General features: G+C 38.0%; 6 protein-coding genes across 9 annotated transcripts; 4 read left to right on the top strand and 2 right to left on the bottom strand.

The window, feature by feature from the left end:
- Positions 1-1,053: 1,053 nt before the first annotated feature.
- Positions 1,054-109,654, bottom strand: LOC306866975 (furin-1-like). Of its 3 annotated transcripts, none has more exons than XM_079412435.1 (16): positions 109,179-109,654; positions 100,669-100,929; positions 52,212-52,310; positions 47,359-47,454; positions 44,384-44,512; positions 42,219-42,295; positions 29,572-29,660; positions 27,844-28,016; positions 22,937-23,149; positions 14,384-14,484; positions 9,630-9,733; positions 9,408-9,525; positions 9,030-9,209; positions 8,187-8,311; positions 7,552-7,680; positions 1,054-3,896 (listed from the first exon to the last, which is right to left on the bottom strand). In XM_079412435.1, the coding sequence occupies exons 2-16, from the start codon at positions 100,834-100,836 to the stop codon at positions 3,244-3,246; spliced, it is 2,454 nt and encodes an 817-aa protein (XP_079268561.1). In that variant the 5' UTR covers positions 100,837-100,929; positions 109,179-109,654; the 3' UTR covers positions 1,054-3,243. The 3 variants fall into 3 exon arrangements, with proteins under 3 accessions (XP_079268561.1, XP_079268562.1, XP_079268563.1); XM_079412436.1 differs by having other exon boundaries at positions 109,549-109,645; XM_079412437.1 differs by lacking the exons at positions 52,212-52,310; positions 100,669-100,929; positions 109,179-109,654 and adding an exon at positions 49,574-50,587.
- Positions 109,655-110,846: 1,192 nt separating this feature from the next.
- LOC306866299 (1-aminocyclopropane-1-carboxylate synthase-like protein 1) lies at positions 110,847-126,152 on the top strand. 2 transcript variants are annotated; one of them, XM_079411393.1, is made up of 15 exons: positions 110,847-111,789; positions 113,470-114,086; positions 115,351-115,410; positions 115,881-115,951; positions 116,036-116,105; positions 116,233-116,299; positions 117,179-117,276; positions 117,413-117,490; positions 117,581-117,681; positions 118,174-118,263; positions 119,861-119,906; positions 119,996-120,137; positions 123,940-124,082; positions 124,161-124,314; positions 124,420-126,152. In XM_079411393.1, exons 1-15 carry the CDS (start codon positions 111,195-111,197, stop codon positions 124,827-124,829), a joined length of 2,742 nt encoding a protein of 913 aa, XP_079267519.1. In that variant the 5' UTR covers positions 110,847-111,194; the 3' UTR covers positions 124,830-126,152. The 2 variants fall into 2 exon arrangements, with proteins under 2 accessions (XP_079267519.1, XP_079267520.1); XM_079411394.1 differs by having other exon boundaries at positions 110,914-111,023.
- Positions 126,153-128,840: 2,688 nt separating this feature from the next.
- Positions 128,841-132,054, top strand: LOC306866604 (uncharacterized protein). Its single transcript, XM_079411861.1, has 4 exons — positions 128,841-128,933; positions 129,052-129,245; positions 130,540-130,731; positions 130,813-132,054. The coding sequence occupies exons 2-4, from the start codon at positions 129,056-129,058 to the stop codon at positions 131,121-131,123; spliced, it is 693 nt and encodes a 230-aa protein (XP_079267987.1). The 5' UTR covers positions 128,841-128,933; positions 129,052-129,055; the 3' UTR covers positions 131,124-132,054.
- Positions 132,055-150,028: 17,974 nt separating this feature from the next.
- Positions 150,029-154,206, top strand: LOC306867023 (V(D)J recombination-activating protein 1-like; the record flags this gene model as incomplete). The annotated part of the gene is made up of 3 exons (XM_079412485.1): positions 150,029-150,336; positions 150,442-151,577; positions 152,459-154,206. 3 exons carry the CDS (start codon positions 150,029-150,031, stop codon positions 154,204-154,206), a joined length of 3,192 nt encoding a protein of 1,063 aa, XP_079268611.1.
- A 1,331-nt stretch (positions 154,207-155,537) lies between these two features.
- Positions 155,538-158,428, bottom strand: LOC306866557 (V(D)J recombination-activating protein 2). The gene is made up of 2 exons (XM_079411819.1): positions 158,260-158,428; positions 155,538-157,510 (listed from the first exon to the last, which is right to left on the bottom strand). Exon 2 carries the CDS (start codon positions 157,482-157,484, stop codon positions 155,892-155,894), a length of 1,593 nt encoding a protein of 530 aa, XP_079267945.1. The 5' UTR covers positions 157,485-157,510; positions 158,260-158,428; the 3' UTR covers positions 155,538-155,891.
- LOC306866558 (intraflagellar transport-associated protein-like) lies at positions 157,857-173,182 on the top strand. The gene is made up of 7 exons (XM_079411820.1): positions 157,857-157,887; positions 164,916-165,058; positions 165,149-165,324; positions 167,004-167,078; positions 167,997-168,051; positions 171,693-171,832; positions 171,962-173,182. Exons 2-7 carry the CDS (start codon positions 164,926-164,928, stop codon positions 172,070-172,072), a joined length of 690 nt encoding a protein of 229 aa, XP_079267946.1. The 5' UTR covers positions 157,857-157,887; positions 164,916-164,925; the 3' UTR covers positions 172,073-173,182.
- Positions 173,183-231,134: the final 57,952 nt, after the last annotated feature.

The raw sequence follows: 231,134 nt of genomic DNA, 5'->3' as shown, positions 1-231,134 counted from the left end.
CAATAGCAACTCATCTGATATGCTCATTGAAGTATTGAATAAACATCCTCACACAGCTCTGAAATTCCTTGTATTTTGCCTCAGATGCAATTCGAGTTTCAGTTGAAACAATCTAGCACCACCTACTCGTTCTGAAATTCAGCATAACTTTTTCTTTTCTACCTCCAAAGAGCACGTTGAACCCTTCCTCCAAAAACATGACACACATTACATCACACTAAATTCAGCCTAATAGAATCATTTCAAAAGAACGGAAATTGTGCCTCGTCTCGCAGGAACTGAAGATCTGCTCCTCTCCTTCGGCCCATTAACGAGTCTGATAAAACCTATTAAGCGATTGTGGAACATCTAAAGAGGATAATAAGGTGCGCTCAGCAGATTTTTCGCAGCGCTTGAAGTAAAAATACAACAGTGTGAACCGACGGCAGCACTGATTCTTGTACTATTAGTCAAAGACACGCTTGTTACATTGGCGGTCGCATAGCAAATCAATGGAAGCGAGCTGAGCATGAGGGAAATGCATTTCCAATATTCTCTTAGAAGAGCAGCGAAGATGAGGAACATGACATCGCTCTCGCCAGTAGCTAGACCATCCATACTTCTGTCTCATTGCTCAATTAGTATGTATGTAGCAGCCTCAGTCTCACTTATAATGCCAAGTAGGCAAAAGCTTCCAGCGCTGAATATGAGATCCCGTTCCTCCCAGCTGAACTAATTATGGGAAAGCATTTTAAATGTGCCATTTCCATAAACTAGTTCTCTCCTCCCTCTTCCGGGAGCTGGAACGAAAAACAGTCTGTGTAAGTTTTCCTCTGCCGTCATGGAAACATGGAAAGTTTAGGCCGTCCTATGAAGTGCGCATGAAATATTGATGATAACCCACTGCACGCCTCATGTAGCAAAGTGCATAATGCATGCGTTATTAATTTAGACCGATGGTGCGTTTCTCCATGTGAATTATGGCAAATTGGCATCAATAAAAAAACCAAACATATCAACAGATATTTAAGTACTTTTAAATATCATTAAAAAAACACGAATGCAACAGATGTTTGTAATTAATTTAATGACTGCAGTATTGACAGTAGACACAAAACTGTTCAACGCTTTAATGCAATGCTGAAAGATGTGTTATAATGAATCACGCTTAGTGTTTTTCCAAATGCTAAAAGAGCTCAGAATGGCATACATCTAACGAGACCGCATTTTAAGGTATCATAGACATGTTTCGGTGATCCAAAAGATTGCTAGCAACATCATGCTGCCTTCTAAGTTACATCACTTTAAGCCACCGTTCAGCATGTATAGGCTAATCCCAAAATGCATTGCGACAAGCTTAGCGGAAACATTCATCCATGGCAGATTGATTCTGTAGTGGTTTAAGCACAAAGTGATGACACCTTTGGTAATACAGAAGATATACTGACATTTCATTAAACTCCAGTAAGTATGGATGATAAATATAATTAAACATCTATTTATTTAGTATGGATAATTAATAACTAGTTCAATATGGTATAATAAGCAGTTTAATGAGATTGAACTGTTTTTGAATACAGCACTGTGAAATAACTCTGATGGCAAAGCTAAAAGAACAGTATTTGTTTGAAATAGAGATCAGTGATAACATTATAAATGTCTTTACTATCACTTTTGATCATTTGAATGCATCCTTGCTGAATAAAATATAAATAAAAAACATTTAAACATTAATGTAATTATGTAATAATAATGTATGGAAAATAAATAGTTAATATAAAACAAACCCAATTTTTGTGTGTATTTTTATTCTTATTAGAGTATTGCATCAGCTTAGCTGCATGCTATAGTCAATTCTATTTGAATTAATTATGAGTTGAGTTGTCTTTGTGGCTGCCTATGAAGGGCTTTCAGAATCTTTCAATTAACATGCTGCCTTAGAAAGTAGCTACCTATGTAGGCAGTATACTAGCTTTTTGGAACAGTTGAACTGTACGGTTTATAGTGCCATTGTATCTTTGTACCACTCAAATGTCACATCATTATAAAAAACCGACCCAACCACAAGCTCCACAAATAGCAGTTGAATTCATGTCTCAGGGCTGACTATGACCTTTTGGGAAATATATAACACATTTCCTCTTGAGGCTCCTTTGTGTTAGCACTGACAAGTTTTGAAGTCAAACTTCGATGTGAAAATCAATAAAATAACCCCTGGGACAAAGTTTTCTTTTTGTTCAAACACAACTATTGAAAACCCATAATGGAAATTCACTGAGCCATTTGTTAAGGTACGTGCTAATTAGCTCAGAGACAGAGGAGACAAAACGAACCTAAATGATCTAAAAAAGTTGTCAAAAGTTATTTTTATGACAATTTTTTATTATTTTTTATATTTATCATGGTATTTCTGATCGAGAGCTCCTCAAATCAAACTAAGATGGTACTGTATCTTGCTTGACGGACAGATAAGATCTCTGCACATCGAGCTGCGTTTCAGTTCAGCATTTCGATCGTTTGTTTGTCTGTGATTCCCACTGTTCTGAATCCGTGCCGGAGGCTCTTAGAAGGCAGAGGTTTGCGTGTTATCTAATTCCTACATCACTGTTGCAACAGAAATTATGCACAGTTAAATCATCCCTGATCGAATCAGTGGAAATGTCCCCGAGCTGCCTTTGACTAGCAAAGAAAGCAGAACGCAGACTTTATTGTCAGGGTGTAAGGACTTATCACACAAATGATGAGTGATGTAACCGCAATAGAAGTTATAGAAAAGCAAGAAGTTTTGTGCATAAAACAGTCCGAACTTTTAATAAAAGTTGACTGGAACAAATTACAGCCCTTTTGTTGTGTTTCAAAGTCACTCAAAGTTACTTAAAGCCTTCACGCGCTCAGCTGACGCTCAATCACACACACACACACACACACACACACACACACACACACACACACACACACACACACTGATGGTATTGATTCTGTTTAGTGGTTCAAATCTCAGGGCATTAGAGCTAGACCACTAAGACAAATAAAAGTGAAAATAAAGGGAATCATTTAGCGTGGCGGAGATGTCCTGGGTTTAATCGCATTCAGGTCAAACCGCAACTGCACTATTATATCTCATATATGGCATTCTCTCTCTCTCACACACACACACACACACACACACTGCAGTGGATCTATAAGTCTGAGTAGTGCAGACTAGTTCTGTATCCCAGTACAAGGAAGACAGATGTAAAAAAAAAAAAAAACCTAAGTGGGGTGCTAAAGAGCACTCTGAGTCCGTATAAAGGCAGTCTTTTCGCTGTGATACTCCAGCTCTTCGCTGTCTGACTCAGAGTTCATCCCTCCCGCCGCATCTTCGTCCCCCCACACAGTGGGGATCCCCCGGTACGACACTTTCCCCCGGCCAAGTCCGAACCCGAAGCCCACTCGTATTCCCCCTCCGCCCGTTTCCATCACCGGCAGTTTCTTCCTCCGGCAGAACGGGGCACTGGCTGCTCCGGAGTGCAGCTGAAGCAGCACAAAAACGGCTGCGAAAGTGGCCAGGATGAAGGCACAGCTGAGCACCGCCACCAGCACCGGCAATCTCGAGGATAGGCCGGGCTCGTGTAAGGATTTATCCGAGTTAGGATCCACCTCGTGCTGGAGCACAGGAATGCTGGGGGATTTTCGCTGGTTCTGGTGCAAACAAGAAGTGACTACTAAGTGACTGTGGGAGGGACAGGAAAGACATTCATTCTCCCCGGACCCAAAGCACGTCAGGCAGGACGGGTGGCAGGGCAGGCATGCCTGTACGGTAGAGTGCTCCACCCAGTTGTCCAATGACAAGTTGAGCACCTTCAGCCCAGAGCTGAAGCCGGGAGGGCAGGACTTCACGCAGCCTTGCAAGAAAAGCGAGAAACCTGTGCTGCATTCTGGAAAACAGAGATCGGAAGAACGCTTAATTGCAGATGTTATGAATCTTTAACGAACATGAAATGACATTTGAAACATTTAACTTTCATAATGTGACAGTTTTGAGAGAAACAGATGGAGCTAGGATATTATTGGTTAATATTAGTTTTCCTTGCTAATGCAGCATTGGGGTTTGTCAGCAGAAGAGAAATGTTGTTTCAAAGGTTCTTGAGATGAAAGTGAATATGGAAATGTGCAAATATGCAAAACTTTAATTTTTTTTACATTAATTAATGAAATAGTTAATAAACTCTTTTGTTTATTTATAATTTAGGCCATGCTAACTACCGCAGCTATATTAAAAAAAAAATATATAAAAATGAATAGATTAATATGTGTGTGTGTATATATACACTATATATATACACTATATATATATATATATATATATATATATATATATATATATATATATATATATATATATACACACACACACACACACACAGTACGCACGCGTCAGACGGACAGAACACAGTAGAGAGGGAGACAATTAATAGGCTTTTCAGCGCAAACATATCCATTGTGCTGAATTATCTGTTGTTGAAAGTTAATTTAAGGTTTAAAATAAATTAAAATATTTTATGAGAGTAGGAACTTTAAAGGGATAACAGCGTGTAATTGTCTGTCTGAATATAAACATGAGACGCTCCATAACGGCCTTTTACAGGATAAAGAAATGACGAGGTGACTGTGATCAAAGTAGTTCCTGCAGAACATTACTCTTACCTGTTGGTTAACACTGAGTTTGTGTTTTTATTCGTCTTTATTTTTATCTTTATTATTTTAATTTTTAATAGAGGTTTAAACTATATTCAATTTTTACAATGCTTAACACATTTATGTAAGTTTTTTAACAATGTGTTTATGTAAGGTTTGTGCCACTGCTGCTCTAAAGTAACAGTATTGGTGATAACCAAAATCATTTTTCGGCTTTCTGTACTGGTTAGTACTCCAATATGTGTAAGCTCTTTAGTAACAGTAGTAGGCTATTTTTAATGCTATAATATCATTATTGCTGTTATCTATGAAAGAAAACCAGAGCACTTTTTTTTTTTTTGTATTTTTTATTTGAGTATTTTTTTTTCGCGATACCCAATTGCAGTCAAAAAGTACATAAACAATACCAGCAAGAATGCAAGCTGTTATGAGGACATTTTTTATTATTATGTCCAATAAATGACAATAACATTTTTAAATTTAAACAAATTTTTGACAAATTTCTAAAATATGTTTTCTCTTTATTATGATAAGTGGTCTAATAAATTAAGCACTGTATGTTTTCATAGCATTCAGTTGTCACGTTTGTTTGAAGGACATTGGGCAGAATGTGGAATAGTGTTTTTTTTGGTCAATATTTTTTTAATCCGATTAATCGATTAAATCGAAAGAATAATCGGCCAACTAATCGATTATCAAAATAATCGTTAGTTGCAGCCCTACATTTCATATTAAAGCACGAATGAAACTATGAGCATGCGTGACAGATTCACGTCCCGTTCAGCAGCGGCAGCTCTTAAAGCAATAGCAGCAAAATAACCTAATAACCCAGCTGTTGTGATTTCTGTTAAAGGGTTACTCCACCCCAAAATGAAAATTTTGTCATTAATTTTGTCTTACTCCCATGTCGTTTCAAACCAGTAAAAGCTTTGTTCGCCTTCAGAACACAATTTAAGATATTTTGGATGAAAACCAGGAGGTTTGTGACTGTCCCACTGACTGCCAAGTAAATAACACTGTCAAGGCCCAGAAAAGTATGAAAGACATCGTCAAAATAGTCCATCTGCCATCAGTGGTTTTCATTTTGGGGTGGAGTAACCCTTTAACAGAAATCACATCAGTTGGGTTATTGGGTTATAACGCTTTAAGAGCTGCCGCTGCTGAACGTGAAGTGAATCTGTCACGCATGCTCATAGTTTCATTCGAGCTTTAATATGAAATGATACAGGCCACAGTGTAATGGCTACTGAAGCTCCTCGTCACCTGTACCTACAGACTGTAAAAAAAGATGGAAGACGCGTCTCCACTTCCCTCCACTATAACCCTTTAATGAAAGAACAAAAGAAAAGAGAGGAAATCAATAACTTTCTAGCTTTAAGGATTCATCTATATATAATGTAGAATTTAGTTTTTGAAAAAAAATTAAATTAAACTATTCAATTTATTAAATTTCTGTATATTTCCTACTTGCTTAAGGGCACAGGTAAATATGACATTTATTAATATGGGTTTATGTGAAGATTGTTTTAAATTCTCTTGAATTAGGAGTTGAATTTTAATTTTTTTTTAAACTAATAAATGTTAAAATCGATTGCTCTCAATTATTGTTGAATGGCTATAGTCAATGCTTAAATATTAGGAAAAAAGAACAATTTCATAGATACATCAGTAGTATTGGTATCAGTGATACTCGCCTTCAGTCATAAAAAAGATGCAATTAAACAAATATGTTGCTTCTACATTAATTTGAAGATTGAATGTGAAATTATTGCAATATAAAAGTATATTTAAAAACTTTAAGAATTTAAACTTTAGATTTTTTTTTGCAATTAATTAGTTAATTTTTTTAATCGATTGACACCACACACACACACACACACACACACAAACACACGCACATGGTAATGGATATAAATGTAGTGTAAATGTATTGTTCACTGTTAATTCATGCTAAATATTGTGTTGACCCTACTGTAAAATGTTAGCACATTTGTTTTCTAAAAAATAATATGCAAATTGGGGCATTAGCATAACCTGTCTGCTGAACTGCTGTCATGGTGGAATTTAAGGGTAGTTAAACTGTCAGCATCTTTATAACTAGGTACCCTGTCAAAAACAAAGGCGCAAACATTTGAAGGTATTTATTCTGCACCCTTAGTAGCGCAAGAACACACATTAAGTTTGTGCTGCAGTCTGCACACTTTCAATACATGAGCAAATCATTCACGTTTACATTTGCATAATTGCCTGGAGAATGTTTCTGGAATAAGAGCAGGTACATGTATTATTGGTAATAAGGTAATTTCATGTTGTGCCCTCATTTTGGTCAAAATGGGACAAATTATTCACCTAGTAAAATTCAGTACTACCTAGAGTAACAGTGCAAGAACACCTTATGAAAAATGAGTGAAATAATTTTTTTAGCAAAGTTTGTCCTTGACTGCAGGCACAATGTGGGGCCATGATGGAGAAATCCATAATCAAGTCTCTACAGCAACTTTGAATAATAAACTTAAGCATTTGATTAACAAATTAAGGTTTGTTTACTGCCCTCTGAAGGTTGGGAAGGTACGACCTCACGTCAAGAAGCGGCTGAGGATTTAAAAACTTTTCCACTTCTTTAATAATGCACAGCTTATCTAAATTAAACCTCTCTGGCATCACTCTCAAGTGTTTTGCAATATTTATACTCATAAACATATATTAATATTCATAAGCACAACGGCAGTCATACTGAGACATATGAAAATTTCTATATGACAGAGAGGGTTTGCCAAGGGAATTACTGAGTGTGTAAATAATTCCCTCCTGATCATGAATGTCACCACCTATAAAAGCTTGTCTGTTAAGGGTTGTGTGTTTTTTGTATGGCCTTTGGTCCATGGTGAGTCTTACCGATGCAGATCTGCTGTGTGTCAAAGGTTTTGCAGCTGTTGTTTGAAGGCCTGGTGTAATCAGAAATGGATGGATCTGTGGCACTGGAGCCGGTGCCGTATAAGATGAGGGTGAACTGAGAAAGAACGCCTGTGGAAATGATACTGAACTTTAAAAGATGCTTTGATCATCAACAAAAACACAAATGGAATTCACACAGCATAAAAAATTATTTTCTTAATCAGTATTTTTCATCTCGTTTTGCAATAGCAGTAACTAAACATCCTTAAAACAAGATAAATACACTTGAGAAGCAATTTATGTAAGATATTTAGACTTGTTTTCAGAGAATATATATTAAATTAAGTTTACTTTTTCTAATCCCACTGGCAAATTGTTTATTTTCTTGTTTCAAGCATAAATCAAACAAAATTGAGAGAGATTTATACTCAAAACAAGAAAAAAAAAAAAAAACTATTTGCCAGTGGGGTAAGAAAAATTAACTTGACTCAAGATTTATTCTCTGAAATGTCTTTTATCTTCTTCCCAGCCATTTTTATTTTTTTAAGTAAATTTATCTTGTTTTAAAGGATGCTTAGATGTTTGTACAGAAAAACTAGACAAAACACTGATTAAGAAAAAGCTGATTGCAGTACCATAATCATTTAGTCCAGCCACATTCTCAATCTCCAACGTCCATTCTCCCCGAGGGTCCTCGTCCCAGGAGTGAGTGGTCATGAATGCCCAGTCGTTGAAACCTTCGGCTGAGTTATCCTGAGGCCTGAACACAAGAGAAAGAGATCTCTATACATGTGTGTGTCTATCTGAGAAGCTTAAATAAGATTGAATACACCGAAAAGATGAATTGAGTTTGTATTTACAATCCAAATAATTATGTTTCTTAAAGATAATGGGGTGAATTGTTTATATATGGCCAGACAAGTGTGCAAATTAGTTTTCTTGGGCATCAGATGTATTAACTGTACATACTAGCGTGCATCCACTACACACAACCATTCAAAAGTTTGGGGTCAGCACGATTAAAAAATAATAAATTAAAACTTTTACTCTACATTATGTAATAATGCATTAAATTGATGAGAGTAAAGACAATTATAAAGTTACAAAAGATTTCTGTTTTTTGAAAGGTCACAGTTTCCACAAAAGTATTCAGCAACACAACTGTTTTCAATGTTGATAATAAGTAATGTTTCTTTAGCAGCAAATCATCATGTGACACTGAAGACTGGAGTAATAATGCTGAAAATTCAGCTTTGCGTTACAGAAATATTAATTATATTTTGAAATATTTATTACAATTGAAAACAGTTACACTAAGCTGCAATAATATTCCACAATATTACAGTTTTACTGTATTTTTGGTCAAATATATGCAGCCTTAGTGAGCACAAGAGACTTTCAAAAACATTAAAAATACTACCGACTCCAAACTTTTGAACTGTAGTGTATGCAAATGTGATGTGTTTGAGTGCGTTTACCGTGGAGCCAGCAGCGTGGAGCGAGTTCCCAGTGGGCTGATGAGGTGAACAGCCAGGTTTCCTCTGTGGTTATAGGTGAGGGTGAGTCTGGCCTGCACATGCTCCAGAGAGCTCACAAAATCCGGCTGCCCAGAGCAGGCCTCTACATTTCTGCTGAAGATCAGGTGGTTTCTTATGTCCCTACAACACAGAAGAATATGAAATTACACCCAACTCTGACAAGCAACTATATGATGAAATGTAATTTTGCTGTCAACTTCATGTGTCTAGTTTGCCTATCCTTAAATGGTGACCTCTGGGTCCCCAGGTAGCAGGCATTAGCTGGCATTTCCTATCTGGTGTATTAATGTACTGCATGAGGTGTTTGACCGTCCTTACCTGGGCTCCGTAAGCATATTAATGACACATTTGTGCTGTGGCCCCACGCTGCTCCAGTTCTGGGCCAAAGCGACCATGGCACTAGCATCCAGCAGACCGTAGCCGTAAGAATGGCTCACTGCCACACAGAGAGAGAGACAGATGGAAAAAGTAACAAGGTCAGGCATGTCTACTGAATAAATAAACATAGCTCTCTGATTGGTTACGAGAACAGTCATTTACCTAATCGCCCCACGCCATTGGTCCTCCAGTCGTTGGTTATTAGGTGGGCGGGACGTGAGGTTCGTACAACAAGATGCTGCATGTCTCTCCAGGTCAGGTTCATGCTGGATGTCATACGAAAAAATGAAAAGTGATACGAGTATTAGATTGCAGCAGGGCCACAAATATATTTACATATTCACATAGATAATTTGCACATAATTATCCTCTTGGGTGTGACAGGATATCTTTTTGAAAGACACATAATTAAAGCTTTTCTTTCACTCGACTCAACAGAAAATTGCAAATGGAAATATTCCGTCCTGGGGGCCATGCATCATTTTGCACAGCCGATGAAGCTTTTATTTTTTTTCAAATGAAGACCCAAAATTGTATTCCCCGAAAACGCAGCAATATCAGATTCAATTTATAACTGTATTTCCTTGGTTCACGACTCAAGCATATTAGTTATTTTGGTTGTTGCTCTACATGGCAGAAACAAGCGGCTTCGGGACTTGTGGACCCCACGGCCAAGGTTGAAAATCTGTGTTATTTCTCAACAGGGTATTTCAGGGCAAACCACATCTGGAATTGGACATAAAGCACTGCCGAAAATACCTGCATGACAAGCCATTTCCACCCAAATGAAATGGATTTAGCGTAAAAATACACAGTAGAACAGTCTGAAAAACATCCTGCTCTGGCGTCCGTATAATTTTCAGGGTTATTTATGAAGAAGGGGATCCAATTCATAAGCTTTCAATATTTTTGACCTCACAATAAATGACTTGGCGTATATATTCATAATGCCACATGCACGATTTATGAACCTAAAGCCAAGGCACAGATGTAGCAATTTACATTCAGAGATTAATAGATATAAAACTACTGAAATTCTCACGTTTGTACATGGAAAGACATGCACAGATATCAAACAGATATCCTTTTATTTAGATGAGGTGCCACTGCTGGAAAACATGCCCGAGCCTTTAAACAGGCTGGACTCAAACCAGGAATCTATTCATGGACAGGGGGTGGAATAATGTCTTCACCACTTAAAGATCTCATAACAACAACAGTATGGCAACACTTATGCAACAGCACTAGATCACTCCTATTATAGTCAATAAATTACAATAGAAGCACTGAGACATACTTTCAGTTTGCGAACACCCCAATCCTGTTTTCTATTTCTGCATAGCTATTTCAGCCACTTACATTCCTTGTTATTAGTATTGTTATTAGTTATTATACAGTATATACTATATATATATATATATTGAAATATGCAACGTATGAAATAAAAAAAATAAGTAAATATGTCTATACAAAGATAAATAAATAAATAAATAAATAAATATATATATATATATATATATCAAATGTTTGGAGTCAGTAAGATTTTTTTTTAAAGAAATTATGCAGCAAAATAACATTAAATTGATCAATTTATATATATATATATATATATATATATATATATATATATATATATATATATATATATATATATATATATATATTTAGTCAGCCACCAATTGTGCAAGTTCTCCCACTTAAAAAGATGAGCGAGGCCTGTAATTTTCATCATAGGTACACTTCAACTATGAGAGACAGAATGGGGGAAAGAATCCAGGAAATCACATTGTAGGATTTTTAATGAATTAATTGGTAAATTCCTCGGTAAAATAAGTATTTGGTCACCTACAAACAAGCAAGATTTCTGGCTTTCACAGACCTGTAACTTCTGATCTTTTCTTGTAAAAAGTGACGGTCGTGAATTCGAATTTGAAAGTGAAAGCGTCCGAAGCCCGGCTCCACAGCAAAAGAGGAACTCCCTTTCACAAAATTCTAATTACAAATAAAGCCGGGCTCACACTGTGCGATTTTTAATAGTCTTTTACGATTGCTGCTTGTCACACTGTACGAACATGATCCCCATGTCAGACTGTAGGATCTCAGTTGTCTTAATGTCAGACTGTACGACAGTCGAGACGCGATAAAAACGGACGTACTCAAAAAGACTTGTCCGGAGTTTTACGTCATCAATATGTGACCCGCGTTCTCTCACTATAATGGTAGCTAGCAAACAACAGCAACGTGTAGCGTTAGTTTTATTAATTACATGCCTTGATGTTAAAAAAACAAAAAAAACGAAAAAGACGACGTGTGTGGAGCAAGTCATGGCTGGGCAAAAGAGGACTTTATGGACTTCCAGTTCTACAGAGCGAACTTGAGGTAATTTTGTTATTCGAGTTTAAACATCCTGCCCCTTAATAAATAAACTTTAAGTAAACTTTACTTTGTACATATATTGTTTTTACAAATAATGAATGGTTTGAAGTTGTCGCGCTAATTGCGTCATCAAGTTCAGTGCTCCTATTGGTTCTTGGTTTGACGGTCGTCGTAGGAGATGTCACACTGCAGGAAAGTGTCTGAAATCTTCTGACACTGCCAGAATTTAATCGGAGGAAAAAATTGATCGCAACGGCCATTAATCGGCTGTCGGTGAACATGTCAAACCAGCGATCTAGACAACCGATTTTAACCTAGGATTATAGGAATCTTTTAGGATTTTCAAAATTTGTCTCAGACGACCAAATCGTGGCCAAAATCGCACAGTGTGAGCCGGGCTTAATATTGATGAAAAACTGGTTGAATGTTAACCACTTTTGTTACCATAAACTTAAACATAAACTTTCCTTTTTTCTTCATAAATACCTTAATGCCAGATTTATTCAAACATACATTTATAATTATAAGTAAAAAACTCCTTTTTAGTGTTGTTTTATAGCTAACTAATGAACTGTGAACAGCGGAATAACTTTGCTGAGGTAAATGTCACATTACTGTTCACAATCGGTTTTATTGGCATCTTTCCACGGTTGAAACACTGATTGAGCGATTACATTAGACAGACATGATACATTTTGGTAAGCCATACTGTATCTTTCAACATCTTATGTACATTCATGTATATTTTGCGCTATAACTTATTAAACAGGAAGAGACTTGAACTTGAACTGAGGTGAAATAGCGATCTGTCACGTCACATTTAAAAGCGTCAAAACGGCATTCATTGTTTGTATTTCGTGATAGAATGTACAGGATTTGAAAGCTGAGTTTGTTTCTTATCAGAAGTAAGAAAGCACAGAGCTCTTTGTGATTATTGGATGCGAGGCGTGCTACAAATGTTTGGTGTAGAGAAAAACTGTGGATCTGGCAATGCTGGCTTGAACTACATCTGGTCAAATAGAGCCTGCTTTAATGTCGCTTTTTTAATTGTTAATGCCTTATTGTCACGTTAATTTTGACAGCCCTAAATTCAACAGATTTTCTTCACTCACAGTACGAGTTGCAGTCTGACACGTTTTTTTCCGCCGCCTTCTGATTGACAAGATATAATCGGCCCTGATCATCGGTGATGATCGCCGATGGCCGATAGTGAAATAAATAGCTTTTATATATATATATATATATATATATATATATATATTAGTGTTGTCAAAAATATCGATATTTCGATAAATATCGATACTGAAATATCTGAACGGTACCAATATTAATTTCCCGAAGTATCGATACACCGATACTAGCCGAGCTGTCACTTTCACTTCTCTCCAAAGGCGCGTGGACCAACACCACACGTGATCACACGTCCAGTCAGTATAATCAAACACAGCTGGACTCAAATGAAGGTGTAGAACCATTTCAAGGATGATCCGAAGAAATGGACAGCACCTGAGTTAAAAATATGAGTGTCACAGCAAAGGGTCTGACTACTTAGGACCATGTGATATTTCAGTTTTTCTTTTTTAATAAATCTGCAAAAATGTCAACAATTCTGTGTTTTTCTGTCAATATGGGGTTCTGTGTGTACATTAATGAGGAAAAAAAATTAACTTAAATGATTTTAGCAAATGGCTGCAATATAACAAAGAGTGAAAAATTGAAGGGGGTCTGAATACTTTCCGTACCCACTGTATATTATGTAAACAACAACTTTTATTATGGATGCAATTAATCACGATTATTATATAAATAAATCATGAGGTAGTTCTGAGAGAGTTTTACAGTTTCCCTGTCCAAACATCAGCTCCTGCACAAGCACACATTTCAGTGGAAAGTGAGTATAACGGTCTTTCTTTCTGAACCCAGACGTTCAAAAGTCACCTACAGCGTGACATCACAAAGACTTCCAACCGATGAAAAGAGTTGTGACAGAAGATGAGGTCCTTATAAAAAATGCCCCCAAAAACATTCCCGTCTCTTTCATTGTTGGGCCAAGCACGATCAAAGCCAGCACCAGCGTGGCTTACAACCCTGAACAGCAGGGGCCAAACTCACACAAATGCACAAACACTGTGTGTGAACCAGGAGCCCCGTGACTCCGCCACACACACAAAAGTCAAAGAAACCTGATACTTGTGTAAGATGTGATTTCCATGTCTTATTACAACCTCACATAGTACAGGATAAAATACTCTGCAGGAGCTTTTAATCGAGCATGATGACTTGATATTGTATAAGGGCCTTGGGGTCAATCGGCACCCGAACGAGTACTGTTGACTGGCAGTCATCACCCATCTCTCTCCATCCCTCCATTTTTTAGATGAGCAATGTCAAGGCGATGTCGGAGTGTGTTGGAGGGCTGAAGATGATGCACGAGGGGTAATGAAGTCTAACCGATGAGGGGGAATGATGGACAGGAGTGTGTAGAGTGTGTGTGCGTATGTCTGTCCGTAGAGACAAGTGTCATTGTTGTCATCACTCACTTGGCCTCCAGAGCGAGAGCGATGATTCCCGCGGCCAGGGGAGCTGAGGCAGATGTGCCCGTGTGCGAGTCTGTACACTTCTTCCTCAGGTCCGTCGTCACCTGCACAGATGAAAAAACAAATATATGGAAAGGTCAGGTGTGTTAGTGGTCAGCCATTGGAAGGACATTGGTTGTAACTATATATAAGATGTGAGGGCGTCTGTCAGCCAGAGGCACCTGTCAAATCGCCTGACAAGAATGTGAGTCCGAGAGGGAAGGAAAAACCTCATTCACTGCAGCTTCTGTGATGAGATATGTGACAGCTTGGGAGACTTAATAAGCTGGCACCCCACACATGAGGGTTTGGGTTTTAATCACGCCATAGGAGACACGGCGACATGCCTGCGTGACTGACAACGGTCAGGATGATAGTACGACCAGCCCGAGGCTACAGAACCATCAGAGCGTACACAGATGAGTGGCTGCCAGACACCCACACACACTCTTTCTCCTTTGTTTTATTTGTCTCTGTCCCTTCAGTCTGATTTAAACACATACAGACACATACATACTCAAAATCCCACCCCACCGCTGCCGGCAAGATTGTGTCCATTTTTAAATTGAATCTGTTATTGCCTTTGTCATCCTAATGGAACTGGGGGTCTCAGAAGAGGGAGAGGGGAAGCTATCGCAGTCGCACATATTGGGACAGACTTAACATCAAGCAAACAAACACTCTAAAGCCATCCGAAACATCTCGGATGAGCTTCAATGAGCTGGCAGAGATAGATTTGCCTGGAGAGTCTGAAACCACTTTCACAGGAATGAGCGTATCAGAAATTCATAGTTCGCATAACTACCCACAGCACTCAAAAATCATATTTTCCCCTCAATGTAAGTGTGAATTTGAGCGAACCAAATTCAACTGGTCAAAAAGAGTTATCAGTTTGAATATCCAGCTAGATATATATTCTGCTAGCTATATCAAATAATAATAATAATAATAATAATAATAATAATTCATTACATTTATATAGCGCTTTTCTGCTTTTCTAAGCACTCAAAGCGCTCTACATTGTGAGGGGTGGTGTCTCCTCGTCCACCACCAGTGTGCAGCATCCACCTGGATGATGCGACGGCAGCCATAGTGCGCCAGAACGCCCACCACACACCAGCTTACTGGTGGAGAGGAGACAGAGTGATGAAGCCAATCAGTGTAAGGGGATGATTAGGAGGCCATGATGGTCAGAGACCAATGGGAAATTTGGCCAGGATGCCGAGGTCACACCTCTACTCTTTTCGAAAGACATCCTGGGATTTTTAATGACCACAGAGAGTCAGGACCTCGGTTTAACGTCTCATCCGAAAGACGGTGCTTTTTGACAGTATAGTGTCCCCGTCACTATACTGGGGCGTTAGGACCCACACAGACCGCAGGGTGAGCACCCCCTGCTGGCCTCGCTAACACCTCTTCCAACAGCAACCTAGTTTTCCCAGGAGGTCTCCCATCCAGGTACTGACCAGGCTCAACCCTGCTTAGCTTCAGTGGGCAACCAGTCTTGGGCTACAGGGTGATATGGCTGTGTGTATAAGGAACATCAAGGACATTGCAATGATAATAGATAATAATATCTAAAACATAACATATTTTGAATTAGTTTCATTGGATTAGATCACTGAAACAATGACTGGATCATTCCGATTCCATTGGACAAATCATTCATGAATCATGAATCAGATCTTTGAATCAATGACCCAACTAAATCATTCCAATTTTAGTGAGCAAATTGCTCATGAATCATAAATCAGTGAATGAGATCTTTGAATCAATGACTGAACTGTGTCATTCCAATTCCTGTGAACAAAATGTTCATGAATCATTAAAACATCAGGAGATCTGAGGCAGATGTCAACAGTTTTAGTGAATATGACTTGCACAACTCCTATCATATGGCTTCAGACAGTCTTAAATATTAATAAGCTGTATAGACTCCTTTTATGGTGCTTCACAACCCCGGTCCTCATTCACTTTAATTATACAGAAAAGAGCGACTAGGAAATTCATTAAAATGACATGAGTGTGTGTAAATGACAGATTTTTCTAAAACGACTTCTTCTGAATTCTGTTAGAAACGCAGCCAGTTCAGACTAATAGCCCAGATGCTCATCAAGATGATCCAAAGTAATGACTTTTAGAACTTGTGAAGGGCATCTTCTTTTTATAGGCGTCTTTTGGCCTAATTAGCTTGCCATGGAAGTCGTGGCCTAATGGTTAGAGAGTCGGACTTGTAATCCAAAGGTTGCGGGTTCGAGTCTCAGGCCGGCAGGGATTGTAGGTGGGGGGAGTGAATGTCCAGCGCTCTCTCCACCCTCAATACCACGACTGAGGTGCCCTTGAACAAGGCACCGAACCCCCAACTGCTCCCCGCGCGCCGCAGCATAAATGGCTGCCCACTGCTCCGGGTGTGTGTTCACAGTGTGTGTGTGTTCACTGCTGTGTGTGTGCACGTTGGATGGGTTAAATGCAGAGCACGAATTCCGAGTATGGGTCACCATACTTGGCAGTATGTCACTTCACTCACTAATTAAAAAGCCTGCTCAGGCAGACTCAAATACAACTTATGCAGATAAAATTAAGGTATGCATCTGAAAATGAGGGGAAAACTTGCAAATAAGATCCAAAGAATCTGCAATGCAGCATGTTTGGTATTCCAAAATTGCTGCCTCTATGTCTTTTGCTGTCTTTCACTTGGTCTAATTTCTATGCTCCTTCTCTCTTTGCTTTTTCAAACACCTTTTTCTCATTTTCACTCTCGGAGGAAACACCGGGGCAGAGAAGCAGATGTGTACGGCATGCAGCAGCAGCACCTGTGATTGGGAAGTTTTCAGACGCTGCTCTAAAGTGATTTTTTGCCTCCTTAGGGCATGACGTTCAGAGAGCTCTTTTTCATATAGCCCACAGGAAATCACAGCGGCAGATGTGGAAATCATTTCACTGCCTGACACTTCATCTTCAGAGCATGCTGAACGGTGCGGCACTCCATCACTCACTTTTCCCGCGTACAGTCGTGACGTGGCCATTTAAACCAAGCAGAACATTTGGCACACAAGGGCTGTTTGCTCTGACATTTACAGTTGTGCTTACAACTGAGAATGCCAGTGTTTGTGTGAGGGCATGATGATCTTTCGGTGTGCTGTTAACGTGTAAATGTTGCAGTGCTGAAACGTGAATTCATTCTATTTCTGGAGCCTTTAATGAGACATGGTTGTAGCAAAGTGTGTGTATGTGTTTCTGATAATAAACACATCTGAAGGCTTTTGTAAGCATTTGCATATATAACTGAAAAATGGCTGCACTGCAAAAAATCTTTTTCTACTTTTACTGCATAAGGAATGAACTGTTTTCAGAGAATACATTGTGTAAATCTTCAGTTTTAAATATATATACAGTGCCCTCCAAAAGTATTGGAACAGTAAGGCCAATTCCTTTATTTTTGCTGTAGACTGAAAACATTTGGGTTTGACATCAAAAGATGAATATGAGATGAGAGATTAACATTTCAGCTTTTATTTACAGGTATTTTCATCTGGATCTGATACACAACTTAGAAGATAGCACCTTTTGTTTGAACCCACCCATTTTTCATGTTACCAAAAGTATTGGAACGTGTGACTGACAGGTGTGTTTTGTTGCCCTGGTGTGTCCTATTAATTGATTATTCAAACAATAAATAGCACTGAATGTCTGCGCTCAGTTTCAGATCTGTGCAGATTACATTTATAGTTAGTTAGACGTGTAACCAACATGAAAACCAGAGAGGTGTCTATGGGTGAAAAACGAGCAATTGTGAAGCTGAGAGAAGATGAAAAATCAATCAAACCATTGCACAAACACTGACAATAGCAAGTACAACCATTTGGAATCTCCTGAGGAAGAAAGAAACCACTGGTGTACTAAGTAACACACCTCAAACGGGTAGATCAAGGAAAACATCTGCAGTTGATGACAGAAACATTGTGACAGCTGTAAAGAAAGACCCTAAAACAACTGTTAGTGACATCAGCAACAACCTCCAGAGGGCAAGAGTGAAGGTATCACGATCTACTGTTCGCAGAAGACTTTATGAACAAAAGTACAGAGGCTACACCAGAAGATGCAAACCACTCATTAGCAAGAAGAATAGGAGACGAGCCTCAAAAATTCTGGGACAAGGTTTTATGGATTGATTTTATGGACCAAAGTGATGGAAAGGCTAAAGTTTGGAGAAAGAAAGGATCTGCTCATGATCCCAAACATACAAGCTCATCTGAAACCCAGTGTACACAGGTGTACATTATAGTACACATTACACAAGTAATGTAATGGCTTGGGCTTTCATCGCTTCTTCTGGGACAGGCTCATTAATCTTCATTAATGATGTAACACATGATGGCAGCAGCAAAATTAACTCTACAGAAATATTTTGTCTGACAATTTACAGAAAGATGCAACCAAACCGATCGGGAGATCCTTCATCGTGCAGCAAGATAATGACCCAAAACATAGTGCCAAAACAAGAAAAGGAGTTCATCGGGGGCAAGAAGTAGAAGGTTTTAGACTGGCCAAGTCAATCTCCACACTTAAACCCTGTAGAGTATGCATTTTACCTGCTAAAGAAGAGACTGAAGGGAGTAACCCCCCAAAACTGAAAGAGGCTGCGGTGAAAGCCTGGAAAAGCATCACAAAAGAAGAATGCAAAAGTTTGGTGATGTCAATGGGTCACAGGCTTGATGCAGTTATTGCAAGCAAAGGATTTGCAACTAAATATTAAGTCTTTTTCACTTTAATCTATGTTAATTCTATCTGTTCCAATACTTTTGGTAACATGAAAAATGGGTGGGTTCAAACAAAAGGTGCTATCTTCTGAGTTATGTATCAGATCGAGATGAAAATACCTGTAAATAAAAGCTGAAATGTTAATCTCTCATCTCATATTCATCTTTTGATGTCAAACCCAAATGTTTTCAGTCTACAGCAAAAATAAAGGAATTGGCCTTACTGTCCCAATACTTTTGGAGGGCACTGTGTGTGTATATATATATATATATATATATATATATATATATATATATATATATATATATATATATATATATATATACACACAGTCAGGTCCATAAATATTGGGACATCGACACAATTCTAACATTTTTGGCTCTATACACCACCACAATGGATTTCAAATGAAACAAACTGCAGACTGCAGACTGTCAGCTTTAATTTGAGGGTATTTACATCCAAATCAGGTGAACGGTGTAGGAATTACAACAGTTTGCATATGTTCCTCCCACTTGTTAAGGGACCAAAAGTAATGGGACAATTGGCTTCTCAGCTGTTCCATGGCCAGGTGTGTGTTATTCCCTCATTATCCCAATTACAATGAGCAGATAAAAGGTCCAGAGTTCATTTCAAGTGTGCTATTTGCATTTGGAATCTGTTGCTGTCAACTGTCAAGATGAGATCCTCACTATCAGTGAAGCAAGCCATCATTAGGCTGAAAAAACAAAACAAACCCATCAGAGAGATAGCAAACATTAGGTGTGGCCAAAACAACTGTTTGGAACATTCCTAAAAAGAAGGAACGCACCGGTGAGCTCAGCAACACCAACAGACCCAGAAGACCACGGAAAACAACTGTGGTGGATGACCGAAGAATTCTTTCCCTGGTGAAGAAAACACCCTTCACAACAGTTGGCCAGATCAAGAACACTCTCCAGGAGGTAGGTGTATGTGTGTCAAAGTCAACAATCAAGAGAAGACTTCACCAGAGTGAATACAGAGGGTTCACCACAAGATGTAAACCATTGGTGAGCCTCAAAAACAGGAAGGCCAGATTAGAGTTTGCCAAACGACATCTAAAAAAGCCTTCACAGTTCTGGAACAACATCCTATGGACAGATGAGACCAAGATCAACTTGTACCAGAGTGATGGGAAGAGAAGAGTATGGAGAAGGAAAGGAACTGCTCATGATCCTAAGCATACCACCTCATCAGTGAAGCATGGTGGTGGTAGTGTCATGGCGTGGGCATGTATAGCTGCCAGTGGAACTGGTTCTCTTGTATTTATTGATGATGTGACTGCTGACAAAAGCAGCAGGATGAATTCTGAAGTGTTTCGGGCAATATTATCTGCTCATATTCAGCCAAATGCTTCAGAACTCACTGGACGGCGCTTCACAGTGCAGATGGACAATGACTGCAAAAGCAACCAAAGAGTTTTTGAAGGGAAAAAAGTGGACTGTTATGCAATGGCCAAGTCAATCACCTGACCTGAATCCGATTGAGCATGCATTTCACTTGCTGAAGACAAAACTGAAGGGAAAATGCCCCAAGAACAAGCAGGAACTGAAGACGGTTGCATTAGAGGCATGGCAGAGCATCACCAGGGATGAAACCCAGCGTCTGGTGATGTCTATGCGTTCCAGACTTCAGGCTGTAATTGACTGCAAAGGATTTGCAACCAAGTATTAAAAAGTGAAAGTTTGATTTATGATTATTATTCTGTTCCATTACTTTTGGTCCCTTAACAAGTGGGAGGCACATATGCAAACTGTTGTAATTCCTACACCGTTCACCTGATTTGGATGTAAATACCCTCAAATTAAAGCTGACAGTCTGCAGTTAAAGCACATCTTGTTCGTTTCATTTGAAATCCATTGTGGTGGTGTATAGAGCCAAAAATGTTAGAATTGTGTCGATGTCCCAATATTTATGGACCTGACTGTATATATGTATATACAAACTACTGTTCAAAAATGAGTTATAAATCACTTATAATCGCTTAAATGAGCGGTTAGTTAGACTTTACAATGTGAGTCTCTTATGCTCAACAAGGCTGCATTTATTTGATCAAAAATACAGTAAAAACTGATATTGTAAAATATGATTACAATTTAAAATATCTACTTTCTATTTTAATAGGCAATTTATTCCAGTGAAGGCAAAACTGAATTTTAGCAGCCATAACTGCAGTCTTCACATTATCCTTACTGAATAAAATTATAATTTTCTTTCAAGTTAAGCTTAAAAAATAATCTATTAAAGGGGACCTATTATGCAAAAATCACTTTTATAAGGTGCTTGAACACAGTTGTGTGGCCGCAGTGTGTGAAAACAACCAGCCTACAATGTTAAATATCCACCAACTATTTTTTTTTAATAAAACCAATAAATCATGAACAGTCTCTCCAAATTAGCTGTTTCAGATTCTCCCTCAGTTCACATCACCGAGGGGAAAAAGTCCCGCCCATTTGTGACGCTCTCTGCCCTATTAGCATAAACAAAGCCCTGAGTGAGAAGCTGCGGTCTGCCATTACTGGAGATATATATATTGTCAGCGCCAAAGAGGCTTTACAAGTGTTGTGTTTTGGGATGCACTAATGAACACAGGAGTGGCCATAATCTCCCCACATCTGAGCCGAGGACACTGTGGCTAAATTTCATTTTCAAAGGAAATATCCCGGAAAAAATCAGTAACGTCCCCTGAATGTTTAGGAATCAATACCAACGCTTTGTGTGCGAACATCAGCTCCAGACCAAGTAAGTATCATGCGTTTGTTTTCCAAATTGCCTTTCTGAAAGAGCTTCTTAACACTCTGTAAGTCTAATTGCTAAAGCTATCATTGTCTCTGCCTGTTTTCACTGCTGCTGCAGTTTGTGATAACATGAGACCAGCTATGTTGTAATTTTTATCCCGCCGTGCTCCCCGTCTGTGTAATTCATAAACGCAAATTTATTATGCACAGTATAATCAGATGACGGACTTTGAAACCGAGTATGTTTTCTGTAAAGATAACAGGCTTGTACTAATATTGGAATGTTTATTTGCAAAGGCTAGCACTACTAATGCTGAGCTTGAGCTCTTGAAGCTCCGCTCTCTTCTCTGGGAGCAATAGCTCACTCGCATTTAAAGCAACATACTCAAAATCAGCGCATTTGGGCTCATACCCTAAAAGTGGCAATTTTAACAAGCTATAAAAAATTGATCTGTGGGGTATATTGAGCTAAAACTTCACATATACGCTCTGGGGACATCAGATACTTATTTTAAAACTTGTAAAAAGGGGCATAATAGGTCCTCTTTAAATACTCATTTAATATATTATATATAAATATGAATATATTATATTAAACTGAAACTTTTAGCAAAGTTTATGCTTCACACATACACAAAAGATATTTAAAAAGTAATATTTATACATTTTAATTATAAATATAAAAATTTAATCTAAAGATATTTTGGTAACAAAAATAAAAGATTTTATGTGTGAGGATGCAGTGTGTTCCTTTATGAAAATACTTACAAAAATGCCTCTGTATGAGATTATTATATGACTCTAACATATGTGACTATTACTGAATAAAAGTATCAATGTTCTTGTAAGTATGCTTCACAGATACACAAAAAAATATTTTAAAAGTAATATTTATACATTTTTAATTATTTTAATTGCCTCTGCATGAGATTATTATATGACTTTAACATATGTGACAAAAATATGTATGGAGGTCTGTTTGCACATATGAACGTACAATCTGTTTCTCGTTGAGGTTTCCGCTGCTATAGGTGGTGGCGAGGGTGGAGGAACAGGCCTCACTGTACCACGGCACATTGCCATACTGTGTGGTGCTGCTGATGGAGAGTGTGTAGATACTGTTGGTGTATCCGTCACAGTTGCAGCTGTCCCGCTCTCGTCCTCCGTTACCAGATGCCCACATGAAGATAGAGCCCAGGCCACCTCGACCCTAGAACAGATGCATAAAACCTGGTCAAACACTCCTTCCAAAGTACTTTTCACACCATTCAAAGGATTGGGGTTTGGACATTTTTTATGTTTTTGAAAGAAATATTTTTTTCACAAAAAAAAAAAAAATATAATAAAAACAATTTGGCACCAAACATTTGAACGATAGTGTCAACAAAGACAGACACCAGTCTAAAACTATTTATATTCTCATACAACAGTTTGTTTACATAACTGGCAAGCGCTAATTAAAAATCACTGGTTCCAATCTGATTGGCCGTCCTTTTGAGACTTGACGCAAAGGTTTATCCCTCCTGGAAACAAACTAATGTTTACGTTGCTGGGCTGATACAAACGCTCTGAGGTAGAACTAATCATGGGATTTGTGAGGTCTGTGGCATCAAAACTTAAAAAATAAAATACCAAGTGGGCGATTTTTGGCCAGAATAAGCTGCTGATAGTCTTTATGCAAATCAAACGCCTGGCTATGTGAGACAAATGTATTTATGAATCAAACATCTGTGTAGTGTCCATTAATGTCTTTGTGCATAGGCCTCGTCTCTATTACAATAGCCCGCAAAAATCCAATTGAACGAGCCAATTATGGTTGTCATGATTAATTTAAAACCAATACTGTGACCTCTGAAATCTGCTGTATTTAATGCTTTAGTAATACTGGCTGGACAGCTGACAAAGCGCCACTTTTCGTTTCTCATATTTTAGTCTCCTCTCTCACTGCAGTCAAGCAAGTCGGCAGAATTTGATTAAAGTTTCTGTTCTATCTTCTGCTGTCCATATGGGTAATATTCACCGCTGACTGGCTCAGGATTATTGTGGCCATAAATTGTTTGTTTGTTTGTTTGAGATGCTGCAATCTGGTTCAGAAATATTTAGAGGCACAATTCTAGGAATGATAAAATTGGGGATAAAAAAAACTAAAGGGATAAAAGTGTGAGAGTTGCCCCACTGAGGCAGATGTTTATGCGATGCATAATTTGAGTAAATTACTAGAGGGATAAATCAGTTTTAAATTCCACCAAAATTAACAGCAGTCAAATTCACTCTGCACGGCTGTAAGTGCCATTATTCACACAGACGAGACAAAAGATTAAATCTTTTTGTAACGCTCCGACAAAAGCATGTCTATGATTACCAAGGACACGTTTGGGATGAAACAGAAGTGGCACTCGCGGCGGGCAGCCGTCCTAAAAAGGTCAGATTCTTTGCCTGTCAAACATTATGCTCTTTTCTCGCCGTGTCAAATCTCATAATTTCTACGTGTGAGATGAAAGCAGGTGGTTTTAATTCCATTAAAGATATTTAACTAAATTATTCAGAAGATAACGAAAGCTTCCTAAATGGCTGTTAGAATGTCTTAACACACTGTAGGATATCAGAGACTGAATCAGACAAATTTAAGATTCGATCAGAACATCGAAACATGAGAAGCTGAGATTCCACAAAGAGGGGCCTCAAAGCTGTAAACGGACAACGTCAGAAATCTGTCCAAATCCTAGCGCCAACTAGTCTGAAGCAAGCAAACTAAGCAGCAAGCCTCTTTCACAGAACAGCTTACAACCTTGAGACAAAAGAACAATTATTGATAATTCCAATTCAGGAAGGAGACTGTCAAATCTGGGGCAAGTAATCAAGACTGATGGTCACATGTAAACCTGTGATAGAAAATCACGAGCTACAGACTCTTTACAGACCAAATTTTGCCATTAATTAAATATATTAAGGTTCTGCAATATATAAATATATTGTGGAAACTTAATTTCCTGTAGAGCTGCTTTGCAACGATTTGTATCGTAAAAAGCGCTATACAAATAAACTTGAACTTGAACTCTCTTGGGTGGGTCTTCCCCATACAAGACAAAGACTTAGACTGGAATTCCTTAGGAGACCTTTTAACCTCTCTCTGGTCGTCACAGAACATGCCTCTTATTCTCCATAGAACTACACATTAGAGACAATCTGTTCATATGCACTAAAAATCATAGAGAAAAATCATTTCTCTGCATAGAAATAACCTATATTATGTTTGTAACCCACACATTAGATTATCATGCTTTAATTAAATATTATGTATGTTTTTTTTAATCACTATTGAATAGCTGAAGGATTCATATGCGTGTTTGGTATATATGAGTTTGAAAAATCATGCTTTAAATGTTTCTTCCAATCAATTCTTTGTCAAATGCATCATAGTCTTGTTATAGAAATCATGTTCAAAAGTATACTTTTGCAAGAACCTGTAAAGTTCAGACCTCTGACTGAACAGATAACATGTTGATTTACTGATTGGGTGGAGGAACAGAGCAACACCCCAAGCAAGGACAGTATCTAATTGGTCAAGACGTCCATATGGGACGGTCTGAAAGCAGAGTTTAAAAACTCAGGACACCATCAAACTTTTTCGTGGTCCTCTTAGCGCTCTTCTCTCCCCTCTTCTTCTCTTTTGCCACTGCGTTTTGACGCTGCTTTTTGAGCGTGCTCTGGCCCACGTGCCAGCTGCTACCATAATGAGAAGAAAACTCACCTAGTCTCTTTTCATCCTTTTATTCTTTTACTTTAATTTGTTTTCTTTTCCGTTGTGAGTTTCGTGTACTCAGTTAAGTTAAGTTTTGCCGCCACGCCTCCGAGTTCAACTCGAGTCTGTGACCGCCTCAAAACTTCTACCAGCCACAACTCCATTGGCTTCCCAAGACGTCACTTCATGACTACTGAACTCTCAACCAATAAGCCACTTCGGGGAACCCCCTTTCCTGCAACGACGATGACACAAGGGATTCCCTTAGCAACTCAAGCAAGTAACCTCCCGGTTCTAACTGAATCGGTGCAGTTAATATAAATTTTAGCCTCATTGAGAAACTCAAAGCGAGGGTTAAATAAGTGATTGATGGTTGTTCAGGTCTATGCAATTGAACATATTGCTGTAAACTTGGGATATCACATTTTCATTCTCTTAAACTCCTCCTTTCCTCACTTTCTCTCTTTCTGCAACGTGTGAATGCTTGTGTTCATGTGTTAGATTCGTTTATGTCTTAGGTTTATATAAATAAAATGTTATTTATACTGAAAAGAGAAGTATCTTGTGTTTTGTGCTCACAAGTTAATGTCTTAATCTGCTGATCTTGTTACTGTGCTATTTAATAGTGTTTTTACTATATTTTGGATTTTAATATCCAGTGCAGAGTTGATGTTATATGGCTTGGTCAATGAATCGCTGCCGCCTCAGTGATCAGCCGTGAAACAGTGAGTCTGTTCAAATTCCCTATAAAATCATAAATGATTCCCTTTGAGCTAAATTAAACTATTTCTTTAAAGTACATATTAATATTATGTTTTATTACGTTACAACACTTATAGGGGAGAACAGGGGCCAATTTTGTTGAATTTTCAACAAATTTTCAATGTTTCTGTGACACTGTCTGAGGAAAAAGAAAGGTTGTGAGCTTATGGTTTAAAATACTTGATAGCACAAAGTTTATAAAAGAAAGTGGAATAAAAAGAATATTGAAATGAACAAACAAGATGTGTGTAGACAAGACTAGACTTTCAAAAGTTCCTTTTTCACTTGTTTTATCATTCCCCGGGCAAAAAACAAACAAATCGCAAGTCTGATTTCTTAGAAAAGTAACAGCACTCAGTATTAGCCTCTCCTCAGTAAACTACATGATTTGAAGCATCACTCATGTCTGTAGCACAAATGGTGTGTGATGACTTAACCGTAAAGGTTTAGCAGTTTGTTTATATCCATAGCCATACATACACTACCGCTCAAACATTTGGGGTCTGCAATTAGTCGATAGATTAATCGAAACAAAAATAGTTGTTAGTGGTAGCCCTAATCAAGAGACTTTAAAAAATAAAAAATAAAAAATCCTACCAATCACTACCAACTTTTTAACAGTAGTGTATAAGCAAAATGAATAGTAATATTTGCCGTAGAAAACACCACAAAAGGTAGAAGAAATGGAAAAAGACACTGTTAAAAGAAAGGGTTAAAGGAACAAGACAGCCTCATTTTTGAATCACGGATAAAAACAAACTGATTTTCATATTCATAGTGCGATGAGTGCATGCTGAAACTCTATCAAGGTATAGAATCACAAGGGATAAGGGTATGTGTGCCACACAAGAAAGAATTAACATGTCAAAAACGAAAACAGAAAACAAATGCTCATCTCCTTCCAAGATCACAGTAATCTCCCTAAATATAGTATTCTCTGTAATCCTGTGTTTGTCAAAGCGCACACATCCTTCTCAGTTCACTCTCTGTAAATGCAGGCAATGACATCTTCTACAGCTCACCCTTGTCCAGCCCGCTTCCTCTAGCAGAGGTGCTGATGGGAGATGACAGCAGCTGTGGCACATTTAGCTGATCTAAAATCTGCTTGCATGACCTGACGTGAGCATTCGACCATGAATTCGAGACTAGCATGTCTAGTGATTTGACAAAGTTGAGAAAAGTTTTGATTTATGCAAATGAGCATGAATGCTACGAGTCTCCCATGAGATACTCAAAATTACTTGTTTATCTCATTTGTAATCAGATTTTCAGAAGCTATGGTCAGCTACGTAACCCAGTGATAACGCTAGAATGTCCAGCAGCAGAAACGCCAACTAGCAACCAACAGTACTGTGACCTGGAGACCTCCAGCAGTAAAAACTCTTCCAGTCCATACTGACCTCAGTAACCCCCTGCAGGAAAGCTTCTTTGGCCAGTTTGGCAGGGCCATCCACAGTCTTCCCATCATCCTCTGGGCCCCAGCTGGCGCTGTAAATGTGGATGTGCTGGGAGTTCAAGCTCAGAGACTGAGCCTCCACAACATCTGTTACCTCTCCGTCCAACATCCGCACACCTGCATGCAGAACAGAGGCAGATAGAAAGAGCATTAATGAAGATACCAGAAAGACAGGCAAAACTGGTTTTGTGAAAATGTACTGTCTGTAAATGTGATGGACATTTGGAAGAAAGAGTTTCAGGCACAAACTTTTCTATTGGCACTGAAGGTGAAAATGCTGCATGAAGACAAAAGCACAGCCATCCAGAATCTATTTGATTTTAAATATAAATCTATATGGAGAATGATTTAGACCAATGAGTGTTTTTATTATGCTTAAAGACAAATTATGTGCAAATTCATCAGTCAACACCATTGCTGACTAACATAACCAATCCCGTCAAATTTTCATATTATTAACATTTCACGGTCTGTGTAACTTGTTGATGACTTGTTGTCCGAGCTGGTGTGATTGAGTGGAGGGGGGGGGGGGGGGGGGGGACTAATTTGCATATTCAGTTGTTCTGTGCATACAAAATGAAGTAAGGGTGTTGTTAAAAGCATTTTAAGTTTAAATTACTTTCCCACCAAAAATTAAATGTCATTTTGATTATCAAATATTTAATGGATAAAATTAGTGACTGTAGAGAGACTTGATGACAAGGACCCCCAAATATAATGAAAATAAAATAAAATAATAAAATAAACATGACATACATAACTCACAAAAATATTACAATGGGATGAGAAATATGAATATAGATATATAAACAAATTAAATATAAATAATTAAAATAATAACTAAAATATGATATTATATAAACTAAATAAAATATGTTTTATAATTAATTTGATTTTTATATGGTCAAATATGTTAAAATTAAATCAAATAAAAATATTTCCTTTTGATTAAGTTAACAATTATTATTTTTTTGTCACAATGAAAATGTTATTTTCTAAAGTCTGACTTCTTTTGTCTGAGATTAATTGCTTGTTGCAGTGTTATGTCATGTCTGGCTAGAACATGGTGTAAGATTGGGAGAAAGAATCTAATTAATAAGAATGATTCTGTTGCCGTTTGTTTGATTAATAATAATCCTAGCAACAGGATTCAGACACTTCACGCACCCCCCCCCCCCCCCCCCCCCCCCCACACGACCCAGAGGCCAATTAGATCAGCAACATCTGCTGTCTTTAGACACACACACACAACAGATTTAGCCTCTTATTACAAAGATACACACACAGAAACACAGAAATCACATGCAGACTTAGGCAATGCCCTCTGCCTTAATCACCCTCATCTAGATGGAGAAGTATTTTCCAACAAAGACTATTAAAATAAGAGATGTGGAATTTGTGTGTGCCTGCAGCGATGTCTGGCCCTGAACACGCTCAATGTGACCGGAATAGCCAAGATATTTCGGAGATATTCACCTTAATGGATGTGTTTTATAATCGAAAGATAAAGCGTTTGAGATTAGTCCAAAGCAGCATGACAACATCAGCCATTAAATGTACAAAGGGCAGGAAATGAGAGAATGCTTGGATAGTTTTAATGCACGACCTATTTGATTGATCCTATTACCATATGCAAATTTCTAACCGCCTATCATTCGGATTCTGCACTCACCTCCGATTTTCGCATTGTAGGCCACACCCACTCCACAGACGCCATTGTTTGCCGCTGCTGCCACCTCCCCGGCACAACGTGTCCCGTGTCTAGAGAGACAAATAGAGAGTTTGCACTGGTGAAAAGGGTGACATTGTCCATTTTACATCCAGTTCACATTCAGTCCAGCTCACTTCAAATTCATTCCACGTTTTTACAGACAAATTCTCAGGGTGCTGTTATCACAACGGAGCTCTCGACACACACAAATACAGATGCATTATCTTTATCCTTTAATTCAATTCTAATTAGTCCTTGCAGGCGACAAATAAATAAATTGCTTATTATAGTTGTCACTGATGGTTCCTAGTACTGCACAAATCTCTGTGGCATGGTGGGGATGAACTTCACTGTCTAAAGAAATCGCAGCTGGCTCTGGGTTTTGTATGTGCACTGCTAAAGCTATTCTCTCCATTCATCTGTGTCCTATTGGAGCTCATTGTTTCCCTGAGACAAAGCGGAGAACGGGACGACAGGGACCCAAGAAAAAGACTGGAGAGCCCATGAGTCTGCAGATGTGTTGAGGCGGCGGCCTCGCTTCACCAGAGCCTTCATTACATCTGCGGTTTTACACAAAAAAATTATTAGGCACACATGAACATGACATACAACACAACAGGAAAAACAACACTAATGAATATGCTTCATGTTCTTGGCCTCTAAGCACTCGTGCTCAGGACACAACAAAAACTGAGACTAGCACAATTATAAAAATTAGCACTAGCACAATTATAAAAATTATATAATACCGTGATATACATTTTTGGTCATACCGCCCAGCACTAATAAATAATACAAAAAAAAAAAAAAAAAAAAAAAAAATAATAATAATAATAATAATAATAAATATATATATATATATATATATATATATATATATATATATATATATATATATATATATATTATTATTATTATTATTTTTTTAATTTATTTATTTTGTTGTATTATTTATTAGTGCTGGGCGGTATGACCAAAAATGTATATCACGGTATTATATATATATATATAATTTGTATATATTTATAAAACAAGTCATGTAAAAATGTTGTAGCGAATAGCTTGAAAGATTTTGAGTGATGATGGAAAAAAATTAAGCTGAAAAAAACTCATTTACGAATCTTTCAAACATCTGCATATTCAAATCAGTGTTTTAAAACAAAATCTGTAAAATCGGGACACAAGGAGCAGGTTCAAAAATAGTGATTTGTTAAACATGTAAAGCTCAGATGGGCAACAATAGATTCTGATTAAGGCTCTAGATGTATTGTATTTCATCAAATCAATAATTGCTGAGGAGGGAGGTGTCCACGGATGTTGAAAGCAGGGGCTCTTGACAGGCCATTATGCAGGTTGTTAAGATCTGTTTCTGATTACTGAGCAAATACACGACGTGAAAACACTCTCTCAGCTTTCCACAAAACCTGCTGTGTACTAGTAATTGAAAACGCACTGTAATTGTGACTGAATTTATTCTTCAGGGCATGTAAAATTACAGGACATACTTTCAGGATGAAGTCCTTTATCACAGAGGAGAAAACGTGTATTATTCAGAAACATCTATCAGGATCCATCTCTCTCAAGCAGTGAATGAGATCAAAACTATTTTACGCTCAAGCACGTTAGCTAGTTAACCTGCCTAGCAGGTGGTTCAATTTTTTTCCTTTCCTCACAATTAACATCATTCAGCCAATAGCCCTCAATCACAACAAATTCCTTTCGTGCTGAGGTTGTAAAGCCTTCGTTTGCAATAAAGCGTAATTTTCCGTGTTTTGTCTTAGCCGAGGTGACAGTTATCATGATGAATAGTTGATAGCTGGTAACACCTCATGAATAAACGATACAGTTTTTATATCAGCTCGTTTTGGAGGTTGTTTGCAGCTGTAATGTATTGCATAAGGGAATTGCCTATGGTAAAAAGAGATTTAATGCATACCTTTTATACGAAGATGGCTCAGGATGGCCAACTAGTCAGGTGGTAGCAAGGCAAACTAGACAGTTCAATATGTTCTGTGCCGATTTTAACCATTTATGTGACTCACACTAGCATAATTCCAACTAAATTTCATCTGAAAAAGGTTGATTGTCTATTGTAAATAGTGTAGCAATGAATGATTTGTCACAGCAAAGTAATTTTTCAAACCAAGCAGCTTTCTATTGGTCAAAGTGGTGAATTCGCATGATCTGAACTCAATGCGAAATCTGCCTGGGGAAATGTTTTGCACTCGCAAAATTCCCGATCATGTGAATTTTTATTAAAAAGAGTCCCTAAAGGGATATGGAGATTAAAAAAAAAAAATTGAGATGGAAGGAAAATTATTTTGTTAATACTTTCCCGTTCTATCACAAATGTTTTGCATTCCCCCAATAAAAGGTGCAAGTGAACTCAAAAGTTTTTCTGACGAATTCAAAACTTGAGGGAACACAAAATTTAGCGAAACACCACAATCGCACTGAACATTTTTCCACCCACTTCATATTTTTTCCATCACTATGTCCCCTTAAGCATAGTATTTAAATTTGCTGATCTACGGTAAATGTGCGCAGGCTAAACTCAACCTTTGTCAACATTTTAATCAAATTGCACAGGACCTCCTTAAGATCGACTGGAAGTAATTCAAAGTGAGTGGCTGTATACTCTCGAGGTTGTGTAATGTACAAACTCTTCTTTGAAATTCACCATGTAAAAGGCTTGATGCTGTGATATTGCTTTGATTTGCATATTCCCATCCACAACTTTCAAAGACACCCACATGCAGTCAAAAAGACAGATCAGTGGCCGTGTCCTGAACTCAAGGGATTATTGGGTATCATTATGGAGCCGTGGCACAGTCAAGGGTAAGGGCAGTTATTTTACACAATGACTTTCAAAAGAAGTCATAAGACCATAGCACAACCAATCCAAACACAAACAGTCCTTCCTGGCAAAAAAGGAAAAAGTCTATCCTTCTAAAGTCAGGAAAAACACCAAGGTCGCTTCGTTGGCAGCTATTCAAGCATAAAAGCAATCAAACTATCATTTACTCCTGAGTGTGGACAGCACAGGCTGAGCCTGTCAGTTTGTAAAAAGTTAGTGTTTGTTCTTTAAAAGACGTGAGGAACGCAACCTCAGGCGCTGGCATTCATTTATTCACAACGGTAATGGATAGTGACTCAATCCTGGGCTTTGTTTCATAGCCGAGTCCATGTAATGTTTCACAATCAGATTTTACTCATTCGGCACTTCGAAACCTTATTCCGGATGATTAGAGTTGCCTACCGCAGAGAAAGCTTTTTCTACAGGGATGCTGTTCAGCTAATTTACCTTTCACAGCTCAGCGAGGTGCAAAAACACTGATTCAGATAACTGTGGTCTTAGTATTTTTTAAAGTGCCATGAGTCACAATAACACTGACGAGCTCAAATGATGTGCGGTTGGGGAAAAGAATGCGAACACGTGATGCAATAACAAGCGTCCTTGTGTGCCTTTACATAAATTATGGTTCAACCATAAACCTGTAAAAAGATGGCGGTGGCAAAGTGTTAATTGATTGGCTACACATCAACGTCAAACTGATGCCACAACTAGCCTATATTCATTAAGGCGTCTATTTCAACCTTTAGAAGAGATTTCCTGGAGAAAGATTAATTGGAAAAAGCTAATTAAAAATTAACATTTTCATACTTTGTCGGACATTATGAAGTGACAAACCTGTGGCAAATCTCTGAAGTACTTTTACTCAAGGGAGCGATGATAAAAGAGCTGGAGAATATCTGCTGTAAGCCTCCATCTGCTGGTTCACCTCTTTTAGTCAGTTTCTTTAAGGGAAAGTTCACTTAAAAACTTAACCTAATGTTCTAAATCTGCATGACTTGTTTTTGTTTTTTGTGTCTTTACAATGAAAGTCAATGGAGTCCAGTGTTGTTTTGAACCCCACTGGTGTTCATTATATGGACAAAAGCATTTGAAATATTCTTTTAAATATCTTTTGTTCTGCAGAATTAATTCATACAGGTTTGGACTGATATGAGAGAGAGTAAATTATGACAGAATATTTTTTATAGCATAAAGTGAGCCAGAAAGTGTTTGCGGATGCAGCTGCTTACCTCTTTGAAGGAAAAACAATATGGTGGACCGGATCACTTTCTTATCTTCTCCCCTTCCTGTCCCACATCTATTTAGGTGCAAAATTACCAACAATCTCAACCTTCCCTGCGGAGACCGCAACGATCTGTTTGGGGCCCACCAGGGAGAGGCAGAGAAGAGAGTAAAAATGAACTTAGGTGAAAGTGGAGTTTCTTTTTCCATCCCTGCCAGCAACAAAACCACCACACTGAAAGCAGGGCCGGAGACATGCTCTAATTCTTTCTGTTTTTTAGCCATCTATCAACTTGTTTTATGTTGCTTTCAATTCCCTGATTCATGCATTTACAATTCCCCCGCTCAGAGGCATAGGGTGCCCTTGAAAACTCGTGATGAGTCTGTGTACAGTACGCTGATGGAATCCGACCATGTGTCGTAGAGTAGTGCATCTCTATTCCTCTCTTCAATAGGCTTGGATTAGGAAGCACTCTAAAAATGATTAGTACATTTTCCAGCCAGCTAAACTCAACCCTCGGGCAGAGTTTCGGAAACCCACATGTCCTGAATGAGAAAGCGATAAGGAGAAGGAAGACAGTCAGCAAGTAATAAAGAGACAGAATCTCAGATAATGGCATGAGAAATGAGAGGGTGACGGAAGTGGCAACGAAACCTTCGCCAGCTCTTTGACGCAACTACAGCAGCACATTCCAAAACTCCACCGCTCCTAGCCTGTCCCATGATTAAGTCTCTAGCTTCAATTGCCTGGCTGGCGCAGGACGTCGGATGCTAGGGCAGATTTCCAGCATATCTGATGAGATTCCAGAGGCCCGACAGCGCTGGAAAGGCAGGCTGACAGGTCTGGGTCACGTGAGGCGAAGGGTTGTGTGGAGAGGCAGAGGCTTTGTGCCTAACCGTGTTATTTAGACCTCTGCCTGACAGCTACCTTACACAATCCATCCATCAGGGGCGTTATTAGAATTAAAGAAAGAGAAAGGAAGAGAAGGACTTTTAAGGTCTTGTTTATTGATTCAATAAAGCCAACGAGATCTCGATATTGACGGACTAAAAAACAAAAAGTCTCCAAGCTGACTTCCACCCAATTCCAAAAGATCAGGAATTTAAACACCATGATTAAGGCAACAAACAGATACACTTCACAATATGCAATATACAAAATGCATATAAATATACATTTCAAGCTTTTTAGAAACATTTACTGAAGCTTGCCTGTGCAAAAGGCTAAGATTCTTGATTACCAAATCATTTTAAATGCTACAACCAAATCATACTATTATAATTTATAGTATGAAAAATGGATATTCACTTAGAGATCTGCTGTTACATTTTACAGTGTCATTAAATTACTAATGTTATAAAAGATTTTTAGATGACTGTAAAGATGATCCAAATGTAAAAATAAGCTAAATGAGCATGTATAATTAAATAAAAATAAATAAATAAAATTAAATATTACAATTCCATATTCCATTTAATAAAATAAACCTCTAAAATCACTCATTTTAAAATGATACAACTGAATCACAATACTATAATGTATAGTTGAAAATGGATATTGATTCTGAAAATATTACATTTAACAGTGTCATCATTATTATTTTTTTGTTATTAAAGATTACGTTTTAGATTATGGAAATAGTAATGTAATATGAATGTAAAAAAGGGGGAAATGAGCATGCATAATTAAAAATTAAAATTTAATTAAATGTTAAATTAAAAATATTCAATTCAATTAAACAAGTTCATTTGGAACCACTGATTCAAGCAGCAAATAAAAAGAGCCAAATAAAAAAGAAGTAGGCCCATATTTTTCTTACTAACCCCACAACAGCAATCGCATCACTCACTTATCACGACTAAAGCACAAAGAGAGATAGAGAGATACGAAGAGAGAGACCATTAATGTCATTCCAGCTCTCAGTCTACGGCCAAACCATTTCTGCCACTTCTATTTGAATTTGAATAAGCACTTTACTGTCCAATTGTCATTGGCAGAGAGTTCATGTAAAAGCTTCAAATCCTGGAGATGTGGAGTGCCAGTTGAAATGGGTTATGGGGGATCTGATTAAAGCAGGTGTGTACAATTGTGGCTACGAAAACAAAGACGTATGCCATCCCCCTCCACCCTCTTCAGTAGCTGGATGAGTATCTAACATTAGCATTACGCTGCTGAGATGACGCAGAGCTTTCAGCTCACTTGCACTGCCTGTGTGGAATTGGTTCAAAGAAATGTAAGCAGTGGATAATAGTTTTGTGGATAATAGAATCAGAATCAGAATTAGCTTCATTGCCATGTATGTTTGCACATACGAGGAATTTGTTTTAGTGACAGTAGCTCCACAGTACGGCAGAATGACAGGACACGGATAATAAAAAAAATACTAAAATAATAATGTACAAATATACAAAAATGGACAATGTACAAAATAGCACAAACACAATATACAAAAGAGACAATTCAGTACGTACAGGTATGTTAGGTGCAAATTTGAAATGTAATAAGTGCAGTGCCCTCCAAAAGTATTGGAACAGTAAGGCCAATTCCTTTATTTTTGCTGTAGACTGAAAACATTTGGGTTTGACATCAATGATTTTGACCCTTTTGCTGGGTGATTTTACCAGCCCTTTTGCTCACTCTGGATGAGTACAGTTCTTGGAGACTAGGGAGGGTTGTACCAATGATTCGATCAGCAGTCCGGACCACCTTCTGTAGTCTTCTGTGGTCAGATTTGGTAGCTGAGCTGAACCAGACAGTTAATGAATTGCAGAGGACTGATTCAATGATGGCAGAGTATAACTATTTCAGCAGCTCCTGTGGCAGGCTGAACTTCCTCAGCTGGCGAAGGAAGTACAACCTCTGCTGGGCCTTTTTAACAATAGAGTCAATGTGAATGTCCCACTTCAGGTCCTGAGAAATTGTGGTGCCCAGGAATCTGAATGACTCCACTGCAGCCACAGTGCTATTCATGATGGTGAGTGGGGGGAGTGCAGGGGGGTTTCTCCTGAAGTCCACGATCATCTCCACTGTTTTGAGCGTGTTGAGCTCCAGGTTGGTAAGACTGCAACAGACAGCCAGCTCCTTAACCTCCTGTCTAAGCGGACTCATCACTGTCCTGAATGAGGCCGATGACTGTGGTGTCATCTGCAAACTTCAGGAGCTTGACAGAGGGGTCTTTAGATGTGCAGTCATTCGTGTAGAGGGAGAAGAGCAGTGGGGAGAGAACGCAGCCCTGAGGAGCTCCAGTGCTGATCGTATGGGTGCTGGATGTGTATTTTCCCAGCCTCACTAGCTGCTGCCTGTCTGTCAGGAAGAAGTTGATCCGCTGACAGACGGAGGTGGGGACGGAGAGCAGAGTTAGTTTGGGCAGGAGGAGGTCTGGAATGATAGTGTTAAAGGCCAAGCTGAAGTCCACAAACAGGATCCTCACATAAGTCCCTGGTCTGTACAGGTGTTGCAGTATGTAATGCAGTCCCATGTTGACTGCATCGTCCACAGACCTGTTTCTCTGTAGGCAAACTGCAGGGGGTCCAGTAAGGGTCCAGTGATGTCATTCAGATAAGCCAAAACCAGTTTTTCAAATAACTTCATGACCACAGATGTTAGAGCCACAGGTCTGTAGTCGTTAAGTCCTGTAATCTTGGGTTTCTTTGGTACGGGGATGATGGTGGAGCGTTTGAAAGCATGAGGGGACTTCACACAGCTCCAGTGATCTGTTGAAGATCTGTGTGAAGATGGGGGCCAGCTGGTCAGCACAGGATTTCAGACAGGCTGGTGTCACATTGTCTGGGCCTGGTGCCTTTCTTTTCTTGTTCTTTTTGAAGACCTGGCGCACATCATCTTCTCTTATCTGCAGTTCAGGTGTGGGGGAGACAGGGGTGTGAATGGTGTTTTTTCAAACCTGCAGTAGAACTCATTCAGATCATCTAGCAGTTGTTGATTCTCCACAGTACTGGGGGATGGTGTCTTGTAATTGGTGATGTCTTTCAGACCTTTCCACACTGAAGCCGTGTCACTGGAAGAGAATTGGATACTTAGCTTATTGGAATAATTCCTCTTTGACACTCTGATCTCCTTTTCCAGTGTGTATTTGGCCTGTTTATACAAGACTCTGCCCCCATTCCTGTAAGCATCTTGTTTTGCCTGACGGGGCTGAGTTTTGCAGTGAACCATGGTTTGTCATTGTTGTAGGTTAAATAGGTTAATAGCCATCTATAGGTAGGAACAAAAAGAACAAAAAGAAAATGAAGGACATGTAAAAGAAATTAACAAAAAAACAAACATCTTACGGTGCCCTTCCTTACAGGAAACTTTCTCCCTTTGTCTCTGTGTTTGCTTCAGTCTCTCTCTCAGTAGATAGGCATTGAAATAGTCTCTTGGTGCCATGTTCTGAGAACGTATCAAAGAACGGCAGCTGTCTTTGGATCAGCGTATCATTTTGAGCACCTGGCGATGTCCCGTAGGAGAGAAAATGAGGTGTATTTAATATGAGATCTCAATTGTTTCTCCTAGATAGAAATGAAGAGCAGATGGAGATGCATCTTCTGCTTTTTCAGTTTTTTCTCCTGAGAAAAAAAAAAGACTCTCATGTGCTTCCTCTAGAGTTTCAGAAGAAATCACTGCAAAGCATTGAAGCTGAGCTGGCTGACAAACCAAGTCTGGTTGGTTAAATTGGTTAGTTAAACCCGTCGAAGATGCCAGCACCTCATGTTTAGAATCATCAGGGATGCTCCGATCAGGATTCTTGCAGCCGATACCGAGTACTGATTTCTTGTCATGGTGATCGGCCGATACCGATTCTGATGCTTCAGGCTTTTTATATAATGTTATTTAATTAATCACAAAAAATAATATTTATACAGTGAACATTTTAATATGCCTTTAAAATGGGGTTTATGCATAACATTATGTATATCAGGATACTTAATATAAGGTAAAAATAAATACAAACAAAATGGAGCAGTCTGATGCAACCCACAAGGTTTATTTAAACATTATCCAATAGTAAACGGTGGAGGACAAAATAAACATTTAATCTCCTAAAATTGAGAAGACTGATGCAACTTAAACATTGTCCAATACAAGTCTGAGCAGGACAAAATTAATATTAATATTAATATTAATATTAAACTCCTAAAAGAACTAATTGGAGTTGTTTGATGCAACTCATCAGGTTTAATTTAACATTGTCCAATGTTAGAGAGAGGATAAAATAAATAGAAACATTTAAACTCCAACATGGAGATGTCTGATTTAACACATAAGGTTTAACACTGTCCAATATAAGCAGGGGTGCAAACTCGTCAGCAGTGAAAAAGGTGACAAACTAACAACCCCTCCAACAAATGATTTCTGAAGGATCATGTGACACTGAAGCTTGGAGTAATGATGTTGAAAATTGCATTCACATAAATAAATTGCAGTTTTGTAATACAGGAGTGTATACATCCAAAATCAACTGATACAATAAAAAATATGGGCCGATATTGCACTGATACATCGTGCATCCCTACTTAAAAAAGGAACTGAATGTGTTAAAGTCCCCCTGTAGTCAAATATTTTATCCCTTAAAACTTATCTTTGATCATCAAAATGACATATTTAAATGTTTTTTCTTGTGAAAATAATTTTCTCATGCCTTAAAATAGCTTGAATGTAACTACACCCTTGCCTCATTTACTATACGCGGATTTATGAATATGCAAATTAGCTCCGCCTCCACTCAGTCCCACCAGCCTGCGCCTCCTAATCCACTGAACTGTAGTAAACACAAAACAATGGCATACACGGATAATGACTGATACAACTATGTTTTTACTAGCGGACAACTACAATGAATACTGTAACATTCGTTACAAGTTACTTACTTGACGATGTTGTGTCCTAAAATGCAGCCGTTTGCGATTCTTAATTCGCGCCCACGAGCAAAAGCATGTGAAGTGCAGACGCCGATGCAGGAGAGGTGGGTCTGACTCCGAGCTACTTTTCCACTACTGCCGTGGGTTATAATGCAAGTTAGCGGTTCTAAATTCACATTAAACCACAGCTTCATGGGTTTTTTTGCACTAAATTATTTTTGGTTTTGTGCTGGTATTGGTATAGTTCATGCTAGTGATAGGAATCTATCCCTTGACGTGATTGGTTATTGGTTTGTGACGTAGCAAACCGAGGGCTGTTTCAAACCGAATTTCTGTGACTGTCATTGGGAAACTGCAGTTTTAAGGAGAAAATACTCAGCAATGGTGTTGATTAATGGATTGGCACATGGTTTGTCTAAAAGCATATTAAAAACACCACATAGAATTATAAACAACATAAAAAACTTGATTTTCACCACAGGGGGACTTTAATGATGAAAGCATATTAAATCATCTTATTCCTATTATTCTTATCTTGAGGGATTTTTGGACAATCATTAAGGACAACAAAAGCATCATGAGAGTTGTGAGCTATGAAGTGTCCAAGTCTGATGGTGAGCAAAAATGTGCACAGTTTTTTTCTAAACAGACTGCGGAGAAAAATACAGTGCCAGACTGAAAGCTTTTTTTTTTTAACAGGAAAAAAAATAAAAAATAATAATAAATAAAAAAATCGGTCTAAAAGGTGTACTACCCCTTAATCTTCCTGACAAAACAATGAAAAGCCTCTGCTTCTAAAAGCACTGGTAGCCATCCGTGCATAAAAGCCATGAAGCCAATAATTACTCTTTAGTGTGGACACCAACGTCTGTGTCAATATATAGGCTATATAGAAAAATGTGTTTTTGTCTTCAAAAGATGCATGAACGATAACCTGGCAACGCTGGCACCATCTCCCATTTAATCACAGTGCAGCGCTTGATGACTCTGCCATGTGCTTCACTCAATAGCCGAGGCTCCAATTCATCTCAAAATCAGATTTTACAGGGACAGAAGTAAAAACAAGCCACCTTTCATAAGACATTTACATGTTACATAATTTTGTTGAGAATTCATAATGTGCCTTTCATCTGTATGGAATAAATCCCTTTGATGCAATCTGCCCTCTATGAGACCGCCTCAATGTTTTGGCTATTGACACAGTCATGCATTTTGCTTCTCATTTCATGGACATGTACCGATTCAGTTCAGGATAATCATCTTGACAGCTAAAGTGTTCAAAATGTGCCGCACTTGCTGTGCACCGGGCTGCATAGGTGTTGGGGATGGATTCCCCCTACTTTCCTTAGCTGATTGATCATGATGTATGTGTGTGTGTGTCTGGACACCGAGAGTGCAACGAATGCTTGTTATGGCTCCACTGTTGCCATGAAGAGACTGTCACACTTTAAGTACCACCACCCGATGGTATTAGCAGGAGTGAAGACAGTAACTTCAGCGCATTAGTAGCAGAATGAGGTGCTCCAAAACGACTGTGGCAGTTAACAGATTCTTAAAGATTTGCTTCTGCAACTTTGTAAGCTGCACTGTTCTGAGGAGATACCGAATTTGGAGTCTTTCCTCTCCATCCTTCTGCTGTGAAATTCTGAACAGAACAGGAAAACAAAAAAAGAGAGAAAGAAACAGGGAGAAAGAGCCCTGGCAGGAAGCCCAGAGTGCAAGAGCTTTGAAGCAAATACCCCTGACGGCAGAGCGATGGGCTTCTGGGAGATTTCAGGGTGGAGGGATGAAGAAACGGTCTGGGGTTAAAGGGGCAGGATGGGGCTAGCCTCCATTACGGCTGATCTAATGATGCTTAATAGGCATGAGTCTATCAAAAAGGAAGAGTAAACATTCAAATGTCTTCAGTGCACTAAATTAAATCTAAGCTGATTTATGGAGCAAGAGCAAGGCTAAAGGGAGGACTGTTATATTGTAGATTGTGCATCTCTATAATAGTGCTCAAAATGCTCTTCAAACATAATGATGGAAAAAACAGAAAGAGCCATGGAGAGTGAAAGATGAGAACGAGGTCATTGGTCGGTTAATTTCAATGGTGCTGCAGCAGGCGACTGATTGCTGCTACATGACAGACAGAGAGAAAAAAAAAAGATAGGCAGAAGCGCAGAAAAGGAAGTGCTCCCTATGGAGAAACCAAAGGCACATTGTGCAGTTATGAGATTTCCTCTAAAATGCATTTTTCATGAGTATTTAACAGCCGTTGGTGCACGTCTCTGAACGGCAGGTGCTTCGCTGACTGCATTAAGCCTACCGAACAACGCAGCTCCAACCCACTTTATATACCCGCGCCGCAGTTACTAGCTGTACATCACAGCTTAAATCAGTGCACCAAAGAGGAGAGACCTAGCGAGCTGCCTACCTTGATCAAACGCACCCAAAATGCAATCTAGGTAGGTGGCACGCTAGGTTTGCAAACACAGCCGGAGTTAGCAGTACGCATGTTTACACAAGACAGATTCTGGCTTTCGTTACCTGAAAGAACCTCTAAAACATTTACAACCAAAGAGCTTCTGCAATATGGCATGTTTGTTGCAGGCTGACAGATCTGGCAACCCTGCTGTGGATGCACTGATTGGAACGACAAAGAAAAAGACGAGAGAGAAATTCGTACCTGTTGTCATTCAGCTGTGTGTATCTCGGCTGAGGGTCTGGATCTCTGTCATTCACATCATAACTGGCGTCAGGATCCTTTAAATAAAATACAGCATAAATTAAAAAGATCATATTGCAACAACCTTAGCTTTAGTGCTGTCACTGAGAAATACACTGAATTTTATCTTGCATTTCTTGGATGCACACCTACCTAGACGTCATTATAAGGCATTGCAGATGTAATTGAATATTCAAATTAAGGATGCAAAAAAACACATTTTAATAATCAAGAACTAGGTATAATTAGACTAATTCAGGGTCATGTCCACCACACCGATATGCTTCTTAAATAACAAACTGTCTGCTGATATGAATTAAATTCATAGAGATGGTTAAGGTAAAATGCCGCAAACCCCTGAGACACCTGAGGCGAGAACGATTTAAGCAGAAAGCATTATGGGATAGAATGTACAATAAGGCTGAACAGAAATGTTCGGTAACCCGAAATACCTCATGAAGCCACTGTGAAGAGTCTAATTTCTGTGCAAAACCAGGTATTACGCAAAGTTTTCATAATCCTGACTGTATTACTGAAACCACATCTCTACTGTGCAAAGTACTTTAACGTCAAATGATGTAATTGTGAATCAGAGCATTAAGAATTCAGTAAACCAGAAATGTGCAAAATTACATATAAAAATCGATTAGTAAGTGGGCCATCTGAGTGACTCATCAATGTTAATGAAGCCATGTATAATTAGGCTGATTTAGGGTCATGTCCACCACACGCAGATCAGATGCTTTTTCTTTCGGGCCGCTCATATAACATGTATTCAGACAGAGTGCAATGACATGCAACAGAACGTTCTGAGACATTTTTGATGCGACGATATCCATTTGCCTCTGTTCAAAGACAAATGATTAAAAATAGCACTGACTGCACAGCCCTTCTGATACATACCGTTTATTATGCTATGACATAAATTTATCATCAAAGGCAAATTTGTTGCAAAAGTGGCGTTTTGATGGCTGTAGCAGCAATGCTTTAAATGTTATGAATTTAACAAGACGCAGCTTTAGAGATGGAGAGTTTACTCTGGCAGTGTTGACGGTCTAACAGCACAATATGCCAGAAGCATGTTATAACCATCTCAAAAAAGTTGCATCTGTTAGTTCATTCTCGTTAATGAACCACTGCTAAAAACAAAGACTATAAAACACAAATACTAGTCTACATTACTAACTGACTATTACATATGATACTCATAAATGCTGTGTAGGTAGGCAGCTCAGGTTTGGAAACAGTCAATACATTAATTATAAATGACAACGTCAATGTCAGTGAATTAATAGTAAATTACAAGATCATCAATGCACCAAAAAGGGCAGAGCTTATGAATGCTCATAAATGCCTGAAGAACTACAGAAAATTAAATAACTGCAAACACTATTTATCTTAACTCTAAGACTTACATATGAAATAAAAAGTCAGAAAAATCAGTTTTACTTCAGAAATACATTTTTGCCTTATTTTAATGCATTATGTACATCGGACTGATCACAACAAACATTTATTTTTCACTGCGTACAATTTCTGAAGCATTTATATGATATAGAACAAGCCTCTTTTTAGTAAGATTTTAGCCTAAACGTTTTAATTTCAATGAAGTAAACAATACAAATGTATTTATATTTAAACGTACACTAACCTTTAAAAGTTTAGAGTTGATATGATTATATAATGTTGTATTCTCTTGAGTTGCATTTATTTGAACAAAATACAGTACTAGCAGTTATATTTTGAAATATTATCAAAATTTAAAACAACTGTTTTGTATTTTCATGTTAAAATGTAATTTATTCCTGTGATATTAAAGCTGAATTTTCAGCAGCCATTACTCCAGTCTTCAGTATCTGATATGCTAATTTGGTGCTCAAGAAGCGTTTCTTATCAATGTTGAAAACAAGTCACATAATAAATATATATAATATAAAATGCAAATATATAAACATAAATACCTTTACTGTCACTTCTGATCAATTTAATGCATCCTAGCTGAATAAAAGTATAAATTTCTCTATACAAATCTTAGTGACCACAACCTTTTGATATATATTAATAAAGCATATAAATATCATTGCTCACTCTTCAAAATGTACAGATTGTGAAAAAGGATAGCTCACATAGTTTCTCGCTAGATCAGGGTGATCTTTCTCAATGCCGTCATCTAGAATGGTCACGACCACTCCTCTTCCTGTGAAGCCCCGAGCCCAGGCCTCCTTCACATTCAGGTCTCCATGACTGGGGTTGTACTGCAAGAAAATGGATTTTTCATCATTAGTCAGATTTTACATGCAAGTTCACTGGTGGCAGATTCCTCAGTTCTTTTATTTCCCTTCAGCAAAGGCAAATGTTGAACTCTGTAAAGCTCCTGTGTGCAGCTCAGCAGAACACAAGCCCTCCAAGCCATTCTGGGAGGGAAGCGTTAACAGAGTCTTTGACCAAGACCTCCCAGTAGAGGAAAGGCCACCTGCAGGACTTTACACACACACTGATTTTTTTACCCTAGCACCTGAGAAAGGTCAAACCGCAGGAACTAATGCTAATGAACTGCTCACACAGTCACATGCGTTTTCCTCCCAGATGGTAGCCAGTCAGCAGGACGATCCCAACAAGGTGTGGAAACTCATTCCTTTTAACCCGACAGCTTTTTCCCCAGTGAAGTTCTTGTCCTATCTCCTTCTCTCGCTCTATTTCATTTCTTCACACTTTGCTTTTATGCTCAACGCCATCTGTTAAAATGGCACGGCTGAATATTTCCTTCAATGCAGAAAGACGAATATTAAACGTAACTGTGGAAATTGGGTGCAGAAACACAATGAAAAACTTTTATTGGCACGTCTTGAGATTACTGCACCCTTCGCAACCTTCTCTCACCCTAACAAAAAGCATAAAAATAAGCAGACAGAATCAAATTGCTCATCGTTCTGTGTTGCTTCTTCAGAGTAAACAACTTAAAAAGCATTCATTCCCTTGCCAACAATGATACAATCTACATTTTCTAGTATAAAAGCACAAAGTGTGTGTGTTTTGGGTAATGTTTGACAGTAACACGTACAGATGTGGCTTAAAAGAGGTTGTGAAGGAGCCGAAACTTTAACAGATTAGTATGCTAATGGAGAACGGCAGCTCTCGCGTTTGTTTTGTCATCCGTGGCCTAGGATGCTCTCTGGTCTTTCAGTTCACACACAAATATGTTTTGGACTAGGACTCGTGCTCTGAATACAGAACGTAGCTTTAAAAGCAGTTGCGCAAACAAACATTTGAAGACACACCGATGTGAGCGAGTATTCATGCATACACCCACACATAGTAATTATTTTGTGTAAGTTTTGTATAAACTCAGTGAGTCAGACTCATTCTGAATCTGGGTTAATATGATGTTGTGCCTTCTCTGTCAGTGAACGTGACCATCAATACATTAGCTCACTTCGCTTTCGGTTGTTGTCTGTGTGTGCGTGGAGGTCACAGGACTAACCTGAATAAACAATATTTATATATTCATGCTTTATTTACGCCACCGTTTGATTTGACAACAAAATTTGCAACTCATTTCACATCTGTGATGTATTTTAGAGTGGAACAGAATTTTCTGCAGGACATAATGTAGGGTGGGACTTGTGTTGTCCACTGTGATTTTTTTTTTTTTTTTTGTGATAGCATATTTGATAGGATATAAACAACACATTAGGCTGTAAGATATTATATTTTATCTGCCTTCTTTTTATTCAATTAAAAAATATATGATATGAATCTTAATTGCTATTAAAATAATATAGGTTTATTTTGGACTCCTTAAAAAATCAGATGTATGTTTATTTGCCATATATTTTTGTCTATATCTACACTACCATTCAAATGTTTGGAGATATGCTTTTAAAGGAAGTCTTTTATGCTCAACAAAGCCACATTTATTTGATTAATTATTTGAAAGCACATTATTATTTGAAACATTATCAATGTTGAAAATGGTCTTGACTGTGCGTGTAAATTACTTCACTGTCACTTCTGATCAATTTATTGAATCCTTGCTGGATAAAAGTATTCATATCTTTCAAAAAACATCGTACTGACTTTTGAAAACTTTTGAACAGTATCTATTATATCTAGTGTGGTCACAAATCTGACTCTAATTTGTATTATAAAAAATAACAACTTTTTAATGCATACAACCACAAATGAACTTCTTTGATTTGTTTATAATCATTTAATAGATAAATTATTTTTCTCCCAAACAAACATGATACATGCAGTACTATACCCAGATTGTTCATCCAAGAACTAATATTTTGAAAAATATCTCACTTTATCTTCTATATGCAGAAATTCATTGGAGTCCAATGCTTTTTTTGGACCCCATCCACTTTAACGGATTAAAAAAACCTTATAATATCTTCTTTGTACTTTGCACAAAGAAAATCACACAGATTTGCAACAACATGAAAGTGAATGCATGATGACAGACTTTTTAGTTTTGAGTGAACTACCCTTATAATCTTTCTATATTAGTTCATAAGGCACCTTCATATTCTCAGCATGTATTTTCTTTGTGTTCATCACGCTCGCTTTAAGTGGTTAGATGACTCTTTTCGAATTCTACTTCAATACACCTCAGAGATAACATTCGGTTCACTTTAATGTAGCTTGTGACACTAGAAACAAGTGGAATCTGAAAAGGTCCTCTTTTGAACTCCTTGGCTGTTCTCGCCAATCAGATCCACCCGGTAGCCTTGGTTACGTCAGACAAGTTGTTTCAGAGGCTGAGAAAGTTTCTATATTGTGATGAAAAATTCAGAAAAAAATGTCTGTCCTTTAGAATAACATGCACTGATGTATCATTCACAATAAGAGGAGAAACATTTAATAACTATGTAAAAAAGAATCTATTCCGATGTCATGTCATCTGGAGACTATACGCACACAGAATACTGTTTATATATTTCAAAACAGACATGGGAGATTTAGAGATCTGAGAGAATGTGAGAGCTCACAGATCAAGGGCGGACTCCTTTCCATTGTAGAAGCACTTTAGACGCATTGCATTCAAAAGCTCAATGTACAACCACAATATAAATACCTACAGTAGCTTTATACATACCAGGTACCACTGCTGGGGGAATTTTGGATCTGTGGGTTCATTATGAATGTCTCTCTTGTGTCTTCGCTTGGCAATCTGCTGCTCTGCCCAAATCACCTGAAAATTACACCCACACACACACACACACACACACACACAGAGATTAGAGGCAATATCTTAAATATTACATACCTACATCCTTGTAAATCACACATCTCAATTTTCACCTTTAACTAGGGATGTACGTCCCTTCTGCACAGCTTGTCCTCGCTCTAAAAATATCAACATTTCACATGGTGTTCTTTTCAATCTGCTGTTTTATAGTGTTTCATTTAGCTGTGTATGTGTGTTTGAAAAAGTTTAATCTGAAAATGAAAATGACTTCTCGCTATTTGCAAAGACTATAAATCTGCAATGAAAAATGAAAAAAGTGAAAAGTCTCTATATAAACTCAAACATTTCTCATCCAATTCCTCCCAGATCAAATGATCTTAGTAACACCATCCACTCTGGTGTACTCTTACTGTATGTTGATGACTGACTCATTTGTTGCTAGTTTTACATATGGGAATTTTAGTTGAAACATGATGAAACATCACTTAGAACTGCATTAAGTCTATTGATCTATCAAAGAGCAACCTCTGAGCAATAAAAAACGTCCTCTGGGCAGTGTTTTGTGCGATGAGATGGCCATGGCTAACATAGACAATAACATTCGCATCTGAGGTATTAGCAGCAGAGGCTGAAATCTAATCAAGAACCAGAGACTTATGGACGTATGAAGTGCTCTCTCTGCAAAACAATTGTTTTAAATGAGCTTAAAGGTCCACAGGGCCCCTGCCTCATATACAGGATTCATTTTTCTCTTTTCAAGGGGATGACCAGAGAGCCCACTGATTAAATCGAATAACTCTTGCCTCTTCTCATTCTTATGTCCATTGTATCGTTCTGATAGGACAAAACAAGTTTCTTTCTTGGAGAAGACACATGTACACCAGTGTGGCATTTCAGCAAAAAGCATTGCTTACATAATTACATGTATGCTTGGAGGTTGTTATTTACTGTAGTCTTTTTTATTTCGGTCAGTGGGATGAAAACGAACCCTCTCTGGGTTAATGGATGAGTGAGTTGTGCTCTGAAAATCAACATAGTTAAGACACCTTTATATTGCCTTGAGCTCACTGACTGCACATACTACATACCGTCCAATTTGCAACTTTTTTTTCATGAATCAATTAAACTAACTCACAAAAATCAAACAAGTAGATGGTCTGAATGATGAATAGAATCAGTCAGCTAATTTCCGCAATGAATTGCCTGTGATTACTCCCTCAGGCAATGAGTGAATCAAAATGAGAGCTGTTATTTTGTTATGTACCTTTTGAAAGCAACATTACGAGCAAATTTCTAAGGTTAATAAAATTAAAATCATTTGAATAACGTTTTGCTCATATGATAATGAGGTATATGTCGAACATCACCTGACCAAACCAGAAAACAGGTCTAATCATATCCGTTTGGCAGAGAAAGCGTTAAGAGCCGTATGAACTGTGCTGAATTCTAACCTAGCTAGTTGTCTTTATTGTTTGCGTTTAATTCAAATGTTTATATCTGAATGTTGAACTTTTACAAAACAATCTGCATATGCGATAAATATTGGTTATGATCTTTGGTATCTCCTTCGAAGGCATCTAGAGTAAAACAGTTCCATATTAAACAAAGAGTATACAAAACATTTGAACTGGAAGCGATGAGACCTGTTTTACAGAAAACTGACTTCTGTTGCACATAAACCCCATATGTACTTAAAGATACACCAATAACCTTCTTAGTGTAATAATAATAATATATATATATATAATTAAATGTATGTATATGTATTTAAATAAAAATATAAACTAAATGTTTCTTATGCTCATCAAGGCTGCACTTATTTGAATAAAACAAATCAGTAAAAACAGTAATACTGTGAAATATTATTGCAATTTAAAATAACTGTTTTGACATGCTTTAACTCTTTTAATGTATTTTTTAATTTATCTTGTATTGGAAAATTATTTTTTTTGCAGCAATTACTCCAGTGTTCAGTGTCACATGAGCCTTCAAAAATCTTTCTCATATGTTAATCCTTAAGAAATCATTCTGATATGTATAAAAAAAATCAATGGTTGTCTACAAAACAAAATGTAGCAAACAATATTTTGTGTCTGTGTCATGACAACAGGAGCCAACTCACATGACTATATGACAATGTAATGCAGTTCAAGCTAAACCAAAGGCTCATCTTTTGGAAACAGCCGTGTACTGTACTTGGACTTTTTGCACATCGGTGCAAAACACTGAGCTTAATCCTTCCAGTGTATTAATACAACTCTTTTTGTCATCATTATATTCGTTTGAGTAGCAAGCTTTCACAGCTAGTGTTCTGCCGAAAGATGAGAGTGATTCACACAAAGACCACTCACACATACACACACGTACGCTTGAAATCCTTTGAGTGAGTCGTCCTTTACGTCCTTGTTTTGCAGTAATGCCAGCGCTGGGCTAAATTTATCACCAAAACAGCAAATGTGGAGCAAGGCCAGGTCAAATTTGGAGGAAGAATGCATTTCCTGCTCCTTTCACATCTTGCTGCTCTTCGTTCCTCAGCAAACTTCTGTGAAGTCCACTTTGACTTTTTGCGAGCGAAAGAAATTCCGGTTAGCAAGGGAGAAGGCGATCACGTACTGGCATTCAATTTCGTATAAATTCCGGTCGCTGGAGGGAATGTGCTTACAAGCAGCAGCCTTCAGAAATATGCTTCATTAGCATAAAACCGTGCTGACCTCGGAATGCAGAGCAGGCGATGCATGTGTGCGTGTTGTAAGCGTGAGGCTTGTGCCAAGATGAACCCTGGCAACAAGAATGCCTGACCCGCCGCAACAGAAACGGGCCCAGAGCGGAATCCTGATGCTGTTAGCCTTGCATAAATAGAGGCTAGCACACAAGGGAGCAGCAATCCAGCTTGTATCTTCCCCTCTCTTGTTTCCCGCTGTCATAGATCAGTGTTAGAAGTCATCCGGTCTCTTCTTCTGGCGTCTGGTGGGCAGGTGGGGTCTGGGAGGGCATCAGTATTAGCCGTGTAGTTGGATCTCCGGAGTGTGCACGGAGTTTTAACTAGTGTCTGAAGCTTCAGAGAGTGAAGATAAGAGGCTTGTCAGCAGGAGATCTATGGAAGCCTGCAGCCAGTGGCCCAAATATGCAGTCGCTCGGGATGCCTGTGCTGCTCTCAGATAACTTATCGGCATACCCAGAGTCCTGCACTTTAGTACTACCACACACACACACACACACCAATAAGCACAGTCAGTCAACCATCTGAGACTCTGACCCAACTACTTTGTCATGGCATGCTAATGACCTCTCCTTTCGTCTGGCCTCCTCTTGTATCATCTCCTCTCCTAATGTCTTATCTGTTCCCCTCCTCTCTCATTTCTATTCTTGCCTCAATCCCTCTCATTTCATAACTTCCTGCTTCGTCAGTTCCTCTGCTCTCTTGTCCCATTTAATTCGTCTCCTCGCATCTTGTCTTTTATCTTTTCATATTTTCTCCTTTCATTTCTTCCCTTTTCCTCTCTTCATGTCTCCTCTTCTCTTATTTCATCTACAACCTTCTTGAGTTGTCTCATCTCCTCTGGCCTCTTCTTGTCTCTTCTTCTTTCCTGTTGCCTGGTCTTATCCCACTTCTTCTAGTCTAATTTTTCTCCTTTCCTCTTGTCTCATCTCTTTACTCCTTCCTGCTCTACTCTTTTCATCTTGTCTCCTCCCTCTCCTACTCTCATCTATTCTTGTCCCCTCCTTCTAGCTCCTCTTTTCCTCTGCCCACTTCTCCCCCTTTCTCATCTCCTGTCCAACCAGGTCATGTGTTCCACTTGCTTCACATTATCTCTTCTTGCCTCCATCTCTCTCATCTCATCTCTTTCTGTTTTATCTGTTCCTCTCCTATCTTGTCTTGTATTATTCTTGTCTCCTCCCATCTGGTCTACTATCCTTTCATAGTTCTCTTGTCCTCCACCTCTTCACATCTCCTCTCATTTCATCTCCAAAAAGGGAGGGAACAGATGCGACAGTTGGAGTGAAGAGGAGACTCCACACAAACAGAGAGAAGAGGGGAGGAGAAGAGGGCAGAGGAAAAGAGTAGATAGAGATGAGAAGAGATGAAAATAAAAGTGGGGTAAGGAGAGAGATAGAGTTGAGAATCTCACAATCTCATCTAGTCTCCTTTTCTCTTGTCATCCTTTTGTCTCTTCTCCTTTCCTGTCTCGTCTCTTCTCTATTTCTCTCCTTACCCCACTTTGCTTTTCAACTCTTCTCATCTCTCCACTGCTATCTCCTCTTTTCCTCTACCTTCTCCTCTCCACTCTTTCAATGGGGTCTCCTCTCCACTCCAACTGTCTCATCTGTTCCCTCTCTTTTTATTTTTTCCATTTCATCTGTTCTCCTCCTCCCTTATCACCTCTCCTTTTGTTCTCCTTTCACGTCTCCTCCCATCTTGTTCTATATATTTTCATATCCTCTCCTTTTTTCGCTTCTCTTTTCCTTCATCTCCAACCTTCTGTTTTGTCCAATCTCCTCTCCGTTCATCTCATCTCCTCTTATTGTGCTTTCTCCTCTCATGTAATCTCTTCTGATCTCCTTGAGTTATCTCTTCTTACCCCCCCCCCCCCCCCCCATCTTCTCCTTGTCTTTCATTCCTTCTCTCATGTCATCCCCTATCATCTCTTCTCGTCTCATTTCCTCCCACTCTACATTTTCTTTACCTCCCACCTCACTTGCCCACTTTGTCATCTGTACAGACGTGTTTGTGAGTGACTTTGCTTGTGGCTCGTCTTTACCTGTGGCTCGGTGTGCAGTTGGACATGAACCCCGCGATGGCTGGACAAAGATCTCCTTACCACACCCCTGTGCTGGAAATGATAATAATCCCCGAAAATCTGTGGACACACAGAGGTGATATATTAGAGTGCTATTGCAAAGGAGTCGTGTATTACCCGCCGTACAAGGTCATATGGTCTTACACTCCAGAGGGAAACACACTCATTAACTCCAGCACCTGCTCACAGACCTGGCTATGTCTCTCTGCAACACACACACACACACACACACACACTACACACACACACACACACACACTCACACTCAGGGCAGAGCAGCAAAGGTTCAGGCGCATACATTTATCTCTTAAAGTCATAATACAAAACACAGAACAGAGCCAAAAACACCCGCACCCTAAAAAGAGCTTCCCACTGAGAGACAAATTCTGTGAAAATGATAAAAGGCAGGTTTTTTCATAACACACGCATATGGTGACAAGTGTGAAGTATTTCTTTACAATTTCAGATACTATCTGCACACACACAAAGAAAGAGCAAAATACACACAAATTTTAAAATGTCTAATGGCGAATAGTAGGAGGGATGGAGAAAAAAAAGATCTGACTCTCTTTTATTAATCTGATACACAGAAGCTTCGGTTCAATAAAGCAGCACATAGAAGAAGAAATTTCACTGTATCTGGACCGCCACACACTAATGTGTGGAATCTGGCGCTTAGCTGGGCAGCTCATAACCTTGTGTACTTTGAGCTTGTGTGCGCGTATGTGAGAGAATCATGCCTCTATCATTACTCATCTTGTTCTGTTCCCAGTAGGACGCTGAAAGCAACTTCTGGACGGCCGAAAACCCACACACTTCTTTCAGAAGTGACGTCAATGAATAGATCCTGCACTATACAGTCAAGCGTCTCCTTGCTAAAATGACGTTCATTTATCAAAACGCTTCCCTGCTGGGCTTCTGTTCCCCTGACGCTTCACTGCAGACGGCATCTCTTGGTTTCCTTTCCCGTCTCCGTCTCTCTCTCACACTCCATGTCCTTGTGATCAATAACATGACCTCTGCCGCCATCATCTACTTGTCTCACTGAAACTACAGAGGTGTCCCCTGGGATCAAACGGGGGACGGAAATGCTTTCCGAAACCAGCAGGACTCAGCGTGACTGTCTGAAGTGGGTAAATTGGGTAAAGTCGTGCCCGGTGTTCTGAAACCTTTCAGAAAAGAAAAAAATATCACATATCTCATTAATATCTCTGTGGTTTCTCCTAGACCGCAGTCTCCTAGACAAGGCAAATTGAGACTTTTGCTTAACTGTCTCCAGAAAGGATCTCAAAAATGTCACAAACTGTGCCAGCTGTGGCCTGCAATCGAAAGTCAGAAAAGCCAACAAATTTCTCATTAAATTCTGCAGAGAAAAAATTATGTGGGCTTTGATGTTCATATTAATTTTACAGCTCTATACTCTTACTTCATGTCAACCAGTGTTTGCTGAACTGTTGAATCTACAAAGCCATCAAAATAAATTATATTTTATCTGAGTTATGAGTTTGCAGTCTGACTTGAATGTGATGAGATAAACCATAAAAATAATACTAAAACAACGTATGCAATCTCCCGCACACAAAAACAAATAATACAACGTGGCCAGTGTAGTCCAATTCAAGAACAAATGACTCTTATGAGCCAGTTGCCTTTAGTAAAATGCTCAAAAGTTCAATTGTGGGTTTGAATATACTAACCAATTACTCCCTGAATCCATCAAAGAGATGATAGAATTAGTATCATGTACCATGCATTTTAAATAAATAAATTAAATTAAACACAATAATATAAATTAAATTAATAATACATTTAGAATTAGTATCTTTTCAGCAGAAATAGTTTGTGTATCTGCTATCTGTTATTTCTTAACTAGGAGCTCCATTAAGCCTCCTGTGTTATAAAAGAGTAACCTGTGACCAATAAAGCTTTTCCCTGATCTAGCTCAGTGTGTCGGACAAGGTCTGCAGGACTTGTGTAGCATGTTGTTAACTAGGATGGGGTCTAACGCTCTGGCGGCTGAGATCAGCTTCCAGCTTTTACAGTTCAAATCACACTACATGTGCTGTCAGATGTTTCATAGAATTCACACACCACTTCGTTTCATCCTCTACTTCTTTTCACTCTCTTTTTATACTCTTCAAATCAGTTATTCTGTCTCTTTCACCTACACTAAAATTTTAATACTACTACTGTGTGTATAAGTGTGTTTGTGAGCGAAAGTGTGTATGAGAGAGAGACAGGGATGGATAAAGATGGAACCAAAAAGAGAGATGGAATGAAAGATGGATAAACCTTAACCTTGATCTGCAGAAGTGAAAGTGAACATCATTACTCTCTTTGGCCTGATGTGTGAGTGTATAATTCATAAACCCAAAGACCAGAGATCTGAAAGACTCGCTCGCTTCCTCTGGACATGACACGTACTGAGAGACTGTGCCTTTATTAGATCTAAAGATGGCGAGGATGCTTTTACTGGCAGTCTGCTAACACCGCACACCCAGATGGAGGAGTTATAGGTCTACAAGAGGAAAGGTTCACACACACAAACCTTTGAGAAGTGAGGCATATTTGTTACCATGGTGCTTTACTGCTGTAATTATGGCACCCTGTAAAAAGAACAATGTTTTAAAAGGGCCATTTTCTACACTTTTGTATCAGTTTTTGTTAGTCAACTTTCCTTGAACCATTTTGCACACTTTCTTTGACCCTTGGACCTCAACAGGTTGTTTTAGGAAAAAACTAAATCCTGTTTTCCATGATATGACTTAAATTTTAACTCTTTAATTTAGACTATCAAATGCAGCTTATTAAGGGATGCCCACTTATTCACAAAGAAGGCATAAAGAGACCGATCACAATCAATTTTGTTTTTGTGTCATTTAGGGTGGGTTTATCTGAAATAGATGAAATAACAGGGCATCTTGGGGAAAGAAAAATAATATAAATAACAGATCTCTCAGTCCATGAATGGTGGTATAGAGAACATTGGCGAAAAAACAGTAATGTAGACTTTTGTCCATAAGTAACAAGTACCAATCATTTTACAAACATAAATACAAATGTAAAATGGTGTCAACTAGGGTTACTACGCCTCCAACCTGGCAAACATAGTTTTTTCCCTGAAAATTATTTATTACATCAGCCAAGTACCTTATAAACACCCAGCCAAACAGCATCATGCATTACGCATCAGAAAAAAGCATCAAAACTTTAGGAACATAGCAAGCAAAAAAGAAAAAGAGTGAAAAAAAAATACAAAAAGTCTAATTGGCTTTAGCTACACTGGCATTTGAATTTGCAATTCTCCAAATAGTCAAAGCTCTGTACTCCCTCAAGCATTCCTTTCTTATTCTAAGAATAATTATTTCTTTCACCTGCTTAAAACTGATTTTCAGGGGAGCAGTGCTCATTTCCAACCTTATGTTTAGCAAGTCATTGGAGATGTTTTCATTGAATTAGACCACTGATGTAACCAGCTCCAGCACTCCCAAACTGAATGCCACATCTCATCTGAAAAACATGCGACAGCTATTGATCATGTTACTCACCGCCATCATCAGTACAGTTGCATAATTGCTTTACATAATGCCACGAATCAATAAAAATCAATTTTTCATAATTGCCTTCGCAGCAAGTAGTAATGAATAGATTCATGCTAGATGCAGGGTCATGTGGGGAAAAAAACAGTTCTGGGAAACCATCGTAAAAGCCTTTGCTGCCCCACTGGGCTCCAAAGTAAGCGATGGAGCCACTGACGTTGAGCTATTGATGTTCTACGATTAAATTAAATTCAGAGGAGGCAGCACACCTCAGGAATACAGAACTGTAGCATAATGGCCTTCGATCAATAGGAATCTTTATCAAACATCCTTTTCAAATCCAGGTTTTCGGGGGAATGAAGGGAGTCAAGGCCCAGGTGAGGGACGGAAGAGGATATTGGCAGTGTATCTGTGGTTTCCTTTCTTTCGACACAAAGTTGTATTACAAACAAATGTTCAAGCAGAGTCTTATCATATGATTCAAATATCTGATAAAAATCTCAATAGTTTGCTGTCAAATAAATATGATTTAAAGTATGTGTAAAGTCAGTATTACTAAATGTGTGTTCTGAGTTTGTCACACTACAGAAAAATGTATTAACCACCCAGCCAAATTTGAATGCTAAAAAAAAAAAAAACGGTAAGTAAATGAAATAAGGTATCAAAATCTTGAAAAAAAAAAAAAAAAAAAAGCAGTATTCTCTGCTGTCAAACGCTTGGGGCGTGTCCACTGGCGGCGCTGAAACCACGCCCACTCGCGGGAAAGCTGCCATCTCTCTCAACTTACTTCCTCTAGCAGCTTATTTAATAAGGAGACAGAGTTGTTTTGTAAATGATCGCAACCAGGTATTATACATTTACGTGACGAAGGCATAGCTAGCTAGCAAACTGTAAACTATAGTAACTAACGGTAATGACAGTAACTCGTGATTGAGCCGTGAACCATTGACGCTAATGTGCTCTAGTTATTAGGTGTGTTCGACTTGAAGCAGTGCTGCAGAACGATCAGTGTATGACATCAAAGTACCGCGAGAGCAATTCGAAAGCATCAGGAGCGTCTGCTCTCTGTAGCTCTCACTGTACTTTGATGTCACACACCGGTCGGTCTGCAGCACTGCTTCAAGTCGAACACACGTTTTATAGTGTTGGGAAAGGGGCTGTGCTCGGTGGCTCGATTGCGTCATCAAGTCATGATTTAGCCCCGCCCAAAATATCCTGATCACGAAAAATGGTGAAAAACTGTTTAACGGTCTAACTCCACAATTAAGCACGACAGTTCGCAGTCTTTGAAACATGTTTCAGCAATGCCTTTCTAACATTTATAATGTGTTTCCAAACAATTCTCAGAATTGACTTTACACAGACTTTAATACTTAAGATTTAATATAAGATTGAGATTTAATACAAGATTTAATATGCTAAATTAAAATAACTGGATTCAATAACAAAATATTTGAAATGTTTATTATCAATATTAACTTTAAGTATTTACTTGCTAATTTCTTTTAATGAAAATAATATGCCATGGAAGGACTTTGAACAGTTTTAAGTGACGATCCAAAAGAATTGCTGAATTATGCAGTTCAGTAAACCTAAATTGTTCCAACTTCAGCATTTCTGCTACTCATCTTTAAATCAAAGAAGCTATGAAAATATCCGTCTTAAAGAAATAGTTCACAAAATAAATGGCACGGTCACATTTACTAATGCAGGTTTGAAACAAAATTTGAGTGAGTAAATGACCGTTTTTATTTTTCAACATTTCATCTAACAGACAGGCAACAACACTTCTGGGAAAACAAAGTTAATGTGTACAGAAGGTTTTTATGACTACATTTGAGCACGAGGGTCTTTGTGTGTCCTGCTTATTTCGTATTTGCATTCAAGTTATTGTGAAATGACCATAGCAAGCACATCCACAACCTTTAGTGCCATAATGATGACCTTTGATTGCCATTCAGTGATGATGCTTAATAAGGATTGAGTTTAATGAACCAAGATATGTGTGTGTGTGTGATAAAACCAGAAAGAATGCAGCAGTGAACATCAAGAGGACCCATCTGGCTGAATTGTAAGTTTTAAACCTCCCAGTGGGCTGAAGAATATGTTCACTAAATTAGTATACGCTGCATATTTCCTCTGGTCCGACGATGCATAGAATATGAATCTGCTGGCTGCATTTCTTACGTTGTTTCGTCTTAAAAATGAAACACTCTCTTTTACACACACTCAGATCTGAGAGCAGCTGACAGAGGTGATGGAACGGTATTTCTGTCCTACCTCCGCAGTCACAAGGGATAACATTAATCTAACTACGATGAGAGAAAATTTTATTCAACCATGGAGGTTTTCTTTGATAATATTAAATTTTTCAGAATAAAATGAAGGAAATAGGAAGGGCAGAGATAGACTGAAGGGCAATGAAAGCACATAGGTGTGTATTAGCTAGAGCATGTACACACACTCTGCTAACAAAGTCTATGTAGCCTCCAGCTAAATGTCAATGATGGTGCACTTTAAAAATGAAACGAGGAAGTTCTTAAAAATGGCTGTAACAAAGGTGGTGGTAATTTATCTCCCCTGCTGAGTGACTTCTTTCTTGAGGCCAGATTTTCACATTCCCCAGCCGACACAGAAGGATATGAAGTCACCTAATGTGACCATCCACTACATTCACTGATCCCTCGCTCTCATGCCTTTTTTAAAATTGATTTTTGTTCCAGCACTATAATGCGCTATTTGGTGGAATAAACTGCTTTATATTAAAATCTTTTTTTATTTATTTATTTTTTGTGCAAAATTGTGATCGGATTGAGTAAATTTCAATTTACTCAGGAATGAATCAACAACATAAGAATGCATTATATCTCACGATAAAAAGTAAAGGGAAAGGGAAGTGGTGTGTGGCCAAGCATGGTGACCCATACTCGGAATTTGTGTTCTTCATTTAACCCATCCAAGTATACACACAGTAATGAACATACACCCGGAGCAGTGGGCAGCCATTTATGCTGCGGTGCCCGGGGAGCAGTTGGGCGTTCGGTGCCTTGCTCAAGGGTCTCACCTCAGTCGTGGTATTGAGGGTGGTATTAATGGTGGTATTAATGGTGTTGGTTATTCACTCCCCCCACCTACAATCCCTGCCGGACCTGAGACTCAAACCCACGACCTTCTGGTTACGAGTCCAACTCGATTATCCATTAGGCCACGACTGCCCCCTAAGATACATATGCTACAGGTACATCTCAAAAAAATTGAATATCGTGAAAAAGTTCATTTTTTCTTGCAACTTATTTCAAAAAGTGAAACTTTCATATATTTTACATTCATTACATGTAAAGTAAAACATTTCAAAAGTTTTTTTTGTTTTAATTTTGATGATTAGAACTTACAGCTCATGAAAGTCAAAAATCAGTATCTCAAAATATTAGAATATTTACATTTGAGTTTCAATTGATGACCATCCCTACAGTATAAATTCTGGGTATCTCTCGTTTTTTGAAACCACAATAATGGGGAAGACTGCTGACTTGGCAATGATCCAGAAGACGAACATTGACGCCCTCCACAAAGAGGGTAAGCCACAGAGGGTCATTACTGAAAGGTGTGACTGTTTACAGAGTGCTGTATCAAAGCATATTAAATGCAAAGTTGACTGGAAGGAAGAATTTGGGTAGGAAAAGGTGCACAAGTAACAGGGATGACCGCAAGCTTGAGAATACTGTCAAGCAAAGCTGATTCAAACACTTGGGAGAGCCTCACAAGGAGTGGACTGAAGCTGGAGTCAGTGCATCAAGATTCACCACGCTCCGACGTCTTCAGGAAAAGGGCTACCAAGCCACTTCTGAACCAGAGACAACGTCAGAAGTGTCTTACCTGGGCTGTGGAGAAAAATAACTGGACTATTGCTCAGTGGTCCAAAGTCCTCTTTTCAGATGAAAGTAAATTTTGCATTTCAAGGTCCCAGAGTCTGGAGGAAGAGTGGAGAGGCACAGAATCCATGTTGCTTGAAGTCCAGTGTGAAGTTTCCATGGTCAGTGATTATTTGGGCAGCCATGTCATCTGCTGGTGTTGGTCCACTGTGTTTTCTGAAGTCCACAGCCAACGCAGCCATCTACCAGGAAATTTTAGAGCACTTCATGCTTCCTTCGGCTGACAAGCTTTATGGAGATGCTGATTTCCTTTTCTAGCAGGACTTGGAACCTGCCCACACTGCCAAAGGTACCAAAAGCTGGTTCAATGACCATGGTGTTACTGTGCTTGATTGGCCAGCAAACTCACCTGACCTGAACCTCATAGAGAATCTATGGGGTATTGTCAAGAGGAAGAGGGGTGGTGATGGCACAGTGGATAAGACACATGCCTTTGGTGTGAGAGACCCGGGTTCGAATCCACTGTGAGACACCAATGTGTCCCTGAGCAAGACACTTAACCCCTAGTTGCTCCAGAGGCGTGCGACCTCTGACATATATAGCAATTGTAAGTCGCTTTGGATAAAAGCGTCAGCTAAATGAATAAATGTAAATGTAAATGTAAGATGAGAGACACCAGACCCAACAATGCAGATGATCAAAGCAATCTGGGCTTCCATTACACCTGAGCAGTGCCACAGGCTGATTGCCTCCATGATCCTCCTTTTTTTATTGATCTTATGCAATATTCAAATTTTCTGAGACACTGAATCTTGGGTTGTCTTTATCTGTAAGTCATAATCATCTCAATTTCAAGAAATAAAGGCTTAAAATATTTCACTCTATGTGTAATGAATCTATATAATATATGGGTTTCACTTTCTGAAATGAGAGACAACAAAATATTGACCTTTTTCATAGGCTTTTCAAATTTTTTGAGATATACCTGTATATTTTGGATTTATTACAAAAACTGTCTCAAAATCAAACTACACTGATTCACACTGATTTTAGATTGACTATAAGGAACCATTTTACAGGAGTTATTAGTTTGGGAATCAAGCTACTCTAGTCACCTTGTATGTTTTTGATTCACTAAAAAGAACCGGCTCATAAGAATCATTTGATTGGGAAACAGACTACACTGGTCGCATTGTATGTTTTCTATTATTAAAAAGAACCATTTTATAACAGTCATTCATTCAAGAATCAAAATACACTTGTCATTTAGTTTGTTTCTGATTCTCTTAAAAAGAACCATCTCACATATACTCATTTATAAGAGTAATTCGTTCAGGAATCAAACCAGACTGGCCACACTGTATGTTTTCGATTCACTAAAAACAATAATTTCATAAGTCATTTGTTTGCGAATCAAACTAAACCATTCACACTGATTCCCTAAAAATGACCACGAGTCATTTGATTTGTGACCAATATATAGTGAATAATCTTAAAATGTCTTGAGAAACCTGCATGACTTTCTTTCTTCAGTTGTAACACAAAAATAAAAAAAGATATTCTGAAGAATGTTTCAACTGGTTTTGCCCATGTGGACTCCATTGTCTGGACAAAAACAAAACACTGAGACATTTTTAAAAAGCAAAACCTTTGTTTATTTACAGGCTTAAATTTGATTTTTGGCCCTAGCTGTAAACTGTTATAGACCAAATTAATAATTTAAGAACACAGTGATATAGCCAAAATGCCTGCTTAAATATTATTCCTCTGTCAAGGCCATCAGTTCAGTTCAACAGAAGCCATATTGGCAGACTGGCAATTTCAAAAAGCTTTTAACACTCCGTTTATTTTTCTCTCTCTTTCACACACACACACAGAATCTAACCCTACCTTTTCTGATCTACAGTCCATAAACCTTTTTTCTGTTCCTGCAGTCATGTTGTTTCTATTCTGTTTCTCTGAGACACATACACAATCACACACTCGCTTCAATCTATATCCCCACAGACTGTGAGTCAACATGTACACCGCACACTCACTGCTTCTCCACCAGTCTATTTTCTTCTCTTTCCTCCATCTCTGTCTTTCTCTCCCCAAACCTCACTTGTCTCTATGTGAAAGAAATCAAACCGTCAGGTGTGCCATGTCACTATGACAAAAGTCCCGTTTGATAATGACTTTCCTGGGAGCAAAAAAAAATTGAGGCTATCAGAAAAAGTCACGGTGGCTTTAACCCTTACCTGACCCCAGATCAGATGATAGGGGTTGGCGATCGTTATCGAGATTCAATTCCATTTCACGTAATTATCAGTGTCATTTTACGCAATCACTACAGCAGCCGAGCTTGATTAGTTCTCCATTACAGTGACCCTCATGATCCTCAATGTCACCGTGTGTCGCTTTGCGAACAAATGGATAGGAATTTTATATGGGATGAAATTGGATGCAAATCAGTCAACGCTGAGAATTTATTCAGACTATAAAATTTTACAGCTCCAAGAGAGAAAACATAATAGAACATTGACTTCAATTGTCTTCGAAATTAAAGTTTGTCTAAGAATAATGCAAATTGTCAGGTAGCGACAGCTGAATGGCTCCCAGGAACAGTTCTTCCTCCTCAACGGCAACCAGGCAATCCAAGGTCACGAGATACACATCGCAATCAAAAGGCAAATGACTGTCTGAAGCCTAAAAGAGAGAGGCAGATAGAACGATACAGTCACAAAGTCAGACCGCTGCTGAGAGGAAAGGGGTCATTACCTGGGAAACGGAGACAGAACTAATGACACGGAGAGAGACATTCCAAGTTTGGAGAACACACACACCTACCCAAACACACGCGGACGTAACGAGAGATCATTAGCACTCTGCTCAGCTCCACACAGATGTAAGAGAGTTTCAGATGCACACAAACACGCACGCACACACAGACGTTAATCTCTCAATGTATTATTCATAAGAAGTCGTTATTACTGTCATTAGAATCTGCCTTTGATTCATTGAAATGATCAGTGGGAACTGTGAGGTCTTCCAGACCCCTACTGAAAGGGTGACTGAACTAATCCAGAATAACAACTCATTATATACCATCAGGGATTTCCACGTGAAAGGATGATCACACGGCATCACTCCAAACTAACACTTCATCAAAGATTTTGTTCAACAGGAAATACGGTTTCTGGAGGACATAAAGGTACCAAAAACCCTTTTAAAAGGGTCAGTTTTTTTTTTTTTTATTAATACTTTTATTCAGAAAGAATGCATTAAATTGATCAAAGGTGACTGCAAAGACAAGTATAATGTTACAAAAGATTTACATTTCAAATAAATGCTGTTCTTTTGAACTTTTTATTAGGGATGCACGATATTGGATTTTTGCCGATATCCGATATGTCGAAAGTTTTCAACTCATTTTGGCCGATATCGATAAGCAAAATATTTTTAATTTTGGTTAGTTTTTAACAAGAACTTATTTATTAGAATTAAATAAAAATAGGTCTTTTAACATTACATTGAAGCTTTGAAAATAACTATAAATAAATGATATCAATCGCTGCATTCAAAACATACTCATTATTTTATGACATCAATTACTGCTTTACTTAATCAGAAACGCAGTCTAAATGTTAGAACCCAGCCGTTAGGACCCAGGGGAGGCTGCCGCTGCAAGTGCGATCACTGTTTACTCTAGTCAATCACACAGCGAACACGTCATTCTGTACGTGCTTTCACAGATTAAATGCAGCGATCCAAAAGAGTGAATCTAATCGTCATTCAGACAAAACTTTGCTTCAATGAAAATTGAATGAGCCACACTGCTGACGTGATCTAATCACTAAGTACACCCTGAGCACATGTGAGTTAACCCATTCCTCTAATCGGCAAGACATATCGGCATAATTTTTCATATCATGGCCGATGCCGATATTTACATTTAAAGCCATTATCGGCCGATTCCGATATCAGTTCGATAATATCGTGCATCCCTACTTTTTAAAAAGTGATAAGAATAAGCAGGGCTCCAGACTAACATCTGAGGGTAGTAGCACGAGTGCCACTAAATTCTACAGAGCAGGAACAGATTTGGTAGCGCTGGTGGTGTGGCGGGTGGGGGATTAAAAATAAAGATAATTTAATCAAAACTCACTATTGATTTACATTGATAAGAGCAGTTACTCATAATATTACACGTCTATTTCTTGGTAAGACACATTTGACAGTAAAGCACTGAGCTTGAGCTGATGCATACAAAATAGACTTTTTATCAACAGTAACGTGCAAAATATTTTATATATAAAAGTAATATAGGCCATTCTACTCTTATTAAATGTACCATTATTCTTATAGTATTATATGTAACTGTGATAACTTCAGTGATAAAAGTTGATATTTTATAATAGTGAACTTATAATTTCAAAATATAAAGTAAAAATTAATGACTGCTGCCATCTATAGGTTATAATGGTGATTGGTGATTTAAATTATTTTTTTATTTTACATAAGTGTTTGTTCACCACAGTATATTTTGCTCATCCCATTACAAGGGAAGTCGTGGCCTAATGGTTAGAGAGTTGGACTCGTAATCCAAAGGTTGCGGGTTCGAGTCTCGGGCCGGCAGGGATTGTAGGTGGGGGGAGTGAATGTCCAGCGCTCTCTCCACCCTCAATACCACAACTGAGGTGCCCTTGAGCAAGGCACCGAACCCCCAACTGCTCCCCGGGCGCTGCAGCATAAATGGCTGCCCACTGCTCCGGGTGTGTGTTCACGGTGTGTGTGTGTTCACTGCTGTGTGTGTGCACGTTGGATGGGTTAAATGCAGAGCACGAATTCCGAGTATGGGTCACCATACTTGGCAGTATGTCACTTCACTTTCACTTTCACAAATAACATTCAAATTGGAACATTTTGGAGCTTTAAAGTGCTGGAAACAGTTGTGTGAAAGTCATTGAAAATTGTTTGAATTTTTCTCTCAAAAAGGTTGTACAAACCCTGAAATGAATAATGTAATAACGTTTGACTATTTCTGCCACAACACCATGGTTACAGTTAGCCTTACTGCTTCTGGTTTTCTATGTCAGTACTGTTTGACCTGTAACGGAGAATTCTGTGCAGAATTTGAATGATTCTCACTTGATCTCGCAGCAATCTTTATTCATTCAGCAGCGAGTTCAAATCCTTCTCGCTGGATCACGCAGCACTGTGCTGTAACAGTGTTGCGAGATCAACACTGGTTCCTGAGTACTCTACATTAATTTACTCTTATTAATTAATTAATTTATGTCTTATTTAAAGGCCATAGTTAAAAAAATGCCCCATTGTTTTTCAACTTAAAGTGGACCAGAGAAAAGGCGATCCAACATTCCCTAAGTGTTGAGCACAGAGGAATAATACCCTGTACAACCAAACCATGTTGATCTATTGATCATCCAGGTGGATGCTGCACATTGGTGGTGGTTGAGGAGATCCCCCTCACAATGTAAAGCGCTTTGAGTACCCAGAAAAGCACTATATAAATGTAACAAATTACTATTGATCCGACCTATAGTGGAATCTGGCATCTGCTAATTACTCCTGCTTGCGACAGCCTTTTCATTCTGATCTAGGATCCGCTTTCATTCGTCAAATCCAGTTGTAAGCCATTGTAAGGCAGATGGCAGCCAGCACTAAAAGGATATCGTCGCTACCTTGATCAGAGGTCAGAGCTGCAGTCAAGAGGTTAGAAGATGCTAAGCTCTCCTGAATGAATCACAGAGTCCTTTTTCATTTCATAAGGCAATTGCTTCCCACTCCCTCTCTCACACCACAGAGTTTGACAGACAGAGATTTTGCACCATTCTGATGGTGACTAACGAGCCCTGTTTCGCTTTAGTGCTTTACGGCCACATTCAGTCTAAACTAATGGTTCTCAAGCTTCTCTGGCCAAGGACCTAGTCACAACAATGCTCCCTATAATTTTCATAATTACATGACCATGTTAATAATCAGCAGTGAGCATACTGACATCACTGCAGACTGTGATTTGAGGAAACATAATGCCATACTTTGATTAATATAAATATTAGCATTGATTCCTGTAGTTCAGATAAAACATGGCACATCAGTAAATGACAACATTAGATCGTCTTCATGAGCACTTCATGAGCAAGTCACTGAATCGATATTATAAAAATTAAATAAAATTACAAATTTTCAATAATTAAAAAATGTCAATACATTCAAAGTAGGGTTGTTCATTTTAACCGCTTAACCATTAACCGACCGTATAGAATTTTGACCGATTATTACAATCAGTTAAATTGTTTAAAAAGTCATTTATTATTTTTATTTTTTTAGTAGGCCTAATTTATCAAAATATTTTAAAGGTTTGCTGCATGGTTAAAATACGCTACGCGTATAAAAAAAATTGCATTTTTAGAGAGAGAGAAAAAAAGCCCCATAAGTCGCGTATGTCACATTTTATTATTTCCTTCAGAAATAGGCCAAATGCCAACGCGAAATGTTTACAAACATTATAATAAACACTGTAAACAGAGCTAGGCTATTTTAGTTCCCCTCCCTCCACAACAAATCTTTTCAATTTAACAGCATTTAGAAAAGAACAAGAATTAAAAATATAATAAGCTAGCCTATAAACGACAAGCCAAGACGAATTAATTTAGACTAAAACAAAACTGAAACCAAAGTTGAGTTTCTCACTCAACAAAATGTATTTGAATGTCAAAATAGCCTATTATCTATGTAGCTAGGCTACTTCACTGGCATTCCAATATCCACGTAAAACTAAATATTTTGCATAACATCACGGGTACGGTGATAATGCTTAACGGCAGATTTGACTACATATTTAAACTGAGCAGGTTTTTTTTTTTTCATATGTTTGATTGACTATTTCATTATGATAATGAACAGGCTGCATTATTGTCAAAGCTTAACTGTGGCGCATTAAAGATGTGGCGCCAGCGCAATCATTTTAATTTTTTCCTTCTAACAGTGGAAGCTACTCCTTTTAGTTATAAAGATAATCAGAATTGTAAAAGGTTTGCTTTTATTTGTGTACATTCACACCACAAACAAATCTTTGTGCTTTAGTAAAATAGGCCTAAAGAAAAATATTTAGGCCTAATTTCACTGATGAAAATAGTTCAAATCAAAGCCACAGCAGAACTGTTTTTTGTCTCCGAACAACACAACGGTGTTTGTTACTGAACGAATCCACGTTTTTGAACGAATCAAGCGAGTCAATGATTCAGCAAACGGTTCATAAAGACAGTAGTCACTTGACTCGTTTCTGGATGAATCAGCCATTTGAACGAGTCGAATAAAGGACTAATGACTCACTCATTCAAACAGTCATTTGACGCCACCTACTGGTATGGTTTCATATTTAAAACTATCATTGCAGTTTTCCCAACTTTTACATTTTTTTATTTGAGTTTAAAAAATATTTAAAACATTAATCTTATAAAAGTCTTTATGTTTTCGAAATTTTGAAGTATAAATGCATTTATGGCACCTCAGCTTCAACAAACAGTCTGTGTAAATACATCTAATGCCACTTCAGATGCAGCTTCTTGTTTTGTTGATACTGATTTCATTTGAATGGTTACAGCCCTACAGTTTCTTATTATTCTAACTGAATTAATTAAAAACAAATGTAAGAATTTGATGTAAGATGACACATTTATTAAGGTTATTGAAAAAATTACAATTTAAGAAACATAGTGGGAAACGACATCTGTATTGTTATATACAGCAACTCCTTTTCAGTTAATTGTTATGTCTACCTCTTTTCTAGTAAAAGAGCACTTTATTTTGAGAGTTGTTTAAGTGAGAGAACATCTGCAACTTTGTCTAGATTGGGGCAATTGTAATGTTTAATAATTTATGATGTCTTTTTTTTTGCATTAAAAAAAGGATAGATTTTTGTTTGTATATGCTGTCAATTATAGCTTTTAGAAAGAAAATTGGAATTGGCAAAAATCGGTATTGGCAGGTTACACTTAAGCCGCCTTTCCACTATCTCCGACGAACGACAAGCGACAGACCGGAAGTCATTAATTTCGAATGGAGAGTAGTGCGGGGGCTGCGTGGAGTTCCGATCATATCACATGCGGAAAATTTGGATCCAATTTTAACTACGGATGCGTTAAAATATTTGAACTTCTGCAGCTAGACCGTATGCGACCGCCCGGCCGGATATGATGTATTCTATTAAAAACTATAACTGTAAGGATAGAATTACCAATATTTTGTTCACTTCAACATTATTCTTTTAACACTATTTCGGTAAAATGGTGCTTTAGGATAATTATAGCAGAAATAATTATTTTATAATTATTAAATCATTATTTACGTTGATTAGCCCCATAAAACCTACCTATCTTTTTATTTTGAGGGTCATTTGTGACGATACATTCATACATTAATTGTTCACATCATTAATTGCACCATGGTGAATATGCCGAGGTAACGGTTGCTGTTTGAAAGTTCTGTGCGACTGCCACTAGAGGGAGAAATTCGACAGTCGTGTCCGAATGTCGTGTGCAGTGGAAAGGCGACTTTCCAAAAAAAAAAAAAATCAGTAATCGGAATCGGCCAAGAAAATTGCAATCGGTGCATCTCTACAAATGACTCATTATTAATTAATCATTGAATCATTAATTTAACAATATGCTGAAAACACTTATTAATTCAGAAGGAAACAAGCAATGTATTTAAAGGTTAATCATTCACTCAGAAAACAAATGCTGCATCCAGAAATCAAATACTTCCCTACTATATATGTGAAAATCAGTATGCCAAAAGAGTAGTATGTCTGAATTCCTAGTATTCGAAAACAGTAGCGATAAAGTACCCGGATAACTTCCTACTTCACCTGGATTCTGAAGTGTGCAGTCAATGGACACTTTCCTATCCAATGAGGCCACAGGAAATGATTTATGAATGGCTGTGAAGTGACACAACTTATTCTGGCGGATGTAATGCGTCCAGATTTCATTCATACTACCCATATTCATATTATATAAAACATCATTTCTTAATGACAGCAAAGTAAATTCAAATTGAAATGTAATACCTAATCAGACAGTAGGCGATTTCGGATGCCCATCTGATTCATTCAAGAACAAAACAAGTATTTGGCATTATGAGTCAAGTTAATGGCTCTTTCACTCAAAGATTTGTTCAAAAACCGATTCAGTCAGGAACAAAACAAGTCACTATGGCTCCATCCAAAATCACTATAAAAACAGTATGTGAACGGAGCAGTATGTCAAATTCACAGTATTCATGAAACAGTGGGAAAAAAGTACCCGGATTACATTCATAAGTTAAGAAATTTAAACATTTCCATTTTAGACAGAAATGGTGATAATGCTGACAGAATTGCCTGTACATCCCTTGTGAAAAGCAATTCTCCCTGATCCTAACTGATAATTCTGTTGTTTCTGCTTCAGTTGTTTGCTCTTTTCTCCTCGTACAATCATGCAGACCATTGTTGTTTTTGTATTCATGCATGTTTTTATTTTATTTTCATGTACTTGAGTTTACCTTTTAAATAATAATAAAAAATATTGTTAAAAAAATAATAATAAATAAAACAATTTCAACAAAAAGTTTCGGCCTCTTTTAAACTAGATGTACAAGCAGTACTGGAAATAGCTGTCGAGCGAACCAACTTGCATTACAGGGACTCTGACCCGGTCAAAACCTTACCACTTCACACTGCACATTGTAGACGATGAACCTAGCTGCACAAAGAATTACAAATAAAACATAGAAAAAAACACCAGGTCTGTAATGAAATACATTTCCAGAGTCATGTCAAGCACCATCCGTGAGCATTCATCAACTTCAACTGCGGGATCACCTTATATAACCAACCTAATAGGAAATTCTGCATTTTTACAAACTACAACCTTTTGAAGAATTCCTAAAGGAAGATGTCTATTCCACAGACCCAGAATTAAGTACCCAAAACCCAGCATAAATGCTCAAATGGCTCATTACTCATATCAGCTTAATATGAATACTTCTACTGACAATATTTTGCTTCGTCTCCAGAGAGCCATTACCTGTCCCGACCAGCTTTTACCTCATTCTGAATCATCCTGTACACAACACCGTAACGACAATGATTCATTCCCTATGCGCTTCAGCATCTGGCACACAAGAGATTCGGTAACAAATCAATGGGGCTCAGATGTCCATAGGCAAGGGTTAGTTATGCCCACCGTTCTCCACAGCGGCTCATTTTCTTTTGAGCTGCATAACTTAAACACAAGGTCTGCCTGTTGATGTTTTATTTGAGCGTGTAACTCGCAGAGGCGTGATCCGAGGGTTGATGGCTATTGTGTCGAGGTTAACCAGCTTGTACAAACGCTGGCAGAATATGTTCCCCAACAGAATGATGGCAGTTTGAATTACATGGAGCATCTCTTAATAAACACTTGTGTGTGTCATAGAGGTGGCGGACTTAATTAGGATGACAAAGTCTGCTCTTTTACTTCATATTAGTGATGCAAGGTTATTAAAATTACTTACTAATTAACTGTACTGGCAAAGACCTTGAATTAAAATGAAACCTTTCAATTTCGACTTCATCTGTGACAAAAACCACCGCCTCTGATCCAAAGCGGTCAGCAACGGTTGGTGGGACCTGATTGCACAGATGACATTCAAAGGGAAAAACCTCAAAGTGACAATATCATTCTCTCAGTAGATGTACCAGCTGAAGATGAAACGTGCTGCTGTGTGTGTTTGTGTGTACGCCCATATGCGTGTGGGAATCATGGGATGGAGAGAGAAAAAGAGAAAGAGAGTGAACCACATCCTCCAGACTTTAATGTCAGCTATTTCAAAGGTGTTTGTAACTCAGAGGCAGGAGGTTTCATCCCTTCTCTCAGCCTATTTTACCCTGACATGCTTTCTCTCTGCCTCTGTAGAAAAAAAGCTCAGCATGAAAGAGAACGAAAGACTTTGCCAAGCCGCGTTTGCACAAACTGGACTTTTGACAGTAACTGGACTTAAGAATGGCTTCATAGCTGGTGCTAATAGAATATATACACATAATACACACATAAAAACAGCAATATTGTGAATTACAATTTCAAATAAGTTTTTTTAAAATATATTTTAAACTGTAAATCATTCCTGTAATTGCAAAGCTGAATTTTTTGCAGTCACTACCTTCATTCTTGAGTATTCTAATATGCTGATTTGCTGCATTAACATTTCTTATCATCATCAATGTTGAAAATAGTTTTATATATATATATATATATACATACATACATATATACTAGCAAGGTGTACCTAATAAAGTGGCCAGTGAGTGAGTGAGTGAGTGTGTGTGTGTGTGTGTGTGTATATATACATACATATATATATATATATATATATATATATATATATATATATATACACACACACACACACACACACACGCTCACTGGCCACTTTATTAGGTACACCTTGCTAGTACCGGGCTGGACCCCCTTTTGCCTTCAGAACTGCCTTAATTCTTCATGGCATAGATTCAACAAGGTGTTGGAAACATTCCTCAGAGATTTTGGTCCATATTGACATGATAGCATCACGCAGTTGCTGCAGATTAGTCGGCTGCACATCCATGATGCGAATCTCCTGTTCCACCACATCCCAAAGTTCTCTATTGGATTGAGATCTGGTGACTGTGGAGGCCATTTGAGTAAAGTGAACTCATTGTCATGTTCAAGAAACCAGTCTGAGATGATTTGAGCTTTGTGACATGGTGCATTATCCTGCTGGAAGTAGCCATCAGAAGATGGGTACACTGTAGTCATAAAGGGATGGACATGGTCAGCAGCAATACTCAGGTAGGCTGTGACATTTAAACGATGCTCAATTGGTACTAAGGGGCCCAAAGTGGGCCAAGAAAATATCCCCCACACCATTACACCACCACCAGCAGCCTGAACCGTTGAGACAAGGCAGGATGGATCCATGCGTTCATGTTCTTTACACCAAATTCTGACCCTACCATCTGAATGTCGCAGCAGAAATCGAGACTCATCAGACCAGGCAACGTTTTCCAATCTTCTATTGTCCAATTTTGGTGAGCCTGTGTGAAATGTAGCCTCCGTTTCCCATTCTTAGCTGACAGGAGCGGCACCTGGTGTGGTCTTCTGCTGCTGTAGCCCATCTGCTTCAGGGTTCGACGTGTTTTGCGTTCAGAGATGGTATTCTGCATACCTTGGTTGTAACGAGTCTATCATCTCTAACCAGTCTGCCCATTCTCCTCTGACCTCTGACATCAACAAGGCATTTTCGTCCACACAACTGCCGCTCACTGGATATTTTCTCTTTTTCGGACCATTCTCTGTAAACCCTAGAGATGGTTGTGCGTTAAGATCAGTAGTTTTTTAAATACTCAGACCATATATAAATAATTTTATTTATTTAAAAAAAATGTTGTGGTACTATGGTGTTGTGAATGGGTTACAATGCAATGTGGTTGCTCAAAAGAGCTCTAGATATGGATCAGGTCATATTTTCAAATTCATGCACTGCCAAGCGAGGGAGGCCAATGACAGCTGAGATAAACCAGAACTGAACATTACAGTCATAAATCAGACCTCAGATCTCTGTTTGAAGCTAACTGCTTTAAAAATAATAATAATAATAATAATAATAAAAATAAATAAATATATATATATATCTTTGAGATATTTAAAGCCAAACAGCCCATGAGATTTTCTGAGATGTGACATTTGGAAAACTGTAAATAACCATTATGTTTCTGTGGGAGTTCATGCAAATAAAATGAGATGTATGTCAAGCTTTAGAATATGCCCTGCAAAGCTCTTCCTCCATGCAATGTTTGTGAAATCATTACGACATTAACGTTTTCTTAGCTTGAAATCTATCCTTTGTGCCTGTGGACATTTCAGAGTAAAAAAAACTCAAACCTCGATTTCAAAAAGACTTTTTCTTTGTAACAGAGAAAGGAGCATCGTCCCTGAAGCTTCGGTGCTTATCGTGAGCGCTTTTAGAGCAGAGGTAATGACTATAATAACTAGCCAGTGCATTTATTTCAGTCTTTCTGTCTTTGTGAAACACTGCCGTAGTTGAGAGACGACGGCTCTGGAGGGACTTCTCACATGGCTGAGCTGTAACAAGACTGAAAACGTCCTCTAACACTTCATGTTCCTATGGAGACTTTCTCTGTTGTAAGTATACAGTTGACAGTGTGAAAAGAAATAGATTTGAAAGATCAGACATGTGTTCTGTATATTCTTTTAAGAATATGTCGTCGGTCCAGAAAAACACTGTGCATGGACAGACGAGAGACATGTTTCTTTTCAAGCTTGAAACATGGGGTGAGTTTCTTTGCAGCAGGATCACTGTACCATGAATGAAGATCCGTATTCAAAGGCAGCTTGGGGCAGTTTCTCTAACCAGTGCTGTTGAGCCCCTGAGCGAGATGCCTCACCCTTCAGGGGTGTTTTCTTGAGGGTGTGTGCCAGAGTTTCCGCTAGAAAAAAAATGGTGCCGGTCAAAGTGACCGGCAGAGGTTTCGTTTTCCGGACATTTTTGTGATGTGCCGGTCAAATATCGCCTCTTAATTAGTCAAGTTGAGGAAAACTGGAGGAAGGCTATGTAACTTAAAAAAATGACATAGTCAGGCCGTATAGAATGCAACGTTTATTAGCCTAACTTTCAAATAGACGGAAAAAAACATGAACGTCCGATTGGCATCAATCAACGCCAATTGTTTTTACTATGGTTTCACATTCATAGTTTAACAAACCAATCCCCCTTCCCCACATAAAATATCTGAATAGTAGCCTATTGTTTTTACTCAAGCGAACTTAATTATACACTCTCAATATGTCTCATTTAACTGGTAACATTTAAATTGGCCACCGTGAAATGACTCCTTGTCAAATTAACTGGAACAAACAAATGACTAGGCCTATAACACTGTCATTTTAGGCTACTTTTTACGCTGTTTTGCAGTGCTGAATTGTGCAGCTGCCGACTTAAAATCAAAACTTCCCAGAGTCTCTCCACAACTTGCAATGCGCATAAGGCGCGTAACCTTGTTCTCCGCAAGGCGACTTCGCTGCTTCGTCTTGATCCGATTCTGCAGCGAGAACCCCCCTGCAGGAACACTCGAGACAGGGATTACACAGGCGAGCATTACATCTTGGCGAGCTTGGTCCACTCTGGATACATTTAGTTGAAATCACATACGAGGACTTCGCAGGCTGTGGAGAAATGCAATCCTCCATAGCCACGGAGCTCTGTCATGACAGCGAGGGCATCACGTCGCAGGCTTATGGCATCGATAAGAGGAGCGGTGTCCGCGGACGCAATGCTTGTAAAATGGCAAATAATCCTTCTGATCGCTGGTTCTGCATATTATTGAAGAGCATAAGATAATATAATAGGTGAGAACGATATTAGAATTATAGGCCAACAAAAGAATGCTGCGCTTATTATAAATAGACGTCTCAGGGGCCATTCACATATCGCGCCTAAAAACGCGTGGAAAACGCTAGGCGCGCCGCTTTCTCTTTTTTTCCAAAGCGCTCGGGCGGTTGCGCTCCGGAGGCGTCTGTCGTTGCTAAACAACCATCAGCTGCGCTCTCTTACAACAAGGAAATTTCAGCAATGGATTTCCAACACCGAAAAACACTTGCTGTAACTCTGTTACAAGATTTATTTACTAAGAAAAGTAAAAAACGCCGCAGTGTTTGGGTGCACCCCATACTTCAAAAACGCTGCTGAGGTTTCAAAGTAACGGAAAAGGTGAGGAAGCTGATTGGTTGGTTCTTGTCACATGACCTGCGGTGCGCTTGCGGCATTCTGAAAAGTTGAGATGTTTTTATCTCGATGCGGCGCGGACGCGCCTGGAAAAAACGACCGCGTCGCTTCCATTATGAGCGTCTCCATTTGAAATAACGAACTTGAGCGCGCAAAAGACGCGATATGTGAGCGGCCCCTTAGGCGTGCGCTTTATTTTAAATGCAGCATGCGATGTTGTTTAATAACTTTCAAACGGTAGAGCCTGTTCCTTTATAGCATAGCCAAAGGTCGGTGTATTTTTGCTTTATACATTTTAGTCTTATTCTCAAATTCAGATTGTGTTAGTGGGGCGAGATTATTAGGCCATTTTAATCGGACAATTTGACCGGAGAGATTTAATTTTGTCGGACATTTCATTTTTTTTCCGGCCAATGTCCGGCAATTACCGGACAACGGAAACCCTGGTGTGTGCAACGTCTCTTTCTCTCTCTGTCTGTGTCCATCTAGCAGACAAAATCAGCAATTCATTTCAGAAATTACTTGGAGTAGTGCAGCTTGATAATTTGAATGTTTCTGGAACATGTAATCGTGTTTTATTTAAATTTTAAATAACATTATGAATACTGCATATTTTGTATATTTTTATTTATATGCATCAAGGTACCATATACATTATAATTCAAAAGATTGGGGTCCTTGAGTTTTATTATTATTATAAATGTTAATTATATGAAATAAATGTTGTTCTATTCAAAGAAAAACACAACACAACAGTTTTCAACATAATAAAATGTTTCTTGAGCACTAAATCAGCTTATTAGAATAATTTCTGAAGGACCATGAGACAATGAAGACTGAAAAAGTAAATGAGAACATTTAATATATCTAAATTACATTTTAAATTATATTAAAATTATTTTTAATTTTAGTAATATTTCATAATAATGCAGACTTTTACATACAGATTTTTAATCAAATAAATGCAGACTTAAATGTAAGACACTTCTTTAAAAAAAAAAAAAACTTTTGAAGGGTATGTATATATAGTTATATTGGTTCATTTAATAATAATAATAATAATAAATATTTTTCTTCCTAGTGAATAACTGTGAAAACATGCCTTGATTATTTTTGCTGGACATTTTGCTGTATTTTACACCTTGCATGAATCTTCTTTAATCTTCTTGACCAGAGTTGATAATGGTTAGGGTGAAAAACATGATTTGTTTAAACAATTCTAAATGATATATGTGATATTTGTTGAATACTGTCTGAAAAAATAACGAGAATGTATATATAATCACCAAAACCTATTCCGTTGTCTCTTCCAACTGTTAATAAACAGTTGAGAAAAGTCTGACAATAAACACAAAGCTGTATAGAAAAGAATAAAAAAAAAAAATGAATGTGAAGCAGAAAAGAAAGAGGAGTGAGCAGAAATGGTGAAAGCATAGAAAGTGCTGTGCAGAGAACAGAAGCAGTGGGGGAGTAATTATTTAGCCATCTCCTGTGAGGAACTCCTCTACAAAGGGAGAAAAATATCCCATAATCAGACATACTTCACATTATTAACCAAGGACATTTCCACCATGTGGGCATCCTGTGTGTGCGCACATATTGTTCAAATAACAAGCTTGGGATACATAAATCCGTCACTGAAGACAAATGGTACCCATGCGCTCCAGACAGGGCGTGGTGCCACTGCACCTAAAATTGCAAATGAACATACAGAAATGAGCATAACAGGGATGCACTCTGGCACGAGAAGCGTGCCGACAAACCACCTTGTTATAAATTCCTGACTACAACTTTTTTAAGAGAAAAAAAGATGAAGGATGCGGCACGCTGTGGCTGTAACTGGCTTTTCCCAAAATCCCTCATCCAATATGAGAGCGGAAAAAAGCACAGATCAGATGTGAGAGAGAGGGATCTCCCTCTGGGAGAAGGTTGCTTAGATAAATGTTGATTTAGAGTTGTGATTGTCAAGTGTCAAGGAATCAATACTGACTATGTGGAGATTTCATTCTGCAGAGTTACATGAAGAACTCAAATGCAATTGAAATCCACTGCTCAAATTCTAAGAAGATTTTCTTAAATGAACGGAACGTTGTGCTGATTTGAATTCGATCCGTAGAGATGCTAGAGATCCTAAGATAGTTAACCCCTGAGAAAAACCTGAGGCAAGAACAATTTGAGCTGTGTACATTAGGGGAAAGAATATATAGAGGTGTTTGGTAACATTTCCACAGCCAATGTGAAGAGCCTCATTTCTATACACAACCAGGTTTTACGCAAATCTTTTTTCATAATCCTGACGTATTAGTGAAAATAAATTTCTTCTAGGCAAACTAATTAACAGCTAAATACTGTGTTTGTGAATCTTATACATACATATGGGTAGGATAGCGAAGTCCACTAAAGGAGGTAGAGCTTTTTCACATTTGGCTCCCAAACTCTGGAATAGACTTCCTGTTAACGTTCGGTGTTCAGACACACTTTATCTGTTTAATTATAGATTAAAGACACATCTCTTTAGCCAAGCATTCACATAATGCATTTTATAATCTTGTACTGCAGTTATATCTGATCAAATGTGCATTATTATTATTCTTTAGCTTGGGTTGAACAAATAATTTTTGCATAGATGGAACAGCAGCTAGGCTAATTATGTCTCTATTTGTTTCACTGTTTCGGTCACGGGATTAACATCCCATGGTAACTAGGAATTACAGAAGCTTCAGTCTGGATCCAACCCTTAAATGATCTGAGATGACCGAACACCTGAGAAAAAATAATGCCATCCCCTTAGAGGACCTCAGAGGATGCCAATGCTCAGGCAACATACAGAATTACCAAATTTTGCCATACGTTAAATATATTAAGGTTCCACAATATATAAATATATTGTGGAAATTTAAACTCCTGTAGAGCTGCTTTGCAACGATTTATATCATAAAAAGCGCTATACAAATAAACTTGAATTGAATTGAATATGGAATTTCTTAATAACTAGTAGGCTAGTTGGTGCTAAAGAAAACATGCCCAATTAATTTGGTTTTGGTTATAAATATACCTTTCTATTTCATAAAACTGTCCCAGTCTTCACAAAAATGAAGCCCTATAGATTATTTATAATAGTAAAAGAAACAGTTCGGAAGTTTCTAGTTTGAATCAGCCTAGCAAATTTTTAATTGGATGAACTTTTAATTGGTTACTGAATCCACTCACTTCACTTACTGTTCACTACAACTGCAAGATTTCTTTACAATTAGTGATGCCTGTATCATTAATGATTGCTTTGTTAAACTGAAAAAGTGTATTTTTGTATACATGGCATTTAGAAAAAAAAAAACAGTAAATAAAATTAGGACTGAGCTGTATAGCAATGAGAACATTGCTTGTGGCAAGTGATCTAATATCCATCAGTAGTTGTATTATATTTATACTTAATAATAAAGAATAAACCTCAAATAAGGAAATATAAAATAATCTACATGAATTCATTGACCTCAGCAAGCCCACTTATGTCACCAGACACCTGTGAGAGACAGTGAAGGATCATGACATCATCCCCGCTCGCAACAAACAATGGCCGGTGGTGGCACGTGAGTTGAAAGTGATGAGCGGTCCCTGTTGGTCGGCTAAGAGTGCCTTCGGTGGCCTTATGAATATTCATTCCCACCCCACTCTGCTGTGACTCACTCACCCAGAACAGCTCTATCTCTACCATGAATTATGGAAATAACGATACAACAGAGAAGAATGAGAGACATTCATCTCCTTTTATTGCAGAACTCCGGTACAGAGAGAGATACATGTAATAGAATGAGTGAAGATGGGCGATAGGGAGGGAGAGTGACAGATTGCTTGATGGAAATCTTCCCTTTCTGACAGTTCTCTTTGAAGAAAGGTGCAGTCAAGTAACAACACAAACAAATAAGATGAAACAGACTGGAAATAAACAACATCTGACAGAAGATTTTTATTAATTGTTTATTATAGCGCTGGGCGATATGGCTGATTTACGATTTAAATTGATTTTTTCCCCCCTACTTAAAATCAATCTGCAGATGACAAAGAAATTGTTCAAAATAAGTTCTAACTTTACAGAGTGTCTATTTACACTAAGTGCAAATAGCCCGCCTTGTTGGCAAAGGCTATTTACACTAACTCCGCCCACCAATGTGCGATTGAGTTAGTCAACAAAAAGACGCCCATATAGCATCAATTTCAGTGGTGTAGATGGTAAGGCGCATGCTTTTTGATGCGATCGACCCGAGTTCCAGCCTGACTTTTACCAAACCTTTTCAAATCTTATATCGCATCGGAAAGGCATTTATTTTCAATAAAAATTAAGGAAATAATCAAAACGTTGAAAATAAAAGTATTGGGTAGGGTTAGGGTAGGTGTAGGGAGGGCTTTATTTTCCCAATAAGGTGGCATCCATTTAATAATTTGAATTAAGTAAAATTTATTGATATAGCACCTTTCACAGACAAGGAGTCACAAAGTGCTTTACAACACTATCAGTAAAACAAATCAAACATACATTCAAATCAAAAATAAAATAAAAACATAAAAACAAAACAAATTAGAGACCGAATATCTCAGAAATTTAATAAGAGCCAAACTGTACTGTTAATTAAAAGCTTGCCCAAAGAGGTGCGTCTTTAGGTGTCTTTTAAGAGAGTCTACAGAGCCCATTGTTCTAAGTGTTAGAGGGAGAGAGTTCCAGAGCCTTGGAGCCACAGCACAAAAAGCACGATCACCTTTTGTCTTAAGACGTGTTCTAGGAATAGTTAGAAGGTCCAGGTCAGAAGACGAGGGGGCGGGATTGCATTAAAAATAATGAGTTAGACCGGACAGACTGAACATCGTGTTGGTTTCATACGGATTACTTTATCACAGAACATTTGTTTTCAATATGACTTACTTAATTTGAAAGTAGACACTTCAGGCTTTCTATAGATATAACCCATGTTTCTGTGTTGAGTATTTGCTGAGTTACAGTTCATTTTAGTGACGCGTTACTAAAAGCAGATCGTGGCGATGGAGAAGACAGAGAGCACCTTGGCGTGGCGGCCCGCCACACCAAAAATCATCCCCGCCACGGCTGCAGCTTTTCAGTGACGTCACTCGATTCATTTACAGTCTGGTAATTTATAGTGGAGGAGACGTTAGTCACACACTAATTATTAAAAGGGGAGTATAATATAGAGCAAACTTAAGTGTAATCATAGTAGTGGTGTACGTTATGTATAACGATTCGATTCAACCTCCAACATTACACAGTAGTTGTGAAACTGATCGCAGTTGATCCGTGGTCCGTACGGACCAGACCTCAAGGTTCGGTTCGCATGTGATTAACAGACTAATTGCAAAAATGAACCATCATAGAGTGAACGTTTATCATTTGTATGCGTTTTATCTTGTCAATTTACACAGAGTGATTTTAAGCCATTCCAGTGCAAGACGAGGCGAATAGAACTCATTTCACTGTCCGTGCGCTGATATCTGTGGCCACAGCTGCCGGACACGGCGCCCGCGCACAGATTTATAAGCGCGCGCGAACACCAAGTTCATTCTTCATTCGCATTTCCTTGTGTTTGAACAGACGCATACATACAGAATTATGTGAAAATGGACGTCTCAACAATCATTCTCGATAACGCAGTCACTTATCTTCAGTGAACAAGTTAGAAAGAAATAGCATGTGTATCATTATATTTCATCCGTGCATTCGGTCTTAAAGGGACAGCTGCCTATAAACACATGCTGTTATATATGACAGAAGAAAAGGGGCATGGTCCACGGGAAAATCACCCATCGGTGACAATAGTATAAATAGTATAACATAGCTATAAAAATAGCTATTTTCACTTATTAGTATAAATAGAATCTAATTGCTATTTACACTCAGTGCTCACTGATAGCCGCTGCCCTCACTTTATTTTGTTTTGATTTTCGCTTCTGGGATTTGATCTGGATTTCTCCCCTTGGGGTTAAAGTTCGTTCAGAAACAACAAGCCAAAAAGACAGTGAAAATGTAACATAAAATAACTAGGGCCGGGACTTTAACGCGTTAATTTAGATTAATTAATTACACAAAAATAACGCGTTAAATTTTTTTAACGCATTTTAATCGCACTTATTTTTGCACCGCGGAACGTTTCTCACTGGATGAGTTTCGGCGGACCGATTATACTGGAGCACCAACTAGCGTTCTCGTGGAGACCGGTCTTGCCAAGCTTCCTTGGAAGAACGAACTCGGAAGGACGCGAGAACACAGAACGCACACTTATGAGAACTGAGATGTACTGCATTCCTGCTTAACTGACCGCATAGTCTCAGCATAAGAAACGGCCAATGAACAAACAATATTACAAAATGTCATAACTTATTAAAACATTTCATACTATTATAGATATTACTTTCATATAATTGTATTGTTTTATTTTACAGCGTTATATGTTTTACTGTTAAGATTCATTTTAATATGCCAATAAAAATGCAGACTTTCTCCGGGTCTTATAACTTTATTAAAATTAACCAAAACAAAATGATAAATGTTTACTTTCAACTTGAAGAGCCGTTAAGTATTTGTGAGAGCGACTTTAAAGCTTACAGGCTTCCGTACACCGGCCACCCACAGCGTTTTCTGGGATTTCTAACGGCTCGATTCTCTCAAGTCTGCACTCGATGCATCCTCAGTTTCAAGAACATATCCGGGCACTTTCATGCATCCTCTGTACTTGCGTTCTTGAGAATTGGAACTGAAATTCGACGGTTAATGATGACGTAGAACGAGAACACAAGGACACAAGATCGCTGAAGAACGCATATTGAGAAACAGCCAAAAACAAACCACAGTGAACATGGACAAAGAAGCTGATGAGACCGCTTTGGTTGGCCCTGTGGATGGGAAATTTAAAAATCCATATAAAAAAAACTTACTTCTCACTGTTCTCAGGTCAAATATTTATATGCGATTAAAATGCGATTAATTTCGATTAATTAATTACAAAGCCTCTAATTAATTAGATTAATTTTTTTAATCGAGTCCCGGCCCTAAAAATAACGTAACATAAAATGTAACGTAGGCCTAACATAAGACATAAAATTACGTGATGCCCTTTGGTCTGAATCGTGAATCAATATTCAGAAAGGCACAGAAAACAAATAACGATTGCCTGTTACATTACCAGTGTTTCCCACAGACTTGGAAGTCGTGGCCTAATGGTTAGAGAGTTGAACTTGTAATTCAAAGGTTGTGGGTTCGAGTCTCGGGCCGGCAGGAATTGTAGGTGGGGGGAGTGAATGTACAGCGCTCTCTCCACCCTCAATACCACGACTGAGGTGCCCTTGAGCAAGGCACCAAACCCCCAACTGCTCCCCGGGCGCTGCAGCATAAAATGGCTGCCCACTGCTCCGGGTGTGTGTTCACGGTGTGTGTGTGTGTTCACTGCTGTGTGTGTGCACGTTGGATGGGTTAAATGCAGAGCACGAATTCCGAGTATGGGTCACCATACTTGGCTGAATGTCACTTCACTTCACTTCACTTCACTTTATTTGTGATTGCATATATGCAAATTAATTATCTGCCAGCAGGAGGCGCTTGTAGAGCACAGAGAAATAGAGGTTTCCCCGTTAACGCTGTACACAAATTAGAGCTCTGCTCACAAATGCTGCTTTATCAGACATTATGCAAGATGAAATGAAAATGACATCCAAAATTTTCTGAAGACAGTCTGTTTCCTTCAGAAATGCAGTGATATAAAGACACCCGCACCGTGATTCGATTCTGAAATGTGCAGCGCTTGCTTATTAAGTCAAAGCTTTTTGAAACAAATCTATTTGTGGCGGTCAGTTTTGATATTGTGGCAGGCCGCCACAAATAAATCAATATATGGGAAACACTGCATTACAGAACATAAAATTTCACTTAGCCTACCACATAGAGTAAGGAGAGATGACTGAGGACAATGACGAATGATTTGCAGATCCTGAGCACCATGACAAACATCTAATCTTGTAAAATGTGTGGTAAGTAGGCTACTGCCGCTCTATAGTAAAAACAGAGTACGTGCGATCGCCAATCTTGAAAGTGAAACTAAAAAGGCATTGTGCATTCAAAAGCAGTTTCAATGCCATGCATAATAGAGGCTCCATGATGCCCGCAATTTTATATCCAGTATGATTACCTATTGATATAACTGTGAGAGAAAGTATTGATATTTATCTCCTATCTCGTATTTATTGGAGTTCTGTAGTACAGGTCTTTCACCGATTTTAGTACACCGATTTTCATTCAAACAAGTCGACATAAACTACACATTCGAGTTAATCGATAAAATCGTTTTATCGCCCAGCTCTAGCTTATTAATAAAACACTGATCTTTTTGTGCTGCGTTTAAGAAATGCTCTTGGTCTTTTCACAAGCAATGAAATAAATGTATTCCTTTTCAAGTCTGAAATTTAACTCCTGCCAAGCAAATGATGCTGCTGCTTGATCAGGACATCACTGTGTGAAGACATCCAGAGTTTCCAGTCGCTTTGGGTTGCTGTATTATTTATGGGAAATAAATTCCAAGTGCACATTCCAAGTCAAATCTCTGCTCTGAAAGTAGAAACTACACAGTACTGCCGTCTGTGGGGAATTAAGAATGAATTGTGCCCAAATAGCGCATTTTGTGGTGCTTTAGCAAGCAACTGACTAAAGAAATCATGCAACTCGGGTAACGGCAAACACAAAAAAGACAATCTGTATGCCAAAATCTTGAGGACAGGTTCTGAATGCTAGGTAGCTGAAATACTGCATGCAAAGGTGGCTTGACCGTTTACTGAATTCTCCCTTCAGTGACCTGTTATATTTCACAACAGAAGTGAAAATGCTTTCAGACCCTATAATTGTCCGGCTGATGCTGGACGGCTCAAGAAGCTACACACACCACATACACACTCATCAGCCCTACACACCACACACAAACACTGCATAAGTGCTCTCACTTTCTTTCCTCCACACTGACTCCCTTGAGTCACACTGAGCTCGCCAGACTTGATATTTCAAGTTCCATCATCTCTGCTGATCGTAACAATCTCCCATCGACCTCCTGCAGAACTTCAGACAGCATCGTCTCCAGCTGTAAGACAGATTCTCTTCTCCTTGTCAGAGCTGGCAAAAGGAGAACTTATTCATCAAGCGCTTTGTAACTAAAAGTTTTCTCTCAAGTGCTCCGGGCTACACAAAACAGATGAATCATCTAAAGATTATAGGAAGTGCCGTTTGAGGCTGATGGATAATTAGTCTTAAAAATTAACATGTCTTCATCTCATACCCCTCATCATCTCAAATCAACAAATGGTCTTGAAATCAGCTGTGAACTGTGTCAAAAACCCAGACTTGAAAAGCAATGAAAGCTCCGGGTCACGGCACCAGATCAACGCAAACTTGACCCTGCAACAAACAGCGCAATCCTGTATTCTCCTCTATTACCAGTCTGCCAGGAGGGATCAGATGTTGAGAGAGAATGCAGCAGGCTAAGGGGCCTTTTACAGAGGACGTATTCTTGCTTCAGAAACAGATAAATGAAGCGCAACAGAATAGAACAGAAGGTGTGTTTATTGGCATATTAACTCCTGTACACCATTGCTAATAAAAACACTTCACTTCTCCATATGTAAATACACTTGTTCACGTGTAAATATGCTTAGCCCACAGATTCATCTGATTTCAGTGTTTCCCCTGCCATTATATTAGGGGGGCGGCCCGCCCCCCCATCGGCACCCCCCAGCCCCCCTTGAAGGTCAAGTTAATTTTATTTAATTAGATTTTCTCAATAGCGCCACATCACAACAGAAGTCATTTAAAGTTTCCTTTCCTATAGAACAGGTCACTACCTTGTTCTTTTATTAAACAAACTAAATAGCCTTATGTTTTTTTATCTTATTTACATGACGGCATGTCATTTCGATCTCTACATCACATGGTCGCACTCTCTGTATTGTGCACAGTGGAGTTCCACCCCGATGCGCAAACACACACAGACACAAACGTACGCGCATACACAAGTGAGCACACTCCCACTCGTATTTGTAAATATTAAGCCGCAAAAAGACCATTTAAATATGAATTCTGCATGTCTCTGTGTTATGAATGGCGCAGACGAGCGGTTTTGTCTACTACTTGTACTGAAGCACGAGTGACGCTTCTGGTAATGTTAGCGTCTCCCGTCTCACTAATGAGGACATAAATACATGAACAACATCTCCAGAACTGCTCTGAGAGTCACTTCATGAGCATGTGACCGTTTCATTTGAGTAAAACTATCCTATCATATAAACACAGAAATGTACAGGTATTCACGCCAACCCGTCAAAATAAAAGTTCGGTTTACCTTGAAGTCATTGCGGCAGAAATAGCCAACATTACTATTGTTCAGCAGAATGTATGTAATAGGCTACTACTAAAATTATTAAAACCTTATTTTTAAGGGACAATCCTACAATATTTCTTCCAGGGATTGACGTTAAGCATTCTCATGTGGTTTTCTCATGTGGTTTTTCAAATTTGTCATTTACTTGTCCGAGTATAAAAGTTACTTGCCCAGAGAGAAAAAAAATACATTTAAATTGAGTTATAAATATAATTAATTTAATTATAATTATAAGTAACACTTTAGAATAGGGAACACTTATTCACTACGACTTTTCCTTCAATAAATTCATAATTTGCTGCTTATAAATAGTTAGTAAGTTAGTTGTATTGGGTAGGATTAGGGATGTAGAATAATGTCATGTAGAATAAGGCATTAATATGTGCTTAATTAGTACTAATAAATGACTAATATTCTAATAATATGCACGCTAATAAGCAACTAGTTAAGAGACCCTAAAATAAAGTGTTACCATAATTATTTATTGTAGTTATTCAAAACATAGTATAGCGTTTATAGAGTATATGTAGTAGATTTTGGGAGCATATCACATTTGGTTTATTTAGTTAGATTTTTCTTTTTAAATAAAATAATAAAAAATAAAGTGTATATAGTAAAGTGTGATAATACTATTATATTTTTAAAATAAAAAGGGAGTATTAAATACAAATACAATTATTTTATAGTAAACTTAAAAATAAAATGTTAATATTAACTTTTTATATATATGAATTTTCATCATTTTCAAACTTAAATTTTATTTTTTTTTAATTAGAGTTAAATTTAATCAATCAATTCGTATAATAAGACATTTGGGCTGTTACCAAAAAAAAAATCATCTTTGCAGTGCAGAGGAAACAAGCTGCATCTGAAGTGGAATAGATATATTTACCCACTGTTTAATGCAGCTCTGAGGGACATGCATGCATTTAATCTGCAGTTACAAATGAATAAATAATGTTTTGATACATAAAACATTGAATTCTGATATTTGAAAATATTTAAAAAATTTAAAAAATACTGTAAATGTGAAATTAAAATCGCCAGTAGGTGGCATCAAGTCACTGTTAACAAGTGAGTCATTGCGATTGAACTGAATCATTTGAAGTCGGCATGAAATCAAAAGTGACAATTCTTATTTTTTAATGGAATACTGTAGTGTTTATTATAAATAATTTATCTGTGCACTTCATTATTTTTTCAATTCATGTGCCCTCGTAATCTTTAATCAAAAATGTTAACCTCCCCTCCCCTCAAAAAAAAAAAGCTGAGGCTGATGCTTTACTTTATAGCACTGACACCAGTCATGAGGGAGTATGTTACCCTTAAACACTGAAAATTTATTAGGATATTACGACAACATTACTCTTGTCTTAGGACATCGCAAACTAATTTGTTTCATGAATATGACTTAACCTAATGGAGGACGCGCTCGGTCATTCAGGCAGTTGCTCTCTCCCTTGCGTGCGCGCGCTGTTTAGGCATGTTTTGTGCTGTTGATCGTCGTCATCATCCCTAATAAATAAATAATTTATTCATGCTTGGGTATCGGCGGTGAATCCAAACATAAGTTTCTTAATATTAACTTCTTGTTTATTGAACTGTTGTATAAAATCACATTTGTAATCATGCTGATTTTTAGAGCAAAAAAAAACGGTGCTCGATCTTCGTGTGATATTGATTAACTATATGAAATTATATAAATATATACATTTTCTGCCCCCATATCTTGAATTTTCTGATCATTCTTCATGCAATATAACACCGAATCATGCAGTGAAAGAACGCACTCACACGTGAGCTAGTCTAACCTAGACTTCTTTAGTAATGTATACGTGCACTCAAATCGTACATCGTTAAAACAACAATTACGATATTATCACAAACGATATACATCGCACACCCCTATAACAAAGGCTATATCACAGTAAAGGCAGTTATTTATAAAGGCAGTTATTATTGTTTTTGGTATTGACATTTTCAAGTTACTTGTCCGATTGGGAAAGTAAATTTATTTTTCACTTGCCCATTCAAAACATTCACTTGTCCCGGACAAGCGGACAAAGCGTTAATGTCGAGCCCTGTCTTCAATGTTTATTGTAACATTAAATGTCCTTTATTTTCCCCAAAAACATTTTTTTTAATTATTTTCATTAATTAAAAGATAAATTAAATGAATGTTTTATGCCTTAAAAATTGCAATACACAACACAGAATTTCTGAGGCAAAAAAAATAATATATAGGGCTATTGTAAGAATAAATGAAACTTGTTTTTATGCTTTCAAATAATTAGACATGCAAAACACAGAATTTGGTAACAATAAAACATAAGGTTGGAACAAATAAAACATTTCATTGGCCCTAAACATGTCATTTTTGTTAAACTTTTAATAAATTGATGTTAAATTGTTCAAGTTTCATGATTTTAATTAGCTAGACATGCTTTTTGATTAATAAAATTTTATTTAACCATTAAAAAGGAGTCCAAATAAATTAAAACGAAAAAAAAAAAAAAACAGATTTGCTTACTACTAAATTTATCCACTACACTATTTTTAACATGGTGAAAGATGTTAGTGTAGCATACAAGTAAAACTGTTAAAGTGAAGTTCAAGGGGAATGCAAAAGTGTTCTGTTTGTGCAATTCCTGTGTGTTTGTTTGCATTTGATTGCAGCTGTCGTAGGTCTCTGTGGTAAATTTGTGTTCTAAACTGTCTCGACAAACCTCTGATTGTATTTCAACACCCATGCTGTCATATAGACGTGACTTTTCAGATATTGTCTCATCCTGACTCCATCTTCGAGTGGATGTATGTATATGTTTGTGACTGCAGAGCTGGTCCATCAATATGCATTTCTTTCTTAGTGCACTAAGAGCCTTGAGGAGGGTGTCCAACTTTTCCTAGCTCTCCAGCCATCTTAGAGTAATGATTTCTGAAAAGTTGGCAGAGAGAAAAGCCTTTGGAAGTATTTTGGCAGCAGGTATATAGAAAGAGAGTAGGAAATAAACAGACACCCAGGCAGTGAGAGTTCGTCATTAAAGATCTGTATATGTGAATGATGATGGGATTTGGAGGAGAAGTGTGTGCATTTGGGGACTTGTGATTAACTTAGATTAAAGAAATGTGGGTGTAGGGATGTTCATTTTGGTTATTTTTCCGAACCGACAACCGACGCTCGTTAACCGATTATTAACTGTTAAGATTATAACAAGATTATTTTAGAACTGAATTAAAAAATTAGAACTGAATTAAATGAGAAAGAATAAGTGTCTGTGACCCGTAAAAAATAACATTTGTTTTCCAGGGAAAAATTTTACATGCGCAAAAAGCAGCAAACATGAGGATTCACGTGGTCATCATAGTTATCACATCACGCACCTAAAGCGCTTCTGCGAGCGGAGAAAAACATAGCCTAATAAATCTAGGCGCTAATAAACAATAATTTAAGAAAACGAAAGAAAAACTGTGCAACAAGTAGCCTATGCAGAGTTTCGGTTCATTTTTGTGATGCACGAAAGGAAACCAGATGGCAGAAAGCTGCATCTTATTTTTTTAGGCTTATTTTACAAAAGCATGAATGTGCACAAATAAAAGCAAACCTTTTACAATTCAGATTATTTTCATGACTAAAAGGAGTAGTTGCTTCCACTGTTCCACTGTTTTTCCACTGAAAAAAAATCAAGTGATTGCACCAGCGCCGCATGCGCGCACACAGTTTACATTTTTTTTTTACATTTATTTATCTGACGCTTTTATCCAAAGCGACTTACAATTGCTATATATGTCAGAGGTGGCACGCCTCTGGAGCAACTAGGGGGTTAAGTGTCTTGCTCAGGGACACATTGGTGTCTCACAGTGGATTCGAACCCGGGTCTCTCACACCAAAGGCATGTGTCTTAGCCACTGCGCCATCACCACCCAGTTAATCATTCTACCTTGGCAATGCAGCCTGTTCATTATCATAATAAAAAACAATCAGTCAAACATATGGAAAAAAACACACTGCTCAGTTTAAATATGTAGTAAAATCTGTGCCGTTAAGCGTTATCAACGGATACTGGAACGCAAGTAAAGTAGGCCTACATAAAAGGTAAATAATATTCTGGCATTCAAATACATCGCGAATACGGAAACATTTGATTTTGTGTCAAACGAGAGACCCAACATTGGTTTCAGTTTCGTTTTAGCCTAAATTAATTTGTTTTGGTTTGTCATTTATATAGCTATAGCGTCTTAAATTTTTAATTCTTGTTCTTTTCTAAATAGTCTACTGTTAATTGAAAGGATTTGTTGTGGAGTGAGAGCAACTAAAATAGCCTAGCTATATTTATAGTATTTATTATAATGTTTGTAATTCACGCTGGCCTATTTCTGAATGAAATAATAAAATGCGACTTATAGGCGACTTATTTTTGTTTTATTTTCTCTCTAAACAACTTTTATACGCGTAGCTTATTTTAACCATGCAGCAAACCTTTTAAAATATTTTGATAAATGACTGAAAAAAATAAATAAATAAATAAGCGACTTTAAACTGTTTAACTGATTGTATTAATCGGTCAAAATTCTTATCGGTCGGTTAACGGTTAACTGGTTAAAATGAACATTCCTATTGGGTGGAGTCAATCCGGAGACAGGAAAAACAACTTCACAGTAAATAAATGAAATGCAATAATCTGCATCTACATTAAAGTGTGGATGAAACGGTGTTCACAACTTGGAGTAATTTTTTTCCCCATCATAATCCATAATTGGATTATGAAAAGTTGTTTCTATAGGAATTGAAGATGCATGACAAATGGTGTGCTGGAAAAATACAGATGAAAAATAAATCGCGAGGATACGTTAGCCAAAAAGGAAAGTTATTTCAGAGACGAAGCAAGTTATTGTATTTAGATGAAAGAATATGTTTAAATGTTTAATGTGCACAAATGGTAACAATAAGACAAAGACTACGTTTACATGCGCACGAATAATGCGATTATTTCCAATAATCAGAGCAAGGACTTAATCGCATTATGATGTTTACATGTCAAGAGCAAACCTCTTCACTCCCGTTTACATGCAATTTCCATTATTCTTATTATTCGCTAAGAATTGTGGTTATTTTTTTACTGCCATTATACACATACCCCACTGCTCAGCACAAATCATGGACTCAGCAAGTGTGTTACTGGCCACTGTTTTAATTTATTTTCATGTAATTCAAAACACTTCTGTATGGTTGTTGTTTTCCATGCCTTTTCGGCGCCCTAGAAATGTGATGGAATTTGTTTGCCTATACACTGCCGTCGTGTTCTACTTGCCATTTCTGGATGAGGGTAAGGAACAGGGACTGGAGGGTGCGAGTTGTGGTTTCCCCAGAAATGCGATGCTTTCTACCCCTCCATCGTTTCTAATCTCTGTATTATTATAGGTGCGTGTCACGTCATTCATGTATGTCACAAGCGCATGCACACTTTGGCCAGAGTGGCAAAACTGCGATTAAGGTGTTTACATGCCTGTATATTTCGATTAAAATCGAATATGAGCTTAAATCGCATTATTTAGATCGAAGTATTGCGTTTACATGAGGTAAAGTTTAATCGCAATATTGTCAAAATTTCATAATCGCATTAAGAGGGTGCATGTAAACGCACTCAAAGAATGTGTGCTATTAAATAAATAATTCACCCAAAAATTTATATTTGAAAAGAAGGCATTTCAACAGAGATTTTCTAAATATCTTTTGTGTGACATAGAATAAAAAAATGAATAAAGGCTAAATATGTAAATGATGACAGAATTAGCATTTTTAGTTGAACTACCACAAGAAAGTAAAAGATAAAATTTCATATGTTGAATGAAATAATTATTATTATTGATTATCAAATGCGAACAAATTGTGCAGAGGTTTTGCTGTTTTATTATTTATTTTTTCTTAAAAACTGGCTGTCTGTGAAGTAAACGCAAAGATTGCATCACGACCTCCACTACAAATACATTTTCTGTTTGTTTTGAGAAACTGTGGTCGAAATCATTTTCTCTGGTAATCAACAGCAGGCTAGAGATGATAAAATCGACAGAGCTTAACGTGTTTAACACAAAATATTTTTAAAGCTGCCAAAATACCACATTTTCATTAGAAAGTTAATAACTCTTCTAATTTGAGATCTTATCGTTTTCCCTGCTGGACACACAGTGCTGTTTCGATAGGTTATAATAATGCTATTTAGATTACATCAGCTTCACAGTGGGTGTTTCAAACACTTTAGAATTTGAAACCATTCTTGAGCCATTTAAGAATCTTTCAACATCACATAAACATTTCCTTAAGTATTTTTGCACCAAATCATTGCTCCCTTTTGGGTCTTATGTGTACTGGTGTGTTCAGCTAAATGCTAAGAATTAATATGGGAGGAAAGATACACGAGGGGCACGTAACAAGAGTTTACACCACACTCAGAACCCCAGAAACCAAAGACTTGCTCTGTGTACCCAATCCCAGGACCTGTCTCATTCAAAACAAACAGAAGACAATGCTATCAAAACAAACAGAAGACAATGCTATCAACAATGCTATGTACTGTGGCAAATGCAATCAGCCCACAATACACCAGCCACCATTTTCCCCACCTGCAGCTATGAGTGTAGAGAGGCCTTTGAGAGCTGTGCTCAGCGACGGGAGCAATCACGAGTGTTTTTGTGTGCAGACGCAGAGAGGTGGGGAGAGATGGGCAAAATGCGTCACTGAAGTGTGCTGATCAGCTGCCTGCTAAGCTGTTATTCACATACACACATACACACACACACACACACGAGACATAAACGAAGCACATCCCAAAAACAACACCAACTGTAGTTGGGACAAAGAAAGCTGCTCAAATCCCAAATTAACCCCTCACAAATGCTAGAATCCTCTTCCAAATGCAAATCCCCAACACTCCTCTTCTCTGAAACAATGCCCTCGGCATTCAGTACCACAGTCTTTGGTTTAGCCCAATGAGAAAGTGGAATACTTTAAGGGTACTAGAAAAATAATCAAATGCTTTTTGGGGACAAGAAGTGGAGTGGCAGATGTACAGCTTGCAGGATTCTCAAGAAATAAATAATCAAAATGTAGTGGGTAAAATCCCTTGGAGGTGCAACGTTTCCATATTTATTTTTTATGTGCAGAAAGTCACTTCAGATAAAAGGATGTGCAAAATGACTACTGACCTTTAAGACAAAGAAGGTGTCAATGGTTTCTGAAGCTACAGCCACGTACAACATTAATGCAAAACTACAGCATATGGCATTACTCCACTGCTAATTAATCCATCTCTTTACCAATGAAAGGGTTCAGCAGCTGTTCACAACTCTCAGGTTGAGGATTCATTTTCCTGAACTGCTCCCTAAACTCATTCCTTTTAGTTGCAGTGATAAGAACCAGTTGTTCCTCATTTTCTTTCTTCATTCCACATCTGAACATCCACGTTTCTAAGGTATGCTCATTACAATAGTGGTGGTGAAGAGTGGCAGGTATGTGGACAGTGGGAGGCCCTTGAAATGACTAGTAGTCAGGAAGTTGGGAAAGTCAATTTGACTTATAACAGCCTGTTCAGCTTGTGTTATACTGTGAATCAGCGTATCCGCGCTTGTGACAGCTCTTAAATTGGTCGTGGAAATGACAGGGAACACGTTAAGATGTATTTAAATGAACTGTACAATTACCTGCACAGCAGGAATTTGGCTTTAGTTATGGCCAGGGCTTGGTAAGGTGTTGAAAGCAGGCTTAAGAGACAATGCATGCACACACTCTTCATCTGTTCAGTGACATTCACAGCCTCCAGCGTGAGAGCATGTGGAGCTCAGTCTCACTCCCCCAGGTCCCCTCTACCTTCCTCCACCTCCTCCCAGGAATATCCTATCGCTCTGAGGGATGACAGCTCTAGAAACATGACATTTAAGCCTCGCTCCCCCTCCTTTTATCTTCATCTTTCCATCCGTTCTCACCTAAGTACAGGCCGAAGCCTTCCCTGTAGGATTCCGGCCAGGCAATCAAGTAATTATGGGCTTGGATAAATGTCTCATGCGTCCCATCGTTCTACCGTGGAGAGTGATAGGCGCTTTCAGAGATTAATAAGGTGTCTTCCGTCATTTTGGATGGGTCATTTGATGTCGCTTTTGTCAGCCTTAATCACTGTTTTGTGCTCACACTGAGCCTCAGGGGTGACACAAAAAGACCACAGACGCTACGGACTAACAGAGTACAAAAACAGTTCTTACTGATGTGGTCTGGCACTTCATTAAAAATAAAGTTAATCAAATAAAGTTTATTGTTTGGTTTCACGTACGAATCGGTGGGCGGGGCTAGACACACAGCGACGTAGAAGCAAGAGTTGATCTTCTGTAGAGGTGGTGTTTAGCCACAAATAACATCATAAAGAGGCACATTCCAAAACCTGTCGTTTTGGCAAATTGGCTTCAATATAAATAACACTAACAAGAAAGTTTTGAGTTCTGAAACTTACAGAATTTTGATTTATCATTTCATAACCCCTTTAAATCTATTCGATTTGAACTTTTTTGTTTTATTCAGGCTGCAGTCTAATTGGTTGGAAATACCACTCAGAATAGCTGTAAATCAAATGTTCTGCGATTCTGTCTCTTCTTGCAGTATTTTGGTCTACGCCTCATATCTTCGTCTACCTATCCTGCCCATTTTCAGCCAATCTATCCTCCATCTGCTCAACTTTCCTGTCATCTCAGAGTCTTACTGCTCCGCTCTCCCTGAATCATTTTCTCGCTTTCATCTGTTCTCTTTTGCTACTTTTTCTCTTCCCGTTTTCACAGTCTCGCTACTTTTCATCTCAGTCCCTCGCTTTCTTTTCCTCTCTCTATATAACGCATTTTTGAAGCAATATGATTTCAGCAGTGTGGGATTTCTGGTGGATCGCTGCAAGGAAGTTCCGCGCCAAGACACGGCCGTGATGGCAGCGCTTTGGATTAGCGTGCCACGCCTCCTTACCCAGAGACCCGCATCGCAAAGCTCTCAGCTCAAGTCACATTTTCGGAGTAGAAAAAATAACCCTAAAATGGAGAGGAGAGAGAGGGAGATGAGAGAAAGCACCATATGGCATCAAAAATTCAACTCAGAACACAGGGATCCTTCAAGGACTCTCACAATCTGTCTGAGAGTCTGAAATGAATAATGAAAAATCAATCCGCCGTGCTGGGTGTGAAAGTGTCCCATGTTTGATTGACAGGTCAGGGTCAGGCATCAATCAATGGAGATGCAGGGAGAGCTTGTTCATTATGCCACACTAATGAACGCCGGCAATTCCGTGCAAACACAAGATGTGCACATACATACATCAGTCTATCACAACGCAGGATGGAGTGGAAAAGTTCTCAAGCTGTTCAAATCAAACTTCACGTGTTTGTGTGTGTTTGCGCAGTTGTTGACAACATCAGACAGGGCTCTACACGCTTATTTTTGTGAAGTGCACTAATATTCCTAAATTAAAATGTTAAGAAAAACCTAAATTTAGATATGCAGTCAAAGGTGAGTTGTTCTTTTGAGTCTAATGCATTAAGTCAAGCAGGGCTCGACATTAAGCCTTGACATGAGCTTGTCCTTCGGACAAGTAAACTAGTCATTCACTTGTCAGAGTAAAACAGTTACTTGTACGGGAGACAACTTTTTTTTTTTTGGTGTAAATGTAATCCATTCTGAAGCAATAAAATAGCCTACTACACAAATACCATTTAGACAGTGTTTCTGATTAAACAAGCAGTAACTGATGTCATAAAATAATGAGTATGTTTTGATTTAAAGGTCAGAAGCTATAGCTTACATTAAACAAAATTCACAAACATGACACTCGTAAATTAAATAATTTTATATATACTGATTTATTCATTAATGTGTAATATGTTTTATTTTTTAAACAAATCATAACCTCTAAAAGATTTTAGAAATTTTAACAACTCTTTTGATCTTAAAATAAAATGTTAGGGTTAACACTGCATCTTTCTGAGGGGAAAAAATGCATTGATATATAGTTTATTTCTGGTTATTTTCAAAGCTTCAATGTACTGTCAAAAAACCTTCATTATTGTTTATTTAATTCTAACAAATAAGTTCTTGTTAAAAACGGCAAAATCCAATATCGTGCATCCCTAGCATAATTGGGACAGTTTGTTGGAGCTGATCTGGCGATCTGAATGAGAGAGAGGGAGAGAGAAAGAGAGAGAGAGAGAGAGAGAGAGAGAGAGAGAGAGAGAGAAAGATGTAGAGCATGTGCAGAGCAGGGCAACGCGAGCACAGTACAGAACAGAACCGCTGTTTTAAAAAATTGATTTTGAATCTTGTGAATCCATTACAATCGTTAGAAGACAGAATCGCGAATCATAAATTAAAAGATTTTTATGTGCACCCCTAGTTTTCTCTTCCTCTTCTCTAAAGCAGCGCAGCATGGCCTCATCCCCTTTGGGGTGGGGTTTATCTGGGTTCTTGATGTAACGGACCCGGGAAGTAACTTGTTGTAGTCCCTTACAAGCCGTTTTTGTAGGCATTAAACTGCCAGAATTTTAAAAGACGATTTAAAAGATTTTAATTTTTAATATCTCCATTTGCATTGAACTTTCAGCGCTGCAACTTTGCAGATATTGTTTATGCTCAAACAGCAACATTACATATATAATATTCTCATAACGAATTTGGGAAGATGTTTGTCGCACATATCACATTGTTACATGTCCTTAAAAAAAAAATTATAAAAATGTTACTGAGCAAATGATGAGTAACTGTTTTAGCGCAGATTTTTCTCACGCTTTAGACTTTGAACCCTGGCGCCGCGAGCTCATGCAGCGCTGTTTGAATACATGCAATCCATGCGTGTATTTGAAGACATAACTTTCTGCAGTTTATTTACAAATCGTTCAATTACTTACCTGTTCAAACACAAATTGCTAATCAGCCAATCACATGGCAGCAACTCAATGCATTTAGGCATCTAGATGTGGTGAAGATGACTTGAAGTTCAAACCGAGCATCAGAATGGGGAAGAAAGGGGATTTAAGTGACTTTGAACGTGGAAAGGTTGTTGCTACCAGACGGGCTGGTCTGAGTATTTCAAAAACTGCTGATCTACTGGGATTTTCACGCACAACAATCTCTAGGGTTTACAGAGAATGGTCCGAAAAAGAGAAAATATCCAGTGAGCGGCGATTGTGTGGACGAAAATGCCTTGTTGATGTCAAAGGTCAGGATGGGCAGAGGAGAATGGGCAGAATGGTTATAAAACAAATAACCACTCGTTACAACCAAGGCATGCAGAATACCATCTCTGAACGCACAACACGTCGAACACTGAAGCAGATGGGCTACAGCAGCAGAAGACCACACCGGGTGCCGCTCCTGTCAGATAAGAACAGGAAACGGAGGCTACAATACGCACAGGCTCACCAAAATTGGACAATAGAAGATTGGAAAAACGTTGCCTGGTCTGATGAGTCTCGATTTCTGCTGCGACATTCAGATGGTAGGGTCAGAATTTGGCATAAAGAACATGAAAGCATGGATCCATCCTGCCTTGTCTCAACGTTTCAGGCTGGTGGTGGTGGTGTAATGGTGTGGGGGATATTTTCTTGGCACACTTTGGGCCCTTTAGTACCAATTGAGCATCGTTTAAACGCCACAGCCTACCTGAGTATTGCTGCTGACCATGTCCATCCCTTTATGACTACAGTGTACCCATCTTCTGATGGCTACTTCCAGCAGGATAATGCACCATGTCACAAAGCTCAAATCATCTCAGACTGGTTTCTTGAACATGACAATGAGTTCACTTTACTCAAATGGCCTCCACAGTCACAAGATCTCAATCCAATAGAGAACTTTGGGATGTGGTGGAACGGGAGATTTGCATCATGGATGTGCAGCCGACTAATCTGCAGCAACTGCGTGATGTTATCATGTCAATATGGACCAAAATCTCTGAGGAATGTTTCCAACACCTTGTTGAATCTATGCCACGAAGAATTAAGGCAGTTCTGAAGGCAAAAGGGGGTCCAGCCCGGTACTAGCAAGGTGTACCTAATAAAGTGGCCAGTGAGTGTATATTTTTAGACCCTACTTAAAGGTTACAATTGTGACATACAATGTCATAACATTTGATCTGAACAAAAAATTACATCTGCTTAATCTCAATGAAAAATAAAGTGCTTGCAGGATTCCTAAAGAAAACAAAACAATTGTAAAACAATAAAATAAATACAGATGTTGAACATTCTCAGAACTTTTAAACTTGGATTTCACAGCTTTTCAGTTTGTATTTATGTTCCGCATTGAATCGCCGAGACCGCAACTGAACAAAATGCCCCCAACATGAGAGAAAGCTGTAGCTGTGCAGCGACACTAGCGCCCGCCACGCCCCGCCCCGCATGAAGGCTCTTCACATGGGCCGCAGCAAGCGGCAGAACCGAGGTTGTGCTCGTGCCGTGGTCCCGGTGCGGACATTACCACAAAAGCCCAAATGATGCCACACTTTGTGCACCAAAACGGGAGCTGGAACAATTCTTTCATCCTCCATTACTGGCAGCGAACTATATTAACGCTAACATTAGTGGAGTGCCTTGATACTAGTATTTCCTGTCACTGTTTAAGTTCAGCGATGAAGACTGCCATCTAGTGGTCGGGATATGAACTCAAAACGAAACAACGGCCATGAATCTTGTATGATTTATTTATTTTTTTTTAAATATCGATATTCCGTTTTTGAGAATCGATACAGTATCGCCCAACAAAATATCTCGATACTCACGTGTATCGATATTTTCTTACACCCTAATAGATAGATAGCTATTTTACAAAATTGAAATTATGATTTCTAACAAATAAAAAATGCATAGTAAAAAATAAAATCGATTGATCATTTTGTGGTGGAGCCAGCAGAAAATCTGAATTACTGGACCAACTAGGCCAAGACAAAATAAAAAGCTTAAGTTGTTATGATCTGGATTTCAAGCAGGGTTAAAAGCGTCTAGTGTTTACAGTTTGATTTACAGTAGGGTAAATGTGAGAGGTGAGGAGTAAAGAGAGGAGGAGAAGAAAGGAGAGAAGAGGAGAGCTTCATTTTGGCAACTCTTTCCACTCCTGTCCTCCCACACACGTGCTATTCACAGACTCCTCACAGCGAGCTCAGAGGGCATTGCACTCGCAGGGATTAATTCACATACAATGTTTCAGCTGTCAGATACATTCCTGCTTTTCGTCTCCCAGCTAAGCGTTTAATGCCATAACAACAGAAGAGGGAACATCTGGCAAGACAAACGAGACAATGCGAGCTGCAGGGAAAAAAGAATACAACATAAGCCGAAATTAATTTCCCCAATCACAGCTGACGCATCTCCATCTTAATGAATTGAACAGTGACAGATGCTGGGGAAAGGCGACTCGACAAGCATCTACAAGGACTTCTCGTAGGGGCCTTAGCGATTGTGCGAGTATGTGTGTGGGTGAGTGTTTGTGCAAATCTGTCTTCCTCTTGTGTAAAGCAACAGAGCTTGACAGCAAGAAGGTGAATGATATACTAGAACATCACTACATTAGGGCTGGGTATCGAGTTCGATACATTTTAGGCACCGACCGAATTGCCTCGATACCACAGAGTATCGAAAAACGTCTTGTCGTTCGGTACCAAATTTCGATACCTAAGGGGTTAATCTCATTAACGTCAGTGAGCCAATAAGCCTGCAACACTAGGTGTGTTCGACTAGAAGTGACGCGGTGCTGATTGATCAGTGTTTGACATCCGCGAGAGCAATTCGAAAGCGTACGGAGCAGTCTGCTCTCTATATCGCGCAGTTTCGCTTACTTGACACAGACTGAAGCGCGCGTGACATTTCAGCATCTGCCGTCTCACTAAATGAGGACATAAACACATGAACAACAGCTCCAGAACTGCTCTGAGAGTCACTTCATGAGCATTTTACCGTTTGATTTGAGTAAAACTTGCGTCATATCATATACACTAGGGCTGTATACCTTGGAGAACCTGGCGATACGATACATACCTCGATACACAGGTCACGATTCGATACGTACCTCGATACAGAGCTGTCTCGATACGATTTGATACAATGTGACACGATTCAATACGATTCAATAAAAATACATGGGCCAGAGCCAATTAGTTAATGCTGAACATATTTACTCAACAAACAGAACTCTGCATTTTTCTTCAATTTATTGAAGACAAAAGTGCATTATAACAAAGTGCATTTTGCTTAAATATTTATCTGATTAATTGTACACAAATTGTATTAATCTGGAAATTACCACAAGTCAACATTTAACTTTCCAAGGGTACAGGTTCCAAGGTACGTTTTTTTTTTTTTTTTTTTGAGGGGGCAGGAAATATAAGATATTCTTCATCCTGCCTCCTTTTCATCATGGTTTTATAAATTATATGAATGAGGATGATGAAGTAAGTTTTGTGGGAAAAAAAAAAATATCCATGAATGAAATAAACATAAACATTACATTACATTACAGTCTGAGCTCACACAAGCACAAAATCTTCTTTTTATTATTCTTAACTTCTTATTAAATCTTCTTATAATTCTTTTTTGTGACACCATGTACTGCCATAACATATTTCACTATGAAATCACTTAAATGCTACATCTTGCTTTAACATTTTCCATGAGTTTTTTGAAACTCGCGGGCGCCGCTGCGCCCCCTAATGGCTGGGCGGAGTATCGATACTAAGGGCTAGAATATCGATACTGTATCTTTTTTTATTATATCGGTATGTATCTAAGAATCGATATTTTGAGCACACCCCTAATATACACACAGAACTGTAAAGGTATTACCGTAAACCCGTCAAAATAAAAGTTCGGATTAACTTGGAAGACACTGCGGCAGAAATATATTAATATTGTTCAGCAGAGTGTACATATTGCTACTACTAGGCTACTATTAAAATTATTAAAACTCTTATTTTTTAATTAATGATCACAACATTTCTTCCATGTTTTAATTTTAATAGTAAAATTTTGTTTGCCAAAATAAATAAATAAAGTTTTATTTTCAATAATTTAAAAGAAAAATGAAATTAATGTTTTATGCCTTCATTTGAAAACCAGATACAACACACAGAATTTCTGAGGAAAAAGAAAACATTTCTTAAGGCTGTTTTAAGAATAAATCTGAATAAACTAAGTAGTTTTTATGCATTCAAATAATTAGACATACTACAACACAGAATTTAATAACAATAAAACATATTGTGAAAGAAAATAAAACATCCACTTATGAAAGTGGATAAAGATTTTAAATTTAAGACTTTAAAATGAAAGTCTTTAACAACCTAGAATAAATGAATAGAAATGATGATTCTGTCTGAGCTATGTGTTTTAAAACAAGCACGCACTAGTGTAAACTGAAAACTATTTGAGCTTTATTAAAATTATTTGTACTGATTTATTGTGTTGGCTATATTTTGTTCCTTTGTGCAGTGGCTCAGGAGATGAGTCTTTAAGTCTGTATACATGTCAACAAGCTGAAAAAAATAAAACCAAAGTTTTTTGAGATAATGTAATCTTGTTAAAACTGTTTTCATAAAATTGGTATCGAAAAAAGTATCGTTCAGGAACCGGTATCGAACTCAAGGTATCGGTATCGATATCGAACATTTTTGAACGATACCCAGCCCTACACTACATGCAGCATTATGTTCACATACACAAACGTAGCAACTCTCAAAAGACACAAGGGATAAATCTTTGATAACGCACTGATAGCACTCACCTGCCCGTGACTGATGAAACCATGTTTGTGCGCAATCCTCTCAGCCTCCTCAGCTCCCCCTTCAATGTGGACGGCCCACGTGTTGGTGTAGATACCTTGGCCTGTAATCAAGCCAAGGAGGACCAGGTATGCCCCCAGAAACGGCAGCAGGGTCCAGCAGCCCTCCATGAACAGGAGTGCTTCGTCTCCAAGCCTTCTGGTGATGAAGTTTGTTTTCTAATGCATCTGTGGGCTGCACTGTGAATTCAGCACTGTAATGACCTGGAGAAGATAAGACAGAGTGTCAGGAAAGAAATACTAGCGCACCAAGAGCCAAGAGGCTCATCGTTTTCTATAAAGCTCAAATAACTGTTCTGTCAGAAAACATTCTCAGAGGGACCATGGCGAGTCATAAATTTTCATAAAGGTGTCTTGAGTGCTATTGATAGCGTTACACCAAGGGAAACTGGGATACAAACAATGTTTTGTAGGACAAGGAGAAGGCTGTGTGTTTCACTTGTACCCACTTGCTATGTGACATAAAATCTCTCTTGCTGATTTGCTTGTCTTAAAGGAATAGTTCAAATCCTGTAATCATTTATTCACACCACATGTCGTCCAAACCTGTAAGACTTTCTTTCTTCTGTGAAACTAAAATTTGCAGACAGTTTCCCATGCTCTTTCATGTAATTACATGAGAAAATTAAGCTTTCATATATCAAAAGGGCATAAAAGCACTATGAAAGTACTATAAAAGTGGTGTAATCTGTATCACAAATCTTTTGAAGCCAAATAATAGCTGTGTGTGACATGCAGATGGAAATTTAAATAATTTAATCACTGAAAACTTAAAGGGATAGTTCCCCTAAAAATAAAAATGAAAACATGAAAAAATTCCAAACTTGTACAAATATATCGGTAAAAATAATTTTTTATGTACGTCTCCTTTGCTCCCCAAAACTGCATTTATTTGACATAAAATGCAACAAAAAAATAAAATAAATGAATAAATAACTCTTTTCTATTTTAATAGTTCTATTTGAATGTATTTTAAAGTACATTCTTACATTTTGTGATAGCATAACTGTATTTTCAGCATCATTACTCAAGTTTTCTGTGTCACATGATCCTTCAGAAATCATTCTAATATTCTAATTTGCTGCTCAAAAAATATGTTAAAAACAGTTGTGCTGCTTAATATTTTTTTGGAAATGGTGATACTTTTACCAGGATTCTTTGAAAGAACAGAACTTATTTGGAATGGAAATTCATACTAGGGGTGTCCCCGACTAAGGATTTCCATAGTCGAATCAGAATTGTTGAATCTTGCCGATAGTCGACTGATAGTTGAATCATATGTTTGGGGGCAGGGGCAAAATTCGACACTTTCAACAGTCAGTCATAAATACTGAAGTTAACACACAGGGAAAATGTGTAATGTACGCCTCACAGATACAAATGGGGTAAATAATGTATTATGTTTTTATTAATAGATAGTTAACATTGGTTGGCCGAATATCATATTATTACTTATCAGAGCTGATGAAACTGAAGATTTGCACTAAATAAAACCAAATAATCCACAAATAAGATGAAATCAACAGATGCAAGAAGTATTCGATGAATCCCATGTGCATTAATGTAACCATACTGTATAGAAATTTTTACAGAGGAAATGAACAAATATCCTGCTAATTTTTCTGAATTTGAAGTATAGCCTGCCACATAAAACACCATGCGATCGCCTAAATATGTGAAGCTGTCCCTTGTCTTACTTCATCGCGCGATCTCATGAAATCTTGATTTAATGAGGATTCGCACCGGACAAAATTAAACCTTTTTATTCTCTCCAGAGCGCAAACACAAATAGCGTTGGATAGTTTGCCAGATCTGTTTCACCAATATGATCGTGAATAGATAATATCTTGAGTTTTTCGGCGCTTATGTCCACAGCATCCAAAAATCAAATTAGAACCAGCTGAAATGTTTTGAAATTCTTGTGTAATTTGAATGTACCCTACCTGATCGAAAAAATCCAGGCTTTCACTCTGCCTGTGTCAATTTGAGTCTTGTTAAAGATTTAAATCCCTATCGTCAAGATGCTCTTGTCGGTCACGAATCATGGAAAGTGAAACTTAAATCTGTCACTGGGGTGGTTGGATTTATTCACACAAGGGGTGGGCGATATGAGCTAAAATTCATATCTCGATATTCTCCACTGTCCAGACGGTATCGATATTATATCCCGAAACGAGAAAAAAAAAAATTGGAATCACATTTTAGTAGACCTTAGTTAAATTACAGGCAAAATATGTATTTTAACCTTATATAACTACAACCCGAATTCCGGAAATGTTGGGACGTTTTTTAATTTGAATAAAATGAAAACTAAAAGACTTTCAAATCACATGAGCCAATATTTTATTCACAATAGAACAGAGAGAATATAACAAATGTTTAAACTGAGAAATTTTACACTTTTATCCACTAAATGAGCTCATTTCAAATTTGAGGCCTACTACAGGTCTCAAAAAAGTTGGCACGGGGGAAACAAAGGGCTGAAAAATCAAGAAATTTTGGAAAGATTCAGCTGGGAGAACATCTAGCAATTAATTAAGTTAACTGACATCAGGTCTGTAACATGATTAGCTATAAAAGGGATGTCTTAGAGAGGCAGTCTCTCAGAAGTAAAGAAGTTGCTGCTGACTTTATTTCAGTGTAGTGATGTACTGTATTTCCAGCAGAAACGGAATATTGAATAGAGGGCAGGGTTTTATTTTAGCGCTCCTCCTCTCGGTCTCTCACTCATAGCAACCTAACGGTCTGAGGGGTGCGTTTAAGGATATTCTGCCCAAGCCGTCAAACTGACGTCATCAAAAAAGGAACGCCATTCCAGGGCGGAAGTAAATGTTCAGATTTTGATTAAATATTACCAAGACAAAAAATGTTCTGCCATTCCAGGGAAGAAGTCAAATTTACTAAACTAAAAATGAAAATAAAAAAGCAGACTAATTGAGTAAATTGAGTAGACTAATTTTGATTACCCCATTACAGTCCCTTTAGTTAGTGCTATAATACAAATACATTTACTTTAAAATTCTACATGACACATTTATTGTCCAGCTACAAATATTTCAGCAAAATGTAGGCTATATTTTAGTCAGAATTATTGCGCTCCTATTACATTACCCGTCTATTTGGTGGGCATGCACATGGTGGCACTCGTTCAATGAAGTCTGTGAAGTTTAGCGGAGAATCTCAAAGCAGAAGGCTCATGCACTTCTGATAGCAAAATGGAAATATTTCCATGGCTTACTAACATTTACAGATGGAGAATATACCTGTGAAATGCAAGTTATGCATTTAGGAAAACAGCACATCTCAAACACATTAAACAGCGCGAGTAGCATCTCTGTCAGCGGCACATGCAGCCTTTCTGTCAGAACCGTTTTAAACTCAAACTATAAACTATAGGCTTCTATATCTTACGAGTTTTTAAAGCCCTTCATATATAGTTTGTCACGAGTTTAGAACAAATTGTATTATGCACTTTCTCTGCAGTAGCTCAGTCTGTGTCCTCCACTGTATTTTCAGATGCGCTCGTTTTCAAACTACTGTACAGTATATTGATATAAACGTTATTGCATCATATCGTATCGCTTATGAAGTGACATTCAAAGACATTATAAAGAATATATCGATATATCATACAAACTTGATATACCGCCTAGCCCTACTAAATATATATCTCGTTTCCAGAATCTCACATTTAAATTTCCACTACTGAAAGAGGGAGATAACAAATAAAAAATATAGTCTGCACAAAATGTATTTTATTGTAGGCTATTTATTTTATTCGTACATATTTGTACATTTTGCTTTCAAAACAATAGGAAAAAGTGTCGCAGAGAAAAAAACCAAAAACAAATGTAGGCCTATAGGCTGCACAAAAATTGTAGCCTATTTGTTATTTTTATTCGTCTTGTCAAAATACAAAATTTGTTTAACATTTTGCTGTCAACACAGTAGGAAAAGTGTCGTAGAGAAAAAAAAACGACATCTGTCATTTAAATTTATAAGCAAAATATGAACAAACCGTTGTAGACATTGCGAAATGAAGTCACTTTTTAACATCCCTGAGAAGAATGTCAGACTTGCCTGACGTGGGTTTCTTAGCAGTAAACTGACCGTTTACCAGTCCAAGTTGAACGTGAAGCGCATCCACACTTTGCTTTGCCATCCTTATTCTGCTCTGTCACTCATCGACAACCTGCCTGTTCTGTCTGAGGGCCGTTATGCACATGCTGCGCACAAAGACCCCGCAATAAAATACATGACACAGAAAGCACTGGTCCGTGTGTGCAGCATGTGAGCGATAAGAGTAAGTAACCCCCCCCCAAATTCACATAGCGCATCTCACACACAATGGCATACTGCAAAAAATGCTTTTCTTACATTTTTTGTCTTGTTTCCAGTCTAAATATCTAATAATTCTTGAATCAGAAAAAAAAAAGTCAAAAGTCAAAATAATCGTTTTTGGCTTGAAATAAGATCATTTTGCTTAACGTCACCCCATTTGCAGATTATTTTTCTTGTTTTAAGGAAAAACTCACTTAATTTTGACTTTTTTCTTTTCTGAAAACAATTTTTACTTGTCTAGAAAATGCTTCTTGATTTAAGAATTTTTAGATATATTTGGATATATTAGCTATGGCTTAGCGCTGCCTGACTTGAGTGATACTAATATTACTATACATTAAACGGTATGCTTTACTTGTAGGTCAAACAGTTCTCAAATCGACTTCATGTCAGAGTAATAGCTTACTGATATGTGAGACAAATGTTAAGGTTGAGACTGAGGAGCATTTTTTGGTAGGGTAGCGAACTAATGTAGCGATAACGTAACTTACAATCTTCAAAGCTATCGTAACAGCAGCCTCACGCAAAACAAAGTAAAAAAAAAAAAAAACAGCAGCTTCACGCGGTAATCACCATTTAAACTGGAAAAGCATAATTTACATCAGATACAAATGCATTCCATCCGAAATATGGACAGTGGCCTGCAGCGTCTAAAAGTTAGGCTTCAGGAGTGAGATTGGTTGGATGAGGGAAAGAACATTAAGGTAAGCCAATCAGAGGCAGAGTAGGGCAGGTCCATTCCTTTGCCAACATGGGGAAAAAAACGCTACAGGTGACCTAAAGGTACCCCCTCCCCTCGAATTTAGTTTTTTTACAGATCTACACGATTCACGTGAATGACCTATTTAATGGCGAATTTCGCCGAATGGTGACAAATTTGCACGCCTGTAATTTACTCCCACGTCGCAAGAAATCTGGTTGGGTCCCGCGAAATGCAGACCTCCAGCTTCCTCCTGCAAAAAAAGTGCGGTGATGACGATGATGACCTCAACACTGCGGTCGGCATCTCATTACCGCGGTGATGCAGTAATGCAGTTATCGTCACAGCCCTACATTGATCACCCCAATATAGCCTAAATGGCATGATCCTCGTTTCGTAACACCTCTGCGAATATTCGACTGTGAGATTGGTAGTCCAATCAGGCTTATCCTAACGAAACATCGAATCTTCGAGGGGTCACCCCTAAATCATAGTTACTTTTGATCAAACTAATGCATCACTGCTGGATAAAAGTATTAATTTCTTAAAGAAAACTAGTATACTGACCTCAAACTGTGTGTGTGAGTGTACACTTACTTTTATAATGAATCCTGTTTCTACCAGAAGAACAATTTGGGAACAGCAGTTATGGTCAGGGAAAGACAGAAGGTGTTTTATACAAGGTTTGACTCCATATACATTGGGATGATGACCATGTGGCTTGAGCATTGTACCATCCATCAGAGAAGCTCTCCGACACGGCAAGAGGGAGTCCCATGAGAGTTGAGCAGCTCCTTAGAGACAGCTCAGTTCTTGCTGACTGTGTAAATAAGCTCAAAGCTTGGCTCAGGGCTTGGTATATAACCCCCGACGCCCCCTCTACAACAAAACAGAGCATGAACAATAAAGCCTGGCGTGTGCTTTTGAAGGCAGCAAGCGTGCAAATTCATAGTATTTCCTTCGAAAGCGAAGGCGTGATGCACGAGGCCTAGGAATAGTGTTAAAATTATATGTATTTTAAAACAAGGTTTAAAAACAACAGAATGCCATTAGCAAAACTATTCCATGGAGTATGATGGCTACAATGCAGAGTTTAGCATTTAAATAGCAGCTCCTGGTAGGAAGAAGTGAGTATCTTGGTAACAGGCCTGCTGAAGAAACAAACAAATCGTCACGTCTAAAATCAGCATTACAGAGCTCATTACGGGCTGGCACAGAGCAGTGAGCTGGAGAGGAAAGAGGAGAAAACCATGTGTGTCTTACTGATGGAACCTGCGAATGTCACACCTCCGCAAGCACAGAAAATGAGAGACAGTGAGGAAGAGAGATACTGTACCCATACGTTTCACTGTAACCGCAAAAGCAACGCCTGTCATATCTAAACCTAATCGATAGTTTAAACCAATTAATAGATTTAATTAAGCCCATTTTAAGAAGATTCAGTCAATTAGCAGCTAAAATAAGATTATAAGACAGGTAATGGAAAAGAGGTCAGCTCTCAGAAAATTATTTTCTGCCTCTTAGCCATTTTATGCATTGTCAAATAACTGCCATTCAGGTTAACCGTCCCCCGGATTCAATCTTCGCTTGTCTCGACAAGACTAATTTAATAATGCAGCCACTTGTGAAAGCTTCTTCTAATGGATAAACGTAGGAGGTAGTGAAGGATTCACCTTTAGAACGCAGCACATGTAAGATGTGACAGAAAGGTTGTTGATTTCAAGTCAACTGCTTTTCTGACATACGAACAGGGCTTGTGGCTTGTCTTTTCTTCTCTTTATTAGATCTGACAAGGTCTTTGTGCTATTTTGTGTGTTGGAAACAAGGCAGAAGACCACTTTTTTTCAGCTTACAAGCAGAACGTGGAACCAGGCCAGAGGGAATTCTGGTAATTGCGTTGCAACCGCAACATTGACCAGAAACGATGAAAATAATTGGTTATCAACAGCTTTCCTAGAACCGAAAAATTACTGAGCGCATTTCTAGTAAATAACAAATTCCCAATGCTTCAGGAACAGGTCACAAAGCCAAAATGACATTCAAATTAATGTGAAGTCACTCACGTACAACTTCGGGACCTTTTTGGAGGTCGGCCATCAATCTTCATTCAACACTTCAAATGACTTATTTTTCATTTTTAATGACTCTGAGCACCCGTTAAGGCCTGAGTCAAATTGAAAGAAAGATTATCTAGCTGTCTCCGAGGATTTGACAGATTGCATGCTTGTGAGAGGCGCCGTCCCATGCGATGCTACTGTATGCTGGCTAGGAGGGCCAAAATTTTTATAGCATGCTCTCTGGGGAAGAAAGAACAGTAATTACTATGCCTTAATAACTCCTCATCAAACACAACTACAACTGCTAAAGCTTTAATGATCCATGATGGCTCTGTGAGGGCAGGAACCGAAGTGCTTAGTCACTCATTAGACAAGGAGGAGAGACAGTGCACATTTACGCTGTTTATCTCTACCTCTTTTTTCCTCTCTCTCTTGTCAAGATCAGAATAGATGATGTTCAAAAAAGCCATTTGGGTAAACTAGGTTTCATAAGCAAACCTTCCAAAAGAATGAATGTTTCAAGACAATTCAAAAGACATTTATAATATTTATGTAATAAAAATATAATGATTGATATTCTTTAACGACCAATCACACAGTCTTCATACGAACGTATGACAAAGAGCATCACAATGGTGTCTTTATGCTCGCTTTGAGTATATTTACTGCACTAAACACTATGAATTTTTATTTGGTTCACGCGGAGCTCACGTGCACCGTAAATCAATCAGAGCAACACTGGGCGTGCAATACGATAATAAATCTTTAGGAAGATTTGGAGTCGGTTTAGAAAATTGAAAATATTATTACGTGCTTTTTTTCTTTCGTGGAAAATAACAAAAGGAGGTGTTCGGTGGAATGACAGCCTCCAGTTATACTGTTCATTGTATTTGTATGGAAAACAGGTGCAATGAAAGTGATGAAGTCATTCTGGCGAACATTTCTATGTGTGTTACTGTGTAAATAAAGCCATAAAGGTTAGGAACACCATTAGTAGGGTAAACGAATTTTTATTTTTGAGTTAAGTAGGTTAACATTATCCCTTTCGGTCACATTTTTGATAGTACAATATAACGTTACACCAATTAGGTTTCCTCAAACCAATGCGTGTAAAAGAAAAAATTAAACTTAGTAACGTCATCAAGTAACAGTTAAAGAAAAAAAAAACTGTCAAAAACAAATTAACGTTATTCAGAGCAAATTATATTAAACTGTTCTTAGAAGTTTGACTAAAACGTTAAAGCTTAATATGACAGGAATACATTTAGTAAATTAAAACTTTCTTTTCTTTAACTTCACCTCAGTTTTCCGTTCTAATGAGATTAAACAACGACAAACACACCAACTGTCATTACCTCAGAAACGAGACAGCTGACCCCTCCTCAAACACGAACCGAGCTGTCATTGCGCTTCACACAGCCTCGGAATCCGGTAACGGGCTCACATTTCAGACTGCAGCTCCGACATGGACCCCTCTCACGACAGAAATGTAAAGTCCATCCGCTGAGAAACCGTTACGGAGTATTCGCGCCGTTCCGCGAGACCCCGGCGAACTCAACTCAGCATCACGCGGCGAGAGCGCGCAGATCGATGAAACTTTCAACAGCGCGCGCGTCTTCCTGTAGTCCTTTGTCTTTAATTATTTATTAATCTTTTGTCTGCCAGTTTACACGGTACACTTAATATCTAAATGTTTGCAAACAAAACCTCTGTGGTGTCACGTACCATCGGTAGCGTCTTCTTTATTGTTCTACAGATATAACGGGCTCCGTAATACATCCGTACACAAATCCCCGGTAATCACAAATGGCCTACAATTCCCAGGAAGTACGTCATGGCGCGAGCCTGTTTGGAGTCTGGCTCCATCTGCAGGATTCAGACACACTGTTCATAATTAAAATTGGACCCTCTTTCAAATACAGTACCAGTAGTAAATATATTTAATATTATTTTAACCAAACAGTTCATCCAGAAATTAATATTCTGCCCAAGACTGTTCATGTAAGGAACTAATAATTTTCAATGCATATTATTTACACAATGAAAGTGACTGGTGACTAATAAATAAATCATGACAGAATTTGCATTGCTGTGAATGAATCAGATTACAGTTGGATCCTTCTCAGTGTGGAGAGCCGAATGTAAGCAGCATAATGTTTGCTTTGAAAGACATATATTAGATTTACAGTTTTGTCACTTTTTTTTACCCCGAAAGCAGCAGCATGCAGGAAACAGAATTTCCTTCAAGGATTGATCCTCACTGAGCCAAGCTCCTGCTAAAGCTGATTTTGTTTGTCCCTCCATCATTTTTATTTTATTGCCAAAGTATCACAAAAAAAGGCAGCACGTGTTCAAATCTTAAGCCTGCAGCTTCCTCAAATAATAAAAAATGAATACTTTATTGACACCACACTTTCATTCTTGTTTAGGAGTGAAAGGATGGATTTAAGATGGAATCCATTAATTAAATCATTATTTTTTTTATTCTCCATACTGGGATTTATTTTATTGCTTTTCATTTATGCTAACTGTAACATAAATAATATCTATATTACAATAATGAGAATCACCATAAGAAAATGCATTTATTAATGCATTGACTTAACTAAGAATGAACAATAATACATTTGTTACAATATTTATTAATATTTGATAACGTCAATTAATTAAAATACTACAACTGATTGCTCATGTCCAAATAATGTAAACACATTTTAATACTGTATTCAGTTATGTTTTTGTAAATGCTGAAATTAATATTATATCAGATGAATAAATGCTTTAGAAGTATTAGTTCATGTTAACAAATGAAACCTTTATGTAATGTGTTAAAAATCAAACACACATAAAGTAACGAAAAACATATATATGTTACTTTGATTCTTATCTGATAACATTCACAAATAATAAATAAAAGTAAATAAATATCATGCAATATTTAAAAAAAAATACTAGTGTAAGCGCCTAGATGGCGCGCCTATGCAACAAATGGATCTCTTGCTTCAATGGTCCTCGTTCTGCGCATGCGCAGCGCCGTTCTTTGTTGTCACGGTCCAAATTTATCCCGGAATAAGGGCAGCACGCATGTGCCGTGAACCCGGATGTATCAGGACTTGTTTGAATAAAGAACAAAAGCATCGGGCAGAAAATGTATGATCAAGACTATAATTAGAAAGTAAAGGAATCTGGTTCCAGTCCGGGTAAAGTACCAGCCTTCATTTTAGATGATTGATTACAGAAACTCTCACGTTGGAGTTTTACTATTTCAATGCATTTGCTTTTAATCATATAAACGCGGCACCATACCAATGCGTGAACATACTTGCAGCAGTCTATAAACATAACACTGTAGCTTTAGTTGTAGTGCTGCAATGCATTTGATTCACGTCTACGGTAAAAAGTACGAACGCGGCAGTAACTGGTCCGAGCCAGAGGTGCTGGAGCTGCTGCAGATCTGGTCAGACGTGCCTGTCCAAACCGAGCTAGTGACCTGCCTCCGAAACCAGCATGTGTTCAACCGAATCGCCAGCACTCTGCGGCAGAAGGGCATCAATCGGACCGGGGATCAATGCAGGGAGAAGATCAAAAAGTTGAAGCTGGAGTACAAGCAGAAGACTTTGAGATCCGCGAGGTATTACGAGTTGATGGAAAGGGCGCAGAGTAACCGATCCGCCGCAACCTCCGGTTCGACATTGCCTTTATGGGGCGGGACGGTGACAAACCAGGTAACCGGAGTGCAGGGGTCAGAGGCGCCGGGTCACCCGCCCAGAGCAGGTGAAATACTGGAGATCAAGACAGAGGTGATGAGCTCGGATGATGAAGCGATGGGCCCGCCTGAGATGCTCTATGAGTTCGGACCTGTTGATGAGGATGATGAAGCAGGCGCTGCTGAACACAAACATGCGGGTCCAAACACAGAGATGGACGGAGAGCAGGGAAACACGCATGTCATCTGTTCCCCATCAGGTATCCTGAACAGGCTGTTGATATGGATGGGTAAACAAATTTGGATGTGTAAATACTGCTACACTTCACCGTGCAACAGAAACCAAACATCATCTGCATGGTGTACTACACAATATGCACATATTCCACTATAAAGACTCTTGTTGCATAGATAGATAGATGTGTGTATACATGCATATTTCTCAATAATTTAGATTTTTGGGAGGCAAGTAGTTCAGATTTTTCTTTGCCCTGTCAGCATATTCACTGGCCCCAACACAATTTTATGAAAATTAATTTTCACATATGTAAATAAACATACATAAATATGTGAACATGTATGAACAGAAACATACTAGTGTTTTTAATTTGCAATAACATCTGGAACACCATGGCATGTAATGTAATATTAGACATTACCAATTAGTCAGAAATATTCAACTCATTCTAGCATGGGCTATATTCAACTCTTATCACAGGTTATTCTTGCGATTTTGATCATTACTAATTTGACAAATCATCATCTGTGGTAGCCATGTAGAAAATGTTACTTTGGTCACATATTTAAATCAGCACAGTTTGCAACAATAGTATTCAATTTATAAGCAGAAAGATAAATGTTTAATTTTGAATGATTAAAAAAAAAACATCTGCCTTGACTTCAGCAACTACACAGAAACAGTAACAAACCACCATCTGTTTAAGATAATTAAAAAGTTTGGGGTTGGTAAGATTTTGTAAAATGCTTTTGAAAGACTTTTATTTATTTTTTTGCTCGCCAAGGATGCATTTATTTATTTGATCAAAATACAGTAAAATTCTGAAATATTATTATAGCTTATAATAACTGTTTCTATTTTAATGGATATTAAAAATGTAATTTATTTCTGTGATGCAAAGCTGAATTTTCAGCATCATTACTCCAGTCTTCAGTGTCACAGGATCCATCAGAAATCATTGTAATATGCTGATGCTTAAGAACATTTCTTATTGAAAACAGTTGCTTTGTGGAAACCGTGATATGTTTTTTTCAGAACATTACAAAAATCAGAAGCACATCATTTATTTGAAATACAATACTTTTGTAACAAATGTTTTACTGTCACTTTATCAGTTTAGTGCATCCTTGCTCAATTAAAGTATCAATCTCCTAAAAAAAAAAAGAAGAAATCTTACTGACCACAAACTAATGTAGTGTATATTTTATTTATACAATTTTGCTTTTGGCTGGCATGTTTATTATTAATTTATTTCATTTGTATATGCATGAAACCCATGACCTTGCTGTACCAGTTAACCTTCAGGAACTCTTTATAATATTTTCATCACAGTAATGTGTACAAAATAGCATCACAGTGATGTAACGTCAAGTTTACATTGAACTATGAGCCTGACCTACCAGGTTTAGCTGTTATTATCCATATTTATTTAGAAGGTCTGTGCAGTTTAACGGTGCAGACATTATTGCAGTATTTATGCCAAACCCTTTGTTGTGTCTCTGCTGTTGGCAGTGATTTTCCATCCAGTGACTTGCTTTCATCACCGCAGATGTTCTTGACAGCACTGGCATGTTATCACACCAACTGTCGTTTTAATAAAATGTTGAGAATTGTTTAGTTAATTTTTAATTAAGTTTTTATTTGGTCTTTTATCTCTGATTGACTGATTTAATGTTTAATATTTGATGATATCACACCACAGATTGCAGTGACCAGAATATGACTGGCTCCTCCGGTGCGGGTGTATCCCCGGCAACTGCTCCCATTGTGATGAGAGATGGAGGTAGCCATGGCGACCAAGAAGGGGGTTCTGGATCGTTCCATCAGAGGAAGCGTCGGCGAGTGGGACGTGGGGGCGATGGGGTGTTATCGAACGCTCTGGCTGGATATCTAAGCTGGCAGCAGACAGCAGAAGAGCGTTTCCTGGCTCTGGAGGAGGCCCGGATGCGGCAGGAGGTGCGGGCCGAGGAGCGGAGGGAACAGCAGGAGGAGAGGCGAGCGAAGCAGGAGAGAGATCATGAGTTTCGTCTCATGTCCATGTTGACCAAAGTCCTGAGTTCAACACATGGGGCGGAAGACCCGAGTGCCTCCACCAGCAGGGAAACACTCCCGGTGCCCAGCACCTCACAAACCTTGTTCCCCTTATTGGTACCCAGCAGTGCCAAAGCTGTACCCAGCATGCTTTGGGGTGATCATACGACCCAGTACAGCCCGTACCTGTCCCGCCGTGGCAATAGCATGCGGCTGCACCAGGGAATCCTGCAGGAAGGCTACAATCAGTATCGCGCCAACAAGCATAACGAGAATTCAAACCCTCATGTTAGTCTCCCTGGAAACAGTACTGCTTTATTATTATTAATTATTGCAGATGTCGTCGTTGTTTTTTAATTTAGTATACAGTGGGTATACACTGCAGTAAGATGTTTTACTGTTCATTTAATAATTTCTGCATGAATTGTCGTGTACTTTGGTCTGGATATGGAAAAATATGATAAATTATGTACTTTTATATACCCTCACTTTTTTAAACGAAATTAATCATTTAATCTAGCAAGGACACTTTAAATTGATTAAATGTGGCAGAAAATTAAATAAATGCTGCTCTTTTGGGTTTTGTATTCTTCAAAGAATCTTAAACAAAAATATATTAACAGTTTTCACAAGATTATTAAATAACTGTTTTCAACATCATCATAATGTTTCTTGAGCGGCAAATAAGTATGTTAGAATTATTTCTGAAGGGTCATGTGACACTAAAGACTGCAGTAATGATGCCGACAATTCAGCTTTACCATCACAGGAATAAATAATACATTTTAAAATATGGTTACTATAAATTGTAATATTATTTAAAAATATTCATTTTTACTGTATTTAAGTAAATACAGGCTTGGTGAATGTAAGAGGATATCAAAAATATATTTTTTTAAATTACTGACCCCAAACTTTTCAACTTTAGTGTAGGTATATAAAAGTAAAAAATGTATCATTTATTTTTCCAAATCAAGAATAATGTCTACTGCGTGTTTTATGCAGAAATGAACAAATGAAGAAAAAAAAAAAAAAGAGAGACATTTTTGATTTTACTGCTCCGGACACAATATCTGTGGTGGGGGGTGTATATTTTTATATACTCAAAATATTGAGTTTACAATTACAGTGTGACTGTGCCTGGACTTTTTTGTACAATTTTAATAATCTCTTTTCCTTAATTAGTTCATTTTAAGTCATCTTGCTGTGACAAGTCATGTTCCTTTTTAAATAATCTTTTTAATTCAATATTCAAGTTTAAATCAAGATTAATATGATCTCAAAGAGTACTGTTTACATTTGAGAAGATTTGTGAAATTCTATTACCCATCTACAGTCACTCACTTAGTTCATTTTCTCTGAGTAAGCTCATTTTTTCTAATATTAAAGACAGACCAAGTCTTGGTTTTACAGGCACTGCTTTGGTTACTGCAGAGAAGTCTCTTGAGACTTCATAAACAAATCTGTGTAGTTTGCTCATTTTAATTCATTTTTTATGTTTATCTAGCTTCTGCTGTGTGGTAATTTGCTGTGGTTTTTAATATTATTTCAGGGCATTATAAACTTAGGAACCAGTGAAAACAAGCTGTGCTTTGACCTCCTGCAGAAAAGAGTAAGATATGTGATTTACTTGTTTAGCATTCATTAGCAGAGATCCTTTTTCATTAGCGATGATTTTCAGCTGGTGGGCAATAAAATTGAGAGAGAAAAAATAAAATCCCATTAAAATATATATATATATATATATATATATATATATAACACTATCATGGAGTCTTGGGGAATGTGCTCTTTTGGCCAGTGAGCAACCACACAAAACACCCTATTGCAACTGAATTAAAACAAGCTAAATGCCATTCAGAACACCTTAGAAACTGCATACCAATGTCCTAGCAACCATCTACAGCACCCTATCAAGTTCTGCACAGGCAAGCAACACTCATATTGTCTTCAGAAGAATATTTTAGTGTTGTTACAACAAGAAAGGCTTTCAAAAGTCTTTATATGCACAGAAATATAAGAAGTTGTTATTGAGCCTGGATATTACAATCATTGTTGATTGATTTTTGGTATCTCCAACAGCTGATGCGACCTGACATGCTTCACATCGAACCTGCTTTCTTACAATACCCCGACTGGAAAGGCCACAGTTTGTAAGCCACCATTATTCCTTAACTTCTTTTAACTGTGTTTGTTTTTCTGTAAAATCTATAATTAATCTCGACTTTTCCCCAAAGCCTTCGAGAGGAAGTTGCTAAGTTCCTGTCAGACTACTGCCGTTGTCCCAAACCGCTAAAACCAGAGAACGTGAGTGTTTTTCTGCTTTTTCTACATCAGTGTTATATTATTGTATGGTATTATTTCTGTTAGTCTTCCTCTATCTGTTAAAAGAGAAATTTAGACCACATACTTATTTTCTTCGGTTCTTTCGCAGGTGGTTGTTATGAACGGTTGTGGGTCTCTGTTCTCGGCTTTGGCAGCTACGCTCTGTGACCCAGAAGGTATCAGACCATCTGGTCACTACAGAATATGTGTGGTCTCATGTCTAATTTTGTTGGGGTTGTAAGATTTTTTCATATTCTCACCAAGGCTGCATTTATTTGATCAATAATACAGGGAAAAGGGTAATAATGTGAGTTATTATTACAATTTAAAAGAGCTGTTTTCCATTTTCATGCATTTTAAAATGTAAATTAGTCCTTTGATGCAAGGCTGAATTTTCAGCATCATTACTCCAGTCTTCAGTGTCCTATGATCTTTCAGAAATCATTCTAATATGAAGATTTGGTACTCTGATTTTTTTTTTTTTTACTACCAAAATTTACTAAAAGCCTTGGATATGGATACTAAACAATTTGACCCTGGACCACAAAACCAGTCGTAAGTGTCAATTTTTCAAAATTGAGATTTATACATCATCTAAAAGCTGAATAAATGAGCTTTCCATTGATGTATGGTTTGTTCGGACGATATTTGGCCGAGATACAACTATTTGAAAATCTGGTGCAAAAAAATCTAAATATTGAGAAAATCGCCTTTAAAGTTGTCCAAATGAAGTTCTTAGTAATGCATATTACTAATCAAAAATGAAGTTTTGATATATTTAAGGTAAGAAATGTACAAAATATCTTCATGGAACATGATCTTTACTTAATATCCTAATGATTTTTGACATAAAAGAAAAATTTATAATTTTGACCCATACAATGTATTTTTGGCTATTGCTACAAATATACCCCAGCGACTTAAGACTGGTTTTGTGCTCCAGGGTCACATTTATAAATCTATTACAACCTTTTTATGAATTGGGGAAATGTTTTTTTTATTATTATACAATTAAACTGTTTTTGAAATGTTACTTGATATTGTGTGTTTTACAGATGCCATTCTCATCCCTTCACCCTTCTATGGTGTGATAACGGAGGATGTGGGCTTGTACAGCAGTGTCAAACTACACCATGTGCCACTTTACAGTCAGGTGGTTAGCGAAAGTCCAGTCGTAATATTTCATAATGTAACACTGGCATGTTATAGTGGTTTTCTGCTGTTTTAATTTTGTTTCTTGTAGCTATACATCTTATATTTCTGTTTGTGTTTGTATTGTGTTGGTACAGCTCACAGGAAGTGATGTCAGACCGTTCCAGCTAACTGTTGAGAAATTGGAGAACTCTCTTAAAGAGGCCAAAAAAGAAGTTATTTTATTTTTTTTACTTAAACATACAGTGTACACCCTTGAAACTCACATTGTATGACTCTCTTAAAATTGTACTCTCTTTATATAGGGATTGAACATCAAAGCCCTTATTCTTTTAAACCCCCACAATCCACTGGGAGAAGTGTACTCGTCTGAAGAGATGATCAGCTTTCTAGAGTTTGCCAAAATGTGAGTTTAATCTGTTTCTTACAAGCACTGAACCAAAGCCACTGTTTCATTCAGATCTTTAATATCTGGAAGCCAGTGAAATTTTAACAGTACAGAGATATTAATGGCATGTTATTACAAAACCCACATAACTTTGTTTAATGTAACACATCAGATGGTTTTAAGAATGTTTATGCTGCTCTTTTTCCATATAATAAAAACATTTATTGATCAGAGTATCATAAAAGTATCAAAAATCACATTTGCATGGAAAACGGCGCTCTTCAAAAACGTTTTAGAACAGCATGATGATGAGTAAATGATGAAAAACTTTCTGGTTGCCAAAATTATGGGTCTGTGATCGCACTTTGTTTTCCAAATGTTTTCACATGCTTCATTAAGTTGCACACTATTGACGAGAAATTACATTTGTGTTCACAAATGTCATTTGAATTTTAATTTCTGCCCTCAGCGGCACTCATTTATTCATTCTTTCTCTCTCATTTGCTCCAGGCACAAGCTTCATGTGATCGTGGATGAGATTTACATGCTCTCCGTGTTCAACGAGACAGACACGTTTCGCAGTGTTCTCAGCTTGGATGGGTGAGAGACATGCACATAAACTCTCTCTCTCTTATTTCTGTGCTTTTTTTCCCCCCATTCTAATTTACTTACTTTTCTGCTTAATGAACTTATATGCCATTAAAATTTAATCTTGTGTTTAATGAATTCTGGTCAAACCCCTTAAAAGTGTATTTTGCCCAAAAATTACAATTTGTTGACCGAATTTAAATTTTTAGCTAAAGCATTATTTTAATCTTTATTGTAATGTCAGAAAGGGATCTTTTTGCTTGGGGTGCATGTTTGGCTGGACAATAATTCAATATCAATTATATTGCGATATCATTTTTTCAATAATGGTGATATGACTTTTTTTAAACACATTTCCGATATTTCATTATACATTACCGGTGTTTACTATACTTTGATTTATTTGTGGCGGCCTGCTGACCACCACAAATGTGACCCTGGACCACAAAACTAGTCATAAGGGTCAGTCTTTCGAAATTGAGATTTATACATCTTCTGAAAGCTGAATAAATGAGCTTTCCATTGATGTATGGTTTGTATCAGACAATATTTGGAGATATCAAAATACTGAGAAAATCACCTTTAAAGTTGTCCAAATTAAGTTCTTAGCAATGCATATTACTAATCAAAAATTAAGTTGATATATTTACAGTTGGAAATTTACTAAATATCTTCATGGTACATCATCTTTACTTAATATCCTAAGGATTTTTGGAATAAATGAAAAATCTATAATTTTGACTCATACAATGTATTTTTGGCTATTGCTACAAATATACCCCAGCGACTTAAGACTGGTTTTGTGGTCCAGGGTCACAAAGAGATTTTCCATAAAGCTTTGACAGTATGACTTCATAACATGAGCACTACACGTTTCGTAATCAAAATGCGTTGTGGGTGTTTTAAATTAATTTATCTATGAAGGGAACCAATTGTTTTCAGAAAAGCTTCGATGTCATTTTTACTTTATCTGATAAAGTAGTGTTTATGAGCGGAGCACTTTATGTACAGCCATTACCAGGGAAACCAATGTTTCTGCTGCTCCAAAAGCACCTCCTGCTGGCAGAATGAATTTGCATTTTCAAATAAGCCCGTCTCCAGCAACATCACTTTTTTTCTGTTTTCTGCAGCAACTCTGAGCACTTTTCATATTCTTTATCCTGGCTGAAGTGCTTTTGTTTCAATCTAAAAGAATAATCAGCCTACATGTATGATTTAGTTTAAAGTTAAATATATTCATATTAATAAGGTGAGTCTGAGAGTTTTCTGTCTTTTTGTTTATTTGACGGTGTACGAAGGCGAAATACAAATAAAAGGTGAACACTAATTTATTTGTACCATTTTTAATTCTAAAATATATGGCTTTATAGGATGAGGTTTTATAGATTCAAATTTATTTTTCAGACGTTTGTGGGTACATACATCCATTGTGGGTGTTCTTGGCAGTTTTTCTGAGGCTTTTTAAAATATTGTTTATTTCGATATCGGAAATATATCATATCGACCAAAATTAAGAAATATATCATGGTATAAATTATGGCCATATCGTCCAGCCCTAAGTACATGTGAATATTGCTTGTAGTACTAATCATCACAAATTTTTCCACAGGTTGCCAGATCCCCAAAGAACCCACATTATGTGGGGCGTCAGTAAGGTATGTCACTATTTCAACTGTGGAAAAAGTATTTCCTCAGATTCTTGGCATGCTTTATTGCATTCAAATGTTGTTGTGTACACGTATAGGACTTTGCTATGTCAGGAATGCGAGTTGGCATGGTCTACTCTGAGAATAGAGATTTGGTTCAGGCCCTGGATCAGCTGGGCTCCTTCCATGGAGTCCCAGGACCCACACAGTACCAGATGGCGCAGCTTCTCAGAGACAGAGGTACACATTTTCTACCTGGTTTTGTCTGTTTTTCACTCTATGACTGATTCACAATTCCCATACATTTCATCCTTTCTAGTATGTAAAATAAGTGTTGGTGTGTCCCAGATCATACTGTCAAAAGGATGGTATACTGTTTCTGGTTGTTTTATTTCCCCATGCTTTTATGGACTTACTACTACTGGCCTGGCGTGCATAATACATCAGTTTTAGTCGTTTTCACGGCTCCGTGTGAATGGGGATCATTTGACAACAATGTTGTGTCTGTACCTGAAACTTTTCAAAATGCAAAAAAATAAATAAAAACTTTTTTTAGTACATTGTTGTCATGTAAATGTACCCTCAACCTTTTACGCTATACGCGTTTTTAGAATACTACAATTTTGGTGTACTGGCTTGATTCATAATTGCACAGTGTGTGTTTTGTAATTGTGATAAATTAGGACTGATTGCACTGTAAAATTATCATAAAAATGGTCTCTGTGACTGATATTGGAATCGGCCTATAATGGCTTTAAATGTAAATATCGGCATCGGTCCGATATGAAAAATTATGCCGATATGTCTTGCCGATAAGAGGAATACGTTAACTCACATGTGCTCGGGGTGTGCTAGTGATTAGATCACGTCAACAGTGTGGCTCATTCTTGAAGCAAAGTTTTGTCTGAATGATGATTAGATTCACTCTTTTGGATCGCTGCATTTAATCTGTGAAAGCGGTAGAGAATGAAGCGTTCAGTGTGTGATTAGGCGCGTTCGACTTGAAGCAGCGCTGTGCAGAATGATCATTGTATGACATCAAAGTACCGCGAGAGCAATAAGAGAGCAGACGGATCCTATGCATTCGAATCTCTCTCGGGTTACTTTGATGTCATACAGTGATCATTCTGCATTGCGCTGCTTCAAGTCAAACGTGCCTAGACTAAACAGTAATAGCACGTGCAGCGGCAGCCTCCCCCAGGTCCTAACGCCCTTTTGGTAAGGAGTTTTAATCTGTAGGGGGCACTGTTGGCCTACTTTTAATTAAATTAAAAGTAAAATAGCCTACACAAATAACATTTAAACTGTGTTTCTGATCAAATAAAGCAGTAATTAAATGTCATAAAATAATGAGTATGTTTTTGATTTAAAGGTCAGAAGCTATAGCTTACATGGAGAGAAAAAAAACAAAAAAAACACAAACATGACACTTGGAAATTAAATAATTTTTGTTTATACTGATTTATTCATAAATGTGTAATATGTTTTATTTTTTAAACAAATCATAAGCTCTAAAAGATTTTCAGAATTTTTACAACTTTTGTTTTAGACCATCTACAAATGTTAAATCTTAAAATAAAATGTTAGGGTTAACACTGCATCTTTCTGGGGGGGGGGGGGGGGGGGGATGCAGTGATTGGTATAGTTTATGTCTGGTTATTTTCAAAGCTTCAATGTAATGTCAAAAAACTTTATTATTGTTGATTTAATTCTAACAAATAAGTTATTGTTAAAAACTAACCAAAATGAAAAATATGTTGCTTATAATTTCTGCACAGAAGAGATTTGGTGTTGTTTCCAAAAATTCCAAACAAAAGGAAATATATCGGTATCGGCCAAAATTAGTTAAAAAATATCGGCATATCGGATATCGGCAAAAATCCAATTTCGTGCATCCCTAGACCAAAGTTTAAGTCATAGTTCACTCATAACCTTTCCTTCTGGTGTGCAATTTACCCTACTCAGGGATTTTGATTGACAGGCCATCTGACCTATCATAACGTAGAATCTGCCATTTTTATCCGACAAACAAACCAGGCAGAAATTGGTCTTGAAAAATGGTGTGTAGTGACATCTTTCCATTGTTGAAACGATACCTTCTGATGTTCATTCATGTTTATTTTGTTATAACTAGTAAAGAGGAAGAGATGATTGCTTGAGGTGCTACAGTGATCTAGGGCTGTCGCGATTCGTAGGTTTTAGTCTATTTTTAAAAATCGTCGATTTCATTTTTGCTTGCGTCATCTAACCGGCAAAATACCGGAAGTGGCGCATTTCACGGACGAAAATCCATAAAACACATTATTAGACTATTTTCTAAGGCTGCATGATATATTAAACACATTTAAAAATCATAATTAAGCATGATTGTGAATTCACAAACGCTATGATTTAATTGCGATACAGTTCTAACACAGTACATGCGCTTTATTTACATGTGTGTAGGTTAAGTAGCCTACGTGCGTCTCACACAGTAGTTCCACAGAAACTGTTATCATTTACATGTGTAGTGATTCAAACTCCATCTCTGCATGTTGTTGTGAGTTTGGTTTATTATAGCGTTCATCTGGGAACGCAACGTGCGTCATTTCATCAGATTTGTAAGGTAAATCATTTATAAATCTACACAAACTCCATCTCGAAATGTATTCTCCTGTGTTTGTGTAGATTTGTAAGGTAAATCATTTATAAATCTACACAAACACAGGAGAATACATTTCAAAATAAAAGCTCAAACCCTCACTCTAAGTTTACACGTTTTGATGTCCACATATTCATTTAATTACAGTGGCTGTAGCATTTCTGTCCTAAAGAAATGGCCAAATATGAAAGATTAAGTGGACATTTGAATTAAATGGTGATTGGTCAAAATTAAACAAGGATTAGATCGCGCAGTAATGTGTAAAAACAATCATCAGGCCGTCGACGTCCCCTGCAGGCCTTTGTTGTAATGCGTAATCTACATTAACTCTATTGTTTATAATACATTATGTATTTTAACAGTTTTGTTCAATAAAACCATATGATTTCTTGCTTTTGATACTTTATTTGAACTAATTATTATTGCATCATTGCTATTATACATGTATTTTAAGTCATTTTAAAAGCTTTTGTTCACTTACATCTGTTTATTAGCACAAAACGATTTAATATAATTATAGGGTCCTATGGAATCAGTTTTATTTTCAAATTCAGTTTTTTCCATTTACATTTTTCTATACTCTGTTTTAATGGTTAGATTAAATTTTATTGATCAAAAAGCCTGTCTAATTAATTAAGTTTTATATTTTTATCTTTACCAAATTCTGTTTTCCATTATTTTCTGGATTCCATTTTAATGGTTCCATTAAATTGTAATAATCAAAAGCATCTCCAATTAATTGATTTTACATTAAAAAAAGTTTTTTCAGAAATACTGCACATTTACATTTTTCACCTAAATAAATTCTGGTAAATACTCCTTTAAAAAGTGTTTTTTTTATTATAATTGTATTATTAGACTAGAACACATGGATATGTTGTCATTCTTTGACTAATAATACTGAACTTTGATTTCAGTGATTTGGACACTTGCTTCTTGCACTCTGTTACACTTTACTTTTGCTAAAAAAAGGATTTCAAAGAAATTTGGATTTCATTTGGTTTAATAAAATATTCTTAAGTAAAATGGTAGATTCTTTGCAGGAAATTAATCGTTTAGATTAATCGATAAATTAGTCGATAGATTAATAAAAATAAAAATAGTCGTTAGTGGCAGCCCTACAGTGATCTGTCACAACACATTAAAGAGCCACAAAAATAGAATTCAAATTTCTTAATAATGAAAAAAATTTGAAAGCTGGGCCTATGTTTCATACCTAAAGTAACCTGATCGGTCTCATTTGTCGGTGTGTTTTCAGTTTTCTCTTTGCATGATTTGTATTTTGAGTCGCTGTTAAACCCAAATACAGTAACAGTCTATTTCATGAACAGATAGATTCATTGACAAGAATGATTCGTTCACAACAGCACTTAACTGAGGGAGATTTCTTGCTGTTTCCAGACTGGCTGTATAGTGAGTTCCTTCCAGAAAACAGACAGAGGCTAAGAGAGGCTCACAGCTTCATGACAGAAGAGCTGAAGAAACTGGACATACCTTTCCTGCACAGGAGTGCGGGTTTCTTCATCTGGGCAGACTTGAGCAAAGTGAGCACCTTCAGAACAGAACTTTTGAAATCAGTCAAGTTCAGCCGATTTCTGTATAATGTCTTGGTGTTTGTGTAGTATCTGAAAGAGAAGACGTTTGCTGAGGAGCTTTCTCTGTGGAGGCGTTTCCTCAAGCACAAGGTTCTGCTGAGCTGCAGTCAGGCCTTCAGCTGTGTGTCTCCAGGCTGGTTCAGAATCATCTTCACTGATCAACTGCACAAACTAAAGCTAGGTCTGTCGATGGCTCTCATTTCCATTTCAGTTCCTGTCTTGTGTCTCCTATGGAGTGGGATAAGATGTGATTGACATTTATTCCTTTTACATCCTTGTTTTTCAGGTGTGCAGAGGATGAAAAATGCATTAGAAGAACTTCAGGGCTCTTTAGTGCTTCAGACACAGCAGACAGCAAGTAACGAACAGGATGACAGCCATGGGACAGCGAGGAGGGAAGACACTAAGACAACAGATGAGTGCAAAGACCAGACACTCAAGACTTCAAGCGTTCAAACCAAACTTGACACTGGACACATTAAGATAGAGCCCATCTCATTGGCTGATGAGAACTTTGCAGTTATTAACGGCCAATCCGACATGCGCTCAGAGAGTCTGGACTCTCTGATTGGTACTCTGCGACAGCAGATCCACACGTCTGATTGGTTGGAGAAGCACAAGCCTGAGCTAGCTGCTGGACAGGACCCAACAAAATTGGATATTTTCACAGACCTGCTCAATAAAGCCAGGAAATAACAGTTGATAGAAACAAGTTTGTGCAACGCAACTGTCAAATCCATTTTTTATGAAAGATGCTTTCACCTTATGTACAGTTTAAAGGCAAACTCTGTTAACTGCAGAAACAACACAGTGGCGATCCCTGTAATTAGAGATTGAAACAATTATGGAGAGTCACCACAGCAGTATATGAAAATGTTGTTATTGTTGGATGTTTTTACTTTAATTATTACCCTGGCTGCCACGGTAATTGGAGACTGCCCCTTTAATTGCACTCGTATCAAATTCTAAGCATCCAATCTATTGTCTTTAGGTTGATTTAAAGGGGTCTTATTGTGAGGAATCAGTTTCTTTTAAAATTACAATTTTGTATAAGGGAAATATATTATAAATTTCAGAACCTAAAATTTGCTTCTCATTGCAATTTCCTGCAAAACAATATATATTCTTAATGCATTTTATTCTTAAAATTAGTTTTTAAATTAGACTTTTCAGTAAAAAAATCTTTAAAAAAAAAACAACTTAAAACAAGATGGATTTACTTAAGAAATAGCACTTTAATACAAGTATTTGTTATTTGATAGTGCAGCAAGACAAAATGCTATTCAAGAGAGTCTATGACAAGTCTTCATACCTTATGAAGTGTTGTTTCTCAAGTAAATTGATCAAGTTTCAAGTCTTTTTAGATACTTTACTTAAAAGGCTAATTAAATACTCATTAAGCATTTTTGGCCGTGTTTCTAACGGTGTAGCACCTACAGCTCGGCACGTGCTTCCAAAGGATCCCAACATTAGAAACGAGAGGCAGATGTTCATTTTTAGCGACAGAAATCAGTTTTAACATTTGAAAAGAGACTTTTATTGAAGAATAACTTTATTGACCACCCGTGTGTAAATGCAAAGTCCTGGTGCTCATTTTTATATGAAAGTCTTAAAGGCAAAGCACCAGACAGACCTTTTAATATTTTGGAGAGTATAAAATGTTTTTTTTCCTGTAAATGACTGTTTTTGGCACAAAAAAAGACTAACATTACACTGTAATCCTCAGGGGAAAAATAATGTATGATATGACCCCTCTAAATTGATTTTGTTGGGGGAAAAAGGTTTTAATTGACTTGGCTGTCAGTTTCAGGATAAAAGTGGATGTTTATTTACTTTTTGACATCCTTACAAGATGAATTTTTTCCAAAAATGCCTTTTTTGACACCATGGTTGCTTATCAGTTTTCAGCTTCCAAGGAGAATGCCTTGTTTCAGATCTTCATCGGTGTTAAATGTTTTAAGGGCTCCTGACTGAACGAATGAATCAATTGTCAATTAAAATGTTTTGTGTTGACTTATATTTTCATTGCGTTATGTTGCTCCTTTACAATGACCTGAGATCAGATGCCGCCGTCTCGCTTGTATTGGTGAGAGTACGGCAAAACTGACCTGAGGTCTGTGACAGAAAGCGAGCGACAGGAAATAACCATGTTCATGGGTTTCCGGTGAGACCACCTTGCTGGGGAATAGAGTGTGGTTCTTTCCTGTGCCGTTTAGTCGTTGCCATGACAACACAGCAACCCCTCCTGATGTATTGCTACAGTTACTGTGGTTCAGGTTGTGTCGCTTACCACTAAAAGAAGCAAAAAGGTTATACATCGACACGTACAGTGGTGGCCAGAATTATTAAAACACGGTTTTAACCAGCTAAAAAATGGTTTCTATCTCTTGCTGTAATGTCAGTAGAAATATCGGTTTACATTTCCAAACATTCATTTTGCCATTAATTGTAATAATCCAGTGAGATTTTTTTTTTCTTCTCCAAGGTGCTTCAAGAAACCTCCCTGCAAAGCTACCTGAAAAACTATGCGCAAGTGCACCTAGGGCAAATGCTGCTTTAAACGCAAATGGATGGTAAAATTGGAAATTTAAACTGATATTTCCTACTGACACACTACAGCAATAATTAGAAGTAACTGACTTCAAACCATTTTTTAGCTGGTGAACATACTAGTGTTCTAATAATTTTGGCCACCTCTCTCTGTCGGTGTCTACACATACATACAGTGCCGTTAAAAGGTTTTTGCCCCCTTTAATTTTTTTGCATGTCACACTTAAAAGATTCAGATCAAACTAATTTTAATATTACACAAAGATAACCCGAGTAAATACAAAATGCAGTTTTGAAATGATGATTCCATTTATTAAGGTAAAAAAGCGGTCCAAACCTGCCTGGCACTACATGAAAAAGTAACTTCCCCCTAAATCTAATAACTGATTGTGCCACCCTTTGCAACAACATCTGCAATCAAGCGTTTGCGATAACCGGCAATGACTCTTCTTTGCAGAATTTATTTAATTCAGCCACATTAGAGGGTTTGATCATGAATGGACTGTTTAAGGTCATGCCACAGCATCTTAATCGGATTTAAATCCGTACTTTGACTTGGCCACTCCAAAACCTTAATTTTGTTTTTCTTGAGCCATTCAGAGGTGGACTTGCTGGTGTGTTTGGGATCATAGTCCTGCTGCATAACCCAAGTGCACTTGAGCTTGAGCTCACAAACTGATGGCCAGACATTCTCCTTCAGATTTTCTGAGAGTGCAGAATTAATGGTTCCACCAATTATGGCAAGTCATCCAGGTCCTGAAGCTGCAAAGCAGCCTCAGACCATCACACAACCAACACCATGTTTGACTGTTGGTATGATGTTCTTTTTTATGAAATGCTGTGTTGGTTTTACGCCAGATGTAATGGGACGCACACCTTCCTAAAAGTTCAACGTTTGTCGCATCTGTTCACAGAATTTTTGCCCAAAAGTCTTGGGGGTAAACAAGATATTTTTTGGCAAATATGAGACGAGCCTTTGTGTTCTTTTTGGTCAGCAGTGGCTTTTGCCTTGGAACTCTCCTATGAATGCCGTTTTTGCCCAGTCTCTTTATTATGGTTGAATCATGAACACTGACCTTAATTGAGGTAAGTGAGGCCTGCAGTTCTGTAGATGTTGTTCTGGGTTCTTTTATGATCTCCTGGATGAGTTGTCGTTGAGCTCTTGGAGTAATTTTGGTAGGCCAACCACTCCTGGGAAGGTTCACCATTGTTCCGAGTTTTCTCCACTTGTGGATAATGGCTCTGACCGTGGTTTGCTGGAGTCCCAAAGCCTTAGAAATGGCTCTATAACTCTTTCCAGACTGATACATGTCAACTATTTTATTTCTCATCAGTTCTTGAATTTCTTTAGATCGTGGCATGATGTGTTGCTCTTTAAGCATGCTTTACTTTGTCAGACAGGTTCTATTTAAGTGATTTCTTGATTCAACAAGTCTGGCAGTAATCAGGCCTGGGTGTGGCCAGTGAAATTTAGCTCAGCTTTCTAAAATAACGTGGTTAATCACAATTCTTTCATTATTTAACAGGAGGGGGCAATTAATTTTTCACATAGGGCCAGGTAGGTTTGGACAGCTTTTTTCCCTTAATAAATTAAATCATCATTTAGAAACTGCATTTTGTATTTACTTGCATTATCTTTGTGTAATATTAAAATTAGCTTGATGATCTGAATCTGAAAAGTGTGACAAACATGCAAAAAAAAAAAAAATACAAAACAGGATGGGGGCAAAAACTTTTTCACAGCACTGTATCTATCTATCTATGTATGTATGTATGTGTGTGTGTGTGTGTGTGTGTAAAAATATTATTATACTTTTGATTGATTGATTGTTTTGTATCTGTTCTTTTTCTCCCGTATTGGACATTTGATGAAATTCAACCCACAGACTCCTTTGAGCACAGTAAAGTGATTTATAAAATCTAATTTTCGCTTTCCAAACCACACTGACTCACTGAAACACTCGCAGGGTTTCTGGGGGAATTTAAGCACTCACAGTGTATGTGTGTGTGTTTATGAGAGGGGGAGTTTCCATTGCAAGTGGGTCTCCGCTGTGGGTAGAGGGAAATCTTTACAGTGTCGTATTACAGCGTTGTGAGGGGGAAGTGAGAAAAATGTGACTGTACATCGTCATAAAACACACTTGTTTCTGTCTTTCTGATTCATTTGATATTTGAACGTGATCAGGTACTGTCTGCGTGGAATCAATTCTCTGTCATTTGAACACATTTTAAAGACTTAAGCCATTCAAGGTAAGCAAACCTAACCATAATTACTTGATTTTCATCTGAAATGACCAACTGTAATGTTTTAAGTTTAGTTTAGACTTTATGTTATTGTTATGTCTAACCATTCACTTTTTCTCAACAGAGCGATGCAAGGACCAGAACTGGTCGACTCGAGGAGTCGTTTTCGATTTATTGAATCTTGTCTCGGCTTGATGGGCTGTTTGTGTATCAGCTACGCGATCTGGACACCTCATTGGCTGGATGACCAGGGTCTGTGGACTTCAGGGAATGAGACCAGACTGGACGACAGCTGGACCACTGAAGACATTGCTAAAGGTGTGTGATTTGTGTCTGCTTTTCTCATATATCTTGGGGAATAAAAGCTATTTGTCATTGCTAAGTGTTGTTCAAACTTTGGTTAAAAAATGTAATAATATACTGTATTATATTTTGTTATTTTAATTACTATACTACAATATTGGGTTGCCTTACATGCTAAACAAAGTTGAAAAGTGTATATTTTTTGCGGTCATGTTTTATCTTATCTAAGGAAAGAAGTAAATCATGACTGGTACTAGTGCCCCTTCAAAAAACAGTATGCATGCGCCTCCGGAGCTATTTGTTTTGGTTTTGACCTGTCATGTGGGCGACAGCAAAATATTTTAGTAGCACTGGTGTGGCCCCTCATTCATTTTATAAAACTGCTTTGGATATTAGAAACTTGGCCTCTATAAAAAATGCATAATTGAAAAGCAGTAAAAAGACATGTTAAATTAATTCCTGTTGTGTTTCACATTTCAGGCATTTAAAAGTTTTGTTTTTGGAGTATTACAATATATAGCCAGAAGGTCTGATGGGAACTGAAAGCATTAGAGCATATTGTGGCATTTTTGCAGGTTTTGATCTGCTGAGAAGCACAGAGCAGTCAAATGAGGGGGAATCTGTGAACTTCTCCTGAATTTCCAACGTTGGCATAAAGTAATGATTTGGTTTTGTGTTAGAGGGTGTTTCTACGCTTCGGTGGGCTGTGACACGCTGGACTTGCATTACTTGCATGTTTTATTAGTTGTAGCCTGTCTGTGTTTCCCCTCAGTTTAGTTTTTCCTCAGAACAAGACAAATGAAGAATGATATGAATAATGAAGGATGAAGTAATGACTGATCACTTCAGTTTTAAATCATTTCATGATGAGATGTTGTTCTTCAAGAGAACTCAAACTGAAATTTCTTGTCATGGTTTTATGCTGGACATTCTTAAAGAGACCGTTCAAACACCAAAAATTAAAATGGTGTGTCGTTCCCTCATGTTGTTCCAAACCTGTATGCTTTTCTTTGTTCTTTGGAACACCATAGAAGATATATAGGGTTTATATATATTGTATTTAGAAATACATTTTTATAATATGTGTGTCTGTGTTAATGGGAAAAACAAAAAAATCTTTTTTTTATTTTATTTTTTAAGAATTAATAGTTTTTAGTAGAGAATCATGGATAAATAGCCTAATTTAATCCAAGCTCAATTTTGGGTCTGGACATAATCATCGCGACAGCTTTTTTTTTTTTTTTGCTCCAAGGAGCATGTTATACTGTATCGCATTCATCAATATTCTGTCCCTGTCTGGTTTCCACAGCTTTGGAGGCTGAGAGAGTGTTTGCAGTGGTGGCTTTCCTGATGTCTGTGAGCTCTGGACTGCTGTGTCTCATATTTGCCCTCTGCTGGACGTCTCAAACGGTGCGTTCCTACTCGAACACTCGCTCACTGCTGATGGCAGGCCAGGCCCTCGACCCGACCACCCTGCTGCTGTTCACACTAGTACCTACAGGTCAGTACCTCGCTATTTAGCTTTCCTTAGCTAAGTAACATGCACATGTTTTTACCTTCTCCATTTTGTTTTTCCCCACAGGTTTTTTATTTTTTCTCATCTGGGCGCTTTTTACCCATCAACATATTGGTGAGATCAGGGATGACATCAGTCGACTCGGCCCGTCCTATTGGCTGGGAGTGGTGGGTTGGGCTTTGCTATTGGCCGTGCTGCCTGTGGTCTTCCTGGCAGAGAAGTTTGTGGTTCCCGACATCCTGCCGGAGTTAAAAAAGGCTGCTGAAATGTGGTGGAAGGCTCCGGAGGTTGCACACGCACGATCGTTTAGTGAGGGTTGCCATCGGTCACAGCATAAGTCTCATCCTGACTTCAGGAGGTATTTGTCAGTGCCTTGAACGAGAGAAAGGAGGTAGCAACAAAATACATGAGAGAAGAGACTCTGGTCTCGCTGGTCTTCTAGCCAAATATATGAGCTGAGCATATGCCTCACAACAGGGGTCAAGGACTTGGATGAGAAACCTGTAGCTGCTCTCTGTGATGTGGGACACAAAGCTTCTGTGCTGGCTTTGACAGTGGCTTCACAACTATATTTGGATGAGGATGTCCACAAATTTGGTTTATGGACTATCAGAGTTCACTATCTAAGTGTGAAACAAAGCTGAAAGGATCTTGAAGTCGCAGATAGGCTATTTCTCTATAAAGTTTTATATAGTCTTTGTTCAGTTGTTATTGTGTGAATTATACAGTGACTTTCAGGGATGTCGACTAGCATTTTAAATGTGCTAAAATTTTTTTACTAAAAAAACAAAAACAAACACTAAAATAGTTTATATCTGATTGGTAAATCTATAATAAAATTACTAAAAATGCCAATGGGAAGTGCTTAAGTAAAATTTTTCAAGAAATGAAAAATATATATTTTGAAACATAAAAAAGAGAGTTTGAAACACACTTGTTCTTGTATGTAAAAACAATTAACTTCTAAGATCCACTTGTTCTTTCCCCTAATTCCCACTGCCAAAAGTGGTGGTCATTTAATTCCAGATTGTTCTGCTTGTTCTCAGTTTTGCAGACAATCCTGATTCAGATAGTCACTGAGCACTTTTATACTGCTAACATTTAGGGACTTCCAGGTGCTAATGCAGAATTCAGCACTACTAGATGGTGCTGCAGTTAGTTTTGTTTTTTTATGTCTTTATGTGCAAACAGTGCTCTCTACTGGCGATAGTGCAAAGAGCATCATGTTCTGTCTATCATGTGTACTTTTAGTTATTCAACTATACCTTTTGTACTGTTTTAAACCAATAAATGAAATGGTTTTCATATAAAGTTGAGTCCATGTCTGTCTGTCTGTCTGTCTATCTATCAAGAAATCTGAGACCATACTGGAGGAATGTTTTAAAAATTATTTTTAGTTTTTCTTTTGTTTTTAATTTTTAACTTTCAGGAATTTAGTTTTCTCATTTTATTAAATATATAATATAAAAAAATATTTGATATTTATGTAAAATATGATTTTAATTTACTTAAGTTTCTGTTTTAGTATTTAAAAAAAAAAGTTTTAGTTTGCCATGTAGGGCAGCATTTCTATTTTTAATTTCCATGTTTTTCCATCTAATGTTTATATTTTATTTTAAATTACTCAAAATGGTTTTTAAAATCCTTTTAGTCTGGTTTTATTTAACATCATTGTATTTGAGTAATATATGAAGTTTAAAGGTTTTGGAGGAAAAAAATATAAAATTCGGCACTATAAGTACACAAATTTGTGAACTTAATGTGAATTAAAAAAAAGAAAATACAAATACATGTAAACATTTTCACTAGTGTTCTCTGACTTTTGGAACTCATTGTGTGCAGACCATTAAAATTATACAGGAAAACATCAGTAGTGTTCTGAGACTGAGGTCATGCCCTCTATCATTATGTTCTTCATTATCATGGAGACAAAATATGAGACAGAGCTTTCTGAACCTGTGATTACATTCTGATCCCACCCAAGATGAGATGAATGAACTGGCTGTGTTAATTGTGCATTAATCAGGTGCGGGTCTAATTAAAAGGCAGTTCCGTCCTTTTAGCAGTGCATAATGAGTTTGTTATTAAATCCACAGAGAACTGTTTTTTTAATTTACTATTAGGAAAGCGCTTAATTGGCCCTCAGAACAGAATTTGAGTGTCCTTGAAGGTTGTGACGGCGGGGAGCTTGAGAGCGCACCGGTTGACATCTCTGTCTCCCCCAAGGGGAGCATGAAAGCCGCTCTGTGCGAAAGGTGTGTGTGTCCTGGACGTAAGCGGCCACTTAAATGATTGTTTGAGGAGAATTTCAGTGCAGCGCGGCTCTCAGAGGAACTCAGCTGTCCACACAATGCTGACATGCAGGTGTGCCCTTTTTTTCTGCTGTGTACGCTTTTTAGTATTATTTACGATTGTTTGTTCCCAGGTGAGGACCTCTTTTTTCCACTTAAAATACAGTTAAGTTTAGCCTGTCCTGAAGTGTCCCTTTTGGGCAGGGCAAATGCTGGTCAAAATGAACTTCTGATTCCCCTTTACAAAAACTTACCATGGTTACCGTAGGGCACAGCCAAAGTTCCTACAATAATACTTGGTATTAGCCACCCCTGGCATTAAAAAAATAAATAAAAAATCTTATAACTGACTACCCGGCTCTCCAGCAGGTCCTTGTTCCCCTGCAAAAAAAAAAAAAAAAAACACTGTAGTGGACTTCACTTATAACTTGAACAAACTGTTAGAAAATGATTTTAATATTTCTGTTGCATACTATTTGCATGTTTGTGTTAGAATTAACTGTTTATACGTTAAAAAAAACCTGCTTTAAAATGTGTCAATAGAGAGCTGAAAGGATCTTCACAAACCTCTCCATTTGCAATACATGTTGTGGGAAATAACTGATGAAAAATCATGCAGAATTTTGATACCCTTGGCATTCTTTTTTTTTTCTTTACACTTGGGACAGTCGAATCTGGCTTGCTTCCTATTTAAGGAAGTGTGCTAGTTGGGATGGAGCTATTGTTTTACAGTGCGGTAATGCTGCATTACATGTGACTTGTATATCAGAAATACATCTGACAAAGTAACTGCATTTGAAGTCAGACTGCAAACTTCATTGAGATGCAGCATTCGGGTAACTCGGGTTACACAGTCAACTTCAAATCCAAATTTACACAGTTTACTTTTAATGCATGATCATGTTTTTTTTTCAGTTTCTAAAACTGCTTCCCACTTTTTAGACAACTTTTTGGCTGATATCACAAATCCCTTTTCAGGCCTGTTCATCATATAACTCCATTCAGTGATTAAAAATCCTGTTTTAATCAAATTAAATGCATGACTGAGGCAAAGTTCCTATACTCTGCTGTGATATAACCAATTTAGCAAACATTTACGAAGACAGGCATGTAAAACAGTAGATTATCTTCTTTGTTGGTAATCGTACACCTGTGAAACAAGTGCTAGCAATGACATTGTGTTGATTTATATCATATTTATTTATATTTTTCCGAGCTTAAGAGATATCAAGTAAGAATTTACCACATCCGCCTTTAAATGGAACGTAGCATATTGCTAACTATGGTGATTTGGCAGAAACTATACTTAAAGTTACTTACTAGTCACTGCAGGTAATGACACATTGAAATGTATCCTAATTTTGTATATTATTGGTATTATTAGCATCATTCTAGCGCTATAAACATATGTCCTCAAATAAAATATACCTCTGTTCTGCTTGGGAACCAAAGTTCACTCAGTAATTGGCCGGAGGCGGCCATTTTAATGACTCCTCATCAGCCTTGCTAGTGGGATTGATTGACAGCGAAGCCACGCACACTTGCTCATCATGTGTTGCTACGTGAGGCCTCAGCCCTGGCGACACTCTTCATATCAATTAAAGATCAATTAGGGAGCCATGTTCTGCTAATTATGCTATGCTTCACATTCCCAGAATAAAGTGAGCGTGGGTTTACTGAGATAAATAAATAAAGACATGGGCTGCCAAGGCGAGCCGACCTTAATCAGATTTTCAGTGCTTTCTCCCTCTCTCTCTCTCTGTGTATGTGTGTGTGTTTTTCTCCTGTGAAGGTGTAATTATATGACTTCACCATTTGGTGACAGTGTTGTAACATGTCTTGTGAAAAAGGCGCCAATTCTCCATCTCATTTCTTCCTATTTGACGAATAATGAAATCAGGGAAGGTTATTTCATGCAGGGAGGTTGTTTGCTTCTCTGTGTGTGTGTATGTGTGAGTAGCAAGAGAGAAAAAAAGTGTGCCTACACGTGTGGACTGCTTCATCTGTTCAGACGCGCAAGAACATTCGGACGAAATGTCGCCTAAGAACCAGACAGTGTTCAGTATTCTGGAATATAATAAATAATAAAGATTCATAGCGGTGTCTTTTTATAAAATGTTCTCAGCCTGCTGTAATTGGACTTTTTTTTACCAAACGGTTTGCTAGGCATGCTCATAGCCAAAGAGCCAGACGAGAAAGAGAGACAGCCGATTGCAGATAAGTTGATAGAAAAATAGAGTGATTGAGAGATAGAAGAAGGGAAAACCTGATATGACAGAGGAGAGGAGTGTAAAATAAGATGAAATCCATTGAGTGCCACCTTAAATTTGGATTTCGTTTGACTACCTGTCTCTCCAGTAGGTCCTTGTTCCCCTGCTAACATGAACTTTGAAGTACACTTATAACTCGCAAAAATCCTCTTCCACCTCCTCTCTGGTTTCAGATTGTGTGTGACAGAATCAGAGCTAAGGCTAGGTTTTCCATTTTGTGTCCTTGCTAATGGCTAATCTTGTCTAGTCTTAGACTTGAAATCAATCTGTGCCCATGAGACTGGCCCCTACATTGGTCATTTTTATGGCTAGTCTTATGTAATGTGTCAGGATGATCATCTACACCACTAGCAGCTGTTATTGATCATACTCGTTTCTTTTTAGCACACCAGAGCTGTATTATAAAGAACCAGGGGAAGAGCTTTGGGATCGAGCCAGGGCTTTTCCACTGACAAATCCAAATCTTATTTCGCTACAGTCCTCAATCTGTCACCTGGATCTTCTATACCCATCAGTTATATAGTGTGAAGGGGAGTAGAGTAGCTCAAGTGCTATTAAGCTAATAGCTATTTTAGCACAATAATATGCTAATAATTTGTTTACAAATGTGAACTTGATTGGAACTAGATTTTCACAACAAAATGTGAGTAGTAAAACTGCCATGATGTTAGGTAGTTGCTAATACATTAAGTATGTTTTTAGCATGTAACTTTGATCTTATTAACTCATAACTCTGTTCAAAAATCTGCATAATTTTAAGTATCACTCAGATGCACAAGTTAACTATTACTGTTAGCAATAATAGCTAGACTGTAGTTGTATTTTGACTTTAGTGTTTTGATGCAGGTGTATGTTGGTTTGAGGACGTTTCTACTTGAAAGATGCTGATTAAGGGTTTATGCAAAACCACTGTGTAATTCCACTGACAACTGCTTGTATTAAAAGGATCTAAATCAGCTTCTTGGTACATATTTTCAGTGCTGGCAGTACTTCCTTTTATGGGCTTTTTGATGGGAATGAAGCATACTTACACAGCAGAAAAGCATTCTGAATTGTATTACTATGCCAATACATTTAAGTTCAGCCCTAACGTAGTCACATATGGTCTCAGGAAAAAGAAAGACATGGACAAGGCTACCTCTTAATATGTTATCCTCTTATCACATTTATATCTAAACTAGAACTAGATTTTCAAGAGAAAATTTGAGTTGTGCTAATGTGTTATGAGTGTTTTTGTTAGCATGTGGTTATGTGGGTGTCGCTTACTGGTTAAGCATTCCCTTATGAAAATTAACCATGGTTTTATTATAGTAAAAGTGTAGCAACCATGTTTTTTTTTGGCATATTTATTATCATTTGTATAACCACTGTTTTACTACAAATAACATGGTTTAACTATGGTTAGTGTAGCAAAACCGTTACTTTGTGGTTACCATGATTTAGCTACAGTAATCATGTTTTTTTGTTGTTTTATTTTTTTTAGTAAAATCATGGTTAATTTCCATATTGTTGTTGCACTAATAAACCTCAATACTCAAAAGGGTAATGGAGAGAACTTAAAACCAATTTTATTATTCAGGTTACAAGGTATAAAAATGTTTATAGTTTAGCTTACACCGACACTGTCTGTTGTAGAAAAAATAACTAACCATAAAAGCAGAAAGTTTATGCTTATACCTGTTAAACCGTGAAAAATACAACTTCATTATGTTATGAACTCCTATGACACATTTTTAGATATGCAATATAGCACGAAAGCTAACTTACGTAGCTAAATCAATCTTGTGTTGTTAGCATAGCTAGTTTATGCTAAAGCTTATAAGCTATCAATAATGCAACTATTTGTTGTGTTATGAATTGACATAGCTAAATCAAGTTTGCTTAGCTTAAAATAGACAGTTTACGCTAAAGCCTATAAGAATGCTACTTTGCTGTGTTATGAATTACTATGACGTAGGTAAATCAAGATGTGTAGCTAAATCAAGCTTGCTTAGCATAGAAGCAGACAGCTATGCTGAAGTACATAATACTGAATAGAATGCAACTTTGCAATGTTGTAGATAAATCAAGTAAGTATAGAATCAGTCAGGTAATGCTAAAGCCCATCACAAAACAAGTGCTATATGATATAGCTAAATCGAGTTTGCTTAGCATAGAAACAGAAAGTTTATGCTAAAGAAACTTTGTTGAGTTATGAATTGATTTGAAACAGTTCAAGACATGGCATTATGAAAAATCAGGCTTGCCTATAGCTATATTAGCATTTACATCCTTGCGTAGCGGCTGCACACTCACACAAGTTATGTATTTAATGCGTAGCTGTAGTAGAAGCTATGATTAGCTGAGATTGTATGCTTTTTGACTCATCCACAAGTGTGTGGATATGAGTTTGTCTAAAGATGAAGGATAAATCAGAGCTGTGTTCCAGAGCTGTGTTGACACTTTGCGCTAACCTCGGCTACTCTGCCAGTTGTTTCGCGTGTTCCCATTCAGCTCGCTTCAAGATTGTCTGTTGCTAATTGTGACGGACAGCTTCACGACAGCGAGTGGGTGCTATGCCGCGCGTCTGCAGTGGATCAGTGTTTGCACACGTGGGTGTGTTTTTGAAATGTGCGTTACTGATAATCAGCTCAATAGCGAAGAGGGAGTATCGCTCTGTACTACATGTCACTTGCCTGTCTTACAGGTGTGTATGTGATCTCACATCTGTTTGACTGCAAGGTTTGATGCTTTTACTCATTCCAAACACTAGTTTGTCTACTTGCTTTGTCTGAGAGGCCTAGAGACAGACGTTTATTATCAAGCAGCCAATGCTAATCAGGCAGACAGGCTAGGGAAAGGCGAGCGACAGTGTCGTATCTCATCTCTAGGCGCCGTGATAGTGAATAAAAGGATTTGATTTGTAGTAGTGTTAGGTGAGCCAGAGATTAAATGGTAAGTTGACTCTGAGAGTGGCTGCAACTTGGCCAGCACATGTTCCTGGCATTACATACCCATACGTACGACCACGCAAACTATATGCTGTTGATTATCGCCGGGGCGTCATGTCTGCTGTGTCACTCTGGCCTTTCGGAAGCTGCTTACCACAAATCAAATCTATTTCAGCCATCTATTGTGGAATAAACAACTCACACTTTTTGCCTTCATCCATCCGCTTAGTGGAAGAGAATGAAAAGCCATTTCTATTAGAGCGATGTGCACCCCAGGGGACCAAGAGAGGAAACAGGAAATGCAGAGGAGAAAGTGGGAGACAGAGAGGGGAAGAGTGTTTCCTTTCATCATTACAATAAGTGGCTCATTTTGCAGTGTGGTGGTAACAGAAAGCATCGCTTCAATAACTGTACCACTGTCAGCAATGTGGAGCATGACAAACTTGCCACGATTCATCAATCCTCTCAACTCATGCAATATTGTTCTCAAGTCAGCATCCCAGAGGAAAGAAAAATCACAAATGAAATCTCTTTAATATCTTGGTTGTTTCTCATAGACTGAAATGTGACACAGCTGCAACTTTACATCTAGTTGTGACAACAATGATCTTTTCTTACTTCAAGACTCATTACTGTGATTTTATTACTCTGAACTGTAACTTATATGTGACAATGTGACTTGCTGTCTCACAGCTGCAGCTTTTCCATATAATTGCAATTTTATAAATTGTTTTGTTCTTTTTAACATTTGTTTGTTTGTTTACTCATCTTTATATATTATATAACCCATAATCTTATATTTTAAACTTGAGTGTTACAATAAATGTTTTTCCATATACCTCTTTTTCAATACTTTTTTAAAAAACATTATTTTTTTAGACTTTCTGATTAATACGCTAAGACTAGAAACAGTAATTTTTTTGATATTGGTTTAAATTATTTTTTGGGAGTTACAGAAAAAAATTCAACAATGTCTAACTGTTTTTTTTTTATTTTTTTTATTCAATATCAAATTACCTGAACTGCTATATATACATTAACTGTATAACTCTATAATCTTACTGTATGTCACAACTATCTCATTTGTGTCTATTTTTATTTCTCCAGCATCTCAAAGGTAAGAAAAATCATTAATTAGATCTCTTTTACTTGGTTGTTTCACATTGACTGAAATGTGACTTTGTCATACAACCCGAATTCTGGAAATGTTGGGACATTTTTTTTTTTTAATTTGAAAAAATGAAAACTAAAAGAATTTCAAATCACATGAGCCAATATTTTATTCACAATAGAACATAGATAACATAAATGTTTAAACCGATAAATTTTACAATTTTATGCACAAAATGAGCTCATTTCAAATTTGCTGCCTGCTACAGGTCTCAAAATAGTTGGGATGGGGGCATGTTTACCATGGTGTAGCATCTCCTCTTCTTTACAAAACAGTTTGAAGACGTGTGGGCATCGAGGTTATGAGTTTCTGGAGTATTGGAGTTGGAATTTGGACACATTCTTGCCTGATATAGGTTTCCAGCAGCTGAAGAGTTTGTGGTCGTCGTTGACGTATTTTTTGTTTAATGATGAGCCAAATGTTATCTATAGGTGAAAAATCTGGACTGCAGACAGGCCAATTCAGCACCTGGACTCTTCTACTACGAAGCCATGCTGTTGTAATAGCTGCAGCATGTGGTTTTGCATTGTCCTGCTTGGAACAGTCCATTTTAAATGAGCCTTGGCCCACAGGACACGACCGCGCTTCTGGACCATGTTCACATATGGCTTCCTTTTTGAATGATAGAGCTTTAGTTGGCATCTGCAGATGGCACGGCGGATTGTGTTTTCAGTGGTTTCTGGAAGTATTCCTGGGCCCATTTAGTAACGTCAATGACAGAATCATGCTGATGAGTGATGCTGTGTTGTCTGAGAGGCCAAAGACCACAGGCATTCAACAAAGGTCTTCGGCCTTGTCCCTTACGCACAGAGATTTCTCCAGTTTCTCTGAATCTTTTGATTATGTTATGCACTGTAGATGATGAGATTTGCAAAGCCTTTGAAATTTGACATTGAGGAACGTTGTTTTTAAAGGATTGCACAATCTTTTTATGCACTCTTTCACAGATTGGAGAGCCTCTGTCCATCTTTATTTCTGAGAGACTCTGCCTCTCTAAGACATCCCTTTTATAGCTTATCATGTTACAGACCTGATGTCAATTAACTTAATTAGTTGCTAGATGTTCTCCCAGCTGAATCTTTTCAAATATTTCTTGCTTTTTCAGCCCTTTGTTGCACCCGTACCAACTTTTTTGAGCCTTGTAGCAGGCATCATATTTGAAATGAGCTCATTTAGTGGATAAAAGTGTATATTTCTATTGTGAATAAAATATTGGCTGATGTGATTTGAAAGTGTTTTAGTTTTAATTTTATTCAAATTTAAAAAAATGTCCGAACATTGCCGGAATTCGTGTTGTAATTCCAACTTTAGGTTTTCTAGTTGTGACTGTAAATTTTACTTTATTGACGATTAATTTCTCATTAGTGTGAATTTATTCCTCCAAACTGTACCTTTTATATGTGACAATGTGACTTTCATAACTGGAATTGCAAATTTTATTTATTTATTACTGATATTGTATTTTATTTATTTTTTTACTTTTTCACATTTATTTATTTAAAGTACTGTTTTATACTTTGCATTACTATTATCTTTTTATTTTTTTTCTTGCTTTTTAGACTGTTTTACACTCTATACTCTAATTGCTTGTCACAACTGTCTCATTTGTGTCTATTTCTCGATTTAATATCTCTTTATATTTTATTTCTCTATTTTTAGGATGATGCATAAATGAGCAACGTTTGAGTGATGAAATCTTCCTCTAGGGTGCCACAAAGTGCCCCATTCCCGAATCCTTCACCCAGCATCTGCTCTGCATCTCTGTCTCTGATCGACTGCCACACCGTACCCATCAGTGGCTGCCATATGCTATCCCAGCGGCCATCTCCTGCTGTAAACAAATGATAGATTTTGACAGACGCTCACTGGCCAATCTCACCGTATCGCAGTGTTCTGGACACAGTTCTGCGCTCTGACAGGTGGACTCTCACCCCTCCTTCCTCCATTATAATTACAGAGCGAATAGATTTAAAGATCAGACTGTTTAATTTGGCCCTGAATTAACGCCTATGTCAGGGGCTCTATTGTCCTCAGGGCTGCGGTGTGACACCAGCGGTGCTGAAAAGGCCACAGCCGCCCTGCCATTTCTCAAAATGGACTTTTTAGTTAAAGGACAGGAAAATAGTAAGCAAACTTCACGGTGGAAAGCGGTTTGTCTTTCCTGCCGAATCGACTTTGGAGGGACAGACGAGGGTTAGTCATGATAGAGAGACAGGGCTGCTCTTTTCATCTTTTCATTCTCACACACAGACAACCACAAAGACAAAGACAGCTTGCAATCTGTTTAATATATTAACAAAGTCTGTCTGTCTATCTGACTGTCTGGATCTAGCAATCTATTTATCTCTATTTAACTCTCTATATCTATCCGTCTGTCTATGTGCCTTTTCTGTCTCTGTCTGTCTGTCTGTCTGTCTGTCTGTCTGTCTGTCTATCCGTCCATCCATCCATCCATCCATCCATCCATCCATCCATCCATCCATCCATCTATATGCACACGTGCTGATAATGTCAAAATCCAGTATATTCAGTGTACACGTCTCTAAGCTTTTCTCATTCAGAAGGCCGGCTGTGTAAACCAGCATTAGTTTGGAATAGAAAGCTCTCTGACAGAGTGTAAAGACACAATGATTAAACACAAACCTAGAGGAGAGACTTTTGCGGGGCTGTGAGTCTCCAGCGGCTGTCTGATCCTACGCCTCGCTTGGGGAAAAAGCAGATTTAATTAAAGCAGAATTAAAGAGCATTGTTATTTTGATTGAAGACACCCGGCTCCTTTCCCTCCACTCTCTCTCACCCGGCTGTCCCGGATTCAAGCTGATGGGCTTCATCGCCGAAGGTTTACTTCAGTACATAGCGTGCATCTGGTGAGTTCTTCATCTGAGCACACATGCAAACACATGCAGGTCTTACTGCATGTTTGAAGAATACAAACGCCATCTTCTCTTCTGTAGATTGAGTCTAATTCTGTATTATTGGATAATGATAAAAGCCTGTATGACACACAGACTGGCACAATATTAGAAGTTAATTAAATTTTAGTAGAGTGGCAGAAAAACCCCCAGACAGAACCTGAAGGCAGCAAAAGCAACATTGGTCAGACAGACACAACGACACATCAATTTCTCCCAGGCCACATCTATGAGGGGTGAGAGGGGACCAGACATGGACAGACGAAGAGAGAAAAAAAGATGGAAAGACAGTAATGAATAGTGTGTGTCCTGATAATTGCATTAATGATTATTAGGCAGAGCTCAGGGGGAGGTGATGAGAGAGAAAGAGAGTGAGAGTTTCTGTCAACTAACTTTGACAAATGGCTGTGTATTCAGGGCCACTGCTTGGAATATTCATTTACAAAATAAACTTTAAGGAAGGAGAGATGGTGAAAAGAGGAAAAAGGATGGTTAGTGAAGAATAAGAATTTGCTAACCCCCCTGGAACAGGGCCTCATCCACTCCACAAATGTATTTTTATGTGTTTTACATATTCTAATTGTTTATCTGATTGCACAACACTGTTTGGGAAGCTAATTTGAAATAAAAAATACTATAGTAATTTATAGTAAATACTATAGTGTTTTTGAACCATAGTGTATTATACTACTTAGTCTACAGTATTGGGTAAAGTAATTTGTTTATATAACTATAGTTGTTATATTACCACAGCAACTATAGAATTACCACAACAAATTAATTTAAGTACTTTAGTATGGTTCAAAAACACTAAAATACTAAAAATGCTGGGTTAAAAAATAATCCAACCTTAACCCAGTCGCTGGGTAACTATGGGACAGAACGCACGCTGGGTTGTTTTGACCCAAGTGCTGGGTTGAGCCATTTGACCCAGAATGCTGGGTTGTTTATTTGACCCAACCAGTGGGTCAGGTTAACTCTGTTGCTGGGTTAAACATTACCTAAACATTGGGTTATTTGTTGTCTAATTGCCTTGCTACCTTTATATTTACCGATATTACCAATAATAATAAATAATCACAAAGGGATGTAAAAATATTTTTCTTTAATACAATTACACAACACAAAAAATGCAACTGTAAATATCAATTGAATGAGTTTTCACATTTCTTTTTAAACATTACATTCACATTACATCCAACCTCTACAGACACAAATAAAACAACTGTTTTTGTAGATCAGTTTCTTTAAAACACAAAACTGTGTAAACTACTGTAGAATCCTATTCTTTGTCAACATTGCAGCATCATAACACTATGAAATTGATTATTGCCACATGAGAATCAGTCCAAACATACTAAGCCAAACAAAGAGACCTACAACAGACAATACATTTGACAAAAAATGTAAACGTTACAAGTGGCCAGAAAAAACTGTTGCCCTCAAATACTTCACACGTGAAGACTCATGTCCATCAATATGATATACTGCATGCTGGAGAAACTCCCAGGAAGAAAGATGTTAGTGTAGCTAACATCATGCACAAAAATGACTTGAAAAAGATAAACAGCCTCAAGCAACAAGTCCGTTTCAATGGCATGGCCCGAAACAATGGCGAAGGTGTGGGATGTTGCTGTCTCGTCACCCAGGCACAAAATGAGAAGGGATGCATCAACATGTTGGTCCCCACCTGTTAATTACACAACACTTAGTCTTGAAACATAACTTACATTTTTACAAGCTGTAACATTTAAGTTGACTTAAATAACGTTTAAGTGTATTTTATGGAAATCAGCCAAACCATCAGGGTTTTCCTGTGAACTGGGTCTGGTAAAGGTTGCTCAAACTAAATATTTATTCTGCTACTGATTTAGGTTTCTTTCTGCTTACTGGCACTTCTTGGTTGTCTACCTAAATTTCATCCAACCAACATGGCATAATTTAAAGCCCCCAATATACAGTATTGTGCAAAAGTTTTTGGCCACTAGTGTTTTAGCCAACCAAAAAAAAATGGATTTAAGTCAGTTATTTCAATCTTTTGCTGTAATGTGTCTGTAGGAAATATCAGTTTTCATTTCCAAACATTCATTTTGCCATTAATTGTAATAATCCAGTGCAAATTTTGTTTGCACAAAGAGTCTGAAAACAGCCAGTGCTCCACACAGAGATCTGATCATCATCCAGTCTGTCTGGAAGAAACAGAAGAAACTGAGACAGACTAAATCCAGAAAATGCTTCAAGACCCCTCCCTGCAAAGCTAACTGAAAAACTCTACTCAAGTGCACCGAGGGCAAAAGCTGCGTTAAATGCAAAGGATGCTCACACTAAATGTTCATTTAATTTACTTCGTAGAAGTTAATTGATAAAGGAAATCTATTTATGACATTATTTTTGACAGCATCCTCATTTAACAGCATTTTTTCACAAGTGTCTAAAACTTTTGACAGTACTGTAGCTTTGCAGGTAGCTTTCATGAAGCATCTTGGAGATGTTGCCACAGTTCTTCTGGATTTAGTCTGTCTCCGTTTCTTCTTGATGATCAGATCAGATCTCTGTGGAGCACTGGCTGTTGTCAGAGATTCACTGGATTATTACAATTAATGAAAAAATGAATGTTTGGAAATATAAACTGATATTTCCTATTGACCCATACAGCAAAAGATAAAAATAACTGACTTAAAAAAATTTAACTGATGAAAATACTAGTGGCCTAAAACTTTTGCACAGTACTGTCTATAGAGTAGAAAAAGTAAAAAACAAAAAAAACAACCTTACAGGTTGTACGTCAAATGAATGACTTCCAGGATTCAGTGGTTGTGGGTCTGAAGACCTTTCCTCCGTTCTTGAATATTGATTGGGGAAGTAGAGTGGGCAGGACTTTGAAAGCACTCTCCCTTTTAGCATCTAAACCATACGAAACGACACATTGTAACGCTTTTCTTGTGAAAATGTCTTCATTCCTTTAAATAGCTTGGATCGGATTGGACTGGATTTAAATAGATTGGATAAGAAACAAATGACACAGGCAGACCAAGTGACAATGGCATGGCTGAAGTGTGACTTAGTCAGCCTACATTAATGACTTCCTGAGACAAACATGTAATTTATTAGGAATATGTGCTTTGATTGGTTTGCAGTTCAATTTTGCCCTCTGCGTTGACACCAATATCTTTGACCCCACATGCCAGGTGTCCCCTCAGATGGTGACAACATCACCTCAACAAATATTCCCCAAAAACTCACACACACAGTGGAGAATAACACCCAGCTTAATGCCAGGTGGCTGTCAAATGAAAACATTTTTCACATAAATCAAACTGCCATTGGGCTTATCAATAACAAGTCAATTAGCAGGCGGATAGAGGCTCAGATCTCTAGGGGTCACCGCTTGTTTTTTAATGAAATGAAAAGGAATGAAAATTCGGTCATTTATTTACCCTGATGGCTACTGGCTAATGACACCACATGAATGCAAACAGCTACGCTCCTAATTAGCAACTATTGTAAGCTTTGACATGAAAATACACTCACTGGCCACTTTATTAGGTACACCTTTCTAGTACCGGGTTGGAGCCCCTTTTGCCTTCAGAACTGCCTTAATTCTTCGTGGCATAGTTTCAACAAGGTGTTGGAAACATTCCTCAGAGATTTTGGTCCATATTGACATGGTAGCATCACGCAGTTGCTGCAGATTTGTCGGCTGCACATCCATGATGCGAATCTCCCGTTCCACCACATCCCAAAGTTCTCTATTGGATTGAGATCTGGTGACTGTGGAGACCATTTGAGTAAAGTGAACTCATTGTCATGATCAAGAAACCAGTCTGAGATGATTTGAGCTTAGATCCCAGTAGATCAGCAGTTTTTGAAATACTCAGACCGGCCCGTCTGGCACCAAAAACCATTCCACATTCAAAGTCACTTAAATCCCCTTTCTTCCCCATTCTGATGCTCGGATTTAACTTCAGCAAGTCGTCTTCACCACATCTAGATGCCTAAATGCATTGAGTTGCTACCATGTGATTGGCTGATTAGCAGTTTGTTTTAGAACAGGTGTATCTAATAAAGTGGCTGGTGAGTGTATGACTTCATCAGAATACATGGTCATCTTATAAAAAAAAAAAAAAAAATGCTTTTTTGCCCACAGAAGGTAAAATTTGCAAAACATTTCCTTACCAAAAAGTAGCATCTTACTGGAAAAAACTACTCCTTGTTATTCTTTGTAAGCAGTGTTACCTACAATTTTGAAGTGTCAATTTTTATTCACCTTCATGTTGTTCCAACCCCATTTGACTTTAGAAGTACAAATGATTGGATGTACTTTTTTATTCTCCATTTTAAAGCTTAATAGTGTGAATCACTGTCCAATTTCATTGTATATAAAAGTGCAGCTTGGACATTTGGCGAAATACCTCCTTTTGTATTATATGGAGGAAAGAAAGTCGTACAGGTTTGGAACATCATGAAGGTGCGTAAATGATAACAGACTTGTAATTTTGTGTGATTTATTAGTGTAAATGATGCAGTACGAAACATTAATGAGTCAATAAACATGCACCCATGTAACCTCTATCACGATCAATCAAATGCTATATGTCGGCTTTGTTTTTCAGGCCCTCAAGGAATCTTTGTGAAGGATGAAGGAGCACTTGTAAAAACTGGTATTTTCAATGACCTTTCTAATTTTGCTCGGTTTATAGACTTAGCTATTATAATTTGGCCGAAAGCAAACTGTCTTTTGCAGAAAAATCACTTTCCTTCCCTTTATTACTCACAATAATGAGGTTTTATTTCTTTCTCTCTCTGGTCACCCATTTAAATGGATTTAAACAATTTGAATTGAAATCATTAATTTTCATATTTATGTGTGTTGTATTATATAGGTCATTCTACAGTATGATTATTGTTGTCTATATCAACACAGTAAAAGATTACATCAGCTCTTCATTGTCAAAGTCATTTTTATACATGTGTATATATAGGGCACAAATGGTGGCCATGTTGTAGAATGACCTACACTGTACATTATTTATTATGTTTACTCTTTGTTTGGTTTGCAGAAGTTGTGGCTCTCAGATGAGACAGGCCACACAATGCTTGCAGGCACTTGGTGACTGTTTAATGACTAGACTGTCAGATCCCGCACCAAGAAGTCTAGACAGAATATCACCAATTACAGTGCAATAACTCTTCTGCAAAAACACCCTTGATTTATTTATCAATGAATAAGTCTATTTAATTCATATTTGCTGATGACACCAACACCGTTCATAGAGGGACTGCAACAGAACCCACTTGTAAAGACAATGCTCATTATAGTGACATCCTAGTAGAGGTAATTTGTCCAAAAAGTCAACGAAAAATAAACTCAATCTAAAAGTGTGAAATGCATTCAGACTATATTCTATATTTGCTATGCTTTTCCAACTTTTGAATACACTGTAAAGGATATTTTAGTCAGGCAGCCTTGAGTAGATGGTTGTCAGCTCTCTTTTAATGGATTCCTCTGATCTGATGTGTTTTAACGGCGTCTGTTTTTCTATATAGAGAGGGATCAAATAGCAGAGCTGCAGCATGTTGGCTTGGACCACCTGCTGGAGATGAGTTTCAGAGAGCGCCGGGGGAAAACAGCAGGGGGATGCGTTAGTTTGTATCCATGTGGCTTGTACTGACACGTGTTTATGATGCAGACTGTGCATGTGCCTTTGTGTGTCAAAAATACTTGGTGAATGTTGTGTATTGGAGTATCTGTGTGCAGATCTTAGGTCTATGATGTCTCATATTGGTGTATATGTGTGTATAAGAGTTTACTTTGAAATAATTAGCTAAACATGACAAAATATCCATTTTAAGGATGTCTTGATTTTTATATTTTTATGGTTAGAGTTATTCTGTATGTTAATTGTAATTAAAATAATAGAATTGCACTTTATTTTGATGGTCCCCATTACAAATTCTGTTGACTAAAGGTAACTACATGTCAACTAACTCTTATTAGAGTATTAGTAGAGTATTAGCAGAGTTAAGTTAGGTTAGTCAACATGTACTCGCCAAATTACTTATATTCAGTAGAATGTCTGCTTGGGGGTCTATCAGAATAGTGTTAGCAGATATTATGTAGACAGTCTACTAATACTCTAATGACTGGTAGTTGACATGTAGCTGAAAATGTACTTACAGTCAACAGAATGTCTATAGAGGACCATAAAAATAAAGTGTTATCAACAACTGAAGTCTGTCCTCATTAGGTATCTTAGTAAAAGTGTGTGTGTATGTTTGCTTGTGTGTGATTGTGGTTAGGTTAGCATCACCCCCCCTCCTTCCCGAGACCTCCCATCTCAGGTGCTAAAATTTGTCAGTTAAGGACCCCACAGAGAGGTATAAATAGGACTCTCTTCCTATGGAGAGACACAGTGTTTTATAGGAGCATCAAGTGACTGAGATCCAGCCAGGCACTCTTAGATAGAGAGCCTGGAAGACATCCGCACTCAAAAAACGCACTAGGCCTCCCCTGTGCCCCCATGCGGAAAGGCCCCAGGGGAGAATTCGCCAGCTGAGCCTCAAAAACAAGGTAGGACAACCCAGCTGACTGACAGACTGAATGCTTTCAGCTGTTTGTGTGTATGCGTGTCTCAATAGTTCACTTCAGAGCTGATAGCTGGAGAGACCCAGGGTGCAAACACAAGCTGAGAGGGAGAAAAAGAAAGAGAGAGAGAGAGAGAAAGAGAGAAAATGCCAGCATGTACTCGCCATGGGAGTGTTATGGTAAGCGTTTGTTGATTTATTGATCAGGAAAGAGGACCGTTTTTCGTTCTCATGGATGGAATGAGAGCGGAGCGTCACATCGTGACACAGTTGTTTTGAGAGTCTGCAAGGGCTTGACAGCTACTACTAGTCCGAGTGATGTGACTTCTGAGGTAGTCCTTGTTTTTATTTGTGTGTTTATGCAGATCACCACACTCAGGGAGTGACATGGTTGAAACACAGGATTGAATCTGATTCATAGGGAATGGCTGGCATTACAATTTCCCTTCATCAGACTTCAGTCAGTGGCTGTGCATCATAAGACTTGCCTCTCTCTCTTTCTCTCGAGTAATCCATTAAATGCCAGCATGCTCCTCCATGGACTTAAACTCTGGGTTCAGCACAGTAAATGACTATTATAACTGATTGACAGCCCTAGAGGTGTGCATTTAGCAAACTCTTGGTACCAGAGAAAGATGAGGGGCAAAAAATTAAACGAAAGATGAGGGATAGATAAAGGACATGGTGGGTCCCTGAGCGGGAGTGTTAGGGAGGAGAGAAATTAAGTTTTCAGCAGCAGATCGATTTTTGAACGCTTGTCTCATGCATTTTACAGAGGTGCTAAATGCCACTTATGGTATAATGCTGTACTCCGGGTCAGAGCAAAGCTCTCCCGTTTGGGCTAGGATTTCAGGGCCTCTTTTAACAAACTATGCTTGTAGACCTAAATAAATCTGCCTGATTGTGTCACAGCCTTGGAAATAATGTTGTTTTGCTCTTCTTTTGTGGATTTGTAAGCCTGAAACCCCCAACCCCCCCACCGTTTTCTATTACACCTAAGAATATTCCTTGGCAGCCAAGCTAATCTCATAGTCTCATAAACTCTTGATTTATAAAGAATTAATCTTATTCCTTCTCACTTTCTTTTCTCGTTCTTGAAAGCAGCTGAGACTAAGCTGACGCCATGGAGAAAGGGAGGCGGAGTTCTGAAGATGCTCCCAGAGCCTCCATGCCTGACGAACTGTCACATCCTAAGTTTTCGGAATGGAAGTTTAAGCTCTTTCGGGTCAGGTCCATGGAGAAGGCCCCTCTGCCTAATGAAACACCGGTGGAGAAGGAAAACCAGCCTGATGTAGCAATAGAGGTGGCAGGCTCTCCAGGCAGTGTTATGAAGCTCTGTTTTGGAGGGAAGAGTAAGGAAAACATGGAGAGTGCTCGAGGGAGAGTGGACCTTAAGCTGCAGGAAATTGATACACATATGAATCTTCTCAAGTGAGTTTAATAATAATATTGAGTCAATGGTGTGAATTCTGAATGTTGTTTTAACTTGTGCACATTTGGAACATGACAAGATTAATTTACTTGTGTTTTTTGCAGATGCCTGTGTCGCCTTTGTGGCCTTTCAATACGGAAGGCTAAAGGTCCATCGCATGAAGTCCAGGGAGACTTGGAAGAGTCCAGCCGGTGTGCCTTGCGTAGGATGGGCTGCAAGTTTCTGACCTGGCCGGAAGTGATCTTGAAGGTCTTCAAGGTGGATGTAACAACCGACATGGAGACAGTGCATCCATCTTTGTTTTGTCACAGATGCTGGACTGCTGCCATGAGGGGAGGAGGATTCTGTTCTTTCACTAGGACCCAAATCTCAGACTGGAAGCCCCACACCTCCAACTGTGACCTCTGCTTCCCAAAGAAGAGCTCTTTTCAGCGAATAGGAAGGAAGCGGGCTAAACCACTTAAAAGTGCACACAGCCTTCCAAAGAGAATAAAAAGGGACTCCTCAGAATTCTCAAGGGCCAACAGAGTGTGGAGACAGACCACAGAGAATACTGCGGGATCAGGTGGGAAAGAATGGTTAAAACTATCAGTTCAGAGAGGACAGTGGGTAAAGAATATCACACAATGCCAGAGGGACCATCTGAGCACTAAGCTCATCCCCACCGAAGTCCCAGAGGACTTCATACATGCTGTTACTTGCCAAGTATGTGATCATCTGCTTTCTGATCCAGTCCAGTCACCGTGTAGACACCTGTTCTGTCGGGTCTGCATCCTAAGATACAATCGTGCTTTGGGCCCAAACTGTCCCACCTGTAACCAACATCTAAATCCATCCCACCTGACCAGGCCAGCCAAATTTTTCCTTGCCACCCTCAACTCACTCCCTCTGCTCTGCCCCAGAGAAGGATGCAGCGACTGGGTCCGATTTGACTCCTTTAGGGAACACTGCCTCAACCACTACCATGAAAAAGAGTCTCAAGAAGAACAAATACCTTCAGACCAGAAAATTGATGACTACTTGCCGATCAACAAAGGTGGGCGTCCTCGACAGCACCTTTTGTCACTGACCCGTCGGGCTCAAAAGCACAGGCTGAGAGACTTGAAGAACCAGGTGAAGGTTTTTGCTGAAAAGGAGGAAGGAGGGGATGTGAAGTCAGTCTGTTTGACACTCTTCCTTCTGGCGTTGAGAGCTGGGAATGAACACAAACAAGCAGATGAACTGGAAGCTATGATGCAAGGTACTGCCAAGAAACATATCACCCACAATATGTGACTGTCAAAGCAGTCGTTGTCAGACAAATACAACTAGAATGAACAGATAATGCGTTATTGACTTACATAGGCTTGGGAGCCACCAAGAATAAGAATATATAACATTTTTACAATCTAATATATGGCATTATTATTTGTTTTCTAGAATGAACTAATCTAATTTTTACTACCTGACTGCAGATAATTGTACTCATTTTTCATAGAACAATAGCTTTAACATGTAATTTTACACAATTACGTTCACATTTACTACCAGTAACAGATGCACAAAATTAAATGAACACGTCCACAAGGTTATCTACACAACACAAATTAATGAATTCTTTTCTTACATGCCTCACTGTCAATTTAAATAGAATAATCACCACTTTACTGAATATGTGTGTGTGTGTGTGTATGTGCACATGTGAGACTCAATACACAATAACAATTCTTGTAAAGAGCCTGTTAGGATGAAAACAACATCAGTAGCCCTTGTATCTGCAAATGACATAGATACTGTCTTCGGCCCCAGGGGAACAGGGCCCAGCTGGTGCCTGTTTTCATCATCAGCCAATAGATCAGTATTTCCAGCCCAGCTGAGTCACCTCTCTTCTAACTTAAGCATTAATAATCTCGCTAATTTAGAACAATTAGGACATATTACATGCTGCAATTACAATCAGAATTCCAGAGATGCTAGCGCTCATTTGATAGTGCTCTGAAATCAGTCCACAAACACACATAGGCACATAATCACACATTCAGGCTCACAAACTTCGAGTTTATTCAGGATAAACAGTTCTATGAATTCAAACTTCTGATTCTATCTCACACAGTTTTGTTTTCCCTCTGTATTCTCTTTCAGGCAGGGGATTTGGGCTGCATCCTGCAGTGTGTTTGGCTATAAGGGTAAACACCTTCCTCAGCTGCAGTCAGTACCACAAGATGTACCGCACTGTAAAGGCCACTAGTGGCCGCCAGATATTCCAGCCCCTGCACACTCTACGTAATGCCGAGAAAGAGCTTCTTCCTGGGTTCCACCAGTTTGAGTGGCAGCCAGCTTTAAAAAACGTTTCCAGCTCCTGGGATGTGGGCATCATTGATGGCCTCTCTGGTTGGACAACCTCGGTTGACGATGTTCCTGCAGACACCATCTCCAGAAGATTCCGTTACGATGTGGCACTGGTCTCTGCATTAAAAGATTTGGAGGAGGACATAATGGAAGGACTGAGAGAGAGGGGGCTGGATGACAGCATATGCACCTCCGGTTTTACCGTTGTGGTGAAAGAATCATGTGATGGTATGGGAGATGTCAGCGAGAAGCATGGATCTGGCCCAGCGGTTCCTGAGAAGGCAGTGAGGTTTTCCTTCACAATCATGTCCGTCTCCATCCGAGTTGAGGGTGAAGATGATGGCATCACCATCTTTCAGGAACAAAAGCCAAACTCTGAGCTCTCCTGCAGACCTTTGTGCCTCATGTTTGTGGACGAGTCCGACCACGAGACGCTGACGGCCATCTTGGGACCTGTGGTAGCAGAGCGCAAAGCCATGACGGAAAGTCGGCTTATTTTATCGGTTGGTGGTCTGCTGCGATCCTTTAGGTTCTTCTTCCGGGGCACAGGCTACGATGAGAAGATGGTTCGCGAAATGGAAGGCCTAGAAGCATCAGGCTCCACTTATATATGCACACTCTGTGACTCAACCCGAGCTGAAGCGTCTCAGAACATGGTGCTACATTCCATCACACGTAGCCACGATGAAAATCTTGAGCGCTACGAGATCTGGAGGACAAATCCTTTCTCAGAGTCTGCTGATGAACTCCGTGACCGGGTCAAAGGTGTTTCCGCCAAGCCTTTCATGGAGACCCAGACTACTCTAGATGCCCTGCACTGCGACATTGGCAATGCTACTGAATTCTACAAGATCTTTCAGGATGAGATTGGCGAAGTCTACCAGAAGAGCAATCCAAGTCGAGAGGAACGCCGTCGTTGGCGGTCAACCCTGGACAAACAGCTAAGAAAGAAGCTGAAATTCAAGCCTGTGATGAGGATGAATGGAAACTATGCTCGTCGGCTGATGACACGTGAAGCTGTGGAGGTGGTCTGCGAGCTGGTTCCTTCTGAGGAACGACGTGAGGCATTACGAAAACTGATGAACCTCTACCTCCAGATGAAGCCTGTGTGGCGTTCCACCTGTCCCTCCCGAGACTGCCCTGACCAACTCTGTCAATACAGCTACAATTCTCAGCAATTTGCTGATCTGCTTTCCACCACGTTCAAGTACCGCTATGATGGAAAAATCACCAACTACCTCCACAAAACTCTGGCCCATGTTCCTGAGATTGTTGAGAGAGACGGGTCTATAGGAGCATGGGCCAGTGAAGGCAATGAGTCTGGGAACAAGCTGTTCAGACGTTTTCGGAAGATGAATGCAAGGCAGTCCAAAATGTTTGAACTTGAAGATATACTTAAACACCATTGGCTGTACACCTCCAAGTATCTTCAGAAGTTTATGGAGGCTCACAAGAATTCAGCAAAAGCAATGCAGGCCACATTCAACCCAGAAGAGACCCCAGATGAAGTTGATATGGCTCTTGAAGTCCCAGATTTTTGAGCTTTTCTTTGATTGACTTTCTTTAATGGACCCTTTTTCTTCCTAATGAAAATATTGTTAGGTAATTGATTTTATTTCTTGAGATAAGATGTAATATCACGTATAATGGCTTTATTATTCACTTCATAATTTTTTTGAAGCCAGTGCATAAACGTGAGCTAAATTGTTTTATGGCAAAGATAAAATTGTATGGGCAGTCTTTTTTTCTCCCCAGCTTTTACAGGCAAATTGTCTGTGTTTTATCTCTTGCTGCCTGTGAAATATGAGGGATTTTATTGTATTGCCAGGTTGTGACACCTTCATGAATTCATACAGAAGGGTTATTTATGAAAACGTATGAGGGAGTTGTAAGTCACTGAAATTGTGTTAAAAGAGCCCCACATTTACGATGGCTATATTAATATATCACACAGGACAAAGACAAAATTATATTAGGAAATGCAGATTGTCTCCTATGCAGAAGGTCTAAAGAAAGCAGTTATTTTAGCAGTGCAGTATTTTGATGGTTTTCAACTGGTTCACAAATGACGATGAACACCCATAGACACTATGCTACAGCATTTGCACATTTGCATACTTTTACCCTATAATCTACTTCAGTCTTCAATCTTACAGGTCCCACAGGACATTTGCACCATGACACTCACACAAACACATTTTCAAATATTCTGGAAGAAATCATAGAATTTCTTTATTGCTACTGTATGTGTTACAGTTTAGAAATGTGTGGGCTATTCACTTAAACTTGTACCTCAATTTATTAATCATGTTTCTCTTATTTTGTTTAATACTACTAGATTTAAAGATTTTGGTGATTCACTTTACAAATGCATTTTATTTTATTTTTCAGTTGATCGATTTCTTTGTGAATTGATTTTACTGGTTTCTTTGTGTATTGATTTTTTGATTTTTTGATTTCTTTGATACATTATACAACAATTTGAAATGCTAATTTGTCATATAATCTCAAGTGACAATTTAAAGTGTGTTTAAATTGCTTTGTTCTTTTTTATTTGAAATAAAACACTGCACTGCATTGCATTTATAATTGTAAAAAAAAAAAAAAAGAAAAAAGAAAAAGGTTTTGTAGACTTGCACAAAGGCACTGGTAATGTTCTTGACCCATCATTATTTTTTTCTTTCATTTTGCAAGAGCATTACAGTGATTGTTGTAATTCATGTATTCATACTTTGTCTTTTTTTAACAGATTGAGTATAAATGTTTTGTAAAAAATGACATTTGACTTCCTTTCCTTTTGGGAAATAATAAAAATAAATAATCAAAAAATCCAATCGAGAACGTTTTGTCCTATTTTATTTATTTATTTATTGTAATATGTTATAATGTGTATAACAATACAATGTGTGTGTTTGTATGTATAGACATATATAAATTAAAAACACAGTTAAACTTTTTCCCATTAAAATTATTTCTCTTTATTTAAGCAGAAAAAAACACTCGACAAGCTCACCCCACATTTTAAAGAAGAAATAAATCATCAGTTACAAAACAAGATTTGTAAAAAAATGCTTTTAGTTTCCTTATACTGCAGTAAGCATATTCATTCAATTAACAATGCATGTCTGTTATTCATTTCTATGAAAAAATCACTTCCAATTTTCTGTTAATATAAAACAATTAAAACACACAGTTATGATATATAACTGAACAGCACAACAACATTTCAGTCAAAAAGTCTTCGCAGAAAGCTCTTCTTAGCTGGGGTCATTTTCATTGAAACTGGAGCCTTGCGATGGGTCATCTTCATTGGGACTCTCTTCACTGGCATCATCTGGCGTGGTGGAGTCATCTCCTGCTTGGGCAGGCCTCTGTGATCCAAGCAGAAGTACTTGCTGTTGTCTTGAGAGAGGCAAAGCAAAAGGCTTTCGGGGAGCTCCATGCACTGGGCATGGACCCAATGTCCACCTTCACCTCTGGAGCAGAAGATCATGGCAGGTCTGGTGAGCTCAGTAGAGTAGTAGGGCTCCCAGGTGTTGGGGTCCACCTGGCAGGTGAGGCAGCACTTGATCCAATAGCCTGTCTGAGATTCATCCTCCTCGTCTTCCTCATTGTAGGTGTCACCCTCTCCATCACTGCTATACTCCAGCTCATGAGGTTCTCTGCCAAAGTAGAGCTCCTCAGAGTCTTCCAAAGGTGCAGAATCCTCAAAATCAGTGGACTCCTGACTGCATCCCTGAGTTGATGCTTCTCCATCTTGTTCCTTCTGGAAGCTCACCTGATAGAAATGGTAAGCATCTGGTGGGGCTGGGTTTCCTTCAGAGGGGATTGCAATCAAGGCACTTCCTTTGCCCAGGCTGCCACCAAACCAAGTACGGCTGTGGGTTACCTCACTGGTCCACTGAGGAGGTTCACGAGGCTCCATGTGGACTCCGACATCGTCCAGGCCAATGTATGTGCACTCCATGCGCTTCTGAGTCTCAGATTGGTAGCCGCCGAAAACTATATACTCATGATATCCAACAGGAGCAACTATGGCACTGGTAATGGTGAGACCTTCATGAAGAACAGTACAGGTGAGGACAGGGCTTCCTAGGAGAAGCTCCACACGTAGGCGGATCAAACGAGGCGGTCGGCAATCAGAGCTGAGGATGTGACCGCCCATGAAGTAGACACAGTCCTCTCTCGCAAGAGCTACGTGAAACGACTGGCCATCCGTGAGCTCGGGGAGGGTATGGGCAGTACAGCAACCAAACTCTAGGTCAATAAGAAAGACTTGTGGTGGACAGTCCACCACACTGTTCCAGTTTTCCGTGGTCCTTTCGGTGGGGGGCATGTAGGACCTGCCGCCAAACAAAATGCAGGCGGTTTTCCCTCGGCTATGGATCACGCTAAGGGTGTGGCCGTATCGAGCGCTAGGGACATCTCCAACCAGCTCTTTTTCTCGACAGCACAATGTGACTTTGCGATTACATCCTCTGCTGTCTACACTTAACATGTAGAGACTTGAAGACAGCTCATTGTTGGGTGTTCGGCCTCCATGAATGAGGTAGCACTCAGGACTGCCATCGTGAGGCTCAAAATGAGCTATTGCAGGACATCGGAGGGGAGGGAGATAACAAGAGGTGTTTGAAAATGAAATGGCACGCAGCTTAAGTTCTCCGTTTTTTATGCGTACACCAAATACCCCAGTTGGACACGAGCGTTTTGGCCAGCCCTTTTGACCAAAGAGGTAAATGTCACCCTCCAGCTCTAATAAGGAGAAGCCTGGTTGCACAAGGCCAGCACAGTTCACAGCAGTCAGAGGCTGTAAGGACATCTTTTTTTTTTCTTTTTTGCAGAGAACTGTGTAAAATATAAATGACAAACATGAATTATTATTCAATTTAATAGTTGTAGAATATAAACATTTTGTCAAGACATTCAAGGTAAATTGCAGAGCTTGTGACTGAATTAGGACTATTAAGAGTAGCCTAGTATGATAATATTTGTATTAGCTTTTATTATCATAATTAATCAAAGTAATAAAGAAAAAAAAAAAAAGGCGGAACCATATAGCCCTTTCCCTGTTTCCCTGATAACATAGAAACATTCCCACAGGAAACTTGTTGTAGTTTTCCTCATACCCGTTTCTCTAGAGAACCCTGTTCATCTAGCTATAAAACGACTACATTACCCAGCATCCAGTGCGAAACTAGCATTTCTCGTTCTACGTTTAAACGGTACGTCTGAGATGCTTCTATGAGTTCTGAACGATGTTATTCTCTTATTTTCTTCTAACAGCTATGAGCGTTTCTCATTTTTACACTGTTTAGATTTGTTTTAGTGTCTTTAGATAATCAAATTCGCAAGAAAAATCTTGTTAAACAAGTAGGCTAAGCTCTGGCTGTCACCACTAACGTTAGTGCTAGACTACAAAAATAGCCTAAAGATAAGAAGCTTTTTAAATCACTATAACAGTTACATTTATAATAATTATATTAGATTTTTTTAAAAAGTTTATTTTCTACAAGGAGCAAGAATATCACATACTTTTCTAAATATTTCATTCATAGTCTTAGAATATTGATCCTAATAACATTTATATTTCTTACCTTTTGGTCAATGCACTCCGAAAACTGAGAGCTGTGTGGTGCGGCTAACTTTTATTTGAGATATTAAAGCAAATGGCTTAGTGACAGTGGAAGAGGTTCAGTGTTTGTGAAGGTTGACTGGCTCATCTTGAGGTTAACTGCCTGTAACTGCTGCTAACAACAGGTGTCTGAGCACAACGCACACATGTTTGAATGAAAACAAGCACAAACTCAGTGCATCATTGGTCTGTGTATTAATATGGACTTCATATTGGTGTTTTCCAGCTGATGATTTATTCACCTAAAAGATTAATCCAGTAAATCTCGTAAGATATTAGATCAGTCATGCAAGAATTTGTATGAATGGTCTTTCTTCCCAAATTAACAACACTGACACTATGCGTAGTGTAGTTTGATTGGAACGTGTTCTATTAATATAAATATTATTAATTATATTTTGAAGGTTTTTAAGAAATTAATACTTTTATTGTTCAATAATGCATTTAATTAATTTAAAGTGGCAGTAAAGACAGTAAAAGCTTTCTATTTCATATAAATGCATATAAATAAACCTTATATCAATCAAGGAATTCTGAAAAAAAAAAAAAAAAAAAATCCACAAAAATACCGGTATTAAATTCAAATTCAAATTTTATTTGTCACATACATATACATACGTAGTACGACATGTAGTGAAATGTATTGTACGACTGTCCAACAAATTGTCCAACAAAATTAGAAAAACCTCAAGTTTACAAAAATACAAATAGAAAAAGTACAGTAAACATATATACAGAATAAACTAGCAATAAAATAAAATAACAAATAGATATGAGAATAAAAAATAGAATATGATTCTATATAGATTCTATAAAAAGTAAAGTGTATGTCAGTGATAAAGTGTCCGTGTGCTGTGCAGTGCAGTAAAGTGTATAAGTGAGTAAAAGGATACTAAAGACAAAGACAAATGGTATGTAAGTCCCACTCATTTATCCTTTCGTAACCTTCTACAAATTAGTGCAGATTGTACTTGAAAAATGTGCAAAGTGGAAGTGTGGGGTGATGTGATTAGAGTGGAGAGTGGTTTAGACTCCGAATGGCCTGCGGGAAGAAGCTCCTCCTCATTCTCTCTGTGTTCGCCTTCATGGAGCGGAAGCGTCTCCCTGAACGCAGCAGAGAAAAGAGTCCATTGTTGGGATGGCTGAGGTCCTTCACTATCTTCCTGGCCCTGGTCAGGCACCGCTTGCTGTAGATGTCCTGCAGGTTAGGGAGCTCGGTGTGAATGGTACGTTCCGCTGAACGCACCACCCTCTGGAGGGCTCGTCTGTCCTGCATAGTGCAGTTCCCGAACCAGGAAGTGATGCTGCCCGTCAGGACGCTCTCGATGGTGCAGGTGTAAAAAGTCTTAAGCACCCGAGAGGGAAGTCTAAAGTCCTTTAAGCGTCTCAGATGGTACAGACGCTGCCTGGCCTTCTTCACCAGGGTGCTGGTATGACAGGACCAAGTCAAGTCCTGCGTGATGTGAACACCCAGGTATCTGAAGCTGTCCACTCTCTCCACTGGAGTCCCGCTGATCGTGATCGGCTGGTATGACCGCTCCTGCTTCGTACTGAAGTCCACTATCAGCTCCTTAGTTTTGCTGATGTTCAGGTGTAGACTATTCACCTGGCACCAACTCTCCAGGTTCTTAATCTCCTGTATGTAGGCCGTCTCGTCGTTGTCTGAGATCAGGCCCAACACAACAGTGTCATCAGCAAACTTAATGATGGTGGTGGAGTTGGAAGTGGCCACACAGTCATAAGTGTACAGTGAGTACAGCAGGGGGCTCAGAACACAACCTTGAGGGGCTCCGGTGCTTAGGGTGATGGAGGATGAGGTGTGTTTACCCATCCGTACGGCTTGCTGTCTGTCCTTCAGGAAGCTGGAGATCCATTGGCACAAGGATGTGCTGAGACCAAGGACCTCCAACTTGGAGGTGAGTGTGGAGGGAATTATGGTGTTAAACGCTGAACTGTAGTCCACAAACAGCATTTTTACATAATTCCCTTTTCTGCAGTCCAGGTGACTTGTTGTGGTGTGGAGGAGGTGTGAGATGGCATCCTCCGTGGAGCGGTTATGTCTGTATGCAAACTGTAGTGGATCCAGTGTGTCTGGTAGTGATGCAATGATGAAGTCTCTGACCAGTCTCTCAAAGCACTTCATCACCACTGATGTGAGGGCTACAGGGCGATAGTCGTTTAGGCAGCTTCAACATTAATAGAAATGTTTCTTCAGTACCGAATCAGCCTATTAGAATGATTTCTGAAGGATCATGTGACACTGAAGACAGGTGTAGCCTAATGATGCTGAAAATTCAGTTTTTCATTCTACATTTTAAAACATATTCAAATAGAAAAGTTATTTTAAATTGCAATATTTTACAATATTACTGATTTTTCAGGATTTTTGATCAAGTAAATGCAGCCTTTTTGATAGCACACATACATCACGGAGACGTCTTTGACGTCTGTATTTACATCTGCAAGACATGTATATATATATTTTTTTTTTAGTTTTTGCTCATCTGCAATACGTCTATAGGACGTTTCGTATCAGATGTCAAACAGACGTTCAGAAAATGTCTTTAAGATGTTTATGATTTAAGAATCTGACATCTTGGAGACGTATCAGATGTTTGTACACAGCAGATTCTTTCCAGAGCTTGCAGACATTTGTGTGCTCAATAAAATACTTATTAAAATGATTTTATTTCCTATTTTCGTGATAGCATATTTAAGTTAAAACTCACATAACTCAAATAACTAAATATCAAAATATGTCTTTAAATTAGTGCTGTCAAACGATTAATCGCATACAAAATAAGTTTTTGTTTACATAATATATGTGTGTGTACTATGTTTATGTATTATGTATATATATAAATACACACACATACAGTATGTATTTTTGAAAATATTTACATGTATATACATTTGTATATTTATATAATTTTTTTATATTATATAAACATAACATTTTTCTAAAATATATACATGCATGTGTTTGTATTTATATATACATAAAAATATACACAGTATACACTCATATATTATGTAAACAAAAAGGATGCGATTAATCACGATTAATCATTTGACAGCACTACTTTAAATGTGTTATTTTGCACAGATCTTTCACATTGGCCTGATTAGGCCATGGTGCAGTCCCACATATGTATATATATATATTTTTTATGACCTGCATTCCACACCATAATCCCACTCTTCGTAATGCATCAGTGACAGTGTATCACGTCTGTATGTAATGTGCTGTTAAAATAGTCTCCTCTGTGTATCTGAGTGGTCTGCGGCGTCAGGTTCGGTGAGGAGTAGAATGATTCACTCTCATTACACCGAATGCGTGAGTCACACATCAAATTTTGGCAGGAAGGGGTGGCTCGGATTTGTAAAAATACTCCTTATTTCCCGCAGGCTTATATTTGCATTAACTGTTTCTGCTTGGTGGCTCTTTAAAGGAATGGGAGAAATTAGGCGACTGTTGTTGAAAGAAAGAAAGAGAGAGAGAGAGAGAAGAAGGGAACAGCTGTGCCTGCCTTATTAGCATAATGTTTTTGTGTTTCGGGGGGCTGTGTGCGAGCCCTCGTGCACTTGTGTGTTTGTTTTGGAGGCCAAAAGATGTGTGTGTGTGAGAGCGCAAAACAAAGACGTAACCACGAGTGCCTGGAAGAACAGTGAAAAACACAAACATCGGAGCACCTGTGTCTGAAGAGCAGGGCCATGAAGAGGAGGCTCAGTGACTCCCCTGAGGCACAACACAAAATAAAGTATTCCTCCGGTGTTTCCAAGCGCACTGGAGAGCTTTATTCTCCCGCTCAAGCGCACTTACATGCCGGTGTTCACACTTACAGACGCCGTAAAATAAACCTGTTGAGTCCTGAAACGAATTTGTATATGGTGGCGGCGAATGAATGCAGATGTTTGCCAGCTCTGTCACAATGAAACAGGCGCAAGGAAATGGAGAGGGAGACTGAAACGCAACAAACAACAAAACTTAAATGCTTGGATTGTAATGAAAGAAGGTATTACTTTCAGACGACTTAGCTGATTTGCCCACCTTATTTTTTTAACACAGAAGCAAGCTGTTTTCTGTGCTAGACTTCGATTCATTAGCCGCAAAGTGCAGTAGTTAAACGGTAAAAGTTTTGCGCTACAAACCAGTGTGTTTATAATTAAAATAATGCATTAGAATAATATGCTAAGAAACACCAGTTTGCAATATCAAGCAGCAAAACGAGCTGTTTTATACAGCGAAAAATAGCTGGAATAGCTATGACACCGGAAGCCACACAGATTCAATAAAAAAATGTCCACTTTCACTCTCAAGGAAAAATAAGGTGGATAGTAGACTATGTAGTGTCTGATTCATTTTAACGAATCAGTTCGTTCAGATTGCTAACATAAAATGAAAATGTACCCTTTTTCTTTCTCAATGCACATTCTTTTCACAAATTGTGAAGGAAAACAGTGTTTGTCCTGACAAAAGTACATTTCTGCTGATGTCACGCAGGCCACATTGGTTATAGTCTAACTAAATAGCTACTTGGGCATTTTTTTTTTTGAAAATTCACTATCAGTTTGTGCCTTTTGCATCACCTTATGAAAGTTAAACAAGTTGCAGATGCCTTTTCAAAAAAAAATTAAAAATAAAATAAAGTTAACCGATTTGAGTCATCCCTCAAAAGTCTTTCCAGAAGTCCACGTGGAGCATTTTGTTTCAAATATTTTTTTGCATTTTGATTGCAGTGTCTCATCCAACTAACAATTTTATTCCAGAATACAGTAGTTCTTATAGTCTGCTAGGACTGAAGCGATTTATTTTTATTTTTTTATTCATGTTCAAAAGAAGGATTTATTGTCATATCAGACATCACTAGTTGCACCACTATTAATGTAGAGATATATTTTGAATAGAGTACTTGAGTACTGCATAGTATAAAATACCAGTGTTTTTTGGAATTATTTATGCTATTACAGTGTTTATTAATATTTTGAGTTAGCTTTTTTCAGTTTTCATTCATACGCATTCAGTGATACACATTTTAACCTTTGGCAGTTTTTATGATAAGTATAGAAAAGTTGATATAAAATGACTGATATTATTTCCAGTTCATTTGTCATACTGGAAATGGAAGGTCAAGTCAAAGGTCATATACTGTACTGCATTTCAGGGAAAATCTGGTTGTTTTGTACATATAGAAAATGTGCATATTGTACATAGTCTATAGAGTACATACTGCAGGAATAGTAGTATAGTATTCCAAGAGAGAAGGAAGAGGTGGGCCAGCAGTACAGCTGAGGCCTGAAGCCATGAAAGGATTTGCGCTGTATTATTGATAGAGGAGAGTAATTAAACCCTAGTGTAGCACCTGTTTCTGTTCCCGCTAATGTTGTGCCACCTGAAGACGGCTCTCCCTAGGGCGTGTTCGTGATGAATGACACGGTGACAGCTCTGAGTTTCTGACGATCATCACGCCATTCTTCATTATATGTTAATGTCACGGCAATCACTGTCCACCCCCCTTCCCAGCCGTCATTGATTGTAATTAAGCTGAACTTCAAAATGATAATTTCATTCCAATCAGGGCTAATGCAGCTATAATGCATATCGCGGGTGATAAGTGACCTGTAAAAAAGTGCAGCCTTGCAGGACCTCTTCATCATTTTTTTAAAAGTTTTTTTTATACCAGTACTTCATCTTTGTTTCGTCTGGTTCAGGCCCTCTGGGTTTGCATGGTGCATGCAAATATCTCTTTTAAACTAAATTTGCTTTATGTAGGCAGTAAAGCCCAAAGTATACTTCATTTTTGTATGCGTACGCAAGCGAACACGCGCAGCCAAACACGTAGCCTTTAAGTGTCTACTCCATTTGATAGTGTGCTCAAACGCACGCGCTCTAGAAAGCTTCATCTTTGTCCAGGGTCTGCTCTATTTTTCTCCAGAAGTTATGATGACTAAAAAAAATTATTTTGTACCCTTTTCAACTAAAGTTGCAGCCATCTCATAAACCCCTCCCTTACAAAAATTAACAATTGTTTTACTGTAGTAATAGTGTGGTAACCATTTTTTTTCTTTTTTTGCCTATTGATTACTATTTGTATAACCACAGTTTTACTACAAATACCATGGTTAAATTATGGTTAGTGTAGCAAAGCCATGGTTAATTTGTGGTTACCATGATTTAACTAGTAATCATGGTTTTTGGTTTTATTTGTAGTAAAACCATGGTTATTTTTCGTAAGGGCTCACACAAGTGCTTGTCAATGCAGCCATCTATTGGTGTTGCAGTCTCTGCTATTTTGATGCTGTTACATTTTTTTTTTAGTTTTGTTTTCTACTGTTAAACAACGGTCCGGGCCAGTGTTGCCACCTTGTGGAACAACTGATTAATGCAAAATCAATTCAGTGCGCATATGTGACCTGCGTGTGCAAGTTACAAAAATCAGGTGGTGTGTGTGCAGTATGTGCATACTATTCTGGTGACGAAATTTGTGTTGCGCACTGTACACAAACCCTCACGTATGCGTAAAAACCGAAGTACACTTAATAGTGTAATGTTCATTGAACCAGGCAAATCTCTCACTCTGTTTGTTTCTGTAACTCTTTCTTTCTGATTGTGGATAGGTTTGATAGGATGCCAGGTTTAGTTAACGGTTCAGTTGTGGACGACCATGACCAAGCCATAACTGAAGCTCTCGAGCAATTCTGCAACAACCCGGAGCAAACATATGAGCAATTTCTGTCCACCTTCACGTACTTGACCCTAGGTGAGCATACTAAACACCACACACATCCTCTTTTCTCTGATATGTCTGTGATCTTTCGCCTGTGGTCTTTACTGTCGTATCCCATTGCAGAGAATGTGAGGGATCCGCGATTGACTGCTCCTAGAGGACATGGAGACTCGTCCCAGAGAGAGATGGACAGCAGCCGAGAGCGACAAAGAGAGGATGAAGTGACAGAGATGGAGGGGAGCGTATACCGAAGGATGGGACAGGCGAGTCGCTGCTCACCGACTGCTGATCAGGAAGAGGTCAGCAGTTCCGAACCGCTCGAATCGACAGTCTTTACTGGGAGAGGTTCAGACAGACCTCTCCTTCACTCCCCAGTCAAAGATAAAGTCTTCTGCATTAACCATTGCTCTGTTTATCACACACATGCATGCACACACACATACAGACAAGTCCCTCTTATGTTTGACTCTTTTTTTCGTCGCCTTCATCTTGCATTTTTAGTGGTGTTTCCCAAGGCTAATATCACAATTGCTTATACTCAGGATTAGGGGTAGGCACCATTTGTGAAAATAGGTGGGGAAAAAATCTCATAGACTTACATAAACCCAAGACATATGAAGGGACTAGAATATTATGGAGATTTGGTCCAGTAGGTACGTAAGAATGTTCTAGCAACCATATAGCCACACTCTGACAATCATTGCAACCTAGAATCAGGGTGACAGATTTTGTAAGTAACACTAACATTTTCTTATCAATGGCCTAGCAACAACTGTAGCAACCACATAAAATGTTAAAATTGACTTGCAACCTTATTGCAATCATTTAGCAGCACTCTGGAAACAATGCATAACCACCCAGAATTATGATGATTTTTGTGTGGTTAAGTGCAACTCAAATATTCTTCTGAATGCAATGGCCAAACATCCACGTATAAACCATAACAACCAGTTAGAATTTCACTCAAAACCTATTAGCAACCACATGCTCTGGCAACCATGTATAATCTAGTTAAAGTGTTTTTTTTTTTTTGTAGAGTTAATGGTGCAGTATGTAATATTGACAGCTATATTTGAGAGAATCATTTCCCCCACCCTCTCCTCCTCAGACTCAACACACATGCGGGTTGCCAGATTGAGGTCCCACAACAGGAACGAGCGCAACTGATAATGGAAGGCGATGAGCCTTTGTTGTTGAGTTGGTTTATACGTGTTTTAATATGCCTCTTGTCACAGAGCTTTTTCGATGGATGCCAAGGATTTTTAGATCAGGTAGAATCTGCAATCTCTGACCCAGTAATTCCACTGTTGACAAAAACTTGGGGCAGTCGTGACCTAATGGTTAGAGAGTTGGACTTGTAACCCAACGGTTGAACCATGTAGAAACATATAGCAAAGCTCTGGCAACAACATCCTAGCTTTGTGGTTGCAACCTTTGTTATACGAAAGCACCACTTTCTTCAGAATGCATACACCTAGTGTAGCAACACATTGAAAATGGCATGGAAACCCTTAGCAACTTAACATTGTGTCTTGAGCACCACTCAGAATACTAAAAATATTCTCAATTTTTATTGTATCTTCTGTCTTTTTGATGTGTTTCTTCCTCAAGACTTTTTGAATTCTCCTCTCAGCGTATTCAATGGCTTCATTGCGATGTGTGTTTTGCTTATCTGTCTGTCTGTGTGAACGGTGCTTAAGATTCCCGACTGGCTTGTGTATTGATCTCAGTGGGGCTCTGGCGAGCCACAGCACCGGTTACTGTCAATAACGCAAAGCACATCAGCTAACATCCCAGGCTAGTCAATGCTAAAAAAAAGCCTCTGCATTATTTAGCTCCCTGCCACCAGGAGAGACAAACAGCTGTATTGATTATAATGTTTTGATTGAAATCACACCGATTCATATGGCTGCTGTCATTTCAGAGCATCATTAAATGAAATGAGATGGTGAGTTTATGAGTTTGTGTGTTTGTATAGGTGCTGCTGGATGGCGGTTGTGTTGGAGGAAGACTGGGCGGCCCATCAAACTCTATTCCAGACAGACCTGTGAAGGTAAACAGTTCTTTAGAGATGCCTAAAAATGTATCTGAGATGCCTATAAACATGCTTTTAATTCATTCAGAACCAAACAAAGACAATGTTAGCCTACTTAATAATTGTGTTTATAAGCTCATCATTATTTGGATCGATTGAGTTCAGTCTAATAAAAAAGAATGATGCTATTGTATTTTTAAGCTCATTCGAGTAGGCTAAGCTAGTGTTAAACCGTTGGGGTCAAGACTTCAATTTAATAAAAAAGAACTATTTTACTTAACATTACTGAGCTGAAGTTAACGTTAAACTCTGCAATCAAGACTTCAGTCTAATAAAAAATGTGCTATATATTTTTAAGCTAATTTGGGTATGCTATGTTAACATTAACTTTAAACTTGGAATCAATTGAGTCAACACTTCAATCTAATAAAAAATAATATTTTTCTCAATATTCTTGTGTTTATAAGCTACTTGGAGTATGCTAAACTAGTGTTAACATTAGACTGTTGAAATCGAGTCAAGATTTCAATCTAATAAAATGGGACTATTTTGCTTAATTGCTTTGTGTTTTGAAATGTTAAGCTAATTAGGACATGCTAAGCTAACATTAAACTGTTGGAATTACTTGAGTCAGGATTTCAAGTTAATAAAAACTATTTTATGTAATATTTACCTGTGCTATGCATTTTTAAGATCAAGAGTATGCTAAGCTAGAATCATTCTGTTGTTATAGCTTAGAAACATGTTAACATCAAACTTTATGGGAAGTGTTGTTAGCTTAGCAAAATGCTAACATCTAACTGTATTGTATAAATCAGTTGTGAATGACATTTTTGTGAAGAACAATGTTTCCGTTGTGCACTAATTTGCTAATTCTAATCAATTGTAATTCTAAAATAACTGTTCATATAATATCTTTTCTCCCCCTCTTGGCAGTTTGATAATTATCTGGGAGATTCAGAGGATGAAGAGGAAAATGCTGACACTACAGGTGTTTAATTCTATAAAACGTAACAAATACATATACTTTACACAGTTTATGCAGATTACAGTGGCCTAGATGCACATTTGGAGTCTTTATTTACATTTTTACAAATTCTTTTCTCATGTAAAGCACATCAATTCTTGCCATCTTTTTCATATTTGACAACAGCTTCAAATGGAATTGGATCTATCACAAATTCATATAAAATTCATGTAAAATTCACATAATACACATTGACATGTTGGCATCACCTGTATGGATGTATTTTAAAATGGGAATAGTGAGGCATGCTGGCATAAATATTCTTTTCATGTGCATATGTAAGGATTGCATGGGCTCACCTTACCTTTAATAGGGTTTAGTAGATATCATGTGCACGCTTTTTTGTAATTAGAGCTGTCATACAGCTTGATTTTAATATATTACCATTTATTACACATATTCAATGCATGCAAATTCCAAACCGCTCCCTCGTCATTAGAGCCAGGGGCTCGCTTGGCAAGGCTTAATGCTTGCTGTGCAGGCTTGTAATGAGTCGGTGCCAGAGAAGCTCATTTAAACTCCAATGACCAGTTTAATACAAAAATAAATAAAATAGTTGGAGGAATGAAAGCCTCTTTTGATTGGAGAGGCTTACTGTTCAGAGCAGGGCTTCCGTGTTTTTCGGTGTGTTTGTCTGTGATTAGAGTGTTAATTCAGAGGAAAGGGTGTATGTAAAAGTCATTAGGTGGCGTGTTTATAATGGCAGTCGTATCCACTGAATAACAACGAGATGCATGCTGAGCTTGAAGTTAATTAGCATGAATAATCATGTCACTGCTTGTTGGGGATGGTAAAAATATCCTTTGCCATGAGTTGGCAGGTGTATGATGTTATAACTTTTGAAAATCTGACAGATTTTTTTCTTTTAAATAATTGTTTTATGTAATGAAAACACCTAATATTATAGCTGAAAGGCTAAATAAAAAAACAACAACTTTCCAATCATTTGGTGCTGCAAGTTTGCTAATTGAACTAAAATAAAAAAAAAAAGAGAGAAAAAAAAAATGCTCTTTTTTCTTCAAAAAGTTAAATAAAAGTTACATCAGAAACTGCATAAAATAAAATACAAAATAAATAAAATGGTCCACTACACTTTTAACAAAAACTAAATATAATTACAGATAAATTAATTTCAGTTTTATAATTTCAATTAATTCTGTATTGTCTGGTTTAGCTATTAATCTCTCAAACCTGATTATTGATGCATTCTGTCAAAAACGAACAGTTTATTCAGAAGGAGGGCATTAAGGACATGTAAAACAACCAATCACTGTTTGCTTTTTTGTACGTCACATTTAGTAAATAAACTTGAAGGCAGGCAATGTTGTCATGTCTTTTGAGTGAATCAGTTATTCAGTCAACTGAATCAGTTTGTTCAGAGATGCTGCTTCATTCAGGAAGAAGACAAATGGCTTAATGAGTGAATCATTAATTAGATTAATTCAAAAACTAAAAACGTTGATTCATTGAGGACTTAAACACCACAGTTGTTTGTTGTTTAGAGACACACTACTGGAGGATTTTGTGTTATGTTATAAGGAATGAAAAGTAAAGTTGTGCTAACACTAAATAAAACCTATTTTATTCTATTGAAAAAGAAACAAAAACATTTTTGTTTTAACAAAATTCAAAATTAAATAAAGAAACACTGAATTTTTCAAAACTAATAATCTTGATGTCAAGGCCCGTAACTTAGCCTAAGATGTTACCATTCAAGGGATAGTTCACCCAAAAATTTAAATTCTGTAATTAATTACTCGCCCTCATGTTGTTCCAAACCTGTAAGACCTTCGTTCATCTTCGGGAACACAAATTAGGATATTTTTGATGAAATCCGAGAGCTCTCTGTCCTTCCATAGACAGCAACGCAACTACCACGTTCCTGGCCAATAAAGGTAGTAAGGACATCGTTAAAATAGTCCATGCGACATCAGTGGTTCAACCGTAATGTTATGAAGCGACAAGAATACTTTTTGTGGATAAAGAAAACTAAAATTATGACTTTATTCAACAATTTCTGCTCTTCTCACTTTTACAAGAGTACCACAACGCACCTACTGCCTTACGGATTTGGAACGACATGAGGGTGAGTGATTAATGACAGAATTTTTATTTTTGGGTGAACTATCCCTTTAAGAATTGCCTTTACTTGAGGGTTCAGCAACACACCAGTGATCGGCATCCAGATGAATCTTAAAGTGGTTTGAGGGGAAGGCGGTTTTGGTCAAAGCAGATCAAAGTTCAAGAAAAGCTACAGTTTTAATGAAACACGCCTCTGCTCACCGGTCAGGGAGGTTCACGGCACGGCATAACAGCATCAGCCTTCAGATTCATTAGCGGCGTGAAGCTTCTTCTTGTGTTTCTTTAGTGAGCTGGGTAATGGTCTTGTTTTTGAAATCACCTTGTTCTGAAGGCCGTGGGTGTGTGGGGATTCTTTTCTCTCTCTCTCATACACACACACACACACACACACACACATACATACGGTATTTGCATACACTCAAACAAACATGCAGAAATGCACACTACACCCTCAGATGCCTGGTCCTCACCCAGCAGCTGAGACTATGACTTTCACTGTGCCAGTAATTAGCTGTTTAATTAAGATCAGCATCAGCTGAGCTCTTGCCAGGCCTGATGTCTTTCTCTCACATACACATAAACTACTGCAAAAATCCACTGAGAGACAGGATGTAAACAGCTTATTAGCACATCAGTCCTTCCTTTCATGACATAAAATGTAAGTTCACTCAAAATGTACTTATTTTGATGTTGTTTTAAACTTTATTTCTCTGTAGAACTCAAAAGATCTAAACTAAAAAAAAACTAAATTGCCCACCACACTTTGAACAAAAATGACATATAATTACACAGAAATGTATTTAATTTTCCTAATTTCAATTAATTCTGGATGGTCTGGTTTAGTAATTATTCTCCTAAATCTTCGCCTATGCGGACACTTTCACTTGCTCACAAGAAACAGCTAACATAAAAAGTTTTTTGTGCATACACAAAAGTCTCATTTATGTATTTTTGCAAATGTTTTTACTTTACAACTTACAAAAAATAACTAGAATTTTCTTTTTCTCACAAAAAATTACAGAATGGCTTCAGAAGACACAGAATATTATCTAAAGTCATATTTTTGTGTTATAATTGGAGCTTGACAATCATCCACTTTCATTATAAAGGAACCTGCAACACAGACATTCTTCAAAATATCTTCTTTTGTGTTATTTAAAAGAGATAGTGCTCATTAATCAAAAGTCAAGAACAATAAGCCAGAGTTAGACAAATAGACAAATTTTCATCTGTTGCCTCTTGTCAGACTTTAAGGTGGCAACCTAAAATTGATCACAAATAACAATCATAGTTGTTTACAGTTTATAAAACATGCATCAACACAGTAAGACTTAACAAATGAAACTTAAAGAATAAAAAATGAGCACATTTAAATATACATTAGATCAGTATAATACCAAATCAACAGATGAATACATAAACACTACCAAAGATAATAATGAGAGTGTCAGATAAAATTATTTATACACATTCACTGTAAAAGAAGAAACAGTTTGTAAATGAATGTTGTTGTGTGTTGTCAGGCACATGTGCGCTACCAGGTGAGATTGAAGAAGATCTGATAGCTGTCTCCTCTTCATCTCTCTGTCACCACACTCTGCTGGAGATCTCCTCTGCTTTCACAGACCAGAGGACACACACTCCCAGTGCAGCTGAGAACCAGGTACACACACACACCAATGTGTCTCTCTGAGAGCAGTCAAGCTTGGGAAGTAACTCAGGGACTGAGATATTTTCTGTAGCATTTCACAGAGACTGTAAAATCCTTCATTAACTTTTTTTGTCATTCTAGGATGAAAGCGAGGAGGTTGTTTCTTTCCATCTGGATGAGAACTTTGATTACGATAACGTTGTGCTGTCTCGCAAATATGCCATCCAGGAACAGAACGGCAGACCATCTTGAGCTGTAAACGAATGTAACTCTGGCAAATGCTTTTTAAAAACTGATTTTACAGAGTAAATGATAGAAAGGTTTTTATTTCGCCAAAGAACTAGAGGGAAAACAGATTGGTTGTTTTGAGTGATAATTCTGCAGTTTGTAGCATCTGTACTGCTCAATAAAATATGGTAGTGTCTCTGTTGTCAAAGACACAATTAAATAAGTTAATATACTCAGTCCAGTTTTAAATTTTACTGACAGTTAAATGAGTAGGACCAAACTAGATACCAGAAATAAGCATGAAACGGTGTCTACAACCTATATTTCTTTTATAAAGTGACTTCTGAGAGAAGACATAATTACTTTGAAGAATCCTTTATAGAAATTAAATAGTCTATTTTAATTTTATTTTGACTTTAAAAGTACTTTAGTTTGCATAAACAAACCAAATGATGCGTATTTGTCTTGTAGTCCAAGTCAAATGTCTTTATGATTAGTAATGTTGTTATTATTTTACAACTAGCTAGGCTTGGTACTAAGGGGTAAAATATAGTATTCATTTTCTGACTCAACAGCTCAAATTGGTGACCTGTGGCTTAACTCTTTTTCTTACATACTTGGAAAAGTAATTAATTTCTCGTTCTGTCTTACTGTGTTTTATTCATTGGAACAAAACCCTCTGGGACGTTTTTTCTGTTCTCTGTAAAAACCTCATAATCTGAATAAAAGGCCAAAACATGGTGGTCTTTCAAAAGAACCCCCCCCCCCCCCCCCCCTTTTCTTGACTTGATCGTTTATTTTGACATCTCAGAGATTGTCCATGCGTACCGTAAAGGAGTTTTCTAGCTATTTCCCAGCATGTTTCTTCACATTTTCATCAGCCTTACTTTCATTTTCCGCTTTTTTGTCTTTTTTTCTTTGTACTATGTGACCCAGAGTTTCCGAAGAAAAAAGAAAGAAAAAGAGGTGCTATGCAATTGAACATATTGCTGTAAACTTGGGATTTCACATTTTCATTCTCTTAAACTCATCCTTTCCTCACTTTCTCTCTTTCTGCAATGTGTGAATGCTTGTGTTCATGTGTTAGATTAGTTTATGTCTTAGGTTTATATAAATAAAATCTTATTTACATTGAAAAGAGTTGTATCTTGTGTTTTGTGCTCACAAGTTAATCTCTTAATCTGCCGATTGTTTATTACGTTACATATGTAAATATTAATAATTTTCATTATTAATATTTGATTTATCATTGTTTTTATAAATATATTTAAATTATATACAACATTTTTTTTAATTTAAAATGTAAAATGCAGCCTCTATAAAATTATTATTTTAAAGATAAAAAAAGTTGCCCTGTGATATTGGCTAATATTTGGCAAATAGTTTCCAATTTTATATATATATATACATTCACCGGCCACATTATTAGGTACACCTTGCTAGTACCGGGTTGAAACCCCCTTTTGCCTTCAGAACTGCCTTAATTCTTCGTGGCATAGATTCAACAAGGTGTTGGAAACATTCCTCAGAGAGTTTGGTCCATATTGACATGATAACATCACGCAGTTGCTGCAGATTAGTCGGCTGCACATCCATGATGCGAATCTCCCGTTCCACCACATCCCAAAGGTGCTCTATTGGATTGAGATCTGGTGACTGTGGAGGCCATTTGAGTAAAGTGAACTCATTGTCATGATCAAGAAACCAGTCTGAGATGATTTGAGCTTTGTGACGGTGCATTACCCTGTTGGAAGTAGCCATCAGAAGATGGGTACACTGTAGTCATAAAGGGATGGACATGGTCAGCAACAATACTCAGGTAGGCTGTGGCGTTTAAACGATGATCAATTGGTACTAAGGGGCCCAAAGTGTGCCAAGAAAATATCCCCCACACCATTACACCACCAGCAGCAGCCTGAACCATTGAGACAAGGCAGGATGGATCCATGCTTTCATGTTCTTTATGCCAAATTCTGACCCTACCATCTGAATGTCGCAGCAGAAATGAATGAATGAATGATGCATTTATATAGCGCTTTATTGTGTATTGCTGTACACCCAAAGCGCTTTACAATCATGTGGGGGGTCTCTCCTCACCATTCTCACCAGACTCATCAGACCAGGCAACGTTTTTCCAATCTTCTATTGTCCAATTTTGGTGAGCCTGCGCGAATTGTAGCCTCTGTTTCCTGTTCTTATCTGACAGGAGCGGCACCCGGTGTGGTCTTCTGCTGCTATAGCCCATCTGCTTAAGGGTTCGACGTGTTGTGCATTCAGAGATGGTATTCTGCATACCTTGATTGTAACGAGTGCTTATTTGAGTTACTGTTGCCTTTCTATCATCTCTAACCAGTCTCCTCTGACCTCTGACATCAACAAGGCATTTTCGTCCACACAACTGCCGCTCACTGGATATTTTCTTTTTTTCGGACCATTCTCTGTGAACCCTAGATTTGGCAAAGAACTTCAGCAAGTCGTCTTCACCACATCTAGATGCATAAATGCATTGAATTTCTGCCATGTGATTGGCTGATTAGCAATTTGTGTTAGCGATTGAACAGGTTTACCTAATAAAGTGGCCGGTGAGTGTGTGTGTGTATGTGTATATATATATATATATATATATATATATATATATATATATATATACACAATGCCCTCCACTAATATGGCACTCTTGATAAATATGAGCAAAGGCAGCTGTGAAAATAAATTTGATATTTCACACAAAACAATTCTAACCTATCATTGAAGTAAAACAATTGAAAGTGGAGAGAAAATCTCATGATTAAATAAATGTTTTTCTCCAATGAATGTTGGCCACAATTATTGGCACCCCTAGAAATTCTTATGAGTAAAATATCTCAGAAATATATTCCCACGCATATTTAAATTTTTAGCACACCAGGGTGACTAGAAGCATGAAATTGTCCAGCCATGACTTTCTGTTCCACAGGATTATAAATATGAGGAACACAAAGGCCAAATTCCCTTAATCATCCATCACAAGGAGTAAAACCAAAGAATATAGTTCTGATGTGCAGAACAAGATTGTTGAGCATCACAAAATAGAAAGTGGCTGCAAGAAAAGAGTTAAAGCATTGAAAATACCCATTTCCACCATCAGGGTAATAATTAAGAGGTTCCAATCAACTAAACATGTTAAAAATCTGCCTGGAAGAGGACGTGTCTATATCGTCCTAATGCACGGTGAGGAGGAGAGTTTGAGTAGCCAAAGACTCTCCAAGGATCACAGCTGGAGAATTGTATAGATTAGTTGAGTCTTGGGGTCAGAAACCTAATATATATATATATATATATATATATATATAAAACATCCCCTACATCCCCACATGTTGTTCGGGAGGGTTTCAAGGAAAATTCTCCTTACTCATCCAAAAACAAACCCCAGCAAATTCAGTTGTCAGACACAACTGGAACTTCAAATGGCACTGGCTTCTATGGTCAGATGAAACTGAAAAAATAGCTTTTTGGCAGCAAACCCACCAGATGAGTTTAGTACAAACAGGGATAAAAAAGTACCCAATGTCCACGGTTAAATGTACTGCTGGATCTTTAATGTTGTGGGCCTGTTTTTCTGCCAGAGGTCCTGAACATCTTGTTTAGATGCATGGCATCATGGATTCTATCAATTACCAACAGATAAAAAAGACTGCCTCTGTAAGAAATCTTATAATGGGCCCTTGTTTGGATCTTCCACCAGGACAACAATCCAAAACAAACATCAAAACAAGCACAAAATTAATCTTTTACCATGGCCGTTCCTCTGACCTGACCCCTACAGAAAATGAGTGGGGTGAACTGAAGAGAAGAAGTACTAACATGGAGCTGTGAATCTGAAAGATCTGGAGAGATTCTGGATGAAGGAATGGTCTCTGATCTCTTATCAGGCGTTCTCCAAACTCTTCAGGCATTATAGGAGAAAACTCAGAGCTGTTACCCTGGGAAAAGGACGTTGAAGTGAAGTGAAGTGACATACTGCCAAGTATGGTGACCCATACTCGGAGCTTGCTCAAGGGCACCTCAGTCGTGGTATTGAGAGTATTGCAGTAATTGGGTGCCAATAATTGTGGCCAACATGAACTAGAGAAAGCATTTATTTCACAGTGAGATTTCCCCCCCACTTTCAATTGTTTTACTTCAATGAAAGGTTGGAATTTTGTGAAATTTTTTAATGAAAGATAAAAAGGGTAAACAATGCAGATTTATTTTCACAGGGTGCCTGTACTAGTGGAGGGCACTGTATAATTTGGCCTTGGATGCCCAAAATAGCTGCCAGGAGGTGATGCAAATATGGCCGCCGAGTGAACAGACTTTCCTTGAAAGGAACTTTGACAAATCAATCACGTCTGTAGTCCAAAACGTTATCTGTGAGTTGCTATGTAGAGCATTTCAAATCATTCACGTATGAGATGCTGTGACTGTTAGGATGTTCCATCAGAAGGCAGCTGTTTGTAGCTGAAAGTAAGGTAACTCGCTAGGTTTCAGAACAGAGCTAAAGTGTGCATATTTAAAGTGTCCTCTGTCTCTGCGGCCATGCATTTTTAATGTCTGCTTCTGTCACAGTAAGTAATTGGTGGACAGAGGGGTTGAATCGAGACACAAGAGACCTTTTCAGTGCACTTTAAAGAGCTTAACTGATTTTAAAAGTTAACATGATTGTCAAAATATATAGCCGACAGAGAAGCTTTTTTAAGCTGTTACTGAAGTTTACGGTTTTAGGGTTTCAAAAATAGCTGCATTCAGTCTTCATTCTCAGCATGTGATTCCATCGATTTTCACAGAAATGTCATCTTTATAAAGATTTATCTTTTCCTTATTAGTCAAAATATTATTTGCTCATCTTCATGCATTTCCAAACCCGTATGATGCTGTTTTTCTATAAAATATTGATGTTTGCTAAAATGGCTAATATTCACCCACAAATCAAATGATCCATGCAGCTTATTATGCATATCTCAATTCAAATATTGAGGCTGTTGACCTCCAGTTAGTGTCATATTTGGTCTTACACTGAGAAAAAAAGAAAAGGAAAAAAAGATCAGATATCAGATATATACAGTATATATATATATGAGGAAGAAATAAAATATCATATTTACTAATACTAATTTACTAATAAATGTATAATTACGTTTGAATTAAGTGTTGTGTGTGTGTGTGTTTTCTATATATACAGTGGTGTGAAAAAGTGTTGGCCCCCTTCCTGATATTTTTTATTTTTTTGCATGTTTGTCACACTTTAATGTTTCAGATCATCAAACAAATTTAAATATTAATCAAAGATAATACAAGTAAACACAACATGCAGTTTTTGAATGAAGTTTTTTATTATGAAGGGAAAACAAAATCCAAACCCACATGGGCCTGTGTGAAAAAGTGCTTGCCCCCTAAACCTAATAACTGGTTGGGCCACCCTTAGCAGCAACAACTGCAATCAAGCGTTTGCCATAACTTGTAATGAGTCTGTTACAGCGCTGTGGATGAATTTTGGCCCACTCATCTTGGCAGAATTGTTGTAATTCAGCCACATTGGAGGGTTTTCGAGCATGAACCGCATTTTCCTTTTCGAGGTCCACAGAAAAATAACAGCACTGAACATCATAAGCTTGAGTAAATAATGACAATTTATGGATGAACGCTGAGTTTCTACTTTGGTCTCGAACAATAAGTAATCAAATAAATGTTTTATACACTGACACTGGAAAATAAGTGTTTATTGCACACTTTGTCTTATTCTCCGTCCCTTGATTTGTGAAATCAGCTTAAAGCAGTTTCTGTGACTTGGCCTCTTTGTTGCTAAGCAATAGCAGAGCAGTGAAAATGAGCATTGGAAGATCGCAGACCACTGCGATGGCAGCACTTTATCTCGGCTCAAATCATGCCTGCAGATCTGCATCTGTTCACGATTCGTTTCAGTTGCGCTCAGACCTCGTTCAAAAACATTTCTCATGTGTGTGTGTGTGTGTGTGAGACTTTTTCCAGGCAGGGTTCAAGTGGCCTACCAGGTGGATGCTTCTGTTTGCCAGGTGGGGTTCCCGCTGTCACAACCTCAACTCTTTCAGTTAGAGAAACCAGAAAGATAGCAGGAGCGATAAAGAGGGCAACCCCGATCCCTCCTCCGCAATATGAGACAGGTGTGTGAGAACCAGAAAAAAGGGTTTTGTGGGGCAGCAACAGTCTCTTCCAGGTGATAAAGTTAAGAAAGCGGTTAAGAAGATGTTTCTTCAAACTGTTGCTGTGCTCCAGGCTGCCTGCCAGATTCACTGGGCTTTTTGAAGTCCTGTTCTACATCTTCAAAAATGCAAAACTCAATCATATCCCTAATAGCACATTAATAGGCTGTTTAAGTTTTGATTATCCATTAATTAAATTAAGGATTTATCAAGGACACGCCGGTCCACGCATAATAAGGAATTAAGGCGAATGAAAAAAGAAAGTTTCTTTGGGATGAAGTAACTTGGCATTATCCAGTGCTAGTCATGCAGATCGAACAATGGCTGAGTTTTATATGTCAGAGTTTAATATATTTTGGGAATAAATGTGATTTTCTTTTACACTCAAAATAATTTTCACTCATAAATTTCCTGTTATTTTCCAGTTCCAATTAAACATGGAAAGTAAAAAAAAATAGAATTAATAGAAAATAGAATTATAGATATATATATATATATATAGAACATGCATTGATGAATCATGTAAGGACAGGAATCAGGGACGATTCTTAAAATAGCAAATAGGCCAATTTTATTTTCACATTGTCTTTAAAGCCATTTCTTTTTAACACGGGTGAGAAGAACTAAGTGTGACATTACTTTCTGCGACCCCTCAGTAATTGATTTTCCCGAATCTTTGAGCATATGCTAATTTACTGGCTTGTCCGGTCAGTATCACAACCAGCGTCCAGTAACTGTTGCTTTAATTGAACATGCCAATCATTTCTAAATTGCTCAAGCAAATCGGACCCAGCGAGCCTTTCTGCTCTCTGCATTTTCTTCCTTTTTAACTTTTATTTCTGAGTGCCTGTGTTCTCCCCCTGATTAAAGCTGTCATTCAGCATCCTCTTGAGTGTTCTTGGCAGCCGTATGTGTTTTTTGAGCGAGACGTGGGCTATATTCTTTCAGCGTTTCTCTCCTGAGGGTGTCACTGTTGTGTTGCTAGTTGGTCTCAAGACTGTTCTTGTCTGACTTCCAGGAGCATCATCTGCAGCGTTGAACACAACTCAGTAACCCACAGCAACACACACTGCATATTTATATAGATCTACATAAAGAGAACATATATGCTAACTTTCTACACATGAAATGACCAATAATTTGTAATTAAACCATTTTTAATTCAATTTAAATGGAAAACAACTACTACGGCAAGATTTTTACTTAGTTTTCTTGAGTTACAGGTTTTTTTCAAGGTCTATGCTGTACAAAAATATTTTTTGAAGTTAAATAAAACAAGAAAGTTATTGGAGTAGCTCCATTTTACAAGAAAACACTATTTCAGTTTTTCTACTTCAAAATTTAATTCAGTGTTACTTGCCATTTCTTGGTAATTGTTTCTGAATTTACTAGCAATTTTTGAGTGAAAATAGTTTTAACAAGATTTATTGATTTTTTTATTTTATTTTTGAGTATACAGTACCTATACACCTATTTGTCTTTGTGAAAGTAGGCTGTTTCCTGTAATGTACAAGACTTTATATTCATTAGCTGTTAAATAACTAAAAGATTAGCAAAGTGCAGTAACGTTCTACAAACCAGGGTGATTACTATAATACATTTAAAAAATATGTTAACAAATAGTTTGCACTATCAAGCGATAACAGACTATTTTGTACAGCTAAAATAGCAGCTGGAAGCAGCTTACACTTCATTCAAGTTAAAGATGGCGGCACCCACTCTTACATTAAAAATAAAGTGGATAATAGCTAGAAAAAGCTAACCGTTAGCATTCCCACTCATCTCAGTGGAAGTTGATCAACTAGCGCAAAATATATGATTTAAAAACTCTGACATCTGGCAACTTTGACCCCCTTTACCTCGTGTTTGCAGTACATATGATGCAACAATCCCCACTACTGCTTCAAGTGGATGCTAACTAGCTAACAACACTTGCAGCTTCAGCTAGATGCTAACTAGCGAAAACAAGCTGCATTTCTAAATGGAGGTGATAATTGTCGATATTGTATTCTATATTAAAAGTATTTGCTAATGAAACTAACAAAATAAATTGGCTCTTAAAATGTTGGATTTCATTTGAAAAAAAAAAAAAGAAATGCGAAAAGAAGCTAGCCTTTCCACAAATGGAAATGATTTGTAATTGTGAGGGAATAGTTTTTTTGTGTCACTGAGTAGCTACTACTGTTCTTTGACCACATAAATGCCACTTTTATTAAAGGTATATACGGCAAGCATCCCTTACGAAAATTAACCATGGTTTTATTATGTTAAAAGTGTAGTAAACATGGTTTTTGGTGTATTGATTACTATTTACCGCAGTTTTACCACAAATACCATGGTTAAACTTTGGTTAGTGTAGAAAAACCATGGTTAATTTGTGGTTACCATGGTTTAACTATAGTAACCATGTTGTTGTTGTTTTTTTGTTTGTTTGTTTTTGTAGTAAAACCAAATCCAGTTTTTTTTTTTTTTCCAGTGTTTGGTGCCAGAGGTTGTGTATGATGTTCCATTGGAAATGAACTGGAACTGCAGTTATCACGTAGCATGTAAAACAACCTTAACTGTAAACACATGAAACTACTGCAAAATGTGGCTTTTCTGGTCTTAGTTTTGCTAAGCTGTTGAAAATCAACCATCCAGGGCTAATCAGGTCAGTACAGAAGGCTTTAAAATTTGTGCCACCCAACAAATCCATATAACGTATAAATGCTTCCTCTGGGGCCTTGACTAGCGTTCAGTGCCCTTGATGAATCGTACCATTGCTGAACATACGGAGTACACCTCAGGAAAATCTGCTGGCAGGAGCTTATTCGTCTGAAAATTCACTCCGATAAGGCGGCCGGCTAGTGGGCAGCCCGGTAGCGCTGCTGGAACATTAATTCAGACAGATGCAGACACCAAAGGTTCAATCCCCCTCCATTTTCTGCCTTATTCTTCCACAGAGCTGAAGGATGTGCAGCCTGCTGGGTATGGAATGGACGCCATTTGCATCCATGCACCGGATGAAATCACATTTAGATGCTAATTACTTACATACCGAAGGGTGCTGGTTGTCCGTACATGTGTAGGCCAGTGTTGGGGAGTTACAAACTAAAAGTGTCACTAACTTAAAGGAATAGTTCACTCCAAACTGAATATTCAAAATCATGTTGTTCTAAACCAGTATATTCACTTTTGGATGACCTACTGCTTTAAGTACATTTTTAATTATGTAAGCATGTGTTGTGTAGCTTTTCTAGTAACAGACCAGCAAAGGAACTTGTTGGAAAACCTATCAGACTGATATTGGATGACAGCTGTCTAAATATTATAGACCACACTAAACAGTTGAGTACATAGTTTGAGTTTAAGTGTATGGTACTGTCATTTGGGACATAACTTCTGTTTTAGTGAATCGGATGATTAATTTCCATGAACTGGTTCAAAGAGAGTCATTAAATGAGATTCACATTCATTTTTACGGTTAGTTTTTTCTGTAGCTAAATATATAATTATACATTTTTTATACTACAAATTCTATTTCAGTGTGTTTTATTAGGTCTTTTAAAGAAAAGAAATGCTCAAAATGGTCAATTTACTTTAATAATGATTGATTGGTGCACAGATATAAAAAGACTTCTTAATCTTATAATAAAACTAAATTGCTATTTAGCCACCATTAGTGCATGCTAGCATGTTTATTTTGACTCCATTCTGGTATGCCCAATTTTCAACCAATCAATTCACGATGTGTAAAACCAGGTTCAAATCAGCTTTTTCTCATTAAATATCCTGTTTCACTCAGAAATACGTAACAAAGTAAAGTGGGTTGCAAATGACAGTCTAATTGTTCTGATATTTAAGAAATGCTAGCAAATAGCTAGCAATATAGTAAGCTAGGGTGACCATATTTTAGTTTTCCAAAAAGAGGACAGTAGGGGGCTGGGTTCGTGGGCGGGACTTCGCCTAACAGTATATGTAGCAAGGGTTTTTTGTTGTTGTTTGTTTGCTTATTTTGTTTTTAGAAAAAAAAACAAGTAGATAGAATAGAAAAATAATAGATAATGCTATTGTTAGATGGCCATTTTTAAATAAAAATAAAACAAGTCAATAGAACAGAAAAACAATAGACAATGCTAGTGTTAGAGGCTCTTTTTTCTTTATAAATAATACAAATAGTTAGAATAGAAATAGAAAAGAGAGTGCAGATGTTAGAGGGTCAAGTTTTTTTATTTAAAAAAGCAGATAAAATTATAATTAGCATTTGAATAGAGATGTTAAGGACTCAGCTGCTTGGATTGAGTTGGGCAGGTCATTCCACCAGGAGGGAACAGTTAATGTAAAAGTCCATGAAAGTTTGATCATACGTAGAATGCAAAATGTTTCAATACAAGCATTTCAGTCAAATGTATTTATGCAATATTTCAAACGTTTAACCCACTTGGGAAAATCAACCCATGGCAACAGTTTAAAAGTAGCCCAATTCTGTGGGAAAAAACGCATCCAACAAGATCTGCAGGAGTCAGATTCGACTGATCACAGGTCGAGAATAAGGATAGATGACTGACTGGTTAGCACAAGCTCAGGATATTTTCATGTTTTATTCTACATCATAAAACATGTCAGTAATAGGCTACCCCTTGTATGTGTGTGTTTTTTTAAAGCTTTTACTTGTCTTGAAAATGGTGGTTGCTAACAAGTGGATAAATGAGATACAGAGATTGTCGAGGACATTAAGTGTCATCACATTAAACAGGTAAGCTCACCTACTCATTAGTCTGATTTCACAGCCTGATTTTGTTTACAGTCACACTCTTACAAACTGTTCTAAAACAAACTTTACAACTTGTACATTTTAAATAATGATTGAAAGTGTGTGTAGTTTGTTTATCATACAACCATAGCTTGTTACTTCTGCTGATTGTATTTAGCCTTCAGAACTCATAGAAGTTGTTAATTTGTGAAGATTATCTTGAATGATCACAACATTTTGTTGATCAGAGTGTTTATTTTCTGCAACAATCTTAAAACCAATGCAAAAATTCTATTGGCGTTTTCTTGAAGAAACCAGGTGATGCTGAACCCAGGTGAACTTCCGGGTCGGCCTACAAAAATACATCATCCCCGCAGCACTCTACTAGTTTGAGCAAGAGCAATGTGCCTTGTGCTAAGACCAAAGCATCTTGAAAAGTAAGAAAGTATCAGGGCACAGGGATTGTGTACTGTCGTGACTTTCACGCCTTTGCCAATCTGCCACCATGAATAAATAATCTGCTAAGAACGTCAAGGAAGACAAAACTCGCCTGGCTCAAGGTTGAGTGCACTCCTGAACGGCTATATTGAGGGTCTTGGAAGAACAATGACTAAATTAACAGTGCAGCCTTTGAGTATTCTATTTTTTTTCATCTTCTCCTCACTGTATTATTGCAGTAATGGCTCTTGTTGCCAAAGCCCTTGATGGATTCCTGTGGGAGAGCTTGGATTAATGGAACGGCGGTGCTGAGATTTATGCCGGTTTCCTTTCATCAGGTTTTATAGTGGAGGAAAACAGGAGTTAACACTGTCTGTGTGTTATTCGATTGTATTCCACCATACGCGTCTCCACGCCTGTGTCCGGCGCTCAGGTTGCATTGATTTACAACAGGCGAAATCACGGCGCAATAAAAGCCTTTGATAATAAAGCATCATGCCGCAGGGAAGAGAGCGAGCGAGCAAAAGACAGACGAGAGGTAGAGGAGGGGAAGGGCTGATGATCTCCAAAGCAGTTTATGTAAATTCTCGCTCATCCCCCTCAGGGTTGGCAGTCACCTTGCCAAGGCCCAGTTAGGCGGCGTTGGCCTGGCCGCCTTCACGCGGCCGCCCTCCACAGTTGGAATTAGAGCGACATGGGGGCTCAGCACCTCCGTGAGCTGGGATTTGGTGCCGGATCAGTCCTTGTGAGCCGGGGGAATGCATCACGCAGCATGTGGCGAACTTCCAAAACTCAATCTCTCCCTCATTCTCGCCACTTCCTCGCAGTCTCAATGTGAAGGGATGACTTTGGGGAAACCGTAAAGTTTGAAAACCTTTGAGTTCGGGGTAAAAACAGACAATGTAATCTTGAAGAAACATGCAAAAGCACATCAAAATAAATCCTGTAAAAGATAAAGTCTCGGTGGCATTTGCTCAGCGGCTACGGGACAGTCTCATATCTCCATCCTGAAGACAACACAAAGTTCTTTTTGGTTTTTCATTGGTTTGTTGACCTGTTTCGACCAAATGGAACTTTTATGATGAAGTAAGACCAATGAAATATGAGCTGAAGGGTTTGTAGCTTCTGAAGTGTATTAGCATTTCTCATTTTTTGCAGGTTTTACATCTGAAAAGATGAGTACTCTGACAAATGTTTAAAATTATGTAAACATAAAATGAAAACATTTTGAAGATGTCATAAAATGAAGACAAATGAAGAGTCATATCAGTGTCCTAGATAAAGCCGTTTCATATGCACAATTTCAAAGGGTTCTTAAAATATGAAATATGTATATTATTATATTGATAATTTATACATTTTATATAATAATTGTATTTTTGACACACACATACACACACATATATATATATATATATATATATATATACACAGACATGTATACATATATATATATATATATATAATTATATAATTAATTTATATAATTAATTATAATAACGTAATTATTAACAAATATATATATATATATATATATATATATTTGTTATTAATTACTTGTGTGTATGTATATATATATATATATATATATATATATATATATATATATATATATATATATATATATATATATATATATATATATATACACACCTTAATATTTAATTTATATAATTCTTGCATTAATTTATAATTTTATTGCAAAACATAGAATGTATTTAAACAAACTCGTTTTTAGTAAATGAGAGCAAGATAAACATCTTATATACCTTTCTATATGATCTTTCTTGAATAAAATCTGCATTTTATTCAAGCAGATGCTAAAGTCTCACTGTTTCAGGGTCATACATCCCACTTATTCATGTCACAATTATTAAACAGCATATTGTCTGTTACAGACCTCATGAAAGCAAAGGGCAGGAAAATTGCATCCAGTTTAGTGATATGTATCAGCTGCATATATAATCTCTCGGGTCCCTAACAGTGAGTCGAGTGGCGCCGTAGCATACAGGAAATGAGAGCAGGTATTTTTTCATTTCCCTACTTCAGAAGTTCCCTCCTCTAAACTCAAAACAGGCCGTGCTCAGCCCGGCCCTTTGATTTGATCTCGCTGTTCTGGTCCCGTCGAGGTGGGACCGACTCTGTAATCACATATCTAATCTGTGTCATATATTTTATGTGTGTATGTAATATCTGTTGGTAAAGGCCAGGCTCATAGACTGCATGATTGAGATCCCGGCCGAGAGAACGCCCGGGTGATTGATTCCTGCCCTCACTATGGCGACTGAATGATTGGGCGAGATGATTGACAGTTGAGGGGTTTCAAAAGGGCTGGACCTGAATGATGGGAGAATGGGAAGGATGAAATTGCGTCAGGCTGAGAGAAAGAAAAAGAGAGAATCATAATACATACTCTCTTTTTTGTGCTTATATCATTCACCCCCCCTCCCCCTTTATCTTTCCTTAATTAACTGGCTGTTTCTCTCGTTCTCCCACATGGTATCCGATAGTGCGGAGGCTGAGATGTTCCTCATCTAGTTAAGTAAATATACAGTCCTCAAGTCCCTCGTCCATTGATTCCTCCTTATATCATATGACAAATCCCCTCCGGCCCTGAACAGCTTCTTACATCCCTCAGAAAGGGGACTGAGGCGGAAAATGAAATATTACCAATTTTCATATCTTAATTTATCATGTGAACACATATCTGTGTGTGTGTGTAGAGAGCCAGAGACATTTATCTTCAATCTCTTTCTTGCTCTGTGTTGGTCTGTGTAACAACATTTTCAATTTAGCTTCATCAGCATAGCATATTCTTTGTTTGGGGGTAAAAAGAACTTTGAAAAGGCTGAGCAACAGTATAGTGTTTTCGAACATTCCAACACCCCCGCGCTGCTGGAGACAGGGTGTAGATTAATGTAAACATGTGGCGCGACGCTCGCGCGTATGCGCTAAACACAACAACGATGCAATTATGGTGTATCTAGGTCTTTTTATTAAACTGGATAAATTATTACAAGTTTTTATATTTTATGTGTTGTCATAAAAACAAAGGTTTATTAGGCCTATTGTATGTTCTTTTGGCATTTCATTTATTGTATACCTTTTAAATGTGCTTATTGAAAGAACAACAACAGCAGCAGTATGGTGTATCATTTATTTGAAACACATGTATTTGGTACTTGCTACTGTCACACTTTACCAGGAGCACGGAACGAGGAGACGAGGAATTTAGCAAATCTAGATTCTTTAATAGTCCAACGGGTAACATAGAGCGCAGGGAAGCCAGAGGCGGAGACGGAGAGCCAACGAGCCAGGGGGATGCCGAGGATCCAGAGAGTCAGGGTGGAGCCGAGGGCTCTGGCGACCGAGGCGGAGGCCCGGAGATCCGAGGCGGAACCGGAGCGAATGAGGACCCAGGTGGAGCTCAAGGGAGGAAGGAGCCCAACGGAGCCGGTGGGACGGAGCGACGAGGCACAGCCAGAGGAGAGGAGTCCTGAGGCAATGGCGGGTCGACGCCCGACCAAGGCGGAGCCGGAGGGACGAGGGAGCCCGGTGGAGCTGGTGGATCGAGGGGTGACGGTGGAGGCGAGGGAGCTAGGAGCCGAGGTGGAGCCACTGGGTCTACGGGCCGAGACGGAGTCCGGGCCTCGGAGGCTGGAGGCAGAGGTGAGGGATACTCCAGCCCCGGCGACGCTGGAGGATGGCAGACCCACGGGGCTCGCACAGTACAGATACAGGGCAGAGGGCGAGCGGGCTGCCAGACGACAGCGGTGGAGGAGGCAGGAGCGGGTTGGAGGGTGGGCATTTTCGAGGAGCGGGCACAGGAGGGCATTTTCGAGGAGCGGGTACTGGAGAACACTTTCGAGGAGCGGGCACTGGGGGGCACATTCGAGGAGCAGGCACTGGAGGATCTGACGCCTCCTCTCTGTCCAGCAGTCCCAGATCTCTCATCAGCTCACCCTCAGCCGCGGTGCACACCGCGCTCACACCGTCCACGGCTTGCTCCCTCGTGATGGGCACTGTCGCCGGCTCTCGCACCTGGTCTGACGGGTTGGGCTCAACTTCCAGGGCGATCATATGCTCAGTCGCTCGGCTTAGCGCTGGTTCGCAGATCGCGGCGGGAAATGGCTCTCTGTCATTGGTGGGCTCGGGCTGGTGCTCCGCACCGCAGGGAGATGGTGGGCTGAGCTCTGGGTCTGGAGTAGATCTCCACGAAGGCGGTGAAATCCTCTCGAGGACCATCTTCGGACGACAGCGTTCTGCACACGGTGTTTAGGCTTGCATTATAGAATGAGCAGAGCGCGACGTCAAAGGTGTTTAGGAGCCAAAACAAACTCCCCCAGAAAGTTCGCTTTGTCAAAATGAACTCAAAACGAACTTAGTTTCAGCCTGATTTTGTTCGAAATGACGTCATATCAGTTAGTTCTTCAATTTCGTTTGAAGCCTTTACAGTGGGGTCCAAAAGAAGATGGGGCGTTTCAAGCCTTTCATCTGTACTTGGGCACAGGCCTCCCATTAAAAATGTCTGTCCATATTTAGATACTCTTTTTTAATACTGTTTTAGATATACAGTAAATAAAAAGTTCTGTCATGAACCTCTAGGTGGCGCAGGCTGATTCTAATATAATCACATCATCATTCACATCATGCAGCTGATTGGTTTCTTTTCACATCAGCAGCCAATGAGCTTGCGGCTCAACATTCAAATACTTGGCTAGTGCTTGCAGCAAGCAGAGATCCTCCACCTTCCCCAGCTCCACCTGTATAGATCTGCTGCAGGGTAATGTCAGCGTTGCACATCTATTCTTCCAAAACCAAACTCATTATCATTGTCATGTACATTACCATGCTAAACTCTCCGATAGTTGTTATTGCAGAAATGAATATGAATTGTTTTTAACTGCAGCACAGAGTCGTCCACATGCTGTAAAGAGCATCGTTGAAAAACATTTGCAAGTTTTGTTTTCTATGATGGATTTATATCAACCCATCCAGCACTCTTTTTGTTTTTTATATTATAAAAAAATCCTGTTATGCGTGCGAGTGAACTGCCCGAATGAATCAAACTGAATCGCGAACAATTTCAGACCTTTTTGCAAACCCGTTTGACTGATTGGATCAAAAGAGTGATTCATTCACAAATCTGGCATCGCTATTTCTAATTCTAAACATTTTAAACATTACTATTATTATTTTTTTTTAAATCATTGAATCATTAAAAAAGTCATTCCTGTTTCCATGGTACCCAATACAATTAAATCAAATGGAACTTGAACAAAATTTTAATGAATAACAGTCAAAACTGTTCTTCTCAAGAAAAGAGAGAAATTGAGTAATGACTGTATTGATACTGTTTGTGTGTGTGTGTCATGTGTGTGTGTGTGTGTGAGAGAGAGCGAGAGAGAGAGAGAGAGAGAGTGAGGGGGAGGAGGAGGAGGAGGGTGGGGGTTACAGGGGATCCTGTCATTTCTGTAAATGAGGTAGAAGGAAAGTTTTTGGTTTTGTGTGCTGCTTATTAACCTTTAAGCCGAAAATGAAAAGGTTACCATGTTTCTCATTCCCCATCCTGTGTTCTTTTTGTCTTACTACATATACCTTCAACATTTGAATTTTATTTTTTACATATAAAATCAAGGATAACGTATATATTTGAAATGTATAGTAATTCTAATGCAGCATGTAATATATTGTGTTATATAATAATCATTGCTATGTTGCTTGACAACCATTAATATGCTAATGAAGTATAATTGTTAGAATAATTACGCCTATTTATTGTTATTATAATCATTAATAAATCATTTTTAATTATGTACTATATGTTGTAGCTGCAATTTCATGAATTCATCACAATTAATTGCAAATATCAATATTGGATGTGAAAAGCCCTAAAATAAAGATAATTCAAAAATGCTTATAGTGTATATATATATTTTTTAATTAATTGTACTAATATAACATTCATATTTTAATATATGCTTTAGATTTTTTTTAACATTTAAAAGTTAATCGTGCTTTTTTTTTCCCCCCAAGTATCCAATTTACGTCTCTGATTGATACTTGTCAAAGGAAAAGGTGATATTTTGGATTAGGAAAGAGTCTGAGAGGTAAAAAGACGGAGAAGAAAAGCTGTCAGGCAGACAAAGAAAGAAAAGAAGCAGGACCCTCTTAAGAACCTGATTGAGAACAGGAGAAAATCAATCAACTGAACCCTTGTGATTGACAGGCTGGCAAGGTGTTTTCTGCAGAGGTGTCAAATGCTGCACAATTGCGATTTCTCTCCCCCCTCCCTTGCTCTCTCCGTCTCTTTAGTGTCCGTCACCCTTTTATTCACATATCATCATTCCGTCCATCTCACCCAAATTACTCTTCTATCTCCTCCACAATGTCTCCACTCTCTGCACTTCTCTCTCACACTTTTCTCCACCCGCCCTTTGCAATCTCTCTCCTCTCTTGTTTCTGGAGGAAGACTCTCGCATTTAGGAGTGCTGACTGACACTCCTTTAATCTTGTTGCTCTGTAACCTTCATGGGAGAGGAAGGGATGCGTTCTTCACACATACGCACGAACAAAGCAGCACTCCTACCCTCCTTTCTGCTTTCCGAGCCTATTTGTTTTCCGTAATATCACGCCACACTGAGGAACAAAGACAGGAAATGGCATCGTATCTCGAGATTCTGCCCTTAATCTTGAAATAACACCTAAAGAAATGTGATGGAAGATATGGGCATTTTAATTTAACATATTCCACTTCCAACTTTCCTTCTGTGAGGCCACTTTGTAGTACACTTTGTACTTTACTAAACTTTTCTCTTACCCATATTGGCCTAAAACCCCTGCATGCTTTCATCCTCAACCAGAGCAATAACTGAGTGACTTCGTTCAGGTTATGTGTTATATGCTTTTGTCAAAAGCCTTAGTTTTCATGCTTTGACATGGTATTTGAGCTTTTATTGAAGTTAGCTTCTAAAGGCTGCTGATATCACACACACACATAATTGTCATTTGTCTAACTCTCTGATCTAAAGTGACATATGTTAGTACAATTAAATATAAAAAGATCTGTGCCATTTCAATGATTGAAAGAAACCGCCTCTTATGGCCTAAACTCGAAACAGAGCAGCATCTCCTGACTTTTTTTGACTTTTGGCATACTCTTTTCAACATACTGTGCATTGGGACACACTTATTATAATCTCATATAATATTTAGGATGGATAGTATGAACATTGGGACGCAGGGTCGGTCTCAATCGGCTCGCTATTAAATCGGAATCATTCAAACAACTCAGTTACGCGCTGAGTCATTTGGACCATTGTTTTTCTCTCAGTAAAACGTTAAGGTAAAACTTAGTTTAGAAAGGAAGGGAGAAAAAGAGCACTGGAGTAAGTGGATATTAATTGGCAATGAATTGAAACAAAACCTGGAAGTGAATCCAAATCGTTTGACAGCGATGTAGAAAATGTTTATCAAATTAGACACCCGCACACGCAGCTTTGTCAACGACTCTACACAAAGACATTTTTTATGAAAAATTTCTCAAAAAGTAAACGAAAGCACTTAAATTACCATATATACTTTAGCATGTTTTGACTTTTACCTTGCATTAAGTTACCATTAAATGATCATATGTAATTGTTCAATACCACCATGGCTGATATTAAGTTGATATTATTATTAGCTACCACCTGACATGTCAATGTATCATGGTACGTCCATCACAGGATACTTTTTTGACAGTTTTGAGAATTGTGAACTAGTGCTCTGCCATTAAGTCTTTGAGAGATGCTTTTAGAGCCCATGTTTACATTCTGTTCATGCTATGTTTATTTTTGTTTATGGCTATGTATGAATACATTGCATGTAAGCATTTCTTCAGAGTCCATTTGCAGAGGCCTTTTAATAGAGTAAACTTTAGTTATGGTTTATTATAATGGGTGACAAATTGCAATTACCCAATTGTCCATTTTTAACGGGGTCATCGGATGCCCATTTTCCACAAGTTGATATAATTCTTTAGGGTCTTAATGAAAAGTCTATAGCATTTGCTGGTTAAAATTTCTCAATGGTAGTGTAAAACAACACCCTTTTCACAGCTCTGTTTTCAGCAAGCCGTTTTAGTGCTTGTTCCTTTAAATGTTAATGAGCTCTGCTCACCACACCCCTCTCTTCCGTGAAGTGATGAGCAGTTCTCATGAGACTGTTTACTTTAGCCGTGGAACTTGCTAACTAGCACGTTATTAGGAAAGGCGATTTGCAAAGATGCATAAAAGAATCTTACTCTCACTTCTTCTTTAGGGAATCACGAATGATTCGCATGAACATAAATGCATTTTGGTAGATTGGGGGCGCGAATTCCCTTTAAAAACAAAGGTAATCCATTGCGTCTTCAGTGACTCAGATGTCTGGAGTAAATGATGACTGCTATGTTTATTATTATATCCAACAACAGAACACCTCAGTCGCTTAGGAGCCATTCTTGTCTACTCCTGCTCCGGCATGGAAACAATGGCGGATTATGATGGCAGTTCACTCAGGGCGGGTCTAAGGTAAAACGCTAGTGTCAATCAACAATCATGGGAGGGGTGTGGGTCTATGTGACGTCACACAGACAGGCACCTGCAGGTGAGGCTTGATACGAGAAAGGGGAAATGATATAATAAGATAAAAGAAAAACCACTGGGTGGATCTTTATCATTATAGGGTGCCAACACACATTTCAGTTCAAACAACTTGTAAAAGTGCATGTCGCATCCGATGACCCCTTTAAAATATAATACAATTTAGTATGATCTCTTATTCTATTATATATTTTACAGGTCAGAATAAGTGTTGCTTTATTTTTACATAAACATGTTATTTCACCCATATTATTTTCACATAATATATTAATATATAAATATAGACACCAATTTTAATACATAATGTTTTTTTTTAACCTGTGTCCTTGTTAGCTACCAGATCTGTCAAATTGAAACATAAACAAGAATGAAATAATCAATTCTTCCCATTGAACTTTGTGGCATTATTGATGTCATATGCTGCATTTCGATGTCAATTGAGACATCTGCCCTTCATTTCCATCTAAGTGGGCCTGAAGAATGTCCACATGCCAATGTGCAACTCATGATGCCTGTAATATGGCTTAAATATAGATGTAAAACCCCTCGTTCTTTCTGTTGTCTTTTTATTTTTGCTACAGCGAGACACAAAGCGAATGCACTGCGGCTTTTACAGTGCATTTATGTGCACAGCCGCTAATGGCAGAGATCTTTGAGCGGTTGCTTTTGAAACCGAAGGACGTTGCGGCATCTCGGTTGTTATTGCCAGACTTCCTTTCCAGCAGCCTTTGCTCTGTTTAGAACGGGATGGAAAGGGCTTCTGGCAGCTGTTCCGATTGTATCGCTTGCATGAGAGACCTCTGAGCTTGGCATCTGAGGATAACATCTGTCACTCATCCAGCACTTTAAGACAATGAGTACAAAGAAGATGTATTGATTCTCAACGCGGCATGCCCTTGCTGGCTGGACCCATGACGGAGGAAAAGTTTGCCTAATTTTGTAAGAAAAGAAAAATACTGAATTATGTGTTTTATTTTCAATGCTGTCAAGAGGGGAGCATCATTCTTTTCGAAGTCAGGATTTATCATACAAGTTTAAAAGACAGCCACTCTATTGACAGCAAAGCGAGAGATGGTTTTAAAAAGGCACAACCTTACCAAACACTTCCTACTTTCCTCTGCGGGACTTATGGCATGTATCCTTTTTCCATTTAAAGCTAACGTAGAGACATTATCCCACAGAGACCTGAAACCATTGAATTTTGAGTTGAGGGCTGAATGCAAAGCGATATAACTAGGCCACGATGCTGTTTTGTTTCAGAACGTGGCTTAAATACTGCATCGGGAAAAATACTCTGCTTTCTGTAAGGGCTATATTTGTTTTTCTTAAATCTCTGAAGCCCATTTGACATTTCGATAAAGTTTTGATAAATGCTTAGGGGTGAGGATGGTACTAAGGTGACATCTTCCTTCCTAAAATGGATCAAAGCAGGCAAGTTTTTCTTATGAGCTTCCTGCGGATTTGTGTTTGACTTCTTTTGTTACGAGCGGTGCGAAACCAAAGAAATTAAATATGAGAGGTGACTTAGTCTTTGGTTTTTTAAGATGTAAACACCAACAATAGCATCCAACCCACCAGTGTGACTGTACTTGGCCCTATTGCTTTCCTTGATAAATGGAACTCTTTGTTGTTGTTTTTTTGCGTGTGTTTTTGCATCATCCTCGAGAGAATGATAAGAGAATGTCCTTTCGCCCGTGTGTGGTGGCACTTCGCTGTGAAATTGGAATGAGTCACTGTTTTGCATTTATTCGATGTCGCAGCTCAGTGGTGATGTGACTAGTACAATCCAACTTGTTTAAAAAATAGTTCACCCAAAAAGTCAATTGTTGCTGTGGAACAGGCACAAAAGAAGAGATTTGGCAGGATGTTAACACTGAACATTTGCATGAAAAATTTCAAAACGTATTTGTGCTACATGTACTTCATATTCAAAATTGTAACACTTGTGAAGCTATAAACAATACAGTTTGGTCTCCAAGTGGTCACCAACCTTACGTTTGCTTGATCAAAAATACAGCAAAAACAATAATATTGTGAAATATTATTGCAATTTAAAATAACTGTTTTCTGTTCTATATGAAACGTTCATTTGCAAAAACCGATAGTTCCATTTTTTTTTTCTTTTTTAAGAAATCACGTTTTTTTTATTGCGCATTTCAAGTAATATCAATCAAACTACAGTTGGGTTGTTTTGATTAAGTAATAATAACTAAACAAATACAAGCAATTTACAAAATTAAAGTTCATTGAAAGTGTGTTTTTTTTACATATTAAAAGTTTGTTTTATAGCAAAAGTCGATAACTCCAACAGTCGTTTTTTTTTGGCAAAAGCAGATAACTCCACATTTCATGTTTTAGAGTTAAACAAACAAACAAACAACGAAAAACACTTGTTTAATCTTTGTAATCTCCTCAGATGACAATGTAGATGCTTGACAAACGTTGTTGTTGTTGTGATCATAGATTTATGGATGTGATTACATGCAATACACAGAGCTTTTCCATTACCATTGTAACGCGCTGCTTTTTCAAGGCTCCATGAAAACGTTTAAGCTTTTATTTTCCTTTTACGCCCTGAAGAAGATATCACAGGTTCATCAAGTACGTCGAAATTATCCACCCTTGATCACTTTGTCAGCTTTGACGAAACTCCTCTCTATAGCACATCTTTTCGAAGTGAAAGTAGCCTTGTCACCTGACCTGAATACAGCGCGTTGATTTGCCAAAATAGACTTATCGCTTTTGTTCAAAAACAACTGCTTCTGCAGTAAAACGTGAGCTTGCGATGCCTTGAAAGTGGACAATACAGGCTTTTTTGACAAAATGTGTTTAGGGTTCAGATCTCTCTGTATGTGGAGAATAATGCAGGGCAATCAGTTCATTTTTTTTTTAAGTGCCGTTTATCGGTTTTTGCAAATGAACTCTTCATATGTTAAAATGTAATTTATTTCTGTGATGCAAAGCTGATTTTTTTCAGTATCATTACTACAGCCCTCAGTGTCACCCGATCCTTTAGAAATCATTATAATATGTTGATTTACTGTTTTTGCAGTTTTTGCTGCTTGATATTTTTGTGGAAAATGGACCAATATAAAGTGCAAAAGAACAGCAGATATTTGAAAAGAAAATTTGTTTGTGTTTACTGTCAATTTTGATCTATTAAAAAAAAAAAAAAAAAAAAAAAAAAAAAATATAGATATATTTTAAACGATCGATTGCTTTAAAGTGAAATTATTTTAATTTAGACAAAATAGTATTGAATTTTAATAACAGCCATTTATAATTTATCAGGCATAAAATAATTAGTATTAGCTTATTTGTATGATTGAATCCCTACAAATGAGATTTGATTTTTTTTTTTTTCAGTGAATAATGACATGTTTTTGTTTGTTTCTCGCTCAGAGTTGTAAAGCTTGGAGCATACATTTAAGGTTTTTAAATCTCTGTTTGTGTTTCTTTTTTTCTTGTCAAGAAAAGTGGTTTGGAATGACATGAGGGTGAGTAAATAATGACAGAATTTGAATTTTGTCTAACTATTCATTTACGTTAAAGGGGAAAAAGGGACACACAAGATGACAGAATGATGAATGTCACCAATTTAAGTGATCCATTTAACTATTAACTCCTATTTTGCACAAGATTTTGTAAACAAAATTTCTCCCTTGTATTCATGACAACTGCTCTCGAATGATTGCAGATTTCAGCACACAATTTCAAATGCATTGTCCTAGGTCTTGTCTTTGGACAGGGCTCCTATTAAATACCTATTTTGTGGAGCCTGAAAAGTGTCGTACACTGATAACATGCTCTGAAAAAACAAAGGCCTTGGACAAAAGATGGTCACATTTCCTGCTGATTTGAGTTTCTCGGGTTGGAAAAAGCAGGCGCCCTGAATGTTGTCGCATTGACAGAGAAAGCTAGTGAGAGGGACAGAGCTGTAATTTTGGAACGTCGTTGCTCTTTTCACACAACCGCATAGTAACAACAAGGAGGAAAGGCTATCTGACGCTGAGGGTGCCCATGCTGACAGAGACACACATTCGGGTTCTGTGCATTTTCAAAGGGTTTGCAATATAAAATAAATTACACTGCTGAAGTCAGTTTTAAGAAGGCAAAGCATGCACAGAAGAAATGGAAAGAGAAAATGTTTATATAAAGGATAGTGTACTGTCATTATTGCAAAATGAACCCAGACAGGGTGATGCAAGGGAGGGGACTTGCATCAACCTAAAGGGGTCACTTTTGTCATGATTGGCTGACTAGCCTATATTTTAACTGACTAAATAAAGAAATAAATGAAATCTTGAATGGGAATAAAGAGCCAGTGAGTCTCTTTGAAATTTTATGATGTATGACATATACAGTGCTGTTTTGCCCCCTTCCTGTTGTTTTTTTTTATTTTTTTTGCATATTTGTCACACTTAAAAAATTCAGATCATCAAACTAATTTTAATATTACACAAAGAAAATGCAAGTAAATACAAAAAGCCGTTTTTAAATGATGATTTCATTTATTAAGGGAAAAAGGCTGTCCAAACATACCTGGCCCTACGTGAAAAATTAATTTCCCCCTCTTGTTAAATCATGAACGAACTTTGATTAACCACATTATTTTAGAAAGCTGAGTTAAATTTCACTAGAAACACCCAGGCCTGATTACTGCCAGACTTGTTGAATCAAGAAATCACTTAAATAGAACCTCTCTGACAAAGTAAAGCATGCTTAAAGAGCAACACATCATGCCACGATCTAAAGAAATTCAAGAACAGATGAGAAATAAAATAGTTGACATGTATGAGTCTGGAAAGGGTTATAAAGCCATTTATAAGGCTTTGGGACTCCAGCGAACCACAGTCAGAACCATTATCCACAAATGGAGAAAACTTGGAACAATGGTGAACCTTCCCAGGAGTGGTTGGCCTACCAAAATTACTCCAAGAGCTCAACAACAACTCATCCAGGACGTCATAAAAGAACCCAGAACAACATCTAAAGAACTGCAGGCCTCACTTGCCTCAATTAAGGTCAGTGTTCATGATTCAACCATAATAAAGAGACTGGGCAAAAACGGCATCCATGGGAGAGTTCCAAGGCAAAAGCCACTGCTGACCAAAAAGAACACAAAGGCTCATCTCACATTTGCCAAAAAATATTTTGATTATCCCCAAGACTTTTGGGCAAATATTCTGTGAACTGATGCGACAAAAGTTGAACTTTTTGGAAGGTTACATCTGGTGTAAAACCAATACATAATTTCATAAAAAAGAACATCATACCAACAGTCAAACATGGTGTTGGTTGTGTGATGGTCTGGGGCTGCTTTGCAGCTGCAGGATCTGGACGACTTGCCATAATTGATGGAACTGAATTCTGCACTCTATCAGAAAGTCCTGACAATGTCCGGCCGTTAGTTTGTGACCTCAAGTTCAAGCGCTCTTGGGATATGCAGCAGGACAATGATCCCAAACACACCAGCAAGTCCACCTCTGAATGGCTCAAGAAAAACAAAATTAAGGTTTTGGAGTGGCCAAGTCAAAGTCCGTATTTAAATCTGATTGAGATTCTGTGGCTTGACCTTAAACAGTCCATTCATGCTCAAACCCTCTAATGTGGCTGAAATAAAACAATTCTGCAAAGAAGAGTGGGCCAAAATTCCTCCACAGCGATGTGAAAGACTCATTGCCAGTTATTGCAAATGCTTGACTGCAGTTGTTGCTGCAAAGGGTGGCACAATCAGTCATTAGATTTAGGGGGCAAATCTACTTTTTCACGTAGTGCCAGACAGGTTTGGACAGCTTTTTCCCCTTAATAAATTAAATCATTATTTCAAAACTGCATTTTGTATTTACTTGGGTTACCTTTGTGTAGTATTAAAATTTCTTTGATGATCTGAATCATTCAAGTGTGACAAATATGCAAAAAATGAAACAAAACAACAGCAACAAAAAAACAAAAACAGGAAGGGGGCAAAAACTTTCATTATTTTTAATTGTTTTTTTCTTCCTCAAATTTTGTTTTATTATATTTATTTTTAATGTAGATGAACTCCCTAATAAAACTCCACTAACACTAGCATGAGTCATTCTTTCTAAATATAGTTATTCAAGTCATCTGTCACACTCTGCCAGGGAGCACGGAACAAGCAAGCCAAGAGACGAGGAATTCACAAACAAGTCTTTTAATCACCAACTGGGAGCATGGGAGGCACAGGAAACATGAGGAATGACATACAAGATCCGACAAACACTAACTGAAAGGACTGGGGCTTATAAACACTGGGTAATTGGGAAAGACGATGAGACACACCTGGAGCAAATTAACACAATCAGACTGGGGAGAAACTGGGTCACAGGGGAGCAAAACACACACAAGACAGTCCACAATCCTGACATTTCACCCCCCTCCTGGAAGGTGCGTCCTCGCACTGTAGTAACATCCACAGGGGAGGGGGCTCAGGAGGAGGACGGACGACCAGGAGAGCCAGGGAAGAGACAGGAGGGACCCGGAGCAGGAGGCGCTCAGCTGGACAGGACAGGAGGGCATTTTCGAGGAGCAGGCACTGGAGGGCATTTTAGAGGAGCAGGCACTGGAGGATCGGACGCCCCCTCTCTGTCCAGCAGTCCCAGATTTGTCTTCAGCTCACCCTCAGCCGCGGTGCAGGGGGTGGAGCTCCACTCCGCGCTCACACCATCCACGGCTTGCTCCCCCGTGATGGGCACTGACGCCGGCTCTCGCACCTGGTCTGACGGGTTGGGCTCAACTTCCAGGGCGATCATCCGCTCAGTCGGGTAGACGCTGGCTCGCAGATCGCGGCGGGAAATGGCTCTCCGTCATCGGTGGGCTTGGGCTCCGCATTGCGGGGAGATGGTGGGCTGGGCTCTGGGTCTGGAGTGGATCTGGTGAGATCAACCTCTTGGGAAACTGTGAGGGTTTCTCGATCCGTTTCTCGCCAGAGTCCACTCCACGAACGCGGCAAATTCCGCTCGAGGACCTTCCTCGGACGACAGCGCTCTGCACGCGGTGTTGAGGCTTGCGTTATAGAACGAGCAGAGTGCGTTGTCCGGGTAGCTGGTGAGTTCCGCTAGGGCCAGAAACAGTCTGGTATGGTCCTCGAGTGAACGCTCCCCCTGCTCCAGCAGGAGGAGGAGGAATTCGGGGCGTAGGAAGGGATCCATCAGGGAAACACAACGGAAAGAAAAACACTGAGGGAAAAAATGGAAAATAAAACGGAGGGTAGACACAGGGGTAACTGTTTTTGGTCGGATCTTCGGTCACATTCTGTCAGCGAGCACGGAACAAGGAAGCCAGGAGACGAGGAATTCACAAACAAGTCTTTTAATCACCAACTGGGAGCATGGGAAGCACAGGAAACACGAGGAATGACGTACAAGATCCGACAAACACTAAAGCCAGGCTCACACTGTGCGATTTTTAATAATCTTTTGCGATTGCTGCTTGTCACACTGTACGAACATGATCCCCATGTCAGACTGTAGGATCTCAGTTGTCTTAATGTCAGACTGTACGACAGTCAAGAGGCGACAAAAACGGACGTACTCAAGAAGACTTGTCCGGAGTTTTACGTCATCAATACGTGACCCGCGTTCTCTCGCTATAATGGTAGCTAGCAAACAACAGCAACGTGTAGCGTTAGTTTTATTAATTACATGCCTTGATGTTAAAAAAAAAAAAAAAAAACGAAAAAGGCGACGTGTGTGGAGCAAGTCATGGCTGGGCAAAAGAGGACTTTATGGACTTCCAGTTCTACAGAGCGAACTTGAGGTAATTTTGTTATTCGAGTTTAAACATCCTGCCCCTTAATAAATAAACTTTAAGTAAACTTTACGTTGTACATATATTGTTTTTTACAAATAATGAATGGTTTGAAGTTGTCGCGCTAATTGCGTCATCAAGTTCAGTGCTCCTATTGGTTCTTGGTTTGACGGTCGTCGTAGGAGATGTCACACTGCAGGAAAGTGTCTGAAATCTTCTGACACTGCCAGAATTTAATCGGAGGAAAAAATTGATCGCAACGGCCATTAATCGGCTGTCGGTGAACATGTCAAACCAGCGATCTAGACAACCGATTTTAGCCTAGGATTATAGGAATCTTTTAGGATGTTAGGATTTTCAAAATTTGTCTCAGACGAACAGATCGTGGCCAAAATCGCACAGTGTGAGCCGGGCTTAACTGAAAGGACTGGGGCTTATAAACACTGGGTAATTGGGGAAGAAGATGAGACACACCTGGAGCAAATTAACACAATCAGACTGGGGAGAAACTGGGTCACAGGGGAGCAAAACACACAAAAGACAGTCCACAATCCTGACATCATCTGGTGAAAATTCCTGCTTTTCATATTGTAGCATATATATATATATATATCCCAGTTTCAGTTTTTTCCAGTATCACGTAGCTCTAGTAACAATCATAACAATTATATATTTGATAAAAAAAAAACTATCACCTAAAACAAAATATGACAGAATTGTAACGTAATAAAAAACGTAATATTAATATGTAATTTAAAGAAATAGTTTAATTTAGCTCAAAGGGAATAATTTAGGATTTTATAGAGATTTGAACAGAATCACTGTTACAGCGATTCACTGAACGAGCCGTATAACAAATTCTGCACTGGATATTAAAATCCAAAATATAGTGAAAACACTATTAAATAGCACAGTAACAAGATCGGCAGATTAAGACATTAACTTGTGAGCATAAAGCACAAGGTGCTTCTCTTTTCAATATAAATAAGATTTTATTTATATAAACCTAAGACATAAACTAATCTAACACATGAACACAAGCATTAACACATTCCCACGTTGCAGAAAGAGAGAAAGTGAGGAAAGGACGAGTTTAAGAGAATGAAAATGTGAAATCCCAAGTTTACAGCAATATGTTCAATTGCATAGACCTGAACAACCATCAATCACTTATTTAACCCTCGCTTTGAGTTTCTCAATGAGGCTAAAATTTATATTAAATACACCAATTCAGTTAGAACCTGGAGGTGTTACTTGCTTGCTTTGCTAAGGGAATCCCTTTTGTTGTCGTCGTAGTTGCAGGAAAGGGGGTTCCCCGGATGGTGTCCTGAGTTATTAAACTCGGCTTTCAGACCATCCCATCTGGACGTCTTGACCAATTAGATACTGTCCTTGCTTGGGGTGTTGATCAGTTCCTCCACCCAATCAATAAATCAACATATTATCTGTTCAGTCAGAGGTCCGAACTTTACAGGCTCTTGCAAAGTATACTTTTGAACATGATTTCTATAACAAGACTATGATGCATTTGACAAAGAATTGATTGGAAGAAACATTTAAAGCATGATTTTTCAAACTCATACATACCAAACACGCATATGAATCCTTCAGCTATTCAATAATGATTAAAAAGACATGCATAATATTTGATTAAAACATGATAATCTAATGTGTGGGTTACAAACATAATATGGGGTTCTGCATAGAAATGTACTTTTAGGATTATTTTATGTGCATATGAAAAAGAAAGTCTTTGTGTAGTTCTATGGAGAACGAAGGCATGTTCTTTAGACAAAGGAATTTTGGTTTGGGCTGTCTTCTATGTGGGGGCGAAGTCAGTCTAAGGAAGCTCGTGACTTCCAGCGTGGAACCAATGTGATAGCCATCTCTTTGACCATCAGTCTTGATTACTTGCCCCAAATTTGACGGTTTCCTTCCTGAATTGGAATTATCAATACGTGTTCTTTTGTCTCAAGGTTGTAAGCTGTTCTGTGAAAGAGGCTTGCTGGTTAGTTTGCTTGCTTCCGACTAGTTGGAGCTAGGAATCTGATTTACGGTGTCTTGTTTCCTTGGGCCTCTCTGTGGAATTCCAGCTCCTCATGTTTCAATGTTCTGATCGCATCTTAAATTTGTCTGATTCAGTCTCTGATATTCTACAGAATAAACAGCAAATGGGACCAAACTCTGTTGAGTAAGACATGAAACAAGCACAACTACCAAAAAAAGGTCAGTTGTAATACTTCAGCTGCCATTACCCCAACAGGCACACAACATCACAAGACGTTGACATTTGGTTAAATTTTGGTTGCGGCATTGGGTGACCAAAATTCAATGTCAATTCAATGTTTAATGTCAATGTTAATTTGATGTCCAATACTGACTTCAGCTGACATTGATATTTGTAATTTTTAAGTTGTGTAAGCAAAATCCAACGTTAAGTGAACGTCAAATTGGCATCAAATAATGAAGTCAACCCGATTTTCATTCTCAACCAAAACGCAACGTCTGTCCGACCAGTCAAAATCAATTATTCCAGTGGCTCATATAAGTGAGTTTAAAGCAGTAAGACTCAATTTGTGACTGCTTTAAAACCTGTTGCTGCTCTCGCCAATTGCAATAAAAAGGGGAAATTACGAAAAAACGATTAGCATTACAAGGAATAACCATCATTTTCTTTCTAGAAATCACACATGGGGTTTTAATTTTCACTTTCTGTGTATTAATAACAGTAGGTGGTCTGCTTTGGCTCTATAGCTGATTAAGTTACCCATTGCAATAATCTGATACTGTGTGTACGCTATTCATCATGTGAGTTTACTGCATTTGCTTGTTGACGGCGTGCGTTTTTGGTAATCTGTCATTCTTTGAGATGGCTCGTGCTTGTTTGCTGGAGTTGTGATGTGTTTGTGCGCGAGCAGGTCGGCGGGCGCTTTCACCGTGTGCAGTCGTGGTGTCTTCGCCTAATCTTAATTTTCTCAGACTGTCAGCCAATTACGTGATGCATGTCAGTGTCTTCATCTGTGCTCTAGTGAGCTTTTGCTGGTGGGTGAGAACAACATACTATTTTGTTGTCATTATTTTTTCCCCCTTCATCTCAAATACAAATTCTACTGTTCTAAATTACATTTATTTAAGAGTACATTTGGTTACAAATAGCAGTCTTTTATTTTGCACCTTACAGTGGTAAAGAACTGTAGATGGTCAAGATATAGACGTTGCTAAGGTGGAATATTTGCATATTAGTGTTAAATTATGAGTGGACTAAAAATGCAAACAGTTAAAAGTCTGAACTTAAAAGGCCAAAGGTTTCTATACAGGGAAATCGCATATTTACTTGTTAACAAGTCAGACAAAATCTGGAGAGGGGCTGTAGAGAGAGACCAAAGTGAATGTTTTTCATTATTTATACTCCTGGTTTTCACCTTGACATTGTCACCACTGACATGTTGGTCCTGTGATTTGCAGACATCAGCGTGGGTTGAATGTTCTCTGTTTCTGAGTGGGGTTTGACTCCATACCATGAGGCCAGGGTGGTCTTGATGATTTGAAAGATCTTTAAATAGTCATCTTTCATGCCTTTCTAGTCAAAACACTCCGAATTTGTAGTCAAGGGATGTGACAATCCATCCTTCATTACTACTATAATGGGATTTGTAGGTTGCTCAAAGAAAATGTGTTATATATAGTTTGCCTGTCTTTTTTCCTATTTTGGCTTTTCTATTTAATTATAAATTAAAATATATAAATACACTACCAATCGAAAGTTTTAAAAGAAGTCTTTTTCTCACTAAAGCTACATTTATTTGATCAAAAATACAGTAAAAACAGCAATATTGTATAATATTACTACAATTTAAAATTGTCAATATAAAATTGTTTAAAAGTGTCACACAGACCTTTAGAAGTTATTCTAATATGCTGATTTGCTGCTCAAGAAACCTTTATTATTATCAAAATATTAATAAAGTTAAATGAGAATTAAGTTGCTTTTACAAGAAAATACTATATATAATTTAAAATTTCATTTTTAATTTAATGCATTACTTGGCATTTCTTTATAATTATTGGACCAATAATATTAATATTATTGGTTATTGGTTAAATTTACCACAATTTCTGGAACTGTACTGTACTGAATAGAAAGAATAGACAATGTACTGAATAGACAATGTACTGAATAGAAAGTTCCAAAGATGAGCATTTATTTGGGGAAAAAATGTCTTTACTGTCACTTTTGGTCAATTTAATGCATTCTTTAAACTTTTGAATGGTTGTTTATACTGTGGACATTTCAAATTTTATGTATTCAATTTAATAAGATTCATCAAATTATCATTTATATTAAAATATTAAAATATAAGAAATTATAAATTAGAGAATTAAATATTATATTAAGTATATAAAGTGTACAAGTAAGTAATCTAAAACCATGGTAGTGTTAAAGGGTGCATTCACCCCAAAATGAAAATTATGTCATAAATTACCCACAAGACCTTCGTTCATCTTTGGAAAACAAATTAAGATATTTTTGATGAAATCGGAGAGCTATCTGACCCTCCACAGACAGCAACTCAACTGAAATATTCCCAAGTCCAGAAACGTAGTAAATACATCGGTTAAACAGTCCATGTTACATCAGTGGCTCAACTTCAGTTTTGCGACACTACAAGAATCCTTTATTTTTGCGCAAAGAAAACAAAAATAACAATTTACTCAACCATTCTTCTCCCCAGAGTTACGTCTTCTGCCATTTCGGAGAGTACCCAAGAACGTATTTGACGTAATCAGAGTTGTTTACGTTTGGGGGGAAAGCGCGGATGAAAGCTGCGTAATAAGCATTGTTTACGATTAGGCAAAAGCGTGCGTATGCATTGTGATATTCTCTAAAATGGCGGACAACATAACTCTGGGGAGAAGAATCGTTGAATAAATTGTTATTTGACAACACGAGCTGCAAATGCTCACAACACAAACAAATAAACGCACTGCAACTAGAAAAAACCACCTGCAAATTAAGAAAACAACTTCATCAATTTGACAGCACATGCGCTGCAAATGCCCATAACACAAACAAAGAAACGCGCTGCAAATAAAATTCTTCATTTGATTGTGTTGTGAGCATTTGCAGTGCGTTTCTTTATTTGTTTGTGTTGTGAGTATTTGCAGCACCTGCTGTCAAATAGATTTTTCTTGATTTGTTGGTGGTTTTTCTATTTGCATGTGTTTTCTGAAGTTGCAGCGAGTTGAGCTCTCTCGGACACCGTACTTTAAGTAATTCAGAGAATACCAAGGTATTACCGCTATGTATTTTTAATTCTGTGGTACTTTGAAGGATAGAGTAAATTGGTAAAGAAGTGTTTCTTCAGTGGGCATGTCCAGTGAGAAGGACAGTCTCTTGACCACCGCTGTGGGCGGAGTCTGCTCTTGCAGCCCTCCCCCCACCTGAGTGAGTGACATTAAGATCACATTGTGGCTCGTAATGTAATTTATACATTTCATCAACTAATGCAGTGCAAATCCATTTTCCCTTCTCAATCCTGAAGGGCCACATACATTAACTTGATGGCGAGGCAGAGTCACAGGGTCCGGCTAATGAGGCTAAATGTAATTAGAAGTCGTCTCTCCCCTTAACCCTCCTCGACAAACACCGCAGCTCGGGCTCTCCACTCGGATAGAGGACTAATGTGAAATTAAACTTTAACTAAAACTTACCTGTAGGCTTTTATATACAGTGACCCCAGAGAATATGTAGAACAGTTGATGTAAAATTATAATTATTTCTAAATTTCATTGCCAACTTTGTTCTGTTGATTAAAAATTTGAAATTGTGATTGTTGTACTAGTAGTATTTCCCCTACAAAATTGAACCTTAGAAGCTTCAAATAGGATAAAAAAGGAACTGCATATTAACTGGATATTCCTTGATGTCCTTGGCACTTTCATGAGAGGAATAAGGATGTCTGATTTGTGAATAAATCATGAATTAATAAAATCTTTTCAGTGATTTGCTTAAATCTGAACAAAACTGGTCTGAATTATTCAGAGATCAAATTAACTGATTCAGTTCACTCAAATTCAACTCTTTGACTCAATGTTGTGGTGATAATGCCAACATATGGACTATTAAAATTATTCAAATTGCTTTTGAATAATTTTTAAAGCTTTGAAAGCTCCATACATTATGTATTTCACAGACAGAAGATGAAGAAAAAATGGTCAACACGTGACAAATGACAGAATTTTAATCTTAGTTGAACTGTCCCTTTAAATTAGACTTAATGTATGAATGATTTTGCATTATATAATGGAATATCAGACCAGGTGACATTCATATCCATCCATCCATGCATCTATTTAGTAATTCTGAAATGATAAAACAATTGTTATACTGTTCAAAATGAACTCTTGAACACTTTCTGGTTGATAAATGTGAGATGATATTTGAGGAGAACTGACTTTACATCCACTAAAAATCACCTTGAAACCAGTTATTAAAAGTAAATGCAAAAATGGTTAGTTTGAAAAAAGTTAGTTCTGACTAAAGCCTGTCCATGTTTGTTTGCAGATGCCACTTGATTTGATATTTTGTTCTTTTAATGCTATGACCTTCATACTTTTTTGAGTGTAATTTAAGTGTCCAAATACATTTTGGGGTCATTGTAAGTTATAAGCATTATAAAGCATAAATAAAAATAAATAAATAAAAAAAGTCCCTACACAGCTGTTTCTCAATGGCAATATGTTCCCGAGTCTCTCTGCAGAGCGAATTGGTAAGGCTCATCGGGAACATGTTGTACAGAAGCCGCCAACCATCAGGAGGGAGGCTGACTGCAGCTTGGCTCTGGGGGTACAGACGCTGAACATTAGCCTCAGCTGGAGCGAAATTCTTAATTTAGACTTTTTTTAATATTTATATTTAATTTTTGCCAGTTTTTTTGCGCTATGTGCTCCGATGGTCCCTTATCTCTTCGCTTAATAAATCCCTTTGGAAAAAACGAGTGAAGATACAGAATTTGAGATCCTTAAAAAATTGTTTGTGTTTTGCATAATTAATTATTAATTTTTTGGTTTATTTAGATGTGAAGTACAGTAGAAAATACTTTTTTTTTTCACCCAGTGGACAGTTCATGCTAAATTAAAATACTTATGGGTAAATACTAATGCATGATTAATCACCTAATGTGAATGTATAACTCAACTGATTAAATAATCTTATCACATTAAACAGGCATGGAGTTGCTTCTACCATTCTCAGATCCAGGCGAATCCAGCAGAAGGGTGTTTGTAATTACACGTTTGAAGGAGAAAGGCAAGGATGGGGCTTTATCAGAACAGACACTGGTGCCTCAGGTGACTTTTGATTCCCAAATTCTTTGTTTGATCTTGCAAGGAGGCAACATGCAGTTTCCAATTACTTATTTCCCCCCATTTCCAAAAACAGCAACTGTAACGCAACTTCTTCCTGTGCCATCTAACTTGAAATGGATGTTTATTCCTAAAATATACAGTATTTAAGACAACCTCTGACTTCCTCTAAAGTCTCATGAGGCAAAATATACAGCCTTGTCGTTGCCTGAATGCAACCTTAAGTTCACACTTCTTCACTTCATCACACAGAGGAATTTATGTGGCCCGACAAATGCAATATCTCCACACAGAGCGCCGCGTTCTATTCCCCGTGTGCTGCCCCTGAAATCAAGGCGTCCACTTGCTAAACTTTTATGTGAAGTTTCTTATCTTTTTCACACAGCAGTATTTGGCCTACTTAACGATGCACTTGTCTAATAGCAGGCACCAGACAAAGGCAACAAGAAAGTGTTCTTAGAAGCAGACAGAATTCGGCCATTATTGAGACTTGTCATTTATATTGACAGTGGTGGACAGAATTATTGACACCCTTGATAAATGTGAACAAAAAAGCCTGTAAAAAATAATCTGCATCATTAATCCTTTTGATCTTTTAATAAAACAATTCACAAAAATGTAACTTTTCATTTAACTAAAACAATTGAAAATGGGAGGAAATATCATTATGATTTTGTTTTTCTCAAATACACGTTGGATACAGTTATTGACACTCCTAGAAATGATTATGAGTTAAATATCTCTGAAGTATATTCCCATTCATATTTACAATTTCGAGCACTCCAGGGGGATTATGAACATGAAATTATCCAGCCACGGCTTCATGTTTCACAGGAATATAAATAGGAGAAAAAACTTCCCAAGGAGTCCAAATTCCCTTAAATGAAAATTCTCATTTCCACCATCAGGGCAAGAATTAAGAATTTCCAACCAACAGAAAATACAAATCTGCCTGGAAGAGGACGTGTGTCTATATCGTCCTAATGTACGGTGAGGAGGAGAATTTGAGTGGCCAAAGACTCTCCAAGGATCACAGAAGGAGAATTGCAGAAAATAATTGAGTCTCGGGGTCAGAAAACCTTTTAAAAAATAGTCAAACAACACCTACATCAGCACATGTTGTTCGGGGGGGTTTCAAGAAAAATTCTCCTAGCTCATCCAAAAACAATGTCCAGCATATTCAGTTATCAGACACGACTGGAACTTCAAATGGCACTGGCTTTTATGGTCAGATGAAACAAAAAAAATTAGCTTTTTAGCAAGATGTGTTTGGTGCACACAGGTATAAAAAAGTACCCCATGTGTACAATGAAATACACTGCTGTATTTTTAATGTTGTTGGCCTATATTTCTGCTGGAGGTCCTGGACATCTTGTTTAGACACATGGCATCATGGATTCTATCAAATACCAACAGATAAAAAACCAACAAGTGACTGACTCTGTTAGAAATCTTATAATGGGCCATGGAATGGCCATAGCTTGGTTTTGTGCCCAGTGACCCATTTTTGTGTTGCTTTTGAGGTTTGTGTTTGGATTATTGTCCGGTTGGAAGATCCAACTTGGATATACCTTTCAGCATTAATGGTGCCTTTCCAGATGTGTAAGCTGCCCATGCCACATGCACTCATGCAACCCCATACCATCAGAGATGCAGGCTTCTGAACTGAGCGCTGATAACAACTTGGGTTGTCCTTGTCCTCTTTAGTCTGGATGACATGGCGTCCCAATTTTCCAAAAAGAACTTCAAATTTTGATTCGTCTGACCCACAGAACAGTTTTCCACTTTGCCACAGTCCATTTTAAATAAGCCTTGGCCCAGAGAAAACGCCTGCGCTTCTGGATCATGTTTAGATATGGCTTCTTTTTTGACCTATAGAGTTTTAGCCGGCAACGGCGAATGGCACGGTGGATTGTGTTCACCGACAATGTTTTCTGGAAGTATTCCTGAGCCCATGTTGTGATTTCCATTACAGTAGCATTCCTGTATGTGATGCATTGCCGTCTAAGGGCCCGAAGATCACGGGCATCCAGTATGGTTTTCCGGCCTTGACCCTTACGCACAGAGATTGTTCCAGATTCTCTGAATCTTTGGATGATATTATGCACTGTAGATGATGATAACTTCAAACTCTTTGCAATTTTTCTCTGAGAAACTCCTTTCTGATATTGCTCCACTATTTTTCGCCGCAGCATTGGGGGAATTGGTGATCATCTTGCCATCTTGACTTCTGAGAGACACTGCCACTCTGAGAGGCTCTTTTTATACCCAATCATGTTGCCAATTGACCTAATAAGTTGCAAATTGGTCCTCCAGCTGTTCCTTATATGTACATTTAATTTTTCCGGCCTCTTCTTGCTACCTGTCCCAACGTTTTTGGAATGTGTAGCTCTCATGAAATCCAAAATGAGCCAATATTTGGCATGACATTTCAAAATGTCTCACTTTCAACATTTGATATGTTATCTATATTCTATTGTGAATAAAATATAAGTTTATGAGATTTGTAAATTATTGCATTCCTTTTTTATTCGTAATTTGTACAGTGTCCCAACTTTTTTGGAATCGGGTTTGTAGATATATATATATATATATATGTATGTGTGTGTGTGTGTTTGACTATCTCTTCTGCTTTCCAAGACTACATTTATTTGATCAAAAATACAGCAAAAATTGTGAAATATTATTACCATTTAAGATAGAATTTATTCCTGTGATGCAAAGCTGAATTTTTAGCATCATTACTCCAGTCTTCAGTGTCACATGATCATTCAGAAATAATTCTAATATGCTGATTTGCAGAAACATATAAAGTTTCATATATGTGATATTTAGCTAGCTGTGCCTTTCAGCAAGTAGGAAATATACAGAAATTGAATAAAGTTATCAAATACTAAATTCTAAATTAAATATAGATGAATCCTTAAAGCTATAAAAGTAATTCATTTCTTCTTTGTTTTTCTTTTGTTCTTTGATTATTGGACATTGCAGCAGCTGGGTTATTAAGTTATTTGCCTGCTATTGCTTTAAGAGCTGCCGCTGCTGAACGTGACACTGGTCTGACACGCATGCTCATAGTTTAATTCATGCTTTAATATAAAATGATACAGGTTACAGCATGCACCACCATATTTGTGTGTGCAATTGAAGAGCACGTGCTATGAGCACAGTGTAATGGCTGAAAGGACAGGAAAATTTGTTTTTACTGACATATAGCCTGACAGCATCTCATCTGATCACAGTTCACTGTTGTTCTAATGGAGCTGCCTCGTCACCTGTATCGTTTCTGTGCTAGTTTTATTAGCGCCTGTCGCTCAGGTGGAGGGCGTCTGAAAAGTCCCCCGTTTGATGTGCTCATAAAGACATTCTGTGTCTAAACAAATGCAATTCTTGTCAAAGAAAAAAGAGACAGAAGCAGCAGTTGAGTGGAGTGGTCAAAACTAGCTCTGCCCCACGTTAACTGGGTTAAATATTTTTAACGCTGTTAAACTGGAAAAATTTATCACCTGCGTTAACACGTTCATTTTAACAGCACTAAATTAAATATTGTTTTAAACACTATACTTCCTTATAAATAAGAAATGTATGCATTTAAGCCCAATGCATTAATGGAAAAATCAATATTTAGATTCAGATTTCACCATTTAAAAAAAAAAAAAAAAACTTTTTTGCATTAACTACAAAAATATCTGTCTGTTCTCCCTCCCCACTCATTTTAGTCTCTTTTTCCTCCTCCTTTGCACTCCTTTTCTCCTTCATTTGACTGTCTCTCCTGTGGAGTGGGCGTTGTGGTGGATGGTGTCAGTATACAGCTGTCAGAGGTAAGAATGCTATGCTGGGCTGCTCTACAGGAGGTGACAGTCTGTGCTAGTCACACTGTGCAGGCCGAGCTTCAGACGCATGCCGACACTCAAGTTCCTCAGCCAACACACTCCACTCCGCCTCACGCCTTCCTCGCATATCCTTCCATTCAGCACCATTGCCATGAACCGTGAACAAGCTTCGTTCGGAAAAAGCAATGCAATATTCATGATAATTAAAATTAAAGATAATATCTCATCTTTTTTTTTTTTTGCTTCGCTTTCATCCACTAGGTATCAGATTGCAAGTTATTTCCTCTCATTTTCTAAGATATTGAACAAGATATTCTAGATTTTATTTTTTTTTGTAGTCGATCATGCTGAATTAGAGATGCAATCTTGGGTGGTATATAAACATACAAGCAATAAATCTGATTGGGTATCTGTTCTGAAAATGTTTATGTTTTGCCTCATACGCTCATTCCAGCAAAATCTTATCAGTCCAGACGTGTCACAATGCAGTATAGCTTGGTGATAAATGTGAATATAACAATGTCACGTTATGGTTCCGTCGGCATGTTTCTTGGTATCTTTTATTGTGAGGCACTCTTCAATGTGAAGATACTTTTTGGAATATTCTAGAAAATTTAAAGGTATAGTTCACGCCAGACTTTAATTATTTCTGATGATTTACTCACCCTCATGTCATCCAAAATGTTTGTGTCTTTCTTTCTTCAGTCGAAAAGAAATTAAGTTTTTTTTCTCCATATAGTGTACTTCAATGGGGACCAATGGGTTGAAGGTCCAAATTGCAGTTTCAATTCAGCTTCAATGCAGCTTCAAAGGGCTCTACACGATCCCAGACGAGGAATAAGGGTCTTATCTAGCAAACAATCGGTCATTCTCAAAAAAAACTTACAATTATTTCCAATGTGATTACGTAATGCATGAAGTCGTGGATGCACATTGCAGAGCTAGTGAGAGATTAGCATTTGTGGTTAAAAAGTATAGAATGAAATATATATATATATATATATATATATATATATATATATATATATATATATATATATATACATATATATATTTAGAGAATGACTGATTGTTTGCTAGATAAGACCCCTATTCCTCGGCTGGGATCGTGTAGAGCCCTTTGAAGTTGCATTGAAACTGCAATTTGGACCTTCAACCCTCTGGCTCCCATTGAAGTCCACTATTTGGAGTAAATCCTGGAGTGTTTTGGATGACGTGGGTAAGTCAATTATCAGGAAATTTAAATTCTGGAGGGAACTAATCCTTTTAAATGGCCTGTGTCAATCCACATGAAGTAGCATTTTCAACCCATTTTACTCATGTGATATAATGCATTACAGAAATACTAGATATTTAGAAGGAAAACATGTATCTGCCAGGAACTTCCATACAAAAAAATCGAGACAAATACCTGAATATTTTCCACCAGCACCACTTTTGGGGATGTTGAAGGTCAAGTTCACCATCGAGAGCATCTCACATATCCAGATAGTAGTGGTTGGTGCTAGGATGGGTCTGATTGTATTAAAATGCATTACAAACCTGATGATAATCATAATGATAACAATACCATATGATAACAATACCTGAATCAATAAAATTCCTGAATCAATTATCTGAATCAAGAGGGAAATACGTATGCACATATTGTTTACAAGCAAAAACAGTCTAAAACATGTGGAGAAATTTAGCATTACATCACTTGATGACCAGTGGTACCAATGTAGTGAATTGGTGACATCAGAAAGAGAGGTCAAACCAATTTTCAACTAATTTTCATTTTTTGCTGAACTATTTCTGCCAATTACTGTCATGCTGAAAAAAATGCTTTAAGATGTGGAGAAATGTCTTTTTCTTCATTGGAATAATATGCTCTGATGAATTGTGCATAATAACACCAGGAGCTTAAAATAAATATGTATTTTAATTTCATGTTTACTTTATTTGAAATATATTCCAAAAAAGAGAGAAGTATAAAAACTCCTGTAGATCAAGTTCTGAGCTCATTAAAATGGAGGTAAAGAGAAGGCCGTCTTTGTTTGTTTTTCTCACTAGGATGAGCATTTGGTCCTTCGAGGCACCAGAGGCCAGCGCCGTCCTGGGGAGTCTGAGCTTTCAGAGCGGAACCCTGTTAGTGAGGGAGAGCAGAACCCCTTTAGCACTTCTAAAGTGCTGGTTTCAAAAACAAGGCCAGCTAATCACCCGTGAACGCAGAGGAGGGATGCTTGTGGAGAATCTGGAGGAGCTTGAGAGAAGCTATGAATATATTCACTGCAAAAAAAAAATCATTTATAAATCAGTATTGTCTTTGTCTTGCTTTTCGTATCTAAAAATCCTTTAGATAAGAAGTTAAGACTTGCTTCAAAAATACATATTGAAGTTTATTTTTGTAACAAATCTGTAATTAAATTTATGCTAGAAACAAACAAAAAGCCATTCGGACAAGAAATTAAACTTAATAAAAATATACATTAGTGCTGTCAAACGATTAATCGCGATTAATTGCATCCATAATACAAGTTTTTGTTTACATAATATATGTGTGTGAATTGTGTATATTTATTATGTATATATAAATACAAACACATGCATGTACAGTGGTGTGAAAAAGTGTTGGCCCCCTTGCTGATTTTTAATTTTTTTGCATGTTTGTCACTCAAATTAAATAAAACTAAAACTTAATAAAGGGAAAGGGAAGTGGTGTAACCCCCCCCCCCCCCCCCCCGTTAAAGCATAACTGTGGTTTATCACACCTGAGTTCAGTTTCTCTAGCCACACCCAGGCCTGATTACTGCCACACCTGTTCGCAGTCAAGAAATCACTTAAATAGGACCTGCCTGACAAAGTGAAGTAGACCAAAAGATGCTACACATCATGTTGAGATCCAAAGAAATTCAGGAACAAATTAGAAAGAAAGTAATTGAGATCTATCAGTCTGGAAAAGGTTATAAAGCCATTTCTAAAGCTTTGGGACTCCAGCGAGAAAACATGGAACAGTGGTGAACCTTCCCAGGAGTGGCCGGCCGACCAAAATTACCCCAAGAGCGCAGCGACGACTCATCCAAGAGGTCACAAAAGACCCCACAACAACATCTAAAGAACTGCAGGCCTCACTTGCCTCAGTTAAGGTCAGTGTTCATGACTCCACCATAAGAAAGAGACTGGGCAAAAATGGCATGCATGGCAGAGTTCCAAGACGGAAACAGCTGCTGAGCAAAAAGAACATAAAGGCTCGTCTCAGTTTTGCCAGAAAACATCTTGATGATCCTCAAGACTTTTGGGAAAATACTCTGTGGACTGACGAGACAAAAGTTGAACTTTTTGGAAGGTGTGTGTCCCATTACATCTGGCGTAAAAGTAACACAGAATTTCAGAAAAAGAACATCTTACCAACAGTAAAATATGGTGGTGGTAGTGTGATGGTCTGGGGCTGTTTTGCTGCTTCAGGACCTGGAAGACTTGCTGTGATAAATGGAACCATGAATTCAGCTGTCTACCAAAAAATCCTGAAGGACAATGTCCGGCCATCTGTTCGTGACCTCAAGCTGAAGCGAACTTGGGTTCTGCAGCAGGACAATGATCCAAAACACACCAGCAAATCCACCTCTGAATGGCTGAAGAAAAACAAAATGAAGACTTTGTAGTGGCCTAGTCAAAGTCCTGACCTGAATCCTATTGAGATGCTGTGGCATGACCTTAAAAAGGTGGTTCATGCTCAAATCCTCCAATGTGGTTGAATTACAACAATTCTGCCAAGATGAGTGGGCCACAGCGCTGTAACAGACTCATTACAAGTTATCGTAAACGCTTGATTGCAGTTGTTGCTGCTAAGGGTTGCCCAACCAGTTATTAGGTTTAGGGGGCAAGCACTTTTTCACACAGGGCCATGTGAGTTTGGATTTTGTTTTCCCTTCATAATAAAAAACTTAATTCAAAAACTGCATGTTGTGTTTACTTATGTTATATTTGATTAATATAAAAATTTGTTTGATGATCTGAAACATTAAAGTGTGACAAACATGCAAAAAAAGAAATCAGGAAGGGGGCCAACACTTTTTCACTCCACTGTATATATTTAAGAAAAATTTTATATTTCTATATTAAATATATTTACAAGTAATGTAAATATAAATATATGCATGTGAATACATGTAAATATTTTCAAAATATATACTGTATGTGTGTGTATTTATATATATCTGTCAAACGATCCATACTAAAGTTTTTGTTTATGTAATATATGTGTATGTACTGTGTATATTATATTATTATATATTATATTATATTTCTGTAAAGTTTGAGGTTGATCCAATTTTTTAAAAATGCTTTTGAAAGATGTTTTAAGCTCAACAAGGCTGCATTTATATATAAATCTATTTTCTATTTGAATTTATTTTAAAATGCAATTTATTCCTGTGATGCAAAGCTGATTTTCAGCATCATTACTCTAGTCTTCAGTATCACATGATCCTTCAGAAATCATTCTAATATGCTGATTTGCTACTTAAGAAACATTTCTTATTATCATAAAATGTTAAAACATTTATTGCTCAAGTCTTCTATATGCGTCTTGTTTTAAGCAGGTTTATATGTTTTTATTTTAAACAAGACAAAGTACTGATACTGATTTTTTTGCAGCGTCTAGACTGATTTAAGTTAAGTTGGATTTGTGTTTGTCTGTCTCAGTTTGCATTATTCATCCTTAGCAATTGAGAAAATGGTGTTAAAAGAGGTCTGGTCATTTGAAAACCGTCAGTTGGAGTCAGACATCTCACTAGATTGGACTGTGTGTGGACTGAGTGGTCAATAACAGAGCCCACAGCTCTGTGGCTGACCACTTCCTTTAAACTCTCAGTAAGTGTGTGTGTGTGATGTGGAGGGATGCTGACATCACTAAATACACGCCTGCTGAGAGGAACTTAATCTCCCTAGACAGCTCCTGCTAACACACACGCCCTGAGAGAGAGCGAGAGCTTGTCTTCTTAGATTATTTGTGTCATTATGCCATATGTGTAAACCAAAGTGAAGGTGAGACAGCTAAAGAAGTGTCTTGAAATTTGCTTTAGGATATTTTGTCCCCCCCAAAAAATGTTGTTTTAATTTAAATTCCCCCTCTCTCTCATCCTTACCTACAGCTATTCAAACTCACAAAATTGTTTTTCTAACATGGTGGGGGCTTTCCATTTAACTTTCATTGTTTTGAGCTCTTTTCTATCTGCCTACACTCTTAAAAATAAAGATTCCAAAAGGAAGTTTTGCAGTGAAACCATAGAAGGGTTCCCGAAAGAACCTTTCAGTATGCAGTTCTTAAGAGAATCATTATTTCTTATTGTGAAGAATATTTTAATAATCTAAAGAAGCTTTTGTGGAATGGAAAAGTCCCATGGAAGGTAAAGGTTCTTCATGGCAGGGTTATTAAAATGAACTAAAACTAAATCTTGAATTAAAACTAAAAATAAAATGAGCATTGAAATAAAATATTAAAAAACTAGATATTTCAGCCTTATTTTCAGCTTGGTTTATCTTGATGTACTAAATAACTAAAACTAAAACTGAAATAAATATTAATAGAAACTATATAAAAAAACAAATAACAAACAAACAACAGATAAAAAACAAAAACTACAAAAAATAATCACGAAAACAAAATGAATCTAACTCAAATTTAAATGAACAAAGTATACAAGTAAAAATGTATTTTAAAATATTAATAAAAATGATAATAGTATCACAATGATACAAAACCTTTTTTATTAATTATTTAATTGTAATTAGGGAATTTTTTGTGTTAATTTAGTGCAATTAAAATAATGCAATTCTGCACAATTTCCATCAAAGTGATTTTGATGCTTTTGATGTTTTTTTTTATTTTTATTTATAAATATTTAAAATATATAAATGTAAGTCTTCAGGACCTTTTTGAGCAAATGTTGATATTTATAATTCATTCAGTTGTACTACAAATTACGTAATTAATTTGCTTTAAAATCTTTCATTGATTGGCAGTCCTAATTACCTTGTACATTTATTAAGCTATATTCCTTAATTGACCCAAATTTTAATTGATTGGCAGGCATAATTAATTTCTATTTTTTAAAGCTTTGTTTCTTGACTGGCTCTCACAATCTACTTTAAGTGATTTCAGGTTTTGCTAGCCTTGCAGGGACAGTGACAGAGACAGGCAAAACCTGACCAACACACTCACAACCCCTTTATTTTCGTCCATTACTAATATGAAATGGCACACATCAAGCACTTAGACACTGCTCTATGGGCTAGTATCAACAGAGGGTAATGGTACTTGATGAGCACATATCACAGTCGACCTTTCACAAAGACATGCCCATATTGTCACATTCATCTCTCCTTTTAGCTCTCTCTCTCTTTTTTAAATTCCATTCTCTGTCCACACGTTTCCCTTTTTTCTGTGCAAGACCAGGCCCACAGCTCCGTCCGTGGGCTTGAGAAATTGCGTGACTGTCACTTCTCCACAGGAGCCGTGGAATAATGAAAAATCCACACCAATCCTGGAGCCAGTCAGGCAGAACGCCGCTGATCTCAAGCCTGAGGAAAATAAAAGATCCAGTCAGCCACCCTCGGGGAGTTGGCGCGCATTTCTGTCTGATCTACGGTCAGTAATGCAGAAGGTCTTGTAATAGTTTAAGGCTACGGATAAATACGGCTGGTCCCAGAACAGCATGTAAAAGAAGAGTACATGTGAGCCGAGCGGGGATGTTTCTTCAGCCGCGTCTAACAGAAAGAAATGGGCGACATCTGTAATTAGGAGCACTATATTGTGTGCAGCATCGCCGACACTGTCAGTGACTCAGAATTCTTATGTGACAGGTTGCGAACACACTTAGAAAACAGGGCGGAATAACGCGTCAACACACAAATTTTGTCGTACCATGAAAACCCGTGGTAATTTGATGGATGATGGAAATTCAGACAGCGAATCGCTTTAAATATGTATTTCTCTCTCCATCCTTGCTGGTATGAGATGGTCGCCCACTGAATCTGACTGCGTGGGCACTCTGGTCAGGGAACAGAAGTCGAGTTTCGGAGTTGCGCTTTCTGAAACTAGGGTTTGATCACTTTGTTTCGACAAAAATCTCAAGCTTCGTCCGTGTTGTTTGGATACTGCATGTAGGAAGTTTGTTTGCCCATAAACAGTGTGGGTTTGTATATGGCACCTTGTTCCACGAATAGGGTACAGATTGTTATCCAATTACCTGTTTTAAAGACACAAATGACACAAATCCCATGTTATTGTTGTGAGAACTATTGGATGTTATTGGTTATCTACTATGATTTAACAAAAAACATAAAATGAACTTACCATGTAAAGGAGATAGTTTTTAAACTAATCGGATATTAATACACACCCAAGGTTTGGGCCTGTCCAAGCAATTATAAGCGTACAGGATCTCTGAGGTGGATCTGTTATATTGAATTGATATTTAAATAAATATTTCACTCAAAAATGAAAATTCTGTCATTAATTACTCACCCTCATGTCGTTCCAAACCCGTAAGACCTTCATTCATCTTCTGAACACAAATTAAAATATTTTTGATGAAATCCGAGAACTTTCTGACCCTGTATAGACAGCAAGGGAGGCCACGAGAGTACCACGACGCATGTATTTGCATACCTCTGCTTGTAAACGAGACGCAGTGCATCCGGGTTCTACGTCAAAACGCTAGCTTCTGTGTCAGCAGCACCATACGCTGACACGGAAGAGAAGAATTGTTGAATAAAGTCGTTATTTTTGTTTTCTTTGAGCTCATAGCTTCATAAAATTAAGGTTGAACCACTGATTTCCTTACTACCTTTCTGGGCCTTGAATTTGGTAGCTCCCTTGCTGTCTATGCAGGGTCAGAAAGTTCTTGGATTTCATAAAAATATCTTAATGTATGTTCTGATTATAAACAATAAAAGGTCTTACTGATTTAACAACATGAGGGTGAGTAAATAATGACATCATTTTAATTTTTGGGTGAACTATCCCTTTAATTAATCCCAATTTTTTATAGTTATTTTTATTTATAAGTTTAACATTAGGGCCAAAATGAGCACATGCTGGATAAATAGTTTTGTTTGCTTTATATTCTTCTTCTTCTTCTTCTTAGTTTGTTCTGATCTTTATTGCTATAAAATATCAAAAGTTTGAGGTTTGGGTTTGTAGACTGGACTGATATTTTCAATCAGCATTATTTAAGTATTATCTAAATACTATCACAGTATTACAATTATTGAATCAGCTTTTATTTTTTTAGGTTTACACTTCAAATTATTTTACAATTTAGTAATGTTGTTGTATTTTGGCTTTAGTTTATATATATATATATATATATATATATATAGGCTTTCGTTTATTTCAGTTTTATAACATTTAGCACTTTATCTTATTTTTCAGCTATAGTTGCCAAGGCTGCAAACATTTCAAATTTTTAATTTAAGTGTTTCATCTAATATTTATATAGTTTTTTTAAAAAACCCAAACAACACTGCTTTCAATGGTTTGACCCAAACATTCGCATCTGCACGCTTGCGTAGAGCGTGTTTTACACCAAGCTTGTCAAGAGAGCGCCAACTCCCCTCATACAGATTCCATGTGCTTGTGTATCGATCCTTCTCGTCAAGGTCCATAAACACCACAAATGCACAACAGAATTTCCATTAATTAAGCATTGCTTTACTGTGAAAGTCAATTACACAGATATCTGAATCCGAAGACTATGAATGTTACAGCAAGGCCAGAAATCAGTCGTTCACTTTTTTTTGTTTATTTGCGGTTTAGACTTAGACCCTCATTGCATGACAAAAAAAACAGATTTTTGCCATTAATTTATATTGTTTTTCGAAATAGCGATCAATTTGCTTTGCTCGGAGGCTCATTCTTATTACAGTCTTGCCTCATATGTTATCTGCACTGCATTCAATTAGCTTCTATTCAGTGGCTGTATGAAAATTAGAGGTCCATAATCCATTTAGTGTGATTAATCATTGTCCCCGCCAGTACATATTCTGACCTTGTTGAACATGGTGTTTAATGTAAAGGCATTAGTGCAAGCCCAGGTCCGCTGTTATGACAGGGCTCTGAGATCTCTGCTGCTGAGTCTTGTCTAAGCCAAGCTGCGGTAAAAGACGAGATATTAGCATTGCATGCAGCACTCATGCCCTCCCTTTTGTTAAAGTACCTTCTTTTTCTCTGTGCCTCAGTCTCCATCTCTCCTTGTCCTCCCAATTTCTCCCTACCGCTCTCCCTGCTGAGCTGTTGGTGTGCGTGTTTGTGAGGGTTTGTGATTAATGTTTGCTATGTGTGTAAGCAATCACTTCTCAGTTGCGCTGGCTCTGCTGTCCAGGAGTGACAGCGGTGGCCGGGCAGACGTTACCACGGTGATGCGTCCCAGTCTATAAAGATGATTTCAAACAGGGCAGGCGTCAGCGACAGTGCCATGTAAGGACTCTGCCGTGGGTGAGTGAAGTGAACAGGCTAAATAGTTTGTGTGTACGTCTCTGGGTGACTCAAAATATCTTGATCTCTTTCACATTGTTCTCAAGACATACTTTTCTTCTACTCTTTCTTTCGCCTCCTCTCTACATTTCACAATGAGCCACATTTATCCTTGACTCTAACACAAACATTGTACATTCTTGGTGTTATTTCTTCCGTTTTCTGTCACTGCTTGGGTATAATAAGTCTAAAGGCCAATTCACATGACTACAGAGACAACAGGACTAAACAGATAAAATGGAGAGGCTCTCTGTTGGCATTTTCATTCCTTTCAGTGGCAGTTCACTGTGCACACTTCCAGCTTTTTTGCTAGCAAGGAGTCTCATAATATCACATTTTCATGATTTTATCATCTTTGAAAGAACTGACCAAACCTAAAGTGGTTATCTGGCCTCCCAGCCTGCTAAAGCTTTTTAGGCTTTCAGGGTTTTGGACACTTACCAAATGGTCTGACTAGCTAAACCAGCTAAATACCACCTTGGTGAGGCTGAGAGGCAATCTAGACAAGCTTAAACCAGCTAACCAGCTTAGACCACCTTAACCTGGTTACTTTTTTTTAACAGGCATGTGCAATGCTTTTATAGGTTATGGTGAAAACCTGATGCTAATCATGTGAGAGGGAATTTAGTCTGGTTGGTTTGTTTTGATTCAAAGCTGATGCGTTTGTTCTTTTTCTCTTACTTTTGTTCTTTCTATCTCTTTTGCTTTCTTTCATGTCAGATTTCTATCTCGCTACTGCTCATAATCTGATGCTCTTTCAGTTCATGAAGAAATATGGCTAGCGCTCTGAACCAGGAACGACGGACCTTCCATCAAGAGATTCGCTGCAGTCATAGAAGATTGAATTATTGCACCACTATTGGTTTAAAAAAAAACATCTATATAACGCTCAGCAATCAGCTTTCAGAGTCATGTTTACCACATGAATTGTCATAGACTGCCCTTTGCCACTGATGCCAAACAAGCTTTGTCATTTTTTTTTTTGGAATGAGTTTCAAGTTCAACCATATAAGCTGCTCTCAGATCAATACTTTCCACCACACCAGGCATATTCTACCGGAGAGCAATCCTAATTGTAAGCCTCTTTGTCCAGCATCCTCAGGGGACTCAATGTTAGATCAGAGTTAATTGTCCACTTGATGTATGTCATGTGGTATGATTGATCCACTCTGAAGTGTCCTAATGCAATGACATTCACCCAGGGAGAAGGGACACAGACGGCATGAAAGCCTCTCACTTACGAGTCATCAGCGGAGAGGGAAAACAACAGGCTTCTTTTTTTCACTGTGAAGTTGATGGACTGAACTAGAAAGTCCATCTGTTGCTTTCCTGTGTGAGAGAAAACAAAGGACGTTTTAATAATCCATGGCATGTTTTCCAGATTGCAGGCTTGTTTTGTGTCGGGATTAAAAATCTTTATTGCTGTCAAAAGTTCTTTTGCTCAAAGGAAATGAAAGTTCTTTCACTTAGTTTTTTTCTAGATTAAGACATACAAAGTAAAAGGATGTGTGTAGGAGGAACGGAGATGGAAGAATCTTTTGTATCTTCAATCAGACGCCGCTCAGCGATTCATCTGGCTCCATGGTCATCTGCTCATGGAAACATTTGAAGTCTTCAAGACGACATGTACAAATGCAATTATCGTCTTATTTAATGTGATAACAAAAGGATGAACTTCTCCTCATAAAGCTTCCAAGTGCTCCTGGAATATTCATTTTCTGCGCTCGTATGGTGTCTTGATAGCCAGAGATTTTACCAAGAGATTTTTTCCCCTCAATACCACTCACCTTCAAGTAAGATTTATACTCGCTGCTAGCGGTTTCTCATTTACGAGTTAAGATTAGGATTTGGATGGGCCAGAAAACAGCCCTGCATCCCATAAAAATCAAATACTGCCCATGGGTATGCAACAATCTCTTGAAGAGTTATGAAGGTAGGGAAAACGGGATAGTAGATACAGATCGGAAAGGTTGCAGCTTCACTCCCAGTTTTATGTACCTGAGCAACTCGGGAGTTCCAGAGATCACAATCCTACTCTATTTGCTAATACAATTTTTGCCTTGAAGCAAGGCACTTAACCCCTAGTTCATCCATTGGGAATGTCCCTGGATTATGTGTACAGTAATTTGCTTAAGTTAAACTGCATTATAACCCTACAGATGGGGCTCCCTTAGTGTTGTTTTCTAAAAACCTACGGCAAAGGGGTCAGTGTTTGAAGCAGGAGCTTTTGGCATTGAAAAAACAGGCTTTTTTCTTCCCTCATTCATCACAGTGATTGCCCAGATCAATTCACATTTGTGCTTTACCTGGCTCTAACTCAAATGCATTTCACCAGAATGCTATAAATAATGGTACATGTTTGCTATCCCTCCAGCTCGGGGTTTGCTGCAATCTATGTGATGTGCATCGGTATCTCCTAAATTGATTGTGGCTGTTCAGTGCTTTGGATGGAAACAGCACCACTGGATATGGCTTCCTGTTATCTTCTCCATTCTGCTTATGGAGTTGCAGTACCAAGCAGACCGGCTAGGGGGCAGCCCAGCACTGTGAATGACAGTGGGGTGCTAATGATGAAGAGAACCTCTAGCTTCTTTTGGATTCCTGTTTAACACATGCTTTCTAACACTGACTGATAGTGTGCAGGCTCTTCTTCAGAGTGGAGCTTGTGCGAAAGACAATAACAGACTCTGAACATGTTGAGACATAAATGCAGAGTTCATCTTCCTAAATATATTGACATTAAAAGCATCAAGAACAGTCTTTATCAGAATTGGCTGTATTCACAGACTATCCTCTTTACTGTTGGATCCATGTTTTGGCATCTTTTATCTCAATATCTTTTTTAGCCATGCTTCTCCAGATGTGCTTACTAACCATGTATTCTTTTACACTCATAAATGCAATTCTACATTTAAGACTAACTCTAAACTTAACCCTAATCCTTAGGTATGGGTATTGGAAACCAATTTTGACATCCAAGCCCCTGTAACTGGGCGTTTGCTAGAATTCATCTAAATATCTTGCTCTCTCTGAATGAGAGCCTGTGCATTCCAAATGGAGGCGATATTTTAAGGGGAAGCTTAATCAATGGCGACTGGCCATTATTCATGGCGTTGGACCTGAACAACAAAGCTGCCTCACTGTCGGACTTCTGCCACTTAGCCACTTTAACCTTCGACCTTTGGCGCAGAATCATGGCTGGGCTACGTTCGTCCTCATCGCCTTCATCTTTTGTCTTCACACTTGCAAACAACCCTGTCAAGTCTTCATTAGAGAGGTGCAAGATGATACATGAGGAAAAATAAAGAAGACTCACCTCCATAGCAAGTAATCACCCATTACTAGACAGAGCAATTCATCCGTTGTCCTCTCTGAGAAGGCATGTCCATTAATCACTACCAGCATCCCTCAAATTCTCTGCTTTTCGGAAAGCTTAGTATCCACTCCATTTGCCTTGGCTTTCTGCGTGAGCTTAACTTCCGCTTATGCATTGAGACTTTAATAGCTGAGAGTAGCTTCGGCCCTGTTTCAAAATTTGAAACAAAAAAGCTTGGACTTCGTCCCTCCCCGTTACACTCTGCTGGTAGTCAAAGAATGGACGGGCCTGCCAGTTATCGAGCGCTGCTAAGAGGGTGGATGGATTAAACGCTCCCTGGAGGAGCTGCTATACCACCTTTGCTAGCCGTTATAGCCTACTCCAGTGGAGGTAGTTCAAGCTAGTTCAACCCCTCGTCTGGTCCCGTTTGCAGAGAATTGTGCTGATCTGTCTTGGAAAGCTGTTCCTGTCATCCCTGGCTTGATTAGCCATGTACCTTATGCCCAGCTAATGCTTAGCTACCATGTCAAACGCCAGAGGATCCTCATGATAACCTTTGATTAACCCCAACCAGCCATGAACGCAGTCCTGAAATACCCTGATCCTCAATTCTAATTTTGCTGAGACTAGCAAGCCTTTAGCTGATGAAATATATGGATATTCTCTGAAAATGAATGATGATGAAGTAATTTTGAGAACACGTGTGGCTGGCCAGCCCACAATCTGCCAGATCATGAGTCCAGCTGTCTTTGTGCTCTTGTTGCTAGCTTCGCTGAATTGTATCAAAGAGTTAGTATGCTCAAACATATTATAAAAAAACTATAGACTGACGGATGCATTTATCGCGGTTGGTCATGTTATTCTAGGAAAACTAGCTTTCCTCCGGACCTAGGAAGCACTTTCTGTGGATTCAATTTTAGACGTACAATCCTTATGAAATCATGCTACTGTATTTTTCACAAGCAGTTGATTCTAGTAAATTGATGCAAATGGCTTCTCTGAAATCTCATACAGAACTTTCAACTTTAAGTAAATTGTAAGAATATTACATCTGTGTTCTAGCTTGAGTGCCCTGAAATCCTGAGGTTTTCCCATGAAGTCTATCATTTTGTTTGGTACAAGTAAACAATTTTAGGATGAGGGCCCTGAACTCTTGCTTGCCCCCTGGCCGTTTCACAATAAAGCTGTTAGCACAAACTGCCAAACAAAATATGACTGACGCTGACCCCTGACCGGCAAATAAACTGAACAATTTCCCTTACACTGCAAGATTCAGAGCTAAACCACAAAGTGGACAATTACATTAGAGGCTTGTTTGAAGAGTGTGCCGACTAGTTTGCTAACAGCATCAAAAGTCAAAATGTACAGTTTCATGTGGACTGACACCAATCAAAAACTTTTAAGATTACCCAGAAGATAGTCGTTTCCATTCGTTTACACTGAATCGTAAGACTTTTGACTTCTAGCAAGAGAGGGCATGTGTACTTAAAGGTGAAATGTGTAATTTCTTCACTGCTAGAAGCGGAACTCTGTCTGTTTTGGTGGACTGACTAACCCAGAATTTGGCAGTTTAAGATGGGACTTCCTGTTTGGTATTTCATATTTGAATTTTTTTACAAAAGAGGATATTTTGAAAAATGTCTCCAATGTTGTTTTGGACCTCAATGACTTTCTTTATGGATGAAACCGTTTTCTTTTGTGTTCTCAGAAGAATTCAGGTCATACAGGTTTAGAACGACATGAGGATGAGTAACAAAGACAAAATCTTAATTTTTGGGTGAACTAGCCCTTTAAATTCAAACAGTTGCTTCACAGTGATTGGGTCCCTGCCTTGTTGGACTGGAAAGACCAAATCATACAACATTCTTAATTTACTGTTAATGGGGGAACATCACAGGCTGTACCAGTGGCAAACTGCTAAGGAGAGTACAGTAATTAGCAAAAAATGGGCCGCTTAGTTTAAAATGGAATCAAGGCTTTCTGAACCTCATTTATTTGAGTCCCTGAGTTCTGCCCAAACTTAAATACTCTCCCCGTTTGTGGATTTAGGTGGTGTAAATCCGATTCAATCCAATTCTGAGTTGAAATCACACAGTTTGGTGACTTACACAGTTGGCTGAGCTGCTATGACAATGAGATATGGACATAAAGAAAATGTATTGATCCACAAGCAGCACAAGGCACACAGTTTTCCCAGTGCATGTATATAGGTGTGTTTTCTAATTTGTTTTTAATATTAACCCATAGTGCTATTAATAAGCAACTTTCAAGGCACAGCATGTTTTATTTGTCAATGTTTAGAACTGGAATGGTAGCAGTCTAGTGAATTTACTCTAGTGCTCCTGAGAAAATTGGTACATGTGAATCATGGATTGAAAACTTGAATGCGTATTTTTATTTGCTCTTACATGCATTTACATTGACAGTCTCTTTCCATTTTCCCACACATGGTTTCCTCAAGAGAGACGATTGTAACCCTCTCTCATCCCACTCCTGTGAAACGTGAACATATGCAAATACACTTGTAATTGAGTCTGCTGGGGGACTTGGCACTTGAGTGACAGTGAGGCCATGTCTCCTCTGTTGATTTCAAACAAGTACTTTTTGTCCTCGCTGTAAACAATATACAAAACATTCAGTTGGTGCAGATGACATGGTGGGTTGTTCTTATTACAGAGAATACAACACCTTCAATTGCGAACAAAATCGTTTCAAAGGTACATCTGTGTTTTTTCACTTGCTCCGCCACAAATACAGTGCGATGCCGTACACGGATTACAGTTGTTTTCTTTGAATCTCTGTCACCGTAATTCGCTGTGAGCATCGCACTGCTTGAATCACCCTGTAAATCGTGTGCGGATCAACCCAACCAATGAGACTGATGCAAATTTACATCCGCTCACATTTTATGTCTGTTTTGACATTTATCCGAGGGAAGCTGTATTCCTGCTGCTTAGCAGTACAGTATGTATGCGTGCACGTGTATGTGTGTGTGTGTGATTACATCTGTTCTGTTATGTGTAGTGTAGTGAAGTTTGCCAATCTATTGCTTCACCCAAGCAAAAGGAGTCATTTTGTGTTGTAATCAAATAGTAATGCCTTTTTCTACAAATGCTGTAAACTTTGGTGTGCCAAGACAAAATTACATGTTGTTGTGAGATCTATTTGATATCTTATATTAGAATACATGTTAACTATTTTCAAACATAACATAAATCTAGCTTGAAGAGTATCAGTTTTCAAATTTTTTCAGTGAATGGGGAACAAAAGAAGTAGTGGATGAAGTGGATCACCTTGGATCACTTGAAAGAGAATATGAAAATGCATCCTTTCATTTGCCAGCAATGAAGAAGATCTTTTTTTAAGATCAACACCTGCACACATACAGCTTGTGATTGACTCTAAACTGCAGGTAAAGGCATTTTATCAAAACACTTATGTACCACGATGAGCCTTGAAGTTACCTTGGTAATTTTATGGTGTTCTTTGAAGTACCATATTATTTACATTACTGTTCAAAAGATTGGGGTGAGCAATTTTTAAAAAAAATTTCCAAGGATGTATTAAATTGATCAAAGGCGGCAAAAATCTTTTGTAACATTATAAATGTCTTTACTATTTAAATGTTTTCTTTTGAGGTCTATTCATCAATGAATTTCTTGAGCAGCAAATCAGCAGATAAGAATGATTTCTGAAGGATCATGTGACGACTTGAGTAATGATACTGAAAATTCAGCTTTGCCATCAATTAAAATATTGAAAAAAGATTTTGTAATAGAAAACTGTTATTTTAAATTGTAATGATATTTCATAATTTTATTCACTGAAAAAAAAAAAATGCTACAAAAAATAAACAAATTTAGTTGAAAATTAGTCAACTACATTTGTTTATTTTAATGTAGCTAAAATAAATTGATTGCAACCACTTACCTTAAAAAAATTAGTAAATTCAATGAATCATTTTTTTCAGTGTTGTTTGTGCATTTAGTTTTGATTAAACAAATATGGCCTTGGTGAACATTAAAAACAACAAACTTTTTTTGAACAGTAGTGTATATAATACAATAAGATGTCAAAAAGTGGTATTGCCAACTGAAGCCAAGTCTGTGCCATGTAGTTTTTTTAATAAATCACTAAAAATATGAAAAGTGCCTACATGTCTCCTCTAAAATGTAATTTAGCCTATTAGGCCATTTGGACTTGTCAACATTTTGTAATTTATTCTAATTTAGTCCAAATCCAGGCCTTATTTTTGTATCCCATTTGTGGATTATGTCCAAAGTATAACTGAGGTCAGAAAGTGAAATTGTATTACATCTGTCAGAAAAGACCATGCATTAAAATGTTCCTATAATTATAGAGAACTATAATTTAATTAAATGAACAGTTTCGCTAAATTGTGGGGACTTCTATGTGAACAAAACATTCTAGACTGTGAATGAGAAAATAGCAAGTTTCACAGGTGACCCAAATGTACAACCTTGCTTTACAATTACATTGAGGCACTGAATTGCTGATCATTATGTGCAAAAATAAGCATTTAAATTAGACACCCTTTGGTAGTTAGCCTCTACTTGTGTGCAGCAAAGTAATTTACATATTAGTTCATTTTTAGCAACAGCCGTGCTATCATGTTGTTCTTTTTTTTTTTCTAAGCAGTTTTGAGATATTGGTAACATAAAAGTGAACGTCTGTGGCAGAGTGCACATAAGTCTCCCTCTCTGTCGATGTTTGCTGGTTCTCTGACTGTGACAAACCATGAAATGCTAATTACTTTTCGACACAAACTCCGTGGAGAGATGTTAGATCAACAGTAAATAAACTGTGGAGATAAATAAGAACCTGTTTACATTTCTGTTTACATGCTTTCAATCTTCACTCCACATGCTTTTGGTTTCAATAAACACATCCTTGGCTTGATCCTTGACCTTGATGTAATTAATCTTTGTCTCCGCTCATAAATCTGGACTGGACCATTCAAATTAGGGTTATATGTTTAAACAATGGCTTGTTTTTGCTAAAAACCCGATCACCGGTGGGTCCCTTAGAACCTTCGGTTCGTAAATCCAGGTTCTCTACCTTAGAGTGACCTGATACTTTTCAGCTACGGTGCTTTTTTCATCTGGGTGGTACTGGAAGGCAGAGAGTAGTACAGCCCCAATGCTACTCCCATCCTAATTTGCAGCTTTTAGTTGTTCATTAGCATGGTAATTAGGCTGCTGGGAGATGCAGAGGCAAAATTTATACCTGACAGTTTCAGTGCATTGCGTATGATGTGGCAGGCATGCAGGGGGGCATGCTGGCAAAATGTGCGTGGGTGCGCATTCGAGTTTGGGAGGGGTGCGGGATGCTCGTTCTTTCTAATGAATCTGAATTTTTGCTGAAGACAGACCTCCGTTAATGGAATTTGATCCTAATTATTAGATTGCATTACATGCAAACATAGGGGACCTTTTTTCAGAGCCGGCTTCCTGCCATTATGGTCTCTGTTTGCGCTATTCGAGCTGGCCTCCCTCTCTTGCTCCTGTTTTTGCTCATTATGTGCTCAACATTATATATATATATATATATATATCATATATATATCAAAATTATCTCTGGTGTCACAGGACAGACGGATTGTGTTTGAGGGCACCACACTGGTAGCAATGGCCCGTGATGATGCTGGTAATTAAGATGGAACTGTGGCTAATACTCATAAATATGACCCCTGACAAATGCATTTACACAGCTGAAGTTCTTCCATATACAGATATCTGCCCTTCATTGTTAGGTGGCAAAAAAGTCAAATTTTATAGTTTCTTGCTTTTGCTCCTCCAAATGAGAAGGTAATTTTTGCAAAAGCATTTATTCCTGTTTATTTCTAAGAAAAGTTGCGATTTACGTTAGGGAATGTTATTGCGTATTGAACCTTAAACCGCATACATTCTCATCACCGACCAGCCATTTAGAGTTTTGATGAGATTTATTGATAAACAGTTTTTGTTGCCGTGACACACTGCAGTTCAGCCTTGAGGAGAATTGTGAGTAATGTTTTTGTCTTCTTCCGCTCTCTTTATGTGTGACCAGCCATTTAAGTCTTAAGGAACAGGAATATTGGCCGAGCGTTCTGTATTAATTGATTCTCAGCTAGCTTGTGCCCTCACTTACACAAAAAGATGTGCAGTGGATTGATATTAGAGACATGCATTTTCTGTAAAGTTGCTTTGAAATTGTACATTAATTTAAGTATCTTCAGGATATCAGAAATAAATCTAACTACTGACAGAGTGAATTTACCTGTAATTCAAAACTGAATTATAATCACAGATTGAATGCATAAATATAATTTTTACCAGTGCCTAATGCCAGTAAATTTCACCTCCACAGGCTTGGGATTCAAGTGGATGTCATAAAATATTTCACCGCTTCTGAAAAACAAGACGTCTGCTCTGCTAAGATAAGTTGTTAGCCGGCCCCACATTTGGACTCCCATCTCTCTCCGTAGATGACTGCAGCAATAAGGTTGTCAAAACACTCTTCAGCATGATTTCACACTCTTTGTGCCTGACTGCGACGTCACAAAAAGCGGCTGGAGTGGAGTTGAGTGCTGTTTCTGGACGATGGACAAACAGATACAAGCACTAGACAATACCAGAGTGCAGAGGCCCGAATGCTGACAAGGGGGCCGATGGACGGCTTTAAGTGGCAATTTCCATATTTTTCTGCATGGTTTCCCCTCTGGCTGGGTTACCATGGTGTTTCTGTCAGTGCCAATGATGAAATCTGCCAAAGACCTCTTGCTAACGCACCGGAGAGGTAATTTGGGGGACAGCTGCTCTGGGTGAGGGAGGCTTGGCTTCATCAATGTAGCTTTTATACAAAAAAGCATCTCTCTCTTGGTCCCGAGGCAAAAAACCGCTGCGCAAATGGATGCATGTTGTGCAAAGTGTGATATTACATGACTTGCCGGTGGAGTGTTTTTGAAACATGCATGTAATTTAGATGCTACATTTAGTTCATTTTGGAGCACTTTTCTTTGGAAATGCTAAGTTTGAGTTTCCTTCCAAAATACACGTGCATCTTTGGGTTAAAAAAGAGCTTGTGGAATGTTTGATGGCATGCATCATTGACAATGACAAAATGTGAAAATTGTTTGGAGGAGGGTGCTAAATATTCATGAGACGGGCTTTTCAAGGTGGGCAAAGACAAGGGAATCTATCATTCGCTTTGAAAATGCAGTGATGCTATTAGGAGATAAATATTTATTACCGGTTCATGTACGCTGCAGCTTGAGAAAACAGCAGAT

Source organism: Barbus barbus (assembly GCF_936440315.1).
Source record: "Barbus barbus genome assembly, chromosome: 48".
Lineage (NCBI taxonomy): Eukaryota > Metazoa > Chordata > Actinopteri > Cypriniformes > Cyprinidae > Barbus > Barbus barbus.
This window is presented reverse-complemented; position numbering and strand designations above follow the sequence as displayed.

Excerpts from the sequence above, each read along its gene's own strand:
- LOC306866975 (XM_079412435.1), bottom strand. The coding sequence starts at position 100,836 with ATGGAGGGCTGCTGGACCCTGCTGCCGTTTCTGGGGGCATACCTGGTC. Across the intron at positions 9,526-9,629 it reads CAATGGCGTGGGGCGATTAG|TGAGCCATTCTTACGGCTAC; the intron begins GTAAATGACTGT and ends TCTGTGTGGCAG. Across the intron at positions 9,210-9,407 it reads AATATGCTTACGGAGCCCAG|GGACATAAGAAACCACCTGA; the intron begins GTAAGGACGGTC and ends TCTGTGTTGTAG.
- LOC306866299 (XM_079411393.1), top strand. The coding sequence starts at position 111,195 with ATGCATTTGATTCACGTCTACGGTAAAAAGTACGAACGCGGCAGTAAC. Across the intron at positions 115,952-116,035 it reads GACTGGAAAGGCCACAGTTT|CCTTCGAGAGGAAGTTGCTA; the intron begins GTAAGCCACCAT and ends TTTTCCCCAAAG. Across the intron at positions 124,083-124,160 it reads TCTGGGCAGACTTGAGCAAA|TATCTGAAAGAGAAGACGTT; the intron begins GTGAGCACCTTC and ends GTGTTTGTGTAG.
- LOC306866604 (XM_079411861.1), top strand. The coding sequence starts at position 129,056 with ATGCAAGGACCAGAACTGGTCGACTCGAGGAGTCGTTTTCGATTTATT. Across the intron at positions 129,246-130,539 it reads CACTGAAGACATTGCTAAAG|CTTTGGAGGCTGAGAGAGTG; the intron begins GTGTGTGATTTG and ends TGGTTTCCACAG. Across the intron at positions 130,732-130,812 it reads GTTCACACTAGTACCTACAG|GTTTTTTATTTTTTCTCATC; the intron begins GTCAGTACCTCG and ends TTTTCCCCACAG.
- LOC306866557 (XM_079411819.1), bottom strand. The coding sequence starts at position 157,484 with ATGTCCTTACAGCCTCTGACTGCTGTGAACTGTGCTGGCCTTGTGCAA.
- LOC306866558 (XM_079411820.1), top strand. The coding sequence starts at position 164,926 with ATGCCAGGTTTAGTTAACGGTTCAGTTGTGGACGACCATGACCAAGCC. Across the intron at positions 167,079-167,996 it reads TTCCAGACAGACCTGTGAAG|TTTGATAATTATCTGGGAGA; the intron begins GTAAACAGTTCT and ends CCCTCTTGGCAG. Across the intron at positions 168,052-171,692 it reads GGAAAATGCTGACACTACAG|GCACATGTGCGCTACCAGGT; the intron begins GTGTTTAATTCT and ends GTGTGTTGTCAG.